Source organism: Danio rerio, chromosome 19, assembly GCF_052040795.2.
Source record: "Danio rerio strain M-AB ecotype USA chromosome 19, GRCz13ab, whole genome shotgun sequence".
Classification (NCBI taxonomy): domain Eukaryota; kingdom Metazoa; phylum Chordata; class Actinopteri; order Cypriniformes; family Danionidae; genus Danio; species Danio rerio.
The window spans coordinates 25408223-25696580 of NC_141039.2; the positions used below are offsets into that span (position 1 = coordinate 25408223).

Here is a 288358-nt window from a genome sequence, read left to right on the forward strand (position 1 = left end):
ACTTGAATTAAGTGATTTGGGTCACATTTTACAATAAGGTTTTTTAGTTAATGTTAATTAATGCATTTACTAACATAAACTAACAATAAACAATACCTTTACTACTGTATTTGTTCATGCTAGTTAACGTTACTTAATGAAAATACAGTAGTTCATTGTTAGTTCATGTTCACTCATGGTGCATTAACTAATGTTAACAAGCATGGACTTGGATGTTAATTATGCATTAGTAAATGTTTAAATATGATTAATAAATGCTGTGCATGTGTTTTTCATGATTAATTCATATTAGTAAATGCATTAACTAATGAACCTTATTGTAAAGTGTTACAGTGATTTGTTTATTCGTGCATGCACCAGGGTTCCCGCGGGTACTTAAAAAGTCTTAAATTAAAATCCGGGAAATGAAGGTGTTAAATTGTCTTAAATTTACCGTAAAGTTGCTGTAGGTATTAAATTTTCAGCGGGTGTGCTTAATGACTATAGGGAAGCACAGTGGTCCACCGTAAAACATCTAATAGCTGATCAATGTATTATGTGTGAAACAGGAGAGAATTGACAGTCTCCGTGATTTATTAACTTATTAAGGTAGGTCGGCTACAGACACTTATGTCCGTCTGCACCTGCATGCTGTCATTACGCGGTTATTGAGGTATTCTGTATTTTTATTTAAAAAGAGTTTTTTGTTAGGGACCATGGGGCTTAAAGCCGTCGAGTCGCACATGAAAGGAGGAAAGCACCAGTGGCACATTGCCGCAGCTAGTCATGGCGGGTCCAGGTTAATCCCTGCATTGTTTGCAGCTAGACCTAACAATGTTGCTAGTTCGCGGTAAATGAACAGTCGTGTGATGCATTTCGATTAGTGCGAGAAAGTAATCCAATTGTTTGTTACAATATTAAAATCCATTTCTGCAAAGGTGAAGCAAATGATGACAGAGCTGCCAGATCAATAAAAACAGTCATTCAAGCCGTTAAGGCATTTCAGCAGTCGCTCATACACTGCGTATTACGTTACAGCACTAAATCTGATTGTACAGCTAGCTGACAGGCAAGATGAAATGTTGGAATGTTCTTGACTGTTGAAAAGATGAACAAACAATCCTAACAAACAACATGCTAAATTAGCCAGATCAGTAGTGCATCCTGGCCAGTAGCAGCAGCAGTGAAAGGGTGTTCAGTGCTGCTTGGTGAGTGCAGAACTGTGCTAAAGCCGGAAAAGGATTTGATCTGTTCATCTCGGGTTTGAGTCATTCATTCATCACTTGAAAGACAGAAGCCAATGCATTTAGAGCCGGAAAAATATTTGATCCATTAATTTCTCAAGTCCTTGGTTTTGAATAATATCTCTTTACATGCTGTCACACCAATCGTGTTTCCGCTCAGACTTTAAGCATTGGTTAAAATTATATGTTACCAGGGCTTTACATTAACACCCACCAACCCCCCAAATACAGGTAGATTTCAGCGGTGGCGGGTTAGACAGACACTCTAACTAACCACTCTGGCAGGTTGAATTTTTTTTTAAAATTGTAGTCTTCTTAAAAGTAAAGTGACATAAAAACGAGTTGCAATGTGAGACTACAAAACTACAATTCCCATGAGCAGTGTTCACGCATGCGCAATACTTAACGTCACACAAAGTTAACTGAACGAGTAGTTAACGTTAGTTATGTGGCGCCGCATAAAGGGAGTAACTAAACCAGGAGAAACACAAAAAGAAAACTTGGTAATGATCAACAAGTTGAAACAAAAACAAAAATACAATTTAACGACAAATGGAAATTGGGTCGGGAATAGCTAGTGCATGACCCTGACAGGGAAATGATGTACTGCTCGGGCTGTAGGCTGTATGGCGGTGAGAAGGTGAAGGTGGCTTCCTTTGTGATTGGCACAAATAATTTCAAACTTGAAACTATCAAGAACCATGAAGTGTCCGTCGGGCATACTCTTAGTATCCTAATTGGGCAAAGACGGCTTCTCTTAAAAGTAGTGTGGCAGTGAAATCCCTCCTCGTCATGAAGTCTGCCGAACTCGAGAAGATGAGGATACTGTTTTGGAACGCACACGCTGTCTACGTATGGATGTGCGAGTAAGTATTTTATTTTTTAAAGGGTGTAAAAGCTAGTTTAATCTAACAAAGCTTGGTTAGTCTAATATTAGTCAATTTGTATTTGCTTTAGGATGGATGAGAAAAAGAGCCTGAAAGTTGGAAGTACTTACAGAAACTCTATTAGAGCTAAGGAGTTTGTTTATTCAATTTAATTCAATTCAGCTTTATTTGTATAGCGCTTTTACAATGTAGATCGTGTCAAAGCAGCTTCACATAAATAGTCATAGTAACTGGAACAGTGTAGTTCAGTTTTTAGTGTTTAAGTTCAGTTCAGTTTAGCTCAGTTCAGTGTGATTTAAAATCCTTACTGAGAGTTCAAACACTGAAGAGCAAATTCATCGATGCATACCTCTACCAATCCTGAACCATGCGAGCCAGTGGCTACAGCGGAGAGGGAGAAAAAACTTCACCTGATAGGAGTGAAGAAAAAAAAACCTTGAGAGAACCAGACTCAGTTGGGCACGACCATTTTAATTTCTCCGCTGGCCAAAAGTCTTGTACAGAGCTTCAGTCACCGCGGTGGAGGCTGGAAGATGGCTTCAGCAAAGACTCGTCTGTCCCTGGAGCGTCGCTGGAATCAGACTCATGTTCTCCACTCCCCATGACCATCCGCGCAGCAGCAGCTCAGGATACGGCCTGGTCCCGGATATGAAAACCTTGGGATCATCTTGTCGCTGGTCTTGGATCCAATCAGTGACTCTGCATAATCTGAGGACCTTGGGATGAATTTCCCCAGGTGAAAATAGAGAATAAAGAGAATAATTAGCGTAGCTGCTGTTCATAGTGTATATAAGCAAGATGCAGAAGCCTGTGGGGAACCCGCTAGGTGATGCATTGAGTGTATGCTTTACTAAACAGATAGGTCTTTCATCTAGTTTTGAACTGGGAGAGTGTGTCTGAGCCTCGGACGTTATCAGGAAGGCTATTCCAGGGTGAAGGAGCCATGAAAGAGAAGGCTCGACCTCCTTTACTCGATTTTGCTATTCTAGGTACTACCAGAAGCCCTAAGTTTTGAGATCTTAAAGAGCGAGTTGGATTGTAGCGAAATAGAAGGTTGGTTAGATAAACAGGAGCTAGATTATTTAAAGCTTTATAGGTGAGAAGTAATATTTAAAATTCAATACGAAACTTAACAGGCAGCAAGTGTAAGGAGGATAAAATTGGGGTGTTATGATTATATTTTCTAGACCTGGTAATAACTCTGGCAGCTGCATTTTGTACTAATTGAAGTTTGTTAATAGAGGCGCTGAGCAGCCAGCAAATAGAGCATTGCAGAAATTCAGCCTCGAAGTCATAAAAGCATGGACTAGTTTTTCTGCATCTGAGATGGATAGCATATTTCGTAATTTAGCGATATTTCTCAGATGAAAGAAGGCAGTTTTTGTGACATGGGATATATGGTTTTCAAAAGTTAGATTGCTGTCTAATATGACACCCAGATCTTTTATAGTAGAGCTAAAGCTAACTTTGTATCCCTCTAATTGTAGATTGAGTTGCGAGATCTGCTGTGTACAAGATTTAGGCCCAATAAGTAATAATTCTGTTTTGTCGGAGTTTAAGAGAAGAAAATTGTTGGTCATCCAGTCTTTAATGTCTTTGATACACTCAGTTAGTTGGGACGTCTCGTCAGGTTTAGTTGAAATATATAATTGAGTATCATCTGCATAGCAGTGAAAGCTGATCCCATGTCTTCTAATAATGTCTCCCAGAGTTAGCATGTAAATTGTAAACAGCAAAGGGCCTAAAACTGATCCTTGAGGCACCCCATACTTTACTGGGCTGACTTGTGAAGGCTGTCCATTAGTATACACAAACTGGTAACGGTCAGTTAAGTATGACTTAAACCATTGTAGAGCCTGTCCCTGGACACCTGTAGACTTTAAGCGATTTATGAGGATATTGTGGTCAATGGTGTCAAATGCCACACTAAGATCGAGTAAAACTAATAGCGAGACGCACCCTTGGTCAGCAGCTAAGAGTAAATCATTGGTTATTTTCACTAATGCGGTTTCTGTACTGTGATGAGCCCTGAAACCTGACTGAAACACTTCAAAAATATTGTTCGTCTGCAGAAAGGAGCATAATTGAGTAGAAACAACTTTTTCTAGTATTTTAGACATAAATGGAAGATTTGAAATAGGCCTATAGTTAGCTAAGTTGTTGGGGTCTAGTTGCGGTTTCTTAATAATAGGTTTAATAACAGCTAGCTTGTAAGAGTTTGGAACATGGCCTATAGATAAAGAAGAGTTGATAATGTTAAGAAGAGGTTCTCCTATAGCAGGTAGCAGCTCTTTCAGTAATTTTGTTGGAATTGAGTCCAGCATACACGTAGCTGGTTTAGAGCTATTTATAATTTTATCTAGCTCTTCCTGTTCTATGATTTTGAAGCAGTGTAGGTTATTATTATGATTCAATGAAATATTTACAGGATTTGGAGTATAAGCGGTGCAGAAAGTTTGGCATCACCTATTTTTTTTTTTGTCTAAAGCCTTCTATTTTATCACTGAAAAAATTCATGAAGTCATCACTACTAATTTGCGGTGGAACAGTTTGTTCCAAGGATGACCGATTATTTGCTAATTTAGAGATGGTGGCGCCCAGGATAGTTGGAATCTGTGTAGAAATATTTCTTATACGGGCACCAGGAAAGCAGAAAGTACGTACTTTATTACCTTTTGAGGAGGCGGCACGGACATGACGAACGATCGAGACACCGATGATGGCCACATCGGGACCCGTCTCGCGGAGAGGGGAGAAGCGGTTCCCCGTGGAGATCTCGAACACGGTAGGAGGAGATGTTCTGCCCCGGGATCTGGCAAGCACCTTACGCAGCTGTACCCAGGCGCCGTGGTAGCCGGGTGTCGGCGTGAACGGCGCCTGGCCGAGCCGCACCCCGGGTGCGCTGGGCCTAGACAGAGAAGGACGCGGGGTTGAGGTAGAGGGAGTGATGTGGTTGTAATTTCCACTTACCTTAGATGATGAGGCTGCCTTAGCGTTAGGCACAACAAGCAACGCCCGTTGTTCCTGCAGCCGCGTCCGCCTCACCGTAAGCGCACGGATCTGGGACTCCACTTCTTACAGCTCCAGCTCCAACACCTCCATCGATGCTTCTCCTGCACACAAAGACAGAGACACAAGCAACATTTTATAGTGTAAAGAGCAAGGCCAGTAAGTCAAAAGTGTATGGTAAAAGAGGTCGGTAGCTTTAGCTGACCAGCGGTGCTAGCATTCTAAAGCTACAAACAACAGGCGGATGCTCGAGGGACAGACCGTTTAAAGCAGTTTTGTTTGTATAAATGTGTTAAGGGTTTATTCACCCTAAGTAGGAGAGACAAATACTTAGCGAATGAGGAAGAATTTTATGATTAAGATCTAAATTGCGAGTAAATAGCGAGTCCAAACTTCAAGCACATGCAGTAGGCGACCGAACGGAGACAGTGACGTCACTTGAGCATGCGCACCTATTACATTGCCTAGGCCGAAAGAGAAAAACTGAGAGAAGCTCTAACCACCACAAAATTCTTGTCAGTAATGTCCAACGGTTCAACAGACAGTGGTGTTTTGGAAGAGGAGCTAGTGTACAGTACGTCAGGTGGGCAGTAGCAGGGAAAATGGAACTGCGTTTTGTAGGTATCCAATCGGTGGACAAACCAGATAGCAGCCACATTGCTGAGGCCATACATTTAATAATGGAGACTGTGTCTGGGACAGAAGATGAGAAAGGGCAATGGCTACAAAAAGTGATAGCTTTTGGGATGGACGGAGCTGTCGTCATGACAGGGGTTAAGAAAGGTGCTGTCAGCCAGATACGCAGAGACCGAGATTACATTTTGGGTATACACTGCATGTCTCATCGGTTGAAACTGGCATATAGTAATGCCATGTCCTAAAACAGTCTTGCAAGGAAAGTGGATGAAATGCTTAACAGCCTGGATGCTTTCTATCACAAGAGCACTCTTAACAGGGCACAGTTGAGGAAAAGCTATGATGAGATTGGTATGAATCATCTGATGCCAACAAGAATAGGAGGAGCACAGTGGGTTTCACATTTTCTTTGAGCCATTCATAACATTTTGAGAGGATACAAGGGACTTGTGCTCCACCTAGAGCAAGTATAGTAGGCTAATACAGGTAGGCAGTTATGATAGAATTATTTCCTAAATGTAAGAATTTGTCAGATGAGAGGTTGAAAACACGAATCCATTAGTTTAATTAAATCATTTGTTTAAAAATGTTTATTTAAAATTTTTGTTTTATATTTATATTATATATTTTTTAATTACTTTATTTTAAGCATTTATATATATATATATATATATATATATATATATATATATATATATATATATATATGTAGTAGACATGAAATGGTTAACGTGTCACGTGATTGTGGTGGAGGGTCACCGGGTTACGTAGTGCGCTTATAGGTGGCACCTGTTCATTCACAACTTAGGAAGGAGAGAGAGAGAGGGGGTGAACGGGGACGCGGTACTCTTTGTTGACCAAACAAACACAAACAGGCTCAAACGAAATCAAGCTTAAGCCCAAATCAAAGTCTACACTGTCAAAAGATCAAGGTATGTTTTATATTGGAAAATAAACGAGTGATGACATTTGAACGACTTCTTGCCTTGTGTACATTTGATGTTTGCGTCACAAAACATGTCTCTGGTTTAGCCTCTCAGCTGTTACTTCACGTAGCCGCTACATTATGTCAACAAAGAATATTTGCTGGCGACGCATCATCTGACGCATGATTGAACTTCGCGCTAAAGAGTGTAAGATTCTGCACGATTGGAGAGAGAATCCTACAGCTGAAGGAATTGCAACGCAAACTGAAACCTATTCTGTGGCACAAACATCGCTAAGAAGGTAAGCCTGTTTGGCTTTCGCTCGCACAGCTGTGCAGTTTGGTTGGACGCAGTTGTTTACGTTTGTTTATCCATCGGGGATATTCGCGGTGTTTGTTGTTTGTTTCCGGTTGTTTTGTCCAGAGCTCTGGTGTTGGCAGTTTGTTGTTGGCTGTTTGTTCGTTGGTGTAATGCCGCGATGTTTGTGAAGTTCGTGCGTCGTTGTGATGTTATTGGAGGATTTTATTGAATGAAGTATCGTTGGCTTGCTGGAAAAAAAAACATGAATGAAGCGGGTGTTGATGACGTCACTGGTTTGGAAGTGGATGGCAGTAAAAGGCACACTAAATTAACTGCAAAGGCTTTGTCAAATAAAATTGAGGGTCTTCAAAAAGAAAGGAAGAAGAAAGTGAATCACATTAAAGGGCTCATACCAGAGATTAAATCTTTGATGCACAATAGGGAAAATGCCTCCAAAGTGCAACACATGTTTAAGAATCTTCTTCAACTTTGTGAAAATGCCAGTGAACATCATAATGCTGTACTTTCGCTACTTCCAGAAGATGAACAGGAAAAACAAAATGAATGGTTTTTGAGTATCATGAAATATTGTGAAACATTTAAGGATGCTGTTCAATGCTGGTTAAGTGGATCAGAGGAGATTGAAGACAACTCAGATGAAGTTGATGCTGGAGTAATGCAAGAAGATTGCTCTAATTCACAGGTCCCAGTCTATGTTACATCTATTACCACATCAGATGAAATACAAGATGATGTAAAACCCACTGACAGCGTGTCTAATATTGACAGTAAAACTTCCAGAAATCAAAATTCAATTGCTGATAATGGTCCTTTGGTATCATCTACTTCTTCAGTTCGTCTCAAAGCAGAGTCTGAGTTGGCTGCATTAAAGGCACGTCAAAAAATGTTAAAAGATAAACATGAGCTGGAGGATCAACAGGAGCAACTACGAAAAAAGAAGGAACAATTAATATTGCAAGAAGAAATTGAAGTGCAAATGGCTAAATTAAATGTCTTGAAATCTCAAAGTGTGTCAAGTTCAAAGTCTGATCGTTCAAGAGGGAAACATTCCAGTTTGGAGCAAAAACAAAGGAAAACGCTAGGTCTTAATGCCAGTGCTAAAGCATTTGTACCCCAAAGGTGTGTAAGTGAATTATTTCAAGATCGAGAGAACACTGGAGCAAAGCCTAAAAAGAAAACTGTACAACATCAAACTTTGCAGTCTTATCAAGTGGAACATCAATCATCTAGACACCAAACTGAAGAGCATAGAGGGCAAAGAAATGTTATGAATTCACATGTTCAAAACTCTGACGAACAAGGTAACATAATGGGCATCATGAGAAAGCAAAATGAAATAACATCATTACTGTTGAAACAACAATGTTTATCATCCTTACCCAAAAGAGATCTGGAAGTGTTTGATGGCGATCCTCTACAGTATCATGCATTCATAAGAGCCTTTGAAAACAGTGTTGAAAGCAAGACTGATAACAACAGTGATCGCTTGTATTTTCTTGAACAATATACTATGGGTCTTCCAAGAGAGTTGGTACAGAGTTGTCAATATATTGATCCGAACAGGGGATATGTTAGAGCTAAAGTCTTGTTACAGGAGCATTTTGGCAATGAGCAGAAGGTGGCATCTGCTTATATGAATAAAGCTCTATCATGGCCTCAAATTAAAACTGAGGATGTTGATGCACTGCAAGAATACACTCTATTTCTTAGAGGTTGTAGTAATGTTATGAATGAGGTGCAATACATGTGTGATCTGGACATGCCTTCTAACATGATGATAATTATCAAAAAATTGCCATACAGACTCAGAGACAAATGGAGAACTGTTGTTTGTGAACTGCAAGAAAGACGTAATTGCAGAGCTTCATTCACTGATGTTGTGAAATTTCTGGAACATCAAGTCAAAATTATAACTGACCCAGTGTTTGGAAATATACAGGATGTACCCTCAAATGAAATGAGAAAAAATGTGAAAAGATCTAAATTGTTTTCTCGTCCTGGTATAAGAGGAACCAGCTTTGCTACCACTGTAGATGCTGTAAAGAAAGAAAGTGATTCCTGTTGTATAGAGAAAAAAGATGTGACGTTGGATAAGAAAAGATGTCTCTGCTGTAATGGTGCACACACATTGGAAGTGTGTCCTCAATTTGGTAAACAATCTCACAAAGAGAAGATTGGCTTCTTAAAAGAAAGTGAGGTTTGTTTTGGCTGTTTGGGCATTGGGCACATTAGTAAGACATGTAGGAAACGTCTTCATTGTAATGTTTGTGGTCTTCGACATCCTACTGTACTGCACATCTTTTCTAAAGAAAAAGACACACAGGATATAACAGACAAGAAGTCAAAAACAGCAGTAGATGGTGTATTAGTATCTAGTGGTCTTACTGGGGCTGGCGATCAGGACTGTAAACTCCCAATAGTTCCTGTACAGATAAAGTCTAAAAAAGGAAGCAAAGTTGTTACTGCTTATGCTTTTTTGGATCAAGGGAGTACAGCTGTGTTTTGCACAGAGAGTTTAATGAGGAAGCTCAACCTCACAGGAACTAAAGTTCGGATACTTTTAAGAACTATGGGGCAAGAAAAGGTGGTATCTACTCATGTTCTGTCAGGAATGGAGGTAGCTGGCTTGAATGGAGATGAATTCTGTGACTTGCATCAGGTTTACACACAGGAAAGTATGCCTGTTCACAAAGGAAATATTCCCAGACAAAGAGATATTCAAAGGTGGCCTTATTTGAAGAATGTCAATTTGCCTGAGATTGATGCAGGAATTGAGCTGTTGATTGGTACAAATGTTCCTAAAGCATTGGAACCACTGGATGTAATCCGCAGTGTAGATAATGGGCCGTATGCTATCAGGACAATGTTGGGCTGGACAGTGAATGGACCGCTCGGTGGAAATGGTGAGCATATGTCAGTTGATGCACAGCCAAATGTCACGGTCAACCGAATTTCAGTGGTGAAGTTGGAAGATATGTGGCAGCAGCAGTTTAAAATGGACTTTCCAGAATGCAAAAATGAGGAGCAAATTGGCTATTCAAAGGAGGATCAAAAATTTATGGATATGGTATCAAATTCGGCCAAGCTTGTTGATGGGCATTATGAAATTGGCTTGCCTTTGAGAGAAAATATCAATATGCCAAACAATCGGAAAGTTGTAGAGCAACGTGCCTCACATCTAAAGAAGAGATTTCAAAAGTGTTCTACATTTTTTGCTGACTATAAGGCTGTCATGAGTGATATGGTCTTCAAAGGCTATGCAGAAAAAGTGCCTGTAGAGGAGATGACTCGTGGAGATGGTAAAATTTGGTATCTTCCACATCATGGTGTTTACCACCCCACCAAGAATAAAATCCGTGTGGTGTTCGATTGTGGAGCAGGGTTTCAACAAGCATCACTTAATGCTCAGCTTTTGCAAGGACCAGACCTCACTAGTTCGCTTGTTGGAGTAGTAACAAGATTTCGAAAGGAGCCAATAGTAATTACAGCAGATGTTGAATCAATGTTTCATCAAGTAAAAGTGCCTGCTGATGATGTTGATTTATTAAGGTTTCTTTGGTGGCCAGATGGGGATTTGGGACGAGATCCAGTTGACTTTAGGATGCTGGTACACCTCTTTGGAGCTACATCATCTCCTAGTTGCGCAAACTTTGCGCTTAGAAAATGTGCAGAAGATCATAAGGAACAATTCAGCAAGGAAACAGTAGAAGCTGTTCTACATTCCTTTTATGTTGACGACTGTCTTGTTTCAGTCGCTTCAGTTGAACAGGCAAAAACCTTGTACCAGGAGCTTGTATCCATATGCGCTAAGGGTGGATTTAAGCTCACAAAATGGATAAGCAACAGTCTTCAAGTGTTAGATGCTATTCCAGAAGCTGAGAGATCAAAGTCAATGAAAAACTTGAGAATGGATTGGGATTCTCCTTCAGTAGAGAAAGTGTTGGGAGTGCAGTGGTGCATCCAGTCAGATGTATTCAAGTTCAAGGTAGCTTTGAAAGAAAGTCCTTTAACCAGAAGAGGTGTATTATCTACCATTAGTTCCATCTACGATCCTTTGGGAATTGTTAGCCCTGTGGTATTGTCAGCTAAGAAAATCTTACAGGAACTCTGTAGAATTAATCTGGGATGGGACGATGCTTTGCCTGATGTATTTGCTCAAAGGTGGACCAGCTGGCTTCAAGAGCTTCATTATTTGGAGTGCTTTGAAGTTGCTAGATGTTTGAAACCTCCAGATTTTGGAGATATTGTTAAGGCACAGTTACATCATTTTTCGGATGCGAGTGAAGAAGGATATGGAACTGTATCATACTTGTTGCTGCATAATGAACATTTTCAATCTCATTGCACTTTTATAATGGGGAAATCTAGAGTAGCCCCAATGAAGTGTGTTACAATTCCTCGCATGGAGCTCATTGCTGCTACCATGGCTAGCCGAATGGATGTGTTATGGAAGAAAGAACTGCATTTGCAGCTCCAAGATTCTGTCTTTTGGACAGACAGTGCTTCTGTTCTTAAGTATATTAAGAATGAGACTACTCGATTCAGAGTATTTGTAGCCAACCGGGTGACTGAGATTCTTAAGGTTTCACATGCTTCACAGTGGAGGTACATAGATTCAGCAAGAAATCCGGCAGATGTTGCTTCCAGAGGATCAGCTGTTGATGTGTTCCTTAAGAACAAAACATGGACAGCAGGTCCTGACTTTCTTCTTCTTCCTGAAAGTGAGTGGCCTGTTAACCTCAATGAACTTGAAAGGCTCAAAGATGACGATTCTGAAATCAAAAAAGGCGTTGAGATTAATTCTATACAGCTCAGAGGAGAGGATGATGCTGTCACACAATTAATCAATCACTTTTCTTCTTGGTTCCGCTTGAAGAAAGCAGTAGCTTGGATTTTGAGATTTAAGAATCTACTTTTGTCCCTTAGTCGTAAGAGGAAACAATTGAGAACTGCTTTTGATGATTCAAATTTGAATGAACAACATAGTACCTCTTTGGAAAAAGAAATGGAGAACTTCAAAAGCCAACTTGTACAACCGTACCTGTCTCTAGAAGAGCTTGAGATGGCTGAAGTGGAGATTATCAGACATTCTCAAGAGAAGGCGTTTTCTGATGAAATTGCTAGTCTGAAAGTCGGTGAAAGTATAAAGAAGAGTAGCTATCTTTATCGACTTTGTCCCATTTTTGACAATGTTCTGCGGGTTGGAGGACGCTTAAGTAGGGCATCAATGCCTGAAGATTCTAAACATCCAATCATCCTGCCAAAAAATTCTCACATTGCAGAAATTCTGTTGCAACATATCCACAAAGAAGTAGGTCATGGTGGCCGCAATTATATGCTGTCGAAATTGCGGCAGAAATATTGGATTACTGGTGTGAGTACTGCAATAAGAAGAGTATTGTCAAAGTGTGTTACTTGTAGAAGATTGAATGCACTTCCAGGATGTCAACAGATGGGAGATTTACCATCGGAGAGAGTCACTCCCAATGAACCACCATTTACACGTGTAGGGGTAGATTACTTTGGACCCTTTAATGTAAAAAGCAGAAGAAGTGTAGTGAAAAGATATGGAGTTATTTTCACTTGTTTGGCCATTCGAGCAGTACATATCGAAGTAGCACCTTCCTTGGATACTGATTCCTTTATAAATGCACTTCGCCGTTTCATTGCACGACGTGGTCAAGTGCAGGAAATTCGATCAGATAATGGAAGGAACTTTGTTGGAGCCGAACAAGAACTACGAGTTGCCATAAAGGAATGGAATCAGTGTAAGATCAACAATGTTCTTCTGCAGAAAGGTATCAAGTGGACATTTAATCCCCCTACTGGATCACATTATGGTGGAGTTTGGGAGAGATTAATTAGATCTGTGAGAAAAATCCTAAATTCTACCTTGAAGTCGCAGAATCTGGATGAAGAAGGACTTCAAACGGTATTGTGTGAAGTGGAGGCTATTATTAATAGTCGTCCAATAACCAAAGCATCCACTGACCAAACGGATTTAGAAGCGTTAACACCGAATCATCTGCTACTTCTGAGGACTTCTCCATCCTTACCACCAGGACAATTTAAGAAGGACGAAGTATATGCTCGTAAACGATGGAGACAGGTACAGTACATGTCAGATTTGTTCTGGAAAAGGTGGGTACTGGAGTACCTAACACAGCTTCAAGAGCGTCAAAAATGGTTAAAAGTCAAGCGCAACTTGAAAGTAGGAGACATAGTGCTTCTAGTTGACAACACAGCACCTCGGAACTCATGGCCGCTAGGACGTATAATTCAAACCTTTCCTGACAAAAGAGGATTTGTCCGTCATGTACAAGTGAAGACCAAATACAGCTGTCTCGACAGACCAATAACAAAACTCTGTCTTCTACAAGAAACGGAAGACGATATAACATGAACACTTTACTTTTTGTTTTCCCTTGAAGCAAGAAGGATCAAGAATTTTCCCTTTTGAATGTTTTCATGTCTCTATTTATATTAATGTAATTATTATGTAATAATTAGGGGCTGGATTGTAGTAGACATGAAATGGTTAACGTGTCACGTGATTGTGGTGGAGGGTCACCGGGTTACGTAGTGCGCTTATAGGTGGCACCTGTTCATTCACAACTTAGGAAGGAGAGAGAGAGAGGGGGTGAACGGGGACGCGGTACTCTTTGTTGACCAAACAAACACAAACAGGCTCAAACGAAATCAAGCTTAAGCCCAAATCAAAGTCTACACTGTCAAAAGATCAAGGTATGTTTTATATTGGAAAATAAACGAGTGATGACATTTGAACGACTTCTTGCCTTGTGTACATTTGATGTTTGCGTCACAAAACATGTCTCTGGTTTAGCCTCTCAGCTGTTACTTCACGTAGCCGCTACATTATATATATATATATATATATATATATATATACACACACACAGAACAAGAACAAACATTGGCTCGGACTTTAGACAAACAAAAGACAATATAAAAGAAAACAACAAAGAAAAGAGACAAAATAAACACAAAGACAAAAACGTACACACACATCATAGTCACAAAACATACAATCAAAACTAGTGAGAGTGTATAGCTTAAACCTCAGAGGGGTCACTGGTGCGTCCTCCAGCCAGAACATTAAAGCTCTAGTGTTAGCGGCCCAGTAATAATGTTTAAATACTAGCATACCCAAGCCCCCTGCAGAACTAGGCTTTTGAGGATGGATTTTTGACACTCTGTGTGTTTTATAGTACCAAATATAAGACATTATTAAAGAATCCAACCCTTTGAAAAAAGCTGCGGTAAGGAAAATATGGAGGTTTTGACAAAGACATAAAAATCTAAGAAGAGAAACCATTTTAATTGATTTTATGCGACCAATCATAGACATGCAGGGGTAAAATCTTCCAGTTATTAATATTATTTTTAAGATTCGAAAGAAATTATACGAAGTTTAATTTGAATATTAATTTTGAATCTTTAGAAATTGTCAGCCCAAGATAAGTGAAATTATCAATAACTGTTTTAAATGGAATACTTTCAAGGAAGTCAGGGTCATAAATGTCAGAAAGGGGCATGAATATACTTTTGGACAGATTGATTTGTATATCCTGATATTTTTCCAACAGAATTGATAAGATTCAAAAGAGTTGGGACTGAATGCTCAGAGTTTGACAGATACAGTATAATGTCATCTGCATAAAGGCTAATAAGAACTTCTCTGTTTCCCATTTGAAGGCCTGTAATTTCTATGTGACATCTTATGCTTAGGGCTAGGGCCTCAATCGCAATAGCGAAAAGGGCAGGAGAGAGAGGGCAACCCTGTAGTACTGATCGTCATAAAGGAAATTTAGGTGATCTGTCTGTATTAGTCAAAACTGAACTCATGGCCTTGGCGTATATTAATCTAACCCATGACATAAACGTTTGACCAAATCCAAACCTTTGTAATGATATAAATAACGCCATTAAACTTGATTAAAAGCTTTTTGTGCGTCAAAATATAAAATTGCCGCCCCTGTTGTTTTTGCATGATTGGCAAATATTGTATTAAGAGGGCGATGTACATTAAAGAAAGAGAATCTTCCAGGGATAAATCCAGTCTGGTCGGGATGAATGATGGATGATAAATGTTTATTAAGTTGCATGCCTGACACTTAAGTGATCACTTTTCTATCCAATATTTGTTGCGCAATTGGCTTATAACTGGCTGGGTCAGTTTCATCTTTGTTTTTCTTCAAAAAAATAGAAATGTTAGCTTTGTATAGTGTACTGGGCAAAATCTTATCTTTTTTGAAACTATGTATCATCCTAAGGAGCAGAGGGGAGACAACATTACTAAATTTCTTATAAAATTCAGGGCCGAATCCATCTGGCCCTGCCGCTTTACCAGATGGAAATGACTTTATGGCAGCATCTATCTCCTCCTTGGTAAAATCAGAGCCTAAATCTGCCCTTGCATTGTTACTAAGTTTAGCCATATCAAAAGATTCAAAAAGTTTGATAAATTATTATGAGTGGACGTGTTATTGGAGGTATGAAGCTCCCTGTAGAATTCTTCGGCATTGATATTACTGGAATTAACTAAAAGGGTGCCGTGTTTGAACTTAATACTATGGATGGACCTGGAAGCTTGAATTCCTTCAAGCTGACGCGCTAAAAGCTTATCAGGCTTATCACCTGTTTCAAAATATCTTTACTTCCTTTTTAAATAAAGATTGTTTATTTGGTGATCCAGAATACAACTATATTCATATTTGAGTTTATTATTTTATTATAATCTTTAAACGACTTCGACGTTAGATATGCCAATTCGTGAGTAGGAGGAATACTTTGTACAGTATTTCCTTAAGTCGTTTCTCTCTTTCTCTTTTAGAAACAGATTCACAAGAAATAACATATGCTTTTAAGGTTACCCACAGTGTGGAGTCGGAGACCTCCCCATTATCACTGGTTTCTATAAAGTCTTTTAGTTTAGTATCAATGTATTCTATGAATTTATCTTGCTTTGATAAATATGGATTGAGACGCCAGGAGTAACATTGTTTAGGAAGAGAGAGATCGATAGACATGGTAAGGGGACTGTGATCTGAAATTAATACATTGTGGTAAAAAAAATGTTTGTTAATTGTAGTAGATTAGTAATGATTTTTTATTACATTCTTTGCATTTATGTCAGACACAGTCACCTGAAGTTGCTGGAAATGAATTGCAGAAGGCAAAAGCCAGAGGTTTTCTCCATATTATGAAGGATGGCACTGTCATCAAATTCACCTGCTTTCTTCGTGATGTTCTAACCCAGCTCAGCAGTCAGTCCCAATCTATGCAGCACTCCTCTGTGACTGTGGCCGAAGTCCATGAATGCCTGTCCTCTATACCTTGGATTTAATGTTTAAATACAAATCAAGGTATTGCCATAAAACAGACTCTTATGATTTAATCACTTGTTAAGTGTATGTTTATCATTTTAAAATAAAACTACTGCTACTAATATCTTAAGTCCTTTAAAGTCTCTCACTCTTGCTTTCTCTCTCGTTCATCATTTGTAGACCTGTTTCTAAACTGAAGACCACGCTGGGAACAAACTGATATGAGGGTGTCAGTCTAAAGCCATGTGATGACCACACCTAATAAGTTCAAAGACCACCTGATAGACCTGCTGTCAAAGACAATGGCTTGGAGATGTCAGTCATGAGATTCAGCGTGCCATGCGGATTACCAACTTCCAATACTGGCCAGAGGCAGGCAGAAATGCTAGTGAGTTAAAATTTTTATATTTAAAGTGACCAATTCAAACAAAATATTCTACATAATTTTATATATATCATATACACTCATTACGCATCACTTTGAACCTGTGCTGCTGAGATCTGGTGTAAAGGTGGGTGAAGTCCTGGTCCAATAGACAGTTCTAAAGTCGAGGCTATACCAGGACTTCAGTGCTCTACAAAACATCTTTTGATTGGATTGATCTCATCCTTTGCATCTCTGCTTCAACAGCAGATTTTGAGCGGGGATTTAGTGCCATAAAGAATGTCAAAAGTGACTGGCAGGCTGGTTTCCTAAGTCAGACATTGTCAGACCTTCTCACGGTGCAGCTATCCTCTGCTTCCATCACAGACTTTGATCCAGACTCAGCTATCAATTTGTGGCACATTGAAAGCATTCGGTCTCAAAGGCCAGCTTTCATGGTTCAGAGAGACCAGCAGAAAGAAAATGATTCTGATGATGAAAGCTGTTATGATATTTAATATACTTTACTTTCACCCCCACATCCGTGTGCTATTCATTTACATATCAAAATGTACATTTGCTTTAATTACTTTTGTAATTTATAATGAATGAGCTAAAATGTTGTTTGTTCTAAATTTTAGTGCAGATTTATTTTACACTCTGCAGCAACACAGTATGTATTGCTTTCAAATAATAAGTCATAAAAGTAATTAAATAAATAGTTAAAGTGTCTTTTTTCAGTTAATCTTATATGCACCATTGTTATTGTATTGCTTAAAAGTAATCTATTTTAATGAATAATGTCTAGTGATACAACAGGTATATTGTTGAAAATGTTTAGGGATTTAATAGAAGTTTAGAATTGATTGACAGCTATGCCTTAGTCCCGCCCCCAGAGACTGCCGCAACTTGTAGTTTCGCTCTAGTGCTACAGAGGACTCGTGAGAGGGCTCGTGAAAGGCATTTGAGTCGCCAGATGTATCACAGCCAAGCTTATGAGTAAACTACACACATGCATACTTAAATTAACCCATTAAATACCTCTGACTGGACTCCTGGATTATGTGCATTCTTACCGATGCCCCATAATGATCCCAATCAATAAGTGTGAACTAGTGAATAGAGTTCAAACCCTATCAAACATAATGTTAGTTAGTATTTGAAGTAGATCACAAAAATGTTACAAAGCTGTCCTAAGACAAGAATGGATGTAACAAGCATGACTGATTTTATTAATGCATTAGTAAATGCTGTACATAAATTATGCTGTACAGGTATTGTTCATATATTAGTTCACATTTAAACCATTAACATTACTTATAAAACCACTGTAAAATGTAACTGTTGTATGCATGTTGTTATATTATATTTGTATGTATTTTATATTTATTTTTTTATATTTGTTAACGTAGGCTATGTGTTTTTGAAACATTTCATTAAGTGTTTAATGTATGTTCGTTATGCAGTATTATAAATAAATGTTATAATGATTAGTATTTTGTACTTGATTTCATTATTGGACATATTTATATTGAATACAATTGTAAAGGCTAATATAATATTTAAAAATGACATGTGGACCGACCGTGGGCCGCCAGCAGACACTTATTTAAAACCAGCGGTGCGATGGCGGACCACCGTCGGAAAAGCGGCGGCAGCCGCTGGTGGGCCGCTGGAATAACGATGAGCAAATTGACGGTGGACCGCGGGCGGCGCCCGCCGGTGGACCGCCGACTTTGTCGCCGGCGGGCCGCCAGTGGCCCGTTGGTCTTATGTTAGCTGGGTTGTTTTGGTTTTATATCATCTTTGATAAAAGGCTTTGAACTACCTCAAATCTTGACTATCTTGACTAATCTATACTAGCTGGTATATCATACTTTGGGTGATTAGATACGTTTTAATTGTCCTAAATCAAGTAAAATAAAAAAAATTGTACAATAATGAAAAGTCAAATTTAAGCATATAAAATATATTTTCTCAACAACAAAATTGTGGCTAGTGAAAATGGCAAGTAACGTTAGAAAACTACTTGACACAGTGGCAGCTGTGCTGTGTCATAATTCATAGACAGAGGAGGAAAGTAACGAATTACATTTACTCACGTTACTGTACTTAATTAGTTTTTTTGGGGGGAATTTGTACTTTTTAGAGTAGAGTTTAAAATCTGTAATTTTACTTTTACTTAAGTATGATTTGCCTAAAGTATTGTACTTCGCTACATTTTAAATCATATGCGTTACTGAGTAAAAAATAAATATATAAAGAAATGCAACGGAAAAAGAAAAAAGAAATCGCGCCCGGAAATTACGTCACTGTAGCACCAGCGTGAGAAAAATCTGCGGGAAACTTCACTGTTGCTGAAGTTTGATGTATCGCCGGAGTTTAGAAAGTTTATCAGCAAAATCCCTGTCAACCCCAGCAATGACAAGGTAAGCTACTGTATATGCCCTTACATGCGTTAGTTACTATGGAACTTCGTGGGAAAGTTTAGAATGCTTAGTATAAAAGCATCTCCAATCCGTTGTTTAATGTAATGGTTGCACTTGTTAGACTAACTTCAAAAACTCGTCACTAACGCTAAAGTCTGATAATCTTCCGTAGAAATGATCTTACGCTGACATATTTCCTACTCTTAGTAGCGCATATCCCGCATATTGTGCATTGTATGTGGTTGCCATGACAGCCTAAAGCCCTAAACTGACAATTCTGTCACTTACTCGCCCTTTGCTTGTAATAGGCCTAAACATGTTTGATTCTCCTCCTTACGTTGAACACAAAAGAAGATATTTGTAAGAATGCTGGAAAGCTGTATCCCTTGACTTCCACAGTATCTTTTTTCCTAATATAAAAGTTGTTACACCAAGTTGTTGTGATTGATGCAACCGCGTCTAAATCCCTTCACTGCACTTGATCTGCGATATAAAGATCATTACTATGCGGAAATAAAGCAGCGCGCAGTGCCGCGCACATGAAATGATAAAAGACCGCGAGGGATATATATATATATATACACACACACAGAACAAGAACAAACATTGGCTCGGACTTTAGACAAACAAAAGACAATATAAAAGAAAACAACAAAGAAAAGAGACAAAATAAACACAAAGACAAAAACGTACACACACATCATAGTCACAAAACATACAATCAAAACTAGTGAGAGTGTATAGCTTAAACCTCAGAGGGGTCACTGGTGCGTCCTCCAGCCAGAACATTAAAGCTCTAGTGTTAGCGGCCCAGTAATAATGTTTAAATACTAGCATACCCAAGCCCCCTGCAGAACTAGGCTTTTGAGGATGGATTTTTGACACTCTGTGTGTTTTATAGTACCAAATATAAGACATTATTAAAGAATCCAACCCTTTGAAAAAAGCTGCGGTAAGGAAAATATGGAGGTTTTGACAAAGACATAAAAATCTAAGAAGAGAAACCATTTTAATTGATTTTATGCGACCAATCATAGACATGCAGGGGTAAAATCTTCCAGTTATTAATATTATTTTTAAGATTCGAAAGAAATTATACGAAGTTTAATTTGAATATTAATTTTGAATCTTTAGAAATTGTCAGCCCAAGATAAGTGAAATTATCAATAACTGTTTTAAATGGAATACTTTCAAGGAAGTCAGGGTCATAAATGTCAGAAAGGGGCATGAATATACTTTTGGACAGATTGATTTGTATATCCTGATATTTTTCCAACAGAATTGATAAGATTCAAAAGAGTTGGGACTGAATGCTCAGAGTTTGACAGATACAGTATAATGTCATCTGCATAAAGGCTAATAAGAACTTCTCTGTTTCCCATTTGAAGGCCTGTAATTTCTATGTGACATCTTATGCTTAGGGCTAGGGCCTCAATCGCAATAGCGAAAAGGGCAGGAGAGAGAGGGCAACCCTGTAGTACTGATCGTCATAAAGGAAATTTAGGTGATCTGTCTGTATTAGTCAAAACTGAACTCATGGCCTTGGCGTATATTAATCTAACCCATGACATAAACGTTTGACCAAATCCAAACCTTTGTAATGATATAAATAACGCCATTAAACTTGATTAAAAGCTTTTTGTGCGTCAAAATATAAAATTGCCGCCCCTGTTGTTTTTGCATGATTGGCAAATATTGTATTAAGAGGGCGATGTACATTAAAGAAAGAGAATCTTCCAGGGATAAATCCAGTCTGGTCGGGATGAATGATGGATGATAAATGTTTATTAAGTTGCATGCCTGACACTTAAGTGATCACTTTTCTATCCAATATTTGTTGCGCAATTGGCTTATAACTGGCTGGGTCAGTTTCATCTTTGTTTTTCTTCAAAAAAATAGAAATGTTAGCTTTGTATAGTGTACTGGGCAAAATCTTATCTTTTTTGAAACTATGTATCATCCTAAGGAGCAGAGGGGAGACAACATTACTAAATTTCTTATAAAATTCAGGGCCGAATCCATCTGGCCCTGCCGCTTTACCAGATGGAAATGACTTTATGGCAGCATCTATCTCCTCCTTGGTAAAATCAGAGCCTAAATCTGCCCTTGCATTGTTACTAAGTTTAGCCATATCAAAAGATTCAAAAAGTTTGATAAATTATTATGAGTGGACGTGTTATTGGAGGTATGAAGCTCCCTGTAGAATTCTTCGGCATTGATATTACTGGAATTAACTAAAAGGGTGCCGTGTTTGAACTTAATACTATGGATGGACCTGGAAGCTTGAATTCCTTCAAGCTGACGCGCTAAAAGCTTATCAGGCTTATCACCTGTTTCAAAATATCTTTACTTCCTTTTTAAATAAAGATTGTTTATTTGGTGATCCAGAATACAACTATATTCATATTTGAGTTTATTATTTTATTATAATCTTTAAACGACTTCGACGTTAGATATGCCAATTCGTGAGTAGGAGGAATACTTTGTACAGTATTTCCTTAAGTCGTTTCTCTCTTTCTCTTTTAGAAACAGATTCACAAGAAATAACATATGCTTTTAAGGTTACCCACAGTGTGGAGTCGGAGACCTCCCCATTATCACTGGTTTCTATAAAGTCTTTTAGTTTAGTATCAATGTATTCTATGAATTTATCTTGCTTTGATAAATATGGATTGAGACGCCAGGAGTAACATTGTTTAGGAAGAGAGAGATCGATAGACATGGTAAGGGGACTGTGATCTGAAATTAATACATTGTGGTAAAAAAAATGTTTGTTAATTGTAGTAGATTAGTAATGATTTTTTATTACATTCTTTGCATTTATGTCAGACACAGTCACCTGAAGTTGCTGGAAATGAATTGCAGAAGGCAAAAGCCAGAGGTTTTCTCCATATTATGAAGGATGGCACTGTCATCAAATTCACCTGCTTTCTTCGTGATGTTCTAACCCAGCTCAGCAGTCAGTCCCAATCTATGCAGCACTCCTCTGTGACTGTGGCCGAAGTCCATGAATGCCTGTCCTCTATACCTTGGATTTAATGTTTAAATACAAATCAAGGTATTGCCATAAAACAGACTCTTATGATTTAATCACTTGTTAAGTGTATGTTTATCATTTTAAAATAAAACTACTGCTACTAATATCTTAAGTCCTTTAAAGTCTCTCACTCTTGCTTTCTCTCTCGTTCATCATTTGTAGACCTGTTTCTAAACTGAAGACCACGCTGGGAACAAACTGATATGAGGGTGTCAGTCTAAAGCCATGTGATGACCACACCTAATAAGTTCAAAGACCACCTGATAGACCTGCTGTCAAAGACAATGGCTTGGAGATGTCAGTCATGAGATTCAGCGTGCCATGCGGATTACCAACTTCCAATACTGGCCAGAGGCAGGCAGAAATGCTAGTGAGTTAAAATTTTTATATTTAAAGTGACCAATTCAAACAAAATATTCTACATAATTTTATATATATCATATACACTCATTACGCATCACTTTGAACCTGTGCTGCTGAGATCTGGTGTAAAGGTGGGTGAAGTCCTGGTCCAATAGACAGTTCTAAAGTCGAGGCTATACCAGGACTTCAGTGCTCTACAAAACATCTTTTGATTGGATTGATCTCATCCTTTGCATCTCTGCTTCAACAGCAGATTTTGAGCGGGGATTTAGTGCCATAAAGAATGTCAAAAGTGACTGGCAGGCTGGTTTCCTAAGTCAGACATTGTCAGACCTTCTCACGGTGCAGCTATCCTCTGCTTCCATCACAGACTTTGATCCAGACTCAGCTATCAATTTGTGGCACATTGAAAGCATTCGGTCTCAAAGGCCAGCTTTCATGGTTCAGAGAGACCAGCAGAAAGAAAATGATTCTGATGATGAAAGCTGTTATGATATTTAATATACTTTACTTTCACCCCCACATCCGTGTGCTATTCATTTACATATCAAAATGTACATTTGCTTTAATTACTTTTGTAATTTATAATGAATGAGCTAAAATGTTGTTTGTTCTAAATTTTAGTGCAGATTTATTTTACACTCTGCAGCAACACAGTATGTATTGCTTTCAAATAATAAGTCATAAAAGTAATTAAATAAATAGTTAAAGTGTCTTTTTTCAGTTAATCTTATATGCACCATTGTTATTGTATTGCTTAAAAGTAATCTATTTTAATGAATAATGTCTAGTGATACAACAGGTATATTGTTGAAAATGTTTAGGGATTTAATAGAAGTTTAGAATTGATTGACAGCTATGCCTTAGTCCCGCCCCCAGAGACTGCCGCAACTTGTAGTTTCGCTCTAGTGCTACAGAGGACTCGTGAGAGGGCTCGTGAAAGGCATTTGAGTCGCCAGATGTATCACAGCCAAGCTTATGAGTAAACTACACACATGCATACTTAAATTAACCCATTAAATACCTCTGACTGGACTCCTGGATTATGTGCATTCTTACCGATGCCCCATAATGATCCCAATCAATAAGTGTGAACTAGTGAATAGAGTTCAAACCCTATCAAACATAATGTTAGTTAGTATTTGAAGTAGATCACAAAAATGTTACAAAGCTGTCCTAAGACAAGAATGGATGTAACAAGCATGACTGATTTTATTAATGCATTAGTAAATGCTGTACATAAATTATGCTGTACAGGTATTGTTCATATATTAGTTCACATTTAAACCATTAACATTACTTATAAAACCACTGTAAAATGTAACTGTTGTATGCATGTTGTTATATTATATTTGTATGTATTTTATATTTATTTTTTTATATTTGTTAACGTAGGCTATGTGTTTTTGAAACATTTCATTAAGTGTTTAATGTATGTTCGTTATGCAGTATTATAAATAAATGTTATAATGATTAGTATTTTGTACTTGATTTCATTATTGGACATATTTATATTGAATACAATTGTAAAGGCTAATATAATATTTAAAAATGACATGTGGACCGACCGTGGGCCGCCAGCAGACACTTATTTAAAACCAGCGGTGCGATGGCGGACCACCGTCGGAAAAGCGGCGGCAGCCGCTGGTGGGCCGCTGGAATAACGATGAGCAAATTGACGGTGGACCGCGGGCGGCGCCCGCCGGTGGACCGCCGACTTTGTCGCCGGCGGGCCGCCAGTGGCCCGTTGGTCTTATGTTAGCTGGGTTGTTTTGGTTTTATATCATCTTTGATAAAAGGCTTTGAACTACCTCAAATCTTGACTATCTTGACTAATCTATACTAGCTGGTATATCATACTTTGGGTGATTAGATACGTTTTAATTGTCCTAAATCAAGTAAAATAAAAAAAATTGTACAATAATGAAAAGTCAAATTTAAGCATATAAAATATATTTTCTCAACAACAAAATTGTGGCTAGTGAAAATGGCAAGTAACGTTAGAAAACTACTTGACACAGTGGCAGCTGTGCTGTGTCATAATTCATAGACAGAGGAGGAAAGTAACGAATTACATTTACTCACGTTACTGTACTTAATTAGTTTTTTTGGGGGGAATTTGTACTTTTTAGAGTAGAGTTTAAAATCTGTAATTTTACTTTTACTTAAGTATGATTTGCCTAAAGTATTGTACTTCGCTACATTTTAAATCATATGCGTTACTGAGTAAAAAATAAATATATAAAGAAATGCAACGGAAAAAGAAAAAAGAAATCGCGCCCGGAAATTACGTCACTGTAGCACCAGCGTGAGAAAAATCTGCGGGAAACTTCACTGTTGCTGAAGTTTGATGTATCGCCGGAGTTTAGAAAGTTTATCAGCAAAATCCCTGTCAACCCCAGCAATGACAAGGTAAGCTACTGTATATGCCCTTACATGCGTTAGTTACTATGGAACTTCGTGGGAAAGTTTAGAATGCTTAGTATAAAAGCATCTCCAATCCGTTGTTTAATGTAATGGTTGCACTTGTTAGACTAACTTCAAAAACTCGTCACTAACGCTAAAGTCTGATAATCTTCCGTAGAAATGATCTTACGCTGACATATTTCCTACTCTTAGTAGCGCATATCCCGCATATTGTGCATTGTATGTGGTTGCCATGACAGCCTAAAGCCCTAAACTGACAATTCTGTCACTTACTCGCCCTTTGCTTGTAATAGGCCTAAACATGTTTGATTCTCCTCCTTACGTTGAACACAAAAGAAGATATTTGTAAGAATGCTGGAAAGCTGTATCCCTTGACTTCCACAGTATCTTTTTTCCTAATATAAAAGTTGTTACACCAAGTTGTTGTGATTGATGCAACCGCGTCTAAATCCCTTCACTGCACTTGATCTGCGATATAAAGATCATTACTATGCGGAAATAAAGCAGCGCGCAGTGCCGCGCACATGAAATGATAAAAGACCGCGAGGGATGCGACTGCAGTCACGCCATCTGCGGTTCAGAGAGAGACGGTCACGCTATATGTGCCTTAAACTGCAGTGCGCGTCTACTCGGTGTTTCGCGGTAGATTAAAGACGCGTGTGTTTAATGCACTGCAGTTTTATTATCTTGTTTCACTTTTATTCGCGTAAATGATTTCAAATGAGACATAATAAAAAATCGTCACTTTTATTCATATTTGGGTATATAATAACCATGACTTTGTATGTAGTCTGTGCTATTATTTCATTGTTTTGCTGTTATTGTGTTTTATTTGGAGTTTAAAACAAAATTAATAGTATTAAATTCATTACAAGGCTGTTATATCTATTCACATTCCTTTTCATTTTCACATTCCTTTTTTATTATATATATACAGTATATATAAAGACACAGATGTCAGACTGTTAACTCACTTTTATCATCATTTGCATGCAAGTGCAATAATTTACAGAGTAATAACAAGTATTTTTAATATAACGTTTTTAAAACTAGGATGATGGTTCAATATGAATAGAACAGATCCAAGAGCTGTCCATCCCAGTAAAAACAGTCAAAGTTTAGCGGGTCTCATGCTGTCATTAGCCAAAATATCTTGACAAACCACACATAAAGGTTATGGTTCATCAGCTGGTCCTGTCCACGTAAATCCTAAACTCAAACGTCTCTTGGGTTTAAGCCCTGAACTTGAAGGCTTTGAATCGGGGGGTCTCAGAAACCGACCCATTGTATTAGCAGGCATATACCTGTATTGGCGGGCTTGCCAAACAGAAGCGAATTCAAAGCTATGGCTTTCTGGGTAAAAAAGGTTTTCTTATTTTTGACGTATTATTTTTTTTGCTTTGTTTAATTAAAACGTTTAAATATAATAAAAAATACATATAATAATTAAACTTAATAATTATATTTTTATTATATTATATTTTTCCCGCGCCTCCCCTGACATGCTCTGGCGCCCCCCAGGGGAGGCGCGCCTCACACTTTGAAAACCCTTGTATTAGACAAAAAACAAACTGGCCAGCACATTCAACTGTCCTCAGTCACAGTTTGGCCAGTTCAATAAAAAATAATCATTAAAACATAATAATAATAATAATAACAATTAATCCTTTAGATTTTTTCTAGCCTCTTTGGTTAAAAAAATAAAGCCTTTTTTGATGGATTATTTTCATTATTTATGATGGCATAGCAGACAAAATAGGATGAAAATATGACAAATGAGCTCAGTTGGGTCAAATTCTGCACCTTTGTCAGTGAGGGGTGGGGGGTTCTTCCGAACCTCCCGAAACCCTCTGGCTACAGGTCTGAAAAGTTAAAACATGTTTTATGCTTATAGTAAACATGTTTTAATAGAATTTTGGCTGTAAATGCGCACCTACAGGTGTTTCAAGCGCAGGTCAGATTTTCTCCAGGTCATGATTTATTTAGTTTATATTAATTTTGTCCAAAAAATGATAATACCTATCCCGCTTCATCTGGAATGCATCCCAGATCACCCTCTGAAGTGGTTTGAGCGATCGGGTTTATATCCGATCAGAATAAGTGAGCAAACAGCCTCAAAAACACAGACATGACGGGATTAGCGCCTTTTGCTGTGAAGTGACATCTGACAGCTGTTGACTCCGCTTGCCATTAAAGCCTTCATCGGGCAGTTATTTAAAAAAAAGTCAGAAATAGGGAAAGGGAGGTCAAGTACTGGACAAGTCAATAAATATACAGGACGTCCAGGCTAATGCGGCCAGTTAGCACCTCAGGGGCAGATTTTCATCTGTTAGGAAGTAAGTCACTTACCTGTCTTTATGAACATTTGTTCAATATTTTGCCGTCATTATGGCCTGTCTTTTCTGCCTTTCTTGCTCTTTTCGACCAACAGCGTAACTCACCATTATATATTTATTGTTATATATTTACGAGGCAAACACACAGAAATGCCATCAAGCGTGCTTTACTTAGATATAAACAACGTCATCACAACAATACATCACATGGCTTAAATAGTTGTCAAGAACCAATCAATAGCGAGACCAACACCCAGATCATTACACACACACATTATCCCAATACACCACATCACCTTCCCTCTTAAGATAATCATTACATAAATCAAACATCACAAAATACAATTCAACATTACTATGTTTCCACTTAGTCTCTGAAACGTTGTGGTAACTTAATAGTTCGTTTAGATCGACGTGGCCCCACTGGGCTTGCAGGCCCCATTGGGCTTGCCGCCCCAGATACAGGAAGTCCAGATTCACATTCAACAGCTGGAGATTCCGTCAACCCTGAATTTTGGCTGCTTGAATCAGTCAACTCTTTTTCAGAACTTGGTTTCTCCAATGAGCTGTACGAACTCAACTGATCAGTTTCTGATGAAGAATGACGTGGCCTCAACTGATCACCATGCTGTCTATACATAGTGGTTGATGATGAATCACACACCTTATATGATACTGGTCCAGTCTGTTGCACCACCACTCCAGACAACCATTTTGGATCTCCTCCAGCTGTATTACGCAAGAAAATAGACTCATCAACAGCAAAGGACCTTTCCCGTGCCTTATGATCATGTAAGCGTTTTTGAAAATATTGCTTCATGAATATTCGGTTTCAGAAAATCCAACCTGGTACGGACATGTCTCCTCAAGAAAAGATCAGATGGTGATTGGCCAGTGGTACAATTTGGAGTGGTGCGATAGCGCAATAAAAATAAAGATATTTTATCTTCAATGCACATCTGCTCGTTTTTCAGTTTTTTTTATGCCCACCTTAAAGGTCTGGACATATCTCTCTGCCAACCCATTGGTGGCGGGATGTCTAGGTGCCCCAGTAGTATGCAAAATACCATTCCTTCTTACAAATGTCTGAAATTCATCTGAAGTAAAAGTAGTTGCATTGTCAGTCACAATCTGTTCTGGTAATCCATATGCTGAAAACAATCGCTTCAATCTGGTAATTGTAGCTTGAGATGTAATGTGTGACATTCGGAAGACTTCTAACCACTTTGAATAAGCATCCACTACAATCATAAACATATTGTTCAGGAAAGGGCCAGCAAAATCTATGTGCAGACGTTTCCAAGACTCACCCGGAAACTCCCATGGATGAAGAGGAACTTGACTGGGCACTCGTTGTTCTTGTTGACAAGTTTCACACTCTTTGCAACATTTTTCCACATCCATATCAATTTTCGGCCACCACGAGCCAGGGCTTTCATTTTAACAATGCCGGGGTGTCCTGCATGAAGTTCATACAACACTGATTTTCGAATTTTGAAAGGTACAACAACCCTTGTTCCCCATAGCACACAACCCTGTTCCATCGATAACTCGTCTCTTTTAGTCTGAAACACCTTCAACTCTTCTGCCACTTCACCTGGCCAACCCTCCATTACATACTGGGCAACTTTAGACATATGTAGATCTCTTCTAGTTGCTCTAGCAATCTGTGATGCATTTATAGGGGCCTCATGTATATGATTAGATAGCAGGGTATTAATATGTGCTGACATGGCTTCTGTACCCACATCTGTAATTTCAGGCAATGGCACTCGTGACAATCCATCAGCATTCTCATGCATCTTTGCCTTGCGGTAACAAATGTGGTAATCATAGGCTGCTAAAATTATTGCCCACCTCTGGATACGGGCAGCAGCCATCATTGGGAAATGTTTATGTTCCACAAATATAGTCACAAGAGGTCTGTGATCAGTCATCAGCTTAAAGGATCGTCCCCACAGATATTGATGAAATTTTTTTACACCAAAAATAATGCTTAATGCTTCTTTCTCAATCTGAGAATATTTCTTTTCTGCGGGTGACAAAGTGCGTGAAGCATAAACAATAGGGCGTTCCTCACCATTTGGCATTGTATGCTGCAACACTGCTCCGATTCCATAAGCTGTAGCATCACATGCTAGTGTCACAGGTAACTCTGGATTATAGTGTACTAACACTTTATCACAAGTCAACAGCTCTTTGCACTTCTCAAATGCACTTTGTTCTTTCTTCCCCCAATACCAGATCACTTGCTCTTTTAGAAGTCTATACAATGGAGCCAACACTGTGCTCTGATTTGGTACAAAACGTCCATAATAATTAACCAAGCCTAAAAAAGCTCGCAATTCCTTTACATTTAAAGGTGCTGGAGCATCCTGGACAGCCTTCACCTTGTCCTTCGTTGGATACACTCCTCCTTCATCCATCACATGACCCAGATATTCAATTTGAGTCTGGCCCCACTCACATTTACTTTTTTTTACTCTTAATTCAGAGTCTTGTAACCGCTGGAGGACTTGGCTAAGAATTGATAAATGCTCTTGTTCATCTTTTCCCACAATCAACAAATCATCCAAGTATACCACAACTTTCAGGTCCTTCATCAAATTTTCCATAATACGTTGAAAAATAGAGGGAGCTGAACTAATGCCAAAAGCCAGACGATTATAGACATAAAGTCCCTTGTGAGTGTTGATTGCTGTGTATTTCTTTGAGTCATCATCAAGCAAAACTTGCTGGTATGCCCGAGCTAGATCAATTTTAGAAAAAACTTTTCCTCCACTTAAAGTGGCCAGAACTTCTTCAATTCTTGGTAACGGGTACGTTTCGGTGTTAGCAACTTGATTTACAGTGACCTTATAGTCTCCACATAGCCGAATTGTTTTATCTTTTTTTACCACAGGGACAACTGGAGCAGCAAATTCACTGTATGTAACTGGAGATATAATATTTGCTTTCTCCAAACGCTCAATTTCCTTTTCTACCTGTTCTTTCATGGCAAAGGGTAGTGGACGACTCTTGAAAAATTTTGGCTGCACATCTGATTTTACTGAAATTGTAGCTTTAATATCCTTCAAAGTTCCTGTTATGTATTTGTGTTTTTTGTGCTCTGTTTTCTCTGTGTTTTTTTCCCTCTCTCTCTCTCTCGCTCTGTTCTCCCGTATCTGCTCTCCTGTATTCTCAGGTTCTGTTCATTGGTCCATTCAGCTGTCAGTCATTCCTCTCCGGTTACGTCACTCTTACGTCACATCCAATAAGCAAAGACCACCCGTGTTAAAAGCGCGCGCCAGACCACTCGCTCTTTCTTGTTTTCTTGCTTTCTTGCTTGCATTTTTCTCTTTTGCTGTTTGTCGCTTGTTTGTATTTACCGCGTGCGTTTAGAAATAACCCCGTCTAACTGTGTTTTGTTGTTGCTTGTTTCTGTGTGCACGTTATCAGTCCGTTATTCGTACATAGTTCTTAATTTATCGTTGTTTACGAGGCTTGGACGAAGCGGACAGGTAAGAAGGTCACGTGACATACATTTCGCAACACTCAGGACTGCTCTGCTGTCTAGTACACTAGGTTAGGGGCGAGCGCCACTCCTTGTACTTTTTGGATAGATAGATAGAGTAGATAGTTAGGACTCGGAAGATCTTCGTGTGTTAATTATACTGTTTTTCACATAGTTAGTTAGCTAGATGCTTCTGGGAAGTTAGATTTAGTTTGGGTTTTGTTCTTTTCATTTCTTTAGCGCCGCCCGCGTCCCTTCTGCCAGCTCTCTTGTTTTTCCCGTCTTTATTTGTTTCAGTGTTGTACATATTGTAAATAGTATATTTTTGCTTTACTTACTTTTTCTTTATTTTTGATTAATTCGTTGTTGTTGTTCACTTTGGTATTGTAAATAAAAGCACACATTTTCTGGCATTACTTTGGTCGTCTTTCCACTCATTCACTGTTTATATAAATATATTTTAATTAAATAAATGTCAAACCCCACACCCTAGACTAACATCAGGGGTTTGTAACATTTTTGGGGGCTCGTCCAGGATCATTTAACCCATTTTTAAACAATTAAAATTGTTTGTATTTATAGTTTGAGTGTGAAAGCAACCTGCTAATTTACAAAGGCCCACTGTAGGCCCGACCCGCGGAACGCGCTGCTCAGGTAAACACGCGCACCCACACACACACACATTTCTCTCTGTATTGTTTCTGGTATAAGTAAATAAACAGGATGGCATTGTTTGATTTACAGACATTTATTAATAATCCAACCGTAGAACAATTCGACCGCTGTAGAAAAGATGATTTATTACAGATAGCGGACCATTTCAAAATTTCATTGGTAAAACAAGCTCTTAAGAAAAATATTAAGAGTGCCTTATACGAAAGGTTGGTTGAATTAAAGGTTCTCAAAATGCCTGTTGTGGAAGAGGAAGAAACCGAGTTTCTTGGTGCTGGCGCGCAAAGCTCAAGTGCAGATGAGCCGGATGAAGGGCGAAATGAAAGCGGTGCTGCGGCTGCGCTCACTGAAGGCAAGCCAACACTGTCACCTTTCGATCCGTTTTCCCCCGTTTATTCTGGGTCTAAAGAGGATGGACGTTTAAAAGTCCGCCTGGCCCGTTTACAGTTTGAGGCACAGGAAAGGGCACAAGCGCGTCAGGCTGAGATGGAACTGAGACTCGAAATCCGCAGGCTTGAAGTTACGGCCGAAAAAGAGGTGAAGCTGCGTCAGCTGGAGTTGGAGGCTTTAAAAACTCCTCCTAAAGTGGCTGCGCAGTCCACCCGTGCTGAGACCTCTGTTGCTCCGGCGGGCGATCCAACCTCAACCACCTTCGATATAAGCAAATATGTATCTCTCGTACCAATATTTAGGGAATCCGAAGTCGATACATATTTTAGCGCTTTCGAGCGCATAGCGGCTTCTTTTCGCTGGCCTAAAGATTCATGGTCCCTTCTTCTCCAGTGCAAATTGGTTGGAAAGGCACAGGAGGTTTTTGCTACACTGTCCTTAGAGGACAGCCTTAATTATGATACTGCTAAATCAGCAATCCTCCGTGCTTATGAACTCGTACCTGAAGCATACAGACAGAAATTTAGGAATCACAAAAAGCTTTCTAGCCAGACTTTTGTTGAGTACGCGCGAGAAAAAGGCGTTCTTTTTGATAAATGGTGTAATGCAAATAAGGCAACTGACTTTAATTCGTTAAGAGAATTAATTTTGCTTGAAGAATTTAAAGATAGATTGCCTGAACGTGTAGTGGTATACCTTAACGAACAAAAAGTTATGTCGTTGTCACAGGCAGCTGTGTTGGCAGATGAGTTTGTGCTTACGCACAAAAATGTGTTCTATCCAGTCCGATCGGATAAAAATCCCACTGTTCAGTCTGTGAATTTTCCACGTATTCCGACTGCTACTTCCCGACCTAAAGAGGCAATAGAGTGTTACTACTGCCACAAGAAAGGGCACAAATTATCTGAATGTTCCACGCTGAAGCGAAAAAATCCGCAACAGCCATCTAAAAGTGTTGGTTTTGCAAAATCTATTACAACCAACGGCAATGATGAGAGCACTGATCCGAGCTACACACCGTTCTTGCTCAGGGGTCTAATTTCATTATCTGGCAACCCTGAAGATCAGTGTGAGATTGTACTGCTGCGTGATACAGGCGCTTCTCACTCGTTCATGGTAGAAAATGCATTATCTCTGCCTGAACACTCATCTTGTGGATCTAATATTTTAGTCCAAGGCATTGAGATGGGTTTTGTAAATGTGCCACTATATCGCGTTCATTTACAGTGCGATTTATTCACTGGGTTTGTGTCAGTCGGCATTCGTCCTTCTCTTCCTGTTAAAGGAGTTTCATTTATTCTAGGTAATGATTTGGCCGGTGGTAAAGTAATGCCTATTTTAGAAGTTACTGATCACCCCAATCTTACCTGTTGTCCAGACGAGTTATCAGTAAATTACCCAGATACTTTCCCAGCGTGCGTAATGACGCGCGCCATGTCACGGAAAGATGATTCAGTTGACTTATCAGAATCTTTTATTGCGCCAGTATTTTCTGAGAATGTAGTTTCTCCTCCAGACAAAACAGCTACACAGAAACAACAGGAAAAATCAGAATATTTTAATTTTGATGGTGATGCTCTGAGTTTGCCCGTTACTCGTCAGCAGATTATTGCTGCGCAGAAAGATGATGATTCTTTGGTAAAGTGCTTCGACTCCGTTGTTGATTCAGATCAGATTGATAAAAAGCAAATTGCGTATTTCGTCGAAAATGGCTTGTTGATGCGCAAGTGGTGCTCTAATATTGAGACTGATGCTGATTGGAATAATGTCTATCAAATTGTCGTTCCCTCCGCTTACCGCCAACATGTATTATGTCTAGCACACGATCATGTGATGTCAGGTCATTTAGGTATCACGAAAACATACAATCGGATACTTAAACATTTCTTTTGGCCTTGTTTAAAGAAGGACGTCGTGCAGTTTTGTCGCACCTGCCATACGTGCCAATGCATGGGGAAGCCAAACCAGGTAATTCCACCTGCTCCTCTTTTTCCCATCCCAGTCATAGGAGAGCCAATTGAACATGTAATTATTGATTGTGTGGGTCCATTACCTAAAACCAAAACAGGTAATCAATTTTTACTAACAATAATGTGTACTGCTACTCGATTTCCCGAGGCAATACCGCTCCGCAGAATTACAGCTCCTCTTATAATCAAATCATTGATTAAATTTTTCTCCACATTCGGCTTACCAAAAATCATACAAACTGACCAAGGATCAAATTTTATGTCAAAAATGTTTGCTCAAGTTCTAAAATCATTGTCTATCACCCACCGAGTATCAAGTGCTTATCACCCACAAAGTCAAGGTGCTCTCGAGCGATTTCACCAGACGCTTAAGTCTATGTTAAAGAAATACTGTGCGGATACCTGCAAAGACTGGGATGAGGGCGTTCCATTGGTACTATTAGCGGTGAGAGAAACTATTCAAGAGTCTCTCGGGTTTAGCCCCGCTCAGCTTGTATTCGGCCACGATTTGCGAACTCCTCTTAAACTTCTGAAAGAGAACATTTTGGAAATTAAGGAAAGTCCAAAAATGAATGTTCTTAGTTATGTAAGCCGTTTCAGAGAACGTTTACATGATGCTTGTAAATTGGCAAAAGAATCACTTAAAGCTGCGCAAAATGTCATGAAGCGTCAGTATGACACCCGAGCGGTCGCGCGCTCCTTTCAGCCCGGCGATCAGGTGCTCGTACTGTTGCCAATGCCTGGTTCTGCTCTCTCTGCCCGCTTTTCTGGACCCTATGTGGTGCAGAAAAAGTTAAGCGAGACAGATTACGTAATTGAAACACCTGACAGAAAACGCAAATCGCGCGTATGTCATGTTAACATGTTAAAAACGTACCATGTTAAAGAGAAAACTCAGATTACCACACCTGTTCTTCCTGCTGTTGCAGTTGTGAGCGATGTTACGCATTCTGAAGTTGATGATGATGGCCTGGTGTTACGCAATGCTCCTCAGCAGTGCGCTCGTTTAACTAATTCAGAGATGCTGAAAAATCTGAATTCACATCTCACGTATTTATCAGATTCACAAAGGCTGGATATCATTCATTTAATTCAGAAATTCCCCAATCTTTTCAGTGACACTCCAACGCAAACATCCGTAATTAAACATGACATCAATATTCAAAATTCTTCCCCAATAAAGCAACACCCTTACCGTGTGAACGCACACAAGCGTGCTATTATGAGGAAGGAGGTTGAATATTTGATGGAAAATGGTCTTGCAGTTCCTAGTTGCAGTCCATGGAGTTCACCGTGCGTTCTGGTACCCAAACCAGACGGAACATTTAGATTCTGCACAGATTACCGTAAGGTTAATGCTGTCACTGTCCCAGATTGCTACCCTTTACCCCGTATGGAAGATTGTATTGACAACCTTGGTTCAGCTAGTTTTGTCACTAAACTTGATTTGTTAAAGGGCTACTGGCAAATTAAATTAACTCCGCAAGCTTCTGCTATCTCAGCCTTCGTTACACCAGATCACTTCATGCAATATTCAGTTATGGCCTTCGGATTGCGAAACGCACCTGCCACATTTCAAAGATTAATTAATACGGTTTTATTCGGCGTTCCAAATTGTAACGCATATTTGGATGATTTAGTGGTTTATGCATCTGAATGGTCTGAACACATTTCTTTGCTGCACACTGTTTTTGAAAAACTGTCCAACGCCACATTAACATTAAATTTGGCAAAATGTGAATTTGCAAGGGCGACCGTCACATACCTTGGTAAGGAAGTTGGTCAAGGTCAAGTTCGGCCAGTCGCTGCGAAGGTCTCCGCCATAGCCGAATTTCCCGTACCTAAAACCAGGCGAGAGTTGCGCCGGTTTTTGGGTATGTCGGGGTACTATCGGAGTTTCTGCCGAAATTTTTCCAGTGTGGTTTCACCCCTCACGAATTTACTTAGTCCCTCTCAGCAATTTGTTTGGTCAGCTGAGTGTCAGCATGCTTTTGAGAGCATAAAAGCTTTGCTCTGCTGCGCTCCTGTACTCGCGGCCCCAGATTTCACCACTCCTTTTAAACTGGAAGTAGACGCGAGTGCTTTAGGTACTGGCGCGGTACTTATTCAGGAGGACCGTGATAGTATCGAGCACCCAGTCTGTTATTTTTCCAGAAAATTCAACAAACACCAAATTAATTACTCCACTATCGAAAAAGAAGCCCTTGCATTACTATTGGCATTACAATACTTTGAAGTTTACCTTGGTTCCAGTTCGTTTCCAATCATGGTTTACACCGATCACAATCCGTTAGTTTTTCTCTCCCGTATGTACAATCAAAATCAGCGCCTCATGCGCTGGGCTTTGATTGTACAGAATTACAACCTGGAAATCCGTCACAAGAAAGGCACCGACAATATAGTGGCCGATGCTCTTTCCAGGTGTGTGTAGTTGGTCGTAATTAAACCGCATGGTTTGTTTTGCGAGTTTTTTTTTCTTTCTATTTCACAATTTTTTTTTTTTAACAAACAATATTATATGTTTGTTCTCATGGGTGGGAGTGTTATGTATTTGTGTTTTTTGTGCTCTGTTTTCTCTGTGTTTTTTTCCCTCTCTCTCTCTCTCGCTCTGTTCTCCCGTATCTGCTCTCCTGTATTCTCAGGTTCTGTTCATTGGTCCATTCAGCTGTCAGTCATTCCTCTCCGGTTACGTCACTCTTACGTCACATCCAATAAGCAAAGACCACCCGTGTTAAAAGCGCGCGCCAGACCACTCGCTCTTTCTTGTTTTCTTGCTTTCTTGCTTGCATTTTTCTCTTTTGCTGTTTGTCGCTTGTTTGTATTTACCGCGTGCGTTTAGAAATAACCCCGTCTAACTGTGTTTTGTTGTTGCTTGTTTCTGTGTGCACGTTATCAGTCCGTTATTCGTACATAGTTCTTAATTTATCGTTGTTTACGAGGCTTGGACGAAGCGGACAGGTAAGAAGGTCACGTGACATACATTTCGCAACACTCAGGACTGCTCTGCTGTCTAGTACACTAGGTTAGGGGCGAGCGCCACTCCTTGTACTTTTTGGATAGATAGATAGAGTAGATAGTTAGGACTCGGAAGATCTTCGTGTGTTAATTATACTGTTTTTCACATAGTTAGTTAGCTAGATGCTTCTGGGAAGTTAGATTTAGTTTGGGTTTTGTTCTTTTCATTTCTTTAGCGCCGCCCGCGTCCCTTCTGCCAGCTCTCTTGTTTTTCCCGTCTTTATTTGTTTCAGTGTTGTACATATTGTAAATAGTATATTTTTGCTTTACTTACTTTTTCTTTATTTTTGATTAATTCGTTGTTGTTGTTCACTTTGGTATTGTAAATAAAAGCACACATTTTCTGGCATTACTTTGGTCGTCTTTCCACTCATTCACTGTTTATATAAATATATTTTAATTAAATAAATGTCAAACCCCACACCCTAGACTAACATCAGGGGTTTGTAACAGTTCCCAATTCATCCCTGAAGACTTCATTGTATTTCTCAAGAACTTCTTGAATTGATGTAGGCTGTTGCATTTGATTCACATAGTGAATTCCTTTCCAATTCAACTTAATTTTATGCATCCAATTCCTACCACACAAATTAGGTCTGTTACCTTCAACCACAAGCAAGGCCAACTCATTTATTTGGTGTTCATACTGAACAGTGGCTCTGAATTGTCCCAGAACTTTAATGCTTTCACCTGTATAAGTTTTTAACTTTACTTCAGCTCTTTCCAGTGGTACATTAGCAAATGACTGTTTGTATGTTTGGTGGGAAATTATACTCACAGCAGCTCCTGTATTAACTTCCATCAGTCAATCTCTCTGATTCACAGTAAAATTCACTTTAAACTTCTGTTTTTCCGAATTACTCAACAGAGAAAACATTTCCAATTCTGGCTCTTCGGCATCCATATAAGCCGTCACGTTGCTCTTTCTCTCATGTTTATTCGGGTAAGGCTTTTCTTTTTCTCTACACGCTTTCTTTAAATGACCAAATTTTCCGCACTGATGGCATTTAGAATTCTTAAAATAGCATTCATGTGCCTTATGATTGCTACCTTTACATCGATAACATGCATACCTCTGGTGATGCGTAGTTTTCACTTTATGCACAGCCGCTGCATCCTCTGCTTTCCTCAGCTGTTGCGTATCCCGATCAGCTGTTTCCATACTGAGAGCAATTTCAAATGCTCGTGCAAACGTGAGCGCATCCTCTGAAAGCAATCTTCGTTGGCATGCTTCGCTTTGTATTCCACTAACAAAACGATCACGTAACGCTTCATCCAAACTTGCACCAAAGTCACATTTTGACGCACATTGTTTGAGTTCGGCAACATACTGGGACACAGTTTCATGAGGCTTTTGTATGCAGTGCTGAAATCGGAAGCGCTCAGCTATTATTAGCGGTTTGGGTTCAAAGTGTGCTTGCAGGATCCCGACAATTTCTCTAAATGTCTTATCCTTCGGCTTTAAAGGTTGAACCAAGTTTCGCAATAGCCCGTAAGTGGAAGCACCAACAGCACTTAGTAATGTCGCCACTTGCTTTGTATCATCCACATCATTAGCAATCATGAATAACTCCACTCGCTCAATATATGCTGACCCGGACTCATTTTCTGGTTTATACTCATCTAATCTTCCGATTTGGGCCATATCCACACAATTTTCCTCGTCGCCAGTTTGTTATATATTTACGAGGCAAACACACAGAAATTCCATCAAGCGCGCTTTACTTAGATATAAACAACGTCATCACAACAATACATCACATGGCTTAAATAGTTGTCAAGAACCAATAAATAGCGAGACCAACACCCAGATCATTACACACACACATTATTCCAATACACCACAGATGTCGCATCAAAGATTCAAATGTGACCACTCAGTGGGTTATGTCACGTGAATCGCGTCACATTATTTTGGCTTTGAGGCTCTATATGGGATTCGAATTATTGGCCAGAGTTATTTAAAATTACACTTTATTACAATATATATTGAATATAAATATATTAATTATATCTTAAATATATTATATAATAATAAATTACATATAATAATTAAAAGGACAAATTCTGGACCTTTTGGTCGTGGGGGTTGGTTCGTTCGAACCACCCGAACCCCCCCTGGCTACAGGCATGGACTACATACAAAGTCATGGTTATTATATACCCAAATATGACTAAAAGTGACGATTTTTTATTATCTCTTATTTGAAATCATTTACGCGAATAAAAGTGAAACAAGATTACAAAAAACTGCAGTGCATTAAACACACGCGTCTTTAATCTACCGCGAAACACAGAGTAGAGCCGCGCTGCAATTTAAAGCACAGCGTGACCGTCTCTCTCTGAACCGCAGATGGCGTTACCGCAGTGGGATGTGGAGAGACCTTTTTCCCATCGCATGCGCAATGATAGCTGATGGAGCGTGTGTGCAGCGCATAGCACAGAAGCAACTCGCAGGCGTTTGCCTACCGGGTGCATCAGCAGCGCGCACCTTATCTCTCTCTGTTCTAATTACCTATCTATCTTTTATTTTTATTTTCATCTGCAGCAGGGCCCGCAGTAACTTTATCACATGTTTAGTGTTTCCTTAACCTGCAACTATTTATTTGACACATTATAAATCATGAAGAACTGTACTGTATGCTTCTCAAGCTTTATGAGAAGTGTCATTCATGTGTTTTCAGGTGCTCTCAGACGACAATCACCTGTTATATCATGTCATTTACTTTTTGATTGTTAGCATGATGTAGGCCTTTGTAATAGTATTTATACAATATAGTTATAATGACACATATACATGATCAAACTAGTGTGTTTAAACTAGTTTTAAATTAGTTTGTTTTTGTAGTTTGGGCCAAAACAAATGTTTATTGCATTTTAATATTTTAAGTTTATTTGATTGCCTATATAAAAATCAGTGGATATTATCAATGCATTTATTGGATAAAATAAAATTGCTATCCCCATCCCCAGAAGTGATTAAGGCTACACAGTCATAGCGATACATGCAAAGCTATTTATATGTATGTGGAACAAGTGAAGCACTATGAATATATATTAAAATAAAATATCAGATCTCTGTGTGGTGCACTGGCTGTTGTCAGACTCCTTGTGGAAACAAAAATCTTTCAGAAAAATTACAATTAATAGCAAAATGGATTTGAAAACATAGACATACTATTGAAAATTCATACATAGTTCATAAGAGTTGTACTTCTGTGGTTATTTTGGTTAAAGTAACCTAAAAGTGATAAAAAAGTAATGTAATGCATTTTTTGTTTCAATATTTTTTATTGAGTTTCAGTTTTTCAAATATGAAAGAACAACAATACAAACCCCAAACCCATACCAATCCAACAGCGGGATAGCGCTCACATTAGCCATAAATTAGCAAATATACAATTGTACATGTAGGTTTAAATACAAATACAAAGAAATAATAATTATTATAACCATAATTACAATAAATAAATAAATACATAAAAACATACAAGAAAAATTAATAAAAACATAATAAAAAATAAATAAATAAATAAATAAAAGGGGGAAAAAGCATTTATTCAGCTAACATATAACCATACACACCATATGTATAGAAAAATCAAATTATTTGAGATTTCCACAAAATCAATAAAAGGTTGCCACACCTTAAAAAATTTTCCCTCCGACCCTCTTAATGAAAACCTGATTTTTTCTAAATGAAGACAAGACATCATTTCTCTAACCCACTGAGTGGGAGGATGAGAATCCTTCCATTTTAGCAAAATAGCCCTACGTGCTAATAAAGTCGAAAATGAAAGGATTTTACATTTTGAAGAAGGCAACTGTATATCCTCTGAAGTAACCCCAAATAGTGCCACCTGTGGAACTGGATCTAGCTTGTGCTGAAGAATCACAGATAACGTGTCAAATATTAACTTCCAGAAATGCTTTAAGTTGGGGCAAGTCCAGAACATATGAAATAAAGTGCCTTCAGCACAATTACATCTATTGCACAAAGGACTGGTACCTGGAAACATTTGGGCTAATTTAGTCTTAGAGATATAAGCTCTGTGCACTACTTTAAATTGAATAAGGGAGTGCCGGGCACACATTGATGATGAGTGAATTCTTTTAAGAATATCGTTCCATAGATCATTCGAAATCGAACCACAAAGATCCTCTTCCCAAGCACTCTTAATGTTATCTGTTAGGGTAGATGACTGGTTCAGAAGTAGATTATACAACATAGAAATTGAGCCTTTAGCTAGTATATTACAAGAAAGAAAATAATCTAAATGGTTTCCAGAGGGCAAAACAGGAAATTCCGGTATGAGGGATCTAATATAATCTCTTATTTGTAGGACTCTGAAAAAATCAGACTTAATCAGCGCGTAATTTGATATCAACTGATCAAAAGATGCAAACACTTAGTCTATGAATAGGTCTTTAAAGCATACTATTCCCTTATCGAACCAACCTCTGAAAGAATTGTCTTACATTGAATGGGAAAAAAAAATGATTTCGAGCTATAGGGCTGAGAAGAGAAAAGCTATCAAAACCAAATGACCTCCTAAACTGAATCCAGATCCTCAGTGAATGTTTCACCACTGGGCAGTCTGTAAAATTGTAAGAAATCAATTGCCGCTTGGCCGCAAGTAGAGCCGGAAGAGAAATTTGATTATGAGCATGCATCTCCATATCTACCCAGGATGGTTTATTAGGCTGCAAATGATATTGCCACCAATACAGTGTATTACGCATATTCGCTGCCCAATAATAAAACTTAAAGTTGGGCAAAGACATCCCACCCTCACACCTGGCCTTTTGAAGGTGTGCTTTCTTCAACCTAGGATGTTTGCCATTCCAAATGAAATTAGAGATGACTGAATCTAAAGATTTAAAAAAAGATAAGGGAATAAAAAGAGGGAGACTTTGAAAAAGATACAGAAATTTCGGAAGGACCGTCATCTTAATAGAATTAATGCGCCCTATAAGTGATAACTTTAAAGGCGACCACTTAGAGAGATCTTTCTTAGTTCGTTCCAAGAGCATACTAAAATTATGTTTAAACAGCTGTTTATACTGGCGGGTAATACAAACACCAAGATAAGTAAATTTATTTTTAATTATCTTCAGAGGTATATTAGAGTACTGCAACTGCTTATCTACCATGTTTATTGGGAAAAGTTCACTCTTTTGTAAATTAAGCTTATAGCCTGAGAGCCTACCAAAGTTCTCTAGCAAAGTTAGAGCCGGGGGCAGGGAAATCTGTGGATTAAATATGTAAAGCAGTAAATCGTCTGCATATAATGTTACCTTGTGCATGGTATCCCTTCGTGTAATCCCGGCAATTTGCTGACATTCACGTAGAGCGATTGCCAGTGGCTCGATGGCAAGAGCAAATAATAATGGACTTAATGGACAACCCTGCCTGGTTCCACGCTGCAGATTAAATGAACGGGACTGCAACCCATTAGTTAAGACTACAGCAGAAGGTGTGTTATATAGTAATTTAATCCATGAGAGAAAGTTAGGGCCAAATCCAAATTTTTCTAAAGCTAGAAAAAGGTAATCCCTCTCTACTCTATCGAATGCTTTCTCAGCATCTAGAGAAACTACACATTCTGGAATAGAGTGGTGCTGAGAGTAAATTATATTAAGCAAGCGGCGAATATTAAAAAATGAATGGCGGTTTTTAATAAAGCCTGTCTGATCAGGAGAGATTATGCTAGGGAGGACATTCTCCAACCTTGAGGCAATCACTTTTGCTAGAATTTTAACGTCGCAATTAAGTAAAGATATGGGTCTATAAGACGCACAATCCAAAGGGTCCTTATCCTTTTTAAGCAAAAAGAAAATACATGCCTGACTTAAAGTAGGAGGGAGAGCCCCTGACTTGAAGGAGTCAGAAAAGACAACTGTTAAAAAAGGAGTGAGCTGCTTAGAAATTTTTTTGTAGAACTCTGACGGAAAACCATCAGGACCTGGTGATTTTCCAGATTGCATGACAGAAATAGCAGCTATCAACTCCTCCTGTGAAACAGGTTCCTCCAAAGATTTGCTAATGTCAGGGGGTTAGGTGGGAACCTGTATTTGATCAAAAAAGTTTGTAATATCTTCTCGTTAAGGGGATTCAGTAGTATATAAAGTAGAATAAAAGTCCCTAAATTTATCGTTAATGATGTTTTGGTGAGTTGTAATCTCACCATTATTTAGACGGATACCACTAATAATTTGCTTTGCCTTGAACCCACGCAGTTGGTTGGCTAATAACTTTCCAGATTTTTCCCCGCTCTCATAAAACACACTTCTAGTTCTTCTCAAAAGGGACTCTATCTCACCAGTTGACAGTAAATCCAACTCTGCCTTCAGTTTACAGCGTCTCTCATATACATTCGAGGTAGGTGAACTTGCGTATTGTGTATCTAATCGAAAAATTTCATCAGCTAAGGATATTTGTTTTTCTTTCAACTTTCTCTTCTTGGTGGCATTATATGAAATGATTTGGCCTCTGATATATGCTTTAAGAGCATCCAAAACTATTATATTAGAAACATCTGGGGAAATATTAACACTCAAAAAGAAGGAGATTTGGTCAGAAATAAATCCAACAAAATCATCATCTGCTAAAAGTGAGGTATTAAGCCACCAGCTCCTCCTTAGAGAGGGCAAGTTTGAAAACTTTAAATCAAGAACAAGGGGGGCGTGATCTGAAATAATAATACTTTGGTATGCACAGCAACAAACATCAGAGATCAGAGCATTGTCCAAAACAAAATAGTCAATTCGAGAATAAGAATGATGAACTTTTGAAAAAAAGGAGTATTCTCTTTTTTGTGGGTTTAGAAAACGCCAAATATCGGAGAGGCCATTATCAGAAAAAAAATTGTTCAAGTATTTAGAAGATCTACTGGGAGCACCTAATTTAGAAGAAGAGCGGTCTAAGCTTGCGTCCAAACAGCAATTAAAATCACCCCCAAGAATAAGAGAATGAGAATTAAGATCTGGAAGGAGTGAAAGGGCATGTTTAAAAAAAGTGATATCATCAAAATTTGGGGCATAAAAATTTGCTAGAATTAAATTCTTTTTACATAAAGTGCCTGTAACAATAATGTAACGTCCGTTTTTATCTGCTATTATGTTGTTTGGGGTAAAAGGCACGTTCTTGTCAATCAAAATTGCCACACCTCTCGCCTTAGCTTGAAATGATGAATGAAAAAACTGCCCATTCCATTTCTGATTAAGATAAGGATGATTCCTATTATGCAAATGAGTCTCTTGCAGAAAAGCAATCTCTGCTTTGTGCAATCGGAGATGTGCAAGAACTTTATTTCTTTTCACTATGTTATTTAGGCCCTTGACATTCCAGCTTATTAATCTCAACTCCCTACCCATAGTTACCAAAAAAGCGGGCTGTAAATGAATTGTGGAAATAAAGAAAATAAAAATAAAAGAAGGAAAAATAAATAACTAAATTAAAACTGAAGACCCACATATAAACACTTAGTATAGAAAAGGCTACATATAAAAATATGAAATTATCATGGCACCGTCCCGTAACGAACTCCAACCCTCCCACTAGATCAAGCCAACCCCATAGACACGTTGTTATTAACATAATACAACGTTCAAAAATCCCCCATGCAATTTACACTCTTCCTTTACCTCTCCTTACCTTATATAAACTCAACCCTGTGTTTCAGAAAATCCTCCTTAAAGAACATGACATCTTTTATTATTAGAACAGTGGCATAACTTTTCCACCTTATAAAAACGCAATCAGGTAAAACTATTTAAAAGTGTATAACGGTAATGTCCTCTATGAAGCATTACGGTGAGATCCTAGAAAGTTCTTGGCCTCTTCAACCGAGGGGAGCCACTTTTGTTCATCGGCTTTTGTCGTAATTCTCAGTCTCGCCGGGAAGAGGAGGGATGGTTTGAAACCCAGATTGTAAAGTTCTGTCATAACTCCGCGATATTGTGCGCGTTGCTCCACAACCTCAGGGCTGTAGTCATCGTAGATAGCGATCGGTTTGTCATGATATTGTAGAGAGCCCCTTCGTTTCCGAGCCTCTCGCATCACAGCCTCTTTAATCTGATAGCGGTGAAGCCGAACTATCACAGCCCTTGGTTTTCCTCCTTGCTTCGGTTTGGCCACAAGAGCGCGATGCGCCCTGTCGATCTCCGGTGGGGATGATAGGATTTGTTCGCCCATAACATCCACCAGAAACTGCGAGAAAAACACAGATGGTCGAGGGCCCTCGACGGATTCTGGCACTCCGATAATTCTGATATTATTGCGCCGACTTCGACCCTCCAAGTCTGCCGTTTTAGCTTTTAGTTTAGCATAGCTCTCCGTTAGTTCAGAACAGGTCGCTTCTAGCGAGAGAATTCGCTCACTGAGAAGGTCGGCATTCGATTCTAGCGAAGTTATTTGCGTACCTTGATCCAGCACCGCTGTTTGAACTGAGTCCAGTTTCGCTTCCAAAGATATCAAGGCGGCTTTAAACTCAGTAGACCTCTCTATGTTCTTCCAGAAGGCTAGTTAAGGCCGCCATGTTAAACTCCGGGTGCGCTGCGGTACCATCGTCTTTAGGAGGGTCTTTTTTCCCATATTTGCCAGACTTTGATGCCAATTTTAGACTTTTTAAGCATTAAACATGTTCACAGTCAAGCACTAAGTGGTAAACAAATAAATAAAGTGGTGGAGGATTAAAGAATTGAAGAAAAAAAAGAAGTCCACAGGGACCTCGAGACAAGCGCGACTACTCCATTCACGCCCGCAACCGGAAGTCATGTAATGCATTTTTGAGATATTAATATAGTAATGTAACCAATTCCAAAAAAAAAAAGACAGTAACTTTTAATATATAATACATTTTTTCCAGTAGCTTGCCCAACTGTGTTCGTAACATTGCTAATGTTCATTAGCACAAAGATAAGATATTAACGGGGATGCGGAGCAAAATTGTTTATGCACAATGGGCTCTATGCACAGCTAGAGTTTTAAAGCCAACGATAAACCTCCGGTGATAGCTTAATGTGAGTATTTTAAATTTCACAAGGTTGTTTTAACAGCATCAATGTTGTAATGTAATTACAATGCATTCAGTTAAATAGACTTAAGCATTCATTTAGTTGTTCAAGCGTAAAATTTGATGAATGATGGTGTAACCACTACTATCAGTAGTATCTTGCCTCACAGCAAGAAGGTCGCTCGTTCGAGTCTCAGCTGGGTCAGTTTGTGTTTCTGTGTTTGTGTTTCTGAGTTTGCATGTTCTCCCCGTGTTCGCGTGGGTTTTCTCCGGGTGCTCCGGTTTCCCCCACAGTCCAAAGACATGCGGTACAGGTGAATTGGGTAGGCTAAAAATTGTCCGTAGTGTATGAGTGTGAATGAATGGTATGGGTTTCCAAGTGATGGGTTACAGCTAGAAGGGCATCCGCTGCCTAAAAAACACATGCTGGATAAGTTGGCGGTTCATTCCACTGTGACGACCCCAGTTTAATAAAGGGACTAAGCTGAAAAGAAAATTAATAAATGAATGTATAACAATAATTAATATTTTTACAGTAGTGTGATGGTTGGGTTTAGGGTTAGGGTGGGGGTGGGCTTTAAAAAATACAATTTATTGGGTAATTTAATAGAAAGCATAAATAATACTCAATACAACTACTGTTTTTACGTTACTGTGACAGTTGATTTAGGGTTGGGGTGGGAGTAGACGTTAATAAAACACAACAAATGTGAAATTTAATAAATAATATAAATAATTATTTTTAACTTTCGGACGCAACTGTATCAGATCTAGCAACAACCAAAATACCGGGGTAAAACAAACTGTCATATTTTAAAGACACGGCCGGGGGCAAATGGACTTTAATGCAGTGCTTCTTATCTGATCTGAAACCCACTTCATATCGTATATCTAACAGGCAGTGAAGATCACTGATTTTTAAAGAAATTAGATCTTAAACATGACAATTTAGAAATGGAAAGACGTCATCAGAAGCCTTTGGGGTGCCTGGCTGAAAGTTAAATGTCTTTGTGCATATAGCCCATTTAGCTAACACGCAGATGTTGCATTAGAATTTGTATAAATTGTTAAATAGGATAATCTGTAAAATATTTTAAACAATTATATAGTTTTGTGTTATTGGTCTTTAATTTTTAAAGTTACTTATACAAATAAAAATAACTAATTGGAGATTTAAATCATCTTGTCCTTTTTGAGAAAGAATTACTCTTTACTTTTTACTCATGAGTACATTTTTAATGTGTTACTTTTAACTTTTTTTGAGTTTTTTTGAGTAGATTTATAGACATGTAACTTTACTTTTACTTTAGTAAAAAAAATTTAAGTAATAGTACTTTTACTTGAGAAGATTTATGACATCTAATGACATGCTAATTCAACTTGAAACATGCGAATGACATGTTAATTCATACTAGAATCATGCTAATAACATATCAATCATAATAGAATCATGTTAATAACATGCTAATCCATGCTAGAATCATGCTAATAAAATGTTAATCCATACTAGAATCATGCTAATAACACGCTAATCCATACTAGAACCATACTAATAACATGCTAATTCACAATGGAATTATGCTAACAACATCCTAATCCTCGCTAGAATCATGCTAATAACATGCTAATCCATCCTAGATTCATGATAACAAGCTAATTCATACTAGAATCAAGCTAAAAACATGCTAACTTACACTAGAATCCTGCTAACATGCTAATCCATGCAAGAATCCTGCTAATAACATGCTAATCCATACTAGAATCATAATAGTATGCTCATCCATGCTTGAATCATGTTAAAAACATGCTAATTTACACTGGAATCATGCTGACAACATGATAATCCTCGCTAGAACCATGTTAATAACATGCTAATTTGTGCTAGAATCATGCTAAAAACATGGTAATCCATGCTAGAATCATGCTTATAACATGCTAATCCATGCTAGAATCATGCTAATTTGTACTAGAATCATGCTAATAGCATGCTAGACTATGCTTGAATCATGCTAATAACACACTAATTCGTTCAAGATGCTGACAACCAGTGTTGTGCAAGTTACTTCCAAACTGTAATTCATTATGGATTATTCAAAATATTATTAATTCATTATGTAATATGTTACATGAGTCTTATATTAGGCTACTTTATAGTTACTTTTACCAAAATATCTTCATAATAAGAACTTAACATTCTAAAATGACTACTGCAGAGCATTTTACATCCAGTAGAAAGCGATATGATGTAGCAGAATGACTGTGACCAATGCAAGCTACTACAATATAGTATAGGCTATAATTGGCAATGTGAAGGCTCAAGACAATGCAAGAAAGGATGACAGTCAGAATCACCAATGATCTAAGTCTGTTAAGAGTATGGGTGAGGTAAAGTGATTATCTGGCAATATCTCTGAATAGCTTGACTATATTCATATTAGACACAACATGCCATGACACAATGCAGTTTTTTATATCCAGATACATCAGAATAAGTAGCTACTAGCTAACAATGTTTATAAATTACACTATACTTTACTACTCCTGTCTTATCTGCCTCGGAGCTAACTTAAACTGTCTGCATCACTGCTCTCTTCACTGCAAATGTCCAATCTGCATCATTCTCATGGTCACTAAAACCCAACTCACTTTCATCTGCTTGAAGAGCCAGTTCTGTCCTTTTCTTCTTTTACTTATCATAACGTGGTGATGCTCGCTAATACACTGTTCCCTGTATTCATATGTATTTAGAGTAGTATTGCCAGTAAAACTAGATTTTATCCATAATGCAAATGTCATTAACACATGACTAATCATGTTGTTATTGTTGCAACTTAAAAGTTTACAACTGACCTTGCTTGTTAGCTTACCCATTGCATTATTGCACGTCCCACTATTGTATAGTGTTGCCATTTGGAAACACATACATTTGATCGATGTACAAAAAAACTAATTTGATAAAAAAAAAAAGAGTTTTGAAAATGTCATCATAACTTATTGGAGGTGATGTTTCAGATTTTTTTGTGGATCTGACATGAGTTGATCCTTTGCTTTTATTGACGTTTACATTTGCATTCAGCAACTGTAGAAAAGGCTCCAAGGAAAGCAAGGCTGCGTCCGAAACCGCCTACTACTCAGTAGGTACTGCATTTGAATTTAAACGTACTACTTGCCCGTTAGCAAAGTACGTTCTATACAGTATGAATGTGAAAAGTATGAATGGAATTCGGACGTACTACATCCGCCATTTTGGCATAGTCACGTGACATAACTGCGTCATTTGCGTTGCTTTACTCCCATTTATGAATTCGCTCGAGGGGAATCATGGAATAGCGCAGTTAGCATGGGATGCGCACTCCAGAATCCCGCCGGAAGTAGTAAGTTCAATTCAATTCAATTCAGCTTTATTTGTATAGCGCTTTTACAATGTAGATTGTGTCAAAGCAGCTTCACATAAATGGTCATAGTAACTGGAACAGTGTGGTTCAGGTTTTAGTGTTTAAGTTCAGTTCAGTTCAGTTTAGCTCAGTTCAGTGTGATTTAATCATTACTGAGAGTTCAAACACTGAAGAGCAAATTCATCGATGCGCAGCTCTACCAATCCTGAACCATGCGAGGCAGTAAGTCATCCGGGTACTTCTCACATACTGTTTTACTACTCACATACTACTCGGCTCGCATACTGATTTTAGCCTACTACTATATAGTATGGAAGTATGCGGTTTTGGACGCAGTTTTATTAACAGACTTGTATTCTGAAAACTTAAGAGTGCATTTCCCGATGCTTCCAGTAGTAGGCATTATAGTTTTACTTTTCTGCTGCTTTCATTATTGAGTCAGAGATCGACGGCTGTGCAGCTTAAGTTTCATCCTGTTACTCCTGAAGTTCGTTTGCTGTTTTAAGTTTTCCAAGTGTTTTAAGTGCATGACCATAAAGTAAGTTTTCTCTTTATTTCTGTATGTTTTAACCATGTTGAAGTGTATTAGTATACGTTTACATCTGTATCATGCCCAGACATGCAATGCCTAATGCTTTATGTCCGATCGTGTGATCATTAAGCTAAATAGAGAGAGTTAGATGCTTCATCAGCCACTATAAATGTTAGAAATCTTTTATACTGCAGTATTAATCAATATTATTGCATTTGTGGTGATGTTTGGCAAATTATTTGATTATTAACGGTTTCTGCTGATGAAACTGCAAACTATCTTCAGTAAACTTTATTTTAGTTGAATCTCGTTCGTCCCGCGACAGTCTTACATTTGTTTATTGTGTCTTGGGTTTTAAAACTCGAGAAGATTAACTCTGAGTCATTCTCAGCCCTGTGTAAATCTAGTTTTTTCTTTCACGCTGCTTATAATTTACTAGGTAATCCAGAATTAAAAACAGTGTGGAAAAAATTCTCATTTTAAAAAATTCAAGTAATAAAACTGAGTGTTGAGGGAAAACCGATCAAAAGTTAACCCCCTAGGGTCGAAGACCGCGTATTTTCTCTCTCCGTGAACTGTTTTTAGAAACGCGTCAGTAAAATGCGCTAAAACTCCGCGAAAACAAAACACCCAGAGATGTGACACATATTTTTATAAAGCTTGAAGTGTCTACTTTTAAATGCAGCTATGCATGTTGAAAACAAATGTTGTTTGATAAAGAAATCAGTATGAAACCAATGCTATGTCTAGTTTCTCAGTCTGAGCTCATTAGAGTTAATTTGACCACGCCCACGAGGCTTTGATATTACAAATAGCCTGCATGAGAAGCGCGCAAAAGTAGACTGTGTCAGGAAAAACACGTCATTAAAATGAACTGAAACTCAGCAAATACTCAAAAAAGAAACATGGGAGATGTTTCTAAAGAAATCTTGATATGTCTACTTTTGCAAAATCTCCTTTCATGTAATCCGTATAAAAGTAAGAACTGGTACGGATTCTCCTTTCGCCTCATTACAGCGAACGTGATCCCGCCTTCAGTGAAGGCGCAGTTCATATGGAAATGAACAAAAGGGAGCCAGTCAGGTGATAATGTACACGCTCCCCGAGACATGGCATCAAACGACAAGCTTTATTATAGTTACTTACTTTTGTTTAAATGATGGCACGTTACATGGGTGAAGAAGCACAGTACTAAACAGCGAAAAAGAATCATTACTCTGACTTTCAGCATGAGCCCTCCAAGTTTAGCGTGTTTCCTCATTAAACGCAACGAAAGTGAGTTGCGCGCGACATAGGCTACCTGAAGAGCTAGGACGGATGCAGGGGAGAGGGGTGTGCAATGTATTTAACGACCGGTTTGCGAGAAATTATCATTCATTTGCGGGCATTTGGGGGTCTCTGTGCACTTGCGGGATAATCCTAATCTTAGCAACTGGATAAATGTAAAGGTGGATTAAGCAAAATTGTTTCTACTCTATAACTAATCAACTCACAGCAATAAAACTTTACAATGAGTGCAACAGTTTGTATTCTATAGTTTATTATTATAATTTTTCATTTTCCATATCTGCAATTCCTGTATTTTGGCATTTTTTTGCAGTCCACTTAGAATCCAACATGGAAAATCAATGTTTTCTTTATTGGCATTGATTGTTTTGAAATTTAAATGTCATTAACATGCCTGTATTTCTTTAATAAATATGGCTGTCAAGCCAGGATCTTGATGGTTTATTGTGGGTATGTTGTTTACATGAAGAAATCTGTGTTACAAGTTAAACAAAAATTCTATTAAACAATTATATTTTGAATTTTAATTTTAATAAACAATTATATTTTGAATTTAAATAGTTTTTGTCTTGCGTTTACATGAATTTTACATTTGAATAGCCAAAATTACAAGTTTCAGTGTTTTAAATGCGATTAATCGACAGCACTAATATATATATATATGTATATGCATATATATATATATATATATATATATATATATATATATATATATATATATATATATATATATGTAATATGTATTATTATTAGATGTGTATATTATAAAAACAAATACTTGTTTACAATACAGGTGCTGTTCTATTTAAAAGTCCTATGTGGTGACTAAGTTTATTAGGTTAACTAGTATCGAGTTACTTTGTGTAATAGTTAAATATATGTTAAATTAACTGCAAACAAAAAAATATATATAAACATTTTTTTCTCAGTTTCTTTCTTGAAACTCTTAGTCACATACCTGTCTGATGGCTCATTATGCAGCTCATTATGCAGGTCTTTGTCTTCTCAGGTGTGACTCACTGCATAGAAATGATAGTTCACGCCTTCTCGCATAAACCATTTTCACACAGAAAGTGACTTAGAAATTTTAAGTAATTATATTGTTTTCTGTGAGCAAGTAAACAAGATGATTCTCACATCATTTTGAAGCAAAACACTAGGCTACAAGATCTAATTCTCAAAAGTCTTGTGCACAAATGTTCTCTGTGTGTTTCACGGCCTTGTTTCAGTGGCTTCAAAATGTTGTTTTTTCACCTACCACGCATAAACATTTCTTTCTCAAAAACACAAACACATACAAACATGCTGCTTATGCCTAGTTCAGACTGCGTGATTTTAGCCCCGATTTTGGCTCGCCGACAGGTTTTGAAAAATCGCCGACAAATGCCTGAAATCACAGGTAAATCGCTGCTCTTGCACGTGAGTGACAATCACAGAGTATGAACGATCAAAGACGCGATCTGAGAGAATCGCCGATGAGTCGCCGATGCCTGTGAGATATTTGGCATGCTAAATATCTGGAGCTGTCGGCGATGCAAATCATGCCGTGTGAATTGAGTTTTGACTGAAAATAACATCAACGATCGCCTACAGCCAATGAGAGAGCAGCTTTCACTTGTGTGTGCTTGTGTGTATACCTGCTGCAGGGGGAGAAGTTAAAAGCACTCATTTTCGGTTTATTTGGACCCACGAAATGGAGGAAAAACTAGTGGAGGTTTGACAGGACTCAGGAGCAACCGTGTCTGTTTGACATTTCATACAGAAAGAAATTAGTTTTTATCAACGTTGAGGAGAAATGGCTAATTCCCTTTAAACCCAGGTGAGCAAACATGTACATGTTCAACCCCATTAAAGGCTTCTTTCATATTATGTAGTTAATAACAAAAGATAGGCTATACTACATGTTTTTGGCTGTGAGACGTAGTTTGGACGAAGTTGTCGGCGATTCTTGCAGTGTAAACAAAGCAGCGACGAAACGCCAGCCCAGATAGTCAAGCAGTGTGAAAACAGCTGTGACACGACTAGTTGGAAAATCATGCAGTCTGAACTCGGCATTAGGTATTATTGTAGCCCAACTTGTGCTGTTTACAGTGTTATCACCCTTTAGACATTAATATGTTTTTAAGATACTAAAAATAACACAAATGTCAGTGCATGTCAAAACTTGTCCAGAGCCCCAAAACACCCTCAGACCCCAGAGGGTTAAAGGTCATTAGGCCTTATGCGGTTTCAACACTTGTTCTGGAATGAACCAATTTTCTTTGCTTTTCCAGCAGAATGACTAGTGTCTGTCCTCTAGTGGCCTCTGACTGATACTGTCTGAATTTACGTTTTTATTCAATCTTATAAATGTGGAAATGTCAGACCAGTAGATCTTGATTTTATAGTAACTTTTTTCTTTGGTCCCCGAGAAGAAAATGACCCCTAAGAAGAAGAAAAAAATACAGTCTGTACAGTATAAACATAATTACTTTTATATCCTCTTAAAGAGATATGTGCAAGCCATGTTTGTGTGCATGCGTGCGTGCGTGCGTGCGTGCGTGTGTGTGTTTGTGTGTGTGTGAGAGAGATAGAGAGTGTCTGCACAGTCCTCTTACCACTTATTCTACATTGTGCTTTAATTACTAAATTATTATTTATTGTTCAATATTTCCCAAAACTTTGCTCAGTTACAGTCACATCAGTTTATAAGTGTGTGTGAGAGTGTATATGTTTAGCTGTTTTGTTTAGGCGTTCAATTGATGTGTTTAAGTGTTTCATTCACTGCTGTCTGCTTTTTCAGCATCTTGGCTGATTTTATGTATTTTTTATGAAAACAGGACTGGTGCAACAAAGTCTTTTTTTATTCATGTTTTTATTTACAAATGTTTTCATTGTTGGGGCTGTGCCCTCTTCTCCGGATCTTCTGTGTCTTTTCCAGGATCTTTTCTTGAGGCCTGATCTTTTTTTCTGGATCCTCTGTTGTTGCTGTGACCTTTTTTTAGGATTCTTTGTTGCTGCTGTGTCCTTTTTTAAGCTCTCCTGTTGAATCTGTAACTTTTTTTAGCGTCAGGAACTGTGGTGCTCAGTAGTGCAAATAATCTTTCCCGTCCATTTGCACTACATTCCTTATTCCTTATTCCTTGACCTGAAACATACAGACACACACCAAATCAAGGTTATTGATTCAGATTCGTCACAATAAACAAAAACCATAAAATGTACAATAAAAAACATTTTCAAATGAAAGGAGAATCTATTTTCCAAATCATTAGAAGCTGATCTACAGTTCAGTACCTTAAACCATTGATGGAAAATGATTTCTTCCAGAGGAATCCGCTGGCTTGGGTTTTCCTGCAGGAGAGCTTGAATCAAATCACAGCATTCTGTGCAGAACGATGGTGGGAAGAAGTGAGAGAAACACATTATCAACTTCAACTTTACATCTGCTGTCATTTTATTCATCTATAAGATCTGACTCTACTCTACTTTAGAATCAGAACATTGTCACCATTATCCAATATCCAACTCTTAGTTTTAATCCATCATTTTGTGTGATTTAAACTACAACTGCTCGTCTATGATGTGATGAATGACGTCTTACCTTCTGACAATCCAGGCTCAGTCCAGTTTCCATCATCGATCCTCTGCGTGTCCGTGACTTCAGGAAATCGTTGACACAGCAGCAGGAATAACAGAACTCCTAAAGACCATACAGTGGATGGTTCTGCATGGTATTCGTCGTCTAGGTAGTACTCCGGTGGGAAGTACTCCTTTGTGCCTGAAGGAACAAGATTTGGTCTCAGCATGAAACACTAAAGCATGTTTTCTCTGTAACATGAAAATACATGATTGGTCAAATTGATAGTCCAGACTACAGGTGTTAAGTTTAATACATACCACAGAAACTGTCATAGCCAGATTCCTGGAGAAGAGCTCCACAGCCAAAGTCAATTAGCTTGACCTCCAGCGTGTCCGTGTTGACCAGCAGGTTCTCCAGCTTTATGTCCCGGTGAAATACCCCACGTCTGCAGCACATGAGACCGGCCGTTGTTGCCTGCTCCATGATCTTTTGAGCCTGGCGTTCAGTGATGGAGCCGAGAGACATTATGAAGTCCAACAGATCTACACAGGGTGAAGGTCGTTCCAGGATCATGATGTAACAATCCTGCTGGTCCTGCCAGTCCAGCAGCTCAATGATCTCTGGAACCTTGCCGCCTCTATGAGCCAGTATCAACAGGCCGATCTCTAAAGGAAGGGGCTCAGGATGACCAGCCTAGAAGAAAGATTAGTTTGGCGGTGTTGCTTCCCCAAATATACTGTTGTCAGTGCCTTTACATGTTTAAGTCTACTTACGATGTTGATGTATTTCATGTTCGATGGCTTTCTGGCAATTTTTACTGCCACCTGTTCAACAAAACAACACTTCTGTTATGATCACATCAAGTGCACTAAAAAGTGAACATAATATATGTTAAAGGGATTGTTCACCTCAAGGCCATCCTCCAAGCGCTTGCCTTCATAGACGCTGCCAAATCCTCCCTCTCCAATCTCCTTGCCGAGCTCATACTGGTCCAGAATGTCACCTGTTAAAAGATGAATAAGTGCAGCTGATGTGAAATGTCAAGCACTGACAGACACGTGTGTAATGTTTGAGGTGGAATAGACATATGCCTATATTCAATAATTCAATACATCGTGAAAATGAACCTGCACAATACTGATATGGTGGTCACTTCAAAATACAGCAAACAGTGATTGAAACTTTTAGAGTGCTTTTTAATGAGAGAAGGCCACACATTCTTAAATGACCACTAGATTTACCTTCAGAACTCTTCTTGTGGATCTGAACAGGAGTCTGGTCCTCCTGACTAGAGCTACTGCTGGACTTCTGGACTTTACAGGAGAGCAGCTTTTCAGGACTGTCAGTCCTTCTCCTCTTTCTCTCACTTTCCTCAGCAACATCAGTGGACTGAAGGCTGGTGATGGATATTGGAGGTGTATGAGGATGGAAATCATTCACATGAGAGCTGTGACAACTTCGTTTTCTCTTTTGGCCACAGAGAAAAGTCATCCACTGGTTGTCATCTGTATTTAGAGATGTAAGACATGCATTAATGATAATGATAATGGCTTATAAAATTGATTTGTATTTTGATGTAAAGTGTAAAGACACACTTCATCTTAGAGATCAGAAACAGTCATGAATTGGGTTTCTTATAGTGAATGCTCATAATTTGCCCTCAACAAATCGGAATCATACACATTTTATGCCCATTATTGAGTCCATTGAATATTGATATTTATACCATTTTTATATTTCAGTGATATTATTAAGAATCTGTAATTATTTAAATGATTTATGTACAATACAGATTGTTGTAAAGATTTCTCTTTTAGTGGATAAATTATGAGAAACTTTGATTACCAAACAATTTGTTCTACTTAAATTTGTGTTATAAACCTAAAAAAAGTTAAATTATTATTATTTTTTATTGTATGTGTTCAGTTTTTAGTTACTTTACTCTCAAAATTATTCCTCATAAATCTGCAGACTTTTTAAACAAAATTCTCAGCAGAACTAGCAAAACATGTCCAAAGAATCTGTCTGGGCCTATATGTACATGTACAGAGATCTAGTGAACACAAAACATGGTCAGATTGACAAACAGTGACTGGATTTACCCTCAGCGTAAAGGGAGAGCGGCTTTTCAAAACTCTCCCACCTCCTCTTCTTTCTCACTTGTATCTCAGTCTCCTCACCAACACCAACGGGTGAATGGTTCTCAGCCACATTGGCGCTGGATGTTGGAGGTGTACGAATATGTAAATCATACACTTGAGTGTCTTGAGAACAACGCTTTCTTTTCAATGCCATAATAACAGAATTCACTGGGAACACTACTATTACCAACTGCAATGAGAAGACGCAATGAGGAGATTCTGAACTCTCTTCTACTTTTAATCCTGCGTTCTTCTGTTTCTATGACAGCGCATTCCGGAACACTTGTTTACATTCAAAATCCCAACACCATATTTGACAAGCTATCTAAACTAGATATATAATAGACAGACAGGCAGATACAAGCTATAATCTTTAATCTTTCACTTCTCAATAATAAGGAACAGTATTTTCACCACAAATATATACATAAATACAAGAAATAAAGTTGTAAATACAACACCAAACTGATTCTGAAACATTATTGTCCAGGAACTAAATAAAACACTGTCATTTTAAGATTAGATAATCTCAAATAATTTTGATTTAATTAAAGAAAATTGTATTAAATGTTGTAATTGCTAACAGAGCAAACTCAAAATAACATTATTAGGCCTACATTTAGTCATGTGACGTATGTGTGAAGTAAAACATAAAACTAAGACTAAAATTATTATATATCCAGTAACGAAATGAAACAAAGTAATTTTAAGCTTAATTTTATACAGTAGATTTTAGCTGAAAATGTGACATTTGCAGTAAAAACTCAAAACATAAATTCACATAGAAAATATTTGTTTAACACTGTATTCAACTGTTTATATTTTTCAGAACAACTGACCACAGAGTTATGGGATCAGAAAAATATAGTTCTATAAACATGTTTTGTACTTTAAATGATAATACTTTGTAGAAATTTTTTAAATTAAACTGCACGACCCAAAAGAATTAAGGATCATCAAAATGATTAGAGTTGGCTCTCTATAAAACAAAAATGATTGATTTTATTTTATGTAATATTTTTGCCTTTATGAGGAAAAAGTGTCGTTATGGATGTGACCGATGTGGAATTGTCACTTGTGTGACTTTGGTAAATCAAATATAATTGTTTGAAAAAGCTGACAGAGACATTTTTGAGCATTTTTAAAGTTCTGTAAAATACTTGCTTAGACAAAAAAAAAAAAAACGGGTTCCATTTTTTTGGTGAAAACTTAAATTTTTTTATGGCAAGGTTGACAATTGCATTAATTATTCTTATATGTCATATGTATAAACAATAATACTATATTTAGTGTCATCTTTGTTGGAGAGAAGAATTCATATCAATCCTGTAACGTGTATCTGTGAAATATATATAGCTTGGCTTGGGCGGTATTACGGTATTATGGTATACCGCGGGATCTAAAAATAGCAACGGTGTCAGTTTCAATACTGTTATACCGTCATAAAATATTAAATATCCTTTATTTAATGCCCACAAAAACGTATGTGTGATTGCCATCACAGGACAGTGTGGAGGAGAGAGAGGGAGAGGGAGGGAAGGGAGAGGGAGAGGGAGGGAGGGGGAGAGGTGAGGTGACGAGTCGCGCTCCAAAGTGACCTGCAGTTTGGCAGTATTTCCGGTTTCGACTGAACAGAAGGGAGATGTGTGCTGCGTCCCAAATCGCATACTTATGCACTATTCTACGCCATTTTGTAGTATAAATAGTGTAAGTAGTGTGTTCACACTGAAAACTCTAAAAATAATAAGTGCACTTTAATTTCCCGGATGATGCACTCATTCAGTCGCTAAAATGAAGTGTGGAATGATGGACACTTCACGCACTCAACGACCGCAGGTTTGCTTACGTAGCGGAAGAGGCGGAGCTATCGGACGCACATGTTGAATAACTTTATTTATTTTGGATGGTGAGAACAAAATTCTTCTACGAGAGTGATTATAGTGCCTCCCGATGGTGAATGCGGCAACACTTACGGCAGGTAATATTTGATAATTCGGTCGTTTATTTCACTGATTTGGCAAATGTCAAACGTCATCAGGGAAACGGTTTGAATTTCCGCTTAGTAAAAAAACATTAGTGTGCCATTTGGGACGCCACTACATACATGTACTATCCTGTTGAGTGTGTAAGTGCATAAGTACATAGTGCATGAGTGCATAGTGTATAGTGTGCCATTTGGGACGCAGCTGTGGTAAATATAAACTAGAGGTCTGCATTAGAGCTGAAGATCTTTGCCCAAGCCCGGAGGGACCAGAAAAAATCCAAATCACTGCATTAAAATCCATCCCTGCAAAGGTGAAGCAAATGATGACGGAGAATTAAAAAAAAAGCTAATTTTGACGGCGGTCAAGTCAGTCACTAGCTCAGAAGGAACGGTTATTCAAGTCGCCAAGGTATTTCGGCGGTCGCTTATACACTGCGTATTACGGTAGAGCGCAAACCGCAAGCGGACAGGGTCAAAGATGGGGTGACTTGCTACATTAAAACTACTGTTATGGCAAATAAAATGGATGTTCCCGGCTGGTAGAAGATGAACAAATAATCCTACCCAAAACTTGCAAAATTAGCCAGATCAGAACTCTGCATCTCGGCCTGTAGCAGCAGGAAAGGGTGTTCAGTTCTGCTGGAAGCCTGTGGATTTAATAATGTTCCTCCACAAAAAAAAAAAAAAAAAAAAAAAAAAAAAAAAACATGTAGCCTAATCTTGGTGAGTAAAGGGTTTTTAAATTATAAATGAATATTAATTATACCATATAATCATAATGTAGACAGAGTATACAGGCTTGGCAAAAATTTTTTTTAATTCAGCTTTACCTTAATGCCAGATTGTGAAGAAAAGTGGCGAAACAAATCTTGCACAGCCTTTATCTTAATTTCGTTATTGCCAAAATGCCCGTCATCATTAAGGGTTTATTTTAATTTGATTTGTTAGGCAAGATTTATTTTCATTGGTGTGTTAGCCAATTTAATGGCTAAGGGTATGTATACCTAAGTTAGACCTATTTAGAGTGTTGCGATGTTACGATGTTACAGAGGACTTATTTTATTTTTTTGTTCCAACTTCCACGTGGCATATATAGTCTACATTTGTTACAAATAAATTATGTTAAAACATATAAATGACCCATTCTTGAAAAAAGGCAATAGAGCTGTGCGCATGAGCACATTTGTATAATGTCGGGCTGTAAACGGGTTCGGGCTTTATAAAGCTGTTCATCAAAATGTACCTGTCGGACTCAGGCTTCATCGTGCCTAATTTTTATGGCCCGATTACAGCTCGCTGCATTCCCGCTGCTGTAAATCATTATTGAAATGATTTTCTGAATAAATACTTATTATTATTATTATTATTGAACTGAATTGAATTGAGAGAGAAAGAGAAAGAGAGAGAGAGAGAGAGAGAGAGAGAGAGCGAGAGCAATGCTGTGCATCGCTTGGCGCGCTCTCTCTCTCTTTGTGTGTGTGTGTGTGTGTGTGTGTCTGCATGCGAATGAGAGGAGTGTCCCGCGCAAGAATACAAACAAGACAAACAGGTGACCGCGAACAAGGTCGCATATAAGGTATTCAGTTTCTGAATGGTTTAGGCACAAGCTAACAGTTTGGTGACGCTGTCTGAGCCTTACGTCATAATTTTTTTTTATTACGCCGGTAATACCGGATACCGGGGTAAAATATGGAGGCGGTTTGACGGTATCAAAATTTGGATACCGCCCAAGCCATATAGCTATCACTATTTTTTGTTTTTTGTTGGAAACACTCACATCTTATTACAATAACAAGTGTGTTTTTCCTGCAAAGACATGTAGAAGGGAGGTGACCACCTCTATCAAATTTTGAACAACCTCGTCAAATCAGGCAGGCGATCACTACTGACAGACCCTAAGTAATGCTCAAGTGCTGGTCATGTATTTAATTACATTTAATGTTAACAGTTTTAAATAAGATCATGGTTTGATAAGATTCCAACAATAATACAAAATGTGTTTATTTCCAGTAGCAAACATTTCATCATGACTACTAAATGAATAATGCCTGAATAGTGTCACGTGCTCATTCAAAACTTTTAATCAAGCATTGTCAGCTGTAGTCACCAAGCAGTGTATAAAATAGTTTGTTTGCATTTATGTCTTTAAAATGTTTTGTGTCTGAAATATTTGACCTCTCAGATGAGTGTCACTTTTACCTCAGGGCAGGCCCGTGCAGAGACTTTCGTCTTTTCCTCTCAGTCTTTTAAGCTGGATGGCTTGATAACCTCCTCAACCCCTGTTGTAAGTAGAAGGTGGGAGAGCTGTGTGAGAGCTTAAATGTATTAAAATAAAATACTATACATAATAAAATATTTTTAATATACTACAAAATGCTAATAAAAGGGAGCATGAAATGTCTTCACAAACCTTCTATCAATAGGCCTATTGGATCAATCCCTTCACCATTAAACTGGCTTAGTGTAGTAAACCATGTTTGACAGCAACAGCGTTTCTCTGAGCAAGTTTAAGTCAGCTTCTCTGTCGACTCATTCACTTCTACTAAACATAAAACATGTAACTTTTGTTGTCCTTGATTTTAGTCTAGATTTTAAGTTTTATACAGAAAGTATTGTCTTGAAGATGACTCCTTTAATGCTGTAAAAATCATTCACAGCACATAATAAGTTGGATTATGATACTATATCTCTTGATTGCTACCATCTCTAAAAGTCTTATATTTCAACATTTTTGAAGTTGAAATCTTCAATACTGAATGTAAAATTACAATTTCTGAAAACTACTAAAATCTCAATTTTTAGTCATTTCTATATTTCATTGCAATTGTACTCTTAAACACACAATATAAAACATACTGTACTGTACATGAAGTATACAAGAAGACATTTACAATAGGGGAGCGCAGGGCACAAAGTAACGTGGGGTTAAGTGTAACACAGAGTTTTAAGGTATTTGCTCAGACTTGATCATGGCATACTTCCGAGGTTTTCACCACAGTGTCAGCAGATGTCTTCCTGAAAATTATTGAAAAAGTTCTGTGAAATTTGGATGAGAAACACAAGAGAAATCATTTTTGCAGCATAAAGGTATTTTTTATTATAGTCAATATTTTTTTATTTAAAAAATCTGTAAAAGTATGAACGTGAAAATCTTGTATTGTTGTGATCACCGTCTTCTAGGCTAAAAGCTAAAACCCTTTTGAAAGATCTAAGAATCACACAGTGACTGCTAGCCAGTTTTGAGGAAAACATGAAACAGCGGGGTTGTAACAGGGTGTTAAAATTAAGCCACATACTGTTGGACACCAATTAAACTAACACGATATTTTTAAATTTTGAGTGTTGAGAACTTTTTAAATAAAATGATTTTTAATAGGCCTGCCATACTTCCAGGATTATTATTGGGCTGCGAACTGCAGAGTCTTATCTTACTGGAAAAAATCTCATCCTGCAGGTGACATTCCATCTTGGCTCACCATCGAACAGAGTGTAACAATCTACTCTCTTTCCTCTCTACTTTTTGCGGCGCCTTCACCATCGATAAAAGTAGTCAACACAAACTTTATACTTAGCAGCTCTCTCAAAATATGGTGTCAGATCCGGAAAGCGTTTAAGTTGCCATCTACCACATTGTCCACCCCTATTGCTCATAACCACGCCTTTAAGCCATCACTCAATGACTCCACATTTTCAGTTTGGTCCAGTAAAGGAATGGTCACTGTAAAAGACTTGTACATGGATGGAAAATTTGCTACATTCCCTCACCTGAAACAAAAATTTTGATCTTTTTTTTTTATCTTTTACCGTCGTTTTTTTAGATATCTACAGCTGAGAAACTATGTTCAAACATCCATCTCCCACTTTGAACTATTAGCAGATGAACATGATATATATATAAATTACTTTCTGCCTATCCTAATGCCTCTAATTTGATTTCCCATTTTATAGACGTTTTTAATAATCAGTTTGACATATCTACCTTGTATTTGAAAGACTCCTGAGAGAAAGATTTAGGCATTCAAATTACCAATGAGGACTGGGAAAAGTCTATCAAGGTCATAAATACATGTTCTATTAACTCCAGACATCAACTAATCCAATATAAAGTAGTACATCGGCTTCATTATTCTAGGGTTAAGCTTAATAAATTCTACCCCTCCATCTCCTCTAAATAACAAATGTGAATCTGCGGAAGGCTCTTTAGGACATGTTTTTTGGTCATGCCCAAGACTTTTTGATTTTTGGAGCGAAATTTTCAACTTCTACTCTGAGGCTTATTCTTGTGACCAAGCCCCTGATCCAGCAATCGCTGTTTTTGGTTGGTCTGACTCACTTCGTGGGTTCAGTCAACAATTTAAAAAAGCTGTTCAATATGGAATGGTGTTAGCTAAAAAATTTATTCGGTAACACTTTACAATAAGGTTCATTAGTTAATGCATTTACTAACATAAAATAATCATGAACAACACATGTACAGCATTTATTAATCATAATTGAGCATTTACTGATGCATTATTAACATTTAAGTCCATGCTTGTTAACATTAGTTAATGCACCATGAGTTAACATGAACTAACAATGAACTACTTTATTTTCATTAACTAACGTTTATTAACATGAATAAATACTGTAGTAAATGTATTGTTCATTGTTTGTTCATGTTAGTAAATGCATTACTTAACATTAACTAATGAACCTTATTGTAAAGTGTGACCAATTATTCTTTATTTATGGAAAAAGGCATCAAAACCACTTTTTAAATCCTGGCTTTTAGAATTTTCCACCACTTTACATTTAGAGTGATTAAGACACAATCTTTCTGACAACATTGCCGGCTTAGAAGCCACCTGGAAACCCTTTTTTAATTATTTGTCAAATGCCCAGAATAACAATTTAAAGGTATAACCCTGTTATCGTCTGCAAGATCACCATATTGCTTTCGCCCACTGGCCTAGATATATATGTGTAACATTGTTGACCCATGTATAATATTAGAGGAACTGATGTAATAATGATGTCTTATGATGTCTTATGTCCCTTTTTAAAAAATTATTATTTTTTTTTGCTTTTTCTCTATTGTCTTTATAATTGCTGTTGCTTTTTGTATCGCTCTGTCTTGCTTGAAGGAAATAAAAATATAATATTAAAAAAAAAAATATATATATATATATATATATATATATATATATATTATTGCTAATACTACAAGGCATTGTATAATAATGGATAATAATCCAAATCAATTCAAATGTATTTATCCAATAAATAAATAAGCATACTGTGCTATGTAGAATAAAAAATCTATTGAGCTAGGTACTGAGAAAATATAGCTATTATTTAAAGTAAACTCAATTTAAATTGTGTTTAATCTGCCTTTTTAAGCATGTGTTACAACTAACCCTCTGTCTGTAACAACTTGCCCCGCAGGTGGGTTAAATAGTAACATTTTTACTCGTGGCACTTTTGGCAACACTGCACAGAAACCATAGGTTCGGCGATCCTACTTTTAGTGCTCATTTGTAGGAGAGGCTTGTTTTTTGTTGGTAAAAAACAAATGGTTTGTCTAAGCCCAATACTTTCTTTATTATTTGACCAAAACCAAAAAGTGTTACTTTGTGCCCCACTCTGCCCTACTGTCATCCATCTAATTACAATGTTATAACAATGTAACAATGTTGTTACATAATAATTATACTGTAATGACATAAAAAATGACATCCAAACTAAAAGTTTGTAATTAATTCATTCGGTCTGAGTGAACGCTGGCATGATCTGTTGCCGCTGCACACCGGTAAATTTTTTAAACATTTAAAATCTCGTTCAACGATCAACATTACAGTTGAACTGTTTTAACAAAACAATTTGGACAATTCTGCAGCCTGCTTCAGTTTTATGGATTTTACCTGCTCTGCGCCTGTTCTTCTGGTTTCTGCTCACCTGCGTGTCTAAGCTGTCAGCATCTGCATCCGCCTCTGCTTCACAATGTACAAGTTATTATCCGACAAAATGTACTTGTAGCTTGTGTTTGCCTGGTGTTTCCTGACGCTTGTCTACCAGCCCGTGATTGGATTGTTGCAGTACTCGGCTGCTGAACTACACCGTGTGCGGCTCCATCTCTCAGCGCCTTTGCCAGCTGTGTTGCACCTCCACCCGGACATCGCATTCCTGCCCCACCAAAGATATATCCATCGTGGATCCAGACGGAGTGCTCATCAGGGCTCATCGTCACAAATAAAGTCCATTTGGTCCAATTTTCGTCGTCCTCCACAAAACACCGGTCGGACTGTCAGTCACAGAGTTTTAGCCAACCCAGCCCGGTCGGCTAACACCACTGCTGTACTTTCTGACAACTTTATCAATATCAACTTCGGTCTTTTAAACATCCGCTCAATTACGAGCAAGGGGCATCTTGTCCAAGATGTCCTCAGTGAACGCAACCTTGACCTTCTGTGTCTAACTGAGACTTGGCAACAACCCAGCGATTTCACGCAACTTAACGAATCCACTCCTGGAGGGTTTGTTTACACCTGTCAACCCCTCGGAGGAGGTCGGGGAGGAGGTCTCTATTTACCGCGAGAGTTTAAAAATCTCGCCGGTTCCCGTTCCTTCATTCCCTTCATTTGAATCTATGATTTCCAAACTTTCTGGATCCACACCTACATATGTTGCCATAATTTTTTCATCCCCCCAAACTAAATAACGAATTTTTAAATGACTTTTAAATGACTTTTTTTTTAATGACTTTTTAAATGATGCTGCTTTTTTAACACATACTACCACCCTCTCACCCAATATTATAGTTTTAGGAAATTTTAATATTCATGTGGATAATTTTAATAACTCTTTTACAAGAGATGTTATATCCTGTCTTGAGAGCTTTGAACTTCAAAAGCATGTCAATGTCCCCACACACTCTAAAGGACACACCCTCGACCTCATCTGCTGCTCTGGTGTCTCACCCATTGACCTCTCTGCTGATGAACTCCCAATAACGGATCATTTTCTCCTCTCATTTAATTTTGCACTCCCTCTTTCTTCCACCAAACCTCTCTGTACTATTTCCTTCCGTAACATAAAACATATTGATCTAGAATCCTTTTCTGCTAGTATTAATTATCTTCCTGACATTACTAACCTTTCACCACCAGATGACTTAGTTTCTCATTACAACACTGGACTTCAATATATTCTTAATTCTTTTGCACCCTTAAAAACAAGATCTGTTTGCTTTTCTCAGTCTGCCCCGTGGTTTACGCCAGAACTTCGGCGCATGAAAGCCAAAGGCAGACAAATCGAAAGACTTTCTAGAAAAACTGGCCTTACTGTCCACAATGACATGTAAAGATCACATCACACAATATAAAAATTGCATCATCCAAACTAAATCCAACTATCTCTCCAATTTTGTATGCTCCAATGAAGGTAACACTGCTTCTCTGTTTTCACTTTACAAGTCTTTCACTTACCCCCCAGACTCACTACCATCTCATCTTCACTCAACAGATTTCTGTAATTCTATTATGACCTTTTTTAATGAAACAATCTTTAATATTCACCAGCATCTTGGTTCACAATCCTTTCCGAGCATTACATCTGAACTTCCACTATTTGAAATTTTATTCTCCTCTTTTCAACTTCCTACAACTTCAGAAATTTCTAATCTTATTTCCAAATCTAAATCATCTTCCTCTCATTTAGATCCTCTCCCCGCTGTTCTAGTTAAAGCCTGTCTCCCTTCCCTCATCCCTCTCATTTCAGCCATTATTCACTCTTCTCTTCTAGAACTGTAATACTACTGTCCAAACTGTCCAATACTAAAAAAACCTGGTTCAGACCCATCTAATTTTAATAATTTATGACCTATTTCTAATCTACCATTTATTTCCAAAATCCTTGAAAAAATAGTAGCAATACAACTCCAATGCCACTTCTCTCAGAACCACCTGTATGAACAGTTCCAGTCTGGTTTCCGTCCACTCCACAGCACAGAAACTGCCCTGATTAAAATCACCAATGACCTTCTTATGGCAGCTGATTCTGGACTAATATCTATTCTCATTCTCTTAGACCTGAGTGTGGCCTTTGACACTATTTCTCACAGCATCCTCATCAATAGACTATCCACTCTTGGCATCATCAATACCCCACTTGACTGGTTTAAATCTTATCTCTCTGACCGCACTGTTCATTCAACTCAAATCATTCACTTCTCAGCATTTTACAGTTTCTTCGGGTGTTCCCCAGGGCTATACATAGGTATACATTGTGCTGTAATTACTAAATTTGTTCACAATTTCCCGAAACCTTGCTCAGTTACAGTCACATCAGTTTATAAGTGTGTGTGAGAGTGTGTATGTGTTTAGCTTTCCTGGTGTTTAATTGTTCAATTGATGTGTTAAAGTGTTTCATTCACTGCTGTATGCTTTTCAGCATCTTGGCTGATTTGATGTATTTTTGATGAAAACAGGACTGGTGCGACAAAGTCTTTTTTTATTTATGTTTTTATTTACAAATGTTTTCGTTGTTGGGGCTGTGCCCTCTTCTCAGGATCTTCTGTGTCTTTTCCAGGATCTTTTCTTGAGGCTTGATCTTTTTTTCTGGATCCTCTGTTGTTGCTGTGACCTTTTTTTTAGGATTCTTTGTTGCTGCTGTGTCCTTTATTAAACTCTCCTGTTGAATCTGTAACCTTTTTAGCGTCAGGAACTGTGGTGCTCATTAGTGCAAATAATCTTTCCCATCCATTTGCACTACATTCCTTATTTCTTATTCCTTGACCTAAAACATACAGACACACACCAAATCAAGGTTATTGATTCAGATTCGTCACAATAAACAAAAACCATAAAATCCATCAAAAAAAAAACTTTTTCAAATAAAAGGAGAATCTATTTTCCAAATCATTAGAAGCTGATCTACAGTTCAGTACCTTAAACCATTGATGGAGAATTATTTCTTCCAGAGGAATCCGCTGGCTTGGGTTTTCCTGCAGGAGAGCTTGAATCAAGTCACAGCATTCTGTGCAGAACGATGGTGGGAAGAAGTGAGAGAAACACATTATCAACTTCAACTTTACATCTGCTGTCATTTTATTCATCTACAAGATCTGACTCTACTCTACTTTAGAATCAGAACATTGTCACCATTATCCAATATCCAACTCTTAGTTTTAATCCATCATTTTGTATGATTTAAACTACAACTGCTCGTCTATGATGTGATGAGTGATGTCTTACCTTTTGACAATCCAGGCTCAGTCCAGTTTCCATCATCGATCCTCTGCGTGTCTGTGACTTCAGGAAATCGTTGACACAGCAGCAGGAATAACAGAACTCCTAAAGACCATACAGTGGATGGTTCTGCATGGTATTCGTCGTCCAGGTAGTACTCTGGTGGGAAGTACTCCTTTGTGCCTGAAGGAACAAGATTTGGTCTCAGCATGAAACACTAAAGCATGTTTTCTCTGTAACATGAAAATACATGATTGGTCAAATTGACAGTCCAGACTACAGGTGTTAAGTTTAATACATACCACAGAAACTGTCATAGCCAGATTCCTGGAGAAGAGCTCCACAGCCAAAGTCAATTAGCTTGACCTCCAGCGTGTCAGTGTTGACCAGCAGGTTCTCCAGCTTTATGTCCCGGTGGAATACCCCACGTCTGCAGCACATGAGACCGGCCGTTGTTGCCTGCTCCATGATCTTTTGAGCCTGGCGTTCAGTGATGGAGCCGAGAGACATTATGAAGTCCAACAGATCTACACATGGTGAAGGTCGTTCCAGGATCATGATGTAACGATCCTGCTGGTCCTGCCAGTCCAGAAGCTCAATGATCTCTGGAACCTTGCCGCCTCTATGAGCCAGTATCAACAGGCCGATCTCTAAAGGAAGGGGCTCAGGATGACCAGCCTAGAAGAAAGATTAGTTAGGCGGTGTTGCTTCCCCAAATATACTGTTGTCAGTGCCTTTACACGTTTAAGTCTACTTACGATGTTGATGTATTTCATGTTCGGTGGCTTTCTGGCAATTTTTACTGCCACCTGTTCAACAAAACAACACTTCTGTTATAATCACATCAAGTGCACTAAAAAGTGAACATAATATATGTTAAAGGGATTGTTCACCTCAAGGCCATCCTCCAAGCGCTTGCCTTCATAGACGCTGCCAAATCCTCCCTCTCCAATCTCCTTGCCGAGTTCATACTGGTCCAGAATGTCACCTGATAAAAGATGAATAAGTGCAGCTGATGTGAAATGTCAAGCACTGACAGACACGTGTGTAATGTTTGAGGTGGAATAGACATATGCCTATATTCAATAATTCAATACATCGTGAAAATGAACCTGCACAATACTGATATGGTGGACACTTCAAAATACAGCAAACAGTGATTGAAACTTTTAGAGTGCTTTTTAAAAAATATATTTATATTTACAGAACTTAATGTAATGTACTCTACTTCATACTGAAGAGGATCATGAGAGAAGGCCACACATTCTCAAATGACCACTAGATTTACCTTCAGAACTCTTCTTGTGGATCTGAACAGGAGTCTGGTCCTCCTCACTAGAGCTGCTGCTGGACTTCTGGACTTTACAGGAGAGCAGCTTTTCAGGACTGTCAGTCCTTCTCCTCTTTCTCTCATTTTCCTCAGCAACATCAGTGGACTGAAGGCTGGTGATGGATATTGGAGGTGTATGAGAATGGAAATCATTCACATGAGAGCTGTGACAACTTCGTTTTCTCTTTTGGCCACAGAGAAAAGTCATCCACTGGTTGTCATCTGTATTTAGAGATGTAAGACATGCATTAATGATAATGATAATGGCTTATAAAATTGATTTGTATTTTGATGTAAAGTGTAAAGACACACTTCATCTTAGAGATCAGAAATAGTCATGAATTGGGTTTCTTATAGTGAATGCTCATAATTTGCCCTCAACAAATCTGAATCATACACATTTAATGCCCATTATTGAGTCTATTGAATATTGATATTTATACCATTTTTATATTTCAGTGATATTATTAATAATCTGCAATTATTTAAATGATTTATGTACAATACAGATTGTTGTAAAGATTTCTCTTTTAGTGGTTAAAATATGAGAAACTTTGATTACCAAACAATTTGTTCTACTTAGATTTGTGTTAGAAACCTAAAACAAGTTAAAAGTTATTTTTTTATTGTATGTGTTCGGTTTTTAGTTACTTTACTGTACAGAGATCTAGTAAACACAAAGCATGGTCAGATTGACAAACAGTGACTGGATTTACCCTCAGCGTAAAGGGAGAGCGGCTTTTCAAAACTCTCCCACCTCCTCTTCTTTCTCACTTGTATCTCAATCTCCTTACCAACACCAACAGGTGAATGGTTCTCAGCCACATTGGCGCTGGATGTTGGAGGTGTACGAGTATGTAAATCATACACTTGAGTGTCTTGAGAACAACGCTTTCTTTTCAATGCCATAATAACAGAATTCACTGGGAACACTACTATTACCAACTGCAATGAGAAGACGCAATGAGGAGATTCTGAACTGTCTTCTACTTTTAATGCTGCGTTCTTCTGTTTCTATGACAGCGCATTCCGGAACACTTGTTTACATTCAAAATCCCAACACCATATTGGACAAGCTATCTAAACTAGATATATAATAGACAGACAGGCAGATACAAGCTATAATCTTTAATCTTTCACTTCTCAATAATAAGGAACAGTATTTTCACCACAAATATCTACATAAATACAAGAAATAAACTTGTATATACAACACCAAACTGATTCTGAAACATTATTGTCCAGGAACTAAATAAAACACTGTCATTTTAAGATTAGATAATCTCAAATAATTTTGCTTTAATTGAAGAAAATAATAATAAATGTTGTAATTGCTAACAGAACAAACTCAAAATAACGTTATTAGGCCTACATTTAGTCATGTGACGTATGTGTGAAGTAAAACATAAACTAAGACTAACATTATTATCCAGTAACAAAATGAAACAAAGTTATTTTAAGCTTGTTTATATAGATTTTAGCTGAAAATAAGTTAGATTTATATTTATATATGAGCAATTCCAGTGTTATGGATTTGACATTTGCAGTAAAAACTCAAAACATAAATTCACATAGAAAATATTTGTTTAACACTTCATTAAACTGTTTATATTTTCCAGAACAACTGACCACAGAGTTATGGATCAGAAAAATATCGTTCTATAAACATGTTTTGTACTTTAAATGAAAATACTTTGTAGAAATTCTGTGAATTAAACTGCACGACCCAAAATAAGTAATAATCATCAAAATGATAAGAGTTGGCTCTCTATAAAAACAAAAATGACTGATTTTATTTTATGTAATATTTTTGCCTTTATGAGGAAAAAGTGTCGTTATGGATGTGACCGATGTGAAATTGCCACTTGTGTGACTTTGGTAAATCAAATATAATTGTTTGAAAAAGCTGACAGAGACATTTTTGAGCATTTTTAAAGTTCTGTAAAATACTTGCTTAAAAAAAAAAAAAAAACAACAGAAACGGGTTTCGTATTGTGGTGAAAACTTATTTTTTTCATGGCAAGGTTGACATTTGCATGGAATTGCTAAGATATTTTATATGTATAAGCATTAAGACTATATTTAGTGTCATCTTTGTTGGAGAGAAGAATTCATATTAATCCTGTAACGTGTATATGTGAAATTCCTGGAGAAGAGCTATCACTATTTTCTATTATTGTTGGAAACACTCACATCTTATTACAGTAACTCGATGTTTTTTCTGCAAAGACAAGTAGGAGGGAGGTGACCACCTCTATCAAATTTTGTACAACCTCCACCTTTTGACAAAAATCAGGCAGGCGATCACTACTGACAGACCCTAAGTAATGCTCAAGTGCTGGTCATGTATTTAATTACGATTAATGTTAACAATTTAAAATAAGATCATGTTTTGATAAAATTCCAAGAATAATACAAAATGTGTTTATTTCAAGCAGCAAACATTTCATCATGACTACTAAATGAATAATGCCTGAATAGTGTCATGTGCTCATTCAAAACTTTAAATCAAGCATTGTCAGCTGTAGTCACCAAGCAGTGTTTAAAATAGTTTGTTTGCATTTATGTCTTTAAAATGTTTTGTGTATGAAATATTTGACCTCTCAGATGAGTGTCACTTTTACCTCAGGCCAGGCCCGTGCAGAGACTTTCGTCTTTTCCTCTCTGTCTTTCAAACTGGATGGCTTGATAACCTCCTCAACCCCTGTTGTAAGTAGAAGGTGGGAGAGCTGTGTGAGAGCTCAAATATTTAAAAATAAAATATTATATATAATAAAATATTTTGAAAATACTACAAAATGCTAATCAATAGGCCTATTGGATCAATCCCTTCACCATTAAACTGGCTTAGTGTAGTAAACCATGTTTGACAGCAACAGCATTTCTCTGAGCAAGTTGAAGTCAGCTTCTCTGTCGACTTATTCACTTCTACTAAACATAAAACATGTAACTTTTGTTTCTCTTTGATTTTAAGTTTTATACAGAAAGTATTGTCTTGAAGATGATCCCTTTAACGCTGCAAAAATCATTCAAAGCACATAATTAGTTGGAATATGATACTTTATCTCTTGATTGCTACCATCTCTAAAAGTCTTATATTTCAACATTTTTGCATTTGTAATCTTCAATACTGAATGTAAAATCACGATTTCTGAAAACTACTAAAATCTCTAGTTTTAGTCATTTCTATGTTTCTTTGCAATTGTACTCTTCAACACACAATATAAAACATACCCTCTCAGAAAAAAGGGTACAAATGGGTACAAATGGCCCGTCACTGGGGTGATACCCTTAAGGGTACAAATTTGTACCTCTATTTAAAGGTACAAAATTGTACCTTCTACATTTTTACCCTTTAAGGGACAATTTTGTACCCCCAAGGAACAAAATTGTAGACACTGAAGATGCAAAAATGTACCTTTTTATATTATATAGTATTTTCAGGGTACTGACCCAGGCATTTTGATCTTTTGGTGACAGCATGCACAAATAAATAAATAAAATATTTTGGTTCACAAATGTCCATTTTTATTTATTAATGTAGAAATATTTCATTACAACTCACAACTGAATGTGTTAAGAAATAAAATTACACAGCAAGTATAAAGCAGACATGTAAAACAGTAAAAAGAACAATTTAGATAACAAATAAAAACTAAATAATCTACACTTAATACAAAGACCACAAGAAAACTGTTTAAGATTTATAAACGCATTACACAGGCTACATCAAGTACTGCACTTTATAAAGTCCAAAGTATTTGTCTTTAGTCAGAATACTCGGTCATTATAAATAATTTGTCATCAACATTTTCTCTGAATTTCAGAATGAAGGCAATGTTTCTCTATAAATTGCTTCAACAGTGCAGAAAACCAAAAACATCAGTAGCCTCTTCCTCAACATCAGTAGATTACTCCTCATCATCTTCAAGTGGAGTTGTAATTTGTTGTAACACAATATGTGTTTAAGCTTTTGATAAACATGACATGTAAGGCACTCATATCTGGAAAATGTTCTTTGATAGTCATTAGGACCACAAGTTATTTAAAAATTTGCTTTATGCATGAATGAGAGCAGTGTGCTGGATTAACTTGATGATTGTGATTATCCCAAGAGCATGTAGAGAAACAAAAAACAAGGTTGATCACTCTGGTAACTGGAGTAGATCGAGGCTTGTCACCGTCCACCGTTCATTCAAAACATTCCACTGCAGAAACATCAAGGTGTTCTTCCAATAAGATGGATATGTCAAAAATGTATATTCGTCCACATCATTAGCCCGGCCAATCGCAATCCCATCAACTCTGAAGACTGCCGTGACTCGTCTTGTTAACACAGTTGTCCAGTCGGTTGTGTCCTCCTGTACTTGAACTGTTGGATGTGGTGAAGATGGTTCACTGTAAATGACAAAGCAATAATTACATTAATATCAGTCACTCTATCACTGATGAAGAGAAAATCAACATGCATAGAAAGTAAAATAATTAATATTCACTGATTAAAAAAAAAAAGTATCATAGATTAAAAGACTAATATAAATTTCATTCATTCATTCAATTTCTTTTCCGCTTAGTCCCTTTATCAATCTGGGGTCGCCACAGTGGAATGAACCACCAACTTATCCAGCATATGTTTTATGCAGCAGATGCCCTTCTAGCTGCAACCCAGTATTACGAAACATCCAGACACATTTATTCACACACACATTTATACACTACAGACAAATAAGCTTACCAAATTCAGCTATAGCGCATGTCTTTGGACTTGTGGGGAAACCGGAGCACTTGGAGGAAACCCTCACGAACACTGGAAGAATATGCAAACTCCTCACACAAATGCCAACTGACCCAGCCGAGGCTCGAACCAGCAACCTTCTTGCTGTAAGGTGACAGCACTACCCACTGCGTCATCCGAATATAAAGAATATCAAGAATTATAAAATGCATTTATCACAGCATATACTAAACAGAAAACAACATACGCACCGGAGCACAACGAAATGTTGAAGTGTCTCGCTTAACAAGGCTGGCAACATGAGAAGTGCTGCTGTAAAATCAATTCCTGGAACATAAGATGTGGCATACAAACAAATATGAAGGAATCCATCCAAAGCTAGAATTAAATAATATTAATCAAGTGGAGAAAGTTTAGAAAGAGTACCGTAGAGTCAGGTCCATAGCATTCTTCAGTTGATCTCTCATCTTTCGATGAAAACCTAGAAAATTATTTTAAACACGTTGGTGTACATTTATTGTTGTTTGTAAGCAAAAACCTACAAATTTTAAATAGTATGTAAGCCATTAAACATTAAAACCATGGTATAGATAATGAGACATACTTACATCTTGTAACTGAGCCATGCTTTCATATGACATGCCTTTATTGCTCTGATGCTGTTAGGCTGCATTCTGTTGTTCAATCTTGTCCTGAAAGACAATTGGAAACTTCAAAAACTTCTGGAAAGCAATCAGATAAAGCAATAACTATTTATTTATTTATTTTGAGATATTAATAAAATAGGTAAAATAGCTCAAGGTACTAGTTTCAGAACAGATAAGACAAATTATTACATTAAAGAACAAAGTATAACTTAAAACGTCGATTTATACAACGTGGTATGTTAATAATTCTACATTAACATAAGTATAACGTTAAACGATAGTAAAGCACCAACAACTCTGGACATGAGAGTTTGTGGACACTCCTCAACATTAATGTAACTTAGACACTGAAACGAAGATATGTACAAGCATACACACGCCACGTTTGTAACTAGCCACGTTTACATAATCAGTCGCTTTGCCGGTGACAAAATTGTGATTTTTTTTCTTCACAAAATGGCGGTGTAATTTATATAACCGTCTAAAATTACATTTCAGCGGTCAACCGTGGCTAGAAAATGGCCTCAAAATATAAAACATTATCGATAATTACAAATTTCCAGTATTATTAACAAAAGGTTTTATATCAAGGTATATGAAGACTTTAGTCGCGCAAGCTCCGGGCCACACCGCACATTACTCACGGCCCGATTCAGGTGCACGGATACGGCAGCGTCGGCTCGCTTCTGCCGCTGCATCTGGCCCGAGTAGCGTTAACGTTACAGCAGACGGACTCGGGCAGGCGAGAATCTAGCCGCAACTGGCCCGAGTGTATTTTGCTATCTGGGTTGCGATTATATTCCGCCGTGGCAACACTTTTTAATAAAGCAGTAACGTAACGTAAGATATAAGGCGCGAATACGTAACGTAGGTGATAAAGGGAACTTTTACACCGAGAAAACTAACAGCATATAGTACTCACCGTCTACAACGTTATGTCCCTCGGTGAGTTCGATATCACATTGTATTAACTTCTTTAATAAGCTGCAGACATCTTAGCAAACTCCATCCTGCAGGCCAACGTACACCAGGCAGTCCGGAGCACTTAAAGCGGGGGAAAGCCGAGACCCTAGAGTCAGACAAAATCAACAGAACACGGCTTCACATGTAAAAATGAGACTGAAAATATATCATTAATACATTCTTACCTGAAAAGTGTGGACTCCAAAATAGACTTTTCTTTGAAAAGCGTGCGAAGTTCTGTGTAAACAGCCAGCATACTCTACCGACCGTCTCAGTAACAAACACTACTATAACGTCTCAACAAGCCAAATTCTTAAAGAGACAGCAACATCACCACCTGTATGAAGATGCTGTCACTCTGCATGGTTCTTATTCTACATCCCATATACTATAGGCTTAAACAGTAAGCAAAGACCAGTATTTACGTTTTTAATGATTAAAATTACCTTCAATTATAAATTAAATTATTAACATTTTTGAGAAAAAATTTAATTTAAATACATGGAAAAAAAATTATTAAAATATTTAATTCAATCAATTTATTTATTTATTATATTTTTAAATGATGTATTTTAGTATTAATGTTTAGTATTAATACATTTAAATTAGTGTTATATAGTGTCTTGATCTTATCATGAGCTGAGGGTACAATTTTGTTCCTATAGGGAAACAAAATATATAATTGTACCTTTAAAGGTGCCAAATTGGTCCTTTACGGTACAATTTTGTATCCAAATGTGCTATAAAAGGTACAAAAATGTAGCTTTCAAACCTAAATCTGGGCATTTGTACCTTTATAGCCCATTTGGGTACAAAATTGTACCCCAAGGACCAATATATGACCTTTAAAGGTACAATTTTATATTTTGTTCCCTCTAGGAACAAAATTGTACCCTCATTGTACCTTTTTTTCTGAGAGTGTACTGTACTGTACATGAAGTATACAAGAAGACATTTACAATAGGGGAGCGCAGGGCACAAAGTAATGTGGGGTGAAGTGTAACACAGAGTTTTAAGGTATTTGCTCAGGCTTGATCATGGCATACTTCCGAGGTTTTCACTACAGTGTCAGCAGATGTCTTCCTGGCTATTGAATAAGTTCGGTGAAGTTTGGATGAGAAACACAAGAGAAACCATTTTTGCAGCATAAAGGTATTTTTTATTATAGTCAATATTTTTTAATTTAAAAAAATCTGTGAAAGTATGAACGTGAAATCTTGTATTGTTGTGATCACCGTCTTCTAGGCTAAAAGATAAAACCATTTTGAAAGATGTAAGAAACACACAGTGACTGCTAGCCAGTTTTGAGGAAAACATGACACAGCGGGGTTAGTTGTAACAGTGTTTAAATTAAGCCACACACTGTTGAACACCAATTAAACTAACACAACATTTTTTTTCAATTTTGACAACTTTTTTAATAAAATGATTTTTAATAGATTTTTTTTTGATAGACAAAAAATATTTTATTGCTAATACTCCAAATAAAGGCATTGTATAATAATGGATAATAATCCAAATAAATTCTAATGTATTTATCCAATAAATAAATAAACATACTGTGCTATGTAGAATAAAAATAAATTGATCTAGGTACTGAGAAAATATAGATATTATTTAAAGTAAACTGGATTTAAAATGTGTGTAATCTGCCTTTTTAAGCATGTGTTACAACTAACCTTCTGTCTGTTACAACTTGCCCCGCAGGTGGGGTAAATAGTAACATTTTTACTCCTGGCACTTTTGGCAACACTGCACAGAAACCATAGGTTCAGCGATCATAATTTCTGAGCTCATTTGTAGGAGAGGCTTGTGATTTGTTGGTAAAAACAAATGGTTTGTCTAACCCCAATACTTTGTTTATTATTTGACCAAGTGTTACTTTTTGCTCCGCTCTGCCCTACAATCATCCATCTAATTACATTGTTATAACAAGGCAAATACAATGTTGTTACATAATAATTATAATGTAATGACATAATAATGACATTCAAACTAAAAGTTTGTAATTACTTACTGTTGTATGCCAAAAATGTGCAAAAGTTCGTTGTGCGCAAGTGTTAACAAACGGGACTTTTATTTTGACTCCGGTTGTGAATGTTGAACTTACTTCCGAGTACTTTTATGTGATTTCCTTCCCCCTTGGGACGCTGATGTTTTACCAGTGTGTTGTGATGAAAGCGAACAAATAAATAAGATTAAGAAGTTAAATCTGGATTATTCTTTCATGGATGTATGTCAACAACATATTGCACATAGACATGACGAATAGAAATGAAAACCCTACACCAGGGGTCACCAATCCTGGTCCTGGAGGGCCGGTGTCCCTGCAGGATTTAGCTCCAACTTACCTCAACACACCTGCATAGATGTTTCAAGTATACCTATAAGACCTTGATTAGCTTGTTCAGGTGTGTTTGATTAGGGTTGGAGCTAAAATCTGCAGGACACCGGCCCCCCAGGAACAAGTTTGGTGACCACTGCCCTACACTAATTCACACTGCAATCATGCTAACAACATGAAAATCCTAGCTAGAATCATGTTAATAACATGGTAATCCATCTTAGATTCATGATAATAACATGCTAATTCATGCTATAATCACGCTAAAACATGCAAATTCATACTAGAATCATGCTAAAACATGCTAATTCATACTAGAATCATGCTAACCCATGCTCTAATCATGCTAATTACATGTTAATCCATGCTAGAATCATGGTAATAACATGCTAATTTGTACTAGAATCATGCTAATAGCATGCTAATCCATGCTTAAATCATGCTAATAACACGCTAATTCAAACTAGAACCATGCTAACAAACAGTGTTATGCAAGTTACTTCCAAACTATCACATTACACATTACTTGTTACTGTTATTTTAAAGTAATCCTTTAACATATAACATTACTGTTTCTGAATTGTAATATTTTACATGACTCTTATATTACTTTTAGTTACTTTCACCAAAATAACTGTAGATTTAAAACTTTTAATTGTAAATTAACTAAATGTACTGCAGAGCATTTTACATCCATTAGAAAGCAATATGATGTAGCATTATAACTGTGACCAATGCAGGCTACTAACAATATATAATTGGCAACGCGAAGGCTCAAGACAATGCAAGAAAGGATGACAGTCAGAATCACAAATGATCTGAGGGTGCTTTCACACCTGTGAATCGATTCAGTTGTTCCAAAACAGACATTACAATTGTTACATTGTTGCACTGCTCTTGGTGCGGTTCGCTTTAAAACTGCAAAGTTTCTAAACAGACCAAAAGAGCTAAAACAAGTCATATGTGAGTAAACTCCTGACATTAGTCAGAGTTTCACGGTTTATGACCTCCCCCCTACTCATAATTTCCTCTTCACATAGCCGTATGCCTTTTACATATCCATAAAACAATGTGATATAAACGGGCTTGGATTGTATCGTTTTCTCAGTACAATCTATCTGCTCCAGAGTTCGTTTAATTTCAGCTGAGACCACCTCATTCAAGCAATCTCAAAGCAATTGATTTGGCGCAGATCCGAGCGCGATTGCTGGATTCACATATGCCAAACGAACAGCGCTAACTGGGCAAACGAGACAGTTTCCAAAACAAAAGTCTAGGTGTGAAAGCCCCCTCAGTTTGTTTAAAGTATGGGTGAGGTACAGTGATTATCTGGCAATATCTGTGAATAGCTTGGGTATATTGATATTAGACACAACAAGCCTATATATGCCATGATAAGATGCCGTTTGTTTTCTTTTCTTATTGTTGCCATTATTTTATTGACTTTAAATTCAAGTGGTTCACAACATAATGAAGTGAGCATGATGAACATAGCTTTCTCAATATAAAGTGCAATTAGAGGACCAACCCTCAACCTGTCATTTTAGGCCATAGAAATGAACATATAGGCTAAAGCACTGCATAAAAATAAAACAGATCAAAAAGAGATCTATATGCCTCTAAAACTAATATATACGTGTGGATAATGAACGTTGCATAAAGAATAAGATGACACAAAGGCTGGCTCGACTGCTCTCCGTTTTACTTTGCTCTTTTCGATAACAACTACAACAACCAGGCATTTTCGGTACACATCACAATGCATTCTGGGTGCTGTAGTGAAATAACAATGCCACGAAATATACAACATTTCCATCCCCTTTAATTTTAAGGTCAACGTATTAACTTTGAACTAGCACCATGCAGAATGAATGTATATAATTCAGTTTACCTTTTAACATACTGTGAACTGGAGCTGCACGATTTTGGCTTAAATGAGAATCACGATTTTTTGCTTAAAATAAAGTTCACGATTTTCTCACGACTCTGTAGATGTAAAATAAAGGTTAATATGAGTCTGCAATTATTATTGTTTTTTATCAAACATGGTAAAACAACATTATGGTGTGTAGGTCTACTGGTTTCTATTAATAATTCTATTCTACTTATAATAATTCTGATGTTGAATTATGTTTGAGCTATAGGCCTATACTTGCAATCTGTCATTGACAACATTATTAGACCATTTATTCACTGGTAAAATCAACATTATATAGACTAGAGTAGTTATACTGACACTGTAAACATTTATTTTCATGCACGACTATGTGTTCGCTATGAAAGAAAAAACATATCAAATGCTTGTCGCAATCATAACTCTAAAATGTGTTATAATTCAATGATGTGCACGATTTCGGTTTCATTTTCACTGCTAAGTGCTGTTCATATTTGGCGCGTGGCTCCTAAACAATTACTCTACACGTTAAAAAACGGTTTTTTTTTTTTCTGGCAGCAGGGGCGCCAGAAAAAAAACGTAAAAATACAGAAAAAAACTGTTAGAATAAAAGATGTAGATTAACTGTTAAAAAACAGTCGTTTTCTGTTTTACAGTTACAGGTTATTACTGTAATTGTACACGTTATAACTGTAATTATACAACTTATTTATGTAATTATACAATTTATTATGGTAGTTATACAGGTTATTATTGTAATTATACATGTTATTAATTTAATTATACAAGTTATTTATGTAATTATACAAGTTATCATGGTAGTTACACAGGTTATTATTGTAATTATACAAGTTATTTATGTAATTATACAAGTTATTATGGTAGTTATACAGGTTATTACTGTAATTATACAAGTTATTATGGGAGTTATACAGGTTATTACTGTAATTATAGATGTTATAACTGTAATTATACAAGTTATTTATGTAATTATACACGTTATTATAGTAGTTATACAGGTTATTGCTGTAATTATACTTGTTATTACTTTAATTATACAAGTTATTTATGTAATTACACAAGTTATTATGGTAGTTATACAGATTATTACCATACTTATACATGTTATTACTTTATATAGGTTATTACTGTAGTTATACATGTAGTTAACATAACTATACATGTAATCACTGTAATTATACAGGTTACTAACGTAATTCTACATGTTATTAACATAATTACACAGATTACTAACATAATTATACACAGTATTACTGTAGTCATACGCTATTAAAACATCCCGAATACAAATAATTTTTCAAGTATTTGTTCGAAATAAGTATTCGTAAAAACACGCTATTCGTGCCTTTCCGAATACCGTATTCGGGTTGTTTCATATGCAAACAAGTATCGGCATCTGAAAAGGTGTGACCCAAATGTGTGCAGGATATCAAGAGTTGTAAGCCAAATAAACCATTTGGTTAATCTCCGGGGAGGTTATATCCTTTGTTATAAAGTACTGTCTCATAGAGCTCAATATTTCCACTGACTGTAAAATCTACACTGGACCTCAAGCAGCTTGGATTATGTGCCTCTCCTCACTTCTAAAGGAAATATCAAGTTTAAAAAAGGACTTTGGCAAACTGACTAAGAGTTTTTATGAGCAGTCTTTTGTCCTCTTTTGCTTCCATATGCTGACCAGCTTCATCGAGGATTTGACACCTGTCCACACTGTCAGAAGGACAATATTACTGTGCTCGATTGGCCAGCAAACTCTGGCCTATGGAAAGAGAACCTATGAGGTATTATGAAGAGGAAGTTGTGAGTCACTAAACCAAACAACGCTGAAGAGCTAAAAGCCATTTTTCAGAGCAACCTGGACTTCACACCTCAGCAGTGCCACAGACTGATCCACTCCATCCCACGTCACATTGCTAAAGTATATCATGAAAAAAATTGCCCCGACCAACCATTGAGTGCTGTACATTATTATTAATTTACAGTAGTCAAACATTTCTATGTTAAAAATCTTATTTTTAATTGGTCCTAAGTAATATTCTATATTTGGGGTTTTCATTAGCTGTAAGCCATAATCATCAAAAGTAAATGAAACAAACACAAATATATTAGTCTGTGTAATGAATCTATTCTATATATGAGTTTCACTATTTAAATTGAATTACAGAAATAAATTACATGGCTTTAACATGGCATCTAAATTTATCGAGATGTACTTCTATTTGAGTATCTCCCATTAGGCAGTTGTGCCTACAATGACTTTGAAGCATCTGCTGCCAGTGTGAACATCTCCACCGATTACTAAAGTCATGATGGCTGCACCACAAGATACATACACGAAGCAACTCTTTCTTAAATAATTCTCAAAAATTGGAATATTGTAATTTATTGGAAAGGAATAGACAGTTTGTTATGTACCAATACATCTTCCCAAAATTGCCAGAAGAGCTTGTGTGAAGTTGCTCCTTAAACTTCATAAATGTATTATATATTGTAAGCAATTTACCATTAAATAGCTTTTTTTAAATATGGACTATTCTTGTGTTATTTAAAGTCCATTCATTAAATGAGCCGATTCGTAAATAAAGTTTATCATTTTATATATTGGTCACATATCTAAACACATTTTCCCTACTAAGCATCTATTTTGTAGTTACACTTTGAAGGCTTACCTTTGCATGAACTCCAGAGTTGCACCAACTTCCAATGGATAACTGATGTTGAGACAGTAGTAGGTCACAAACATCATCAGAAGGGCATCACCACAATTTGTGACACCATCGTTCACAATGGTCTGACCACAGCAATCATAAAGCGTCCAGCTGTCAGGGGAGAATTCCCTACATTACACAACACACACATTAGTCAAATTTTAAAATGTTAACAGTGCTTACATGGCTATTTCTCCTTTTTAGTTAATTACCCTGATGAAGAAATAATAGTAAAAAATATTATTTTTTATGGTTTACTAGAAACCCCAGCAAGAAATAATTGATCTGTTCATTAAAAAAAACTTTACTTAAATGGGAGTGAATAAAAATCATACCGCAAACAACGATGCAAGGTGTACTGGGCAGTTGATCAACTTCAAATGTCAGACTTGTCTCATCAACTATCATGAACATCTTGGACTCTTCTTCATTAATATATTTCAGAAGCAGCATTACACATCCAGGAAGATCAGAATCTACTTGCTTTGCTTTGGCAATTTCCATGCCTGCTAAGACGTCCTCGATTTTGCTCTTTTTCTCATTGGACGTTAGGAATGAAATGACTCTCTTACATTTACTTGAAACAGCTTCTCTATCAACATCCAGTCCTGTTAGCTCTTTGAAGTGAATAATTAATCCACACATCTCGAACAGATATGGCCACTCTTCTACCCGAAGAGGTGTATCCATTCCACTTATTATGTTCCTTCTCTGATTGTAGAAAGTATTCATCATTTTTTTTTCAATGTCTTTGGTGTTCTTGCATTTGTTTTTGTGCATTGTCTTTAATTCTTCTTGTATGCATTTTTGAGATTCCTCAGTTTCACCTTCTGGCAGCTGCTTTGGTTGCCAATTTATACAGCCGTAGGTGTCTACTCTCTTAATCTTGAAAGGTGTGTCATCTCCCTCACTTGCACTGGATGTCTGTCTTTTCAGGTAAAGTGAGATTTTGCCCCTTTTCATGTTATCAACTCTACTCTGCAGCTGTTTGGTAAGGGAGTCATAACCGCTACCTACAGTACAACTTGATCTTCAATAACATATTTGAACGATTGAGGATACATTGCAACAATCTTCCTCGCTATTTCACTGAGATGTTTCTTTCCTGGTGTAGGGCAGATGGTCAGGATCTCACTTACCATCAGCCGAATTAGTTCACCTCTTTCACGTCCAGTTGGCCTCTCTTTGTTTTCCAGCTTTCTAGTAATTTCTGATGGAATTTTACTCCAGGGTATTTCGAAACTAAAGTGCCAGTTGTTGTCCACTGGAGTATGTCTGTAAGAAGCTGAGGCTTCACTTGATGATGTGAATTGAGGACAGTTGGAAATATCCACACAGTCTGGAGTGAGCACAAAAAGTATTTGAAAACAGCTCATTACATTTCAAAATAAACTAAAACAGACAAAATTGGACTCAATTTAAGCTTATTTACCTCTAATGCCCATAAGTCAATATTGTTTAGTTCACAATTAAAGTATTATTTCTCCTCCCAAACAAAAAATTATAATTTACACCCCTCATTATCCAAGTTGTTCATTTCGGTTCATAATTTTTTGTTTGTTTTTATAAACATTTCAAGATTGTTCTCCATATAGTTGATTCAATTGTGACCACAAATCTGTAATTTTACATTCCAAAATGCTTAGGAGCTCTAAATGATCCCAGCCATAGAAAATCTATCTAATTAACAAAAAAATAAATAAATTTGGACTATACATTTTTTTGTGCAATCCATTTCAGTACAGCTAAAGTATGTCAAAAAAAATTCCTTCTCGTTTTCTACTCCAACTTCAAAATCATCCTACATCAGAGGTACAGACCAAGTGTTTACAAAGTGAACTTGTAAAGAAAGTCAAAAGTCTTGTACGGTTGGCCAATCTAAAAGTTGGAGAAGAAAATGAGATTGGAGTTCTGAAAGTGCACAGTGTATTTTAGGTCAATGCAGACCTAGACAACTTTTAAAAACTATATAAACAATTACAACAATTAAAAACTACATAAATTACCTCTTGTTTTGCTAGATTAGACATTTAAACTCCTTTTTGGAAGTTCAAACTATCTGGCACAAGTTAACTATAAGGAGAAAAAATCTGAAGTAGTTTCCTCCAAACAACTGAACAAAACAAAAACAAAAACACATGAACATCTTAGATTTAAATCACTCACATGTAGATGTATGCCCTTGGCATGGTGTTGCATTTAGCTGAGCTCTGGCAGGCAGATCAGGAACCTCACTGGCATCTTTTTCAACTGAATAGAAGAGACGTAATAGGAATTAGGTTTGCTATGAATGTAATAGCTAAACCAATAGAATTGATCTGTTATGCTATAAGAATATAATATATTTACCTAGATTTAATTACAATTAAGTATACTTACACAAAGCTTTAATCTGTGCAAGGAATTTTCTAATTTCAATTGGCTTCAGGACATTAACAAGATCAGGCTCCTGGACATATTTTAGGTCTTCTAGGGTTCCCACTCCTAATGTCTGAAGAGCCTCCAACACCAGGTCTATTGAACTTGAATTTTGCAATGCAGAGCCAACGAAATTGGCAAGATCATCATCTACATAATCCATTACTAAGGAAAAAGGGTTCAGATGTCAGTGTTAGAAGTCAGTGTTGGCTGAAATATTTCCCAAAGGCCTATTCAGTACGTCTTTGCATCTCTAAGAGGATATATGTACAATGCATGTAACGTTTCGAGCACATCGGCTCTTTATCAGAAGACTGAAATGTTACACGTTTTGTGTTAATATTTTTAATGTAATAAATTGGTATTTTTGGAGCTCTGGTGTTGCCACTGCACTTCTTGCTGCTTGGCTGAGCACCCATTTAGAGTGACGTGCATGCTTTTGAGCATTTTTTCATTCAAATATATAGTTAAATATATACATGCATGTGTGTATTCATACATAAACTTAATAAATATGCACAGTACATGCACATACAGTATATTATATAAATACAAACTTTTATTTTGGATGTGATTATACAAAAAAAAAGGTAACACTTTACTTGAAGGGGGTGTTCATAAGACATTCGTGACACCTTTATATTCATGACATGAATAAAAGAATCTATGAACGCTTAAGACAACTGTCATTAAGTAAAGGAGTAAATCAAAACCTTTCCTAAAAGCTGGCCTACAACTAATTAACACCCATTCTTGTCTTGTCTTCTTTTGATCGACTTCAAATCTGGACTACAGTATATCATGACCTGTCTTTGTCATGGTAACTGGACATTATCAAAACAACATAACTTGTCATAAAACATGACTGTCATGAGGCCATTATAATGTCATAAATATATTTCTGATCACTGTTTTGACAATTATAAGACAATTATAATGATTTCATGACAATCATGTTGTTTTGATAATGTCAAGACCATAGACTGTAAAATATATGGACGTAGTATCCGTGACGTCACCCATAGGTTTCTGAAGAGCGCAAAAGAAGCCACAAGTAGGCGCGGCCAACCGTCGCCATTTTGGTCACGCGTCATCACACCTGTAGATAACTGCTATGTTCATATATGGTCTTTCCGGTGCCCGGAAGAACACAGTTTCCCTATCCGGGTGGTTGTACAAGTTAGTGATGTTATGAGCAGCCAAGCACGTGAAAGCTAAAATAAAGTAAGCCTATTGTTCCTGATACTGTCTCCATTTTTCATATCAACAAACTACATGGTGTCAGAAGTAAAGAAGAAATAATGGCCGAGGGATTTCGCCGACCAGACCCGCTGATATTCGACGGCAATATAGCTGAAAACTGGCGAAAATTCGAATTGGAGTTCGACATATTCATCGCCGCAGCTCACAGCGATAAGCCAGAAAAAACCAAAGCCTACATACTCCTCAATCTTGCGGGACCAGAGGCGATCGAGAGAGAGCGTTCGTTCACATACGCTCCAGCGTTACTGGCAGCCGATGGTCAAGATGTAATCACGCCAGCGGAGTCAAGAGAGGATCCAGAATGTTTAAAACGGAAATTCAGAGAAGTGTGTAATCCGGAGACAAATGTGACGATGGAGAGACATTCATTTAATACCAGGAATCAAAAACCAGGAGAAACTATCGAAGCTTATGTGAGTACACTTAGAAATAAAGCAAAAACATGTAACTTTGGTGCCCTCACAGACGAATTAATCAGAGACAGACTAGTGTGTGGCATAGACAATGATAGCGTGAGAAGAGTGCTGCTCAGAGAAAGTGATCTGACGCTTACAAAAGCGATTAAGATATGCCAAATCAGCGAATTGACCGAACAGCACACGAAAGTGCTGGCCGCACCGCGTAGCGGGCTTGCGAGCGTCGACGCAATACACTTCAATGCAAAGGGGAGAAAAAAGGCAGTTGAGCACCAGCAGCGAAAACACATGAGTGGGACAAAGAACATTGTCAACTGTAAAAATTGTGGTGGAAATCATCCAGCAAAACGTGATCAATGCAAAGCTTTTGGACAACAATGTCACCTTTGTAAAAAGTTTAATCATTTCATGTCCCAATGCAAATCTGCGTCATACGACAATTTCAAATCCATTCATCAAATCACTGACGCAAACACAGACAGTAGCGAAGAGTCATTTCATATCGATGGACTGTGTCTGGGTGCCAGTGAAATAGATGCAGTTAGTCATAACAGGATAAACAAGCAAGAAATACATTGCAGCCTGACAGTAAATGGCAAGCCACTTGAGCTTAAAATTGACACCGGAGCAAAGTGTAATGTCATCTCAACTGAGACATACCAAACACTGAGACATGATGAGAAAATCCAGGAAAAGTCAAAAACAACATTAGTGGCTTATGGAGGCACTGTGATTCAAACACAAGGAACGGTGATGATGCAATGCTGGACTAGCAAACAAAAATCACATATGTTGGAGTTTCACGTAGTTGATAAAAATGTCAAATCATTGCTGGGCCTGCCAGACTGTTTAAAAATGGACTTGATATCCCTTAAGGAAGAAGTGCATGGAATTGATCTCAACAAAAATCCAAATTTGCCACAAGAAATATTTACAGAATATGCTGACCTCTTTGATGATAAGCTAGGCACCTTACCAGTGACATATTCGATGAAGATTAACCCGGACATTACTCCTGTGGTCCGCCCCCCTCGCCGAATACCTGTGGCGATGCGGGATAAAGTGGAAGCTGAATTAAAAAACATGACAAAGCTGGGGGTAATAACACCCATTTTAGAGCCCACACAGTGGTGTCCTCAATGGTTGCCACACATAAGAAAGACACTGACAAGATTCGTTTATGCATAGATCCACGGGATCTAAACGAAGCGCTCATGCGCCCTCACCATCCCATGCGCACAGTAGAAGAGGTAGCTTCACAAATGTCCAATGCCAATGTCTTTTCAGTGCTTGATGCTAAAAGCTCATTCTGGCAAATTAAGTTAGATCACGAGTCCTCCCTTTGCACTGCTTTTGCAACTCCATTTGGCAGATACATTAATTCGGCATCTGAGGTGTTCCAGAGGGCAATGGAACAGATCTTTGCAGGATTTCCATGTGCCATAATTGTAGATGACATCATCGTCGGAGGAAAAGGGGAAAAAGAGCATGATGAAAACTTAAAGAAGGTTCTAAACAGGGCACGGCAGGTGAATCTAAAACTCAACCCACAGAAGTGTAAGTTCAAGCTCAGAGAAGTCAGTTATGTGGGCCATCTGTTCACAGAACAAGGACTAAAACCAGACCCAGCCAAAATACAGGCCATAACAGAAATGCAACCACCAAGTGACAAAGCTGCTTTGCAACGTTTTTTGGGTATGGCTAACTACCTCTGCAAATTCATTCCAAATTTTAGTGAACTGGCAACACCACTACGACAGCTGCTCCACAGGGACGTAGCTTGGTGCTGGTCGCATCAACAGCAAGAGGCATTTAACATGCTAAAAAAGTGCATCACATTCCCACCAGTGCTGAGATATTTTGATGTAAGCAAACCTGTAACTATCACATGTGATGCTTCTCAATATGGATTGGGCGCAGCATGTCTACAGGATGATCAGCCTATTAGCTATGCCTCACGCACTCTCACTGAGACTGAAATGAGATATGCACAAATCGAGAAAGAGCTATTGGCTGTGGTCTTTGCCTGTCAAAAGTTCTACGATTATATCTACGGAAAACCGGTTTTGGTGGAAACAGACCATCAGCCCCTTGTTACAATTCTGAACAAACCTCTACAATCAGCTCCAGCACGACTACAGCGAATGATACTGAAGCTGCACAAGTTCGATTTGACCCTTACCTACAAAAAAGGAAAACAGCTTACTTGGCTGACACTCTGTCACGTGCTCCCAGAAAGGTGACAACAAAAAATGATGAGGAGGAGTTTGATGTCTTGGCTGTTCAGATGATTTCAGTAAACCGGCTACAAGAGCTCAGAGAACACACTGAAAAAGACAGCTCTCTGCAAATTCTATGTAACACGATTAAGCATGGTTGGCCAAGAAAAATTCAAAGTGTTCCAGTGCAATTGAAACCCTTCTTTCCTTTCAGGGATGAGCTCAGTGTTGGGGATGGAATCATCACAAAGGGAACAAGAGTTCTAGTTCCTCACAGCCTGCAGAGTGAATATTTGCAGATTTTGCACAAAGGCCATGCAGGAGCAGAAGCGACCAAACGCAGAGCACGCGATGCTGTTTTCTGGTTGACTATAACACAGGACATAGACAATTTTGTACAGTCCTGCAGCATATGCAATGCTCTGAAGCCCCATCAACAAAAAGAGCCATTGCACCTACACGAAATACCAGAACTGCCTTGGTCTGTTGTTGCCACTGACATATTTGACTGGAACAGCCAACAGTACCTAGTGCTAGTTGATTCATACTCTGGCTGGTTTGAGATAAATTCACTTACAAACATATCCTCACAAAACATCATCAGCAAATTAAAAAGGCACTTCTCTGTGCATGGCATTCCCCAAAAGCTTATCACTGATAATGGCACGCAGTTCACAAGCCAGATTTTCAGAGACTTTGCAAGTTCATGGGACTTTTGTCACATCACTAGTAGTCCTGAATACCCTCAGGCGAATGGCCTCGCAGAGAGAGCTGTTCGTAGTGCGAAGCGCCTGCTTGAAACTACCAAGAGGGATGGGACGGACTTGTATTTGAATTTGCTAAACATCCGCAACATTCCTCGGGATAAGATCCTGGGTTCACCAGCACAGAGACTGATGTCCAGGGTAACACGTACCAATTTGCCAATCAGCAAACAGATGCTGAAACCAAGGACGAAGGACACAGTGAAGGTAAAAACACAACTTTCAAAAAAGAGACAAATGCAAAAAATGTCCTACGACAAAAAGAGCAAGCCGCTCTCCCCACTACATGAATCCCAAGTAGTAAGGATGCAAACAACAAAAGGACACGACAAAATTGGAGTTGTCAGAACCCCTCTTGCCAAGCCCAGATCCTATATTGTGGAGTCCGATGGCAAAGAGTACAGGAGAAATCGTCGACATGTGCTTCCTGTAAAAGAACCACTACCACACTGCAGACAGGCCGATCTGGAGGACTTGTTGTCACAACTTCATTCTATGCCAGACAGCAACAGCCCACCTAAAGATGCTGTGCGTACGGAAGAGAACATTCCACCTAAGCCAACTGATCAAAAGTTGCCTTATCGTACTAGATATGGTCGGGTTTCAAAGCCTAATCCAAAGTACTTTGACTAAATGTTGTTAAAAATCAACATAAAGAACATATTATTGCAGAGAGTAATTCTGATAGTTTATTGTTATTTTCAGTTGCAATCCAAGTTTTGCTATTTCTATAAGTTACCAAGACATTTGTAAAGTTGTAAAAGTATTCTCTTAGAGGGAGAACAAAAAACTAAAGAAAGGGGATGTAGATAACTGCTATGTTCATATATGGTCTTTCCGGTGCCCGGAAGAACACAGTTTCCCTATCTGGGTGGTTGTACAAGTTGGTGATGTTATGAGCAGCCAAGCACGTGAAAGCTAAAATAAAGTAAGCCTATTGTTCCTGATACTGTCTCCATTTTTCATATCAACAAACTACAACACCCACGGCGGGATACCAAACAAGGGCAAAGAGGCGGAGAGTGAGCGGAGCTACAGACACCTGCTAGCATTTAGCTTGGACCTGGTTCAGACACACTTTACTTTGGGAGAAATGCTTAATACTTTATCACCTGTGACTCGTTTGTATTCTGACCACTTGTGCTTGGTTGTACACTATATCAATAAAGTGTTTAGATTTTTAAAAAACACTGCTGAAATACATTGAGCCACTAAACATTGTTCTTATGACGTTTTTCAACAGGAGGAAAACGCGAATCACTTCCAAACACTTCAGATATAGTCTGTGTTAGTTACTGTAAGACTATTGATAAAATCCAGCATAACACTGTATGACAACGCTTCAGATGACTGTTCTAGAGCCTACAGCTAATCAATCTGACAGATTCTGGAGTGCATTACAGCTCTAAATATAAATATAAACGATAAATGATCTTAAATGAAACAAATACATGTATAGAGATGGTAGATAAGTATATAACTTTACTCACATGGGAAACGGAGGCCACGTGAATGGTTTGTGAGCACAATTAAGTGCCCTCAGCATGCCATGCCATCTAATAATTGTGGGAAACAAGTCCAAAAGGCAGTTGACTGTGTAAAGCCACATAAAACAACACAGATATACGATAAATATGCCGAGTTCAGTGGCTAATCTGCAGGATTCAGCTGAGGTGACGTGACGGCGACCAGCGAGACCTAGCTGTCAATCAAGTGACCACGCCCTTAATTATGCAAACTTAATATAACTTAATATGAAGGAAACAGATGAGTTATAAAAAAATTCACCCCCCTCACAGTTGTCATGAAGGGTAATATTACCTGTATTAACCAAAATCTTTTTTTGTACCAGGCTGTAAACACCTTTTTTTCTGCTGTAAAGTTGGCCATTCTAACAGTGGGCTCAATTGAAATTTGCTTTGTTTTGGAGCCAGGAGCGGCCACGACTAGCGGAATTTCGGATGAATTGCAGTTTTAGTTACTTCCGTATTGGCTTCCTGAGGGAGAGCGGGAGGTTGCCGCTTGGTCAAGACAAGCAATCATTTATTTATTTTAAAGTGACATAACTGAGCAAATGACACTTAAAGACAGCTGTCATAAGCATACATAAAATCTTCATATTCATGTATCAAATTGATTATAAAGGATTCATAAAAGCCTACTATATACCCCCTTCAAGTATTGTTTTGCCAAAAAGAATAAAAAAAAAATAAAATAAATGCCATGCCAAGTGCCATGTCATTTTCCCCTACTCAGTATCTACAATGCTATGTTTGAGAGAAATGACTTTTGTTCCACAAAGCGAATAAGCAGGCAATGGATAGTAATCCAACAACAACTCTCCATTAAGGCACTCCATGTTTCCACATGCTGTGTGAATTTCATAAAGTCCCAACTCTTGCAAATATGATGCACCATGACGAGTTACAACGAAATACACACTTTTGTCCTTTATTAGCATTAGTTTGATTTGTGCAAACTCTGTGGGCATGCAAGGACCTGTGCAAAGAAAAAAGCTCTTTCTGTAAAGAGTGCCTTTCCACAGTATCTCAGTGGATACTACAAGACCACTCTGATCATGCAAGCTTGCCTCTACTGCACCACGTACTGCATCACTGTACAAGACTGCATGGAAGGGAGTGGACTGCTTCACTTGCAGAAGGAGCAAAGACAGAACTGGAGGACAGATGTGCTTGCAGAAGTTGGTGATTATGTGCAAGTGTCTGACAGACATTTTTGAAGTTCTGGGTTCGTCTCACACATCTTTTAAAGTAAGAATGTTTGCTCTCAAATCTCATTGTCCACAGTCTTATTAGAGGTCCGAACCTCAGGATTAAAGCTGGATAGTGGGCCATGTAATGGTGCTTCGGTTTGAGTTTTTGGTCAGGAAACATCTCCTTTCTTGTCTCCAAATACTCCACAATGAAAACATTGAGCAAAGCAACTTGAGAGTGAGATATTTTAGGGGCACATATCAATTCTACAAGCTGCTTAAGATGTATCCTATATTGGATCATCAGTGTTTGTAATTTTTTCACCAATTAGAATAGGAAGAAGCCTCAGGAGACACCAGTTTTCTGTGGCTTTGCCACCTAATTTATCTCCTTTTTCTGCAACCACTGACGGAGTGGATGTGGCATCTGATCCATGATAGCTAAACTGCTTGATTCTTCGGTTTAGCTGACTATAGGTGAAAAATTTCTTCACTTTCACAAAGTACTTGATGTAAATGGCCAGGTCATATGCCACAACTCCTTCAAATACATCATGAGCAATACAAGGTGGGAGGCCAGGCTGACATACATGAAAGTAAGTAAGGGAGTTGAAAACAGAATCAAGTTTTACACCTCTGCTTTCTGTCAGGGAACCACTGCGTACCTCTTGTACTGCCTCATTGTAGTTTTGCACTGTTCTGGGAGGGGCACATTTTTGCAATTCATGGAGCTCATTTCTAGTTGCCAAGCAATATCTACAGAAGTGGACACACTGAAATTCTCTGTGAAACCTCCAATTTGGTGCGACCCTAAATTATTTCCTGCAATGCAAAAAATAGTTGCCTTAACAACATGTCCAGAAATGACAAGCCCTTTTGTCTCCAGTTCCTTTATATCTGACAACATTGTGGAGAACACTTTGTCATGGCCAAAATATTTAAAGTGTTCCTCTCTACACAAGAGCACAAGTTGCAAGTTGTCAGTGCTGGAACGATAAAATGGGTCAAGGTTGGCCAGTGTAAAGTAAACTGCAAGAATCTTGTATTTTTTTTTCGCTGACCCAAGTGGGTTCACAATCTCAAAAGCATCTTGATATAGTATGAGCCTTATGCTTATACCTGACTCCCCAAACAGAGCATTACTCTTGTATACAGAACCATCATTTACATCGTTCAAAATGTGTGGATTGTCATGGACTGACTTTGTACATTCTTGCCACACAGTTGAGTCTTTCAACAAAGTCTGCAAAGTCTCTTTTATTGGGATATACTGAGCAAATTGTTCCTTTCGGTTTTCATCAGTACCTAAACTAATAGTTTGTGGATGCACATAGGAGAAGTTTTTCTTAAAATACTGCATCCTTGAATACTCAGTAGAGAGTGCAGAGCTACAGGATGCATGCAAGTTATCGTCACTTAAACTTGACACAACATCTTTAATTTCCGACTCACTCAAATGAGTATTTGCTTGCAGAGCACCTTGAAGTAGATCAACTACATACTGGTGGCACACAGAGTTAAGACTGTCTATTTGTTCCACAATCATTTGAATAGTGGAGGAAGGTATAAGGTATTTGGCTTGTAACTTCATATAAAACAGAGATAAATTCCTCATATATAGCCCTTTCATATCAGGTGGGCACAGGATATCCTCTGGCTCATCAATTCTTACCTCTGGTGCTTTTTGAGCAACATCAAGTGACTCACTCTGCACAGAATGAACAAAAAGCACATCGGATACCTGTGCAGATGTAGCATTTTTATGATATCTAGAGAGGTGAGCAGTAAAGGAGGACCTCAATGAAAAGGTTTTGCCACACATTTTAAATGGGCACTTAACCTCTTCTTTCTTCAAAACATGTGATTTTAAATGATTTAAGAGATCTTTCAGATCATTGCACTGTTTCTGACAAAGTGGATTTTGACATATCCGTGGACCCTGTACTGTTTCCCACTGCAATATGGATGACTGTGTATGGTGGCGCAAAATATGACTTTTAAAGGAATTGTACTTTGTAAATCTTGATTTGCAACCAGCTACACAACAGGCATATTCACTATGAGCTTCATTTTTGTGTAACTGTTGGTGATTTACATACCCTTTCAGTGTTTTTGAAGCAATGCCACATATAGGACATGTGAAAGTTTTTGAAATACTTGCCATGTTGCATACTCACTTCAGTGTAATAGAGATATATTTGCTTCAGGTAGTTTCACGTTTAAATTCTTGAATCAAACAACTGAGGGTGAAAAAAAGAGACAGAAGTTTGCAAATGCTTGCTATGTAAAAATTATCCAAGTATAACGGAACACAAATCACTGAAAAAAAAATCACAAACTCCCGTTTTATACAGAAAAGTCAAATGCCTGTAATCTTTATGAAAAATTCTGTGAAATTTGTAGTATAGTTAAGCTTTTCGGTAATTAAATGCAGCTTGTAACGTTAATTTAGAATAAAGTTTTCCCCTTACAATGTGACTATAATAGCACAGTTTAAGTGACTATTTCCCCCGTTGCATTTCAGCTTTATATCAACTAACGTTAATTTCCGTTCAATTTATGCCAGACTCAATGCTGACTTGTTTTAAACCAAACCATTATCTTTTCTAACACTTTAGACGGTATCTTTGTCGTTAAAAAGCTCAACGAAGCAACGTAACTTAATGTGACATATTTTATTGCTGTTATTTAAGCAAATCTTTAGAGTTAGCCTAGTTAACCAGCTAACTTGTGTGTCAAAAACACGGCCACAGAAAACAACAGAAGCATAAGTTTCTAATTAACGTTAGGCAATTAGGATTTTTTATTTTTTTGGCAACGTTGAATTTGCAGCAAAAAATCAGCTGCAACCTTAACGATAACTTACTTAGCAAACATAACGTATGTCCAACATTACTCGCCTTGTCTATCAAAACGTACACTTTGAGAGTTGTATATTTGAATATGTCAATAGGTACTTCAGAGTCAAGCTTTACCTCACAGATGTGGAGTTTCCTCTTCACAGCAGAAAAGTGAATTTGCGCGGCCGCGCCTCCGTTCAGATGGTGCGCTTTCTTCACGTGTTTAGCAGTCACCTTTCAGTCGTGTTTTGTTGTCGTAAAATGATTGCTATGCTAATCGTGATACGAACACAGATGTAGGCCATGTAATGTTTAGTTAACTTTTTTGTTGACTTTACATTGCAACTGTAAATATTGATTAGAAAAAATATTTACAGGTCATAACATGCAAACACATAAGTGATATGTGTGATTAGTCACTAGGAGAAAAATAATATAATAGCATACTTCATAAATATTATAGAAAATTAATATAATAATTAAAATGAGCATTTGTTTTGTCTTTCACAGTGTACAGTATCCCAGCAAGCATTTTTGGTTTAAAAGATGTCTATTAGACGTCTAAACATAGCCTAGAGGTCTAGGCTAAATTTGGGCTGTCAGTGAAAATCTAATAAACGTCTAACCATAGCCCAAGATTAAACTAGACGTGATTTAGATGCCTTTTCAACGACTGCATGTATACGTCTAATAGCCAGTGAATTTTGGTCTAGGCTAAATAATGGTTAAATTTGGGCTGTCAGTGAAAATCTAATAGACGTCTAAGTACAGTCCAAGCATAAACAAGTCATCAAAATTTCAGCTAATGAATGACTGTATATACATTTAATAAACAACAAAAATACACATGTAAATATCAACATTTTTAGTTAACAGGTTCTCAAAAAACAATCCATTCAAACTAATTAAACAAAACTTTTATTAATAAAAGCAACATTAACCAATACAAAATAAAAATATATAAAAATGACAAAGTTATGACAAAACAAAAAAGATAAAAACTAAGATATTTTCCTGTTAAACACAGAAGAGGATATTTTGAAGAAAGCTGAAAACCTGTATATATATAAAAAAAAAAAACAACAACAACAACATGGGAGTCAATGGTTACAGGTATTCAGCTTTCTTCAAAACATCTTGTGTTCCACAGAAGAAACTCAAAGGCTGTTATTTTTGCTTTATATGCACTCAGAATTATTCTTGTAGCTTAAAAATATTCTGATTGAATTCTGAATTCTGTTTTGAGGATGTTTTAGGTATTTATCTAGACTTTAAACAAGTTGGCACCATTGCTGTCTATAGAGAATGAGAGAGCTCTCAGATTTCACCTGAAGTATCTTAATTTGTACTTCAATGACAAATCAATGTTTGGTACGACATGAATAATTAAACATTTTTATTTCTGGTTAAAAAATCCTTTAAGTGTACATGAACCCAAAAAGTCCATCCAATCCATATGATACACAGGTTCTGCAAATTTCTACACCAACATCTGTAGGTCTGTCCCCAGGACCAGCATCCTCAGCCCAAACGATATAGATCTCCACTGCTGTGTGTGCATTTTGAGATTCAGCAACTGCACTTTTAGTCCTGGAGAAAAAGGGAAAAAAATACTGAGATGAGTTCTAAAGTCGGTCATTTGACTTTGAGTTTTAAAAATACGTTTATGAAAGGAAGATGGGTTGACACACTTACCACATATTCTTTTACAAGTCTTCAGATGCACACTCTTCAAATGAGGCAGGTCTTCAGTACACAATCATGCTTGGTTACGTATTAAAACTAGAAAAAAATAACAGCTATTAACATAAAATGGTTTACAGCTTAAAGCTTATTACTTATTTACACATTTAAATTCAATTATTTATTCACTTATTTTAACTATTTTAGCATGAGTGTGTTATATTCAATGTTTCTTTATGTCAACCGCAGTTATATGGATAATGCATATACATATTGTTTAATATTCATTCTGTGTGTTTGATGTGACTCGAAAGCTTCATCCAGCTTGTGAAAGTACATGAGCAATCTGCATATGGACAGGGAAACCAGCAAATGTGGTCATAGTGTAAATGTTTTAATCTAAAACATTTCCAGCAACTCATACCTGCTAGACTGCTCATTATACACAGACACACTCAAATATCTGTGGAGAAAAACAAATAGTTACAAATATTAGAGAAGCATTGTAATAATAACAAACAATGATAATAAAAATAAGTCAGCTCAGCCTACTGTAATACTAGATTTTACAGAGACAAGTCAAAATACAATTACTCATTACTAAAACAATACATTTTCCATAACATAGTAAAGTTTATTTACAAAATACAAATCAGTAAAAAAACACATAAACTTGAATTGATTCTATAAAAACAGAATTAACTTGGTGTTTGTGTTTAAAAGTCTCTTGATATGAAATCAAAGCAAACATGATTTAAAAGCTAAAACTGCAGAAGTTTCATCTCATGACTTAACATACTTTTTCATTGACTTTATAGGGCAATTTAATGAAGACGACTCGCAATGTACACAATAAAAGCACTTAATCACCGAATTTTGCTTAATAAATGTTTAATTTTGAGATGTTTAAAAGAAAAGTAAAGTAACACTCCCTCACACCGTTTTAATGTTTGTCTAAGATTTTTGGAATAAAGAGTGTCTGTGCATTGATATTAGTGTAATACTAAATTAAAACTTGCACATATAAAAAAAAAACATAGCAAAACAACATGATATTAAAGCAGATTACACTTACCTTACAGGGTACAAATTTCAAACCACAACAGCTTCTTCCTCTTGATTTGTTGATCCATTTCACCAACACCGCCATCTATCGTGTGGAGTATGGAACTGCGCCGATTTTTCTTAACTGATTAGATCTGGCTTGATTTACCGTAAGATATATGTAACATATTATAAATAAGATATATTATACCATTTTCATTTTTAATTAAAAATAAAAAAGCAGTAAGCCTACAATTATTTTTTATGTCAATTTTGCGAGGTGGATAAAGCCCATCTAATTCAAAGCTAAATTATTGCCATAAATAGAACATGTCACAAAATTACACCTTAACACTAGTAGATGTAGTACTGATAATGCTTGCGTGATGCACGCGCTGCACTGCCAAATACTACAGTGGATCAGTTTAGGCTATCAGTGGGCTATAAATAGCCAGCCGGATGACGGGCTAATTTAAGGCAGACTATGAAAATAACATTTATTTTTCAAAGCCCAAACACCTTGTAAATGAGATTGACTTTCCTTACGTGAAGGAATATCATATCACATCATATCACAAAGTATTTGCCAAAAAAGACAGGTGAGCAAATTTAAGTTTTTTTGGCCTAGAGATGGGTTAGATATAGCCAGGCTAGATTGGGTCTATAATTCACACAGAGAAACTGAAACTACGTTTATTACTTGCAGGAACCTCATAAACGTTGTTGACTTTTCTTACATGATAAAGTATCATACATATCATAAGCTTTATTTAGCAAAAAAAAAACAAAAACAACATACAACCAAATTTAATTAAATTTAATTCGGCCTAAAATTGGGCTACACGTAGCTGGACTAGATCTGGTCTACATTTCACCTAGCCGGTGAAATGACGGCTATTGCTTGCTGGGCTGACCCAGCGGAGGCTCGAACCAGCGACCTTCTTGTGAGGTGATCGTGCTACCCACTGCGCCACCTAAAAAAACATGTAACACCAAAATACTAACAATTATCTGTAAATTAAATGTTGGAATTTTTAAATACAGAAAATATCTGTAAAAATATATATTTCACCGTATAATGAAAAAACAGGAAAATTCTGCAAAAAATACTGACAATTATCTGTAAAATAACATTTATTTTTTCCGGTTTATTTTTACATGAATAATCTGTAAATATTAACGTAAAATTACGTGTTACTCTATTAAAACACAGAACATTTCCTTTAAAAAACAGAAAAAGAATGTAATACCTAAATACAAGCAATAACTGTAAATTTTATGTACGATTTTTTTTATTACAGAACATATCTGTAAAACAACAGGTATTTCACTGTATAATGAAAAAACTGAAAAATTCTGTAAAAAAATACAGACAATTACCTGTAAAATAACGTTTATTTTTACAGTGTGTGCCACAAACTGATTATTATTTACAACTTTATTACCTGTTATCCACAGCCTATGCAGGTTCTGTTCACTAAAGTAGATGTGCGCATCTATCATTAAGTAGGGCGCGCGCCTGTGGCAATCCCAGATTAATAAATGGACAAAGCCGAAAAGAAAATAAAACATTTTTTAATAACTGTCTCTTTTTCAACAATGTGTAACATTTCATCTCAATGTCAAAAACACCTCTAAATCATCATATTTACACACATTTTCAGTTTCAGGTTTCTGCTCAATTTTATGTGGTGCTGCATTATTTAGTCGACTCTGATGTTGTGTTTCATTCTGGTCTTTCCCATTGTCAACAAAGCAGTCCGGCGAAATGGCAAAGATAGCTGATCCTGATTGGCTCTTATGCTTGCATTGGAAATGCTGATTGGCTCAAGGCAAGGCAAGTTTATTTATATAGCACATTTCATACAAAGTGCTTTACATAAACAAGAATAAAATAAACAAGTAAAATAAAAATAAAAATAAATAATAAAATGAGTAAAAAAAACATAAAAACAGGTAAAATGTGATATAAAAGAATGAAGAAGAAGACAAAGAACCTTATAGAGTTAAGCTAGAGTTCGACTTTATAGATAAACCTTTTTTGCTTTCTAAATACTAAGCCTTAAAATGTTGAGAAGTTATAAATAAAATGCCACAATGTAGATAAGTTGTCATTTAATAAGAATATGTGAATAACTCAGTTTTGACAAAAATGTCATATACAACCTTATAATTTCAAGGTGATGATATAAAAAATAGCTCTCTGCTCTTGCTGCTATTACACATGAGTTGGAAGTTTTTGACCAGTGTGTAGACTGGAGTATTATTCAATATTTTTGTCTCATACTGATTAACTATGTCAAAGTTTGTAATTAACTATAAAGAGCACCAGCAGATCCGCTACTGGCATTTGAAACAGTCAATGAAGTATTGAATTATCGCCACTAAAAGACCTTTTTATGTTGTTTGTCTTATTTTCCTGTCTTATTTTGACTTGCTCCTAAATCCACCCTTACCATCTGTCTCTTGTTTCTTTATATTTGATGTATAACTTCCATTCATACTCCAAGCATTGATCGACGTCTTCAGTATTCTTCAATTTTCTAGTCTCATCTCAAGCCTTGGCAAATAACTGAGAAAACAGCAATGTAGACTTCTTACAAAGTATTTTATCTAACCAGCCAGGTCAGAGGTCATGGAGAGCTTTTGAGTGGAGAATTGGAAACAACTGTTTCCTGAGTTATTTGCCTTTTTTATCTTTTGAAGTGAATTTCTTTGTACATAAGCTGCCAGTTTGGATGTATATTGTACCATTTTAAAGCAGTTTTAATAAGACTGCTGAGAGTACACTCAGCCTTGGGTAAGGAGCTTAACTTAAAAATGACACCTTTTACATACTTTCCAACAGCTGATATTCCAATAGCTTTCATTTATTACATTTTTTTTTATTAATATTACTAAAAAGCTAATATGTTATTGTCATGTATATAACATACAGTAAAGATAAATAGTTTCTCCAGTAAATATTATAACAAATAAATAACAAGTCTAGTATATCCAGATACATCAGAATAAAGTAGCTACTAGCTAACAATGTTTATAAATTACACTATACTTTGCTACGCCTGTCTTATCTGCCTCAGAGCTAACTTACTCGAACTGTCTCCATCACTGCTCTTACCAAATGTCCAGTCTGCATCATTCTCATATCTATTCAAAAGTAGTATTGCCATTAAAACTAGATTTTATCCATAATGCAAATGTCATTAACATACACCTAATCAACAATATATTACTAGCATTCATGTTGTTATTGTTGCAACTTAAAAGTTCACAGCTGACCTTGCTAGCTAGCTAACCCATTGCAATATTGCACGTTACACTATTCCACAGTGTTGCCACTTGGAAACACATACATTTAAACGATTTACAGAAAACTTAATTGATAAAAAAAAATGAGTAGTGAATATGTCATCGTAACTTACTAGAGGTGATGTTAAAGATTTCTTTGTTGATCTGACATGAGTTGATGCTTTGTCTTTATTGACGTTTACGTTTGCATTCAGCAACTACTCACAATGAACGCCAGTCTGCCAGAAATCACGCCACAGAAAAACACTGCATGGGCTCTATTTTGACGGTCCGTGCGCAGAGCGTAAAACGCAGGGCGCAAATGCTTTCAGGGTGTGTCAGAACGCATTTTTGCTAATTTAAGGATGGGAAAATCTGCTTTGCGATGTGGTGCATGGTCTAAAAGGGTTGAGTTTATTTTCTTAATGAGTTATGTGTGTTTTGAGAATAAACCAATTAGAGTCTCATCTCCCATTCCCTTTAAGAGCCTGCTGCGTCTCGCCAAGAGCGCATTCGCTATTTACAGGACGCAAAGTAAGTCTAAGTGGAAAAACTGAGCATTTCACTAGCAAACAGTTAAAAAAGTTAACAGTTAACAGTTTTTTAACAGAAAACTGTTAAACAGAGCATCTACTGCGTGAGAATGAAAGATAATGGATCTACTTTCACATTCGCTCTTAAATAGAGAAACCTTTACGCACAGACATCAATTAGTCTATAAATAAATAATTTTGCTTGTTAAGCGCAAATATTCATTTTAAAACTATTTCTAAATTCAGTTCTAATTTCCAGCAAGTGAATAAATTAATAATAATAACAAAATGTGCTCAAAAACCTGAGTTATATCCTAAAACACATGCTGTGCCCCTTATGGTCTAAAACCTGACAGGTGGGCAAATTTAAGCTTGTTTTTAATAAAACAAATATAAATATGGATATAATAAATAATACTGCTAATAATAATAACATTATACATAAGCAAATTGTTAAGAATGAACTGAAAAAGCCTCCCGAGATGAAGAAGACATAAAAGCAGTGATTTTTCATATTTATGTAGGCTAGAAAATAATATGTTTTGTAATATTTTAATCCTTTATATTTATATCCTATATCTATTCTTATTATATCCTATATATCCTTAATATTATTTTTTTTCATATGTAAAGATATTTGCCTATTGCTCTCTTGTGCGTATTAAGCAGTGGGTAAGCGAGGCGCAACTAGACCGGGTTTGTTTTGGTTTAATGAAAAATCTATTATAGTTTCTCAAAATAGCAACGCGCCAGCCGTGCGCCTCAGAACGCCTTCCTTTTTAGACCAGAACGCCTATGGGCGCACATATAAGCGCTAATGCATTTGCTATTTAAACAGCGTAGCACAACGCCTCAAATCGACTCCTGCGCCAAGCTGAAACTACTAAAAGACTACTGCGCCGCGCCTTGCGCCACATTGCGCCGGGTGTATGATAGGGCCCCATGTCATGTAACTTAACCAAAGCACATCATTGGCCACACTAAGGTCTTCTCTTTCCAACTAAAACAATTCAATGTTGGTCTTAAAGAAACAGTGACAGGGGAATGAATACAAATATCATGTTGCCATATGGCAACACCATGCGGTAGAGGGTTAAGTGTGCGAAAAGCCTAGTAGCTGTCTGATGTTTGAATGCTTGAGATATTGAGATATCATTCAGAATGTCTCAACACACACACGCACGCATATATACACACACACACAGACATTTTCTTAGTTTATTTCTTAAGTTAATCAGGTTATAACGCCTATATGTATGACACAGTTAATGATGTTACGTAAGAGTGTGATTGTTGATGTTTTGAGATTGTAAGCAGCATGGCCGACAAACTCTGTCCACTTTATTTTAGTTGAATTCCGTTGGTCCCGCGACACAGTCTTACATCTGTTAATTGTGTCTTGGATTTTAAAACTCGAAAAGGTCAACTCTGGGTCATTCTCAGCGCTGGGTAAATCTAGCTTTTTTTTCACACTGCTTATAATTTACTAGGTAATCCAGGGTTAAGAACAGTGTGGAAAAAATCAAAAAAATTTTTAAAAATTCAAGTAATAAAACTGAGTCTTGAGGGAAAACCGATCAAAGGTTAAAGGTCATTTAGGCCTTATGCGGTTTCAACACTTGTTCTGAAATGAACCATTTTTCTTTGCTTTTCCAGCAGAATGGCTAGTGTCTGTCCTCTAGTGGCCTCTGACTGATACTGTCTGAACTTACGTTTTTATTCAGTCTTATAGATGAGGAAATGTCAGACCAGTAGATCTTGACTTTACAGGAACTTTTTTTTGGTCCCCGAGAGGAAAATGACCCCGAGGTTATTGTAGAAGAATAAAAAATACAGTCTGTACAGTATAAACATCATTACTTATATATCTTCTTAAAGAGATATGTTCAAGCCTCTGTGTGTGTATGTGTGTGTGTGTGAGAGTGTCTGCACAGTCCTCTACCCACTTTTTACTATATTGTGCTGTATTACTAAATTTGTTCACAATTTCCCAAAACCTTGCTCAGTTACAGTCACATCAGTTTATAAGTGTGTGTGTGAGTGTGTATGTGTTTAGTTGTCCTGGTACTTAAGTGTTCAAGTAATTTGTTTAAGTGTTTCATTCACTGCTGTCTGCTTTTTCAGTATCGTGGCTGATTTGATGTATTTTTTATGAAAACAGGACTGGTGCGACAAAGTATATTTTATTCATGTTTTTATTTACAAATGTTTTCATTGTTGGGGCTGTGCCCTCTTCTCCAGATCTTTTGTGTCTTTTCCAGGATCTTTTCTTGAGGCCTGATCTTTTTTTTCTGGATCTTCTGTTGTTGCTGTGACCTTTTTTCTGGGATTATTTGTTGCTGCTGTGTCCTTTTTTAAGCTCTACTGTTGAATCTGTACTTTTTTAGCGTCAGGAACTGTGGTGCTCAGTAGTGCAAATAATCTTTCCCATCCATTTGCACTACATTCCTTATTCCTTATTCCTTGACCTGAAACATACAGACACACACCAAATCAAGGTTATTGATTCAGATTCGTCACAATAAACAAAAGCCATAAAATGTACAATAAAAAAAAACATTTTTCAAATGAAAGGAGAATCTATTTTCCAAATCATTAGAAGCTGATCTACAGTTCAGTACCTTAAACCATTGATGGAGAATGATTTCTTCCAGAGGAATCCGCTGGCTTGGGTTTTCCTGCAGGAGAGCTTGAATCAAGTCACAGCATTCTGTGCAGAACGATGGTGGGAAGAAGTGAGAGAAACACATTATCAACTTCAACTTTACATCTGCTGTCATTTTATTCATCTATAAGATCTGACTCTACTCTACTTTAGAATCAGAACATTGTCACCATTATCCAATATCCAACTCTTAGTTTTAATCCATGAACTGCTCGTCTATGATGTGATGAATGACGTCTTACCTTCTGACAATCCAGGCTCAGTCCAGTTTCCATCATCGATCCTCTGCGTGTCCGTGACTTCAGGAAATCGTTGACACAGCAGTAGGAATAACAGAACTCCTAAAGACCATACAGTGGATGGTTCTGCATGATATTCGTCGTCCAGGTAGTACTCTGGTGGGAAGTACTCCTTTGTGCCTGAAGGAACAAGATTTGGTCTCAGCATGAAACACTAAAGCATGTTTTCTCTGTAACATGAAAATACATGATTGGTCAAATTGATAGTCCAGACTACAGGTGTTAAGTTTAATACATACCACAGAAACTGTCATAGCCAGATTCCTGGAGAAGAGCTCCACAGCCAAAGTCAATTAGCTTGACCTCAAGCGTGTCCGTGTTGACCAGCAGGTTCTCCAGCTTTATGTCTCGGTGAAATACCCCACGTCTGCAGCACATGAGACCGGCCGTTGTTGCCTGCTCCATGATCTTTTGAGCCTGGCGTTCAGTGATGGAGCCGAGAGACATTATGAAGTCCAACAGATCTACACAGGGTGAAGGTCGTTCCAGGATCATGATGTAACGATCCTGCTGGTCCTGCCAGTCCAGCAGCTCAATGATCTCTGGAACCTTGCCGCCTCTATGAGCCAGTATCAACAGGCCGATCTCTAAAGGAAGGGGCTCAGGATGACCAGCCTAGAAGAAAGATTAGTTAGGCGGTGTTGCTTCCCCAAATATACTGTTGTCAGTGCCTTTACATGTTTAAGTCTACTTACGATGTTGATGTATTTTATGTTCGATGGCTTTCTGGCAATTTTTACTGCCACCTGTTCAACAAAACACTTCTGTTATAATCACATCAAGTGCACTAAAAAGTGAACATAATATATATTAAAGGGATTGTTCACCTCAAGGCCATCCTCCAAGCGCTTCCCTTCATAGACGCTGCCAAATCCTCCCTCTCCAATCTCCTTGCCGAGTTCATACTGGTCCAGAATGTCACCTGTTAAAAGATGAATAATTGCAGCTGATGTGAAATGTCAAGCACTGACAGACACGTGTGTAATGTTTGAGGTGGAATAGACATATGCCTATGTTCAATAATTCAATACATCGTGAAAATGAACCTGCACAATACTGATATGGTGGACACTTCAAAATACAGCAAACAGTGATTGAAACTTTGAGTGCTTTTTAAAAATATATTTATATTTACAGAACTTATTGTAATGTACTCTACTTCATACTGAAGAGGATCATGAGAGAAGGCCACACATTCTCAAATGACCACTAGATTTACCTTCAGAACTCTTCTTGTGGATCTGAACAGGAGTCTGATCCTCCTGACTAGAGCTGCTGCTGGACTTCTGGACTTTACAGGAGAGCAGCTTTTCAGGACTGTCAGTCCTTCTCCTCTTTCTCTCACTTTCCTCAGCAACATCAGTGGACTGAAGGCTGGTGATGGATATTGGAGGTGTATGAGGATGGAAATCGTTCACATAAGAGCTGTGACAACTTCGTTTTCTCTTTTGGCCGCAGAGAAAAGTCATCCACTGGTTGTCATCTGTATTTAGAGATGTAAGACATGCATTAATGATAATGATAATGGCTTATAAAATTGATTTGTATTTTGATGTAAAGTGTAAAGACACACTTCATCTTAGAGATCAAAAACAGTCATGAATTGGGTTTCTTATAGTGAATGCTCATAATTTGCCTTCAACAAATCTGAATCATACACATTTTATGCCCATTATTGAGTCCATTGAATATTGATATTTATACCATTTTTATATTTCAGTGATATTATTAATAATCTGCAATTATTTAAATGATTTATGTACAATACAGATTGTTGTAAGGATTTCTCTTTTAGTGGATAAATTATGAGAAACGTTGATTACCAAACAATTGGTTCTACTTAGATTTGTTTTAAAAACCTAAAACAAGTTATAAAGTTATTTTTTATTGTATGTGTTCAGTTTTTAGTTACTTTACTCTCAAAATCATTCCTCATAAATCTGCAGACTTTTTAAACAAAATTCTCAGCAGAAATAGCAAAACATGTGCACAGAATCTGTCCGGGCCTATATGTACATGTACAGAGATCTAGTGAACACAAAGCATGGTCAGATTGACAAACAGTGACTGGATTTACCCTCAGCGTAAAGGGAGAGCGGCTTTTCAAAACTCTCCCACCTCCTCTTCTTTCTCACTTGTATGTCAATCTCCTCACCAACACTAACGGGTGAAAGGTTCTCAGCCACATTGGTGCTGGATGTTGGAGGTGTACGAGTATGGAAATCATACACTTGAGTTCCTTGAGAACAACGCTTTCTTTTCAATGCCATAATAACAGAATTCACTGGGAACACTACTATTACCAACTGCAATGAGAAGACGCAATGAGGAGATTCTGAACTGTCTTCTACTTTTAATGCTGCGTTCTTCTGTTTCTATGACAGCACATTCCAGAACACTTGTTTACATTCAAAATCCCAACACCATATTGGACAAGCTATCTAAACTAGATATATAATAGACACACACACACACACACACACACACACACACACCTAAATGATTATAAATTAATCATTGTAAATATACTGATTTTTATTGTTTTTATTACTGTTTTATCCTAAAAATGTACAGTTTATTCTGATCTATTTTTGTATTGATTTGTATGAATAATCAATGTTGAGTAATTATATAATAAATTGAATATCAATGTGATATATTGAATAATATGATGTATTGTTGATATTTTATTTAATAATTATATATAAATATAATCTTTTTTTATTATTATATATGTATGTTACTTTTTATGTAAACTTTATAACTGCTTTGGCAATACATTTGTAACAATTGTCATGCCAATAAAGCAATTATTGAATTGAATTGAATTAATAGACAGACAGGCAGATACAAGCTATAATCTTTAATCTTTCACTTCTCAATAATAAGGAACAGTATTTTGACCACAAATATCTAAATAAATACAAGAAATAAACTTGTAAATACAACACCAACTGATTCTGAAACATTATTGTCCAGAAACTAAATAAAACACTGTTATTTTAAGATTAGATAATCTCAAATAATTTTGCTTTAATTGAAAAAAATAATAATAAATGTTGTAATTGCTAAAAGAACAAACTTAAAATAACATTATTAGGCCTACATTTAGTCATGTGACATATGTGTGAAGTAAAACATAAAACTAAGACTAACATTATTATCCAGTAACAAAATTAAACAAAGTTATTTTAAGCTTAATTATATACAGTAGATTTTAGCTGAAAATAAGTTAGATTTATATTTATATATGAGCAATTCCAGTGTTATGGATGTGACATTTGCAGTAAAAACTCAGAACATAAATTTACATAGAAAATATTTATATGTTTATTAATTATAAACATGTTTTGTACTTTAAATGAAAATACTTAGACATTCTGTGAATTAAACTGCAAGACCCAAAAGAAGTAATGATCATCAAAATGATAAGAGTTGGCTCTCCATAAAACAAAAATGATTAATTTTATTTTACGATATTTTTTTTGCATTTAAGAGGAAAAAGTGTTGTTATGGATGTGACCGATGTGAAATTACCACTTGTGTGACTTTGGTAAATCAAATTTAATTGTTTAAAAAAGCTGACAGAGACATTTTTGAGCATTTTTAAAGTTCTGTAAAATACTTGCTTAGACAAAAAAAAAAAAAAAAAAACAGAAACGGGTTCCGTATTTTGGTGAAAACTTAATTTCTTTCATGCTAAGGTTGACATTTGCATTACAAGTGCTCTTATATGTCATATGTATAAGCATTAAGACTATGTTTAGAGTCATCTTTGTTGGAGAGAAGAATTCATATCAATCCTGTAACGTGTATATGTGAATTATGTATAGCTATCACTATTTTCTATTATTGTTGGAAACACTCACATCTTATTACAATAACTCAATGTTTTTCCTGCAAAGACAAGTAGGAGGGAGGTGACCACCTCTATCAAATTTTGTACAACCTCCACCTTTTGACAAAAATCAGGCAGGCGATCACTACTGACAGACCCAAAGTAATGCTCAGGTGCTGGTCATGTATTTAATTACATTTAATGTTAACAGTTTTAAATAAGATCATGTTTTGATAAAATTCCAATAATAATACAAAATGTGTTTATTTCCAGTAGCAAACATTTCATCATGACTACTAAATGAATAATGCCTGAATAGTGTCATGTGCTCATTCAAAACTTTTAATCAAGCATTGTCAGCTGTAGTCATTAAGCAGTTTATAAAATAGTTTGTTTGCATTTGTGTCTTTAAAATGTTTTGTGTATGAAATATTTGACCTCTCAGATGAGTGTCACTTTTACCTCAGGCCAGGCCCGTGCAGAGACTTTTGTCTTTTCCTCTCCGTCTTTCAAGCTGGATGGCTTGATAACCTCCTCAACCCCTGTTGTAAGTAGAAGGTGGGAGAGCTGTGTGAGAGCTCAAATGTATTAAAATAAAATACTATATATAATAAAATATTTTGAAAATACTACAAAATGCTAATTAAGGGAGCATGAAATGTCTTCACAAACCTATCAATAGGCCTATTGGATCAATCCCTTCACCATTAAACTGGCTTAGTGTAGTAAACCATGTTTGACAGCAACAGCGTTTCTCTGAGCAAGTTTAAGTCAGCTTCTCTGTCGACTCATTCACATCTACTAAACATAAAACATGTAACTTTTGTTTCTCTTTGATTTTAGTCTAGATTTTACACACATTTTATACAGAAAGTATTGTATTTAAGATGATCCCTTTAACGCTGTAAAAATCATTCACAGCACATAATGAGCTGGAATATGATACTATATCTCTTGATTGCTACCATCTCTAAAAGTCTTATATTTCAACATTTTTGCATTTGAAATCTTCAATACTCAACATAAAATCATGATTTCTGAAAACTACTAAAATCTCTAGTTTTAGTAATTTCTATGTTTCTTTGCAATTGTACTCTTCAACACACAATATAAAACATACTGTACTGTACATGAAGTATACAAGAAGACATTTACAATAGGGGAGCACAGGGCACAAAGTAACGTGGGGTTAAGTGTAACACAGAGTTTTAAGGTATTTGCTCAGGCTTGATCATGGCATTCTTCCGAGGTTTTCATCACAGTGTCAGCAGATGTCTTCCTGGCTATTATTGAATAAGTTCGGTGAAGTTTGGATGAGAAACACAAGAGAAACCATTTTTGCAGCATCACCGTCTTCTAGGCTAAAAGATAAAACCATTTTGAAAGATGTAAGAAACACACAGTGACTGCTAACCAGTTTTGAGGAAAACATGACACAGCGGGGTTAGTTGTAACGGTGTTAAAATTAAGCCACACACTGTTGAACACCAATTAAACTAACACAACATTTTTTTTTTATTTTGACAACTTTTTTAATAAAATGATTTTTAATAGATTTTTTTTTTTGTTTTTTGATAGACAAAATTTTTTTTTTATTGCTAATACTCCAAATAAAGGCATTGTATAATAATGGATAATAATCCAAATAAATTCAAATGTATTTATCCAATAAATAAATAAACATACTGTGCTATGTAGAATAAAAATAAATTGAGCTAGGTACTGAGAAAATATAGATATTATTTAAAGTAAACTGGATTTAAATTGTGTGTAATCTGCCTTTTTAAGCATGTGTTACAACTAACCTTCTGTCTGTTACAACTTGCCCCGCAGGTGGGGTAAATAGTAACATTTTTACTTCTGGCACTTTTGGCAACACTGCACAGAAACCATAGGTTCGGCGATCATAATTTCTGAGCTCATTTGTAGGAGAGGCTTGTGATTTGTTGGTAAAAACAAATGGTTTGTCTAACCCCAATAATTTGTTTATTATTTGACCAAGTGTTACTTTTTGCTCCGCTCTGCCCTACTATCATCCATCTAATTACATTGTTTTAACAAGGCAAATACAATGTTACATAATAATTATAATGTAATGACATAATAATGACATCCAAACTAAAAGTTTGTAATTACTTACTGTTGTAAGCCAAAAATGTGCAAGAGTTCGTTGTGCGCAAGTGTTAACAAACGGGACTTTTATTTTGACTTCGGTTGTGAATGTTGAACTTACTTCCGAGTACTTTTATGTGATTTCCTTCCCCCTTGGGACGCTGATGTTTTACCAGTGCGTTGTGATGAAAGCGAACAAATAAACAATATTAAGAAGTTAAATCTGGATTATTCTTTCATGGATGGATGTCAACAACATATTGCACATAGACATGACGTATAGACATGAAAACCCTACACCAGGGGTCACCAATCCTGGTCCTGGAGGGCCGGTGTCCCTGATGGATTTAGCTCCAACTTACCTCAACACACCTGCCTGGATGTTTCAAGTATACCTATAAGACCTTGATTAGCTTGTTCAGGTGTGTTTGATTAGGGTTGGAGCTAAAATCTGCAGGATACCGGCCCTCCAGGAACAAGTTTGGTGACCATTGCCCTACACTAATTCACACTGCAGTCATGCTAACAACATGGAAATCCTCGCTAGAATCATGTTAATAACATGGTAATCCATCCTAGATTCATGATAATAACATGCTAATTCATGCTATAATCACGCTAAAACATGCAAATTCATACTAGAATCATGCTAAAACATGCTAATTCATACTAGAATCATGCTAACCCATGCTCTAATCATGCTAATTACATGTTAATCCATGCTAGAATCATGGTAATAACATGCTAATTTGTACTAGAATCATGCTAATGGCATGCTAATCCATGCTTAAATCATGCTAATAACACACTAATTCAAACTAGAACCATGCTAACAAACAGTGTTATGCAAGTTACTTCCAAACTATCACATTACACATTACTTGTTACTGTTATTTTAAAGTAATCCTTTACCTTACAATATTACTGTTTCTGAATTGTAATATTTTACATGACTCTTATATTACTTTTTAGTTACTTTCACCAAAATAACTATAGATTTAAAACTTTTAATTGTAAATTAACTAAATGTACTGCAGAGCATTTTACATCCATTAGAAAGCAATATGATGTAGCATTATGACTGTGACCAATGCAGGCTACTAACAATATATAATTTGCAATGCGAAGGCTCAAGACAATGCAAGAAAGGATGACAGTCAGAATCACAAATGATCTGAGGGTGCTTTCACACCTGTGAATCGATTCAGTTGTTCCAAAACAGACATTACAATTGTTACATTGTTGCACTGCTCTTTGTGCGGTTCGCTTTAAAACTGCAAAGTTTCTAAACAGACCAAAAGAGCTAAAACAAGTCATATGTGAGTAAACTCCTGACATTGGTCAGAGTTTCACGGTTTATGACCTCCCCCCTACTCATAATTTCCTCTTCATATAGCCGTATGCCTTTTACATATCCATAAAACAATGTGATATAAACGGGCTTGGATTGTATCGTTTTCTCACTACAATCTATCTGCTCCAGAGTTCGTTTAATTTCAGCTGAGACCACCTCATTCAAGCAATCTCAAAGCAATTGATTTGGCGCAGATCCGAGCGCGATTGCTGGATTCACATATGCCAAACGAACAGCGCTAACTGGGCAAACGAGACAGTTTCCAAAACAAAAGTCTAGGTGTGAAAGCCCCCTCAGTCTGTTTAAAGTATGGGTGAGGTACAGTGATTATCTGGCAATATCTGTGAATAGCTTGGGTATATTGATATTAGACACAACAAGCCTATATATGCCATGACAAGATGCCGTTTGTTTTCTTTTCTTATTGTTGCCATTATTTTATTGACTTTAAATTCAAGTGTTTCACAACATAATGAAGTGAGCATGATGAACATAGCTTTCTCAATATAAAGTGCAATTAGAGGACCAACCCCTCAACCTGTCATTTTAGGCCATAGAAATGAACATATAGGCTAAAGCACTGCTTAAAAATAAAACAGATCAAAAAGAGATCTATATGCCTCTAAAACTACACTGTAAAAAAAAAAAGTTGAATAAACATAAAATAATAAGGCAACCGATCACACACAGCTTTTTGAGTTAACTAAGTCGACTTAAAATATTTTGTTGAATTCCTTGTTTAACCAACAACATATTTTTGTTTGCTGAACAAATATTATCATGTTTACTCAACAAGATCTTTTGTTTGCTGAACAAAAGTTTTCATGTTTATTCAACAAGATCTTTTGTTTACTGAACAAAAATGATCATGTTTACTCAACAAGATCTTTTGTTTGCTGAACAAAAATTTTCACGTTTATTCAACAAGATCTTTTGTTTACTGAACAAAAATGATCATGTTTACTCAACAAGATCTTTTGTTTGCTGAACAAAAGTTTTCATGTTTATTCAACAAGATCTTTTGTTTACTGAACAAAAATGATCATGTTTACTCAACAAGGTCTTTTGTTTGCTGAATAAAAGTTTTCATGTTTATTCAACAAGATCTTTTGTTTACTGAACAAAAATTTTCACGTTTATTCAACAAGATCTTTTGTTTCTGAACAAAAATGATTATGTTTACCCAACAAGATTTTTTTAGTTTACTGAACAAAATAAAACAAACTGATTCATTATGCATTCACTATTAATTTTTAGGATTCAAATTAAATACACAAGAATAGTCAATTCACTTTTTTTTATTTTTAACTGTGTTCAAATCACAATCCAAAACATTTGCATACAAAATCAGCATTTGACATTAGCCGTGTTCAGCATTGGGGTAGTTTGTACACAACTAGTACTGAATGTTTCCAGATTTGAAAAGATTGTACACTGCCTCAACATAAAATAACTGGCAACCTTACTAAAACCAAGCTATTAGTGTGTCCAAACACTCAAACCAGGTGAATATACAATCATCTAATCAGAGTAAACCCTAAAAGCCACTCCATTCAAACAGTATTTAAAGTGTACTGCACTTTTGTCAACAAAGTACATAAAGTCCAAAAACAGACCTCAAAACATTCAAACAGTGGCACAGTAAGAAGTGCTTTCGCCTCCCACCAAGGTCGCTGGTTCGAGTCTCAGCTGGGTCAGTTGCCGTTACTGTGTGGAGTTTGAATGTTCTCCCTGCGTTCACGTGGGTTTCTTTGGGTTCTCCGGTTTCCCCCACAGTCCAAAGACGTGTGGCACAGGTGAATTGGGTAGGCTAAAATTGTCCGTAGTGTATGTGTGAATGAGTGTGTATGGATGTTTTCCAGAGATGGGTTGCAGCCGGAAGGGCATCCGCTGCGTAAAACAAGTTCATTGCGCTGGTTCATCCATCTCTGGACCCATTGAATCCCTTCTTTTCTGTAGAGTTTCAGGAGAGGTGCTGTATATTTATCAAGTCACTCGATTAACTGTCTCAGGAGATCTACATTACAGATCTGAGAAAACTCTGTGCAGATCTACAATATACAAAAAAACATACATATTAATATTTACACATAATACATATATATATATATATATATATATATATATATATATATATATATATATATATATATATATATATATATATATATATATATTTGTAAATGTAAATATTTAAATGTTCAAATGCTGAATACAGATGTATTTTGAATTACCTATAATAATAATGTTGTTTGTTATTTTTAGCATTATCATTACTACCTTGAATGAAACCAAAGCAATTGCAATATAGTGACTTACCTCTTCCTTAAAGTCCAGGTTATCTCTCTCTAATTTCTTCCTGGCTAAATCTCAACAACTTCTTTTGGGCAAAGAGAAAAGGTTTCTTGCATCTGCTGGTGAATGACCGTCAAATTTCACTGATGATAGCAAGTCTCACCTCCTCAAGGAAATCTTGCATTGAATTATGTCATTGTCAATATTTCAGTCCTTTTGAGCAAAAAGAAAGAAAAATATATATTTAGCCCTTTATATTTTTTATGTAAATAAAAGCTAGCTGACTGTTAAAGCAAGTTGGTCTGAATATGATAGACATTTAGTCGAGCTAACTAATATACAAGCAAATCAAGCAATGAATTACATGAAAATCACACGATTTTCACACAAATTACACAGTTAAACACGTCACCGTTTGTTCCACTGGCTCTGGTTCGAAGGGAAAAAAGGTTATGATGTGCGCAATGCTGACAGCAATCTAGATAAACAGGACATAATGTTATATTTGACTTGGATACCTGATCTGGTATGTTATCTGATACTCATTGTATTAATCGTGAGTTATTAAAGCAAATGACTCGATTGAAATCGCTATTTGTTTCAAATACATTCACTCTAAACTTTTATTGATGTAAATAGCCAAAACCAAGTGCACGAAACAAGTAACTCACGGCTAAATTATAACAAATAGTTCCGTATTAGGATACACGCGCACATCAAAGCCAACATATCAAATAATATAACGTTAGATGACAACAAAAAAGACATGCATACCTATGATTTAGCAGAAACGTCGTTGGCCTGCTCTTAACTAGGGATGGCTGACGTGAAACTGATGTTTTGACACAGTGTCGAGATCCCGAAGCGCAAGTGTTTCGAATCACTGCACCGAAGCATGATCCGAAGCATCCAAGTCACGTGACTAAAGTGTTTCGAAACACCTAGTCACGTGACTAAAGCGATTCAAAGCATCGATCAGCTTAGAAACGTTTCGAGACCTGGTGAATCCTAATTTGACTGCCAAGGTCTCCAAAGTATCTCTGTCTCATATGGCTTAGAGCACTGAGGGTTTGCTTATTGATTCTATGCTCAGCATGATGTTTTGGGTTCGAATCCCGACTTGTACAAATACTCTGAAATCATGGTTTTATGTATTTTAATCATGTTTCTGTTTTGTGTAGCCTAAATAGGATACAGCTACAGTTACGCCATCAATTTAGCATTATTTTTGTAACACTGTAAAACAATAATAAATATTTTTACAGTATGGTTGGGTTTAGGGTTTGGGTAGACATTAATAAAATACAATAAATGGGAAATTTAATGAATAATATAAATAATTCTTGATAACTTCAGGCCACCGTTTTTGATCTAGCAACAACCCTGTTTTAAGACAAAAACAAGACATATTTATTCACAAATTGTTAATTCGGATATCAGACCAATGTTGAAACAAAACGATACAAGAGCAAAGCATCACCAACTGGTATTAAAGCATTTTAAAACAACTGCTACAGACTGGCTTCGAAACCTACTACTCCTGCATGGATGTCTGACACCTTAACCACTGTACTATGTTACTTGAAGGATTCTTCTTTCACAAAGTGGGGTTTAATCCCTCAATTTGTTCAATCGTTCTTTGCTGAAGCTGTTTCAGTGCAATATATATAAAAAAATGACCAGATGTCACTGTAGAGTGAGGTTTCGAAACGTTTCGAAGCTTCAAAACATTTGCTTCGACTGTTTCAGTGTTTCACGAAGCCTCGCTGTGCCCACCACTACTCTTAACCGCTCTATCACGGTCTCTCACATCATTAATACACTGGTAAAATAGATCGGGCAGTCAGATGGGTAGCACATCGCACAAAAAACATGTATACAATTATATACAATCGATTATGAAAACGATTGACACGTAGCTCCGCAGAAAGAAAGATGGTTCGTTTTGTCGCGCGCACGTGACAGGTACCCCCTGCAGTGAGCTATGGAAGTAAATTGCGCATGCGCCAGAAGCTTATAAGGTGCATGCGCCAACAAGAAGGGCACGCATCAACGCAAAACTAAGAATTTTGTATTAGTTCAACGAAATATTTTAAGTTTTTCACATTGAAGCACCATATTTGTTGAACAAACTAACTATTATTTGTCAGCATATCAAATGAAAATATTTAAATTCAGTTAACTTATTAATCTTTGTTCAGAGGACTTTTTGAAAGTTGGCGTTTTTACAGTGTAATATATACGTGTGGATAATGAACGTTGCATAAAGAATAAGATGACACAAAGGCTGGCTCGACTGCTCTCCGTTTTACTTTGCTCTTTTCGATAACAACTACAACAACCAGGCATTTTCGGTACACATCACAATGCATTCTGGGTGCTGTAGTGAAATAACAATGCCACGAAATATACAACATTTCCATCCCCTTTAATTTTAAGGTCAACGTATTAACTTTGAACTAGCACCATGCAGAATGAATGTATATAATTCAGTTTACCTTTTAACATACTGTGAACTGGAGCTGCATGATTTTGGCTAAAATGAGAATCACGATTTTTTGCTTAAAATAAAGTTCACGATTTTCTCACGACTCTGTAGATGTAAAATAAAGGTTAATATGAGTCTGCAATTATTATTGTTTTTTATCAAACATGGTAAAACAACATTATGGTGTGTAGGTCTACTGGTTTCTATTAATAATTCTATTCTACTTATAATAATTCTGATGTTGAATTATGTTTGAGCTATAGGCCTATGCTTGCAATCTGTCATTGACAAAATTATTAGACCATTTATTCACTGGTAAAATCAACATTATATAGACTAGAGTAGTTATACTGACACTGTAAACATTTATTTTCATGCACAACTGTGTGTTCGCTATGAAAGAAAAAACATATCAAATGCTTGTCGCAATCATAACTCTAAAATGTGTTATAATTCAATGATGTGCACGATTTCGGTTTCATTTTCACTGCTAAGTGCTGTTCATATTTTGCACGCAGCTCCTAAACTATCACTCTGTGCCACAAACTGATTATTATTAACAACTTTATTACCTGTTATCCACAGCCTATGCAGGTTCTGTTCACTAAAGTAGATGTGCGCATCTATCATTAAGTAGGGTGCGCGCCTGTGGCAATCCCAGATTAATGAATGGACAAAGCCGAAAAGAAAATACTACATTTTTTAATAACTGTCTCTTTTTCAACAATGTGTAACATTTCATCTCATTGTCAAAAACGCCTCTAAATCATCATATTTACACACATTTTAAGTTTCAGGTTTCTGCTCAATTTTATGTGGTGCTGCATTATTTAGTCGACTCTAATATTGTGTTTCATTCTGGTCTTTCACATTGTCAACAGAGCAGTCCGGCGAAATGGCAAAGATAGCTGATCCTGATTGGCTCTTGTGCGTGCATTGGAAATGCTGATTGGCTCAAGGCAAGGCAAGGCAAGTTTGATTATATTGCACATTTCATACAAAGTGGCAATTCAAAGTGTTTTACATAAACAAGAATAAAATAAACAAGTAAAATAAAAATAAAAACAAATAATAAAATGAGTAAAAAAAACATAAAAACAGGTAAAATGTGATATAAAAGAATGAAGAAGAAGACAAAGAACCTTATAGAGTTAAGCTAGAGTTCGACTTTATAGATAAACCTTTTTTGCTTTCTAAATACAAAGCCTTAAAATGTTGAGAATTTATAAATAAAATGCCACAATGTAGATAAGTTGTCATTTAATAAGAATATGTGAATAACTCAGTTTTGACAAAAATGTCATATACAACCTTATAATTTCAAGGTGATGATATAAAAAATAGCTCTCTGCTCTTGCTGCTATTACACATGAGTTGGAAGTTTTTGACCAGTGTGTAGACTGGAGTATTATTCAATATTTTTGTCTCATACTGATTAACTATGTCAAAGTTTGTAATTAACTATAAAGAGCACCAGCAGATCCGCTACTGGCATTTGAAACAGTCAATGAAGTATTGAAGGTATCGCCACTAAAAGACCTTTTTATGTTGTTTGTCTTATTTTCCTGTCTTATTTTGACTTTCTCTTGAATCCACCCTTACCATCTGTCTCTTGTTTCTTTATATTTGATGTATAATTTCCATCCATACTCCAAGCATTGATTGACGTCTTCAGTATTCTTCAATTTTCTAGTCTCATCTCAAGCCTTGGCAAATAACAGCAATGTAGACTTCTTACAAAGAATTTTATCTAACCAGCCAGGTCAGAGGTCATGGAGAGCTTTTGAGTGGAGAATTGGAAACAACTGTTTCCTGAGTTATTTGCCTTTTTTATCTTTTGAAGTGAATTTCTTTGTACATAAGCTGCCAGTTTGGATGTATATTTTACCATTTTAAAGCAGTTTTAATAAGACTGCTGAGAGTACACTCAGCCTTGGGTAAGGAGCTTAACTTATAAATGACACCTTATACAGTACATACTTTCCAACAGCTGATATTCCAATAGCTTTCATTTATTAAATTTTTTTTTGATTAATATTACTAAAAAGCTAATATGTTATTGTCATGTATATAACATACAGTAAAGATAAATAGTTTCTCCAGTAAATATTATAACAAATAAATAACAAGTTTAGTATATCCAGATACATCAGAATAAAGTAGCTACTAGCTAACAATGTTTATAAATTACACTATACTTTACTACGCCTGTCTTATCTGCCTCAGAGCTAACTAACTCGAACTGTCTCCATCACTGCTCTTACCAAATGTCCAGTCTGCATCATTCTCATATCTATTCAAAAGTAGTATTGCCATTAAAACTAGATTTTATCCATAATGCAAATGTCATTAACATACACCTAATCAACAATACATTACTAGCATTCATGTTGTTATTGTTGCAACTTAAAAGTTCACAGCTGACCTAGCTAGCTAACCCATTGCAATATTGCACGTTCCACTATTCCACAGTGCTGGCACTTGGAAACACATACATTTAAACGATTTACAGAAAACTTAATTGATAAAAAAAAAAATGAGTAGTGAATATGTCATCGTAACTTACTGGAGATGATGTTAAAGATTTCTTTGTTGATCTGACATGAGTTGATGCTTTGTCTTTTTTGACGTTTACGTTTGCATTCAGCAACTACTCACAATGAACGCCAGTCTGCCAGAAATCACGTCACAGAAAAACACTGCATGGGCTCTATTTTGACGGTCCATGCGCAGAGCGTAAAACGCAGGGCGCAAATGCTTTCAGGGTGTGTCAGAACGCATTTTTGCTAATTTAAGGATGGGAAAATCTGCTTTGCGATGTGACGCATGGTCTAAAAGGGTTGAGTTATTTTCTTAATGAGTTATAGGTGTGTTTTGAGAATAAACCAATTAGAGTCTCATCTCCCATTCCCTTTAAGAGCCAGCTGCGTCTCGCCAAGAGCGCATTCGCTATTTACAGGACGCAAAGTAAGTCTAAGTGGAAAAACTGAGCATTTCACTAGCAAACACTTAAAAAAGTTAACAGTTAACAGTTTTTTAACAGAAAACTGTTAAACAGAGCATCTACTGCGTGAGAATGAAAGATAATGGATCTACTTTCACATTCGCTCTTAAATAGAGAAACCTTTACACACAGACATCAATTAGTCTATAAATAAATAATTTTGCTTGTAAAGCGCAAATATTCGTTTTAAAACTATTTCTAAATTCAGTTCTAATTTCCAGCAAGTGAATAAATTAATAATAATAACAAAATGTGCTCAAAAACCTGAGTTATATCCTAAAACACATGCTGTGCCCCTTATGGTCTAAAACCTGACAGGTGGGCAAATTTAAGCTTGTTTTTAAATAAAACAAATATAAATATGGATATAATAAATAATACTGCTAATAATAATAACATTATACAAAAGCAAATTGTTAAGAATGAACTGAAAAAGCCTTCCGAGATGAAGAAGACATAAAAGCAGTGATTTTTCATATTTATGTAGGCTAGAAAATAATATGTTTTGTAATATTTTAATCCTTTATATTTATATCCTATATCTATTCTTATTATATCCTATATATCCTTAGTATTAATTTTTTTTCATATGTAAAGATATTTGCCTATTGCTCTCTTGTGCGTATTAAGCAGTGCGTAAGCGAGGCGCAACTCTGCGCCGGAGTTTAGACCGGGTTTGTTTTGGTCTAATGAAAAATCTATTATAGTTTCTCAAAATAGCAACGCGCCAGCCGTGCGCCTCAGAACGCCTTCCTTTTTAGACCAGAACGCCTATGGGCACACATATAAGTGCTAATGCATTTGCTATTTAAACAGCGTAGCACAACGCCTCAAATCGACTCTTGCGCCAAGCTGAAACTACTAAAAGACTACTGCGCCGCGCCTTGCGCCACATTGCGCCGGGTGTATGATAGGGCCCCATGTCATGTTACTTAACCAAAGCACATCATTGGCCACACTAAGGTCTTCTCTTTCCAACTAAAACAATTCAATGTTGGTCTTAAAGAAACAGTGACAGGGGAATGAACACAAATATGATGTTGCCATATGGCAACACCATGCGGTAGAGGGTTAAGTGTGCGAAAAGCCTAGAAGCTGTCTGATGTTTGAATGCTTGAGATATTGAGATATCGTTCAGAATGTCTCAACACACACACGCACGCATATATACACACACACACACAGAAATTTTCTTTGTTTATTTCTTAAGTTAATCAGGTTATAACGCCTATATGTATGACACAGTTAATGATGTTACGTAAGAGTGTGATTGTTGATGTTTTGAGATTGTAAGCAGCATGACCGACAAACTCTGTCCACTTTATTTTAGTTGAATCCCGTTGGTCCCGCGACACAGTCTTACATCTGTTAATTGTGTCTTGGATTTTAAAACTCGGAAAGGTCAACTCTGGGTCATTCTCAGCGCTGGGTATATCTAGCTTTTTCTTTCACACTGCTTATAATTTACTAGGTAATCCAGGGTTAAGAACAGTGTGGAAAAAATCCTAATTTTTTTAAAAAATTCAAGTAATAAAACTGAGTCTTGAGGGAAAACCGATCAAAGGTTAAAGGTCATTTAGGCCTTATGCGGTTTCAACACTTGTTCTGGAATGAACCAATTTTCTTTGCTTTTCCAGCAGAATGGCTAGTGTCTGTCCTCTAGTGGCCTCTGACTGATACTGTCTGAACTTACGTTTTTATTCAATCTTATAGATGAGGAAATGTCAGACCAGTAGATCTTGATTTTACAGGAACTTTTTTTTTGGTCCCCGAGAGGAAAATGACCCCGAGGTTATTGTAGAAGAATAAAAAATACAGTCTGTACAGTATAAACATCATTACTTATATATCTTCTTAAAGAGATATGTTCAAGCCTCTGTGTGTGTATGTGTGTGTGTGTGTGTGAGAGAGTGTCTGCACAGTCCTCTACCCACTTTTTACTACATTGTGCTGTAATTACTAAATTTGTTCACAATTTCCTAAAACCTTGCTCAGTTACAGTCACATCAGTTTATAAGTGTGTGTGTGAGTGTGTATGTGTTTAGTTGTCCTGGTACTTAAGTGTTCGAGTAATTTGTTTAAGTGTTTCATTCACTGCTGTCTGCTTTTTCAGTATCGTGGCTGATTTGATGTATTTTTTATGAAAACAGGACTGGTGCGACAAAGTATATTTTATTCATGTTTTTATTTACAAATGTTTTCATTGTTGGGGCTGTGCCCTTTTCTCGGGATCTTTTGTGTCTTTTCCAGGATCTTTTCTTGAGGCCTGATCTTTTTTTTCTGGATCTTCTGTTGTTGCTGTGACCTTTTTTTCTGGGATTCTTTGTTGCTGCTGTGTCCTTTTTTAAGCTCTACTGTTGAATCTGTACTTTTTTTGCGTCAGGAACTGTGGTGCTCAGTAGTGCAAATAATCTTTCCCATCCATTCGCACTACATTCCTTATTGCTTATTCCTTGACCTGAAACATTCAGACACACACCAAATCAAGGTTATTGATTCAGATTCGTCACAATAAACAAAAGCCATAAAATGTACAATAAAAAAAAACATTTTTCAAATGAAAGGAGAATCTATTTTCCAAATCATTAGAAGCTGATCTACAGTTCAGTACCTTAAACCATTGATGGAGAATGATTTCTTCCAGAGGAATCCGCTGGCTTGGGTTTTCCTGCAGGAGAGCTTGAATCAAGTCACAGCATTCTGTGCAGAACGATGGTGGGAAGAAGTGAGAGAAACACATTATCAACTTCAACTTTACATCTGCTGTCATTTTATTCATCTATAAGATCTGACTCTACTCTACTTTAGAATCAGAACATTGTCACCATTATCCAATATCCAACTCTTAGTTTTAATCCATGAACTGCTCGTCTATGATGTGATGAATGACGTCTTACCTTCTGACAATCCAGGCTCAGTCCAGTTTCCATCATCGATCCTCTGCGTGTCCGTGACTTCAGGAAATCGTTGACACAGCAGTAGGAATAACAGAACTCCTAAAGACCATACAGTGGATGGTTCTGCATGATATTCGTCGTCCAGGTAGTACTCTGGTGGGAAGTACTCCTTTGTGCCTGAAGGAACAAGATTTGGTCTCAGCATGAAACACTAAAGCATGTTTTCTCTGTAACATGAAAATACATGATTGGTCAAATTGACAGTCCAGACTACAGGTGTTAAGTTTAATACATACCACAGAAACTGTCATAGCCAGATTCCTGGAGAAGAGCCCCACAGCCAAAGTCAATTAGCTTGACCTCCAGCGTGTCCGTGTTGACCAGCAGGTTCTCCAGCTTTATGTCTCGGTGAAATACCCCACGTCTGCAGCACATGAGACCGGCCGTTGTTGCCTGCTCCATGATCTTTTGAGCCTGGCGTTCAGTGATGGAGCCAAGAGACATTATTAAGTCCAACAGATCTACACATGGTGAAGGTCGTTCCAGGATCATGATGTAACGATCCTGCTGGTCCTGCCAGTCCAGCAGCTCAATGATCTCTGGAACCTTGCCGCCTCTATGAGCCAGTATCAACAGGCCGATCTCTAAAGGAAGGGGCTCAGGATGACCAGCCTAGAAGAAAGATTAGTTAGGCGGTGTTGCTTCCCCAAATATACTGTTGTCAGTGCCTTTACATGTTTAAGTCTACTTACGATGTTGATGTATTTCATGTTCGATGGCTTTCTGGCAATTTTTACTGCCACCTGTTCAACAAAACAACACTTCTGTTATAATCACATCAAGTGCACTAAAAAGTGAACATAATATATGTTAAAGGGATTGTTCACCTCAAGGCCATCCTCCAAGCGCTTCCCTTCATAGACGCTGCCAAATCCTCCCTCTCCAATCTCCTTGCCGAGTTCATACCGGTCCAGAATGTCACCTGTTAAAAGATGAATAATTTCAGCTGATGTGAAATGTCAAGCACTGACAGACACGTGTGTAATGTTTGAGGTGGAATAGACATATGACTATATTCAATAACTCAATACATCGTGAAAATGAACCTGCACAATACTGATATGGTGGACACTTCAAAATACAGCAAACAGTGATTGAAACTTTTAGAGTGCTTTTAAAAAATATATACTTATATTTACAGAACTTAATGTAATGTACTCTACTTCATACTGAAGAGGGTCATGAGAGAAGGCCACACATTCTCAAATGACCACTAGATTCACCTTCAGAACTCTTCTTGTGGATCTGAACAGGAGTCTGATCCTCCTGACTAGAGCTGCTGCTGGACTTCTGGACTTTACAGGAGAGCAGCTTTTCAGGACTGTCAGTCCTTCTCCTCTTTCTCTCACTTTCCTCAGCAACATCAGTGGACTGAAGGCTGGTGATGGATATTGGAGGTGTATGAGGATGGAAATCGTTCACATGAGAGCTGTGACAACTTCGTTTTCTCTTTTGGCCACTGAGAAAAGTCATCCACTGGTTGTCATCTGTATTTAGAGATGTAAGACATGCATTAATGATAATGATAATGGCTTATAAAATTGATTTGTATTTTGATGTAAAGTGTAAAGACACACTTCATCTTAGAGATCAGAAACAGTCATGAATTGGGTTTCTTATAGTGAATGCTCATAATTTGCCTTCAACAAATCGGAATCATACACATTTAATGCCCATTATTGAGTCTATTGAATATTGATATTTATACCATTTTTATATTTCAGTGATATTATTAATAATCTGCAATTATTTAAATGATTTCTGTACAGTACAGTTTGTTGTTAAAGTTTTCTCTTTTAGTGGATAAATTATGAGAAACTTTGATTACCAAACAATTTGTTCTACTTAAATTTGTGTTATAAACCTAAAAAAAGTTAAATTATTATTATTTTTTATTGTATGTGTTCAGTTTTTAGTTACTTTACTCTCAAAATTATTCCTCATAAATCTGCAGACTTTTTAAACAAAATTCTCAGCAGAAATAGCAAAACATGTCCACAGAATCTGTCTGGGCCTATATGTACATGTACAGAGATCTAGTGAACACAAAGCATGGTCAGATTGACAAACAGTGACTGGATTTACCCTCAGCGTAAAGGGAGAGCGGCTTTTCAAAACTCTCCCACCTCCTCTTCTTTCTCACTTGTATCTCAATCTCCTTACCAACACCAACAGGTGAATGGTTCTCAGCCACATTGGCGCTGGATGTTGGAGGTGTACGAGTATGGAAATCATACACTTGAGTGTCTTGAGAACAACGCTTTCTTTTCAATGCCATAATAACAGAATTCACTTGGAACACTACTATTACCAACTGCAATGAGAAGACGCAATGAGGAGATTCTGAACTCTCTTCTACTTTTAATGCTGCGTTCTTCTGTTTCTATGACAGCGCATTCCGGAACACTTGTTTACATTCAAAATCTCAACACCATATTGGACAAGCAATCTAAACTAGATATATAATAGACAGACAGGCAGATACAAGCTATAATCTTTAATCTTTCACTTCTCAATAATAAGGAACAGTATTTTCACCACAAATATATACATAAATACAAGAAATAAAGTTGTAAATACAACACCAAACTGATTCTGAAACATTATTTTCCAGGAACTAAATAAAACACTGTCATTTTAAGATTAGATAATCTCAAATAATTTTGATTTAATTAAAGAAAATTATATTAAATGTTGTAATTGCTAACAGAACAACCTCAAAATAACATTATTAGGCCTACATTTAGTCATGTGACATATGTGTGAAGTAAAACATAAAACTAAGACTAAAATTATTATATATCCAGTAACTAAATGAAACAAAGTAATTTTAAGCTTAATTATATACAGTAGATTTTAGCTGAAAATGTGACATTTGCAGTAAAAACTCAAAACATAAATTCACATAGAAAATATTTGTTTAACACTGTATTCAACTGTTTATATTTTCCAGAACAACTGACCACAGAGTTATGGGATCAGAAAATTATCGTTCTATAAACATGTTTTGTACTTTAAATGATAATACTTTGTAGAAATTCTTTAAATTAAACTGCACGACCCAAAAGAATTAAGGATCATCAAAATGATAAGAGTTGGCTCTCTATAAAACAAAAATGATTGATTTTATTTTATGTAATATTTTTGCCTTTATGAGGAAAAAGTGTCGTTATGGATGTGACCGATGTGAAATTGCCACTTGTGTGACTTTGGTAAATCAAATATAATTGTTTGAAAAAGCTGACAGAGACATTTTTGAGCATTTTTAAAGTTCTGTAAAATACTTGCTTAGACAAAAAAAAAAAAAAAAAAAAACGGGTTCCGTTTTTTTGGTGAAAACTTAATTTTTTTTTTATGGCAAGGTTGACAATTGCATTAATTATTCTTATATGTCATATGTATAAACAATAATACTATATTTAGTGTCATCTTTGTTGGAGAGAAGAATTCATATCAATCCTGTAACGTGTATCTGTGAAATATATATAGCTTGGCTTGGGCGGTATTACGGTATTATGGTATACCGCGGGATCTAAAAATAGCAACGGTGTCAGTTTCAATACTGTTATACCGTCATAAAATATTAAATATCCTTTATTTAATGCCCACAAAAACGTATGTGTGATTGCCATCACAGGACAGTGTGGAGGAGGGAGAGGGAGAGGGAGAGGGAGGGAGGGGAGAGGGAGAGGGAGGGAGGGGGAGAGGTGAGGTGACAAGTCGCGCTGCAAAGTGACCTGCAGTTTGGCAGTATTTCCGGTTTCGACTGAACAGATGGGAGTTGTGGTAAATATAAACTAGAGGTCTGCATTAGAGCTGAAGATCTTTGCCCAAGCCCGGAGGGACCAGAAAAAATCCAAATCACTGCATTAAAATCCATCCCTGCAAAGGTGAAGCAAATGATGACGGAGAAGTAAAAAAAAAGCTAATTTTGACGGCGGTCAAGTCAGTCACTAGCTCAGAAGGAACGGTTATTCAAGTCGCCAAGGTATTTCGGCGGTCGCTTATACACTGCGTATTACGGTAGAGCGCAAACCGCAAGCGGACAGTGTCAAAGATGGGGTGACTTGCTACATTAAAACTACTGTTATGGCAAATAAAATGGATGTTCCCGGCAGATGATGAACAAATAATCCTACCCAAAACTTGCAAAATTAGCCAGATCAGAACTCTGCATCTCGGCCTGTAGCAGCAGGAAAGGGTGTTCAGTTCTGCTGAAAGCCTGTGGATTTAATAATGTTCCTCCACAAAAAAAAAAAAAAAACATGTAGCCTAATCTTGGTGAGTAAAGGGTTTTTAAATTATAAATGAATATTAATTATACCATATAATCATAATGTAGACAGAGTATACAGGCTTGGCAAAAAAATTTTTAAATTCAGCTTTACCTTAATGCCAGATTGTGAAGAAAAGTGGCGAAACAAATCTTGCACAGCCTTTATCTTAATTTCGTTATTGCCAAAATGCCCGTCATCATTTATAGTTTATTTTAATTTGATTTGTTAAGCAAGATTTATTTTCATTGGTGTGTTAGCCAATTTAATGGCTAAGGGTATGTATACCTAAGTTAGACCTATTTAGAGTGTTGCGATGTTACGATGTTACAGAGGACTTATTTTATTTTTTTGTTCCAACTTCCAAGTGGCATATAGTCTACATTTGTTACAAATAAATTATGTTAAAACATATAAATGACCCATTCTTAAAAAAAGGCAATAGAGCTGTGTGCATGAGCACATTTGTATAATGTCAGGCTGTAAACGGGTTCGGGCTTTATAAAGCTGTTCATCAAAATGTACCTGTCGGACTCAGGCTTCATCATGCCTAATTTTTATGGCCCGATTACAGCTCGCTGCATTCCCGCTGCTGTAAATCATTATTGATATGATTTTCTGAATAAATACTTATTATTATTATTATTATTATTATTATTATTATTGAACTGAATTGAATTGAGAGAGAAAGAGAAAGAGAGAGAGAGAGAGAGAGAGAGAGAGAGAGAGAGAGAGAGAGCGAGAGCGAGAGCGGTGCTGTGCATCGCTTGGCGCGCTCTCTCTCTCTTTGTGTGTGTGTGTGTGTGTGTGTGTGTGTGTGTGTCTGCATGCGAATGAGAGGAGTGTCCCGCGCAAGAATACTAACAAGACAAACAGGTGACCGCGAACATAAGGTCGCATATAAGGTATTCAGTTTCTGAATGGTTTAGGCACAAGCTAACAGTTTGGTGACGCTGTCTGAGCCTTACGTCATAATTTTTTTTTATTACGCCGGTAATACCGGATACCGGGGTAAAATATGGAGGCGGTTTGACGGTATCAAAATTTGGATACCGCCCAAGCCATATAGCTATCACTATTTTTTGTTTTTGTTGGAAACACTCACATCTTATTACAATAACTGTGTTTTTCCTGCAAAGACATGTAGAAGGGAGGTGACCACCTCTATCAAATTTTGAACAACCTCGTCAAATCAGGCAGGCGATCACTACTGACAGACGCTAAGTAATGCTCAAGTGCTGGTCATGTATTTAATTACATTTAATGTTAACAGTTTTAAATAAGATCATGGTTTGATAAGATTCCAACAATAATACAAAATGTGTTTATTTCCAGTAGCAAACATTTCATCATGACTACTAAATGAATAATGCCTGAATAGTGTCATGTGCTCATTCAAAACATTTAATCAAGCATTGTCAGCTGTAGTCGCCAAGCAGTGTATAAAATAGTTTGTTTGCATTTATGTTTTTAAAATGTTTTGTGTATGAAATATTTGACCTCTCAGATGAGTGTCACTTTTACCTCAGGCCAGGCCCATGCAGAGACTTTCGTCTTTTCCTCTCCGTCTTTCAAGCTGCATGGCTTGATAACCTCCTCAACCCCTGTTGTAAGTAGAAGGTGGGAGAGCTGTGTGAGAGCTTAAATGTATTAAAATAAAATACTATACATAATAAAATATTTTAATATACTACAAAATGCTAATTAAGGGAGCATGAAATGTCTTCACAAACCTTCTATCAATAGGCCTATTGGATCAATCCCTTCACCATTAAACTGGCTTAGTGTAGTAAACCATGTTTGACAGCATCAGCGTTTCTCTGAGCAAGTTTAAGTCAGCTTCTCTGTCGACTCATTCACTTCTACTAAACATAAAACATGTAACTTTTGTTGTCCTTGATTTTAGTCTAGATTTTAAGTTTTATACAGAAAGTATTGTCTTGAAGATGACTCCTTTAATGCTGTAAAAATCATTCACAGCACATAATAATTTGGATTATGATACTGTATCTCTTGATTGCTACCATCTCTAAAAGTCTTATATTTCAACATTTTTGAAGTTGAAATCTTCAATACTGAATGTAAAATTACAATTTCTGAAAACTACTAAAATCTCAATTTTTAGTCATTTCTATATTTCATTGCAATTGTACTCTTCAACACACAATATAAAACATACTGTACTGTACATGAAGTATACAAGAAGACATTTACAATAGGGGAGCGCAGGGCACAAAGTAACGTGGGGTTAAGTGTAACACAGAGTTTTAAGGTATTTGCTCAGACTTGATCATGGCATACTTCCGAGGTTTTCACCACAGTGTCAGCAGATGTCTTCCTGACAATTATTGAAAAAGTTCTGTGAAATTTGGATGAGAAACACAAGAGAAACCATTTTTGCAGCATAAAGGTATTTTTTATCATAGTCAATATTTTTTTTATTTAAAAAAATCTGTAAAAGTATGAACGTGAAATCTTATATTGTTGTGATCACCGTCTTCTAGGCTAAAAGCTAAAACCCTTTTGAAAGATGTAAGAATCACACAGTGACTGCTAGCCAGTTTTGAGGAAAACATGAAACAGCGGGGTTGTAACAGGGTGTTAAAATTAAACCACATACTGTTGGACACCAATTAAACTAACACAATATTTTTGAATTTTGAGTGTTGAGAACTTTTTAAATAAAATGATTTTTAATTGGCCTGCCATACTTCCAGTATTATTATTGGGCTGCGAACTGCAGAGTCTTATCTTACTGGAAAACATCTCATCCTGCAGGTGACATTCCATCTTGGCTCACCATCGAACAGAGTGTAACAAACTACTTTCTTTTCTCTCTACTTTTTGCGGCGCCTTCACCATCGATAAAAGTAGTCAACACAAACTTTATACTTAGCAGCTCTCTCAAAATATGGTGTCAGATCCGGAAAGCGTTTAAGTTGCCATCTACCACATTGTCCACCCCTATTGCTCATAACCACGCCTTTAAGCCATCACTCAATGACTCCACATTTTCAGTTTGGTCCAGTAAAGGAATGGTCACTGTAAAAGACTTGTACATCGATGGAAATTTTGCTACATTCCCTTACCTGAAACAAAAATTTGATCTTTTACCGTCAGATTTTTTTAGATATCTACAGCTGAGAAACTATATTCGTACATCCATCTCCCACTTTGAACTATTAGCAGATGAACATGATATATATATAAATTACTTTCTGCCTCTCCTAATGCCTCTAATTTGATTTCCCATTTTATAGACGTTTTTAATAATCAGTTTGACATATCTACCTTGTATTTGGAAGACTCCTGAGAGAAAGATTTAGACATTCAAATTAACAATGAGGACTGGGAAAAGTCTATCATAAATAGACTGTCTATCATAAATATCTGTCATAAATACATGTTCTATTAACTCCAGACATCAACTAATCCAATATAAAGTAGTACATCGGCTTCATTATTCTAGGGTTAAGCTTAATAAATTCTACCCCTCCATCTCCTCTAAATTTAACAAATGTGAATCTGCGGAAGGTTCTTTAGGACATCTTTTTTGGTCATGCCCAAGACTTTTTGAGTTTTGGAGCGAAATTTTCAACTTCTACTCTGAGGCTTATTCTTGTGACCAAGCCCCTGATCCAGCAATCGCTGTTTTTGGTTGGTCTGACTCACTTTGTGGGTTCAGTCAACAATTTAAAAAAGCTGTTCAATATGGAATGGTGTTAGCTAAAAAAAATTATTCGGTAACACTTTACAATAAGGTTCATTAGTTAATGCATTTACTAACATGAAATAATCATGAACAACACATGTACAGCATTTATTAATCATAATTGAACATTTACTGATGCATTATTAACATCAAGTCCATGCTTGTTAACATTAGTTAATGCACCATGAGTTAACATTAACTAACAATAAACTACTTTATTTTCATTAACTAACGTTTATTAACATGAATATATACTGTAGTAAATGTATTGTTCATTGTTTGTTCATGTTAGTAAATGCATTACTTAACATTAACTAATGAACCTTATTGTAAAGTGTGACCAATTATTCTTTATTTATGGAAAAAGGCATCAAAACCACTTTTTAAATCCTGGCTTTTAGAATTTTCCACCACTTTACATTTAGAGAGATTAAGACACAATCTTTCTGACAACATTGCCGGCTTCGAAGCCACCTGGAAACCCTTTTTTAATTATTTGTCAAATGCCCAGAATAACAATTTAAAGGTATAACCCTGTTATCGTCTGCAAGATCACCATATTGCTTTCGCCCACTGGCCTAGATATATATGTGTAACATTGTTGACCCATGTATAGTATTAGAGGAACTGATGTAATAATGATTTTAAAACCTTCTTTTTTTCTGTCTTATGTCCCTTTTTTTTTATTTTTTTTTTTGCTTTTTCTGTATTGTCTTTATAATTGCTGTTGCTTTTTGTATCGCTCTGTCTTGCTTTAAGGAAATAAAAATATAATATAAAAAAAAATATATATATATATTATTGCTAATACTACAAGGCATTGTATAATAATGGATAATAATCTAAATCAATTCAAATGTATTTATCCAATAAATAAATAAGCACACTGTGCTATGTAGAATAAAAAAATCTATTGAGCTAGGTACTGAAAAAATATAGCTATTATTTAAAGTAAACTGGATTTAAATTGTGTGTAATCTGCCTTTTTAAGCATGTGTTACAACTAACCCTCTGTCTGTAACAACTTGCCCCGCAGGTGGGTTAAATATTAACATTTTTACTCGTGGCACTTTTGGCAACACTGCACAGAAACCATAGGTTCGGCGATCCTACTTTTAGTGCTCATTTGTAGGAGAGGCTTGTGTTTTGTTGGTAAAAACAAATGGTTTGTCTAAGCCCAATACTTTCTTTATTATTTGACCAAAACCAAAAAGTGTTACTTTGTGCCCCACTCTGCCCTACTGTCATCCATCTAATTACAATGTTATAACAATGTAACAATGTTGTTACATAATAATTATACTGTAATGACATAATAATGACATCCAAACTAAAAGTTTGTAATTAATTCATCCGGTCTGAGTGAACGCTGGCATGATCTGTTGCCGCTGCACACCGGTAAATTTTTTAAACATTTAAAATCTCGTTCAATGATCAACATTACAGTTGAACTGTTTTAACAAAACAATTTGGACAATTCTGCAGCCAGCTTGAGTTTTATGGATTTTACCTGCTCTGCGCCTGTCCTTCTGGTTTCTGCTCACCTGCGTGTCTAAAGCCCCTTTCACACAGTGATACCGAAAAATATCCGGAAAATTTACGGAACGACTTTACCGGTATGTTCAAAAAAGCGCTGTTCACACAGGCGAGGACATCACGGAAATTTTCCGGAAAAGAGCATTCACACATCCATTCCAAAATACCGGTAAATTCTGACATCATTCACCACAAATGAGCTTTAAACGGCTGCGCTTGTATTTGTAAACATTTGACTAAATTACAAACTCTTTTGATGATCAATATTGTAAACAACTTTCACAGGATCATATTCGCATTTCGAGATGTTCATAATATGTGCGTGTGCTGCCGCTCACAGGCTGTTTCATGGGCACACGCAAAGCTTGAAGGTAAACAAACAACGGCTTATCATAAGCATCTTATCGATGATTATTTGCACAGTTGGCATTAAGGAGAACATATAAACGTTATCTGACTAACTTCTAGCAGCTAAATGCGTCTGGAAAAATATTCAAAGGCTTTTATTCTCACAAACCGCGCGGACGTAAATGCGTCTGACTGTTGTGATTGGCTAAAGCAGAAGTCTTACGTCAGCACGTTCTAGACGTGCACAAGCTTATTCCGGAAATATTCCTTCTGCGTTCACACAGCGCAGCATTCCGGCAAATTGCCGGTAATGTTACAACTTCTCTTTCCGGAAAATAGCCAGAATGAATTTACCGGTATTTTCAAAAAGGACCTGTTCACACATACAACCTTTCCGGAAAATTGCCGGTAATTTTCCGGAAAGGTCTGTATGTGTGAAAGGGGCTTAAGCTGTCAGCATCTGCATCCGCCTCTGCTTCACAATGTACAAGTTATTATCCGGCAAACTGTACTTGTGGCTTGTGTTTGCCTGGTGTTTCCTGACGCTTGTCTACCTGCCCGCGATTGGATTGTTGCAGTACTCGGCTGCTGAACTACACCGTGTGCGGCTCCATCTCTCAGCGCCTTTGCCAGCTGTGTTGCACCTCCACCCGGACATCGCATTCCTGCCCCACCAAAGATATATCCATCGTGGATCAAGACGGAGTGCTCATCAGGGCTCATCGTCACAAATAAAGTCCATTTGGTCCAATTTTCGTCGTCCTCCACAAAACACCGGTCGGACTGTCAGTCACAGAGTTTTAGCCAACCCAGCCCGGTCGGCTAACACCACTGCTGTACTTTCCGACAGCTTTATCAATATCAACTTCGGTCTTTTAAACATCCGCTCCATTACGAGCAAGGGGCATCTTGTCCAGGATGTCCTCAGTGAACGCAACCTTGACCTTCTGTGTCTAACTGAGACTTGGCAACAACCCAGCGATTTCACCCAACTTAACGAATCCACTCCTGGAGGGTTTGTTTACACCTGTCAACCCCGCGGAGGAGATCGGGGAGGAGGTCTCTATTTACCGCGAGAGTTTAAAAATCTCACCGGTTCCCGTTCCTTCATTCCCTTCATTTGAATCTATGATTTCCAAACTTTCTGGATCCACACCTACATATGTTGCCATAATTTTTTCATCCCCCCAAACTAAATAACGAATTTTTAAATGACTTTTAAATGACTTTTTTTTTTAAATGACTTTTTAAATGATGCTGCTTTTTTAACACATACTACCACCCTCTCACCCAATATTATAGTTTTAGGAAATTTTAATATTCATGTGGATAATTTTAATAACTCTTTTACAAGAGATGTTATATCCTGTCTTGAGAGCTTTGGACTTCAACAGCATGTCAATGTCCCCACACACTCTAAAGGACACACCCTCGACCTCATCTGCTGCTCTGGTGTCTCACCCATTGACCTCTCTGCTGATGAACTCCCAATAACGGATCATTTTCTCCTCTCATTTAATTTTGCACTCCCTCTTTCTTCCACCAAACCTCTCTGTACTATTTCCTTCCGTAACATAAAACATATTGATCTAGAATCCTTTTCTGCTAGTATTAACTATCTTCCTGACATTACTAACCTTTCACCACCAGATGACTGAGTTTCTCATTACAACACTGGACTTCAATATATTCTTAATTCTTTTGCACCCTTAAAAACAAGATCTGTTTGCTTTTCTCAGTCTGCCCCGTGGTTTACGCCAGAACTTCGGCGCATGAAAGCCAAAGGCAGACAAATCGAAAGACTTTCTAGAAAAACTGGCCTTACTGTCCACAAAGACATGTAAAGATCACATCACACAATATAAAAATTGCATCATCCAAACTAAATCCAACTATCTCTCCAATCTTATATGCTCCAATGAAGGTAACACTGCTTCTCTGTTTTCACTTTACAAGTCTTTCACTTACCCCCCAGACTCACTACCATCTCATCTTCACTCAACAGATTTCTGTAATTCTATTATGACCTTTTTTAATGAAACAATTTTTAATATTCACCAGCATCTTGGTTCACAATCCTTTCCGAGCATTACATCTGAACTTCCACTATTTGAAATTTTATTCTCCTCTTTTCAACTTCCCACAACTTCAGAAATTTCTAATCTTATTTCCAAATCTAAATCATCTTCCTCTCATTTAGATCCTCTCCCCACTGTTCTAGTTAAAGCCTGTCTCCCTTCTCTCATCCCTCTCATTTCAGCCATTATTCACTCTTCTCTTCTGGAACTGTAATACTACTGTCCAAACTGTCCAATACTAAAAAAACCTGGTTCAGACCCATCTAATTTTAATAATTTATGACCTATTTCTAATCTACCATTTATTTCCAAAATCCTTGAAAAAATAGTAGCAATACAACTCCAATGCCACTTCTCTCAGAACCACCTGTATGAACAGTTCCAGTCTGGTTTCCGTCCACTCCACAGCACAGAAACTGCCCTGATTAAAATCACCAATGACCTTCTTATGGCAGCTGATTCTGGACTAATATCTATTCTCATTCTCCTAGACCTGAGTGCGGCCTTTGACACTATTTCTCACAGCATCCTCATCAATAGTCTATCCACTCTTGGCATCATCAATACCCCACTTGACTGGTTTAAATCTTATCTCTCTGGCCGCACTCAGTTCATTCAACTCAAATCATTCACTTCTCAGCATTTTACAGTTTCTTCGGGTGTTCCCCAGGGCTATACATAGGTATACATTGTGCTGTAATTACTAAATTTGTTCAAAATTTTTGCCAAAACCTTGCTCAGTTACAGTCACATCAGTTTATAAGTGTGTGTGAGAGTGTGTATGTGTTTAGCTTTCCTGGTGTTTAATTGTTCAATTGATGTGTTTAAGTGTTTCATTCACTGCTGTATGCTTTTCAGCATCTTGGCTGATTTAAGGTATTTTTGATGAAAACAGGACTGGTGCGACAAAGTCTTTTTTTATTCATGTTTTTATTTACAAATGTTTTCGTTGTTGGGGCTGTGCCCTCTTCTCAGGATCTTCTGTGTCTTTTCCAGGATCTTTTCTTGAGGCTTGATCTTTTTTTCTGGATCCTCTGTTGTTGCTGTGACCTTTTTTTTAGGATTCTTTGTTGCTGCTGTGTCCTTCATTAAACTCTCCTGTTGAATCTGTAACTTTTTAGCGTCAGGAACTGTGGTGCTCATTAGTGCAAATAATCTTTCCCATCCATTTGCACTACATTCCTTATTTCTTATTCCTTGACCTGAAACATACAGACACACACCAAATCAAGGTTATTGATTCAGATTCGTCACAATAAACAAAAACCATAAAATCCATCAAAAAAAAAAAAACTTTTTCAAATTAAAAGAGAATCTATTTTCCAAATCATTAGAAGCTGATCTACAGTTCAGTACCTTAAACCATTGATGGAGAATGATTTCTTCCAGAGGAATCCGCTGGCTTGGGTTTTCCTGCAGGAGAGCTTGAATCAAATCACAACATTCTGTGCAGAACGACGGTGGGAAGAAGTGAGAGAAACACATTATCAACTTCAACTTTACATCTGCTGTCATTTTATTCATCTATAAGATCTGACTCTACTCTCCTTTAGAATCAGAACATTGTCACCATTATCCAATATCCAACTCTTAGTTTTAATCCATCATTCTGTGTGATTTAAACTACAACTGCTCGTCTATGATGTGATTAATGACGTCTTACCTTTTGACAATCCAGGCTCAGTCCAGTTTCCATCATCAATCTTCTGCGTGTCCGTGACTTCAGGAAATCGTTGACACAGCAGCAGGAATAACAGAACTCCTAAAGACCATATAGTGGATGGTTCTGCATGGTATTCGTCGTCCAGGTAGTACTCCGGTGGGAAGTACTCCTTTGTGCCTGAAGGAACAAGATTTGGTCTCAGCATGAAACACTAAAGCATGTTTTCTCTGTAACATGAAAATACATGATTGGTCAAATTGACAGTCCAGACTACAGGTGTTAAGTTTAATACATACCACAGAAACTGTCATAGCCAGATTCCTGGAGAAGAGCTCCACAGCCAAAGTCAATAAGCTTGACCTCAAGCGTGTCCGTGTTGACCAGCAGGTTCTCCAGCTTTATGTCCCGGTGGAATACCCCACGTCTGCAGCACATGAGACCGGCCGTTGTTGCCTGCTCCATGATCTTTTGAGCCTGGCGTTCAGTGATGGAGCCGAGAGACATTATGAAGTCCAACAGATCTACACATGGTGAAGGTCGTTCCAGGATCATGATGTAACGATCCTGCTGGTCCTGCCAGTCCAGCAGCTCAATGATCTCTGGAACCTTGCCGCCTCTATGAGCCAGTATCAACAGGCCGATCTCTAAAGGAAGGGGCTCAGGATGACCAGCCTAGAAGAAAGATTAGTTAGGCGGTGTTGCTTCCCCAAATATACTGTTGTCAGTGCCTTTACACGTTTAAGTCTACTTACGATGTTGATGTATTTCATGTTCGGTGGCTTTCTGGCAATTTTTACTGCCACCTGTTCAACAAAACAACACTTCTGTTATAATCACATCAAGTGCACTAAAAAGTGAACATAATATATGTTAAAGGGATTGTTCACCTCAAGGCCATCCTCCAAGCGCTTCCCTTCATAGACGCTGCCAAATCCTCCCTCTCCAATCTCCTTGCCGAGTTCATACTGGTCCAGAATGTCACCTGTTAAAAGATGAATAATTGCAGCTGATGTGAAATGTCAAGCACTGACAGACATGTGTGTAATGTTTCAGGTGGAATAGACATATGCCTATATTCAATAATTCAATACATCGTGAAAATGAACCTGCACAATACTGATATGGTGGACACTTCAAAATACAGAAAACAGTGATTGAAACTTTTAGAGTGCTTTTAAAAAATATATTTATATTTATAGAATTTATTGTAATGTACTCTACTTCATACTGAAGACGATCATGAGAGAAGGCCACACATTCTCAAATGGCCACTAGATTTACCTTCAGAACTCTTCTTGTGGATCTGAACAGGAGTCTGGTCCTCCTCACTAGAGCTGCTGCTGGACTTCTGGACTTTACAGGAGAGCAGCTTTTCAGGACTGTCAGTCCTTCTCCTCTTTCTCTCATTTTCCTCAGCAACATCAGTGGACTGAAGGCTGGTGATGGATATCGGAGGTGTATGAGGATGGAAATCATTCACATAAGAGCTGTCACAACTTCGTTTTCTCTTTTGGCCACAGAGAAAAGTCATCCACTGGTTGTCATCTGTATTTAGAGATGTAAGACATGCATTAATGATAATGATAATGGCTTATAAAATTGATTTGTATTTTGATGTAAAGTGTAAAGACACACTTCATCTTAGAGATCAGAAACAGTCATGAATTGGGTTTCTTATAGTGAATGCTCATAATTTGCCCTCAACAAATCTGAATCATACACATTTTATGCCCATTATTGAGTCCATTGAATATTGATATTTATACCATTTTTATATTTCATTGATATTATTAATAATCTGCAATTATTTAAATGATTTATGTACAATACAGATTGTTGTAAAGATTTATCTTTTAGTGGATAAAATATGAGAAACTTTGATTACCAAACAATTGGTTCTACTTAGATTTGTTTTACAAACCTAAAACAAGTTATAAAGTTATTTTTTATTGTATGTGTTCGGTTTTTAGTTACTTTACTGTACAGAGATCTAGTAAACACAAAGCATGGTCAGATTGACAAACAGTGACTGGATTTACCCTCAGCGTAAAGGGAGAGCGGCTTTTCAAAACTCTCCCACCTCCTCTTCTTTCTCACTTGTATCTCAATCTCCTCACCAACACCAACGGGTGAATGGTTCTCAGCCACATTGGCGCTGGATGTTGGAGTGGTACGAGTATGGAAATCATACACTTGAGTATCTTGAGAACAACGCTTTCTTTTCAATGCCATACTAACAGAATTCACTGGGAACACTACTATTACCAACTGCAATGAGAAGATGCAATGAGGAGATTCTGAACTGTCTTCTACTTTTAATGCTGCGTTCTTCTGTTTCTATGACAGCGCATTCCGGAACACTTGTTTACATTCAAAATCCCAACACCATATTTGACAAGCTATCTAAACTAGATATATAATAGACAGACAGGCAGATACAAGCTATAATCTTTAATCTTTCACTTCTCAAAATTAAGGAACAGTATTTTCACCACAAATATCTACATAAATACAAGAAATAAACTTGTAAATACAACACCAACTGATTCTGAAACATTATTGTCCAGGAACTTTCACATAGAAAATATTTGTTTAACACTGTATTAAACTGTTTATATTTTCCAGAACAACTGACCACAGAGTTATGGGATCAGAAAAATATCGTTCTATAAACATGTTTTGTACTTTAAATGAAAATACTTTGTAGAAATTCTGTGAATTAAACTGCACGACCCAAAATAAGTAATAATCATCAAAATGATAAGAGTTGGCTCTCTATAAAACAAAAATGACTGATTTTATTTTATGTAATATTTTTGCCTTTATGAGGAAAAAGTGTCGTTATGGATGTGACCGATGTGAAATTGCCACTTGTGTGACTTTGGTAAATCAAATATAATTGTTTGAAAAAGCTGACAGAGACATTTTTGAGCATTTTTAAAGTTCTGTAAAATACTTGCTTAAAAAAAAAAAAAACAACAGAAACGGGTTCCGTATTGTGGTAAAAACTTAAATTTTTCATGGCAAGGTTGACATTTGCATGGAATTGCTAAGATATTTTATATGTATAAGCATTAAGACTATATTTAGTGTCATCTTTGTTGGAGAGAAGAATTCATATTAATCCTGTAACGTGTATATGTGAAATATATATAGCTTTCACTATTTTCTATTATTGTTGGAAACACTCACATCTTATTACAATAACTCAATGTTTTTCCTGCAAAGACAAGTAGGAGGGAGGTGACCACCTCTATCAAATTTTGTACAACCTCCACCTTTTGACAAAAATCAGGCAGGTGATCACTACTGACAGACCCTAAGTAATGCTCAAGTGCTGGTCATGTATTTAATTACATTTAATGTTAACAGTTTTAAATAAGATCATGTTTTGATAAAATTCCAAGAATACTACAAAATGTGTTTATTTCCAGTAGCAAACATTTCATCATAACTACTAAATGAATAATGCCTGAATAGTGTCATGTGCTCATTCAAAACTTTTAATCAAGCATTGTCAGCTGTAGTCACCAAGCAGTGTTTAAAATAGTTTGTTTGCATTTATGTCTTTAAAATGTTTTGTGTATGAAATATTTGACCTCTCAGATGAGTGTCACTTTTACCTCAGGGCAGGCCTGTGCAGAGACTTTTGTCTTTTCCTCTCCGTCTTTCAAGCTGGATGGCTTGATAACCTCCTCAACCCCTGTTGTAAGTAGAAGGTGGGAGAGCTGTGTGAGAGCTCAAATATTTAAAAATAAAATATTATATATAATAAAATATTTTGAAAATACTACAAAATGCTAATCAATAGGCCTATTGGATCAATCCCTTCACCATTAAACTGGCTTATAGTGTAGTAAACCATGTTTGACAGCAACAGCGTTTCTCTGAGCAAGTTTAGGTCAGCTTCTCTGTCGACTCATTCACGTCTACTAAACATAAAACATGTAACTTTTGTTTCTCTTTGATTTTAAGTTTTATACAGAAAGTATTGTCTTGAAGATAATCCCTTTAACGCTGTAAAAATCATTCACAGCACATAATGAGTTGGAATATGATACTATATCTCTTGATTGCTACCATCTCTAAAAGTCTTATATTTCAACATTTTTGCATTTGAAATCTTCAATACTGAATGTAAAATCACGATTTCTGAAAACTACTAAAATCTCTAGTTTTAGTCATTTCTATGTTTCTTTGCAATTGTACTCTTCAACACACAATATAAAACATACGCTCTCAGAAAAAAAGGTACAAAATTGTACCTTTTAGGGTACAAATGGCCCGTCACTGGGGTGATACCCTTAAGGGTACAAATTTGTACCTCTATTTAAAGGTACAAAATTGTACCTTCTACATTTTTACCCTTTAAGGGACAATTTTGTACCCCCAAGGAACAAAATTTTAGACACTGAAGGTACAAAAATGTACTTTTTTATATTATATAGTATTTTCAGGGTACTGACCCAGGCATTTTGATCTTTTGGTGACTGCATGCACAAATAAATAAATATATTTTTTAAGTTCACAGATGTCCATTTTTATTTATTAATGTAGAAATATTTCATTACAACTCACAATTGAATGTGTTAAGAAATAAAATTACACAGCAAGTATAAAGCAGACATATAAAACAGTAAAAAAAACAATTTAGATAACAAATAGAAACTAAATAATCTACACTTAATACAAAGACCACAAGAATACTGTTTAAGATTTATAAACACATTACACAGGCTACATCAAGTACTGCACTTTATAAAGTCCAAAGTATTTGTCATTAGTCAGAATACTCGGTCATTATAAATAATTTGTCATCAACATTTTCTCTGAATTTCAGAATGAAGGCAACGTTTCTCTATAAATTGCTTCAACAGTGCAGAAAACCAAAAACATCAGTAGCCTCTTCCTCAACATCAGTAGATTACTCCTCATCATCTTCAAGTGGAGTTGTAATTTGTTGTAACACAATATGTGTTTAAGCTTTTGATAAACATGACATGTAAGGCACTCATATCTGGAAAATGTTCTTTGATAGTCATTAGGACCACAAGTTATTTAAAAACTTTCTTTATGCATGAATGACAGCAATGTGCTGGATTAACTTGATGATTGTGATTATCCCAAGAGCATGTAGAGAAACAAAAAACAAGGTTGATCACTCTGGTAACTGGAGTAGATCGAGGCTCGTACCGTCAACTGTTCATTCAAAACATTCCACTGCAGAAACATCAAGGTGTTCTTCCAATAAGATGGATATGTCAAAAATGTATATTCGTCCACTTCATTAGCCCGGCCAATCGCAATCCCATCAACTCTGAAGACTGCCGTGACTCGTCTTGTTAACACAGTTGTCCAGTCGGTGGTGTCCTCCTGTACTTGAACTGTTGGATGTGGTGAAGATGGTTCACTGTAAATGACAAAGCAATAATTACATTAATATCAGTCACTTTATCACTGATGAAGAGAAAATCAACATGCATAGAAAGTAAAATAATTAATATTCACTGATTAAAAAAAAAAAAAAAAAGTATCACAGATTAAAAGACTAATATAAATTTCATTCATTCATTCAATTTCTTTTCGGCTTAGTCCCTTTATTAATCTGGGGTCGCCACAGTGGAATGAACCACCAACTTATCCAGCATATGTTTTATGCAGCAGATGCCCTTCTAGCTGCAACCCAGTATTACGAAACATCCAGACACATTTATTCACACACACATTTATACACTACAGACAAATAAGCTTACCAAATTCAGCTATAGCGCATGTCTTTGGACTTGTGGGGAAACCGGAGCACTTGGAGGAAACCCTCACGAACACTGGAAGAATATGCAAACTCCTCACACAAATGCCAACTGACCCAGCCGAGGCTCGAACCAGCAACCTTCTTGCTGTAAGGTGACAGCACTACCCACTGCGTCATCCTAATATAAAGAATATCAAGCATTATAAAATGCATTTATCACAGCATATACTAAACAGAAACAACATACGCACCCGAGCACAACAAAATGTTGAAGTGTCTCGCTTCACAAGGCTGGCAACATGAGAAGTGCTGCTGTAAAATCAATTCCTGGAACATAAGATGTGGCATACAAACAAATATGAAGGAATCCATACAAAGCTAGAATTTAATAATATTAATCAAGTGGAGAAAGTTTAGAAAGAGTACCTCAGAGTCAGGTCCATAGCATTCTTCAGTTGATCTCTCATCTTTCGATGAAAACCTAGAAAATTATTTTAAACACGTGGGTGTACATTTGTTTTTGTTTGTAAGTAAAAACCTACAAATTTAAAATAGTATGTAAGCCATTAAAACCATGGTATAGATAATGAGACATACTTACATCTTGTAACTGAGCCATGCTTTCATATGACATGCCTTCATTGGTCTGATGCTGTTAGGCTGCATTCTGTTGTTCAATCTTGTCCTGAAAGACAATTGGAAACTTCAAAAACTTCTGGAAAGCAATCAGATAAAGCAATAACTATTTATTTATTTATTTTGAGATATTAATAAAATAGGTAAAATAGCTCAAGGTACTAGTTTCAGAACAGATGAGACAAATTATTACATTAAAGAACAAAGTATAACTTAAAACGTCGATTTATACAACGTGGTATGTTAATAATTCTACATTAACATAAGTATAACGTTAAACGATAGTAAAGCACCAACAACTCTGGACATGAGAGTTTGTGGACACTCCTCAACATTAATGTAACTTAGACACTGAAACGTAGATATGTACAAGCATACTCACGCCACGTTTGTAACTAGCCATGTTTACATAATCAGTCGCTTTGCCGGTGACAAAATTATGATTTTTCTTCACAAAATGGCGGTGTAACTTATATAACCGTCTAAAATTACATTTCCGCGGTCAACCGTGGCTAGAAAATGGCCTCAAAATATAAAACATTATCGATAATTACAAATTTCCAGTATTATTAACAAAAGGTTTTATATCAAGGTATATGAAGACTTTAGTCGCGCAAGCTCCGGGCCACACCGCACATTACTCATGGCCCGATTCAGGTGCACTGATACGGCAGCGTCGGCTCGCTTCTGCCGCCGCATCTGGCCCGAGTTAACGTTAACGTTACAGCAGATGGACTCAGGCAGGCGAGAATCTAGCCGCAACTGGCCCGAGTGTATTTTGCTATCTGGGTTGCGATTATATTCCGCCGTGGCAACACTTTTTAATAAAGCAGTAACGTAACGTAAGATATAAGGCGCAAATATGTAACGTAGGCGATAAAGGGAACTTTTACACCGAGAAAACTAACAGCATATAGTACTCACCGTCTACAACGTTATGTCCCTCGGTGAGTTCGATATCACATTGTATTAACTTCTTTAATAAGCTGCAGACATCTTAGCAAGCTCCATCCTGCAGGCCAACGTACACCAGGCAGTCCGGAGCACTTAAAGCAGGGGAAAGCCGAGACCCGAGAGTCAGACAAAATCAACAGAACACGGCTTCACATGTAAAAATGAGACTGAAAATATATCATTAATACATTCTTAGCTGAAAAGTGTGGTCTCCAAAATAGACTTTTCTTTGAAAAGCGTGCGAAGTTCTGTGTACACAGCCAGCATACTCGACAGACCGCCTCACAAACACTACTATAACGTCTCAACAAGCCAAATTCTTAAAGACACAGCAACATCACCACCTGTATGAAGATGCTGTCACTCTGCATGGTTCTTATTCTACATCCCATATACTATAGGGTCTTAAACAGTAAGCAAAGACCAGTATTTACGTTTTTAATAATTAAAATTACCTTCAATTATAAATTAAATTATTAACATTTTTGAGAAAAAATGTAATTTAAATACATGAAAAAAATTATTAAAATATTTAATTCAATCAATTTATTTATTTATTATATTTTTAAATTATGTATTTTAGTATTAATGTTTAGTATTAATACATTTAAATTAGTGTTATATAGTGTCTTGATCTTATCATGAGCTGAGGGTACAATTTTGTTCCTATAGGGAAACAAAATATATAATTGTACCTTTAAAGGTGCCAAATTGGTCCTTTACGGTACAATTTTGTATCCAAATGTGCTATAAAAGGTACAAAAATGTACCTTTCAAACCTAAATCTGGGCATTTGTACCTTTATAGCCCGTTTGGGTACAAAATTGTACCCCAAGGACCAATATATGACCTTTAAAGGTACAATTTTAGATTTTGTTCCCTCTAGGAACAAAATTGTACCCTCATTGTACCTTTTTTTCTGAGAGTGTACTGTACTGTACATGAAGTATACAAGAAGACATTTACAATAGGGGAGCGCAGGGCACAAAGTAATGTGGGGTTAAGTGTAACACAGAGTTTTAAGGTATTTGCTCAGGCTTGATCATGGCATACTTCCGAGGTTTTCCCCACAGTGTCAGCAGATGTCTTCCTGGCTATTATTGAATAAGTTCGGTGAAGTTTGGATGAGAAACACAAGAGAAACCATTTTTGCAGCATAAAGGTATTTTTTATTATAGTCAATATTTTTTAATTAAAAAAAATCTGTGAAAGTATGAACGTGAAATCTTGTATTGTTGTGATCACCGTCTTCTAGGCTAAAAGATAAAACCATTTTGAAAGATGTAAGAAACACACAGTGACTGCTAGCTAGTTTTGAGGAAAACATGACACAGTGGTGTTAGTTGTAACAGGGTGTTAAAATTAAGCCACACACTGTTGAACACCAATTAAACTAACACAATATTTTTTTATTTTGACTTTTTTAATAAAATGATTTTTAATAGATTTTTTTTTTTTGATAGACAAAAAATATTTTATTGCTAATACTCCAAATAAAGGCATTGTATAATAATGGATAATAATCCAAATAAATTCAAATGTATTTATCCAATAAATAAATAAACATACTGTGCTATGTAGAATAAAAATAAATTGAGCTAGGTACTGAGAAAATATAGATACTAGCCCCTTTCACACAGTGATACCGGTAAATATCCGGAAAATTTCCGGAACGACTTTACCGGTATATTCAAAAAAGCGCTGTTCACACAGGCGAGGACGTTACGGAAATTTTCCGGAAAAGAGCATTCACACATCCATTCCAAAATACCGGTAAATTCTGACATCATTCACCACAAATGAGCTTTAAACGGCTGCGCTTGTATTTGTAAACATTTGACTAAATTACAAACTCTGTGGATGATTAATATTGTGAACAACTTTCGCAGGATCACTTTCGCATGTCGAGATGTTCATAATATGTGCGTGTGCAGGCGCTCATAGGCTGTATCACAGGCACACGCAAAGCTTGAAGGTAAACAAACAACGACTTATCATAAGCATCTCATCGATGATTATTTACACAGTTGGCATTAAGAAGAACATATAAACGTGATCTGACTAACTTCTAGCAGCTAAATGTGTCTGGAAAAATATTCAAAGGCTTTTATCCTCAGAAACCGCGCGGACGTAAATGCGTCTGACTGTTGTGATTGGCTAAAGCAGACGTCTCACGTCAGCACGTTCTAGACGTGCACGCGCTTATTACGGGAATCTTCCTTCTGCATTCACACAGCGCAGCCTTCCGGCAAATTGCCGGTAATGTTACAACTTCTCTTTCTGGAAAATAGCCAGAACGAATTTACCGGTATTTTCACAAAGGACCTGTTCACACATACAACCTTTCCGGAAAATTGCCGGCAATTTTCGGGAAAGCTCTGTATGTGTGAAAGGGGCTACTATTTAAAGTAAACTGGATTTAAATTGTGTGTAATCTGTCTTTTTAAGCATGTGTTACAACTAACCTTCTGTCTGTTACAACTTGCCCCGCAGGTGGGGTAAATAGTAACATTTTTACTTCTGGCACTTTTGGCAACACTGCACAGAAACCATAGGTTCGGCGATCATAATTTCTGAGCTCATTTGTAGGAGAGGCTTGTGATTTGTTGGTAAAAATAAATGGTTTGTCTAACCCCAATACTTTGTTTATTGTTTGACCAAGTGTTACTTTTTGCTCCGCTCTGCCCTACTGTAATCCATCTAATTACATTGTTATAACAAGGCAAATACGATGTTGTTACATAATAATTATAATGTAATGACATAATAATGACATCCAAACTAAAAGTTTGTAATTACTTACTGTTGTAAGCCAAAAATGTGCAAAAGTTCGTTGTGCGCAAGTGTTAACAAACGGGACTTTTATTTTGACTCCGGTTGTGAATGTTGAACTTACTTCCGAGTACTTTTATGTGATTTCCTTCCCCCTTGGGACGCTGATGTTTTACCAGTGCGTTGTGATGAAAGCGAACAAATAAATAATATTAAGAAGTTAAATCTGGATTATTCTTTCATGGATGGATGTCAACAACATATTGCACATAGACATGACGTATAGACATGAAAACCCTACACCAGGGGTCACCAATCCTGGTCCGGGAGGGCCGGTGTCCCTGCAGGATTTAGCTCCAACTTACCTCAACACACCTGCCTGGATGTTTCAAGTATACCTATAAGACCTTGATTAGCTTGTTCAGGTGTGTTTGATTAGGGTTGAAGCTAATAACTGCAGAACACCGGCCCTCCAGGAACAAGTTTGGTGACCATTGCCCTACACTAATTCACACTGCAATCATGCTAACAACATGAAAATCCTCGCTAGAATCATGTTAATAACATGGTAATCCATCCTAGATTCATGATAATAACATGCTAATTCATGCTATAATCACGCTAAAACATGCAAATTCATACTAGAATCATGCTAAAACATGCTAATTCATACTAGAATCATGCTAACCCATGCTCTAATCATGCTAATTACATGTTAATCCATGCTAGAACCATGGTAATAACATGCTAATTTGTACTAGAATCATGCTAATAGCATGCTAATCCATGCTTAAATCATGCTAATAACACACTAATTCAAACTAGAACCATGCTAACAAACAGTGTTATGCAAGTTACTTCCAAACAATCACATTACACATTACTTGTTACTGTTATTTTAAAGTAATCCTTTAACTTATAACATTAGTGTTTCTGAATTGTAATATTTTACATGACTCTTATATTACTTTTTAGTTACTTTCACCAAAATAACTGTAGATTTAAAACTTTTAATTGTAAATTAACTAAATGTACTGCAGAGCATTTTACATCCATTAGAAAGCAATATGATGTAGCATTATGACTGTGACCAATGCAGGCTACTAACAATATATAATTTGCAACGTGAAGGCTCAAGACAATGCAAGAAAGGATGACAGTCAGAATCACAAATGATCTGAGGGTGCTTTCACACCTGTGAATCGATTCAGTTGTTCCAAAACAGACATTACAATTGTTACATTGTTGCACTGCTCTTGGTGCGGTTCGCTTTAAAACTGCAAAGTTTCTAAACAGACCAAAAGAGCTAAAACAAGTCATATGTGAGTAAACTCCTGACATTGGTCAGAGTTGCACGGTTTATGACCTCCCCCCCTACTCATAATTTCCTCTTCATATAGCCGTATGCCTTTTACATATCCATAAAACAATGTGATATAAACGGGCTTGGATTGTATCGTTTTCTCACTACAATCTATCTGCTCCAGAGTTCGTTTAATTTCAGCTGGGACCACCTCATTCAAGCAATCTCAAAGCGATTGATTTGGCGCAGATCCGAGCGTGATTGCTGAATTCACATATGCCAAACGAACAGCGCTAACTGGGCAAACGAGACAGTTTCCAAAACAAAAGTCTAGGTGTGAAAGCCCCCTCAGTCTGTTTAAAGTATGGGTGAGGTACAGTGATTATCTGGCAATATCTGTGAATAGCTTGGGTATATTGATATTAGACACAACAAGCCTATATATGCCATGACAAGATGCCGTTTGTTTTCTTTTCTTATTGTTGCCATTATTTTATTGACTTTAAATTCAAGTGGTTCACAACATAATGAAGTGAGCATGATGAACATAGCTTTCTCAATATAAAGTGCAATTAGAGGACCAACCCTTCAACCTGTCATTTTAGGCCATAGAAATGAACATATAGGCTAAAGCACTGCATAAAAATAAAACAGATCAAAAAGAGATCTATATGCCTCTAAAACTAATATATACGTGTGGATAATGAACGTTGCATAAAGAATAAGATGACACAAAGGCTGGCTCGACTGCTCTCCATTTTACTTTGCTCTTTTCGATAACAACTACAACAACCAGGCATTTTCGGTACACATCACAATGCATTCTGGGTGCTGTAGTGAAATAACAATGCCACGAAATATACAACATTTCCATCCCCTTTAATTTTAAGGTCAACGTATTAACTTTGAACTAGCACCATGCAGAATGAATGTATATAATTCAGTTTACCTTTTAACATACTGTGAACTGGAGCTGCATGATTTTGGCTAAAATGAGAATCACGATTTTTTGCTTAAAATAAAGTTCACGATTTTCTCACGACTCTGTAGATGTAAAATAAAGGTTAATATGAGTCTGCAATTATTATTGTTTTTTATCAAACATGGTAAAACAACATTATGGTGTGTAGGTCTACTGGTTTCTATTAATAATTCTATTCTACTTATAATAATTCTGATGTTGAATTATGTTTGAGCTATAGGCCTATGCTTGCAATCTGTCATTGACAAAATTATTAGACCATTTATTCACTGGTAAAATCAACATTATATAGACTAGAGTAGTTATACTGACACTGTAAACATTTATTTTCATGCACAACTGTGTGTTCGCTATGAAAGAAAAAACATATCAAATGCTTGTCGCAATCATAACTCTAAAATGTGTTATAATTCAATGATGTGCACGATTTCGGTTTCATTTTCACTGCTAAGTGCTGTTCATATTTTGCGCGCAGCTCCTAAACGATCACTCTGTGCCACAAACTGATTATTATTTACAACTTTATTACCTGTTATCCACAGCCTATGCAGGTTCTGTTCACTAAAGTAGATGTGCGCATCTATCATTAAGTAGGGTGCGCGCCTGTGGCAATCCCAGATTAATGAATGGACAAAGCCGAAAAGAAAATACTACATTTTTTAATAACTGTCTCTTTTTCAACAATGTGTAACATTTCATCTCAATGTCAAAAACGCCTCTAAATCATCATATTTACACACATTTTAAGTTTCAGGTTTCTGCTCAATTTTATGTGGTGCTGCATTATTTAGTCAACTCTGATTTTGTGTTTCATTCTGGTCTTTCACATTGTCAACAAAGCAGTCCGGCGAAATGGCAAAGATAGCTGATCCTGATTGGCTCTTATGCGTGCATTGGAAATGCTGATTGGCTCAAGGCAAGGCAAGGCAAGTTTGATTATATTGCACATTTCATACAAAGTGGCAATTCAAAGTGCTTTACATAAACAAGAATAAAAGAAACAAGTAAAATAAAAATAAAAACAAATAATAAAATGAGTAAAAAAAAACATAAAAACAGGTAAAATGTGATATAAAAGAATGAAGAAGAAGACAAAGAACCGTATAGAGTTAAGCTAGAGTTCGACTTTATAGATAAACCTTTTTTGCTTTCTAAATACAAAGCTTTAAAATGTTGAGAATTTATAAATAAAATGCCACAATGTAGATAAGTTGTCATTTAATAAGAATATGTGAATAACTCAGTTTTGACAAAAATGTCATATACAACCTTATAATTTCAAGGTGATGATATAAAAAATAGCTCTCTGCTCTTGCTGCTATTACACATGAGTTGGAAGTTTTGGACCAGTGTGTAGACTGGAGTATTATTCAATATTTTTGTCTCATACTGATTAACTATGTCAAAGTTTGTAATTAACTATAAAGAGCACCAGCAGATCCGCTACTGGCATTTGAAACAGTCAATGAAGTATTGAAGGTATCGCCACTAAAAGACCTTTTTATGTTGTTTGTCTTATTTTCCTGTCTTATTTTGACTTGCTCCTGAATCCACCCTTACCATCTGTCTCTTGTTTCTTTATATTTGATGTATAATTTCCATCCATACTCCAAGCATTGATCGACGTCTTCAGTATTCTTCAATTTTCTAGTCTCATCTCAAGCCCTGGCAAATAACTGAGAAAACAGCAATGTAGACTTCTTACAAAGTATTTTATCTAACCAGCCAGGTCAGAGGTCATGGAGAGCTTTTGAGTGGAGGATTGGAAACAACTGTTTCCTGAGTTATTTGCCTTTTTTATCTTTTGAAGTGAATTTCTTTGTACATAAGCTGCCAGTTTGGATGTATATTGTACCATTTTAAAGCAGTTTTAATAAGACTGCTGAGAGTACACTCAGCCTTGGGTAAGGAGCTTAACTTATAAATGACACCTTATACAGTACATACTTTCCAACAGCTGATATTCCAATAGCTTTCATTTATTAAATTTTTTTTTGATTAATATTACTAAAAAGCTAATATGTTATTGTCATGTATATAACATACAGTAAAGATAAATAGTTTCTCCAGTAAATATTATAACAAATAAATAACAAGTCTAGTATATCCAGATACATCAGAATAAAGTAGCTACTAGCTAACAATGTTTATAAATTACACTATACTTTACTACGCCTGTCTTATCTGCCTCAGAGCTAACTTACTCGAACTGTCTCCATCACTGCTCTTACCAAATGTCCAGTCTGCATCATTCTCATATCTATTCAAAAGTAGTATTGCCATTAAAACTAGATTTTATCCATAATGCAAATGTCATTAACATACACCTAATCAACAATATATTACTAGCATTCATGTTGTTATTGTTGCAACTTAAAAGTTCACAGCTGACCTAGCTAGCTAACCCATTGCAATATTGCACGTTCCACTATTCCACAGTGTTGCCACTTGGAAACACATACATTTAAACGATTTACAGAAAACTTAATTGATAAAAAAAAAAAATGAGTAGTGAATATGTCATCGTAACTTACTGGAGATGATGTTAAAGATTTCTTTGTTGATCTGACATGAGTTGATGCTTTGTCTTTATTGACGTTTACGTTTGCATTCAGCAACTACTCACAATGAACGCCAGTCTGCCAGAAATCACGCCACAGAAAAACACTGCATGGGCTCTATTTTGACGGTCCGTGCGCAGAGCGTAAAACGCAGGGCGCAAATGCTTTCAGGGTGTGTCAGAACGCATTTTTGCTAATTTAAGGACGGGAAAATCTGCTTTGCGATGTGGTACATGGTCTAAAAGGGTTGAGTTTATTTTCTTAATGAGTTATAAGTGTGTTTTGAGAATAAACCAATTAGAGTCTCATCTCCCATTCCCTTTAAGAGCCTGCTGCGTCTCGCCAAGAGCGCATTCGCTTTTTACAGGACGCAAAGTAAGTCTAAGTGGAAAAACTGAGCATTTCACTAGCAAACAGTTAAAAAAGTTAACAGTTAACAGTTTTTAAACCGAAAACTGTTAAACAGAGCATCTACTGCGTGAGAATGAAAGATAATGGATCTACTTTCACATTCGCTCTTAAATAGAGAAACCTTTACACACAGACATCAATTAGTCTATAAATAAATAATTTTGCTTGTTAAGCGCAAATATATTCGTTTTAAAACTATTTCTAAATTCAGTTCTAATTTCCAGCAAGTGAATAAATGAATAATAATAACAAAATGTGCTCAAAAACCTGAGTTATATCCTAAAACACATGCTGTGCCCCTTATGGTCTAAAACCTGACAGGTGGGCAAATTTAAGCTTGTTTTTAATAAAACAAATATAAATATGGATATAATAATTAATACTGCTAATAATAATAACATTATACAAAAGCAAATTGTTAAGAATGAACTGAAAAAGCCTCCCGAGATGAAGAAGACATAAAGCAGTGATTTTTCATATTTATGTAGGCTAAAAAATAATGTTTTGTAATATTTTAATCCTTTATATTTATATCCTATATCTATTCTTATTATATCCTATATATCCTTAATATTAATTTTTTTCATATGTAAAGATATTTGCCTATTGCTTTCTTGTGCGTATTAAGCAGTGCGTAAGCGAGGCGCAACTCTGCGCCGGAGTTTAGACCGGGTTTGTTTTGGTCTAATGAAAAATCTATTATAGTTTCTCAAAATAGCAACGCGCCAGCCGTGCGCCTCAGAACGCCTTCCTTTTTAGACCAGAACGCCTATGGGCGCACATATAAGCGCTAATGCATTTGCTATTTAAACAGCGTAGCACAACGCCTCAAATCGACTCCTGCGCCAAGCTGAAACTACTAAAAGACTACTGCGCCGCGCCTTGCGCCACATTGCGCTGGGTGTATGATAGGGCCCCATGTCATGTAACTTAACCAAAGCACATCATTGGCCACACTAAGGTCTTCTCTTTCCAACTAAAACAATTCAATGTTGGTCTTAAAGAAACAGTGACAGGGGAATGAACACAAATATCATGTTGCCATATGGCAACACCATGCGGTAGAGGGTTAAGTGTGCGAAAAGCCTAGAAGCTGTCTGATGTTTGAATGCTTGAGATATTGAGATATCGTTCAGAATGTCTCAACACACACACGCACGCATATATACACACACACACAGAAATTTTCTTAGTTTATTTCTTAAGTTAATCAGGTTATAACGCCTATATGTATGACACAGTTAATGATGTTACGTAAGAGTGTGATTGTTGATGTTTTGAGATTGTAAGCAGCATGGCCGACAAACTCTGTCCACTTTATTTTAGTTGAATCCCGTTGGTCCCGCGACACAGTCTTACATCTGTTAATTGTGTCTTGGATTTTAAAACTTGAAAAGGTCAACTCTGGGTCATTCTCAGCGCTGGGTAAATCTAGCTTTTTCTTTCACACTGCTTATAATTTACTAGGTAATCCAGGGTTAAGAACAGTGTGGAAAAAATCAAAAAAAATTTTAAAAATTCAAGTAATAAAACTGAGTCTTGAGGGAAAACCGATCAAAGGTTAAAGGTCATTTAGGCCTTATGCGGTTTCAACACTTGTTCTGAAATGAACCAATTGTCTTTGCTTTTCCAGCAGAATGGCTAGTGTCTGTCCTCTAGTGGCCTCTGACTGATACTGTCTGAACTTACGTTTTTATTCAATCTTATAGATGAGGAAATGTCAGACCAGTAGATCTTGACTTTACAGGAACTTTTTTTTTGGTCCCCGAGAGGAAAATGACCCCGAAGTTATTGTAGAAGAATAAAAAATACAGTCTGTACAGTATAAACATCATTATATATATCCTCTTAAAGAGATATGTTCAAGTCTCTGTGTGTGTATGTGTGTGTGTGTGTGAGAGTGTCTGCACAGTCCTCTACCCACTTTTTACTACATTGTGCTGTAATTACTAAATTTGTTCACAATTTCCCAAAACCTTGCTCAGTTACAGTCACATCAGTTTATAAGTGTGTGTGTGAGTGTGTATGTGTTTAGTTGTCCTGGTACTTAAGTGTTCGAGTAATTTGTTTAAGTGTTTCATTCACTGCTGTCTGCTTTTTCAGCATCTTGGCTGATTTGATGTATTTTTTATGAAAACAGGACTGGTGCGACAAAGTATATTTTATTCATGTTTTTATTTACAAATGTTTTTATTGTTGGGGCTGTGCCCTCTTCTCAGGATCTTTTGTGTCTTTTCCAGGATCTTTTCTTGAGGCCTGATCTTTTTTTTCTGGATCTTCTGTTGTTGCTGTGACCTTTTTTCTGGGATTCTTTGTTGCTGCTGTGTCCTTTTTTAAGCTCTACTGTTGAATCTGTACTTTTTTAGCATCAGGAACTGTGGTGCTCAGTAGTGCAAATAATCTTTCCCATCCATTTGCACTACATTCCTTATTGCTTATTCCTTGACCTGAAACATTCAGACACACACCAAATCAAGGTTATTGATTCAGATTCGTCACAATAAACAAAAACCATAAAATGTACAATAAAAAAAACATTTTTTCAAATGAAAGGAGAATCTATTTTTCAAATCATTAGAAGTTGATCTACAGTTCAGTACCTTAAACCATTGATGGAGAATGATTTCTTCCAGAGGAATCCGCTGGCTTGGGTTTTCCTGCAGGAGAGCTTGAATCAAGTCACAGCATTCTGTGCAGAACGACGGTGGGAAGAAGTGAGAGAAACACATTATCAACTTCAACTTTACATCTGCTGTCATTTTATTCATCTATAAGATCTGACTCTACTCTCCTTTAGAATCAGAACATTGTCACCATTATCCAATATCCAACTCTTAGTTTAATCCATGATTTTGTATGATTTAAACTACAACTGCTCGTCTATGATGTGATGAATGACATCTTACCTTCTGACAATCCAGGCTCAGTCCAGTTTCCATCATCGATCCTCTGCGTGTCCGTGACTTCAGGAAATCGTTGACACAGCAGCAGGAATAACAGAACTCCTAAAGACCATACAGTGGATGGTTCTGCATGGTATTCGTCGTCTAGGTAGTACTCCGGTGGGAAGTACTCCTTTGTGCCTGAAGGAACAAGATTTGGTCTCAGCATGAAACACTAAAGCATGTTTTCTCTGTAACATGAAAATACATGATTGGTCAAATTGACAGTCCAGACTACAGGTGTTAAGTTTAATACATACCACAGAAACTGTCATAGCCAGATTCCTGGAGAAGAGCTCCACAGCCAAAGTCAATTAGCTTGACCTCCAGCGTGTCAGTGTTGACCAGCAGGTTCTCCAGCTTTATGTCCCGGTGGAATACCCCACGTCTGCAGCACATGAGACCGGCCGTTGTTGCCTGCTCCATGATCTTTTGAGCCTGGCGTTCAGTGATGGAGCCGAGAGACATTATGAAGTCCAACAGATCTATACATGGTGAAGGTCGTTCCAGGATCATGATGTAACGATCCTGCTGGTCCTGCCAGTCCAGTAGCTCAATGATCTCTGGAACCTTGCCGCCTCTATGAGCCAGTATCAACAGGCCGATCTCTAATGGAAGGGGCTCAGGATGACCAGCCTAGAAGAAAGATTAGTTAGGCGATGTTGCTTCCCCAAATATACTGTTGTCAGTGCCTTTACACGTTTACTTACGATGTTGATGTATTTCATGTTCGATGGCTTTCTGGCAATTTTTACTGCCACCTGTTCAACAAAACAACACTTCTGTTATAATCACATCAAATGCACTAAAAAGTGAACATAATATATGTTAAAGGGATTGTTCACCTCAAGGCCATCCTCCAAGCGCTTGCCTTCATAGACGCTGCCAAATCCTCCCTCTCCAATCTCCTTGCCGAGTTCATACTGGTCCAGAATGTCACCTGTTAAAAGATGAATAATTGCAGCTGATGTGAAATGTCAAGCACTGACAGACACGTGTGTAATGTTTGAGGTGGAATAGACATATACCTATATTCAATAATTCAATACATCGTGAAAATGAACCTGCACAATACTGATATGGTGGACACTTCAAAATACAGCAAACAGTGATTGAAACTTTTAGAGTGCTTTTAAAAATATATATTTATATTTACAGAACTTATTGTAATGTACTCTACTTCATACTGAAGAGGATCATGAGAGAAGGCCACACATTCTCAAATGACCACTAGATTTACCTTCAGAACTCTTCTTGTGAATCTGATCAGGAGTCTGGTCCTCCTCACTAGAGCTGCTGCTGGACTTCTGGACTTTACAGGAGAGCAGCTTTTCTGGACTGTCAGTCCTTCTCCTCTTTCTCTCACTTTCCTCAGCAACATCAGTGGACTGAAGGCTGGTGATGGATATCGGAGGTGTACGAGGATGGAAATTGTTCACATAAGAGCTGTGACAACTTCGTTTTCTCTTTTGGCCACTGAGAAAAGTCATCCACTGGTTGTCATCTGTATTTAGAGATGTAACACATGCATTAATGATAATGATAATGGCTTATAAAATTGATTTGTATTTTGATGTAAAGTGTAAAGACACACTTCATCTTAGAGATCAGAAACAGTCATGAATTGGGTTTCTTATAGTGAATGCTCATAATTTGCCCTCAACAAATCTGAATCATACACATTTTATGCCCATTATTGAGTCCATTGAATATTGATATTTATACCATTTTTATATTTCAGCGATATTATTAATAATCTGCAATTATTTAAATGATTTATGTACAATACAGATTGTTGTAAGGATTTCTCTTTTAGTGTATAAAATATGAGAAACTTTGATTACCAAATTGGTTCTACTTAGATTTGTGTTAAAAACCTAAAACAAGTTAAAAAGTTATTTTTTATATTGTATGTGTTCAGTTTTTAGTTATTTTACTCTCAAAATCATTCCTCATAAATCTGCAGACTTTTTAAACAAAATTCTCAGCAGAAATAGCAAAACAGAATCTGTCTGGGCCGATATGTACATGTACAGAGATCTAGTGAACACAAAGCATGGTCAGATTGACAAACAGTGACTGGATTTACCCTCAGCGTAAAGGGAGAGCGGCTTTTCAAAACTCTCCCACCTCCTCTTCTTTCTCACTTGTATCTCAATCTCCTCACCAACACCAACAGGTGAATGGTTCTCAGCCACATTGGCGCTGGATATCGGAGGTGTACGAGTATGTAAATCATACACTTGAGTGTCTTGAGAACAACGCTTTCTTTTCAATGCCATAATAACAGAATTCACTAGGAACACTACTATTACCAACTGCAATGAGAAGACGCAATGAGGAGATTCTGAACTGTCTTCTACTTTTAATCCTGCGTTCTACTGTTTCTATGACAGCGCATTCCGGAACACATGTTTACATTCAAAATCCCAGCACCATATTGGACAAGCTATCTAAACTAGATATATAATAGACAGACAGTTAGATACAAGCTTTAATCTTTAATCTTTCACTTCTCAATAATAAGGAACAGTATTTTCACCACAAATATCTACATAAATACAAGAAATAAACTTGTAAATACAACATCAAACTGATTCTGAAATATTATTGTCCAGAAACTAAATAAAACACTGTCATTTTAAGATTAGATAATCTCAAGTAATTTTGATTTAACTGAAGAAAATTATATTAAATGTTGTAATTGCTAACAGAACAAACTCAAAATAACATTATTAGGCCTACATTTAGTCATGTGACATATGTGTAAAGTAAAACATAAAACTAAGACTAACATTATTATCCAGTAACAAAATGAAACAAAGTAATTTTAAGCTTATTGATATACAGTAGATTTTAGCTGAAAATAAGTTAGATTTATATTTATATATGAGCAATTCCAGTGTTATGGATGTGACATTTGCAGCAAAAACTCAAAACATAAATTCACATAGAAAATATTTGTTTAACACTTCATTAAACTGTTTCCAGAACAACTGACCACAGAGTTATGGGATCAGAAAAATATCGTTCTGTATACGTTTTAAACTTTAAATGAAAATACTTTGTAGAAATTCTTTGAATTTAACTGCACGACCTAAAATAAGTAATGATCATCAAAATGATAAGAGTTGGCTCTCTATAAAACAAAAATGACTGATTTTATTTTATGTAATATTTTTGCCTTTATGAGGAAAAATGTTGTTATGGATGTGACCGATGTGAAATTGCCACTTGTGTGACTTTGGTAAATCAAATATAATTGTTTGAAAAAGCTGACAGAGACATTTTTTAACATTTTTTAAGTTCTGTAAAATACTTGCTTAAAAAAAAAAAAAAAAAAGAAACGGGTTCTGTATTTTGGTGAAAACTTAATTTTTTTCATGGCAAGGTTGACATTTGCATGGAATTGCTAAGATATGTTATATGTATAAGCATTAAGACTATATTTAGAGTCATCTTTGTTGGAGAGAAGAATTAATATCAATCAAGTAACGTTTATATGTGAATTATGTATAGCTATCACTATTTTCTATTATTGTTGGAAACACTCACATCTTATTACAGTAACTCGATGTTTTTCCTGCAAAGACAAGTAGGAGGGAGGTGACCACCTCTATCAAATTTTGTACAACCTCCACCTTTTAACAAAAATCAGGCAGGCGATCACTACTGACAGACCCTAAGTAATGCTCAAGTGCTGGTCATGTATTTAATTACATTTAATGTTAACAGTTTAAAATAAGATCATGTTTTGATAAGATTCCAGCAATAATACAAAATGTGTTTATTTCCAGTAGCAAACATTTCATCATGACTACTAAATGAATAATGCCTGAATAGTGTCATGTGCTCATTCAAAACTTTTAATCAAGCATTGTCAACTGTAGTCACCAAGCAGTGTTTAAAATAGTTTGTTTGCATTTATGTCTTTAAAATGTTTTGTGTATGAAATATTTGACCTCTCAGATGAGTGTCACTTTTACCTCAGGCCAGGCCCGTGCAGAGACTTTCGTCTTTTCCTCTCCGTCTTTCAAGCTGGATGGCTTGATAACCTCCTCAACCCCTGTTGTAAGTAGAAGGTGGGAGAGCTGTGTGAGAGCTCAAATGTATTAAAATAAAATACTATATATAATAAAATATTTTGAAAATACTACAAAATGCTAATAAAAGGGAGCATGAAATGTCTTCACAAACCTTCTATCAATAGGCCTATTTGATCAATCCCTCCACCATTAAACTGGCTTAGTGTAGTAAACCATGTTTGACAGCAACAGCGTTTCTCTGAGCAAGTTTAAGTCAGCTTCTCTGTCGACTCATTCACGTCTACTAAACATAAAACATGTAACTTTTGTTTCTCTTTGATTTTAGTCTAGATTTTACACACATTTTATATAGAAAGTATTGTCTTGAAGATGATCCCTTTAATGCTGTAAAAATCATTCACAGCACATAATGAGTTGGAATATGATACTATATCTCTTGATTGCTACCATCTCTAAAAGTCTTATATTTCAACATTTTTGCAGTTGAAATTTTCAATACTGAATGTAAAATCATGATTTCTGAAAACTACTTAAATCTCTAGTTTTAGTCATTTCTATATTTCTTTGCAATTGTACTCTTCAACACACAGTATAAAACATACTGTACTGTACATGAAGTATACAAGAAGACATTTACAATAGGGGAGTACAGGGCACAAAGTAACGTGGGGTTAAGTATAACACAGAGTTTTAAGGTATTTGCTCAGGCTTGATCATGGCATTCTTCCGAGGTTTTCACCACAGTGTCAGCAGATGTCTTCCTGGCAATTATTGAATAAGTTCGGTGAAATATGGATGAGAAACACAAGAGAAACCATTTTTTATTATAGTCAATATTTTTTAATTTAAAATAATCTGTGAAAGTATGAACGTGAAATCTTGTATTGTTGTGATCACCGTCTTCTAGGCTAAAAGATAAAACCATTTTGAAAGATGTAAGAAACACACAGTGACTGCTAGCCAGTTTTGAGGAAAACATGACACAGCGGGGTTAGTTGTAACAGGGTGTTAAAATTAAGCCACACACTGTTGAACACCAATTAAACTAACACAATATTTTTTAATTTTGAGAACTTTTTTTAATAAAATGATTTTTAATCGATTTTTTTTTTTGACAAAAATATTTTGTAGGGTCCAGCCAGTTGGTCCAATGACGGTATCCAATGGTGGATGAAGGTTCACTGCATGTTCGGTCTTTCCAGTGCACAATGTTGATTTATATTAAACTTAACTCATATCTGACTCCAATTTTAGTATGAGGTGGTTTAGAATATTAATATGTTTATCCTCGTTTTATCTGACTCCAATTATAAAACATTGAGAAGGTTATTTTGTTTCCGTTCACATTAATTTAGATTATGATTGAATATTCTCTTCGGTTCATCATTTTATGTTATTCTCGTTCATTGGGATCTCTATAACATCCTGAATCTTGTACCGGCCGAGTATATAATTTCTTAAGCACAAGCATGTCAGTCTTGGTCACTAAACAGTGGCGATTGACCGCTATCCTAAAAAGGCAGAACCCTACTTACTCAGATTAGGATATTTTTTATGCGGTCCCCATAGATCTGCTACCTCCTAAATCAGACAGAGCTATTTAGTCATATAACGATCATTACTATAGAATTAAGCAGACCAGTCGTACTTAAACTAGTAGTAACTTTGAATAATCACTATACTATCTAAATAGTATTAAAAGTTTATCGGGTGAAGGACTATCCCCTTAGATATCCTTTTACAGCCTAAGTTTACATGAATAAATGCCAATTTGTTAGTCGGAGCTCTAGAGACATCGTGTAGCGTGCCGCAATGCTCCGTCTACCGTGTTCTAATCCGCTACTAACCTGAACAGGGGCTTGTGGTGCTATGAAATTACCACAATCTACTAAAGATAATAACACGAACTCTGTTTGAATCATTCAAAACATAACAATTTATTAGTCAGGTAAATGTATTATGCCAATTCAATCAGTCAATTCATAAACGATCAATACAAAACATCAAATTATCAAAGATAAATCCAAGATGAAAAAGATGCATTCCTGACTTTGAAATATACATAACATAGAACAAGCCATGTTATGGGCTGATCTGGTTAGGCAGAATCGCGCTGAGTTTTTCCTCAACCCTTACCTTAAATAATCCAAGAATTCCCTCAAGGAAGGGGGTGTGTGTAAAAAGTCACACCCTTCACAGTGGTTCAAAAGATGCCTGAAGTTATATATTTATTGTTTTGATTATGTCTATTTCTGAGAGGATGAGACCATTGTACCAATCGCACTGAGACATTTCAAATGATATCAAACATGATAGTTAAAGTCAGTTTGGTTAATCTAAAACATTCAAACATTGAAATGACCATATGCGTGAGTTGGGGGGATGAAGCTGAGTTTCAGCATACTCAGATGCAAATGCAGCAGGAACTGGTTTTTCCCGCATTCCCCTTGCTGAGTTGTGAAGTTACCAGTCTCTGTTTTCAGCTCATGTTTTGAATTGTCAAATATATCAGAATATTTGCAATATTTCAATTCTTACAATTTTATTGCTAATACTCCAAATAAAGGCATTGTATAATAATGGATAATAATCCAAATAAATTCAAATGTATTTATCCAATAAATAAGTAAACATACTGTGCTATGTAGAATAAAAATAAATTGAGCTAGGTACTGAGAAAATATAGCTGTTATTTAAAGTAAACTGGATTTAAATTGTGTGTAATCTGCCTTTTTAAGCATGTGTTACAACTAACCTTCTGTCTGTTATAACTTGCCCCGCAGGTGGGGTAAATAGTAACATTTTACTCCTGGCACTTTTGGCAACACTGCACTGAAACCATAGGTTCGTCGATCATAATTTCAGAGCTCATTTGTAGGAGAGGCTTGTGTTTTGTTTGTAAAAACAAATGGTTTGTCTAACCCCAATACTTTGTTTATTATTTGACCAAGTGTTACTTTGTGCTCCGCTCTGCCCTACTGTAATCCATCTAATTACATTGTTATAACAAGGCAAATACAATGTTGTTAATTAATAATTATAATGTAATGACATAATAATGATATCCAAACTAAAAGTTTGTAATTACATATGTACTGTGTATATTTATGTATAAATACACAAATACTGTACTTGAAATACACAAATAAACAATAATAAATGCAATAGCAATGTACAGTTGAAGTCAGAATTATTAGCCCCCCTGAATATTTTTCCCCAATTTCTGTGTGATGAAGAGAGATTTTTCTCAACCCATTTCTAAACATAATAGTTTTAATAACTTATCTATCTCTAATAACTGATTTATTTTATCTTTGCCATGATGACTGTAAATAATATTTGACTAGATATTTTTCAAGACACTTCTATACAGCTCAAAGTGACATTTAAAGGCTTAAATAGGCAGGTTAGGGTAATTAGGCAAGTTATTGTATAACAATGGTTTGTTCTGTAGACTATCTGGAAAAATATAGCTTAAAGGGGCTATTAATTTTGTCTTTAAAATGGTTTTTAAAAAATTAAGAACTGCTTTTATTCTAGCTGAAATAAAACAACTAAGACTTTCTCCTGAAATAAAAATAATCAGACATACTGTGAACATTTCCCTGCTCTGTTAAACATAATTTGAAGAATATTTAAAAAATAAAAATAATAATAAAAAAGGGGGGCTAATAATTCTGACTTCAACTGTAAGTACAAAGTAATGACATAGTAAGTTTGTAAGGACATGTGTACTGTACTGTGTATATTTACCTGTACAACTATAAATAACCAAATACTGTAAGAAAGAAACGTTTAGAAATATTATCTTGTATGTAACTACAAATGCTAATAATTCTAACATGCTAATGACATGCCAATCATGCTAGCATCATGCAATTCATATGCTAATCATGCTAATGACATGCTAATTTATACAGAAAACATAATGAGATGCCAATCATGCTAGCAACATGCTATTTATATTCTAATCATGCTAATGACATGCTAATTCATGCTAGAACTGTGTTAATAACATGCTAAGTCATGCTAGAATCATGTTAAAACATACAAATTCATTGTAGAATCATGTTAATGACATGCCAACTTATGCTACAATTATGCTAATTCATGCTGGAATTATTCTAACAACATGCTAATTTGTACTAGTATCATATTAGTAACATGCTAATCCATGCTAGAATCATGCTAAAGGGCTATGACCCCCCACCCCCCGTTTTAGCAGGGTGTTTTCACATCTCTACTTTGTAAAAAGTCAGAAAAGTGGGCGTGTCCAGTTTTGTTTGGGGGGGGGGGGGGGGGGGGGGTGTCGGAGGAAGGAAAAAGGGATGGTCCATAAATCTTTGCATAAAAATGGAAGTGTCAGTTTGGGCACGTGCTGATTTTCACTCAGGCAAAACATACACAGACGCAGAAGAGAAAGACAGTGACTGTTTTTACATGGACATCAGTAATCAAATTATTTGCCAAATTATTAAATAGTGGACTTTAACTGCAGTTTGGCTTCTTTCATTCAGGAATTTCCTTCATGCCCCTGGTGACAAACGAGATATTTCATTTGAGGAATTGCTGGAAGCATGTATTTTTCATGCAATGTTTGTTACCGCACAGCGAATGAGAGACAAAAAACCCTCCGCATTTCTCTGTAACTTAAATGCACTCAGTAGGTTGCGTCAGAAAGCCGCGTGTGTTATTCCTGTCACAAAATGCGATGGTAAGTTTGGTTGTGGTGCTTAAACATTTACACTCAGATGCGCAGCATTTACAGCAGATTTTTCTGTCCATAATATTGTAGTGATGTTAATGTACGGTAAACTTTATTGACTTAGAAATCATTTGACTAAGGTCTGTCTTAAAACTCTGGAAGAGTACTGCGGACAGATACAAACTAACTTTGCCTCTGAATAAACAAACAAAGACCACTAGTAGCTCACTTACCAAATCTGTAAAGACAGGATTATCAACACAAACTGGATCAGCGTCTTTATTAAAAGGAGATGAGCAGCAATTTCCAGATTTCACCATTTCCAGATGAGAAAAGCTCTCAGGGAAAAAAAAACACGTATTTCTGTCGCGCGTCGCGTGCACTGATCCACACGTGAGTCCAGCTGCGCTCTCATAGAGGGGAAATGAAAACAAAATCCTTACTGCAGCAAATTATATAAGCAACACTGACGACCCGTAACTCCAAACAATTCATGTTCTCCCGTTTAGCAACACAATGTAGCGTCTCTCTGCCATCTGAAAACTGTAACTGGTAAACAGTCTTAGAGGCTATCATGCATATTAATGAAGTTTCACTGCATACATAATAGAGCGCGCTGATTAGTTTGAACCAAGTCTTACTCATGAAAGAAGGCAGTGTTTTTAGCAGTGTGGGACACACATACGACTGTCAACAGCTCAGCTTGTGACCCTTTAATAACATGCTAATTCATGCTATAATTATGCTAATCCGTGCTAGAATCATGTTAATAACATGCTAAGTCATGCTAGAATCATGCTAATTCATGCTATAATTATGCTAATAACATGGTAATTCATGCTAGAATCATGCTAATAACATGCAAATCTATGCTAGAATCATGCTAATTCATGCTAGAATCATGTTAATAACATCCATCCTAGCTTTATGGTAAAATGCAAATTCATGCTAAAATTATGCTAAATACATGCTAATTTGTACTAGAATCATGCTAAGTGATGCTAGAATTATGCTAATAACATGCTAATTCATGCTAGAATCATGCTAAAACATGCTAAATCATGGTTGAATCACAATAATAACATGTTAAATCATGCTAGAATCATGCTAATAACTTGCTAGGTCATGCTAGAATCATCCTAATAACATGCTAGATCATGCTGGAAGTATGCTTTTAACATGCTTGATCATGCTAATAACATGCTAAGTCATGCTAGAATCATGCTAATAGCATGTTAATTTATGCTAGAATCATGCTAATAACAAGCTAATCCATGCTAGAACAATGGTAAGAACGTGATAATCCTAGCTAGAATCATATTAATAACATGCTAATCCACCCTAGATTCAGGATAATATCATGCTAATTCATGCTAGAATCATGCTAAAACATACTAATTTATACAAGAATCATGCTAACAACATGCTAATCAATGCTAGAATCATGCTAATAGCAAGCTAATCCATGCTAGAATCATGCTAATAACATGCTAATTTGTACTAAAATCATCCAAATCCATGTTAATCCATGCTTGAAGTATGCTACTTCATGCTAGAATGATGCTAATAACATGCTAATTCACACTGGAATCATGCTAACAACATGATAATCCTCTCTAGAACCATGTTAATAACATGGTAATCCATCCTAGATTCATGATAATAACATGCTAATTCATGCTAGAATCATGCTAAAACATGCTTAAATCATGCTAATAACATGCTAATCCATGCTATAATCATGCTAATAGCATGGTAATCCATGCTATAATCATGCTAATAACATGCTAATTTGTACTAAAATCATCCAAATAGCATGTTAATCCATGCTTGAAGTATGCTAATTCATGCTAGAATTATGCTAATAACATGATAATTGGTACTAGAATCATGAAAATAACAAGCTAATCCATGCAATAAACATACTAAAACATGCTAATTTACACTGGAATCATGCTAACATGAAAATTCTCGCTAGAATCATGTTAATAACATGGTAATCCATCCTAGATTCATGATAATAACATGCTAATTCATGCTAGAATCATGCTAAAACATGCTTGAATCATGCTAATAGCATGCTAATCCATGCTAGAATTATGCTAATAACATGCTTATTTGTACTAGAATCATGAAAATAACAAGCTAATCCATGCAATAATCATGCTAAAACCATGATAATTCACACTGGAATCATGCTAACAACATGATGATCCTCGCTAGAATCATGTTAATAACATGGTAATCCTTCCTAGATTCATGATAATAACATGCTAATTCATACAAGAATCATGCTAACCCATGCTCGAATCAAGCTAATTGCATGCTAATCCATGCTTAAATCATGCTAATAACATGCTAATTCGAACTAGAACCATGCTAACAAACAGTGTTATGCAAGTTACTTCCAAACTATCACATTACACATTACTTGTTACTGTTATTTTAAAGTAATCCTTTACCTTACAATATTACTGTCTCTGAATTGTAATATTTTACATTTTACTCTTATATTACTTTTTAGTTACTTTCACCTAAATAACTATACATTTAAAACTTTTAATTGTAAATTGACTAAATGAAGTGCAGAGCATTTTACATCCATTAGAAAGCAATATGATTTAGCATTATGACTGTGACCAATGCAGGCTATAACAATATAGTATATAATTGTTAACGCGAAGGCTCAAGACAATGCAAGAAAGGATGACGGTCAGAATCACAAATGATCTGAGGGTGCTTTCACACCTGTGAATCGATTCAGTTGTTCAAAAACAGACATTACAATTGTTATATTGTTGCTCTTTGCTCTTGGTGCGGTTCGCTTTAAAATTGCAAAGTTTCTAAACAGACCAAAAGAGCTAAAACAAGTCACATGTGAGTAAACTCTCCTCACATTGGTCAAAGTTTCATGGTTTATTTTGCAGATGAATGACCTCCCCCCCTACTCATAATTAATTCTCTCTTCATGTAGCCGTATGCCTTTTACATATCCATAAAACAATGTGATATAACCGGGCTCGGATTATATCGCTTTCTCACTACAATCGATCCGCTCCAGAGTTTTTTTCAATCGAGCCGAGACCACCTCATTTAAGCAATTTCAAAGCAATTGATCCGAGCGTGATTGCTGCATTCAAATATGCCAAATGAACAGCGCTAACTGGGCAAACGAGACAGGTTCCAAAACAAAAGTCTAGGTGTGAAAGCCCCCTCAGTCTTTTTAAAGTATGGGTGAGGTACAGTGATTATCTGGCAATATCTGTTAATAGCTTGGGTATATTGATATTAGACAAAACAAGCCTATATTTGCCATTACAAGATGCAGTTTGTTTTCTTTTTTTTATTGTTGCCAATATTTTATTGACTTTAAATTCAAGTGGTTCACTGCATAATGAAGTGAGCATGATGAACATAGCTTTCTCAATATAAAGTGCTATTAGAGGACCAACCCCTCAACCTGTCATTTTAGGCCATAGAAATGAACATATAGGCTAAAGCACTGCTTAAAAAGAAAACAGATAAAACAGAGATCTATATGCCTCTAAAAGTATTATATCCGTGTAGATAATGAACGTTCCATAAAGAATAAGATGACACACAGGCTGGCTCGACTGCTCTCCCTTTTACTTCGCTCTTTTAGATAACAACTACAACAACCAGGCATTTCCAGTACCAGTGTTGGGAGTAATGCGTTACAAAAGTAATGTATTACAGTAATGTATTACATTTTCTTGTAACGCAGTAGTTTAAGGCATTACTAATACATTTTCAGTAATATTTTGCTCGGTACATGTTCAGTAACGCGTGCGTTACAACACACTTTTCGCCCGCAAGACATTAACAAATAAAAAATACCACAGTTCTATTTTCTGTTCGTGGCTAGAGAATATATGCGCGTGCTGTCATTAATATCCCTTTGGCTATGGGACCTTTTTACTTTGAACGCGGAATGATTTCAGCTTCTGAGCTCAAGGTCCGGGGCTATTGGCTCAGCCAGGTTCGCAGTACGCGCAGCGGAAAATAGATAAAAATGGCATAAGACAGTGCATTCGCGAGACGGACGTTAGTGCATGGCGTTATTTCACTGACAAATGTCGTAAGCTCATTTATGTAATCAGGTGAAAGAACGTGCCGGTTTCCTCTGTGGACAAAACTCCTCGCGTTCACTCAACACTGGCTGGGCTGCTCACGTGCTAACGACCTGCTCTCGCTCCGTCAGATAATGCAGACTCACAATCTGTGCCTTGTGTTTCCTCTTCCTTTCGTTCTGTTGCTCTCCAGAGATCCTCCTATTTAATTGTTATCCCAAGAATTTTTATATGGTTTATATATTGCTACACTATTTACTTACAGGTTAAGATAAATTATATAATAAATACTAGTGTTTTTGAGTGTAATGTATACTGTCTATGTTTTAGGCTAGCATTTACAATGAATGCTTAAGCATACTGTCGTATTAAAGGGGTGGTCCACTACGATATTATATTTTAAACTTCAGTTGATGTGTAATGTAGCTGTGTGAACATAAACAGCATCTCTGAATGTAAAATATTCAAAGTTTAATGCAAAGGGAGACCTTGATTTGTACAGAGTTAGCTTAGCAACGCCTACAATTAACGAATTTTGGGGACTACAAAAAATACTTCCGCCCCCTGTGAGATCACAAAAGTTCGTTATTGCGCATCCCACACTGCGCAGGTAAAGGCCGTGGCCAGAGGCGCTGTAACGTTACTGCAGAGGGAGAAATGCCATCCTGCTGTTTCCACAGAGCTGTTCTGTTTCTGTTGTTGGGCTTCCAAATGACACGACCCAAACACAGAAATGCTTACAGTTCAATATTAATTATGTTCCAGAGAACTATAAAATACATAGCAAGCATGATTTGACAAAACACAGCTTCCAGAATCTCTCCCAGTTCAGTGCTGGATTCAGTTAAAATCTCCTCAAAGATGGAGCAAGGAGACGCTGTGAACTCTGAGTCATGACCTGTAAGTGTTTTTATTTGTTAAAATTGATCATGACATGTACAGTGTCTAACTTTAACGGTGTGTTGTAGCAAAGATGTAAACAACGGGAAATTATGGTAACCGCTAACGACTTAGCTAACGTTACAAATCCATATTTATCAAACGGCTGTAAACGGGCACACACACACATACACATACACGCACTCTTGGCCAGCACCTGCGTCTCTCTGTGTGAGACGGCAGAGTTTCTCTCTATAGGCAGCTATGCTATGCGTTTTACAACTCGGACAATAAAGTCGCAAAAGATATGTGAACGATTCATGTTACTTACACAGGCATATTCCGCATATGCATGAAAGACGTCCTGTAACGCGTTGATTTAAAAAAAATACAGCAATGATTTCCCAACTGGAGTGTAACATCAAAAACAAATCAATCCAGGCTCACAAAGGTCTCATCTCACATCTTGTGCTTTATTCTGTCACCACAGAAAATAACTTAATCCGAGCATGAGAGAAAAAGAACAATAAAAATCTCTCCCGCGCACATGCGCTTCTCGTGTTACAGATGCTTCATCGTATACACGCATAAACACACTAAAAGGCACAGAAACAGTTAAAGGAGCCGCATCCCATTTTCACTCGTTACAGACACGTGTTGACTGACTGACTGACTGACTGACTGTTTACACAAAACGCGCGTGCTTGTCAGGGCGTGACGTGAAGCCGATCGGCGTATCACAGCATATTATGATGATGACCAATCAGAGTCACTTGAGGGTGGGCCTTTTAGAGGAACTAGGAAATATGACAGTCGTTTTCATGTTAGCTGAGTAGCTGTGTATAATCAAAGTGAGATTTATGAAAAAATAACACGATTTCCTTCAAGTTAAACATGAGCACACATTGCTTTGCATCTTATTAACACAACCAAGCCTTAAAAATAACATTCTGAACCACCCCTTTAAGAATAGTGAACTCTTAAAATTAAATATAAAGTGTAGTTTTACTACAGTAAAGTGTGGTGAATTGTTGTACAATCTACCCCATATTGTAAAAAAAAACTACAGCACTGGATCATTTGTTTATATTACACTTGTTGTGTTACTATAGCAACTATAATATTACCACAACAGAGTAATTAAAGTACTTAATGACAATATGTGTGTTCAGGGGCCCTGTGGAACAGCTTCTTCTCAAAATGAAGATGATGGCAGGGAAAATGTCCTCCACAATCTCATCAACAATGTGGAAGACAACAGACACTAGTTCACTTTATTTTAGTTGCCATAAAAAAAATGTGATTGATAATGAGATTTATTTGAAGAGTGAAGAGTACAGTAGGCTATAATACCTTAGCAAGTGTTTCTATTAGTTACATTTCTGCTTGCGTATTTTTGTCTAAGTGCTTTTTATTTGAAATATCTCATCATATAACATATAGCCAACAATGTTATGGTTTATTAGATTAAAAATTATTTTCTGTCTATTTTAGTATTGTGGTTATTGTTAATAAATAGTGTACTAATATAATTCATATCAAAAAGCTTGAAAGGAAGAGGGAACACAAGACACAAATTGTGAGTTTGCATATAATCTCACTGAGAGAGCAGTGTACTGAGAGCAAGAAAACTTATGCGTGAGCAGTGCATATTTGAGAGATCGTGAGAATTTGAGCTGCATGATTTTGGCTAAAATGAGAATCACGATTTTTTTAGCTTAAAATAAAGATCTCGATTTTCTCACGATTCTGTAGATGTAAAATAAACATTAATATGAGTCTGCAATTATTATTGTTTTTTTTATTAAACTACTAGTAAAACAACTACTAGTTTCTATAAAGATTTCTATTCTACTTATAATAATTCTGATGTTGAATTATGTTTGAGCCATAGGCCTATGCTTGCAATCTGTCCTTGACAACATTATTAGACCATTTATTCACTGGTAAAATCAACATTATACAGACTAGAGTAGTTATACTGACACTGTAAACATTTATTTTCACAACTGTGAACACAACTGTGTGTTCGCTATAAAAGAAAAAACATATCAAATGCTTGTCGCAATCATAACTCTAAAATGAGATATGATTAAATGATGTGCACACTTTCGTTTTCATTTTCACTGCTAAGTGCTGTTCATATTTTGCGCGCGGCTCCCAAACAATCACTCTGTGCCACAAACTGATTATTATTAACAACTTTATTACCTGTTATCCACAGCCTATGCAGGTTCTGTTCACTAAAGTAGATGTGCGCATCTATCATTAAGTAAATGCCTCTAAATCATCATATTTACACACTTTTTCAGTTTCAGGCTTCTGCTCAATTTTATGTGGTGCTGCATTATTTAGTCGACTCTAATGTTGTGTTTCATTCTGGTCTTTTACATTGTCAACAGAGCAGTCCGGCGAAATGACAAAGATAGCTGATCCTGATTGGCTCTTATGCGTGCATTGGAAATGCTGATTGGCTCAAGGCAAGGCAAGTTTGATTATATTGCACATTTCATACACAGTGGCAATACAAAGTGCTTTACATAAACAAGAATAAAAGAAACAAGTAAAATAAAAATAAAAACAAATAATAAAATGAGTAAAAAAAAACATAAAAACAGGTAAAATGTGATATAAAAGAATGAAGAAGAAGAGAAAAAAACCTTATAGAGTTAAGCTAGAGTTCGACTTTATAGATAAACCTTTTTTTGCTTTCTAAATACTAAGCCTTAAAATGTTGAGAATTTATAAATAAAATGCCACAATGTAGATAAGTTGTCATTTAATAAGAATATGTGAATAACTCAGTTTTGACAAAAATGTCATATACAACCTTATAATTTCAAGGTGATGATATAAAAAATAGCTCTCTGCTCTTGCTGCTATTACACATGAGTTGCAAGTTTTTGATCAGTGTGTAGACTGGAGTATTATTCAATATTTTTGTCTCATACTGATTAACTATGTCAAAGTTTGTAATTAACTATAAAGAGCACCAGCAGATCCGCTACTGGCATTTGAAACAGTCAATGAAGTATTGAAGGTATCGCCACTAAAAGACCTTTTTATGTTGTTTGTCTTATTTTCCTGTCTTATTTTGACTTGCTCCTGAATCCACCCTTACCATCTGTCTCTTGTTTCTTTATATTTGATGTATAACTTCCATCCATACTCCAAGCATTGATCGACGTCTTCAGTATTCTTCAATTTTCTAGTCTCATCTTAAGCCTTGGCAAATAACTGAGAAAACAGCAATGTAGACTTCTTACAAAGAATTTTATCTAACCAGCCAGGTCAGAGGTCATGGAGAGCTTCTGAGTGGAGGATTAGAAACGACTGTTTCCTGAGTTATTTGCCTTTTTTATTTTTTGAAATTAATTTCTTTGTATGTAAGCTGCCAGTTTGGATGTATATTGTACCATTTTAAAGCAGTTTTAATGAGACTGCAGAGATTACACTCAGCCTTGGGTAAGGAGCTAAAAACAGATTGTACTTTAACCCTCTACTGCGCGCAATATGATCTATAAACAAAATTGACATTAAAATTGCTTGAATAGATTTTTTAAGGTAATTCCAACAGTGGGTCCAACTTACAAATGTCAAATTTAAAAATTTCCTTATAATTAATAATTTTGTTGTTTGAAATAATTTAATTGGTGTTGCAGTATTATAAGCTTTAACTTTATTAACTTATAAATGACACCTTATACATACTTTCCAGCAGCTGATATTCCAATAGCTTTCATTTATTATTTTTTTTGATTAATATTACTAAAAAGCTAATATTTTATTGTCATGTATATAACATACAGTAAAGATAAATATTTTCTCCAGTAAATATTATAACAAATAAATAACAAGTCTAGTATATCCAGATACATCAGAATAAAGTAGCTACTAGCTAACAATGTTTATAAATTACACTATACTTTACTACGCCTGTCTTATCTGCCTCAGAGCTAACTTACTCGAACTGTCTCCATCACTGCTCTTACCAAATGTCCAGTCTGCATCATTCTCATGGTCACTAAAACTCATAAAAAATTCTCATGGTCACTAAAAAATCTCATCCTCACTTTCATCTGCAGGAAGAGCCAGTTCTGTCCTTTTCTTCTTTCACTTATCATTGAACATGGTGGTGCTCCCTAATACACTGTTCCCTGTATTCATATCTCTTCAAAAGTAGTATTGCTATTAAAACTAGATTTTATCCATAATGCAAATGTCATTAACATACACCTAATCAACAATATATTACTAGCATTCATGTTGTTATTGTTGCAACTTAAAAGTTCACAGCTGACCTTGCTAGCTAGCTAACCCATTGCAATATTGCACGCTCCACTATTCCACAGTGTTGGCACTTGGAAACACATACATTTAAACGATTTACAGAAAACTTAATTGATAAAAAAAATTGAGTAGTGAATATGTCATCGTAACTTACTGGAGGTAATGTTACAGATTTCTTTGTTGATCTGACATGAGTTGATGCTTTGTCTTTATTGAAGTTTACATTTGCATTCAGCAACTACTCACAATGAACGCCAGTCTGCCAGAAATCACGCCACAGAAAAACACTGCATGTCATGTATCTTAACCAAAACACATCATTGGCTACACTAAGGTCTTCTCTTTCCAACTAAAACAATTCAATGTTGGTCTTAAAGAAACAGTGACAGGGGAATGAACACAAATATCATGTTGCCATATGGCAACACCATGCGGTAGAGGGTTAAGTGTGCGAAAAGCCTAGAAGCTGTCTGATGTTTGTATGCTTGAGATATTGAGATATCGTTTAGAATTGTTCACACACACACGCACGCATATATACACACACACACGGAAATTTTCTCAGTTTATTTCTTAAGTTAATCAGGTTATAACGCCTATATGTATGACACAGTTAATGATGTTACGTAAGAGTGTGATTGTTGATGTTTTGAGATTGTAAGCAGCATGGCCGACAAACTCTGTCCACTTTATTTTAGTTGAATCCCGTTGGTTCCGCGACACAGTCTTACATCTGTTAATTGTGTCTTGGATTTTAAAACTCAAAGGTCAAGTCTAGGTCATTCTCAGCGCTGGGTAAATCTAGCTTTTTCTTTCACACTGCTTATAATTTACAAAAACTGAGTGTTGAGGGAAAAACTGATCAAAGGTTAAAGGTCATTTAGGCCTTATGCGGTTTCAACACTTGTTCTGGAATGAACCAATTTTCTTTGCTTTTCCAGCAGAATGGCTAGTGTCTGTCCTCTAGTGGCCTCTGACTGATACTGTCTGAACTTACAGATATGTACAAGCCTCTGTGTGTGTGTGTGTGTGTGTGTGTGTGTTTGTGTGTGTGTGTGTGTGTGTGTGTGTGTGTGTGTGTGTGTGTGTGTGTGTGTGTGTGTGTGTGTGTGTGTGTGTGTGTGTGTGTGTGTGTGTGTGAGAGAGAGAGAGAGTGTCTGCACAATCCTCTTCTTACTTTTTTCTACATTGTGCTTTAATTACTAAATTTGTTTACATTTCCCAAAACTTTGCTCAGTTACAGTCACATCAGTTTATAAGTGTGTGTGAGAGTGTGTATGTGTTTAACTGTCCTGATGTTTAGGTGTTCAAGTGATGTGTTTAAGTGTTTCATTCACTGCTGTCTGCTTTTTCAGCATCTTGGCTGATTTGATGTATTTTTGATGAAAACAGGACTGGTGCGACAAAGTCTTTTTTATTCATGTTTTTATTTACAAATGTTTTCGTTGTTAAAGCTGTGCCCTCTTCTCAGGATCTTTTCTTGAGGCTTGGTCTTTTTTTCTGGATCTTCTGTTGTTGCTGTGACCTTTTTTAGGATTTTTTGTTGCTGCTGTGTCTTTTTTTAAGCTCTCCTGTTGAATCTGTAACTTTTAGCGTCAGGAACTGTGGTGCTCAGTAGTGCAAATAATCTTTCCCATCCATTTGCACTACATTCCTTATTTCTTATTCCTTGACCTGAAACATACAGACACACACCAAATCAAGGTTATTGATTCAGATTCGTCACAATAAACAAAACCATAAAATCCATCAAAAAAAAAACTTTTTCAAATGAAAGGAGAATCTATTTTCCAAATCATTAGAAGCTGATCTACAGTTCAGTACCTTAAACCATTGATGGAGAATGATTTCTTCCAGAGGAATCCGCTGGCTTGGGTTTTCCTGCAGGAGAGCTTGAATCAAGTCACAGCATTCTGTGCAGAACGATGGTGGGAAGAAATGAGAGAAACACATTATCAACTTCAACTTTACATCTGCTGTCATTTTATTCATCTATAAGATCTGACTCTACTCTCCTTTAGAATCAGAACATTGTCACCATTATCCAATATCCAACTCTTAGTTTTAATCCATCATTTTGTGTGATTTAAACTTCAACTGCTCGTCTATGATGTGATGAATGACGTCTTACCTTCTGACAATCCAGGCTCAGTCCAGTTTCCATCATCGATCCTCTGCGTGTCCGTGACTTCAGGAAATCGTTGACACAGCAGCAGGAATAACAGAACTCCTAAAGACCATACAGTGGATGGTTCTGCATGGTATTCTTCGTCCAGGTAGTACTCTGGTGGGAAGTACTCCTTTGTGCCTGAAGGAACAAGATTTGGTCTCAGCATGAAACACTAAAGCATGTTTTCTCTGTAACATGAAAATACATGATTGGTCAAATTGACAGTCCAGACTACAGGTGTTAAGTTTAATACATACCACAGAAACTGTCATAGCCAGATTCCTGGAGAAGAGCTCCACAGCCAAAGTCAATTAGCTTGACCTCCAGCGTGTCCGTGTTGACCAGCAGGTTCTCCAGCTTTATGTCTCTGTGAAATACCCCACGTCTGCAGCACATGAGACCGGCCGTTGTTGCCTGCTCCATGATCTTTTGAGCCTGGCGTTCAGTGATGGAGCCGAGAGACATTATGAAGGTTAACAGATCTACACAGGGTGAAGGTCGTTCCAGGATCATGATGTAACGATCCTGCTGGTCCTGCCAGTCCAGCAGCTCAATGATTTCTGGAACCTTGCCGCCTCTATGAGCCAGTATCAACAGGCCAATCTCTAAAGGAAGGGGCTCAGGATGACCAGCCTAGAAGAAAGATTAGTTAGGCGGTGTTGCTTCCCCAAATATACTGTTGTCAGTGCCTTTACACGTTTAAGTCTACTTACGATGTTGATGTATTTCATGTTCGGTGGCTTTCTGGCAATTTTTACTGCCACCTGTTCAACAAAACAACACTTCTGTTATAATCACATCAAGTGCACTAAAAAGTGAACATAATATATGATAAAGGAATTGTTCACCTCAAGGCCATCCTCCAAGCGCTTCCCTTCATAGACGCTGCCAAATCCTCCCTCTCCAATCTCCTTGCCGAGTTCATACTGGTCCAGAATGTCACCTGTTAAAAGATGAATAATTGCAGCTGATGTGAAATGTCAAGCACTGACAGACACGTGTGTAATGTTTGAGGTGGAATAGACATATGCCAATATTCAATAATTCAATACATCGTGAAAATGAACCTGCACAATACTGATATGGTGGACACTTCAAAATACAGTAAACAGTGATTGAAACTTTTAGAGTGCTTTTAAAAAATATATTTATATTTACAGAACTTAATGTAATGTACTCTACTTCATACTGAAGAGGATCATGAGAGAAGGCCACACATTCTCAAATGACCACTAGATTTACCTTCAGAACTCTTCTTGTGGATCTGAACAGGAGTCTGGTCCTCCTGACTAGAGCTGCTGCTGGACTTCTGGACTTTACAGGAGAGCTGCTTTTCAGAACTGTCAGTCCTTCTCCTCTTTCTCTCACTTTCCTCAGCAACATCAGTGGACTGAAGGCTGGTGATGGATATCGGAGGTGTACGAGGATGGAAATCGTTCACATGAGAGCTGTGACAACTTCGTTTTCTCTTTTGGCCACAGAGAAAAGTCATCCACTGGTTGTCATCTGTATTTAGAGATGTAAGACATGCATTAATGATAATGATAATGGCTTATAAAATTGATTTGTATTTTGATGTAAAGTGTAAAGACACACTTCATCTTAGAGATCAGAAACAGTCATGAATTGGATTTCTAATAGTGAATGCTCATAATTTGCCTTCAACAAATCTGATTCATACACATTTTATGTCCATTATTGAGTCCATTGAATATTGATATTTATACCATTTTTATATTTCAGTGATATTATTAATAATCTGCAATTATTTAAATGATTTATGTAATATACAGATTGTTGTAAAGTTTTCTCTTTTAGTGGATAAATTATGAGAAACTTTGATTACCAAACAATTGGTTCTACTTAGATTTGTTTTACAAACCTAAAACAAGTTATAAAGTTATTTTTTATTGTATGTGTTCGGTTTTTAGTTACTTTACTCTCAAAATCATTCCTCATAAATCTGCAGACTTTTTTAACAAAATTCTCAGCAGAAATAGCAAAACATGTCCACAGAATCTGTCTGGGCCGATATGTACATGTACAGAAATCTAGTGAACACAAAGCATGGTCAGGTTGACAAACAGTGACTGGATTTACCCTCAGCGTAAAGGGAGAGCGGCTTTTCAAAACTCTCCCACCTCCTCTTCTTTCTCACTTGTATCTCAATCTCCTCACCAACACCAACAGGTGAATGGTTCTCAGCCACATTGGCGCTGGATGTTGGAGGTGTACGAGTATGGAAATCATACACTTGAGTTCCTTGAGAACAACGCTTTCTTTTCAATGCCATAATAACAGAATTCACTGGGAACACTACTATTACCAACTGCAATGAGAAGACGCAATGAGGAGATTCTGAACTGTCTTCTACTTTTAATGCTGCGTTCTTCTGTTTCTATGACAGCGCATTCCAGAACACTTGTTTACATTCAAAATCCCAACACCATATTTGACAAGCTATCTAAACTAGATATATAATAGACAGACACACACATTCACACACACCTAGATGATTATAAATTAATCATTGTAAATATACTGATTTTTATTGTTTTTATTACTGTTTTATCCTAAAAATGTACAGTTTATTCTGATCTATTTTTGTATTGATTTGTATGAATAATCAATGTTGAGTAAAAATATAATATATTGAATATCAATGTGATATATTGAATAATATGATGTATTGTTGATATTTTATTTAATAGTTATATATAAATATAATCTTTTTTTTGGCTACTACTACTATTTACTGTGTGTACTGTTTTTTTTTTTTATTATATATGTATGTTACTTTTTATGTAAACTTTATAACTGCTTTGGCAATACATTTGTAACAATTGTCATGCCAATAAAGCAATTATTGAATTGAACTGAATTAATAGACAGACAGTTAGATACAATCTATAATCTTTAATCTTTCACTTCTCAATAATAAGGAACAGTATTTTGACCACAAATATCTAAATACATACAAGAAATAAACTTGTAAATACAACACCAACTGATTCTGAAACATTGTCCAGAAACTAAATAAAACAATGTCATTTTAAAATTTGATAGATTTTATCTCAAATAATTTTGCTTTAATTGAAGAAAATAATAATAAATGTTGTAATTGCTAACAGAACAAACTCAAAATAACATTATTAGGCCTACATTTAGTCATGTGACATATGTGTAAAGTAAAACATAAAACTAAGACTAACATTATTATCCAGTAACAAAATTAAACAAAGTAATTTTAAGCTTAATTATATACAGTAGATTTTAGCTGAAAAAAAGTTAGGTTTATATTTATATATGAGCAATTCCAGTGTTATGGATTTGACATTTGCAGTAAAAACTCAGAACATAAATTCACATAGAAAATATTTATATGTTTATTAATTATAAACATGTTTTGTACTTTAAATTAAAATACTTAGTAGACATTCTGTGAATTAAACTGCAAGACCCAAAAGAAGTAAAAATCATCAAAATGATAAGAGTTGGCTCTCTATAAAACAAAAATGATTAATTTTATTTTACGATATATTTTTTGCATTTAAGAGGAAAAAGTGTTGTTTTGGATGTGACCGATGTGAAATTACCACTTGTGTGACTTTGGTAAATCAAATATAATTGTTTAAAAAAGCTGACAGAGACATTTTTGAGCATTTTTAAAGTTCTGTAAAATACTTGCTTAGACAAAAAAACAAAAAAAAAAACAGAAACGGGTTCCGTATTTTGGTGAAAACTTAATTTATTTCATGCTAAGGTTGACATTTGCATTACAAGTGCTCTTATATTTCATATGTATAAGCATTAAGACTATGTTTAGTGTCATCTTGGTTGGAGAGAAGAATTCATATCAATCCTGTAACGTGTATATATGAATTATGTATAGCTATCACTATTTTCTATTACTGTTTTAAACACTCACATCTTATTACAATAACTCAATGTTTTTCCTGCAAAGACAAGTATGAGAGAGGTGACCACCTCTATCAAATTTTGTACAACCTCCACCTTTTAACAAAAATCAGGCAGGCGATCACTACTGACAGACCCTAAGTAATGCTCAAGTGCTGGTCATGTATTTAATTACATTTAATGTTAACAGTTTTAAATAAGATCATGGTTTGATAAAATTCCAAGAATAATACAAAATGTGTTTATTTCAAGTAGCAAACATTTCATCATGACTACTAAATGCAGGGGTGGCGAACCTGTTTGGCATGATGAGCCAAAAAAATACTTTATCACTGCAAAGAGCCACACAACAGATGCGCAAACAACAGTATATCTGTCACAATAACTTATACACCTAATTATATAACGCAATAGTTTTTATGGATTTAAATTTGCCTACCTCATTTTACTTGACTCAGTGGGACACCTGACATTCCTTGGTTTCCACAATCTTTTTCAGGTCTGGCTCGTATTCAGTTGTGGCTACTCGTAGTAACTCTTTCACATGTGTGTCAGTAAGAACAGAGCGATGCTTTGATTTCACTAGTTTCAGTGTCGAAAAAAGTGATTCACAGACATAAGTTGACCCAAACATTGACAACAGTTTGAGTGCAGCCTGTTTGACATTGGGATATCTCTCAGTGGGCACAATCTTCCAAAACTCCGCGGTTCCTTCCCTCAGGACACTTTTAAGTCTGTCATCCTCAGAAAGTTCAATCATTTCAAGCTGAGATGCTGCTTTATCTTCCACTTTTTAAACAGCCTGATTCAGCAGTGAATGGGTTGATCAAAAATGTTATCTGTTGTCTTTTTTGTCGTAGGTTGGAGAATCTTTCCTCAAAACTTTGCTCAAGATTTTCAAGCAGCGTAGCATACCGTGCAGTACTCCCTTTTACAACCTCTGCTTCTTGTCCACTTGCCTTCAACAAGGTTGGAAAATGTGTGTAGTCTCTCTTTTGTAGATGTGTCTTGAACAGCTTGAGTTTGTTGACAAATGCAAAAACACTTTGCACCAGGTCAGGCAGCATCTTTAACTTCCCTTGCAGATCCACATTCAGTCCATTCAGATAATGCAGCACGTCAAACAAAAAAGCCAAATCTGAAATCCACTGGGGATCATGTAGCTCAGGATATTCCTTATGTTTCTCTGCGAGGAACAGCTTCACTGGATTCAAAAGCTCAAAGAAACGAGAAAGCACATGTCCTCTTGAAAGCCATCGCACGGCACAGTGAAAAAGCAGATCAGATGGAAGGTCTTCATCAAGTTCATCAATGAGATTTTTGAACTGTCTGTGATTGAGAGCATGTGTGCGTACAAAATTGACAATTTCCAGCACAGGTTTCATAATGTGGTCTAGGTTTAGCTTTTTAGACACCAAGTGCTCTTGATGGATAATACAGTGGAAAGTCCAAAATGCTGGAAAACGGTCGTCAGCTTTACACAGCCCTACAAGACCTCTCTCAGATCCCAGCATGGCTGGAGCTCCGACCGTGACTATGGCTATTAGTTTTGATAACTGCAGATTTGCTTTCTCAACTACAGTCATCAGTGTCTCTTTCAGATCGATGCCACGAGTTCTGTCTGAAGATCTGACAGTAAATGTGTTTCTACTGAATTGTCAATGTCCGATATTCTCTGTTCAACGGTGTGTTGTGACAGTTGAAGGTCCTTTACTGAACGTTTCAAATTTTCATTTTCGGGACAAAGAATAGCAACAGCATCACTGAGGCACTTTTTAACAAATTCTCCTTCAAGGTATGGCTTTTTTGCACGAGCAATGTTCCATGCTAGCTGATATGATGCTAATGTGACCGTCTCTGAATGCTTAGTAAATTTTCGGAAAAGCTGAGTTTGCTTTTCTGCCTGACCTTTCAGTGTCTTTACCTTGTGCTTGCGAAGTTCACTGCCTTTGGGAAATTCCCGGGTTACGGCAGAATGGAGAGAGGTGAAATGGCGCTCGAGATTTAAAGCCTTAAAATGTGACAACGAAGTCTGGCATATCAAGCAGAATGGCTTTCCATTTCTTTCAACAAAAAAATATAAATCCTCCCATTCAGATAAAAATGTTCTGTGCTCATCTTCGTATTTACGCTTAGCTGTACGCTTTCCTGACTCTGCCATGACGATTGATATTAACAAACTGCATGTCACTCGTGTTGCGCCCCAATCAAACGGGGCTTCAGTTTCAACCCTTGACTGAAGGCGTGTCTGAATGGAAGCGTCAGAAAATAAAATTCAGTCAGCAATAGGCCACTGTCTAGCAGGTGTATTTGCATACAGCGATCTGATTGGCTAACGCGTCCGTAAGCGCTTGAAAAGTTGAGCTACTCCCAGCTTCTGCAGCGAGCAACGCTGAAGCCCCGTGTGAATGGGGCATTAGTCAATTGGTTATTATATGTTAAATCGCGCAAGAGGTTGAGCCGCACAAAAGCAGAAAGAGACGCAGAAGCCCCGTGTGAATGGGGCGTTAGTCAATTGGTTAATGTATGTTAAATCGCGCGAGAGGTTGAGCCGCACAAGAGCAGTAAAAGAGCCGCAAGCGGCTCGCGAGCCGTGGGTTTGCCACCCCTGACTAAATGAATAATGCCTGAATAGTGTCATGTGCTCATTCAAAACTTTTAATCAAGCATTGTCAGCTGTAGTCACCAAGCAGTTTATAAAATAGTTTGTTTGCATTTATGTTTTTAAAATGTTTTGTGTATGAAATATTTGACCTCTCAGATGAGTGTCACTTTTACCTCAGGCCAGGCCCGTGCAGAGACTTTTGTCTTTTCCTCTCCGTCTTTCAAGCTGGATGGCTTGATAACCTCCTCAACCCCTGTTGTAAGTAGAAGGTGGGAGAGCTGTGTGAGAGCTCAAATGTATTAAAATTAAATACTATATATAATAAAATATTTTGAAAATACTACAAAATGCTAATTAAGGGAGCATGAAATGTCTTCACAAACCTTCTATCAATAGGCCTATTGGATCAATCCCTTCACCATTAAACTGGCTTAGTGTAGTAAACCATGTTTGACAGCAACAGCGTTTTTCTGAGCAAGTTTAAGTCAGCTTCTCTGTCGACTCATTCACGTCTACTAAACATAAAACATGTAACTTTTGTTTCTCTTTGATTTTAAGTTTTATACAGAATGTATTGTCTTGAAGATGATCCCTTTAATGCTGTAAAAATCATTCACAGCACATAATTAGTTGGAATATGATACTATATCTCTTGATTGCTACCATCTCTAAAAGTCTTATATTTCAACATTTTTGCATTTGAAATCTTCAATACTGAATGTAAAATCATGATTTCTGAAAACTACTAAAATCTCTAGTTTTAGTCATTTCTATGTTTCTTTGCAATTGTACTCTTCAACACACAATATAAAACATACTGTACTGTACATGAAGTATACAAGAAGACATTTACAATAGGGGAGCACAGGGCACAAAGTAACGTGGGGTTAAGTGTAACACAGAGTTTTAAGGTATTTGCTCAGGCTTGATCATGGCATTCTTCCGAGGTTTTCACCACAGTGTCAGCAGATGTCTTCCTGGTTATTATTGAATAAGTTCGGTGAAATTTGGATGAGAAACACAAGAGAAACCATTTTTGCAGCATAAAGGTATTTTTTATTATAGTCAATATTTTTTCATTTAAAAAAATCTGTGAAAGTATGAACGTGAAATCTTGTATTGTTGTGATCACCGTCTTCTAGGCTAAAAGATAAAACCATTTTGAAAGATGTAAGAAACACACAGTGACTGCTAGCCAGTTTTGAGGAAAACATGACACAGCGGGGTTAGTTGTAACAGGGTGTTAAAATTAAGCCACACACTGTTGAACACCAATTAAACTAACACAACATTTTTTTTTTTTATTTTGAGAACTTTTTTAATAAAATGATTTTTAATAGATTTTTTTTTTGATAGACAAAAAAATTTTTTTTTATTGCTAATACTCCAAATAAAGGCATTGTATAATAATGGATAATAATCCAAATAAATTCAAATGTATTTATCCAATAAATAAATAAACATACTGTGCTATGTAGAATAAAAATAAATTGAGCTAGGTACTGAGAAAATATAGATATTATTTAAAGTAAACTGGATTTAAATTGTGTGTAATCTGCCTTTTTAAGCATGTGTTACAACTAACCTTCTGTCTGTTACAACTTGCCCCGCACGTGGGGTAAATAGTAACATTTTTACTTCTGGCACTTTTGGCAACACTGCACAGAAACCATAGGTTCGGCGATCATAATTTCAGAGCTCATGTGTAGGAGAGGCTTGTGATTTGTTGGTAAAAACAAATGGTTTGTCTAACCCCAATACTTTGTTTATTATTTGACCAAGTGTTACTTTTTGCTCCGCTCTGCCCTACTGTCATCCATCTAATTACATTGTTATAACAAGGCAAATACAATGTTGTTACATAATAATTATAATGTAATGACATAATAATGACATCCAAACCAAAAGTTTGTAATTACTTACTGTTGTATGCCAAAAATGTGCAAGAGTTCGTTGTGCGCAAGTGTTAACAAACGGGACTTTTATTTTGACTTCGGTTGTGAATGTTGAACTTACTTCCGAGTACTTTTATGTGATTTCCTTCCCCCTTGGGACGCTGATGTTTTACCAGTGTGTTGTGATGAAAGCGAACAAATAAATAATATTCTGGATCTGGATTATTCTTTCATGGATGCATGTCAACAACATATTGCACATAGACATGACGAATACAAATGAAAACCCACCAATCCTGGTCCTGGAGGGCCGGTGTCCCTGCAGGATTTAGCTCCAACTTACCTCAACACACCTGCCTGGATGTTTCAAGTATACCTATAAGACCTTGATTAGCTTGTTCAGGTGTGTTTGATTAGGGTTGGAGCTAAAATCTGCAGGACACCGGCCCCCCAGGAACAAGTTTGGTGACCATTGCCCTACACTAATTCACACTGCAATCATGCTAACAACATGGAAATCCTCGCTAGAATCATGTTAATAACATGGTAATCCATCCTAGATTCATGATAATAACATGCTAATTTATGCTATAATCACGCTAAAACATGCAAATTCATACTAGAATCATGCTAAAACATGCTAATTCATACTAGAATCATGCTAACCCATGCTCTAATCATGCTAATTACATGTTAATCCATGCTAGAATCATGGTAATAACATGCTAATTTGTACTAGAATCATGCTAATAGCATGCTAATCCATGCTTAAATCATGCTAATAACACGCTAATTCAAACTAGAACCATGCTAACAAACAGTGTTATGCAAGTTACTTCCAAACTATCATATTACACATTACTTGTTACTGTTATTTTAAAGTAATCCTTTAACTTATAACATTACTGTTTCTGAATTGTAATATTTTACATGACTCTTATATTACTTTTAGTTACTTTCACCAAAATAACTGTAGATTTAAAACTTTTAATTGTAAATTAACTAAATGTACTGCAGAGCATTTTACATCCAGTAGAAAGCAATATGATGTAGCATTATGACTGTGACCAATGCAGGCTACTAACAATATATAATTGGCAACGCGAAGGCTCAAGACAATGCAAGAAAGGATGACAGTCAGAATCACAAATGATCTGAGGGTGCTTTCACACCTGTGAATCGATTCAGTTGTTCCAAAACAGACATTACAATTGTTACATTGTTGCACTGCTCTTGGTGCGGTTCGCTTTAAAACTGCAAAGTTTCTAAACAGACCAAAAGAGCTAAAACAAGTCATATGTGAGTAAACTCCTGACATTAGTCAGAGTTTCACGGTTTATGACCTCCCCCCTACTCATAATTTCCTCTTCATATAGCCGTATGCCTTTTACATATCCATAAAACAATGTGATATAAACGGGCTTGGATTGTATCGTTTTCTCAGTACAATCTATCTGCTCCAGAGTTCGTTTAATTTCAGCTGAGACCACCTCATTCAAGCAATCTCAAAGCAATTGATTTGGCGCAGATCCGAGCGTGATTGCTGGATTCACATACGCCAAACAAACAGCGCTAACTGGGCAAACGAGACAGGTTCCAAAACAAAAGTCTAGGTGTGAAAAACCCCTCAGTCTGTTTAAAGTATGGGTGAGGTACAGTGATTATCTGGCAATATCTGTGAATAGCTTGGGTATATTGATATTAGACACAACAAGCCTATATATGCCATGACAAGATGCAGTTTGTTTTCTTTTCTTATTGTTGCCATTATTTTATTGACTTTAAATTCAAGTGGTTCACAACATAATGAAGTGAGCATGATGAACATAGCTTTCTCAATATAAAGTGCACTTAGAGGACCAACCCCTCAACCTGTCATTTTAGGCCATAGAAATGAACATATAGGCTAAAGCACTGCATAAAAATAAAACAGATCAAAAAGAGATCTATATGCCTCTAAAAGTATTATATCCGTGTGGATAATGAACGTTGCATAAAGAATAAGATGACACAAAGGCTGGCTCGACTGCTCTCCGTTTTACTTCGCTCTTTTCGATAACAACTACAACAACCAGGCATTTTCGGTACACATCACAATGCATTCTGGGTGCTGTAGTGAATAACAATGCCACGAAATATACAACATTTCCATCCCCTTTAATTTTAAGGTCAACGTATAAACTTTGAACTAGCACCATGCAGAATGAATGTATATAATTCAGTTTACCTTTTAACATACTGTGAACTGGAGCTGCACGATTTTGGCTAAAATGAGAATCACGATTTATTGCTTAAAATAAAGTTCACGATTTTCTCACGACTCTGTAGATGTAAAATAAAGGTTAATATGAGTCTGCAATTATTATTGATTTTTATCAAACATGGTAAAACAACATTATGGTGTGTAGGTCTACTGGTTTCTATTAATAATTCTATTCTACTTATAATAATTCTGATGTTGAATTATGTTTGAGCTATAGGCCTATGCTTGCAATCTGTCATTGACAACGTTATTAGACCATTTATTCACTGGTAAAATCAACATTATATAGACTAGAGTAGTTATACTGACACTGTAAACATTTATTTTCATGCACGACTATGTGTTCGCTATGAAAGAAAAAACATATCAAATGCTTGTCGCAATCATAACTCTAAAATGTGATATAATTCAATGATGTGCACGATTTCGGTTTCATTTTCACTGCTAAGTGCTGTTCATATTTTGCGCGTGGCTCCGAAACGATCACTCTGCACTGTAAAAAAAGTCCCCATAAAAAAACGTTTTTTTTCTGGCAGCAGGGGCGCCAGAAAAAAAAACGTAAAAATACAGAAAAAAACTGTTAGAATAAAAGATGTAGATTAACTGTTAAAAAACAGTCGTTTTCTGTTTTACAGTTACAGGTTATTACTGTAATTATACACGTTATAACTGTAATAATACAACTTATTTATGTAATTATACAATTTATTATGGTAGTTATACAGGTTATTATTGTAATTATACATGTTATTAATTTAATTATACAAGTTATTTATGTAATTATACAAGTTATTATGGTAGTTATACAGGTTATTACTGTAATTATACAAGTTATTACTGTAATTATACAAGTTATTATGGGAGTTATACAGGTTATTACTGTAATTATACATGTTATAACTGTAATTATACAAGTTATTATGGGAGTTATACAGGTTATTACTGTAATTATACAAGTTATTACTGTAATTATACAAGTTATTATGGAAGTTATACAGGTTATTACTGTAATTATACATGTTATAACTGTAATTATACAAGTTATTTATGTAATTATACACGTTATTATAGTAGTTTTACAGGTTATTGCTGTAATTATACTTGTTTTTACTTTAATTATACAAGTTATTTATGTAATTATACACGTTATTATAGTAGTTATACAGGTTATTGCTGTAATTATACTTGTTATTACTTTAATTATACAAGTTATTTATGTAATTACACAAGTTATTATGGTAGTTATACAGATTATTACCATACTTATACATGTTATTACTTTATATAGGTTATTACTGTAGTTATACATGTAATTAACATAATTATACATGTAATCACTGTAATTATACAGGTTACTAACGTAATTCTACATGTTATTAACATAATTACACAGATTACTAACATAATTATACACATTATTACTGTAGTTATATACGCTATTAAAACATTTTTACAGGTTATCACTGCAATTACACAGACTATTACTAAAGTTATGCATGTTATTAATGTAATACAGGTTATTACTGTAGTCATACAGTTTATTACTGTAGTTATTTCAATTATTAGTCTTTAAATATTCCATGGATTGAAAAAAAAAACTAATAATTCATTTCCTTTTCTAAGATTACAAGTAGGCGAGGCAGTGGTGCAGTAGGTTTCTGTGTGGAGTTTGCATGTTCTCCCTGCCTTCGCGTGGGTTTCCTCCGGTTGCTCTGGTTTCCCCCACAGTCCAAAGACATGCAGTACAGGTGAATTGGATAGGCTAAATTGTCTGTAGTGTATGAGTGTGTGTGTGAATGTGTGTGTGGATGATTCCCAGAGATGGGTTGCGGCAGGAAGGGCATCTGCTGCGTCAAAACTTGCTGGATAAGTTGGCGGTTCATTCCGCTGTGGCAACCCCGGATTAATAAAGGGACTAAGCCGACAAGAAAATGAATGAATGAATGAAAGATTATAAGTTATTACTGTAATTATACAAGAACTAATTGCAAAATTCCATGAACTCTTTTACTTTTAACATAATTTTCAAAATACAGTAATATACCTTTAAAACATTAATTATATTTAAAAGTATGATGAACATTTAGCTTAGGTACAGATAATTACTGTTGTTAAAATAAAACACGTTAAATTAATGTGTTATAATATTGTTTATATACATATAGCTGTAGAAATTAAAAGACTAAACCTTGGTCCCTCTGTCTGGATTTATCTTGAAAAGGCACCTGTGAAGACAGAATTACACCCCAATATAGAGCTACCAACATTTGTCTATATACACACACACACACACACATGCATACATATATATATATATATATATATATATATATATATATATATATATATATATATATATATATATATATATATATATATATATATATACACACACACATGTATATGTGCACACTGCTCTAAAATATATTCTTTTTAAATGTCTGGGTAAAAAACTACTTTTTTCCTCTTTGAAAGAATATACATTTAATTTTTTTGAAAGATTTATGAGCAATTCCAGCTTTATGGATGTGACATTTGCAGTAAAAACTTAAAACATAAATTCACAAAGAAAGTATATGTTAACATTACATTAAAACATCTGTTTACATTTTCCAGAACATCTGACCACAGAGTTAAGGGATCAGAAAAATATCAATCTGTAGACATTTTTTGTACCTTAAATGAAGGAAATAAACATGCGTTATGGATGTGACCAAAAAAGTCAGCAAGTTTACCGTATGCAACATACTTTGTAGAAATTCTGTGAATTTAATTGCACAACCCAAAAGAAATAATGCTGATCAACAGAGTTTTTTGAGAGTGGATTGTCTATAAAACAAACCATCATTATACAGTTACTTGCCTAATTAATTACCCTAACCTGCCTACTTAACGTAATTAATTGTCTGTGTGTATGTATACGTAAATGTATATGTATGTATTTATGTATGTATGTATGTGTGCGTGCGTGTGTGTGTGTGTGTGTATATAAATATATATATATATATATATATATATATATATATATATATATATATATATATATATATATATATATATATATATATATATAAGGGATGTGTGGAGCAGCCGGTATTTGTATGTGTATTTGTATTTGTTGAGGGGGGGAAAAGTATTTGTATTTGTATTCGAGTAACATTCAAAATGGCACAAAAATATATATATTTTTTCTATTACACTTCTAATTTACGTTATAATGAAAGTATTGTTTAATTATACCCATTATATAAATTATAGACATGCAATATTGGTTGTTGTTTTTGAACATGTGACAAGAAATGTCATTGAAAAGATAATAACATAGAAGCCATTATCTCATCCATGGTTAAACCAACAACATAAAATACCATTGTGAATATTATGAACCCCACCACCACCGTTCTTGTTGAAGGACACTGAATAGACAGAATAAAAACAAATAATACTTCAAAAAACTGTTCTTCTTCTGAAAATTATTTTTCCAATGGACAGAATTCCAAAAACTAAAATTAACTAAATAAATCTAAATAAACCCCTGCCTGGGAGATCTGGCAGAACAAAAGTATTCTATATAATACTAAAAGATGCAGCCCTGCTATTGTCATCTGCCTGCCACAAAACAGACACAAAGTTTTTTTTTTTTTTTTTTTTTTTTTTTTTATGTTTGAAACTGACTTGCTGGGGCAGAATGTGCCTGTGTTGATGGTTTGGTGCTTGTGGAGGATTTAGCAGAACATAGCTGTGCTGATTGAGGGGATTGATGCTTGTGGGGGGTTTACAGACAGTCTCAGGAGAGGATGCTTTTAGTGCATGTGATAATACATTACATAGAGGGTTGCGCGGTGGCACAGTGAGTAGCACTGTCGCCTGACAGCAAGAAGGTTGCTGGTTAGAGCCTCGACTTGGTTCTCCCCATGTTGGCGTGGGCTTCCTCCGTGTGCTCCGGTTTCCACCACAGTCCAAACACATGCAATACAGTTGAATTGGGTAAGCTCAATTGTCCCTATTGTATGTGTGTGAAAGAGTGTGTATGGATGTTTCCCAGTGCTGGGTAGCAGCTGGAAGGGCAGCCACTGCGTAAAACATATGCTGGATAAATTGGTGGTTCATTCCACCGTGGCAACCCCAAATTGATAAAGGGACTAAGCCGAAAAGAAAATAAATGATTATGCATAGAAGATGTTGACAGATGTATAATATCTCTGCCTCTGCTGATTTCACTTTTGCACACATTATACAGTATCACTTTGTTTTATCTGCAGCACCACTGACTGTAAAATGCTTCCACAAAGAACATGAAGTTTCACTCTTTTTCATGGTGGCCAAATGTATTTGAGGAGTTTCAAGTTAATAAAAAGTGACGGGAAGCTATGCTAAGGTTAACTAGCCTATAGCATATATCTTGCTGTCTGCAAAAGACAGTAATGTAGACGTACCATATAACTCCCATAAGTGCATACTATTCGACACAACTGCACAAGCATCGTTTTAACCTTTATAAACGAACGTTAACGTTACTCTGTCAACAATTTATTGTCTAAGTTACCGCGCTAACAGAGCTAACGTTGCGTATACAGAGAGCACCCGATTGCAAACTTCAAAAATGCAGCGTAATGGAATATCCCGATCAAACTCCGCTACAAGTTTATAAACTGCATCTGGAACCCAATTAAGGTACAAAAATCTATTTAACAAAAATAGTGATGCAGTGAAGTATTTTTTTCGCTCAGCCGAGCCTTCTCTGTATGTTGCTGTGGAGAAGATTGTGCCAGACACCTTTTACCTCCGCCCCGCCCTCCAACTTCTGACTGAGCGTCTCTCTCTCTCTCTCTCTCTCTCTCTCTCACTCATTCACTCACTCACTCACGCGGGCATGCATGAGGAAACGCAGCTTTTTGATATAATGTTTTTCTTGCTCCCGAATACAAATAATTTTTCAAGTATTTGTTCGAAATAAGTATTCGTAAAAACACGCTATTCGTGCCTTTCCGAATACCATATTTGGGTTCGGCTCCACCCTTAATATATATATATATAAATAGACTGTGTGGCTTGTTTCATATGCAAACAAGTATCGGCATCTGAAAAGGTGTGAACCAAATGTGTGCAGGATATCAAGAGTTGTAAGCCAAATAAACCATTTGGTAATCTCCGGGGAGGTTATATCCTTTGTTATAAAGTACTGTCTCATAGAGCTCAATATTTCCACTGACTGTAAACTGACACTGGACCTCAAGCAGCTTGGATTATGTGCCTCTCCTCACTTCTAAAGGAAATATCAAGTTTAAAAAAGGACTTTGGCAAACTGACTAAGAGTTTTTATGAGCAGTCTTTTGTCCTCTTTTGCTTCCATATGCTGACCAGCTTCATCGAGGATTTGACACCTGTCCACACTGTCAGAAGGACAATATTACTGTGCTCGATTGGCCAGCACACTCTGGCCTATGGAAAGAGAACCTTTGAGGTATTATGAAGAGGAAGTTGTGAGTCACTAAACCAAACAACGCTGAAGAGCTAAAAGCCATTTTTCAGAGCAACCTGGACTTCACACCTCAGCAGTGCCACAGACTGATCCACTCCATCCCACGTCACATTGCTAAAGTAATTCATGAAAAAAATTGCCCCGACCAACCATTGAGTGCTGTACATGTTATTAATTTACAGTAGTCAAACATTTCTATGTTAAAAATCTTATTTTTAATTGGTCCTAAGTAATATTCTATATTTGGGGTTTTCATTAGCTGTAAGCCATAATCATCAAAAGTAAATCAAACAAACACAAATATATTAGTCTGTGTAATGAATCTATTCTATATATGAGTTTCACTATTTAAATTGAATTACAGAAATAAATTACATGGCTTTTACATGGCATTTAAATTTATCGAGATGTACTTTCTATTTGAGTATCTCCCATTAGGCAGTTGTGCCTACAATGACTTTGAAGCATCTGCTGCCAGTGTGAACATCTCCACCGATTACTAAAGTCATGATGGCTGCACCACAAGATATATACATACACGAAGCAACTCTTTCTTAAATATTTCTCAAAAATTGGAATATTGTAATTTATTGAAAAGGAATAGACAGTTTGTTATGTACCAATACATCTTCCCAAAATTGCCAGAAGAGCTTGTGTGAAGTTGCTCCTTAAACTTCATAAATGTATTATATGTTGTAAGGAATTTACCATTAAATAGCTTTTTTTAAATATGGACTATTCTTGTGTTATTTAAAGTCCATTCATTAAATTTGTAAGCCGATTTGTAAATAAAGTTTATCATTTTATATATTGGTCACATATCTAAACACATTTTCCCTACTAAGCATCTATTTTGTAGTTACACTTTGAAGGCTTACCTTTGCATGAACTCCAGAGTTGCACCAACTTCCAATGGATAACTGATGTTGAGACAGTAGTAGGTCACAAACATCATCAGAAGGGCATCACCACAATTTGTGACACCATCGTTCACAATGGTCTGATCCACAGCAATCATAAAGCGTCCAGCTGTCAGGGGACATTACACAACACACACATTAGTCAAATTTTAAAATGTTAACAGTGCTTACATGGCTATTTCTCCTTTTTAGTTAATTACCCTGATGAAGAAATAATAGTAAAAAATATTATTTTTTATGGTTTACTGGAAACCCCAGCAAGAAATAATTGATCTGTTCATTAAAAAAACTTTACTTAAATGGGAGTGAATAATAATCATACCCAAACAACGATGCAAGGTGTACTGGGCAGTTGATCAACTTCAAATGGCAGACTTGTCTCATCAACTATCATGAACATCTTGGACTCTTCTTCATTAAAATATTTCAGAAGCAGCATCACACATCCAGGAAGATCAGAATCTACTTGCTTTGCTTTGGCAATTTCCATGCCTGCTAAGACGTCCTCGATTTTGCTCTTCTTCTCATTGGACGTTAGGTATGAAATGACTCTCTTACATTTACTTGAAACAGCTTCTCTATCAACATCCAGTCCTGTTAGCTCTTTGAAGTGAATAATTAATCCACACATCTCGAACAGATATGGCCATTCTTCTACCAGAAGAGGTGTATCCATTCCACTTATTATGTTCCTTCTCTGATTGTAGAAAGTATTCATCATTTTTTTTTCAATGTCTTTGGTGTTCTTGCATTTGTTTTTGTGCATTGTCTTTAATTCTTCTTGTATGCATTTTTGAGATTCCTCAGTTTCACCTTCTGGCAGCTGCTTTGGTTGCCAATTTATACAGCCGTAGGTGTCTACTCTCTTAATCTTGAAAGGTGTGTCATCTCCCTCACTTGCACTGGATGTCTGTCTTTTCAGGTAAAGCGAGATTTTGCCCCTTTTCATGTTATCAACTCTACTCTGCAGCTGTTTGGTAAGGTAGTCATAACCGCTACCTACAGTACAACTTGATCTTCAATAACATATTTGAACGATTGAGGATACATTGCAACAATCTTCCTCGCTATTTCACTGAGATGTTTCTTTCCTGGTGTAGGGCAGATGGTCAGGATCTCACTTACCATCAGCCGAATTAGTTCACGTCTTTCACGTCCAGTTGGCCTCTCTTTGTTTTCCAGCTTTCTAGTAATTTCTGATGGAATTTTACTCCAGGGTATTTCGAAACTAAAGTGCCAGTTGTTGTCCACTGGAGTATGTCTGTAAGAAGCTGAGGCTTCACTTGATGATGTGAATTAAGGACAGTTGGAAATATCCACACAGTCTGGAGTGAGCACAAAAAGTATTTGAAAACAGCTCATTACATTTCAAAATAAACTAAAACAGACAAAATTGGACTCAATTTAAGCTTATTTACCTCTAATGCCCATAAGTCAATATTGTTTAGTTCACAATTAAAGTATTATTTCTGCTCCCAAACAAAAAAATTATAATTTACACCCCTCATTATCCAAGTTGTTCATTTCGGTTCATAATTTTTTGTTTGTTTTTATAAACATTTAAAGATTGTTCTCCATATAGTTGATTCAATTGTGACCACAATTCTGTAATTTTACATTCCAAAATGCTTAGGAGCTCTAAATGATCCCAGCCATAGAAAATCCATCTAATTAACAAAAAAATAAATAAATTTGGACTATACATTTTTTTTGTGCAATCCATTTCAGTACAGCTAAAGTATGTCAAAAAAACTTCCTTCTCGTTTTCTACTCCAACTTCAAAATCATCCTACATCAGAGGTACAGACCAAGTGTTTACAAAGTGAACTTGTAAAGAAAGTCAAAAGTCTTGTACGGTTGGCCAATCTAAAAGTTGGAGAAGAAAATGAGATTGGAGTTCTGAAAGTGCACAGTGTATTTTAGGTCAATGCAGACCTAGACAACTTTTAAAAACTATATAAACAATTACAACAATTAAAAACTACATAAATTACCTCTTGTTTTGCTAGATCAGACATTTAAACTCCTTTTTGGAAGTTCAAACTATCTGGCACAAGTTAACTAAGGAGAAAAAATCTGAAGTAGTTTCCTCCAAACAACTGAACAAAACAAAAACAAAAACACATGAACATCTTAGATTTAAATCACTCACATGTAGATGTATGCCCTTGGCATGGTGTTGCATTTAGCTGAGCTCTGGCAGGCAGATCAGGAACCTCACTGGCATCTTTTTCAACTGAATAGAAGAGACGTAATAGGAATTAGGTTTGCTATGAATGTAATAGCTAAACCAATAGAATTGATCTGTTATGCTATAAGAATATAATATATTTTTTTTTACCTAGATTTAATTACAATTAAGTATACTTACACAAAGCTTTAATCTGTGCAAGGAATTTTCTAATTTCAATTGGCTTCAGGACATTAACAAGATCAGGCTCCTGGACATATTTTAGGTCTTCTAGGGTTCCCACTCCTAATGTCTGAAGAGCCTCCAACACCAGGTCTATTGAACTTGAATTTTGCAATGCAGAGCCAACGAAATTGGCAAGATCATCATCTACATAATCCATTACTAAGGAAAAAGGGTTCAGATGTCAGTGTTAAAAGTCAGTGTTGGCTGAAATATTTCCCAAAGGCCTATTCAGTACGTCTTTGCATCTCTAAGAGGATATATGTACAATGCGTGTAACGTTTCGAGCACATCGGCTCTTTATCAGAAGCCTGAAATGTTACACGTTTTGTGTTAATATTTTTAATGTAATAAATTGGTATCTTTGGAGCTCTGGTGTTGCCACTGCACTTCTTGCTGCTTGGCTGAGCACCCATTTAGAGTGACGTGCATGCTTTTGAGCATTTTTTCATTCAAATATATAGTTAAATATATACATGCATGTGTGTATTCATACATAAACTTAATACATATGCACAGTACATGCACATACAGTATATTATATAAATACAAACTTTTATTTTGGATGTGATTATACAAATAAAAAGGTAACACTTTACTTGAAGGGGGTGTTCATAAGACATTCGTGACACCTTTATATTCATGACATAAATAAAAGAATCTATGAACGCTTAAGACAACTGTCATTAAGTAAAGGAGTAAATCAAAACCTTTCCTAAAAGCTGGCCTACAACTAATTAACACCCATTCTTGTCTTGTCTTCTTTTGATCGACTTCAAATCTGGACTACAGTATATCATGACCTGTCTTTGTCATGGTAACTGGACATTATCAAAACAACATAACTTGTCATAAAACATGACTGTCATGAGGCCATTATAATGTCATAAATATATTTCTGATCACTGTTTTGACAATTATAAGACAATTATAATGATTTCATGACAATCATGTTGTTTTGATAATGTCAAGACAAGCAATCATGTATTTATTTTAAAGTGACATAACTGAGCAAATGACACTTAAAGACAGCTGTCATAAGCATACATAAAATCTTCATATTCATGTATCAAATTGATTATAAAGGATTCATAAAAGCCTACTATATACCCCCTTCAAGTATTGTTTTGCCAAAAAGAATAAAAAATAAATAAATGCCATGCCAAGTGCCATGTCATTTTCCCCTACTCAGTATCTACAATGCTATGTTTGAGAGAAATGACTTTTGTTCCACAAAGCGAATAAGCAGGCAATGGATAGTAATCCAACAACAACTCTCCATTAAGGCACTCCATGTTTCTACATGCTGTGTGAATTTCATAAAGTCCCAACTCTTGCAAATATGATGCACCATGAAGAGTTACAAGAAAATACACACTTTTGTCCTTTATTAGCATTAGTTTGATTTGTGCAAACTCTGTGGGCATGCACTTGTGCAAAGAAAAAAGCTCTTTCTGTAAAGAGTGCCTTTCCACAGTATTTCAGGCCCCGTTTACACTAGTGCGTTTTAGTTTTAAAACGGCGTTGTAGAATGAAAACGATCCGCGTCCACACTCGCGTTTTACCCAGCGTTTCTGAAGAGCTCTCCGTCCACACCAAAACGCTGAAAACGCACATCACGTGACCACACACACACTCTCGGGCAAGCGCTCCAGCATTTCTACCCAGATGAGAGCTCTGCTTGTCGGACTGCTCATCACGCATCTCCCGCTGGATCTAATCTCACTTTATTTGCTGAACGTGATATTTCATTCATGTTGTTGTCTTTATCTAGCGACATAGGCCAATTCCCTGACTTTGGTCATTGGAATCTATTAAGTTACTTGTATAAGGGTAACATGTTTTGGTTAAGCGCAAAGATAAGTTAATGATTAATCCAGGTACATTGATTGATCGCTTGCCTTTATTTCCTACAATGTATAAACTTATTGTATGTTATACTTATCGATTATTAAAACTGATATTCAGCAAAAGAGAGGGTGTGTTTCGTATTTTCACTGAAATTGAAAGGAGGCAGTTGTTATCGGCTCCGTTTTGTTATAAATATCCACACAGTGAAGATGACGCTCATGCAGCACGACGCCTCAACATTTCTGCTGTCTGTTAAGTTGCTAATATTAAAAAGAAAATAGGCAGTTCCTTAAATCATGTTTACATTTTATTGTTGAGAAAGTGAAACAACGTAGCCAAGGTGATGTGAATGAAGTTATAAAATACACTGTTCCCTTTGAAGATTTACCCGTGTCCTCGGTATGTTTTCCATATCAAACTGAGAAGGGGGAGACTGCAGCCTTGATCAAACTTGCGAAGTCTTAACTTACAAGAAGAGGATGCGAGACTGAACTGTGTGTGGGCTACTTAATATTGAGGAAAAGCCCCAATCAGATAGGCGAACGTTTGCAGCCCCCCCTCCGTTTTCAGATGTCTCCGTCTTTCCCCATCCACACTGAGACGGAGCAGCAGCGTTTCAGAATGAAAACGGCCTCTCCAGCGATTTTCAAAACGCTCCGTTTTCAGCGCTCGAGAACTCCGGCGTAGTGTGGACGGATGGCGTAACCGTAGCAAAACTTATGCGTTTTCAAACTAAAACGCACTAGTGTAAACGGGGCCTCAGTGGATGCTACAAGACCACTCTGATCATGCAAGTTTGCCTCTACTGCACCACGTACTGCATCACTGTACAAGACTGCATGGAAGGGAGTGGACTGCTTCACTTGCAGAAGGAGCAAAGACAGAACTGGAGGACAGATGTGCTTGCAGAAGTTGGTGATTATGTGCAAGTGTCTGACAGACATTTTTGAAGTTCTGGGTTCGTCTCACACATCTTTTAAAGTAAGAATGTTTGCTCTCAAATCTCATTGTCCACAGTCTTATTAGAGGTCCGAACCTGAGGATTAAAGCTGGATAGTGGGCCATGTAATGGTGCTTCGGTTTGAGTTTTTGGTCAGGAAACATCTCCTTTCTTGTCTCCAAATACTCCACAATGAAAACATTGAGCAAAGCAACTTGAGAGTGAGATATTTTAGGGGCACATATCAATTCTACAAGCTGCTTAAGATGTATCCTATATTGGATCATCAGTGTTTGTAATTTTTTCACCTATTAGAATAGGAAGAAGCCTCAGGAGACACCAGTTTCTGTGGCTTTGCCACCTAATTTATCTCCTTTTCCTGCAACCACTGACGGAGTGGACGTGGCATCTGATCCATGATAGCTAAACTGCGTGATTCTTCGGTTTAGCTGACTATAGGTGAAAAATTTCTTCACTTTCACAAAGTACTTGATGTAAATGGCCAGGTCATATGCCACAACTCCTTCAAATACATCATGAGCAATACAAGGTGGGAGGCCAGGCTGACATACATGAAAGTAAGTAAGGGAGTTGAAAACAGAATCAAGTTTTACACCTCTGCTTTCTGTCAGGGAACCACTGCGTACCTCTTGTACTGCCTCATTGTAGTTTTGCACTGTTCTGGGAGGGGCACATTTTTGCAAATCATGGTGCTCATTTCTAGTTGCCAAGCAATATCTACAGAAGTAAGTGGACACACTGAAATTCTCTGTGAAACCTCCAATTTGGTGGGACCCTAAATTATTTCCTGCAATGCAAAAAATAGTTGCCTTAACAACATGTCCAGAAATGACAAGCCCTTTTGTCTCCAGTTCCTTTATATCTGACAACATTGTGGAGAACACTTTGTCATGGCCAAAATATTTAAAGTGTTCCTCTCTACACAAGAGCACAAGTTGCAAGTTGTCAGTGCTGGAACGATAAAATGGGTCAAGGTTGGCCAGTGTAAAGTAAACTGCAAGAATCTTGTATTTTTTTTTCGCTGACCCAAGTGGGTTCACAATCTCAAAAGCATCTTGATATAGTATGAGCCTTATGCTTATACCTGACTCCCCAAACAGAGCATTACTCTTGTATACAGAACCATCATTTACATCGTTCAAAATGTGTGGATTGTCATGGACTGACTTTGTACATTCTTGCCACACAGTTGAGTCTTTCAACAAAGTCTGCAAAGTCTCTTTTATTGGGATATACTGAGCAAATTGTTCCTTTCGGTTTTCATCAGTACCTAAACTAATAGTTTGTGGATGCACATAGGAGAAGTTTTTCTTAAAATACTGCATCCTTGAATACTCAGTAGAGAGTGCAGAGCTACAGGATGCATGCAAGTTATCGTCACTTAAACTTGACACAACATCTTTAATTTCCGACTCACTCAAATGAGTATTTGCTTGCAGAGCACCTTGAAGTAGATCAACTACATACTGGTGGCACACAGAGTTAAGACTGTCTATTTGTTCCACAATCATTTGAATAGTGGAGGAAGGTATAAGGTATTTGGCTTGTAACTTCATATAAAACAGAGATAAATTCCTCATATATAGCCCTTTCATATCAGGTGGGCACAGGATATGCTCTGGCTCATCAATTCTTACCTCTGGTGCATTTTGAGCAACATCAAGTGACTCACTCTGCACAGAATGAACAAAAAGCACATCGGATACCTGTGCAAATGTAGCATTTTTATGATATCTAGAGAGGTGAGCAGTAAAGGAGGACCTCAATGAAAAGGTTTTGCCACACATTTTAAATGGGCACTTAACCTCTTCTTTCTTCAAAACATGTGATTTTAAATGATTTAAGAGATCTTTCAGATCATTGCACTGTTTCTGACAAAGTGGATTTTGACATATCCGTGGACCCTGTACTGTTTCCCACTGCAAAATGGATGACTGTGTATGGTGGCGCAAAATATGACTTTTAAAGGAATTGTACTTTGTAAATCTTGATTTGCAACCAGCTACACAACAGGCATATTCACTATGAGCTTCATTTTTGTGTAACTGTTGGTGATTTACATACCCTTTCAGTGTTTTTGAAGCAATGCCACATATAGGACATGTGAAAGTTTTTGAAATACTTGCCATGTTGCATACTCACTTCAGTGTAATAGAGATATATTTGCTTCAGGTAGTTTCACGTTTAAATTCTTGAATCAAACAACTGAGGGTGAAAAAAGGAGACAGAAGTTTGCAAATGCTTGCTATGTAAAAATTATTCAAGTATAACGGAACACAAATCACTGAAAAAAAAAAATCACAAACTCCCGTTTTATACAGAAAAGTCAAATGCCTGTAATCTTTATGAAAAATTCTGTGAAATTTGTAGTATAGTTAAGCTTTTCGGTAATTAAATGCAGCTTGTAACGTTAATTTAGAATAAAGTTTTCCCCTTACAATGTGACTATAATAGCACAGTTTAAGTGACTATTTCCCCCGTTGCATTTCAGCTTTATATCAACTAACGTTAATTTCCGTTCAATTTATGCCAGACTCAACGCTGACTTGTTTTAAACCAAACCATTATCTTTTCTAACACTTTAGACGGTATCTTTGTCGTTAAAAAGCTCAACGAAGCAACGTAACTTAATGTGACATATTTTATTGCTGTTATTTAAGCAAATCTTTAGAGTTAGCCTAGTTAACCAGCTAACTTGTGTGTCAAAAACACGGCCACAGAAAACAACAGAAGCATAAGTTTCTAATTAACGTTAGGCAATTAGGAATTTTTTTTTTTTGGCAACGTTGAATTTGCAGCAAAAAATCAGCTGCAACCTTAACGATAACTTACTTAGCAAACATAACGTATGTCCAACATTACTCGCCTTGTCTATCAAAACGTACACTTTGAGAGTTGTATATTTGAATATGTCAATAGGTACTTCAGAGTCAAGCTTTACCTCACAGATGTGGAGTTTCCTCTTCACAGCAGAAAAGTGAATTTGCGCGGCCGCGCCTCCGTTCAGATGGTGCGCTTTCTTCACGTGTTCAGCAGTCACCTTTCAGTCGTGTTTTGTTGTCGTAAAATGATTGCTATGCTAATCGTGATACGAACACAGATGTAGGCCATGTAATGTTTAGTTAACTTTTTTGTTGACTTTACATTGCAACTGTAAATATTGATTAGAAAAAATATTTACAGGTCATAACATGCAAACACATAAGTGATATGTGTGATTAGTCACTAGGAGAAAAATAATATAATAGCATACTTCATAAATATTATAGAAAATTAATATAATAATTAAAATGAGCATTTGTTTTGTCTTTCGCAGTGTACAGTATCCCAGCAAGCATTTTTGGTTTAAAAGATGTCTATTAGACGTCTAAACATAGCCTAGAGGTCTAGGCTAAATTTGGGCTGTCAGTGAAAATCTAATAAACGTCTAACCATAGCCCAAGATTAAACTAGACGTGATTTAGATGCCTTTTCAACGACTGCATGTATACGTCTAATAGCCAGTGAATTTTGGTCTAGGCTAAATAATGGTTAAATTTGGGCTGTCAGTGAAAATCTAATAGACGTCTAAGTACAGCCCAAGCATAAACAAGTCATCAAAATTTCAGCTAATGAATGACTGTATATACATTTAATAAACAACAAAAATACACATGTAAATATCAACATTTTTAGTTAACAGGTTCTCAAAAAACAATCCATTCAAACTAATTAAACAAAACTTTTATTAATAAAAGCAACATTAACCAATACAAAATAAAAATATATAAAAATGACAAAGTTATGACAAAACAAAAAAGATAAAAACTAAGATATTTTCCTGTTAAACACAGAAGAGGATATTTTGAAGAAAGCTGAAAACCTGTATATATATATAAAAAAAAAAAACAACAACAACAACATGGGAGTCAATGGTTACAGGTATTCAGCTTTCTTCAAAACATCTTGTGTTCCACAGAAGAAACTCAAAGGCTGTTATTTTTGCTTTATATGCACTCAGAATTATTCTTGTAGCTTAAAAATATTCTGATTGAATTCTGAATTCTGTTTTGAGGATGTTTTAGGTATTTATCTAGACTTTAAACAAGTTGGCACCATTGCTGTCTATAGAGAATGAGAGAGCTCTCAGATTTCACCTGAAGTATCTTAATTTGTACTTCAATGACAAATCAATGTTTGGTACGACATGAATAATTAAACATTTTTATTTCTGGTTAAAAAATCCTTTAAGTGTACATGAACCCAAAAAGTCCATCCAATCCATATGATACACAGGTTCTGAAAATTTCTACACCAACATCTGTAGGTCTGTCCCCAGGACCAGCATCCTCAGCCCAAACGATATAGATCTCCACTGCTGTGTGTGCATTTTGAGATTCAGCAACTGCACTTTTAGTCCTGGAGAAAAAGGGAAAAAAATACTGAGATGAGTTCTAAAGTCGGTCATTTGACTTTGAGTTTTAAAAATACGTTTATGAAAGGAAGATGGGTTGACACACTTACCACATATTCTTTTACAAGTCTTCAGATGAGGCAGGTCTTCAGTACACAATCACAGGGTCCCCGCGGGTCCTTAAAAAGTCTTAAAATGTCTTAAATAAAATTTTCGATTTTTAAGGTCTGAAAATGTCTTAAATTCTGTAATTTTCCATAAGGAGGTCTTAAATTTCATGTGGGATCTTAAATATCATGTCCGACTCGTCTTATGGCGGCAAATCAATGCCAATATAAATCGAGCGCAGCGGTGATGTTTGCGCGTGAGGAGAAGTGAACCGTGAGCAGATTACAGGTCTACACGCGAGAAAATTACAGCTCGCGAGCGCACAGGGGATCTTCACGCGCGCGCTCAACTGATCCAGCGCGAGAAAACAAGTCCCGCGCGTGCACATTATCATCTGTGCGCACGATGTATGCTCTCGCGAGCGAGGTCATGCCTACAGCGCGCGCGCGATCAGTTCTCTCCGCTCGCTGGTTCTTCTCTCTGCTCGCGCGAAACAGTTTAGATTTTTGTGAGTCCTAGGGCGGGACTTGGTTTTCTTGTTATCTCTAACGCTATTGGCTACTCTACCTTTCCAGAAGTTAGCCGGGATTGGACGCAGGTAAGCTAGTTTCCCCGTTAAATAAAATTATATAGGAAATCTTATCATAATGTCACAGTGTGAAACATAGACTTACTTTCTTAGTTAATAATAGGTGGAGACTTACTTTCAATAATGAGATATTTTTTGTAATAATTAATCTCATAATAATGCCTATTCTTACCATCATGACCAAGTCATATAATGACATATCAAAATAATGAGATATATTCTTGTAACAAACTTTATTAATTGGGAGAGAAAGAGAGAGTTATACCATGTGGCAAAAGATCTCTCCATTAAACAGAAATTGAGGAAAATATACATGGGCTATTAAATCAGGACGAATAATTCAGACTTTAAATGTGTTTTGAACCATTTGATGAAGTTTAGCACCTACATTTAAACTGAACTCAAACTAAACGTGTTCAAATTTACAAAAATCTTTTTTTTTTCTAAGATTCATTGTCCTTGACTCATTTTCTGTGAAGAACAAGTCAGAATAAATTGGATGGACAATAGTATACAAAATAGGCTATACATGCATGCAGTGCATAAAGTACAAAGGTTTATAGTAAATATATTGCCATTAGTCTGTTATTCCACTATACAGTTAAAGTCAGAATTATTAGCCCGCCTGAATTAATAGCCCCCTGTTTATTTTTATCCTAATTTTTATTTAACGGAGAGAAGATTTTTTTCAACACATTTCTAAACATTATAGTTTTAATAACTCATTTCTAATAACTGATTTATTTTATCTTTGCCATGATGACAGTAAATAATATTAGACTAGATATTCTTCAAGACACTTCTATACAGCTTAAAGTGACATTTAAAGGCTTAACTAGGTTAACTAGGCAGGGTAATTGGGCAAGTTATTGTATAACGATGGTTTGTTCTGTAGACTTTCGAAAAAAATAAATAGGTTAAAGAGGGTAATAATATGGACCTTAAAATGGGTTTTAAAAAATTAAAACAGCTTTTATTCTTGCCGAAATAAAACAAGAAAAAAGTGGGCTAATAATTTTGACTTCAACTGCATATGTGACCTTTAAGATGTGGGCCTGTCGTATAGAAAGTAGTATTTGTATGCCTCTGAAGTGGAATGATGTAATGGATAGTGAGTAAAGCCAAACGAAGATTGTAGAAATTAAATTGTTGCTCAATAGGTGGCGATAAAAACCCATCTGAATGTCTGTCACTGTATTTTTTATGTTTAATTGGGCTAATCATTTTTGATTGAAGTCTTTATATGCAGGTTATTCAATCATTAACTAAAAATGAGATTGAAAAATATATATAATATATATAGATATATATATATTTTACACTGATCTATATTACAAACAATGTTAAAAATTATCTATAAAGATAAATTAATTGTAATTATCTATAAAGATCTAAAACGCAAATAAACTCTTCTGAAGACAATATTTCCTAGAAAGATCATCCCCAAGTGTAATAATGAGCACTGCTGTTGTGGTTAATAATGAAGTAAAATACAACAAACCAGACAAGTGCTGCACGGACAAATCAAATGGGTTCAGAAAGTCATGTTACAAGAATGCAAGTCATTATTTTGGATATTATTTGACTGTTTCTCGAGATTGAATCCTCATAAAGTTCATAAAGTTCTCAGAAAGTTTCTTATGATTATGACTTGCAAATTGTATATATATTTAACGGCATGATCTTTTAACTTGCGTCCAATCCCGGCTAACTTCCGGAAAGGCACAGTAGCCAATAGCGTTAGAGATAACAAGTAAACCAAGTCAACCAAGTAATCTGCTCACGGTTCACTTCTCCTCGCGCGCAAACATCACCGCTGCGCTCGATTTATATTGCCATTGATTTGCCGCCATAGATTTGCCGCCATACTTCACCACATCATTCTGTGTTCACACTGAACATTTTCCTGTTTTTTTTTTTTTTTAGGTAAAGTCTTAAATTTTCATTTTAGAGGACTTAAAAAGGTCTTAAAAGGTCTTAAATTTTCTGTTAAAAAATGTGCAGATACCCTGAATCATGCTTGGTTACGTATTAAAACTAGAAAAAAATAACAGCTATTAACATAAAAAGGTTTACAGCTTAAAGCTTATTACTTATTTACACATTTAAATTCAATTATTTATTCACTTATTTTGACTATTTTAGCATGAGTGTGTTATATTCAATGTTTCTTTATGTCAACCGCAGTTATATGGATAATGTATATACATATTGTTTAATATATTATTCTGTGTGTTTGATGTGACTCGAAAGCTTCATCCAGCTTGTGAAAGTACATGAGCAATCTGCATATGGACAGGGAAACCAGCAAATGTGGTCATAGTGTAAATGTTTTAATCTAAAATGTTCCAGCAACTCATACCTGCTAGACTGCTCATTATACACAGACACACTCAAATATCTGTGGAGAAAAACAAATAGTTACAAATATTAGAGAAGCATTATAATAATAACAAACAATGATAATAAAAATAAGTCAGCTCAGCTTACTGTAATACTAGATTTTACAGAGACAAGTCAAAATACAGTTACTCATATTACTAAAACAATACATTTTCCATAACATAGTAAAGTTTATTTACAAAATATAAATCAGTAAAAAAACACATAAACTTGAATTGATTCTATAAAAACAGAATTAACTTGGTGTTTGTGTTTAAAAGTCTCTTGATATGAAATCAAAGCAAACATGATTTAAAAGCTAAAACTGCAGAAGTTTCATCTCATGACTTAACGTACTTTTTCATTGACTTTATAGGGCAATTTAATGAAGACGACTTGCAATGTACACAATAAAAGCACTTAATCACCGAATTTTGCTTAATAAGTGTTTAATTTTGAGATGTTTAAAAGACTGTAACACTCCCTCACACCGTTTTAATGTTTGTCTAAGATTTTTGGAATAAAGAGTGTCTGTGCATTGATATTAGTGTAATACTAAATTAAAACTTGCACATATAATAAAAAAAAACATAGCAAAACAACATGATATTAAAGCAGATTACACTTACCTTGCAGGGTACAAACTTCAAACCACAACAGCTTCTTCCTCTTGATTTGTTGATCCATTTCAGCAACACCGCCATATATCGTGTGGAGTATGGAACTGCGCCGATTTTTCTTAACTGATTAGATCTGGCTTGATTTACCGTAAGATATATGTAACATATTATAAATAAGATATATTATACCATTTTCATTTTTAATTAAAAATAAAAAAGCAGTAAGCCTACAATTATTTTTTATGTCAATTTTGCGAGGTGGATAAAGCCCATCTAATTCAAAGCTAAATTATTGCCATAAATAGAACATGTCACAAAATTACACCTTAACACTAGTAGATGTAGTACTGATAATGCTTGCGTGATGCACGCGCTGCACTGCCAAATACTACAGTGGATCAGTTTAGGCTATCAGTGGGCTATAAATAGCCAGCCGGATGACGGGCTAATTTAAGGCAGACTATGAAAATAACATTTATTTTTCAAAGCCCAAACACCTTGTAAATGAGATTGACTTTCCTTACGTGAAGGAATATCATATCACATCATATCACAAAGTATTTGCCAAAAAAGACAGGTGAGCAAATTTAAGTTTTTTTGGCCTAGAGATGGGTTAGATATAGCCAGGCTAGATTGGGTCTATAATTCACACAGAGAAACTGAAACTACGTTTATTACTTGCAGGAACCTCATAAACGTTGTTGACTTTTCTTACATGATAAAGTATCATACATATCATAAGCTTTATTTAGCAAAAAAAAAAAAAAAACAACATACAACCAAATTTAATTAAATTTAATTCGGCCTAAAATTGGGCTACACGTAGCTGGACTAGATCTGGTCTACATTTCACCTAGCCGGTGAAATGACGGCTATTGCTTGCTGGGCTGACCCAGCGGAGGCTCGAACCAGCGACCTTCTTGTGAGGGGATCGTGCTACCCACTGCGCCACCTAAAAAAACATGTAACACCAAAATACTAACAATTATCTGTAAATTAAATGTTGGAAATTTTAAATACCGAAAATATCTGTAAAAATATATATTTCACCGTATAATGAAAAAACAGGAAAATTCTGCAAAAAATACTGACAATTATCTGTAAAATAACATTTATTTTTTCCGGTTTATTTTTACATGAATAATCTGTAAATATTAACGTAAAATTACGTGTTACTCTATTAAAACACAGAACATTTCCTTTAAAAAACAGAAAAAGAATGTAATACCTAAATACAAGCAATAACTGTAAATTTAATGTACGATTTTTTTTATTACAGAACATATCTGTAAAACAACAGGTATTTCACTGTATAATGAAAAAACTGAAAAATTCTGTAAAAAAATACAGACAATTACCTGTAAAATAACGTTTATTTTTTACAGTGTGTGCTACAAACTGATTATTATTTACAACTTTATTACCTGTTATCCACAGCCTATGCAGGTTCTGTTCACTAAAGTAGATGTGCGCATCTATCATTAAGTAGGGCGCACGCCTGTGGCAATCCCAGATTAATAAATGGACAAAGCCGAAAATAAAATAAAAATTTTTTTAATAACTGTCTCTTTTTCAACAATGTGTAACATTGCATCTCAATGTCAAAAACGCCTCTAAATCATCATATTTACACACATTTTCAGTTTCAGGTTTCTGCTCAATTTTATGTGGTGCTGCATTATTTAGTCGACTCTGATGTTGTGTTTCATTCTGGTCTTTCCCATTGTCAACAAAGCAGTCCGGCGAAATGGCAAAGATAGCTGATCCTGATTGGCTCTTATGCTTGCATTGGAAATGCTGATTGGCTTAAGGCAAGGCAAGTTTATTTATATAGCACATTTCATACAAAGTGCTTTACATAAACAAGAATAAAATAAACAAGTAAAATAAAAATAAAAATAAATAATAAAATGAGTAAAAAAAACATAAAAACAGGTAAAATGTGATATAAAAGAATGAAGAAGAAGAGAAAAGAACCTTAAAGAGTTAAGCTAGAATTCGACTTTATAGATAAACCTTTTTTGCTTTCTAAATACTAAGCCTTAAAATGTTGAGAATTTATAAATAAAATGCCACAATGTAAATAAGTTGTCATTTAATAAGAATATGTGAATAACTCAGTTTTGACAAAAATGTCATATACAACCTTATAATTTCAAGGTGATGATATAAAAAATAGCTCTCTGCTCTTGCTGCTATTACACATGAGTTGGAAGTTTTTGACCAGTGTGTAGACTGGAGTATTATTCAATATTTTTGTCTCATACTGATTAACTATGTCAAAGTTTGTAATTAACTATAAAGAGCACCAGCAGATCCGCTACTGGCATTTGAAACAGTCAATGAAGTATTGAAGGTATCGCCACTAAAAGACCTTTTTATGTTGTTTGTCTTATTTTCCTGTCTTATTTTGACTTGCTCCTAAATCCACCCTTACCATCTGTCTCTTGTTTCTTTATATTTGATGTATAACTTCCATTCATACTCCAAGCATTGATCGACGTCTTCAGTATTCTTCAATTTTAGTCTCATCTCAAGCCTTGGCAAATAACTGAGAAAACAGCAATGTAGACTTCTTACAAAGTATTTTATCTAACCAGCCAGGTCAGAGGTCATGGAGAGCTTTTGAGTGGAGAATTGGAAACAACTGTTTCCTGAGTTATTTGCCTTTTTTATCTTTTGAAGTGAATTTCTTTGTACATAAGCTGCCAGTTTGGATGTATATTGTACCATTTTAAAGCAGTTTTAATAAGACTGCTGAGAGTACACTCAGCCTTGGGTAAGGAGCTTAACTTAAAAATGACACCTTTTACATACTTTCCAACAGCTGATATTCCAATAGCTTTCATTTATTACATTTTTTTTTAATAATATTACTAAAAAGCTAATATGTTATTGTCATGTATATAACATACAGTAAAGATAAATAGTTTCTCCAGTAAATATTATAACAAATAAATAACAAGTCTAGTATATCCAGATACATCAGAATAAAGTAGCTACTAGCTAACAATGTTTATAAATTACACTATACTTTGCTACGCCTGTCTTATCTGCCTCAGAGCTAACTTACTCGAACTGTCTCCATCACTGCTCTTACCAAATCTCCAGTCTGCATCATTCTCATATCTATTCAAAAGTAGTATTTCCATTAAAACTAGATTTTATCCATAATGCAAATGTCATTGACATACACCTAATCAACAATATATTACTAGCATTCATGTTGTTATTGTTGCAACTTAAAAGATCACAGCTGACCTTGCTAGCTAGCTAACCCATTGCAATATTGCACGTTCCACTATTCCACAGTGTTGCCACTTGGAAACACATACATTTAAACGATTTACAGAAAACTTAATTGATAAAAAAAAATGAGTAGTGAATATGTCATCGTAACTTACTGGAGATGATGTTAAAGATTTCTTTGTTGATCTGACATGAGTTGATGCTTTGTCTTTATTGACGTTTACGTTTGCATTCAGCAACTACTCACAATGAACGCCAGTCTGCCAGAAATCACGCCACAGAAAAACACTGCATGGGCTCTATTTTGACGGTCCATTCGCAGAGCGTAAATCGCAGGGCGCAAATGCTTTCAGGGTGTGTCAGAACGCATTTTTGCTAATTTAAGGATGGGAAAATCTGCTTTGCGATGTGGCGCATGGTCTAAAAGGGTTGAGTTTATTTTCTTAATAAGTTATAGGTGTGTTTTGAGAATAAACCAATTAGAGACTCATCTCCCATTCCCTTTAAGAGCCAGCTGCGTCTCGCCAAGAGCGCATTCGCTATTTACAGGACGCAAAGTAAGTCTAAGTGGAAAAACTGAGCAATTCACTAGCAAACAGTTAAAAAAGTTAACAGTTAACAGTTTTTTAACAGAAAACTGTTAAACAGAGCATCTACTGCGTGAGAATGAAAGATAATGGATCTACTTTCACATTCGCTCTTAAATAGAGAAACCTTTACGCACAGACATCAATTAGTCTATAAATAAATAATTTTGCTTGTTAAGCGCAAATATTCATTTTAAAACTATTTCTAAATTCAGTTCTAATTTCCAGCAAGTGAATAAATGAATAATAATAACAAAATGTGCTCAAAAACCTGAGTTATATCCTAAAACACATGCTGTGCCCCTTATGGTCTAAAACCTGACAGGTGGGCAAATCTTAGCTTGTTTTTAATAAAACAAATATAAATATGGATATAATAAATAATACTGCTAATAATAATAATAACATTATACAAAAGCAAATTGTTAAGAATGAACTGAAAAAGCCTCCCGAGATGAAGAAGACATAAAGCAGTGATTTTTCATATTTATGTAGGCTAGAAAATAATATGTTTTGTAATATTTTAATCCTTTATATTTATATCCTATATCTATTCTTATTATATCCTATATATCCTTAATATTAATTTTTTTCATATGTAAAGATATTTGCCTATTGCTCTCTTGTGCGTATTAAGCAGTGCGTAAGCGAGGCGCAACTCTGCGCCGGAGTTTAGACCGGGTTTGTTTTGGTTTAATAAAAAATCTATTATAGTTTCTCAAAATAGCAACGCGCCAGCCGTGCACCTCAGAACGCCTTCCTTTTTAGACCAGAACGCCTATGGGCACACATATAAGTGCTAATGCATTTGCTATTTAAACAGCGTAGCACAACGCCTCAAATCGACTCTTGCGCCAAGCTGAAACTACTAAAAGACTACTGCGCCGCGCCTTGCGCCACATTGCGCCGGGTGTATGATAGGGCCCCATGTCATGTAACTTAACCAAAGCACATCATTGGCCACACTAAGGTCTTCTCTTTCCAACTAAAACAATTCAATGTTGGTCTTAAAGAAACAGTGACAGGGGAATGAACACAAATATGATGTTGCCATATGGCAACACCATGCGGTAGAGGGTTAAGTGTGCGAAAAGCCTAGAAGCTGTCTGATGTTTGAATGCTTGAGATATTGAGATATCGTTCAGAATGTCTCAACACACACACACACGCATATATACACACACACACAGAAATTTTCTTAGTTTATTTCTTAAGTTAATTAGGTTATAACGCCTATATGTATGACACAGTTAATGATGTTACGTAAGAGTGTGATTGTTGATGTTTTGAGATTGTAAGCAGCATGACCGACAAACTCTGTCCACTTTATTTTAGTTGAATCCCGTTGGTCCCGCGACACAGTCTTACATCTGTTAATTGTGTCTTGGATTTTAAAACTCGAAAAGGTCAACTCTGGGTCATTCTCAGCGCTGGGTAAATCTAGCTTTTTCTTTCACACTGCTTATAATTTACTAGGTAATCCAGGGTTAAGAACAGTGTGGAAAAAATCCAAAATTTTTTTTAAAATTCAAGTAATAAAACTGAGTCTTGAGGGAAAACCGATCAAAGGTTAAAGGTCATTTAGGCCTTATGCGGTTTCAACACTTGTTCTGAAATGAACCAATTGTCTTTGCTTTTCCAGCAGAATGGCTAGTGTCTGTCCTCTAGTGGCCTCTGACTGATACTGTCTGAACTTACGTTTTTATTCAGTCTTATAGATGTGGAAATGTCAGACCAGTAGATCTTGATTTTACAGGAACTTTTTTTTTGGTCCCGAGAGGAAAATGACCCCGAAGTTATTGTAGAAGAATAAAAAATACAGTCTGTACAGTATAAACATCATTACTTATATATCTTCTTAAAGAGTTATGTTCAAGCCTCTGTGTGTGTATGTGTGTGTGTGTGTGAGAGTGTCTGCACAGTCCTCTACCCACTTTTTACTACATTGTGCTTTAATTACTCAATTTGTTCACAATTTCCCAAAACCTTGCTCAGTTACAGTCACATCAGTTTATAAGTGTGTGTGTGTATGTGTTTAGTTGTCCTGGTACTTAAGTGTTCAAGTAATTTGTTTAAGTGTTTCATTCACTGCTGTCTGCTTTTTCAGCATCTTGGCTGATTTGATATATTTTTGATGAAAACAGGACTGGTGCGACAAATATATTTTATTCATGTTTTTATTTACAAATGTTTTCATTGTTGGGGCTGTGCCCTCTTCTCAGGATCTTTTGTGTCTTTTCCAGGATCTTTTCTTGAGGCTTGATCTTTTTTTCTGGATCTTCTGTTGTTGCTGTGACCTTTTTTTTAGGATTTTTTGTTGCTGATGTGTCCTTTTTTAAGCTCTACTGTTGAATCTGTAACTTTTTTAGCGTCAGGAACTGTGGTGCTCAGTAGTGTAAACAATCTTTCCCATCCATTTGCACTACATTCCTTATTGCTTATTCCTTGACCTGAAACATTCAGACACACACCAAATCAAGGTTATTGATTCAGATTCGTCACAATAAACAAAAACCATAAAATGTACAATAAAAAAAACTTTTTTCAAATGAAAGGAGAATCTATTTTCCAAATCATTAGAAGCTGATCTACAGTTCAGTACCTTAAACCATTGATGGAGAATGATTTCTTCCAGAGGAATCCGCTGGCTTGGGTTTTCCTGCAGGAGAGCTTGAATCAAGTCACAGCATTCTGTGCAGAACGATGGTGGGAAGAAGTGAGAGAAACACATCATCAACTTCAACTTTACATCTGCTGTCATTTTATTAATCTATAAGATCTGACTCTACTCTCCTTTAGAATCAGAACATTGTCACCATTATCCAATATCCAACTCTTAGTTTTAATCCATGATTTTGTATGATTTAAACTACAACTGCTCGTCTATGATGTGATGAATGACATCTTACCTTCTGACAATCCAGGCTCAGTCCAGTTTCCATCATCGATCCTCTGCGTGTCCGTGACTTCAGGAAATCGTTGACACAGCAGCAGGAATAACAGAACTCCTAAAGACCATACAGTGGATGGTTCTGCATGGTATTCGTCGTCTAGGTAGTACTCCGGTGGGAAGTACTCCTTTGTGCCTGAAGGAACAAGATTTGGTCTCAGCATGAAACACTAAAGCATGTTTTCTCTGTAACATGAAAATACATGATTGGTCAAATTGACAGTACAGACTACAGGTGTTAAGTTTAATACATACCACAGAAACTGTCATAGCCAGAATCCTGGAGAAGAGCCCCACAGCCAAAGTCAATTAGCTTGACCTCCAGCGTGTCCGTGTTGACCAGCAGGTTCTCCAGCTTTATGTCTCGGTGAAATACCCCACGTCTGCAGCACATGAGACCGGCCGTTGTTGCCTGCTCCATGATCTTTTGAGCCTGGAGTTCAGTGATGGAGCCGAGAGACATTATGAAGTCCAACAGATCTACACATGGTGAAGGTCTTTCCAGGATCATGATGTAACAATCCTGCTGGTCCTGCCAGTCCAGAAGCTCAATAATCTCTGGAACCTTGCCACCTCTATGAGCCAGTATCAACAGGCCGATCTCTAAAGGAAGGGGCTCAGGATGACCAGCCTAGAAGAAAGATTAGTTAGGCGGTGTTGCTTCCCCAAATATACTGTTGTCAGTGCCTTTACATGTTTACTTACGATGTTGATGTATTTCATGTTCGATGGCTTTCTGGCAATTTTTACTGCCACCTGCTCAACAAAACAACACTTCTGTTATAATCACATCAAATGCACTAAAAAGTGAACATAATATATGATAAAGGGATTGTTCACCTCAAGGCCATCCTCCAAGTGCTTCCCTTCATAGACGCTGCCAAATCCTCCCTCTCCAATCTCCTTGCCGAGTTCATACCGGTCCAGAATGTCACCTGTTAAAAGATGAATAATTGCAGCTGATGTGAAATGTCAAGCACTGACAGACACGTGTGTAATGTTTGAGGTGGAATAGACATATACCTATATTCAATAATTCAATACATCGTGAAAATGAACCTGCACAATACTGATATGGTGGACACTTCAAAATACAGCAAACAGTGATTGAAACTTTGAGTGCTTTTAAAAATATATATTTATATTTACAGAACTTAATGTAATGTACTCTACTGCATACTGAAGAGGATCATGAGAGAAGGCCACACATTCTCAAATGACCACTAGATTTACCTTCAGAACTCTTCTTGTGGATCTGAACAGAAGTCTGGTCCTCCTGACTAGAGCTGCTGCTGGACTTCTGGACTTTACAGGAGAGCAGCTTTTCAGGACTGTCAGTCCTTCTCCTCTTTCTCTCACTTTCCTCAGCAACATCAGTGGACTGAAGGCTGGTGATGGATATTTGAGGTGTATGAGGATGGAAATCGTTCACATGAGAGCTGTGACAACTTCGTTTTCTCTTTTGGCCACAGAGAAAAGTCATCCACTGGTTGTCATCTGTATTTAGAGATGTAAGACATGCATTAATGATAATGATAATGGCTTATAAAATTGATTTGTGTTTTGATGTAAAGTGTAAAGACACACTTCATCTTAGAGATCAGAAACAGTCATGAATTGGGTTTCTTATAGTGAATGCTCATAATTTGCCCTCAACAAATCTGATTCATACACATTTTATGCCCATTATTGAGTCCATTGAATATTGATATTTATACCATTTTTATATTTCAGTGATATTATTAATAATCTGCAATTATTTAAATGATTTATGTACAATACAGATTGTTGTTAAAGTTTTCTCTTTTAGTGGATAAATTATGAGAAACTTTGATTACCAAACAATTGGTTCTACTTAGATTTGTGTTAGAAACCTAAAACAAGTTAAAAAGTTATTTTTTTATTGTATGTGTTCAGTTTTTAGTTATTTTACTCTCAAAATCATTCCTCATAAATCTGCAGACTTTTTAACAAAATTCTCAGCAGAAATAGCAAAACAGAATCTGTCTGGGCCGATATGTACATGTACAGAGATCTAGTGAACACAAAACATGGTCAGATTGACAAACAGTGACTGGATTTACCCTCAGCGTAAAGGGAGAGCGGCTTTTCAAAACTCTCCCACCTCCTCTTCTTTCTCACTTGTATCTCAATCTCCTCACCAACACCAACAGGTGAATGGTTCTCAGCCACATTGGCGCTGGATGTTGGAGGTGTACGAGTATGGAAATCATACACCTGAGTTCCTTGAGAACAACGCTTTCTTTTCAATGCCATAATAACAGAATTCACTGGGAACACTACTATTACCAACTGCAATGAGAAGACGCAATGAGGAGATTCTGAACTGTCTTCTACTTTTAATCCTGCGTTCTTCTGTTTCTATGACAGCGCATTCCGGAACACTTGTTTACATTCAAAATCCCAGCACCATATTGGACAAGCTATCTAAACTAGATATATAATAGACAGACAGTTAGATACAAGCTTTAATCTTTAATCTTTCACTTCTCAATAATAAGGAACAGTATTTTCACCACAAATATCTACATAAATACAAGAAATAAACTTGTAAATACAACACCAAACTGATTCTGAAACATTATTGTCCAGAAACTAAATAAAACACTGTCATTTTAAGATTAGATAATCTCAAGTAATTTTGATTTAACTGAAGAAAATTCTATTAAATGTTGTAATTGCTAACAGAACAAACTTAAAATAACATTATTAGGCCTACATTTAGTCATGTGACATATGTGTAAAGTAAAACATAAAACTAAGACTAACATTATTATCCAGTAACAAAATGAAACAAAGTAATTTAAAGCTTATTTATATACAGTAGATTTTAGCTGAAAATAAGTTAGATTTATATTTATATATGAGCAATTTCAGTGTTATGGATGTGACATTTGTAGCAAAAACTCAAAACATAAATTCACATAGAAAATATTTGTTTAACACTTCATTAAACTGTTTCCAGAACAACTGACCACAGAGTTATGGGATCAGAAAAATATCGTTCTGTATACGTTTTGAACTTTAAATGAAAATACTTTGTAGAAATTCTGTGAAATAAACTGCACGACCTAAAATAAGTAATGATCATCAAAATGATAAGAGTTGGCTCTCTATAAAACAAAAATGATTGATTTTATTTTATTTAATATTTTTGCCTTTATGAGGAAAAAGTGTCGTTATGGATGTGACCGATGTGAAATTGTTACTTGTGTGACTTTGGTAAATCAAATATAATTGTTTGAAAAAGCCGACAGAGACATTTTTGAGCATTTTTTAAGTTCTGTAAAATACTTGCTTAAAAAAAAAAAAAAAAAAAGAAACGGGTTCTGTATTTTGGTGAAAACTTAATTTTTTTCATGGCAAGGTTGACATTTGCATGGAATTGCTAAGATATGTTATATGTATAAGCATTAAGACTATATTTAGAGTCATCTTTGTTGGAGAGAAGAATTTATTTCAATCAAGTAACGTTTATATGTGAATTATGTATAGCTATCACTATTTTCTATTATTGTTGGAAACACTCACATCTTATTACAGTAACTCGATGTTTTTCCTGCAAAGACAAGTATGAGGGAGGTGACGACCTCTATCAAATTTTGTACAACCTCCACCTTTTAACAAAAATCAGGCAGGCGATCACTACTGACAGACCCTAAGTAATGCTCAAGTGCTGGTCATGTATTTAATTACATTTAATGTTAACAGTTTAAAATAAGATCATGTTTTGATAAGATTCCAGCAATAATACAAAATGTGTTTATTTCCCGTAGCAAACGTTTCATCATGACTACTAAATGAATAATGCCTGAATAGTGTCATGTGCTCATTCAAAACTTTAAATCAAGCATTGTCAGCTGTAGTCACCAAGCAGTGTTTAAAATAGTTTGTTTGCATTTATGTCTTTAAAATGTTTTGTGTATGAAATATTTGACCTCTCAGATGAGTGTCACTTTTACCTCAGGCCAGGCCCGTGCAGAGACTTTCGTCTTTTCCTCTCTGTCTATCAAGCTGGATGGCTTGATAACCTCCTCAACCCCTGTTGTAAGTAGAAGGTGGGAGAGCTGTGTGAGAGCTTAAATGTATTAAAATAAAATACTATATATAATAAAATATTTTGAAAATACTACAAAATGCTAATAAAAGGGAGCATGAAATGTCTTCACAAACCTTCTATCAATAGGCCTATTTGATCAATCCCTCCACCATTAAACTGGCTTAGTGTAGTAAACCATGTTTGACAGCAACAGCGTTTCTCTGAGCAAGTTTAAGTCAGCTTCTCTGTCGACTCATTCACGTCTACTAAACATAAAACATGTAACTTTTGTTTCTCTTTGATTTTAAGTTTTATACAGAAAGTATTGTCTTGAAGATGATCCCTTTAACGCTGTAAAAATCATTCACAGCACATAATGAGTTGGAATATGATACTATATCTCTTGATTGCTACCATCTCTAAAAGTCTTATATTTCAACATTTTTGCAGTTGAAATCTTTAATACTGAATGTAAAATCATGATTTCTGAAAACTACTAAAATCTCTAGTTTTAGTCATTTCTATATTTCTTTACAATTGTACTCTTCAACACACAGTATAAAACATACTGTACTGTACATGAAGTATACAAGAAGACATTTACAATAGGGGAGCGCAGGGCACAAAGTAACGTGGGGTGAAGTGTAACACAGAGTTTTAGGGTATTTGCTCAGGCTTGATCATGGCATACTTCCGAGGTTTTCACCACAGTGTCAGCAGATGTCTTCCTGGCAATTATTGAATAAGTTCGGTGAAATATGGATGAGAAACACAAGAGAAACCATTTTTTATTATAGTCAATATTTTTTTATTTAAAATAATCTGTGAAAGTATAAATGTGAAATCTTGTATTGTTGTGATCACCGTCTTCTAGGCTAAAAGATAAAACCATTTTGAAAGATGTAAGAAACACACAGTGACTGCTAGCCAGTTTTGAGGAAAACATGACACAGTGGGGTTAGTTGTAACAGGGTGTTAAAATTAAGCCACACACTGTTGAACACCAATTAAACTAACACAACATTTTTTAATTTTGAGAACTTTTTTAATAAAATGATTTTTAATCGATTTTTTTTTTTTGACAAAAATATTTTGTAGGGTCCAGCCAGTTGGTCCAATGATGGTATCCAATGGTGGATGAAGGTTCACTGCATGTTCGGTCTTTCCAGTGCACAATGTTGATTTATATTAAACTTAACTCATATCTGACTTCAATTTTAGTATGAGGTGGTTTAGAATATTAATATGTTTATCCTCGTTTTATCTGACTCCAATTATAAAATATTGAGAAGGTTATTTTGTTTCCGTTCACATTAATTTAGATTATGATTGAATATTCTCTTCGGTTCATCATTTTATGTTATTCTCGTTCATTGGGATCTCTATAACATCCTGAATCTTGTACCGGCCGAGTATACAATTTCTTAAGCACAAGCATGTCAGTCTTGGTCACTAAACAGTGGCGATTGACCGCTATCCTAAAAAGGCAGAACCCTACTTACTCAGATTAGGATATTTTTTATGCGGTCCCCATAGGTCTGCTACCTCCTAAATCAGACAGAGCTATTTAGTCATATAACGATCATTACTATAGAATTAAGCAGACCAGTCGTACTTAAACTAGTAGTAACTTTGAATAATCACTATACTATCTAAATAGTATTAAAAGTTTATCGGGTGAAGGACTATCCCCTTAGATATCCTTTTACAGCCTAAGTATACATGAATAAATGCCAATTTGTTAGTCGGAGCTCTAGAGACATCGTGTAGCGTGCCGCAATGCTCGGTCTACCGTTTTCTAGTCCGCTACTAACCTGAACAGGGGCTTGTGGTGCTATGAAATTACCACAATCTATAATAACACGAACTCTGTTTGAATCATTCAAAACATAACAATTTATTAGTCAGGTAAATGTATTATGCCAATTCAATCAGTCAATTCATAAACGATCAATACAAAACATCAAATTATCAAAGATAAATCCAAGATGAAAAAGATGCATTCCTGACTTTGAAATATACATAACATGGAACAAGCCATGTTATGGGCTGATCTGGTTAGGCAGAATCGCGCTGAGTTTTTCTCAACCCTTACCTTAAATAATCCAAGAATTCCCTCAAGGAAGGGGGTGTGTGTGTAAAAAGTCACACCCTTCACAGTGGTTCAAAAGATGCCTGAAGTTATATATTTATTGTTTTGATTATGTCTATTTCTGAGAGAATGAGACCATTGTACCAATCGCACTGAGACATTTCAAATGATATCAAACATGATAGTTAAAGTCAGTTTGGTTAATCTAAAACATTCAAACATTGAAATGACCATATGCGTGAGTTGGGGGGATGAAGCTGAGTTTCAGCATACTCAGATGCAAATGCAGCAGGAACTGGTTTTTCCCGCATTCCCCTTGCTGAGTTGTGAAGTTACCAGTCTCTGTTTTCAGCTCATGTTTTGAATTGTCAAATATATCAGAATATTTGCAATATTTCAATTCTTACAATTTTATTGCTAATACTCTAAATAAAGGCATTGTATAATAATGGATAATAATCCAAATAAATTCAAATGTATTTATCCAATAAATAAGTAAACATACTGTGCTATGTAGAATAAAAATAAATTGATCTAGGTACTGAGAAAATATAGGTGTTATTTAAAGTAAACTGGATTTAAATTGTGTGTAATCTGCCTTTTTAAGCATGTGTTACAACTAACCTTCTGTCTGTTACAGCTTGCCCCGCAGGTGGGGTAAATAGTAACATTTTTACTTCTGGCACTTTTGGCAACACTGCACAGAAACCATAGGTTCGGCGATCATAATTTCAGAGCTCATTTGTAGGAGAGGCTTGTGTTTTGTTTGTAAAAACAAATGGTTTGTCTAACCCCAATACTTTGTTTATTATTTGACCAAGTGTTACTTTGTGCTCCGCTCTGCCCTACTGTAATCCATCTAATTACATTGTTATAACAAGGCAAATACAATGTTGTTAATTAATAATTATAATGTAATGACATAATAATGATATCCAAACTAAAAGTTTGTAATTACATATGTACTGTGTATATTTAAGTATAAATACACAAATACTGTACTTGAAATACACAAATAAACAATAATAAATGCAATAGCAATGTACAGTTGAAGTCAAAATTATTAGCCCCCCTGAATATTTTCCCCCAATTTCTGTGTGATGAAGAGAGATTTTTCTCAACCCATTTCTAAACATAATAGTTTTAATAACTTATCTATCTCTAATAACTGATTTATTTTATCTTTGCCATGATGACTGTAAATAATATTTGACTAGATATTTTTCAAGACACTTCTATACAGCTCAAAGTGACATTTAAAGGCTTAAATAGGCAGGTTAGGGTAATTAGGCAAGTTATTGTATAACAATGGTGTGTTCTGTAGACTATCTGGAAAAATATAGCTTAAAGGGGTTAATAATTTTGTCTTTAAAATGGTTTTTAAAAAATTAAGAACTGCTTTTATTCTAGCTGAAATAAAACAACTAAGACTTTCTCCTGAAATAAAAATAATCAGACATACTGTGAACATTTCCCTGCTCCGTTAAACATAATTTTAAGAATATTTAAAAAATAAAAATAATAATAAAAAAGGGGGGCTAATAATTCTGACTTCAACTGCAAGTACAAAGTAATGACATAGTAAGTTTGTAAGGACATGTGTACTGTACTGTGTATATTTACCTGTACAACTATAAATAACCAAATACTGTAAGAAAGAAACGTTTAGAAATATTATCTTGTATGTAACTACAAATGCTAATAATTCTAACATGCTAATGACATGCCAATCATGCTAGCATCATGCAATTCATATGCTAATCATGCTAATGACATGCTAATTTATACAGAAAACATAATGAGATGCCAATCATGCTAGCAACATGCTATTCATATTCTAATCATGCTAATGACATGCTAATTCATGCTAGAACTGTGTTAATAACATGCTAAGTCATGCTAGAATCATGTTAAAACATACAAATTCATTGTAGAATCATGTTAATGACATGCCAATTTATGCTACAATTATGCTAATTCATGCTGGAATTATTCTAACATGCTAATTTGTACTAGTATCATGTTAGTAACATGCTAATCCATGCTAGAATCATGCTAAAGGGCTATGACCCCCCCACCCCCCGTTTTAGCAGGGTGTTTTCACATCTCTACTTTGGAAAAAATCAGAAAAGTGGGCGTGTCCAGTTTTGTTTGGGGGGGGGGAGGGTGTCGGAGGAAGGAAAAAGGGATGGTCCATAAATCTTTGCATAAAAATGGGAGTGTCAGTTTGGGCACGCGCTGATTTTCCCTCAGGCAAAACAAACACAGACGCAGAAGAGAAAGACAGTCACTGTTTTTACATGGATATCGGTAATCAAATTATTTGCCAAATTATTAAATAGTGAACTTTAACTGCAGTTTGGCTTCTTTCATTCAGGAATTTCATTCATGCCCCTGGTGACAAACGAGATATTTCATTCGAGGAATTGCTGGAAGCGTGTATTTTTCATGAAATGTTTGTTACCGCACAGCGAATGAGAGACAAAAAACCCTCCACATTTCTCTGTAACTTAAATGCACTCAGTAGGTAGCGTCAGAAAGCTGCGTGTGTTATTCCTGTCACAAAATGCGACGGTAAGTTTGGTTGTGGTGCTTAAACGTTTACACTCAGAAGAGCAGCATTTACAGCAGATTTTTCTGTCCATAATATTGTAGTGATGATAATGTACGGTAAACTTTATTGACTTAGAAATCATTTGACTAAGGTCTGTCTTAAAACTCTGAAAAAGTACAGCGGACAGATACAAACTAACTTTGCCTCTGAATAAACAAACAAAGACCACTAGTCGCTCACTTACCAAATCTGTAAAGACAGAATAATCAACACAAACTGGATCAGCGTCTTTATTAAAAGGAGACGAGCAGCAATTCCAGATTTCACCATTTCCAAATGAGAAAAGCTCTCGGGGAAAAAAACACGTATTTCTGTCGCGCGTCGCGTGCACTGATCCACACGTGAGTCCAGCTGCGCTCTCATAGAGGGGAAATGAAAACAAAATCCTTACTGCAGCAAATTATATAAGCAACACTGACGACCCGTAACTCCAAACAATTCATGTTCTCCCACTTAGCAACACAACGTGGCGTCTCTCTGCCATCTGAACACTGTAACTGGTAAACAGTCTTGGAGGCTATCATGCATATTAATGAAGTTTCACTGCATACATAATAGAGCGCGCTGATTAGTTTGAACCAAGTCTTACTCATGAAAGAAGGCAGTGTTTTTAGCAGTGTGGGACACACATACGACTGTTAACAGCTCAGCTTGTGACCCTTTAATAACATGCTAATTCATGCTATAATTATGCTAATCCGTGCTAGAATCATGTTAATAACATGCTAAGTCATGCTAGAATCATGCTAATTCATGCTATAATTATGCTTATAACATGGTAATTCATGCTAGATTCATGCTAATAACATGCAAATCTATGCTAGAATCATGCTAATTCATGCTAGAATCATGTTAATAACATCCATCCTAGCTTTATGGTAAAATGCAAATTCATGCTAAAATTATGCTAAATACATGCTAATTTGTACTAGAATCATGCTAAGTGATGCTAGAATTATGTTAATAACATGCTAATTCATGCTAGAATCATGCTAAAACATGCCAATTCATGGTTGAATCACAATAATGACATGTTAAATCATGCTAGAATCATGCTAATAACTTGCTAGGTCATGCTAGAATCATCCTAATAACATGCTAGATCATGCTGGAAGTATGCTTTTAACATGCTTGATCATGCTAATAACATGCTAAGTCATGCTATAATCATGCTAATAGCATGCTAATTTATGCTAGAATCATGCTAATAACAAGCTAATCCATGCTAGAACAATGGTAACAACGTGATAATCCTAGCTAGAATCATGTTAATAACATGCTAATCCACCCTAGATTCAGGATAATATCATGCTAATTCATGCTAGAATCATGCTATAAAATGCTAATTTATACAAGAATCATGCTAACAACATGCTAATCCATGCTAGAATCATGCTAATAGCAAGCTAATCCATGCTAGAATCATGCTAATAACATGCTAATTTGTACTAAAATCATCCAAATCGCATGTTAATCCATGCTTGAAGTATGCTACTTCATGCTAGAATGATGCTAATAACATGCTAATTCACACTGGAATCATGCTAACAACATGATAATCCTCTTTAGAACCATGTTAATAAAATGGTAATCCATCCTAGATTCATGATAATAACATGCTAATTCATGCTAGAATCATGCTAAAACATGCTTAAATCATGCTAATAACATGCTAATCCATGCTATAATCATGCTAATAGCATGGTAATCCATGCTATAATCATGCTAATAACATGCTAATTTGTACTAAAATCATCCAAATAGCATGTTAATCCATGCTTGAAGTATGCTAATTTATGCTAGAATTATGCTAATAACATGATAATTGGTACTAGAATCATGAAAATAACAAGCTTATCCATGCAATAAACATACTAAAACATGCAAATTTACACTGGAATCATGCTAACAACATGATAATCCTTGCTAGAAACATGTTAATAACATGGTAAACCATCCTAGATTCATGATAATAACATGCTAATTCATGCTAGAATCTTGCTAAAGCATGCTTGAATCATGCTAATAGCATGCTAATCCATGCTTGAATCATGCTAATAACATGCTAATTTGTACTAGGATCATGCAAATAGAATATTAATCCATGCTTGACGTATGCTAATTAATGCTAGAATTATGCTAATAACATGCTTATTTGTACAAGAATCATGAAAATAACAAGCTAATCCATGCAATAATCATGCTAAAACCATGATAAATCACACTGGAATCATGCTATCAACATGATGATCCTCGCTAGAATCATGTTCATAACATGGTAATCCATCCTAGTTTCATGATAATAACATGCTAATTCATACAAGAATCATGCTAACCCATGCTTGAATCATGCTAATTACATGCTAATCCATAAAATCATGGTAATAACATTCTAATTTGTACTAGAATCATGCTAATTGCATGCTAATCCATGCTTAAATAATGCTAATAACATGCTAATTCGAACTAGAACCATGCTAACAAACAGTGTTATGCAAGTTACTTCCAAACTATCACATTACACATTACTTGTTACTGTTATTTTAAAGTAATCCTTTACCTTACAATATTACTGTCTCTGAATTGTAATATTTTACATTTTACTCTTATATTACTTTTTAGTTACTTTCACCTAAATAACTATACATTTAAAACTTTTAGTTGTAAATTGACTAAATGAAGTGCAGAGCATTTTACATCCATTAGAAAGCAATATGATTTAGCATTATGACTGTGACCAATGCAGGCTATAACAATATAGTATATAATTGTCAACGCGAAGGCTCAAGACAATGCAAGAAAGGATGACAGTCAGAATCACAAATGATCTGAGGGTGCTTTCACACCTGTGAATCGATTCAGTTGTTCAAAAACAGACATTACAATTGTTATATTGTTGTTCTTTGCTCTTGGTGCGGTTCGCTTTAAAATTGCAAAGTTTCTAAACAGACCAAAAGAGCTAAAACAAGTCACATGTGAGTAAACTCTCCTCACATTGGTCAAAGTTTCATGGTTTATTTTGCAGATGAATGACCTCCCGCCCTACTCATAATTCTCTCTTCATGTAGCCGTATGCCTTTTACATATCCATAAAACAATGTGATATAACCGGGCTCGGATTATATCACTTTCTCACTACAATCGATCCGCTCCAGAGTTTTTTTTCAATCGAGCCGAGACCACCTCATTCAAGCAATTTCAAAGCAATTGATCCGAGCTAGATTGCTGCATTCAAATATGCCAAATGAACAGCGCTAACTGGGCAAACGAGACAGCTTCCAAAACAAAAGTCTAGGTGTGAAAGCCCCCTCAGTCTGTTTAAAGTATGGGTGAGGTACAGTGATTATCTGGCAATATCTGTGAATAGCTTGGGTATATTGATATTAGACAAAACAAGCCTATATTTGCCATTACAAGATGCATTTTGTTTTCTTTTTTTATTGTTGCCATTATTTTATTGACTTTAAATTCAAGTGGTTCACAACATAACGAAGTGAGCACGATGAACATAGCTTTCTCAATATAAAGTGCTATTAGAGGACCAACCCCTCAACCTGTCATTTTAGGCCATAGAAATGAACATATAGGCTAAAGCACTGCTTAAAAAGAAAACAGATAAAACAGAGATCTCTATGCCTCTAAAAGTATTATATCCGTGTAGATAATGAACATTCCATAAAGAATAAGATGACACACAGGCTGGCTCGACTGCTCTCCCTTTTACTTCGCTCTTTTTGATAACAACTACAACAACCAGGCATTTCCAGTACCAGTGTTGGGAGTAATGCGTTACAAAAGTAATGTATTACAGTAATGTATTACATTTTCTTGTAACGCAGTAGTGTAAGGCATTACTAATACATTTTCAGTAATATTTTGCTCGGTACATGTTCAGTAACGCGTGCGTTACAACACACTTTTCGCCCGCAAGACATTAACAAATAAAAAATACCACAGTTCTATTTTCTGTTCGTGGCTAGAGAATATATGCGCGTGCTGTCATTAATATCCCTCTGGCTATGGGACCTTTTTACTTTGAACGCGGAATGATTTCAGCTTCTGAGCTCAAGGTCCGGGGCTATTGGCTCAGCCAGGTTCGCAGTACGCGCAGCGGAAAATAGATAAAAATGAGCATAAGACAGTGCATTCGCGAGACGGACGTTAGTGCATGGCGTTATTTCACTGACAAATGTCGTAAGCTCATTCATGTAATCAGGTGAAAGAACGTGCCGGTTTCCTCTGTGGACAAAACTCCTCGCGTTCACTCAACACTGGCTGGGCTGCTCACGTGCTAACGACCTGCTCTCGCTCCGTCAGATAATGCAGACTCACAATCTGTGCCTTGTGTTTCCTCTTCCTTTCGTTCTGTTGCTCTCCAGAAATCCTCCTATTTAATTGTTATCCCAAGAATTTTTATATGGTTTATATATTGCTACACTATTTACTTACAGGTTAAGATAAATTCTATAATAAATACTAGTGTTTTTGAGTGTAAGGTATACTCCCTATGTTTTAGGCTGGCATTTATAATGAATGCTTAAGCATACTGTCGTATTAAGAATAGTGAACTCATAAAATTAAATATAAAGTGTAGTTTTACTACAGTAAAGTGTGGTGAATTGTTTTACAATCTACCCCATATTGTAAAAAAACTACAGCACTGGATCATTTGTTTATATTACACTTGTTGTGTTACCATAGCAACTATAGTATTACCACAACAGAGTAATTAAAGTACTTAATGACAATATGTGTGTTCAGGGGCCCTGTGGAACAGCTTCTTCTCAAAATGAAGATGATGGCAGGGAAAATGTCCTCCACAATCTCATCAACAATGTGGAAGACAACAGACACTAGTTCACTTTATTTTAGTTGCCATAAAAAAAAATGTGATTGATAATGAGATTTATTTGAAGAGTGAAGAGTACAGTAGGCTATAATACCTTAGCAAGTGTTTCTATTAGTTACATTTCTGCTTGGTTAGTTTTTATTTTTGTCTAAGTGCTTTTTATTTGAAATATCTCATCATATAACATATAGCCAACAATGTTATGGTTTATTAGATTAAAAATTATTTTCTGTCTATTTTAGCATTTTGGTTGTTGTTAATAAATAGTGTACTAATATAATTCATATCAAAAAGATTGAAAGGAAGAGGGAACACAAGACACAAATTGTGAGTTTGCATATAATCTCACTGAGAGAGCAGTGTACTGAGAGCAAGAAAACTTATGCGTGAGCAGTGCATATTTGAGAGATCGTGAGAATTTGAGCTTCATGATTTTGGCTAAAGTGAGAATCACGATTTTTTTAGCTTAAAATAAAGATCTCGATTTTCTCACGATTCTGTAGATGTAAAATAAAGATTAATATGAGTCTGCAATTATTATTGTTTTTTTTATCAAACGTGGTAAAACAACTACTAGTTTCTATAAAGATTTCTATTCTACTTATAATAATTCTGAATTTGAATTATGTTTGAGCTATAGGCCTATGCTTGCAACCTGTCCTTGACAACATTATTAGACCATTTCATTTATTCACTGGTAAAATCAACATTATACAGACTAGATTAGTTATACTGATACTGTAAACATTTATTTCACAACTGTGAACACAACTGTGTGTTCGCTATAAAAGAAAAAAACATATCAAATGCTTGTCGCAATCATAACTCTAAAATGAGATATGATTAAATGATGTGCACACTTTCGTTTTCATTTTCACTGCTAAGTGCTGTTCATATTTTGCGCGCGGCTCCCAAACAATCACTCTGTGCCACAAACTGATTATTATTAACAACTTTATTACCTGTTATCCACAGCCTATGCAGGTTCTGTTCACTAAAGTAGATGTGCGCATCTATCATTAAGTAGGGCGCACGCCTGTGGCAATCCCAGATTAATAAATGGACAAAGCCGAAAAGAAAATACAAAATTTTTTAATAACTGTCTCTTTTTCAACAAAAATGTGTAACATTTCATCTCAATGTCAAAAACGCCTCTAAATCATCATATTTACACACATTTTCAGTTTCAGGTTTCTGCTCAATTTTATGTGGTGCTGCATTATTTAGTCGACTCTAATGTTGTGTTTCATTCTGGTCTTTTACATTGTCAACAGAGCAGTCCGGCGAAATGACAAAGATAGCTGATCCTGATTGGCTCTTATGCTTGCATTGGAAATGCTGATTGGCTCAAGGCAAGGCAAGTTTATTTATATAGCACATTTCATACACAGTGGCAATACAAAGTGCTTTACATAAACAAGAATAAAAGAAACAGGTAAAATAAAAATAAAAACAAATAATAAAATGAGTAAAAAAAAACATAAAAACAGGTAAAATGTGATATAAAAGAATGAAGAAGAAGAGAAAAGAACCTTATAGAGTTAAGCTAGAGTTCGACTTTATAGATAAACCTTTTTTTGCTTTCTAAATACTAAGCCTTAAAATGTTGAGAATTTATAAATAAAATGCCACAATGTAAATAAGTTGTCATTTAATAAGAATATGTGAATAACTCAGTTTTGACAAAAATGTCATATACAACCGTATAATTTCAAGGTGATGATATAAAAAATAGCTCTCTGCTTTTGCTGCTATTACACATGAGTTGGAAGTTTTTGACCAGTGTGTAGACTGGAGTATTATTCAATATTTTTGTCTCATACTGATTAACTATGTCAAAGTTTGTAATTAACTATAAAGAGCACCAGCAGATCCGCTACTGGCATTTGAAACAGTCAATGAAGTATTTAAGGTATCGCCACTAAAAGACCTTTTTATGTTGTTTGTCTTATTTTCCTGTCTTATTTTGACTTGCTCCTGAATCCACCCTTACTATCGGTCTCTTGTTTCTTTATATTTGATGTATAATTTCCATCCATACTCCAAGCATTGATCGACATCTTCAGTATTCTTCAATTTTCTAGTCTCATCTCAAGCCTTGGCATACACTGTAAACCCTAATGCTGTAACTAATTAATTGAGTTGAGTTCTATTAACTTAAATCATTAAAATTCGTTTATCTTAATTAACCTTGATGAGTATTTAGAACTTTTTCTTATTTTTGAGTTTGTAAAAATTTAATCTTTCAAGTAAGGTGAACAATTCTGCTGGGTTTAATCTATACAAAATGTCTCTTTAAAGTTTCATTAACTCAAATTCTGTCAGCCTAGTGATTTTGCGTCTGACGTCATCCAGGTTCACGTACGTGCTCATGCTTCATTCGTTTTTTTCAAGATGGCGGATCGGCCTCGCTTCACACTACAGTAAGTAAAATATTTACAAATCCAAGAAATATTTAATGTATGTTTTAATTAATATAATCACAGTAACAGTTCAATGTAATGTAGAGTTAATCAGGGTGCGTTTACATGTCGTACATTACAGAAAACATGTTTAGCCTCACTTGTTGCTAACTAACGTTAACGTTACTGTTTAAAAAGTTAGAATCAGTGCAATGTTAGCGTTAGTTGTAATGTGTTAACTCTGAATTTTAACAGAGTGTGATAAAGACAAAAATATTTAAAATCGGCAGATTACATTTTTCAAAAAAATTTAAATCTTGGCGCGAGTATGCCTTTTCTCAGCCTGTGCTGAAGTTGTCATGGAGACGTGCGCTCTCACAACCGCATGTCATGGCGCTGCGCTGAACTCCATCCAGTCTGTGAATGTGGTATTATCTTCGCGATCTGTAGGCACTTCGGAAACGAAAGGCGCAAGAAACGTAATTTTGAAAGGCGCAAGAAACGCAAGAAACGGTATTTTCTGATGACGCGCAAAAACGTAGTCTCAAAACTTAACTCTGTCACACGCAGCTTGTTGCTTGCTGATCCATGTATGAGGATAGCCTGACGGAGAACATTTAAGCTGCGCTCCTCACCTGAGCAGGAACAGAGCAGAGCTTCATTTTACACTACCACATTGAGGTAAAGTTGGTTTTATATTCATACATTCATTTAGTAACAACTTGTGACTCGCTCCATAAATTGTTTACCATGGTTCTTTGTCTATTCGTTCTGAAATCACATGCAAGTATGACATGAAAACAACATTACACTAAATGCACTATTTTTTTTGACTGAACAATGTTGTACTTTGAAAGTCATTGGCTGCTAATATGATTTCACCATTAAGAATATGCAAAAATTACCTTTCTGAAATTATATTATTAAGGAGAAAGTCTGAATGTGTAAATATAAAACTAACTTTACCTCAATCACCAGCACTGATCAACACTTAATATTTCCTCGCGCTTAAGACGACATCTCTGCATATCAATGATTACCTGATTAATGCGATCAGTTAAGTGAGTTTAAATGTCATTTAGGTCAAATGTATTTTAAAGGTATGATAAAAGTTTTTTTTTTTTTCAATCTATTTTTTAAAATGTCTACTCTGGAGAGAATATAAACAGCCTAAAAAACAAAGTATGCATATCTATAACACATTAATACAAAATTATGTTATTAAATAAAATAATAACAAAACAAAATATTCAAGACGTGGTAAAGAAGACAGTTTTCTGATGTGCAAATTTTGTAGCTTAAAATATATTTATATCTTAAAAATATAAATATTTTAGTCTATATATTTTTACATCATTAGACAATAAGGTAAGTTTTGTTATTTCTAGCTTTTAAAATCAGGCCTTAAATTTCTTTGTCGTCCTATTCAGTTTTAGAAATTTCAATACTGTTTAAATCTGTGTTCATCGAATTAAAGCAACTAACATGATAATCAGCTCTATTGCTAACCATTTTGGAGGTTAACGTTAGACATCAGGCAATTGTACTACTTCCACTCTCAGCTAAATGACACTGTGACTTTGTGTACATACAGAATTGAAGGTCGGGTGTTGCTGACTACAGATAGGTTCTTAAATGGAGGCATGTGAAAGGTGGGTAAAATATTTATTTTGTACTACTATGCCTGGCATATCCAGATAAAATAAATATTACAGTGTATTTATCAATGATACTTTTGCAGCAAGGAAAGTGAAACTTCAGCTAGACCTTGAGTTCAGTTTACAACATGAAGATCCTGCTTTCAACATCTGATCAACACCTGATTTTCATCTGAGGTAAAAAATAGATAAGTAAATGAAACATAATAATAATATTAATACATTTTTTCTAGAATTGTATATTTTGTGGTGTGGGTTTGTTTTATGAAATTCTCTCTTGTTTCTTTTTGCTGTTTGCAGAGTACCAACATGTTACAAATGAGAATTTTCCCCACAAATTCTTTGCAAAACTGGACCACCACCTATTTCATTTGATGACAATTTTAAGGCAAACAGCATCCAAAACTGGCAAGACAGCAGATACCCTGGCTAATCTTTTAAAGGTTTATGATGAGCAGGTATGTTTGGGGTCACGTGTTAAAGTATACATTAAAATATAATTTGAATTATTATTATTTTTTTAATTTTTAAAAAATTGATTCTTGATTTCCAGGAACTGCATGATGTCAGTTCATGACGGACTACTGTTATCAGAGATCTTTTGGTCTTGCTGCGTGAGCGTGACTTAAGATTCTTTAGGAACACCATGGTAAGACTTCATTCATTCTTTTCACAATTAGGCATGTTTAATGAAAAGATGAAAGTTTTGAAAACTTTTACTTAATAACATATTTGTAATCAAGAATAGTTGATGAATCATATAATATTGGCTCAGTCATTTTGATACTGTCCTTACATTAATATCCTTGAATTATGTTTTTAGATTGATAATCCTGCTGACTGAAGATGCTTTATTGGCCCTGCATTCACTAAGGGTCTCTGTTGTCCTGAAGAATGAATTGGACACCACCCACAGCACACTTCCAGACCTTTCTTGTCTTGTATGGATTAATGTATGCTCTTCACATAATATATAGTAAAGGACTTTGAACTTGTGCAAAAAGTTTTGCTTGGCATGGATGATGGAAAATAAAAAGTCTCGTAGCATGGAAACCTTAAAGAATGAGTTGATGTAGAGCTTTTATTTTTTTTTAACTTAATAAAGACTGTCTCTGGGGTAGTAACTTCAAAACATTTATTTACCTTTAATTGGTAAGTATGCATTTTATTATATATAGGGATAGTTTGTCCAAATGTAAAATTCTGTCATTTACTAACTCTTCACTTGTCCCAAACCTGCTTGAATTTCTTGCTTCTGTTGAACACAAAAGTTAAGTAAAGCTGACAACCTGTAACCACTGACTTTCTAATAGGAAAACAAATACTGTGGAAATCGGTGGTTACAGGTCTCAGCTTTTTTTTTTTTTTTTCAACAGAAGAAAGAAACTCAAACAGGTTTGGAATAAGTAAATGACAGAATCATAGTTCAACCAACACTGTATATATATATATATATATATATATATATATATATATATATATATATATATATATATATATATATATATATATACATTGTAACGAGCGCACACATGCCACGTCGCCCTGGTCGCTAATTCAACCCAGCTGGACCATCATCAACACAGGATCGTTCACAGCTGGACGTCATCAAGTGGAGAGGCATATAAACCAAGCCCACGCAAGGAGAAGATGAGCTTCATTCACCCAATGACTCCATGCGCTAACGCTTGTCTCTCTGTCTCTCCACAGCAGACTCCAGCTCGTGACGATCCCACATCCGACTACTCACTGTCCTTCACTTACTTCCCGGAGCACCAGAGCACCTCACCTTGAAGAAGAGCACCGTTTACACCCCATTCACGTTGTAAATAAAGCACCCTCCGGGGACTTGTCTGTAAACTTATCCAACTGTGTCGCTGTTTTCCCTCTGCCTCGCTACAATATATATATATATATATATATATATATATATATATATATATATATATATATATATATATATATATAATCTGCTCTCCGTTAAACAGAAATTGGGGGGAAAATAAATGGGGGCGAATAATTCTGACTTCAACGATATATATATATATATATATATACACAGTTTCTGTGTAGTTTACACTAAACGAGTCACTTCACAGAATGTGCACTTATTATTTTTTTTAACGAATGCCTTAAGAGTAAGTTTTACACTTATTAATGTATTATTAAATTTTATCAAACTTATAGTTGTTTTTTCTTGAGGCTCTTATGTCTGATATCATATTTACATTGTGGGTAATTTTTATTAATTTCAGAATAGTGTTCATTTTCAATCTCTTTATGTCTAATAGTTTTTATTGTTTTAAGACATTTGTAATTGCATAGGAGACAAATTTGAAAGTACTGTTGGACATTTTTTCTTTAACAATAAATGTCTAAAATGGTATTGTCTGTGTGTTTTAAATTACAGATTTATTTTGACAGATTTATGGGGTTTAAAGATTAAAATAATGGCTAATTTTAATTGTGAAACTGACGATGGAGAAGTTAATTTTAAAAAATGCTATCAAAATGTATGAGCTGGGTGACTAAGTATGTAAAGGTGAGATAAATAATTAAAAATAAGTTAATTGTTATTAAAATGTATGAGCTGGGTGATTTAAGTATTTAAAGTTGAAAGAAATTAAAGCAATTAAGTTAATTGGTATTAAAATGTATGAGCTGGGTGACTAAGTATTTTAAGTTTGGAAAAATTAAAACAATTAAGTTAATTGCAATTAAAACGTATAAGCTGAATAACTTGGGTATTTTAAGTTAGGTGAAGTGTCTTGCATGAGTACAACAAACTCAAAACTTAATGTTTCTGTTTACTTAAAATAGATAATTTCATAACTTAAAAAATTTGACGTAACTGATTACCTCAAATTTTTTGAGTTTTGTCAACTTATTCGGGATTACAGTGTATAACAGCAATGTAGACTTCTTACAAAGTATTTTATCTAACCAGCCAGGTCAGAGGACATGGAGAGCTTTTGAGTGGAGGATTGGAAACAACTGTTTCCTGAGTTATTTGCCTTTTTTATCTTTTGAAGTGAATTTCTTTGTATATAAGCTGGCAGTTTGGATGTATTTTGTACCATTTTAAAGCAGTTTTAATAAGACTGCTGAGAGTACACTCAGCCTTGGGTAAGGAGCTTAACTTAAAAATGACACCTTATACATACTTTCCAACAGCTGATATTCCAATAGCTTTCATTTATTATTTTTTTTTATTAATATTACTAAAAAGCTAATATTTAATTGTCATGGATATAACATAGAGTGAAGATAAATATTTTCTCCAGTAAATATTATAACAAATAAATAACAAGTCTAGTATATCCAGATACATCAGAATAAAGTAGCTACTAGCTAACAATGTTTATAAATTACACTAAACTTTACTACGCCTGTCTTATCTGCCTCAGAGCTAACTTACTCGAACTGTCTCCATCACTGCTCTTACCAAATGTCCAGTCTGCATCATTCTCATGCTCACTAAAACTCATAAAAATTCTCATGGTCACTAAAAAATCTCATCCTCACTTTCATCTGCAGGAAGAGCCAGTTCTGTCCTTTTCTTCTTTCACTTATCATTGAACATGGTGGTGCTCCCTTATACACTGTTCCCTGTATTCATATCTATTCAAAAGTAGTATTGCCATTAAAACTAGATTTTATCCATAATGCAAATGTCATTAACATACACCTAAACAACAATATATTACTAGCATTCATGTTGTTATTGTTGCAACTTAAAAGTTCACAGCTGAACTTGCTAGCTAGCTAACCCATTGCAATATTGCACGTTCCTCTATCCCACAGTGTTGGCACTTGGAAACACATACATTTAAACGATTAACAGAAAACTTAAGTGATTAAAAAAGATTGAGTAGTGAATATGTCATCGTAACTTACTGGAGGTGATGTTACAGATTTCTTTGTTGATCTAACATGAGTTGATGCTTTGTCTTTATTGAAGTTTACATTTGCATTCAGCAACTACTCACTATGAACGCCAGACTGCCAGAAATCATGCCACAGAAAAACACTGCAGGTCATGTGACTAAACCAAAGCACATTATTGGCTACACTAAGGTCTTCTCTTTCCAACTAAAACAATTCAATGTTGGTCTTAAAGAAACAGTGACAGGGGAATGAACACAAATATCATGTTGCCATATGGCAACACCATGAGGAAGAGGGATAAGTGTGCGAAAAGCCTAGAAGCTGTCTGATGTTTGTATGCTTGAGATATTGAGATATCGTTCAGAATTGTTCACACACACACACACACACACACACACACACACACATGGAAATTTTCTTAGTTTATTTCTTAAGTTAATCAGGTTATAACGCCTATATGTATGACACAGTTAATGATGTTACGTAAGAGTGTGATTGTTAATGTTTTGAGATTGTAAGCAGCATGACCGACAAACTCTGTCCACTATATTTCAGTTGAATCCCGTTGGTCCCGCGACAGTCTTACATCTGTTAATTGTGTCTTGGATTTTAAAACTCAAAGGTCAAGTCTAGGTCATTCTCAGCGCTGGGTAAATCTAGCTTTTTTTTCACACTGCTTATAATTTACTAAAACTGAGTGTTGAGGGAAAACTGATCAAAGGTTAAAGGTCATTTAGGCCTTATGCGGTTTCAACACTTGTTCTGGAATGAACCAATTTTCTTTGCTTTTCCAGCAGAATGGCTAGTGTCTGTCCTCTAGTGGCCTCTGACTGATACTGTCTGAATTTACAGATATATACAAGCCTCTGTTTGTGTGTGTGTGTGTGTGTGTGTGTGTGTGTGTGTGTGTGTGTGTGTGTGTGTGTGTGTGTGTGTGTGAGAGAGAGAGAGAGAGAGAGAGTGTCTGCACAATCCTCTTCTTACTTTTTTCTACATTGTGCTTTAATTACTAAATTTGTTTACATTTCCCAAAACTTTGCTCAGTTACAGTCACATCAGTTTATAAGTGTGTGTGAGAGTGTGTATGTGTTTAGTTGTTCTGATGTTTAGGTGTTCAAGTGATGTGTTTAAGTGTTTCATTCACTGCTGTCTGCTTTTTCAGCATCGTGGCTGATTTGATGTGTTTTTTGAGGAAAACAGGACTGATGCGACAAAGTATATTTTATTCATGTTTTTATTTACAAATGTTTTCGTTGTTAAAGCTGTGCCCTCTTCTCAGGATCTTTTCTTGAGGCTTATTCTTTTTTTCTGGATCTTCTGTTGTTGCTGTGACCTTTTTTAGGATTTTTGTTGCTGCTGTGTCTTTTTTTAAGCTCTCCTGTTGAATCTGTAACTTTTAGCGTCAGGAACTGTGGTGCTCAGTAGTGCAAATAATCTTTCCCATCCATTTGCACTACATTCCTTTTTTTTTATTCCTTGACCTGAAACATACAGACACACACCAAATCAAGGTTATTGATTCAGATTCGTCACAATAAACAAAAACCATAAAATCCATCAAAAAAAAAAACTTTTTCAAATGAAAAGAGAATCTATTTTCCAAATCATTAGAAGCTGATCTACAGTTCAGTACCTTAAACCATTGATGGAGAATGATTTCTTCCAGAGGAATCCGCTGGCTTGGGTTTTCCTGCAGGAGAGCTTGAATCAAGTCACAGCATTCTGTGCAGAACGATGGTGGGAAGAAGTGAGAGAAACACATTATCAACTTCAACTTTACATCTGCTGTCATTTTATTCATCTATAAGATCTGACTCTACTCTCCTTTAGAATCAGAACATTGTCACCATTATCCAATATCCAACTCTTAGTTTAATCCATGATTTTGTATGATTTAAACTACAACTGCTCGTCTATGATGTGATGAATGACGTCTTACCTTCTGACAATCCAGGCTCAGTCCAGTTTCCATCATCGATCCTCTGCGTGTCCGTGACTTCAGGAAATCGTTGACACAGCAGCAGGAATAACAGAACTCCTAAAGACCATACAGTGGATGGTTCTGCATGGTATTCGTCGTCCAGGTAGTACTCTGGTGGGAAGTACTCCTTTGTGCCTGAAGAAACAAGATTTGGTCTCAGCATGAAACACTAAAGCATGTTTTCTCTGTAACATGAAAATACATGATTGGTCAAATTGACAGTCCAGACTACAGGTGTTAAGTTTAATACATACCACAGAAACTGTCATAGCCAGAATCCTGGAGAAGAGCCCCACAGCCAAAGTCAATTAGCTTGACCTCCAGCGTGTCCGTGTTGACCAGCAGGTTCTCCAGCTTTATGTCCCGGTGAAATACCCCACGTCTGCAGCACATAAGACCGGCCGTTGTTGCCTGCTCCATGATCTTTTGAGCCTGGCGTTCAGTGATGGAGCCGAGAGACATTATGAAGTCGAACAGATCTACACATGGTGAAGGTCGTTCCAGGATCATGATGTAACAATCCTGCTGGTCCTGCCAGTCCAGCAGCTCAATGATCTCTGGAACCTTGCCGCCTCTATGAGCCAGTATCAACAGGCCGATCTCTAAAGGAAGGGGCTCAGGATGACCAGCCTAGAAGAAAGATTAGTTTGGCGATGTTGCTTCCCCAAATATACTGTTGTCAGTGCCTTTACATGTTTAAGTCTACTTACGATGTTGATGTATTTCATGTTCGATGGCTTTCTGGCTATTTTTACTGCCACCTGTTCAACAAAACAACACTTCTGTTATAATCACATCAAGTGCACTAAAAAGTGAACATAATATATGTTAAAGGGATTGTTCACCTCAAGGCCATCCTCCAAGCGCTTCCCTTTATAGACGCTGCCAAATCCTCCCTCTCCAATCTCCTTGCCGAGTTCATACTGGTCCAGAATGTTACCTGTTAAAAGATGAATAATTGCAGCTGATGTGAAATGTCAAGCACTGACAGACACGTGTGTAATGTTTGAGGTGGAATAGACATATGCCTATATTCAATAATTCAATACATCGTGAAAATGAACCTGCACAATACTGATATGGTGGACACTTCAAAATACAGCAAACAGTGATTGAAACTTTTAGAGTGCTTTTTAAAAAATATATTTATATTTACAGAACTTAATGTAATGTACTCTACTTCATACTGAAGAGGATCATGAGAGAAGGCCACACATTCTCAAATGACCACTAGATTTACCTTCAGAACTCTTCTTGTGGATCTGAACAGAAGTCTGGTCCTCCTGACTAGAGCTGCTGCTGGACTTCTGGACTTTACAGGAGAGCAGCTTTTCAGGACTGTCAGTCCTTCTCCTCTTTCTCTCATTTTCCTCAGCAACATCAGTGGACTGAAGGCTGGTGATGGATATCGGAGGTGTACGACGATGGAAATCGTTCACATAAGAGCTGTGACAACTTCGTTTTCTCTTTTGGCCACTGAGAAAAGTCATCCATTGGTTGTCATCTGTATTTAGAGATGTAAGACATGCATTAATGATAATGATAATGGCTTATAAAACTGATTTGTATTTTGATGTAAAGTGTAAAGACACACTTCATCTTAGAGATCAGAAACTGTCATGACTCGGATTTCTAACAGTGAATGCTCATAATTTGCCTTCAACAAATCTGAATCATACACATTTTATGCCCATTATTGAGCCCATTGAATATTGATATTTATACCATTTTTATATTTCAGTGATATTATTAATAATCTGCAATTATTTAAATGATTTATGTACAATACAGATTGTTGTAAAGTTTTCTCTTTTAGTGGATTAATTATGAGAAACTTTGATTACCAAACAATTGGTTCTACTTAGATTTGTGTTAGAAACCTAAAACAAGTTATAAAGTTATTTTTTTATTGTATGTGTTCGGTTTTTAGTTACTTTACTCTCAAAATCATTCCTCATAAATCTGCAGACTTTTTTAACAAAATTCTCAGCAGAAATAGCAAAACAAAATCTGTCTGGGCCTATATGTACATGTACGGAGATCTAGTGAACACAAAGCATGGTCAGATTGACAAACAGTGACTGGATTTACCCTCAGCGTAAAGGGAGAGCGGCTTTTCAAAACTCTCCCACCTCCTCTTCTTTCTCACTTGTATCTCAATCTCCTCACCAACACCAACAGGTGAAAGGTTCTCAGCCACATTGGCGCTGGATGTTGGAGGTGTACGAGTATGTAAATCATACAACTGAGTTCCTTGAGAACAACGCTTTCTTTTCAATGCCATAATAACAGAATTCACTGGGAACACTACTATTACCAACTGCAATGAGAAGACGCAATGAGGAGATTCTGAACTGTCTTCTACTTTTAATGCTGCGTTCTTCTGTTTCTATGACAGCGCATTCCGGAACACTTGTTTACATTCAAAATCCCAGCACCATATTTGACAAGCTATCTAAACTAGATATATAATAGACACACACACACACACACACACACACACACACCTAAATGATTATAAATGATTCATTGTAAATATACTAATTTTTATTGTTTTAATTACTGTTTATCCTAAAAATGTACAGTTTATTCTGATCTATTTTTGTATTGATTTGTATGAATAATCAATGTTGAGTAATAATATAATATATTGAATATCAATGTGATATATTGAATATTATGATGTATTGTTGATATTTTATTTAATAATTATATATAAATATAATATTTTTTTTGCTACTACTACAATTTACTGTGTGTACTGTTTTTTTATTATTATTATATATGTATGTTACTTTTTATGTAAACTTTATAACTGCTTTGGCAACACATTTGTAACAATTGTCATGCCAATAAAGCAATTATTAAATTGAATTAATAGACAGACAGGCAGATACAAGCTATAATCTTTAATCTTTCACTTCTCAATAATAAGGAACAGTATTTTGACCACAAATATCTAAATAAATACAAGAAATAAACTTGTAAATACAACACCAACTGATTCTGAAACATTGTCCAGAAACTAAATAAAACACTGTCATTTTAAGATTAGATAGATTTTATCTCAAATAATTTTGCTTTAATTGAAGAAAATAATAATAAATGTTGTAATTGCTAACAGAACAAACTTATTATAACATTATTATCCAGTAACAAAATTAAACAATGTAATTTTAAGCTTAATTATATACAGTAGATTTTAGCTGAAAATAAGTTAGATTTATATTTATATATGAGCAATTCCAGTGTTATGGATGTGACATTTGGAGTAAAAACTCAGAACATAAATTCACATAGAAAATATTTATATGTTTATTAATTGTAAACATGTTTTGTACTTTAAATGAAAATACTTAGTAGACATTCTGTGAATTAAACTGCAAGACCCAAAAGAAGTAATGATCATCAAAATGATAAGAGTTGGCTCTCTATAAAACAAAAATGATTAATTTTATTTTACGATATTTTTTTTGCATTTAAGAGGAAAAAGTGTTGTTATGGATGTGACCGATGTGAAATTACCACTTGTGTGACTTTGGTAAATCAAATATAATTGTTTAAAAAAGCTGACAGAGACATTTTTGAGCATTTTTAAAGTTCTGTAAAATACTTGCTTAGACAAAAAAAAAAAAACAGAAACGGGTTCCGTATTTTGGTGAAAACTTAATTTCTTTCATGCTAAGGTTGACATTTGCATTACAAGTGCTCTTATATGTCATATGTATAAGCATTAAGACTATGTTTAGTGTCATCTTTGTTGGAGAGAAGAATTCATATCAATCATGTAACGTGTATATGTGAATTATGTATAGCCATAACTATTTTTCTATTATTGTTGGAAACACTCACATCTTATTACAATAACTCGATGTTTTTCCTGCAAAGACAAGTAGGAGGGAGGTGACCACCTCTATCAAATTTTGTACAACCTCCACCTTTTGACAAAAATCAGGCAGGCGATCACTACTGACAGACCCTAAGTAATGCTCAGGTGCTGGTCATGTATTTAATTACATTTAATGTTAACAGTTTAAAATAAGATCATGTTTTGATAAGATTCCAGCAATAATACAAAATGTGTTTATTTCCCGTAGCAAACATTTCATCATGACTACTAAATGAATAATGCCTGAATAGTGTCATGTGCTCATTCAAAACTTTTAATCAAGCATTGTCAGCTGTAGTCACCAAGCAGTTTATAAAATAGTTTGTTTGCATTTGTGTCTTTAAAATGTTTTGTGTATGAAATATTTGACCTCTCAGATGAGTGTCACTTTTACCTCAGGCCAGGCCCGTGCAGAGACTTTTGTCTTTTCCTCTCCGTATTTTAAGCTGGATGGCTTGATAACCTCCTCAACCCCTGTTGTAAGTAGAAGGTGGGAGAGCTGTGTGAGAGCTCAAATGTATTAAAATAAAATACTATATATAATAAAATATTTTGAAAATACTACAAAATGCTAATTAAGGGAGCATGAAATGTCTTCACAAACCTTCTATCAATAGGCCTATTGGATCAATCCCTTCACCATTAAACTGGCTTAGTGTAGTAAACCATGTTTGACAGCAACAGCGTTTCTCTGAGCAAGTTTAAGTCAGCTTCTCTGTCGACTCATTCACGTCTACTAAACATAAAACATGTAACTTTTGTTTCTCTTTGATTTTAAGTTTTATACAGAAAGTATTGTCTTGAAGATGATCCCTTTAACGCTGTAAAAATCATTCACAGCACATAATGAGTTGGAATATGATACTATATCTCTTGATTGCTACCATCTCTAAAAGTCTTATATTTCAACATTTTTGCAGTTGAAATCTTCAATACTTAATGTAAAATCATGATTTCTGAAAACTACTAAAATCTCTAGTTTTAGTCATTTCTATGTTTCTTTGCAATTGTACTCTTCAACACACAATATAAAACATACTGTACTGTACATGAAGTATACAAGAAGACATTTACAATAGGGGAGCGCAGAGCACAAAGTAACGTGGGGTTAAGTGTAACACAGAGTTTTAAGGTATTTGCTCAGGCTTGATCATGGCATACTTCCAAGGGTTTTTACCACAGTTTTCAGCAGATGTCTTCCTGGCAATTATTGAAAAGGTTCGGTGAAATTTAGATGAGAAACACAAGAGAAACCATTTTTGCAGCATAAAGGTATTTTTTATCATAGTCAATATTTTTTTATTTAAAATAATCTGTGAAAGTATGAACGTGAAATCTTGTATTGTTGTGATCACCGTCTTCTAGGCTAAAAGATAAAACCATTTTGAAAGATGTAAGAAACACACAGTGACTGCTAGCCAGTTTTGAGGAAAACATGACACAGCGGGGTTAGTTGTAACAGGGTGTTAAAATTAAGCCACACACTGTTGAACACCAATTAAACTAACACAACATTTTTTTTTATTTTGACAACTTTTTTAATAAAATGATTTTTAATCGATTTTTTTTTTGACAAAAATATTTTATTGCTAATACTCCAAATAAAGGCATTGTATAATAATGGATAATAATCCAAATAAATTCAAATGTATTTATCCAATAAATAAATAAACATACTGTGCTATGTAGAATAAAAATAAATTAAGCTAGGTACTGAGAAAATATAGATATTATTTAAAGTAAACTGGATTTAAATTGTGTGTAATCTGCCTTTTTAAGCATGTGTTACAACTAACCTTCTGTCTGTTATAACTTGCCCCGCAGGTGGGGTAAATAGTAACATTTTACTCCTGGCACTTTTGGCAACACTGCACAGAAACCATAGGTTCGGCGATCATAATTTCTGAGCTCATTTGTAGGAGAGGCTTGTGATTTGTTGGTAAAAACAAATGGTTTGTCTAACCCCAATACTTTGTTTATTATTTGACCAAGTGTTACTTTTTGCTCCGCTCTGCCCTACTATCATCCATCTAATTACATTGTTATAACAAGGCAAATACAATGTTGTTACATAATAATTATAATGTAATGACATAATAATGACATCCAAACTAAAAGTTTGTAATTACTTACTGTTGTATGCCAAAAATGTGCAAGAGTTCGTTGTGCGCAAGTGTTAACAAACGGGACTTTTATTTTGACTCCGGTTGTGAATGTTGAACTTACTTCCAAGTACTTTTATGTGATTTCCTTCCCCCTTGGGACGCTGATGTTTTACCAGTGCGTTGTGATGAAAGCGAACAAATAAATAATATTAAGAAGTTAAATCTGGATTATTCTTTCATGGATGGATGTCAACAACATATTGCACATAGACATGACGAATAGAAATGAAAACCCTACACCAGGGGTCACCAATCCTGACACCGGCCCCTTCAGGATTTAGCTCCAACTTACCTCAACACACCTGCCTGGATGTTTCAAGTATACCTATAAGACCTTGATTAGCTTGTTCAGGTGTGTTTGATTAGGGTTGGAGCTAAAATCTGCAGGACACCGGCCCTCCAGGAACAAGTTTGGTGACCATTGCCCTACACTAATTCACACTGCAATCATGCTAACAACATGAAAATCCTCGCTAGATTCATGTTAATAACATGGTAATCCATCCTAGATTCATGATAATAACATGCTAATTCATGCTATAATCACGCTAAAACATGCAAATTCATACTAGAATCATGCTAAAACATGCTAATTCATACTAGAATCATGCTAACCCATGCTCTAATCATGCTAATTACATGTTAATCCATGCTAGAATCATGGTAATAACATGCTAATTTGTACTAGAATCATGCTAATAGAATGCTAATCCATGTTTAAATCATGCTAATAACACGCTAATTCAAACTAGAACCATGCTAACAAAAAGTGTTATGCAAGTTACTTCCAAACTAGCACATTACACATTACTTGTTACTGTTATTTTAAAGTAATCCTTTACCTTACAATATTACTGTTTCTGAATTGTAATATTTTACATGACTCTTATATTACTTTTTAGTTACTTTCACCAAAATAACTATAGATTTAAAACTTTTAATTGAAAATTAACTAAATGTACTGCAGAGCATTTTACATCCATTAGAAAGCAATATGATGTAGCATTATGACTGTGACCAATGCAGGCTACTAACAATATATAATTGGCAACGCGAAGGCTCAAGACAATGCAAGAAAGGATGACAGTCAGAATCACAAATGATCTGAGGGTGCTTTCACACCTGTGAATCGATTCAGTTGTTCCAAAACAGACATTACAATTGTTACATTGTTGCACTGCTTTTGGTGCGGTTCGCTTTAAAACTGCAAAGTTTCTAAACAGACCAAAATAGCTAAAACAAGTCACATGTGAGTAAACTCCTGACATTGGTCAGAGTTTCACGGTTTATGACCTCCCCCCCTACTCATAATTTCCTCTTCATATAGCCGTATGCCTTTTATATATCCATAAAACAATGTGATATAAACGGGCTTGGATTGTATCGTTTTCTCAATACAATCTATCCGCTCCAGAGTTCGTTTAATTTCAGCTGAGACCACCTCATTCAAGCAATCTCAAAGCAATTGATTTGGCGCAGATCCGAGCGTGATTGCTGGATTCACATACGCCAAACAAACAGCGCTAACTGGGCAAACGAGACAGGTTCCAAAACAAAAGTCTAGGTGTGAAAGCCCCCTCGGTCTGTTTAAAGTATGGGTGAGGTACAGTGATTATCTGGCAATATCTGTGAATAGCTTGGGTATATTGATATTAGACACAACAAGCCTATATATGCCATTACAAGATGCAGTTTGTTTTCTTTTCTTATTGTTGCCATTATTTTATTGACTTTAAATTCAAGTGGTTCACAACATAATGAAGTGAGCATGATGAACATAGCTTTCTCAATATAAAGTGCACTTAGAGGACCAACCCCTCAACCTGTCATTTTAGGCCATAGAAATGAACATATAGGCTAAAGCACTGCATAAAAATAAAACAGATCAAAAAGAGATCTATATGCCTCTAAAAGTATTATATCCGTGTGGATAATGAACGTTGCATAAAGAATAAGATGACACAAAGGCTGGCTCGACTGCTCTCCGTTTTACTTCGCTCTTTTCGACAACAACTACAACAACCAGGCATTTTCGGTACACATCACAATGAATTCTGGGTGCTGTAGTGAAATAACAATGCCACGAAATATACAACATTTCCATCCCTTTTAATTTTAAGGTCAACGTATTAACTTTGAACTAGCACCATGCAGAATGAATGTATATAATTCAGTTTACCTTTTAACATACTGTGAACTGGAGCTGCACGATTTTGGCTAAAATGAGAATCACGATTTATTGCTTAAAATAAAGTTCACGATTTTCTCACGACTCTGTAGATGTAAAATAAAGGTTAATATGAGTCTGCAATTATTATTGATTTTTATCAAACATGGTAAAACAACATTATGGTGTGTAGGTCTACTGGTTTCTATTAATAATTCTATTCTACTTATAATAATTCTGATGTTGAATTATGTTTGAGCTATAGGCCTATGCTTGCAATCTGTCATTGACAACGTTATTAGACCATTTATTCACTGGTAAAATCAACATTATATAGACTAGAGTAGTTATACTGACACTGTAAACATTTATTTTCATGCACAACTGTGTGTTCGCTATGAAAGAAAAAAACATATCAAATGCTTGTCGCAATCATAACTCTAAAATGTGTTATAATTCAATGATGTGCACGATTTCGGTTTCATTTTCACTGCTAAGTGCTGTTCATATTTTGCGCGTGGCTCCGAAACGATCACTCTGCACTGTAAAAAAAATCCCCATAAAAAAACGTTTTTTTTCTGGCAGCAGGGACGCCAGAAAAAAAAACGTAAAAATACAGAAAAAAACTGTTAGAATAAAAGATGTAGATTAACTGTTAAAAAACAGTCGTTTTCTGTTTTACAGTTACAGGTTATTACTGTAATTATACACGTTATAACTGTAATTATACAACTTATTTATGTAATTATACAATTTATTATGGTAGTTATACAGGTTATTATTGTAATTATACATGTTATTAATTTAATTATACAAGTTATTTATGTAATTATACAAGTTATTATGGTAGTTATACAGGTTATTACTGTAATTATACAAGTTATTACTGTAATTATACAAGTTATTATGGGAGTTATACAGGTTATTACTGTAATTATACATGTTATAACTGTAATTATACAAGTTGTTATGGGAGTTATACAGGTTATTACTGTAATTATACAAGTTATTACTGTAATTATACAAGTTACTGTATTATGGAAGTTATACAGGTTATTACTGTAATTATACATGTTATAACTGTAATTATACAAGTTATTATGGGAGTTATACAGGTTATTACTGTAATCATACATGTTATAACTGTAATTATACAAGTTATTTATGTAATTATACACGTTATTATAGTAGTTTTACAGGTTATTGCTGTAATTATACTTGTTTTTACTTTAATTATACAAGTTATTTATGTAATTATACACGTTATTATAGTAGTTATACAGGTTATTGCTGTAATTATACTTGTTATTACTTTAATTATACAAGTTATTTATGTAATTACACAAGTTATTATGGTAGTTATACAGATTATTACCATACTTATACATGTTATTACTTTATATAGGTTATTACTGTAGTTATACATGTAATTAACATAATTATACATGTAATCACTGTAATTATACAGGTTACTAACGTAATTCTACATGTTATTAACATAATTACACAGATTACTAACATAATTATACACATTATTACTGTAGTTATATACGCTATTAAAACATTTTTACAGGTTATCACTGCAATTACACAGACTATTAAGTTATGCATGTTATTAATGTAATACAGGTTATTACTGTAGTCATACAGTTTATTACTGTAGTTATTTCAATTATTAGTCTTTAAATATTCCATGGATTGAAAAAAAAAACAAATAATTCATTTCCTTTTCTAAGATTACAAGTAGGCGAGGCAGTGGTGCAGTAGGTAGTGCTGTCGCCTCACAGCAAGAAGGTCGCTGGGTTGAACCTCGGCTCAATTGGTGTTTCTGTGTGGAGTTTGCATGTTCTCCCTGCCTTCGCGTGGGTTTCCTCCGGTTGCTCTGGTTTCCCCCACAGTCCAAAGACATGCAGTTCAGGTGAATTGGATAGGCTAAATTGTCTGTAGTGTATGAGTGTGTGTGTGAATGTGTGTGTGGATGATTCCCAGAGATGGGTTGCGGCAGGAAGGGCATCTGCTGCGTCAAAACTTGCTGGATAAGTTGGCGGTTCATTCCGCTGTGGCAACCCCGGATTAATAAAGGGACTAAGCCGACAAGAAAATGAATGAATGAATGAAAGATTATAAGTTATTACTGTAATTATACAAGAACTAATTGCAAAATTCCATGAACTCTTTTACTTTTAACATAATTTTCAAAATACAGTAATATACCTTTAAAACATTAATTATATTTAAAAGTATGATGAACATTTAGCTTAGGTACAGATAATTACTGTTGTTAAAATAAAACACGTTAAATTAATGTGTTATAATATTGTTTATATACATATAGCTGTAGAAATTAAAAGACTAAACCTTGGTCCCACTGTCTGGATTTATCTTGAAAAGGCACCTGTGAAGACAGAATTACACCTCAATATAGAGCTACCAACATTTGTCTATATACACACACTCACACACACATGCATACATATATATATATATATATATATATATATACACACACACATGTATATGTGCACACTGCTCTAAAATATATTCTTTTTAAATGTCTGGGTAAAAAACGTTCGAGGTTACTAAAGTAACCCTTCGTTCTCCGAGGAGGGGAACGGAAGCACTATAAGTGGATTTGATTTGTAAAATCCACGCATTGGGAGGATTCGGATCAGAAGCCGCTTGTCTGGAGAGTATTGAACGGGCCAATGAATGAAATTAATTGGCAGCGTAAGCTTGCGCAGGTGTGCGACATCTGCAATTATCTCAGCATATAAGCACACCTGAAGCCAGCAGACGCCATCCTTTTAAGCTGAAGAGACTTTCAAACAGCTAAGGGACAGTCATTATGGCGACGGAGTATAGTGCTTCCGTTCCCCTCCTCGGGGAACGAAGGGTTACTTTAGTAACCTCGAACGTTCCCCTTCGGGGGGAACTTCAGCACTATAAGTGGATTTGATTTGTAAAATCCACGCATTGGGAGCCCATTGAAAGCGCCATAATGACTGCACCTTACCAACACCCCCGATGAGGAGATAGTCAAGCAAGCGTGACGCACCCACATCATGGGGGGCGCGGTCCTCCAACGTGTCCCTGGCCCTAATTTATCCTACTTCAACAGAAGTTTTACGGATGTAGATATATTTTTTGGGAAGTCGTGAGCATCTAGATAATTCTAGGAAATACGACAGTACGTTGGGAAGCGTGCAATCCCGATAGGGAGGACGCTGCGGAGGCCATCCGTTACCCAAGGGGGGGATAGATGGCAGAATTTACATATGGACTAGCCCTAAAAAGGGGGAGTATGCATAGCAAAAGAGTGGTTAGCGGAGAGGGAAGACACGGGTTCGCCCAGGGGGGGGACTTAACCGTGGCGGAATAAGCATATGGGATCGCCTAGTGGGGATCACGCATAGCAGGCACCTATACCCAAAACGCGGGCTGACCAGCGGGCAGACCTACAACGTAGTGGGCCAGCAAGTGACTCCTCCGCTGAGTCAGTGCTGGGGGCCACGGAGGAATCTGCAGGGCTCACCTGACGGGGAACTTTACTGACAGATAAAAAAGGCGCACGTACCTCCGTGTTAGGGAGAATGGCGCAGCAAGCGTGTTTCAACACCCTACCGAGTTGTCTCCTCAATCACCAAAGGGTTACCTAATACCCTTGAGGAAACCGGCTCCACTCGCAGATTGTAAAACCTTGCAAATGTGTTGGGTGTCGCCCAGCCCGCAGCTCTACAGAAGTCTGTTAGAGAGGCGCCGCGTGCACGCGCCCAAGAGGATGCAACGCTCCGAGTGGAGTGTGCACGAACTCCCGGGGGACACGGCTGACCTCGACTCGAATAAGCGAGTGAAATGGCATCCACAATCCAGTGGGATAATCTTTGTTTCGATACGGCACTTCCCTGCTGCCGACCGCCATAACAGACAAAGAGCTGCTCAGATGATCTAAAATTCTGAGTACGGTCCACATAAATGCGCAGAGCGCGAACTGGACAAAGTAAAGAAAGGGCTGGGTCTGCCTCCTCCGGGGGCAGCGCTTGCAGGTTCACTACCTGATCTCTAAAGGGGGTGGTAGGAACCTTGGGCACATAACCGGGGCGGGGTCTCAGGATGACGTGAGAGTAATCCGGCCCGAATTCCAGGCACGAGTCACTGACCGAAAATGCCTCCAGGTCCCCGACCCTCTTGATGGAGGACAGCGCAACCAGCAGAGCTGTCTTCAGGGACAGAAATCTTAGAGATACTGATTCGAGTGGCTCAAAGGGATCGGATCGCAGACTCGTGAGAACGAGGGCGAGATCCCAAGAGGGCATGAGAGGGGGGCGAGATGGATTAATTCGCCTAGCACCCCTAAGGAACTGGATGACCAGGTTATGCTTTCCCACGGTGCCGCCAGCTACCGCGCTATGATAAGCGGAGATGGCGGCCACGTAAACCTTGAGAGTGGAGGGCGACAGCCTGCTGTCCAACTTCTCTTGAAGGAAAGACAGCACAACACTAATCTGGCAATTTCGGGGGTCTTCTCTGCGAGAGACGCACCATTCAGTGAATAGACTCCACTTCAGGGCGTAGGCGCGCCTCGTGGAGGGGGCTCTAGCCTGAGTGATGGTATTAACCACCGCAGTCGGTAGGTTACCTAAGTCTTCCTCGCGTCTAGGGACCACACGTGGAGGTTCCAAAGATCGGGGCGAGGGTGCCAGATGGTGCCCTGTCCCTGAGAGAGTAGGTCCTCTCTCAAAGGGATCCGCCAGGGGAGGGCCGTCGCGAGGAGTGAGAGCTCTGATATCCAGGGCCAGTTGGGCCAAAGGGGCGCAACTAGCAGAACCTGTTCCTCGTCCTCCCTGACCCTGCACAGAAACTGCGCGAGCAGGCTCACTGGGGGAAACGCATACTTGCGCATGCCCCGAGGCCAGCTGTGGGCCAGTGCATCCGTGCCGAGAGAGCCCTCGGTCAGGGAAAAAAACAACTGGCAGTGAGCGTTCTCGGGGGAAGCAAACAGATCGATCTGGGCCTCCCCGAATCGCGCCCATATCAGCTGAACAGACTCGGGGTGGAGTCTCCATTCTCCAGGGCGTAACAGCTGTCGTGAGAGCGCATCGGCTGCACGATTGAGCGTGCCTGGGACGTGAATGGCGCGCAGCGATTTCAGCCGCGGGTGACTCCAGAGGAGCAGACGGCGGGCGAGCTGAGACATGCGGCGAGAGCGCATACCCCCCATGCGGTTGATATACGCCGCCGCCGCCGTACTGTCCGTCCTGACCAGCACGTGTTGCCGCTCCAGCACCGGTAAAAAGCGGTGGAGAGCGAGAAACACTGCCAACAGCTCTAGGCGATTGATATGCCAATGCAGCTGGGCACCCTTCCAGAGGCCCGCAGCCGCATGCCCGCGACACACGGCCCCCCAACCCGTGTTGGAAGCGTCTGTTGAAACAACAACATGGCTGGACGCCTGTCCTAGAGGCACACCGGCCTGTAGGAACGAGGGGTCGTTCCAAGGGCTGAGGGCGCGGCGACACAGCGCAGTAACCGAGACCCGGTGTGTGCCCGCGTGCCATGCGCGTCTGGGGACCCGATCGTGAAGCCAGTGCTGAAGTGGTCTCATATGGAGCAACCCGAGCGGCGTGACGGCGGCTGCGGATGCCATATGCCCCAGGAGCCTCTGAAAGAACTTCAGTGGGACCACTAGTTTGCTGTCGAGCTCCCTCAGACAGTTCAGCAACAGGCGAGCGCGTTCCTCGGAGAGGTGCGCTACCATGGTGATCGAGTCCAGCTCCATCCCGAGAAAAGAAATCCTCTGCACGGGGGCGAGTTTGCTCTTTTCTCGGTTGACCTGAAGCCCCAGTAGGCGGAGATGCCGAAGCACCTTGTCCCTGTGCATAATCAATTGCTCCCGCGAGTGGGCTAAAATCAGCCAGTCGTCGAGATAATTGAGTATGCGAATGCCCGCGAGCCGAAGGGGCGCTAGGGCACCCTCCGCGAGTTTGGTGAAGACCCGCGGAGACAGAGAGAGCCCGAAGGGGAGGACCTTGTACTGCCACGCTCGACCCTCGAACGCAAACCGCAGAAATTGGCGGTGGCGTGGAAGAATGGAGACATGGAAATACGCGTCCTTCAGGTCTATGGCTGCAAACCAATCCCGAGGACGAACGCATTGGAGAATGCGCCTCTGCGTGAGCATTCTGAACGGCAGCCTGTGCAGACAGCGGTTCAAAACGCGCAGATCTAGGATTGGCCGTGACCCACCGCTCTTTTTGGGTACGATGAAGTATGGGCTGTAAAACCCACTCTCCATCTCGGCTGGAGGAACCGGCTCGATTGCACCCTTCGCCAGGAGGGCAGCAATCTCCTCTCGCAAGACAGGGGCGGACAGGGGGCTGACCCTGGAGAAATACACGCCCGTAAACTTGGGGGGCCGTTTCGCGAACTGAATCGCGTAACCGAGTCTGATTGTGCGTATGAGCCACCGCGAGGGGCTGGCCCGCGCTAACCAGGCAGGCAGAGCCCTCGCTAATGGAGTCATCGCTACAATCGCTGACGTACCAGCGGTGGGGCAGCGCGGAGTGGGTGTGCTGATCCGGGAAGCACGAGGGTCCCGCGGAAGAGCTGGAGGAGAGCGATTCGCTCTGGCTCCGCACCCTGACTCCGGAGAGGGGGCTGGAGGGCTGAGGGAAGGGAGACCGTCCCCCCAGCGCTCGTGAGCCACTGGCGAAGCACGTAGAGTCTGCGAGCCGGAAGGCAGCGCGTCCCGGACTGGCAGAACTCGTGCAGTCACATCCGGGGAAGGGAAAAAGTGCTCTTTTACTGATGTTTTGGTGGCACTGAAAAGTACCTTTGTTATCAGGGCCCCGCCCTCCAGCGGGGAAAGAGCAAGTTTCCTCTTCTCCGGATGGCCTGTCTCAGGGACGCTTCGCGGTCCGTTTACCGGACTTAACGGCGCCCTGGGCAGGAGGGGCTGCCTGCTTTCGAGGTGAACGCCGCGCCCGCTTGGCCGGAGGCGCAGGCGGGGGCGGGGCAGCACTCGTTGGCGGGCGCCCTCGGCGAGGAACAGCGGAAGTGGATGGCTCGGCGGGCGGAGCGGGCTTACGGCCACGCCGATAGATGACATTGCCCATCACATCCGACTGCTCTTTCACCGCCTTGAATTCCTGGGTGAATTCACCGACGGTGTCGCCGAACAGGCCAGCCTGGGATATGGGCGAGTCAAGAAAGAGAACTTTGTCAACGTCGCGCATATCGGCCAGGTTTAGCCAGAGGTGGCGTTCCTGAACCACAAGTGTGGACATCGTCCTCCCCAGCGCACACGCGGCGGACTTAGTAGTCCGAAGAGCATAGTCGGTCGCGGTGCGCAGCTCATGTAATAAGCTTGGGTTGGACCTGCCCTCGTGCAGCTCGGCCAGCGCCTGCGCTTGGTAGCGCTGGTAGGTGGCCATCGCGTGCAAAGCAGAAGCAGCCTGGCCCGCAGCCTTATAAGCTCTGGCTCCGAGGGAGGCAGACAACCTACAGGCTTTGGACGGGAGGCGGGGCAAACCCCGCCACGTAGAGGCGCCGCGCGGACAAAGATTGACCGCGATAGCGCGCTCCACTGACGGGATCGCCTCATACCCCCTGGCAGCTCCGCCGTCAAGGGCGGTGAGGGCGGAGGCACACGCAGCACGGGCAGAGAAAGGTGCCCTCCAAGACTGCGTGAGCCTACTGTGCACTTCCGGGAAGAAGGGGACGAGAGGCTTCGAAGGCTTCGCCTTCTGGTCCTCTACGTAGCACCCATCTAGTCGGTCCGGCCGCGGAGCTGGGGGATAAACCATCTCCAACCCCACGGCCGAAGCAGCCCGGGAAAGCACGGCTAACATGTCCGCTTCAGGATCCGATTTGACAGCGCTCACCTGCCCGGAGGGGGCGAGCGGGTCCGGATCTTCGTCGGACAGTGAAAGCCCACCCTCCGATGCCGCGGAGGACATCTGATCTCTGGTGTCAGCGAGTGTGAGAGCTACCATCTGGTTAGACGGATCACTCTCACCACCCGAAGCTTGGATGGAGCGCCGTGAGGAGCGAGAGGTCCGCGAGCCCGTGGGCGGCGGATTATCTCCCGCTGAAACCCTCAGATCTGCCCGAGCGCCCGCTGCTTTTTTAGAACAGGAGGCAACTGGGGTGGCTCGCTCTCTTGCGAAAGTTAGCCGCGATCTTAGCTGTGCAACGGTCATGGCATCGCAATGACGACATGAACCGCCCGCGAGCACCGCATTAACATGCTGGACCCCCAAACATGCAATGCAGTGATCGTGTCCATCATCCGGAGCCAGGAAACCCCCGCATCCAGAAACGCACAGTCGGAGCGCCATCCTGAAAAGGACGTGCTGCACGACTGTGTTGCTCTTTTAGGAAAGTTGCAACTATACGCACCGCTCTGGAGGACCGGACCCAAAGAACCGCAGGCAAGGGAGTAACCCAGCTCGACCGTCTGCCACCGCGAAGACCTACTCTGGACCGGGAGACACACTCGTTCGCTCTGAAGTGCTGATCAGCAAGAGGAACCCTCATCGACTCACTCAGAAAGGATCTGAAGCGAAAAGGATGGCGTCTGCTGGCTTCAGGTGTGCTTATATGCTGAGATAATTGCAGATGTCGCACACCTGCGCAAGCTTACGCTGCCAATTAATTTCATTCATTGGCCCGTTCAATACTCTCCAGACAAGCGGCTTCTGATCCGAATCCTCCCAATGCGTGGATTTTACAAATCAAATCCACTTATAGTGCTGAAGTTCCCCCCGAAGGGGAACTACTTTTTTCCTCTTTGAAAGAATATACATTTAATTTTTTTTTGAAAGATTTATGAGCAATTCCAGCTTTATGGATGTGACATTTGCAGTAAAAACTTAAAACATAAATTCACAAAGAAAGTATATGTTAACATTACATTAAAACATCTGTTTACATTTTCCAGAACATCTGACCACAGAGTTAAGGGATCAGAAAAATATCAATCTGTAGACATTTTTTGTACTTTAAATGAGGGAAATAAACATGCGTTATGGATGTGACCAAAAAAGTCAGCAAGTTTACCGTATGCAACATACTTTGTAGAAATTCTGTGAATTTAATTGCACAACCCAAAAGAAATAATGCTGATCAACAGAGTTTTTAAGAGTGGAATGTCTATAAAACAAACCATCATTATACAGTTACTTGCCTAATTAATTACCCTAACCTGCCTACTTAACGTAATTAATTGTCTGTGTGTATGTATACGTAAATGTATATGTATGTATGTATGTGTGCGTGTGTGTGTGTATATAAATATATATATATATATATATATATATATATATATATATATATATATATATATATATATATATATATATATATATAAATATATATATATATAAGGGATGTGTGGAGCAGCCAGTATTTGTATCTGTATTTGTATTTGTTGAGGGGGGGAAAAGTATTTGTATTCGAGTAACATTCAAAATGGCACAAAAATATATTTTTTTTCTATTACACTTCTAATTTACGTTATAGTGAAAGTATTGTTTAATTATACCCATTATATAAATTATAGATATGCAATATTGGTTGTTGTTTTTGAACATGTGACAAGGAATGTCATTGAAAAGAAAATAACATAGAAGCCATTATCTCATCCATGGTTAAACCAACAACTAATAAAATCCCATTGTGAATATTATGAACCCCACCACCACCGTTATTGTTGAAGGACACTGAATAGACAGAATAAAAACAAATAATACTTCAAAAAACTGTTCTTCTTCTGAAAGAACTTTTTTCCAATGGACAGAATTCCAAAAACTAAAATTAACTAAATAAATCTAAATAAAACCCTGCCTGGGAGATCTGGCAGAACAAAAGTATGCTATATAATACTAAAAGATACAGCCCTGCTATTATCATCTGCCTGCCACAAAACAGACACAAAGTTTTTGTTTTTTTTCTTTTTTTATGTTTGAAACTGACTTGCTGGGGCAGAATGTGGCTGTGTTGATGGTTTGGTGCTTGTGGAGGATTTAGCAGAACATAGCTGTGCTGATTGAGGGGATTGATGCTTATGGGGGGTTCACAGACAGTATCAGGGGAGGATGCTTTTAGTGCATGTGATAATACATTACATAGAGGGTTGCGCGGTGGCACAGTGAGTAGCACTGTCGCCTGACAGCAAGAAGGTTGCTGGTTGGAGCCTCGACTTGGTTCTCCCCATGTTGGCGTGGGTTTCCTCCGTGTGCTCCGGTTTCCACCACAGTCCAAACACATGCAATACAGGTGAATTGGGTAAGCTAAATTGTCCCTATTGTATGTGTGTGAAAGAGTGTGTATGGATGTTTCCCAGTGCTGGGTAGCAGCTGGAAGGGCAGCCACTGCGTAAAACATATGCTGGATAAATTGGTGGTTCATTCCACCGTGGCAACCCCAAATTGATAAAGGGACTAAGCCGAAAAGAAAATGAATGATTATGCATAGAAGATGTTGACAGATGTTTAATATCTCTGCCTCTGCTGATTTCACTTTTGCACACATTATACAGTATCACTTTGTTTTATCTGCAGCACCACTGACTGTAAAATGCTTCCACAAAGAACATGAAGTTTCACTCTTTTTCATGGTGCCCAAATGTATTTGAGGAGTTTCAAGTTAATAAAAAGTGACGGGAAGCTATGCTAAGGTTAACTAGCCTAAAGCATATATCTTGCTGTCTGCAAACGACAGTAATTTAGACGTACCATATAACTCCCATAAGTGCATACTATTCGACACAACTGCACAAGCATCGTTTTAACCTTTATAAACGAACGTTAACGTTACTCAGTCAACAATTTATTGTCTAAGTTACCGCGCTAACAGAGCTAACGTTGCGTATACAGAGAGCACCCGGTTGCAAACTTCAAAAATGCAGCGTAATGGAATATCCCGATCAAACTCCGCTACAAGTTTATAAACTGCATCTGGAACCCAATTAAGGTACAAAAATCTATTTAACAAAAATAGTGATGCAGTGAAGTATTTTTTTCGCTCAGCCGAGCCTTCTTTGTATGTTGCTGTGGAGAAGATTGTGCCAGACACCTTTTACCTCCGCCCCGCCCTCCAACTTCTGACTGAGCGTCTCTCTCTCTCTCTCTCTCTCTCTCTCTCACTCTCTCACTCACTCACTCACGCGGGCATGCACTGTGGTCTCATGAGGAAACGCTGCTTTTTGATATAATGTTTTTCTTGCTCCCAAATACAAATAATTTTTCAAGTATTTGTTCGAAATAAGTATTCGTAAAAACCCGCTATTCGTGCCTTTCCGAATACCGTATATGGGTTCGGCTCCACCCTTAATATATATATATATATATATATATATATATATATATATATATATATATATATATATATAAATAGATTGTGTGGCTTGTTTCATATGCAAACAAGTATCGGCATCTGAAAAGGTGTGAACCAAATGTGTGCAGGATATTAAGAGTTGTAAGCCAAATAAACCATTTGGTTAATCTCCGGGGAGGTTATATCCTTTGTTATAAAGTACTGTCTCATAGAGCTCAATATTTCCACTGACTGTAAAATCTACACTGGACCTCAAGCAGCTTGGATTATGTGCCTCTCCTCACTTCTAAAGGAAATATCAAGTTTAAAAAAGGACTTTGGCAAACTGACTAAGAGTTTTTATGAGCAGTCTTTTGTCCTCTTTTGCTTCCATATGCTGACCAGCTTCATCGAGGATTTGACACCTGTCCACACTGTCAGAAGGACAATATTACTGTGCTCGATTGGCCAGCAAACTCTGGCCTATGGAAAGAGAACCTATGAGGTATTATGAAGAGGAAGTTGTGAGTCACTAAACCAAACAACGCTGAAGAGCTAAAAGCCATTTTTCAGAGCAACATGGACTTCACATCTCAGCAGTGCCACAGACTGATCCACTCCATCCCACGTCACATTGCTAAAGTAATTCATGAAAAAAATTGCCCCGACCAACCATTGAGTGCTGTACATGTTATTAATTTACAGTAGTCAAACATTTCTATGTTAAAAATCTTATTTTTAATTGGTCCTAAGTAATATTCTATATTTGGGGTTTTCATTAGCTGTAAGCCATAATCATCAAAAGTAAATCAAACAAACACAAATATATTAGTCTGTGTAATGAATCTATTCTATATATGAGTTTCACTATTTAAATTGAATTACAGAAATAAATTACATGGCTTTTACATGGCATCTAAATTTATCGAGATGTACTTTCTATTTGAGTATCTCCCATTAGGCAGTTGTGCCTACAATGACTTTGAAGCATCTGCTGCCAGTGTGAACATCTCCACCGATTACTAAAGTCATGATGGCTGCACCACAAGATACATACACGAAGCAACTCTTTCTTAAATATTTCTCAAAAATTGGAATATTGTAATTTATTGAAAAGGAATAGACAGTTTGTTATGTACCAATACATCTTCCCAAAATTGCCAGAAGAGCTTGTGTGAAGTTGCTCCTTAAACTTCATAAATGTATTATATGTTGTAAGGAATTTACCATTAAATAGCTTTTTTTAAATATGGACTATTCTTGTGTTATTTAAAGTCCATTCATTAAATGAACCGATTCGTAAATAAAGTTTATCATTTTATATATTGGTCACATATCTAAACACATTTTCCCTACTAAGCATCTATTTTGTAGTTACACTTTGAAGGCTTACCTTTGCATGAACTCTAGAGTTGCACCAACTTCCAATGGATAACTGATGTTGAGACAGTAGTAGGTCACAAACATCATCAGAAGGGCATCACCACAATTTGTGACACCATCGTTCACAATGGTCTGATCCACAGCAATCATAAAGCAGCCAGCTGTCAGGGGAGAATTCCCTACATTACACAACACACACATTAGTCAAATTTTAAAATGTTAACAGTGCTTACATGGCTATTTCTCCTTTTTAGTTAATTACCCTGATGAAGAAATAATAGTAAAAAATATTTTTTTATGGTTTACTAGAAACCCCAGCAAGAAATAATTGATCTGTTCATTAAAAAAAACTTTACTTAAATGGGAGTGAATAATAATCATACCCAAACAACGATGCAAGGTGTACTGGGCAGTTGATCAACTTCAAATGGCAGACTTGTCTCATCAACTATCATGAACATCTTGGACTCTTCTTCATTAATATATTTCAGAAGCAGCATCACACATCCAGGAAGATCAGAATCTACTTGCTTTGCTTTGGCAATTTCCATGCCTGCTAAGACGTCCTCGATTTTGCTCTTTTTCTCATTGGACGTTAGGTATGAAATGACTCTCTTACATTTACTTGAAACAGCTTCTCTATCAACATCCAGTCCTGTTAGCTCTTTGAAGTGAATAATTAATCCACACATCTCGAACAGATATGGCCACTCTTCTACCAGAAGAGGTGTATCCATTCCACTTATTATGTTCCTTCTCTGATTGTAGAAAGTATTCATCATTTTTTTTCAATATCTTTGGTGTTCTTGCATTTGTTTTTGTGCATTGTCTTTAATTCTTCTTGTATGCATTTTTGAGATTCCTCAGTTTCACCATCTGGCAGCTGCTTTGGTTGCCAATTTATACAGCCGTATGTGTCTACTCTCTTAATCTTGAAAGGTGTGTCATCTCCCTCACTTGGACTGGATGTCTGTCTTTTCAGGTAAAGTGAGATTTTGCCCCTTTTCATGTTATCAACTCTACTCTGCAGCTGTTTGGTAAGGGAGTCATAACCGCTACCTACAACTTGATCTTCAATAACATATTTGAACGATTGAGGATACATTGCAACAATTTTCCTCGCTATTTCACTGAGATGTTTCTTTCCTGGTGTAGGGCAGATGGTCAGGATCTCACTTACCATCAGCCGAATTAGTTCACGTCTTTCACGTCCAGTTGGCCTCTCTTTGTTTTCCAGCTTTCTAGTAATTTCTGATGGAATTTTACTCCAGGGTATTTCGAAACTAAAGTGCCAGTTGTTGTCCACTGGAGTATGTCTGTAAGAAGCTGAGGCTTCACTTGATGATGTGGATTGAGGAAAGTTGGAAATATCCACACAGTCTGGAGTGAGCACAAAAAGTATTTGAAAACAGCTCATTACATTTCAAAATAAACTAAAACAGACAAAATTGGACTCAATTTAAGCTTATTTACCTCTAATGCCCATAAGTCAATATTGTTTAGTTCACAATTAAAGTATTATTTCTCCTCCCAAACCAAAAAATTATAATTTACACCCCTCATTATCCAAGTTGTTCATTTCAGTTCATAATTTTTTGTTTGTTTTTATAAACATTTAAAGATTGTTCTCCATATAGTTGATTCAATTGTAACCACACTTCTGTAATTTTACATTCCAAAATGCTTAGGAGCTCTAAATGATACCAGCCATAGAAAATCTAATTAACAAAAAAATAAATAAATTTGGACTATACATTTTTTTGTGCACAACGCCTCAAATCGACTCTTGCGCCAAGCTGAAACTACTAAAAGACTACTGCGCCGCGCCTTGCGCCACATTGCGCCGGGTGTATGATAGGGCCCCATGTCATGTAACTTAACCAAAGCACATCATTGGCCACACTAAGGTCTTCTCTTTCCAACTAAAACAATTCAATGTTGGTCTTAAAGAAACAGTGACAGGGGAATGAACACAAATATCATGTTGCCATATGGCAACACCATGCGGTAGAGGGTTAAGTGTGCGAAAAGCCTAGAAGCTGTCTGATGTTTGAATGCTTGAGATATTGAGATATCATTCAGAATGTCTCAACACACACACGCACGCATATATACACACACACACAGAAATTTTTTTAGTTTATTTCTTTAGTTAATCAGGTTATAACGCCTATATATATGACAAAGTTAATGATGTTACGTAAGAGTGTGATTGTTGATGTTTTGAGATTGTAAGCAGCATGCCCGACAAACTCTGTCCACTTTATTTTAGTTGAATCCCGTTGGTCCCGCGACACAGTCTTACATCTGTTAATTGTGTCTTGGATTTTAAAACTCGAAAAGGTCAACTCTGGGTCATTCTCAGCGCTGGGTAAATCTAGCTTTTTCTTTCACACTGCTTATAATTTACTAGGTAATCCAGGGTTAAGAAAAGTGTGGAAAAAATCCTAATTTTTAAAAAAAATTCAAGTAATAAAACTGAGTCTTGAGGGAAAACCGATCAAAGGTTAAAGGTCATTTAGGCCTTATGCGGTTTCAACACTTGTTCTGGAATGAACCAATTTTCTTTGCTTTTCCAGCAGAATGGCTAGTGTCTGTCCTCTAGTGGCCTCTGACTGATACTGTCTGAACTTACGTTTTTATTCAATCTTATAGATGTGGAAATGTCAGACCAGTAGATCTTGACTTTACAGGAACTTTTTTTTGGTCCCCGAGAGGAAAATGACCCCGAAGTTATTGTAGAAGAATAAAAAATACAGTCTGTACAGTATAAACATCATTACTTATATATCTTCTTAAAGAGATATGTTCAAGCCTCTGTGTGTGTATGTGTGTGTGTGTGAGAAAGAGTGTCTGCACAGTCCTCTACCCACTTTTTACTACATTGTGCTGTATTACTAAATTTGTTCACAATTTCCCGAAACCTTGCTCAGTTACAGTCACATCAGTTTATAAGTGTGTGTGTGAGTGTGTATGTGTTTAGTTGTCCTGGTACTTAAGTGTTCAAGTAATTTGTTTAAGTGTTTCATTCACTGCTGTCTGCTTTTTCAGCATCTTGGCTGATTTGATGTATTTTTGATGAAAACAGGACTGGTGCGACAAATATATTTTATTCATGTTTTTATTTACAAATGTTTTCATTGTTGGGGCTGTGCCCTTTTCTCCGGATCTTTTGTGTCTTTTCCAGGATCATTTCTTGAGGCCTGATCTTTTTTTTCTGGATCTTCTGTTGTTGCTGTGACCTTTTTTCTGGGATTCTTTGTTGCTGCTGTGTCCTTTTTTAAGCTCTACTGTTGAATCTGTACTTTTTTAGCGTCGGGAACTGTGGTGCTCAGTGGTGTAAACAATTTTTCCCATCCATTTGCACTACATTCCTTATTGCTTATTCCTTGACCTGAAACATTCAGACACACACCAAATCAAGGTTATTGATTCAGATTCGTCACAATAAACAAAAACCATAAAATGTACAAAAAAAAAAAACATTTTTTAAATGAAAGGAGAATCTATTTTCCAAATCATTAGAAGCTGATCTACAGTTCAGTACCTTAAACCATTCATGGAGAATGATTTCTTCCAGAGAAATCCGCTGGCTTGGGTTTTCCTGCAGGAGAGCTTGAATCAAGTCACAGCATTCTGTGCAGAACGATGGTGGGAAGAAGTGAGAGAAACACATTATCAACTTCAACTTTACATCTCCTGTCATTTTATTCATCTATAAGATCTGACTCTACTCTCCTTTAGAATCAGAACATTGTCACCATTATCCAATATCCAACTCTTAGTTTTAATCCATCATTTTGTATGATTTAAACTACAACTGCTCATCTATGATGTGATGAATGACGTCTTACCTTCTGACAATCCAGGCTCAGTCCAGTTTCCATCATCGATCCTCTGCGTGTCCGTGACTTCAGGAAATCGTTGACACAGCAGCAGGAACAACAGAACTCCTAAAGACCATACAGTGGATGGTTCTGCATGGTATTCGTCGTCTAGGTGGTACTCTGGTGGGAAGTACTCCTTTGTGCCTGAAGGAACAAGATTTGGTCTCAGCATGAAACATCTAAAGCATGTTTTCTCTGTAACATAAAAATACATGATTGGTCAAATTGACAGTCCAGACTACAGGTGTTAAGTTTAATACATACCACAGAAACTGTCATAGCCAGATTCCTGGAGAAGAGCCCCACAGCCAAAGTCAATTAGCTTGACCTCAAGCGTGTCCGTGTTGACCAGCAGGTTCTCCAGCTTTATGTCTCGGTGAAATACCCCACGTCTGCAGCACATGAGACCGGCCGTTGTTGCCTGCTCCATGATTTTTTGAGCCTGGCGTTCAGTGATGGAGCCGAGAGACATTATGAAGTCCAACAGATCTACACATGGTGAAGGTCGTTCCAGGATCATGATGTAACAATCCTGCTGGTCCTGCCAGTCCAGAAGCTCAATGATCTCTGGAACCTTGCCGCCTCTATGAGCCAGTATCAACAGGCCGATCTCTAAAGGAAGGGGCTCAGGATAACCAGCCTAGAAGAAAGATTAGTTAGGCGGTGTTGCTTCCCCAAATATACTGTTGTCAGTGCCTTTACATGTTTACTTACGATGTTGATGTATTTCATGTTCGATGGCTTTCTGACTATTTTTACTGCCACCTGTTCAACAAAACAACACTTCTGTTATAATCACATCAAATGCACTAAAAAGTGAACATAATATATGTTAAAGGGGTTGTTCACCTCAAGGCCATCCTCCAAGCGCTTTCCTTCATAGACGCTGCCAATTCCTCCCTCTCCAATCTCCTTGCCGAGTTCATACCGGTCCAGAATGTCACCTGTTAAAAGATGAATAATTGCAGCTGATGTGAAATGTCAAGCACTGACAGACACGTGTGTAATATTTGAGGTGGAATAGACTTATGCCTATATTCAATAATTCAATACATCGTGAAAATGAACCTGCCCAATACTGATATGGTGGACACTTCAAATTACAGCAAACAGTGATTGAAACTTTTAGAGTGCTTTTAAAAAATATATTTATATTTACAGAACTTAATGTAATGTACTCTACTTCATACTGAAGAGGATCATGAGAGAAGGCCACACATTCTCAAATGACCACTAGATTTACCTTCAGAACTCTTCTTGTGGATCTGAACAGGAGTCTGGTCCTCCTGACTAGAGCTGCTGCTGGACTTCTGGACTTTACAGGAGAGCAGCTTTTCAGGACTGTCAGTCCTTCTCCTCTTTCTCTCATTTTCCTCAGCAACATCAGTGGACTGAAGGCTGGTGATGGATATCGGAGGTGTTTGAGGATGGAAATCGTTCACATGAGAGCTGTGACAACTTCGTTTTCTCTTTTGGCCACTGAGAAAAGTCATCCACTGGTTGTCATCTGTATTTAGAGATGTAAGACATGCATTAATGATAATGATAATGGCTTATAAAATTGATTTGTATTTTGATGTAAAGTGTAAAGACACACTTCATCTTAGAGATCAGAAACAGTCATGAATTGGGTTTCTTATAGTGAATGCTCATAATTTGCCCTCAACAAATCTGAATCATACACATTTTATGCCCATTATTGAGTCCATTGAATATTGATATTTATACCATTTTTATATTTCATTGATATTATTAATAATCTGCAATTATTTAAATGATTTATGTACAATACAGATTGTTGTAAAGATTTCTCTTTTAGTGGATAAAATATGAGAAACTTTGATTACCAAACAATTGGTTCTACTTAGATTTGTGTTAAAAACCTAAAACAAGTTAAAAAGTTATTTTTTTTATTGTATGTGTTCGGTTTTTAGTTACTTTACTCTCAAAATCATTCCTCATAAATCTGCAGACTTTTTAAACAAAATTCTCATCAGAAATAGCAAAACATGTCCACAGAATCTGTCTGGGCCGATATGTACATGTACAGAGATCTAGTAAACACAAAGCATGGTCAGATTGACAAACAGTGACTGGATTTACCCTCAGCGTAAAGGGAGAGCGGCTTTTCAAAACTCTCCCACCTCCTCTTCTTTCTCACTTGTATGTCAATCTCCTCACCAACACCAACAGGTGAAAGGTTCTCAGCCACATTGGTGCTGGATGTTGGAGGTGTACGAGTATGTAAATCATACACCTGAGTTCCTTGAGAACAACGCTTTCTTTTCAATGCCATAATAACAGAATTCACTGGGAACACTACTATTACCAACTGCAATGAGAAGACGCAATGAGGAGATTCTGAACTGTCTTCTACTTTTAATGCTGCGTTCTTCTGTTTCTATGACAGCGCATTCCAGAACACTTGTTTACATTCAAAATCCCAACACCATATTGGACAAGCTATCTAAACTAGAAATATAATAGACAGACAGGCAGATACAAGCTATAATCTTTAATCTTTCACTTCTCAATAATAAGGAAAAGTATTTTCACCACAAATATCTACATAAATACAAGAAATAAACTTGTAAATACAACACCAACTGATTCTGAAACATTATTGTCCAGGAACTAAATAAAACACTGTCATTTTAAGATTAGATAATCTCAAGTAATTTTGATTTAACTGAAGAAAATAATAATGAATGTTGTAATTGCTAACAGAACAAACTCAAAATAACATTATTAGGCCTACATTTAGTCATGTGACATATGTGTAAAGTAAAACATAAAACTAAGACTAACATTATTATCCAGTAACAAAATGAAACAAAGTAATTTAAAGCTTAATTATATACAGTAGATTTTAGCTGAAAATAAGTTAGATTTATATTTATATATGAGCAATTCCAGTGTTATGGATGTGACATTTGTAGCAAAAACTCAAAACATAAATTCACATAAAAAATATTTGTTTAACACTGTATTAAACTGTTTATATTTTCCAGAACAACTGACCACAGAGTTATGGGATCAGAAAAATATCGTTCTGTATAAGTTTTGAACTTTAAATGAAAATACTTTGTAGAAATTCTTTGAATTAAACCGCACGACCTAAAATAAGTAATGATCATCAAAATGATAAGAGTTGGCTCTCTATAATACAAAAATGATTGATTTTATTTTATGTAATATTTTTGCCTTTATGAGGAAAAAGTGTCGTTATGGATGTGACCAATGTGGAATTGCCACTTGTGTGACTTTGGTAAATCAAATATAATTGTTTGAAAAAGTTGACAGAGACATTTTTACTTAAAAATACTTGCTAAAAATACTTTTACTTAAAATACTTGCTTAAAAAAAAAAAAAGAAACGGGTTCTGTATTTTGGTGAAAACTTATTTTTTTCATGGCAAGGTTGACATTTGCATGGAATTGCTAAGATATGTTATATGTATAAGCATTAAGACTATATTTAGAGTCATCTTTGTTGGAGAGAAGAATTTATATCAATCAAGTAACGTTTATATGTGAATTATGTATAGCTATCACTATTTTCTATTATTGTGGGAAACACTCACATCTTATTACAGTAACTCGATGTTTTTCCTGCAAAGACAAGTAGGAGGGAGGTGACCACCTATATCAAATTTTGTACAACCTCCACCTTTTAACAAAAATCAGGCAGGCGATCACTACTGACAGACCCTAAGTAATGCTCAAGTGCTGGTCATGTATTTAATTACATTTAATGTTAACAGTTTTAAATAAGATCATGTTTTGATAAAATTCCAAGAATAATACAAAATGTGTTTATTTCAATTAGCAAACATTTTATCATGACTACTAAATGAATAATGCCTGAATAGTGTCATGTGCTCATTCAAAACTTTTAATCAAGCATTGTCAGCTGTAGTCACCAAGCAGTTTATAAAATAGTTTGTTTGCATTTATGTCTTTAAAATGTTTTGTGTATGAAATATTTGACCTCTCAGATGAGTGTCACTTTTACCTCAGGCCAGGCCCGTGCAGAGACTTTTGTCTTTTCCTCTCCGTCTTTCAAGCTGGATGGCTTGATAACCTCCTCAACCCCTGTTGTAAGTAGAAGGTGGGAGAGCTGTGTGAGAGCTCAAATGTATTAAAATAAAATACTATATATAATAAAATATTTTGAAAATACTACAAAATGCTAATAAAAGGGAGCATGAAATTTCTTTATAAACCTTCTATCAATAGGCCTATTGGATCAATCCCTCCACCATTAAACTGGCTTAGTGTAGTAAGCCATGTTTGACAGCAACAGCGTTTCTCTGAGCAAGTTTAAGTCAGCTTCTCTGTCGACTCATTTACGTCTACTAAACATAAAACATGTAACTTTTGTTTCTCTTTGATTTTAGTCTAGATTTTACACACATTTTATACAGAAAGTATTGTCTTGAAGATGATCCCTTTAATGCTGTAAAAATCATTCACAGCACATAATGAGTTGGAATATGATACTATATCTCTTGATTGCTACCATCTCTAAAAGTCTTATATTTCAACATTTTTGCAGTTGAAATCTTCAATACTGAATGTAAAATCACGATTTCTGAAAACTACTAAAATCTCTAGTTTTAGTCATTTCTATATTTCTTTGCAATTGTACTCTTCAACACACAATATAAAACATACTGTACTGTACATGAAGTATACAAGAAGACATTTACAATAGGGGAGCGCAGGGCACAAAGTAACGTGGGGTTAAGTGTAACACAGAGTTTTAAGGTATTTGCTCAGGCTTGATCATGGCATACTTCCGAGGTTTTCACCACAGTGTCAGCAGATGTCTTCCTGGCAATTATTGAATAAGTTTGGTGAAATTTGGATGAGAAACACAAGAGAAAGCATTTTTTATTATAGTCAATATTTTTTTATTTAAAATAATCTGTGAAAGTATGAACGTGAAATCTTGTATTGTTGTGATCACCGTCTTCTAGGCTAAAAGATAAAACCATTTTGAAAGATGTAAGAAACACACAGTGACTGCTAGCCAGTTTTGAGGAAAACATGACACAGCGGGGTTAGTTGTAACAGGGTGTTAAAATTAAGCCACACACTGTTGAACACCAATTAAACAAACACAATATTTTTTAATTTTGAGAACTTTTTTAATAAAAAATGATTTTTAATCGATTTTTTTTTGACAAAAATATTTTATTGCTAATACTCCAAATAAAGGCATTGTATAATAATGGATAATAATCCAAATAAATTCAAATGTATTTATCCAATAAATAAGTAAACATACTGTGCTATGTAGAATAAAAATAAATTGAGCTAGGTACTGAGAAAATATAGCTGTTATTTAAAGTAAACTGGATTTAAATTGTGTGTAATCTGCCTTTTTAAGCATGTGTTACAACTAACCTTCTGTCTGTTACAGCTTGCCCCGCAGGTGGGGTAAATAGTAACATTTTTACTCCTGGCACTTTTGGCAACACTGCACTGAAACCATAGGTTCGGCGATCATAATTTCAGAGCTCATTTGTAGGAGAGGCTTGTGTTTTGTTTGTAAAAACAAATGGTTTGTCTAACCCCAATACTTTGTTTATTATTTGACCAAGTGTTACTTTGTGCTCCGCTCTGCCCTACTATCATCCATCTAATTACATTGTTACAACAAGGCAAATACAATATTGTTAATTAATAATTATAATGTAATGACATAATGATGATATCCAAACTAAAAGTTTGTAATTACATATGTACTGTGTATATTTATGTATAAATACACAAATACTGTACATGAAATACACAAATAAACATTAATAAATGCAATAGCAATGTACAGTTGAAGTCAGAATTATTAGCCCCCCTGATTATTTTTCCCCAATTTCTGTGTGATGAAGAGAGATTTTTCTCAACACATTTCTAAACATAATAGTTTTAATAACTTATCTATCTCTAATAACTGATTTATTTTATCTTTGCCATGATGACTGTAAATAATATTTGACTAGATATTTTTCAAGACACTTCTATACAGCTCAAAGTGACATTTAAAGGCTTAAATAGGCAGGTTAGGGTAATTAGGCAAGTTATTGTATAACAATGGTGTGTTCTGTAGACTATCTGGAAAAATATAGCTTAAAGGGGTTAATAATTTTGTCTTTAAAATGGTTTTTAAAAAATTAAGAACTGCTTTTATTCTAGCTGAAATAAAACAACTAAGACTTTCTCCTGAAATAAAAATAATCAGACATACTGTTAACATTTCCCTGCTCCGGTAAACATAATTTTAAGAATATTTAAAAAATAAAAATAATAATAAAAAAGGGGGGCTAATAATTCTGACTTCAACTGTAAGTACAAAGTAATGACATAGTAAGTTTGTAAGGACATGTGTACTGTACTGTGTATATTTACCTGTACAACTATAAATAACCAAATACTGTAAGAAAGAAAGGTTTAGAAATATTATCTTGTATGTAACTGCAAATGCTAATAATTCTAACATGCTAATGAAATGCCAATCATGCTAGCATCATGCAATTCATATGCTAATCATGCTAATGACATGCTAATTTATACAGAAAACATAATGAGATGCCAATCATGCTAGCAACATGCTATTTATATTCTAATCATGCTAATGACATGCTAATTCATGCTAGAACTGTGTTAATAACATGCTAAGTCATGCTAGAATCATGTTAAAACATACAAATTCATTGTAGAATCATGTTAATGACATGCCAATTTATGCTACAATTATGCTAATTCATGCTGGAATTATTCTAACAACATGCTAATTTGTACTAGTATCATGTTAGTAACATGCTAATCCATGCTAGAATCATGCTAAAGGGCTATGACCCCCCCACCCCCCGTTTTAGCAGGGTGTTTTCACATCTCTACTTTGGAAAAAATCAGAAAAGTGGGCGTGTCCAGTTTTGTTTGGGGGGGGGAGGGTGTCGGAGGAAGGAAAAAGGGATGGTCCATAAATCTTTGCATAAAAATGGGAGTGTCAGTTTGGGCACGCACTGATTTTCACTCAGGCAAAACAAACACAGACGCGGAAGAGAAAGACAGTCACTGTTTTTACATGGACATCAGTAATCAAATTATTTGCCAAATTATTAAATAGTGGACTTTAACTGCAGTTTGGCTTCTTTCATTCAGGAATTTCATTCATGCCCCTGGTGACAAACGAGATATTTCATTCGAGGAATTGCTGGAAGCATGTATTTTTCATGCAATGTTTGTTACCGCACAGCGAATGAGAGAACAAAAACCCTCCACATTTCTCTGTAACTTAAATGCACTCAGTAAGTAGTGTCGAAAAGCCGCGTGTGTTATTCCTGTCACAAAATGCGATGGTAAGTTTGGTTGTGGTGCTTAAACGTTTACACTCAGAAGAGCAGCATTTACAGCAGATTTTTCTGTCCATAATATTGTAGTGATGATAATGTTTGGTAAACTTTATTGACTTAGAAATCATTTGACTAAGGTCTGTCTTAAAACTCTGAAAAAGTACTGCGGACAGATACAAACTAACTTTGCCTCTGAATAAACAAACAAAGACCACTAGTCGCTCACTTACTTAATCTGTAAAGACAGGATAATCAACACAAACTGGATCAGCGTCTTTATTAAAAGGAGATGAGCAGCAATTCCAGATTTCACCATTTCCAGATGAGAAAAGCTCTCGGGGAAAAAAACACGTATTTCTGTCGCGCGTCGCGCGTCGCGTGCACTGATCCACACGTGAGTCCAGCTGCGCTCTCATAGAGGGGAAATGAAAACAAAATCCTTACTGCAGCAAATTATATAAGCAACACTGACGACCCGTAACTCCAAACAATTCATGTTCTCCCACTTAGCAACACAACGTGGCGTCTCTCTGCCATCTGAACACTGTAACTGGTAAACAGTCTTGGAGGCTATCATGCATATTAATGAAGTTTCACTGCATACATAATAGAGCGCGCTGATTAGTTTGAACCAAGTCTTACTCATAAAAGAAGGCAGTGTTTTTAGCAGTGTGGGACACACATACGACTGTCAACAGCTCAGCTTGTGACCCTTTAATAACATGCTAATTCATGCTATAATTATGCTAATCCATGCTAGAATCATGTTAATAACATGCTAAGTCATGCTAGAATCATGCTAATAACATGCAAATCTATGCTAGAATCATGCTAATTCATGCTAGAATCATGTTAATAACATTCATCCTAGCTTTATGGTAAAATGCAAATTCATGCTAAAATTATGCTAAATACATGCTAATTTGTACTAGAATCATGCTAAGTGATGCTAGAATTATGCTAATAACATGCTAATTCATGCTAGAATCATGCTAAAACATGCTAAATCATGGTTGAATCACAATAATAACATGTTAAATCATGCTAGAATCATGCTAAGTGATGCTAGAATTATGCTAATAACATGCTAATTCATGCTAGAATCATGCTAAAACATGCTAAATCATGGTTGAATCACAATAATAACATGTTAAATCATGCTAGAATCATGCTAATAACTTGCTAAGTCATGCTAGAATCATCCTAATAACATGCTAGATCATGCTGGAAGTATGCTTTTAACATGCTTGATCATGTTAATAACATGCTAAGTCATGCTAGAATCATGCTAATAGCATGCTAATTTATGCTAGAATCATGCTAATACCAAGCTAATCCATGCTAGAACAATGGTAACAACGTGATAATCCTAGCTAGAATCATGTTAATAACATGCTAATCCACCCTAGATTCAGGATAATATCATGCTAATTCATGCTAGAATCATGCTAAAACATGCTAATTTATACAAGAATCATGCTAACAACATGCTAATCCATGCTAGAAGCATGCTAATAGCAAGCTAATCCATGCTAGAATCATGCTAATAACATGCTAATTTGTACTAAAATCATCCAAATCGCATGTTAATCCATGCTTCAAGTATGCCACTTCATGCTAGAATTATGCTAATAACATGCTAATTTACACTGGAATCATGCTAACAACATGATAATCCTCGCTAGAACCATGTTAATAACATGGTAATCCATCCTAGATTCATGATAATAACATGCTAGTTCATGCTAAAACATGCTTAAATCATGCTAATAACATGCTAATCCATGCTATAATCATGCTAATAGCATGGTAATCCATGCTATAATCATGCTAATAACATGCTAATTTGTACTAAAATCATCCAAATAGCATGTTAATCCATGCTTGAAGTATGCTAATTCATGCTAGAAATATGCTAATAACATGATAATTGGTACTAGAATCATGAAAATAACAAGCTAATCCATGCAATAAACATACTAAAACATGCTAATTCACACTGGAATCATGCTAACAACATGATAATCCTTGCTAAAACATGTTAATAACATGGTAACCCATCCTAGATTCATGATATTAACATGCTAATTCATGCTAGAATCATGCTAAAACATGCTTGAATCATGCTAATAGCATGCTAATCCATGCTTGAATCATGTTAATAACATGCTAATTTGTACTAGAGTCATGCAAATAGAATGTTAATCCATGCTTGAAGTATGCTAATTAATGCTAGAATTATGCTAATAACATGCTTATTTGTACTAGAATCATGAAAATAACAACCAAGTCCATGCAATAATCATGCTAAAACGATGATAATTCACACTGGAATCATGCTAACAACATGATAATCCTCGCTAGAATCATGTTAATAACATGGTAATCCATCCTAGATTCATGATAATAACATGCTAATTCATACAAGAATCATGCTAACTCATGCTCGAATCATGCTAATTACATGCTAATCCATAGAATCATGGTAATAACATTCTAATTTGTACTAGAATCATGCTAATTGCATACTAATCCATGCTTAAATCATGCTAATAACATGCTAATTCGAACTAGAACCATGCTAACAAACAGTGTTATGCAAGTTACTTCCAAACTATCACATTACACATTACTTGTTACTGTTATTTTAAAGTAATCCTTTACCTTACAATATTACTGTCTCTGAATTGTAATATTTTACATGACTCTTATATTACTTTTTAGTTACTTTCACCTAAATAACTATACATTTAAAACTTTTAATTGTAAATTGACTAAATGAAGTGCAGAGCATTTTACATCCATTAGAAAGCAATATGATTTAGCATTATGACTGTGACCAATGCAGGCTACTAACAATATATAATTGGCAGCGGGAAGGCTCAAGACAATGCAAGAAAGGATGACAGTCAGAATCACAAATGATCTGAGGGTGCTTTCACACCTGTGAATCGATTCAGTTGTTCAAAAACAGACATTACAATTGTTATATTGTTGCTCTTTGCTCTTGGTGCGGTTCGCTTTAAAACTGCAAAGTTTCTAAACAGACCAAAAGAGCTAAAACAAGTCACATGTGAGTAAACTCTCCTCACATTGGTCAAAGTTTCATGGTTTATTTTGCAGATGAATGACCTCCCGCCCTACTCATAATTCTCTCTTCATGTAGCCGTATGCCTTTTACATATCCATAAAACAATGTGATATAACCGGGCTCGGATTATATCGCTTTCTCACTACAATCGATCCGCTCCAGATTTTTTTTCAATCGAGCCGAGACCACCTCATTCAAGCAATTTCTAAGCCATTGATCCAAGCGTGATTGCTGCATTCAAATATGCCAAATGAACAGCGCTAACTGGGCAAGTTAGACAGGTTCCAAAACAAAAGTCTAGGTGTGAAAGCCCCCTCAGTCTGTTTAAAGTATGGGTGAGGTACAGTGATTATCTGGCAATATCTGTGAATAGCTTGGGTATATTGATATTAGACAAAACAAGCCTATATATGCCATGACAAGATGCCGTTTGTTTTCTTTTCTTATTGTTGCCATTATTTTATTGACTTTAAATTCAAGTGGTTCACTGCATAACGAAGTGAGCATGATGAACATAGCTTTCTCAATATAAAGTGCTATTAGAGGACCAACCCCTCAATATGTAATTTTAGGCCATAGAAATGAACATATAGGCTAAAGCACTGCTTAAAAAGAAAACAGATAAAACAGAGATCTATATGCCTCTAAAAGTATTATATCCGTGTAGATAATGAACATTCCATAAAGAATAAGATGACACACAGGCTGGCTCGACTGCTCTCGCTTTTACTTCGCTCTTTTAGATAACAACTACAACAACCAGGCATTTCCAGTACCAGTGTTGGGAGTAATGGGTTACAAAAGTAATGTATTACAGTAATGTATTACATTTTCCTGTAACGCAGTAGTTTAAGGCATTACTAATACATTTTCAGTAATATTTTGCTCGGTACATGTTCAGTAACGCGTGCGTTACAACACACTTTTCGCCAGCAAGACATTAACAAATAAAAAATACCACAGTTCTATTTTCTGTTCGTGGCTAGAGAATATATGCGCGTGCTGTCATTAATATCCCTCTGGCTATTGGACCTTTTTACTTTGAACGCGGAATGATTTCAGCTTCTGAGCTCAAGGTCCGGGGCTATTGGCTCAGTCAGGTTCGCAGTACGCGCAGCGGAAAATAGATAAAAATGGCATAAGACAGTGCATTCGCGAGACGGACGTTAGTGCATGGCGTTATTTCACTGACAAATGTCATAAGCTCATTCATGTAATCAGGTGAAAGAACGTGCCGGTTTCCTCTGTGGACAAAACTCCTCGCGTTCACTCAACACTGGCTGGGCTGCTCACGTGCTAACGACCTGCTCTCGCTCCGTCAGATAATGCAGACTCACAATCTGTGCCTTGTGTTTCCTCTTCCTTTCGTTCTGTTGCTCTCCAGAGATCCTCCTATTTAATTGTTATCCCAAAAATTTTTATATGGTTTATATATAGCTACACTATTTACTTACAGGTTAAGATAAATTCTATGATAAATACTAGTGTTTTTGAGTGTAATGTATACTGCCTATGTTTTAGGCTAGCATTTACAATAAATGCTTAAGCATACTGTCGTATTAAGAATAGTGAACTCATAAAATTAAATATAAAGTGTAGTTTTACTACAGTAAAGTGGTGAATTGTTGTACAATCTACCCCATATTGTAAAAAAAACTACAGCACTGGATCATTTGTTTATATTACACTTGTTGTGTAACTATAGCAACTATAATATTACCACAACAGAGTAATTAAAGTACTTAATGACAATATGTGTGTTCAGGGGCCCTGTGGAACAGCTTCTTCTCAAAATGAAGATGATGGCAGGGAAAATGTCCTCCACAATCTCATCAACAATGTGGAAGACAACAGACAGTAGTCCACTTTATTTTAGTTGCCATAAAAAAAATGTGATTGATAATGAGATTTATTTGAAGAGTGAAGAGTACAGTAGGCTATAATACCTTAGCAAGTGTTTCTATTAGTTACATTTCTGCTTGCGTATTTTTGTCTAAGTGCTTTTTATTTGAAATATCTCATCATATAACATATAGCCAACAATGTTATGGTTTATTAGATTAAAAATTATTTTCTGTCTATTTTAGCATTTTGGTTGTTGTTAATAAATAGTGTACTAATATAATTCATATCAAAAAGCTTGAAAGGAAGAGGGAACACAAGACACAAATTGTGAGTTTGCATATAATCTCACTGAGAGAGCAGTGTACTGAGAGCAAGAAAACTTATGCGTGAGCAGTGCATATTTGAGAGATCGTGAGAATTTGAGCTGCATGATTTTGGCTAAAATGAGAATCACGATTTTTTTAGCTTAAAATAAAGTTCTCGATTTTCTCACGATTCTGTAGATGTAAAATAAAGATTAATATGAGTCTGCAATTATTATTGTTTTTTTTATCAAACGTGGTAAAACAACTACTAGTATCTATAAAGATTTCTATTCTACTTATAATAATTCTGATGTTGAATTATGTTTGAGCTATAGGCCTATGCTTGCAATCTGTCCTTGACAACATTATTAGACCATTTATTCACTGGTAAAATCAACATTATACAGACTAGAGTAGTTATACTGACACTGTAAACATTTATTTTCACAACTGTGAACACAACTGTGTGTTCGCTATAAAAGAAAAAACATATCAAATGCTTGTCGCAATCATAACTCTAAAATGCGATATGATTAAATGATGTGCACACTTTCGTTTTCATTTTCACTGCTAAGTGCTGTTCATATTTTGTGCGCGGCTCCCAAACAATCACTCTGTGCCACAAACTGATTATTATTAACAACTTTATTACCTGTTATCCACAGCCTATGCAGGTTCTGTTCACTAAAGTAGATGTGCGCATCTATCATTAAGTAGGGCGCACGCCTGTGGCAATCCCAGATTAATAAATGGACAAAGCCGAAAAGAAAATACAAAATTTTTCAATAACTGTCTCTTTTTCAACAATGTAAAGTATAACATTTCATCTCAATGTCAAAAATGCCTCTAAATCATCATATTTACACACATTTTCAGTTTCAGGTTTCTGCTCAATTTTATGTGGTGCTGCATTATTTAGTCGACTCTAATGTTGTGTTTCATTCTGGTCTTTTACATTGTCAACAAAGCAGTCCGGCGAAATGACAAAGATAGCTGATCCTGATTGGCTCTTATGCTTGCATTGGAAATGCTGATTGGCTCAAGGCAAGGCAAGTTTATTTATATGGCACATTTCATACACAGTGGCAATACAAAGTGCTTTACATAAACAAGAAAAAAAGAAACAAGTAAAATAAAAATAAAAACAAATAATAAAATGATTAAAAAAACATAATAATAGGTAAAATGTGATATAAAAGAATGAAGAAGAAGAGAAAAAAACCTTATAGAGTTAAGCTAGAGTTCGACTTTATAGATAAACCTTTTTTTGCTTTCTAAATACTAATCCTTAAAATGTTGAGAATTTATAAATAAAATGCCATAATGTAAATAAGTTGTCATTTAATAAGAAAATGTGAATAACTCAGTTTTGACAAAAATGTCATATACAACCTTATAAATTCAAGGTGATGATATAAAAAATAGCTCTCTGCTCTTGCTGCTATTACACATGAGTTGGAAGTTTTTGACCAGTGTGTAGACTGGAGTATTATTCAATATTTTTGTCTCATACTGATTAACTATGTCAAAGTTTGTAATTATCTATAAAGAGCACCAGCAGATCCGCTACTGGCATTTGAAATAGTCAATGAAGTATTGAAGGTATCGCCACTAAAAGACCTTTTTATGTTGTTTGTCTTATTTTCCTGTCTTATTTTGACTTTCTCCTGAATCCACCCTTACCATCTGTCTCTTGTTTCTTTATATTTGATGTATAATTTCCATCCATACTCCAAGCATTGATCGACGTCTTCAGTATTCTTCAATTTTCTAGTCTCATCTCGAACCATGGCAAATAACTGAGAAAACAGCAATGTAGACTTCTTACAAAGAATTTTATCTAACCAGCCAGGTCAGAGGTCATGGAGAGCTTCTGAGTGGAGGATTGGAAACGACTGTTTCCTGAGTTATTTGCCTTTTTTATCTTTTGAAGTGAATTTCTTTGTATGTAAGCTGCCAGTTTGGATGTATATTGTACCATTTTAAAGCAGTTTTAATGAGACTGCAGAGATTACACTCAGCCTTGGGTAAGGAGCTAAAAACAGATTGTACTTTAACCCTCTACTGCGCGCAATATGATAGATCTATAAACAAAATTGACATTAAAATTGCTTAAATAGATTTTTTAAGGTAATTCCAACAGTGGGTCCAACTTACAAATGTCAAATTAAAAAATTTCCTTATAATTAATAATTTTGTTGTTTGAAATAATTTAATTGGTGTTGCAGTATTATAAGCTTTAACTTTATTAACTTATAAATGACACCTTATACATACTTTCCAATAGCTGATATTCCAATAGCTTTCATTTATTAATTTTTTTGATTAATATTACTAAAAAGCTAATATTTTATTGTCACGTATATAACATACAGTAAAGATAAATATTTTCTCCAGTAAATATTATAACAAATAAATAACAAGTCTAGTATATCCAGATACATCAGAATAAAGTAGCTACTAGCTAACAATGTTTATAAATTACACTAAACTTTACTACGCCTGTCTTATCTGCCTCAGAGCTAACTTACTCGAACTGTCTCCATCACTGCTCTTACCAAATCTCCAGTCTGCATCATTCTCATGCTCACTAAAACTCATAAAAATTCTCATGGTCACTAAAAAATCTCATCCTCACTTTCATCTGCAGGAAGAGCCAGTTCTGTCCTTTTCATCGTTCACTTATCATTGAACATGGTGGTGCTCGCTAATACACTGTTCCCTGTATTCATATCTATTCAAAAGTAGTATTGCCATTAAAACTAGATTTTATCCATAATGCAAATGTCATTAACATACACCTAATCAACAATATATTACTAGCATTCATGTTGTTATTGTTGCAACTTAAAAGTTCACAGCTGACCTTGCTAGCTGGCTAACCCATTGCAATATTGCACGTTCCACTATTCCACAGTGTTGGCACTTGGAAACACATACATTTAAACGCTTTACAAAAAACTTAATTGATAAAAAAAAATTGAGTAGTGAATATGTCATCGTAACTTACTGGAGGTGATGTTACAGATTTCTTTGTTGATCTGACATGAGTTGATGCTTTGTCTTTATTGAAGTTTACATTTGCATTCAGCAACTACTCACTATGAACGCCAGTCTGCCAGAAATCACGAAACAGAAAAACACTGCATGTCATGTAACTTAACCAAAGCACATCATTGGCCACACTAAGGTCTTCTCTTTCCAACTAAAACAATTCAATGTTGGTCTTAAAGAAACAGTGACAGGGTAATAAACACAAATATCATGTTGCCATATGGCAACACCATGCGGTAGAGGGTTAAGTGTGCGAAAAGCCTAGAAGCTGTCTGATGTTTGTATGCTTGAGATATTGAGATATCGTTCAGAATTGTACACACACACACACACACACACACACACAAACACGGAAATTTTCTTAGTTTATTTCTTAAGTTAATCAGGTTATAACGCCTATATGTATGACACAGTTAATGATGTTACGTAAGAGTGTGATTGTTGATGTTTTGAGATTGTAAGCAGGATGACCGACAAACTCTGTCCACTTTATTTTAGTTGAATGCCGTTGGTCCCGCGACACAGTCTTACATCTGTTAATTGTGTCTTGGATTTTAAAACTCAAAGGTCAAGTCTAGGCAGAGCCGGCCCAAAGCATAAGCGAACTAAGCGGCTGCTTAGGGCCCCGTGGCCACCAGAGGGCCCCCAAGAGTGCTTGAAATTATTGTGTGACTTTCGTTTTAGTTTGTTGAGTTGTGGATTAGTGGTGGGACAAAATATATGCCCATGTATAGTGTTATTTCTAACCGCGATACATACTCAGGTGCCAAGATATTTACCTAAATTTACAAAAGATTTGATTTAATTAATGAGTTTTCCACACTGACTGCAGCAGATAACCGCTTTAGCTACAGTACACCCAGCCGCCACCAGGTGGCGCTTCCTGTAATGGCAGATCATTAGACATACACCAGCGTCACTGCCAGATGAGCCATCCATTGCAATGATAAAAATCTCAGGCATACAGACACTTTCTTCATCCCAATCTGGGCCAATGTATTTGTGTGTTTCAGACATCCAGCTCCCCCGAATTTGCCACTAGTTTCTTTCTTACAGACGCGCTTTCACTTCGCTATATTGCTCGCGCGTGCCCGCGGCCAGTGCAACTTCTTATGTGCTCAAACTTTTTAACTCCGCCAAAATATATAAAGATATCAATAGGACATGAACATTTAATTAGAAGGGCCTTGCGTTTATTTGACTCTTACAGACCTTGTCAAAGTCTTGTAGATGGTATTTTGACAAAAAATATTAGTGGAATTAAAAAACTTAAATAGATGAGTAAATAACTAATGTTCTACATACGTGCTCAGATGAGTCTGTGCTCACCTCTCAGAGCATTCTGATCAGTTGAAAAAATAGTGGGAATACATATTTTTTAATTAAAAATCAACCAGGGCTAAACATAAAATGTTTCCATGTTTACATAAAATTAGTTGAAAATCGATAATGTGTGTTTTAAATTTATAGTGTGCGAATTATCAAGGATTGACCATAATTTGTCATATTGTTTGCACCAAGGGGGCCCCAAATAAAATCCTGCTTAGGGCCCCCTGCAGGCTTGGGCTGGCCCTGAGTCTAGGTCATTCTCAGCGCTGGGTAAATCTAGCTTTTTTTTCCACACTGCTTATAATTTACAAAAACTGAGTGTTGAGGGAAAACTGATCAAAGGTTAAAGGTCATTTAGGCCTTATGCGGTTTCAACACTTGTTCTGGAATGAACCAATTTTCTTTGCTTTTCCAGCAGAATGGCTAGTGTCTGTCCTCTAGTGGCCTCTGACTGATACTGTCTGAATTTACAGATATGTACAAGCCTCTGTGTGTGTGTGTGTGTGTGTGTGTCTGTGAGAGAGAGAGAGAGAGAGAGAGAGAGAGTGTCTGCACAATCCTCTTCTTACTTTTTTCTACATTGTGCTTTAATTACTAAATTTGTTTACATTTCCCAAAACCTTGCTCAGTTACAGTCACATCAGTTTATAAGTGTGTGTGAGAGTGTATATGTGTTTAACTGTCCTGATGTTTAGGTGTTCAAGTGATGTGTTTAAGTGTTTCATTCACTGCTGTCTGCTTTTTCAGCATCTTGGCTGATTTGATGTATTTTTGATGAAAACAGGACTGGTGCGACAAATTATATTTTATTCATGTTTTTATTTACAAATGTTTTCATTGTTAAAGCTGTGCCCTCTTCTCAGGATCTTTTCTTGAGGCTTGATCTTTTTTCAGGATCTTCTGTTGTTGCTGTGACCTTTTTTTAGGATTTTTTGTTGCTGCTGGGTCTTTTTTTAGGCTCTCCTGTTGAATCTGTAACTTTTAGCGTCAGGAACTGTGGTGCTCAGTAGTGCAAATAATCTTTCCCATCCATTTGCACTACATTCCTTATTGCTTATTCCTTGACCTGAAACATACAGACACACACCAAATCAAGGTTATTGATTCAGATTCGTCACAATAAACATTTGAAATGTACAATAAAAAAACAAATGATAGGAGAATCTATTTTCCTAATTATTAGAAGCTGATCTACAGTTCAGTACCTTAAACCATTGATGGAGAATGATTTCTTCCAGAGAAATCCGCTGGCTTGGGTTTTCCTGCAGGAGAGCTTGAATCAAGTCACAGCATTCTGTGCATAACGATGGTGGGAAAAAGTGAGAGAAACACATTATCAACTTCAACTTTACATCTGCTGTCATTTTATTCATCTATAAGATCTGACTCTACTCTCCTTTAGAATCAGAACATTGTCACTATTATCCAATATCCAACTCTTAGTTTTAATCCATGATTTTGTATGATTTAAACTACAACTGCTCGTCTATGATGTGATGAATGACGTCTTACCTTCTGACAATCCAGGCTCAGTCCAGTTTCCATCATCGATCCTCTGCGTGTCCATGACTTCAGGAAATCGTTGACACAGCAGCAGGAATAACAGAACTCCTAAAGACCATACAGTGGATGGTTCTGCATGGTATTCGTCGTCCAGGTAGTACTCCGGTGGGAAGTACTCCTTTGTGCCTGAAGAAACAAGATTTGGTCTCAGCATGAAACACTAAAGCATGTTTTCTCTGTAACATGAAAATACATGATTGGTCAAATTGACAGTACAGACTACAGGTGTTAAGTTTAATACATACCACAGAAACTGTCATAGCCAGATTCCTGGAGAAGAGCTCCACAGCCAAAGTCAATTAGCTTGACCTCCAGCGTGTCAGTGTTGACCAGCAGGTTCTCCAGCTTTATGTCTCTGTGAAATACCCCACGTCTGCAGCACATGAGACCCGCTGTTGTTGCCTGCTCCATGATCTTTTGAGCCTGGCGTTCAGTGATGGAGCCGAGAGACATTATGAAGTCCAACAGATCTACACATGGTGAAGGTCGTTCCAGGATCATGATGTAACGATCCTGCTGGTCCTGCCAGTCCAGCAGCTCAATGATCTCTGGAACCTTGCCGCCTCTATGAGCCAGTATCAACAGGCCGATCTCTAAAGGAAGGGGCTCAGGATGACCAGCCTAGAAGAAAGATTAGTTAGGTGGTGTTGCTTCCCCAAATATACTGTTGTCAGTGCCTTTACATGTTTAAGTCTACATACGATGTTGATGTATTTCATGTTCGGTGGCTTTCTGGCAATTTTTACTGCCACCTGTTCAACAAAACAACACTTCTGTTATAATCACATCAAGTGCACTAAAAAGTGAACATAATATATGTTAAAGGGATTGTTCACCTCAAGGCCATCCTCCAAGCGCTTCCCTTCATAGACGCTGCCAAATCCTCCCTCTCCAATCTCCTTGCCGAGTTCATACTGGTCCAGAATGTCACCTGTTAAAAGATGAATAATTGCAGCTGATGTGAAATGTCAAGCACTGACAGACACGTGTGTAATGTTTGAGGTGGAATAGACATATGCCTATATTCAATAATTCAATACATCGTGAAAATGAACCTGCACAATACTGATATGGTGGACACTTCAAAATACAGCAAACAGTGATTGAAACTTTTAGAGTGCTTTTTAAAAATATATATTTATATTTACAGAACTTAATGTAATGTACTCTACTTCATACTGAAGAGGATCATAAGAGAAGGCCACACATTCTCAAATGACCACTAGATTTACCTTCAGAACTCTTCTTGTGGATCTGAACAGGATTCTGGTCCTCCTGACTAGAGCTGCTGCTGGACTTCTGGACTTTACAGGAGAGCAGCTTTTCAGGACTGTCAGTCCTTCTCCTCTTTCTCTCATTTTCCTCAGCAACATCAGTGGACTGAAGGCTGGTGATGGATATCGGAGGTGTATGAGGATGGAAATCGTTCACATGAGAGCTGTGACAACTTCGTTTTCTCTTTTGGCCACTGAGAAAAGTCATCCATTGGTTGTCATCTGTATTTAGAGATGTAAGACATGCATTAATGATAATAATAATGGCTTATAAAATTGATTTGTATTTTGATGTAAAGTGTAAAGACACACTTCATCTTAGAGATCAGAAACAGTCATGAATTGGATTTCTTATAGTGAATGCTTATAATTTGCCCTCAACAAATCTGAATCATACACATTTTATGCCCATTATTGAGTCCATTGAATATTGATATTTATACCATTTTATATTTCAGTGATATTATTAATAATCTGCAATTATTTAAATGATTTATGTAGAATACAGATTGTTGTAAAGTTTTCTCTTTTAGTGGATAAATTATGAGAAACTTTGATTACCAAACAGTTGGTTCTACTTAGATTTGTGTTACAAACCTAAAACAATTTATAAAGTTATTTTTTTTATTGTATGTGTTCGGTTTTTAGTTACTTTACTCTCAAAATCATTCCTCATAAATCTGCAGACTTTTTTTAACAAAATTCTCAGCAGAAATAGCAAAACATGTCCACAGAATCTGTCTGGGCCTATATGTACATGTACAGAGATCTAGTGAACACAAAGCATGGTCAGATTGACAAACAGTGACTGGATTTACCCTCAGCGTAAAGGGAGACCGGCTTTTCAAAACTCTCCCACCTCCTCTTCTTTCTCACTTGTATCTCAATCTCCTCACCAACACCAACAGGTGAATGGTTCTCAGCCACATTGGCGCTGGATGTTGGAGGTGTACGAGTATGTAAATCATACACTTGAGTGTCTTGAGAACAACGCTTTCTTTTCAATGCCATAATAACAGAATTCACTGGGAACACTACTATTACCAACTGCAATGAGAAGACGCAATGAGGAGATTCTGAACTGTCTTCTACTTTTAATGCTGCGTTCTTCTGTTTCTATGACAGCACATTCCAGAACACTTGTTTACATTCAAAATCCCAACACCATATTTGACAAGCTATCTAAACTAGATATATAATAGACAGACACACACACACACACACACACACACACACACACATCTAAATGATTATAAATTAATCATTATAAATATACTGATTTTTATTGTTTTTATTACTGTTTTATCCTAAAAATGTACAGTTTATTCTGATCTATTTTTGTATTGATTTGTATGAATAATCAATGTTGAGTAATAATATAATAAATTGAATATCAATGTGATATATTGAATAATATGATGTATTGTGGATATTTTATTTAATAATTATATATAAATATAATCTTTTTTTTTTTTTTTTTTTGCTACTACTACTATTTACTGTGTGTACTTTTTTTTTGTATTATTATATATGTATGTTACTTTTTATGTAAACTGACAGGCAGATACAATCTATAATATTTAATCTTTCACTTCTCAATAATAAGGAACAGTATTTTCACCACAAATATCTAAATAAATACAAGAAATAAACTTGTAAATACAACACCAACTGATTCTGAAACATTGTCCAGAAACTAAATAAAACACTGTCATTTTAAGATTAGATAGATTTTATCTCAAATAATTTTTCTTTAATTGAAGAAAATAATAATAAATGTTGTAATTGCTAACAGAACAAACTTAAAATAACATTATTAGGCCTACATTTAGTCATGTGACATATGTGTAAAGTAAAACATAAAACTAAGACTAACATTATTATCCAGTAACAAAATTAAACAAAGTAATTTTAAGCTTAATTATATACAGTAGTTTTTAGCTGAAAATAAGTTAGGTTTGTATTTATATATGAGCAATTCCAGTGTTATGGATGTGACATTTGCAGTAAAAACTCAGAACATAAATTCACATAGAAAATATTTGTTTAACACTGTATTAAACTGTTTATATTTTCCAGAACAACTGACCACAGAGTTATGGGATTAGAAAAATATCGTTCTATAAACATGTTTTGAACTTTAATTGAAAATACTTAGTAGACATTCTGTGAATTAAACTGCAAGACCCAAAAGAAGTAATGATCATCAAAATGATAAGAGTTGGCTCTCTATAATACAAAAATGATTGATTTTATTTTACGATATATTTTTTGCATTTAAGAGGAAAAAGTGTCGTTATGGATGTGACCGATGTGAAATTACCACTTGTGTGACTTTGGTAAATCAAATATAATTGTTTAAAAAAGCTGACAGAGACATTTTTGAGCATTTTTAAAGTTCTGTAAAATACTTGCTTAGACAAAAAAAAAAAAAAAAAAAAAAACAGAAACGGGTTCCGTATGTAAGGATCCAAAATATCAGACCATAAGAACTGTTATGGAATTTCATGAGACAAGATGCAATGTTCCAATGCATTTTCTAATCTGAGAAGTGATGAAGAAACCAACTGTTCCACTGTTCTATTCAAATCACAGTTGACAATGCAAACATAGGCTGGAGAAACAGAGCTACTCAACAGCAGGGGGTAATGCGAAGAAGTCACCCTTCTCCTTCCACTTAAACCCTCCTTCTTGACCCTTATGTTACCTTCTGATTAGAGCACATTTCACATAAAATGTTCAAGGTTTTAATATGGTGTATCTTGCAGCACTATATTCATGTTTGGTATCATTTTAAATGTCTTTGTGTGATTGGTAAAGTGGTCTTAATTTTACAGTAATATTTTACTGGTATATGTTGATTTGGTTTTTGACTTCTATAAGATCTTGATAAGATGCTCTACCTCCTAAGAGCTGGTTAAGTCCTCAAATTCACCAGGCCAGGGTTTCTGTGACACTTCTATTGTCTTGAATTTATGGCTGTTTGTTTTGACTTGAGTATATAAGGTAAGATGTGCTTTAGGACGGGGGGAGATCTTGTAAAAAGACACCCCATTGCAGCATCTCTGAGGCCTCGTTTATACTAATGCGTTTTAGTTTGAAAACGCATAAGTTTTGTTACTGTTACGCCATCCGTCCACACTACGCCGGAGTTCTCGAGCGCCGAAAACGGAGCGTTTCGAAAACGCTGGAGAGGCCGTTTTCATTCTGAAACGCTGCTCCTCCGTCTCAGTGTGGATGATGGAAAACGGAGACATCTGAAAACGGAGGCGGGGCTGCAGACATTCGCCTCTCTGATTGGGGCTTTTCCTCAATATTAAGTAGCCTAACACACACAGTTCAGTCCTGCATCTTCTCCGTGTAAGTTAAGACTTCGCAAGTTTCATCAAGGCTGCAGTCTCTTCTTTTCAGTTTGATATGGAAAACAGACCGAGGACACGGGTAAATCTTCAAAGGGAATAGTGTACTTTATAACTTCATTCACATCACCCTGGCTACGTTGTTTCACTTTCTCAACCATAAAATGTAAACATGATATAAGGAACTGCCTATTTTCATTTTAATATTAACAACTTAACAGACAGCAGAAATGTTGAGGCGCCGTGCTGCATATTTGAGCATCATCTTCACTGTGTGGATATTTATAACAAAACGGAGCCGATAACAACGGCCTCCTTTCAATTTCAGTGAAAATACGAAACACACCCTCTCTTTTGCTGAATATCAGTTTTAATAATCGATAATGGCCATTATAAAAGTATATCATATACAATAAGTTTATACATTATAGGAAATAAAGGCAAGCGATCAGTCAATATACAGCATACGTGCTTACATTAATCATTAACTTATCTTTGCGCTCATTGTATCTAGTAGATTATGTGGAGTCTCGTTACCCTTATCGTACGGCATAATCGAAATTGATTAATTGGCGCATTTGATTATTCGTAGCCATTGCGTGCCGATAACATGTAGACCTTTTAATCATTTGACCACTGGGAATAGCAAGTTGCACGGGCTTGGCTAAAATCTGTTTATTAAGGAAATTAGGTGAGCGTTAATGCAACCAGCCTATCTAAATATTAGTTAATCCTGCATCCTCTGACTATTGTCAGAGTGCCGACATATTGTCCGTGAGAAGAAACGCAAACCCGGGGCGTGGAACTCTGAGCGACGTTGGTCCCTAATGAACGTACAATTTAGAATATCGGACCTCAGAAAATATCAAAACTCTAAATTAAATCATAAATGATGAATGTGATCCGTTCTTACAATTAGAATATAATTTATATTTTAGGATCATTGAAATTGTAGTCAGATTGAATTCGGAGCTAAAAAACTAATATAAATAAATTCTAATAAATAATAAAATTCTTTTCAGAAGCACTAGAAAAGGCTTACATGCATTAAACCTTCGACCATGCTGTTAGTTTCGTCATTGAGCTAATAGATGGACTCTTACACGTATATTGGTGAAAACTTAATTTCTTACATGCTAAGGTTGACATTTGCTTTGAAAGTGCTCTTATATCAATCAAGCCTTTATTTGTCACTACACTTTCGTATAGCGAAATTGGACCCCCAATATGTCATATGTATAAGCATTAAGACTATGTTTAGTGTCATCTTTGCTGGAGAGAAGAATTCATATCAATCCTGTAACGTGTATATGGGAAATATATATGGCTATCACTATTTTCTATTATTGTTGGAAACACTCTCATCTTATTACAGTAACTCAATGTTTTTCCTGCAAAGGCAAGCAGGAGGGAGGTGACCACCTCTATCAAATTTTGTACAACCTCCACCTTTTAACAAAAATCAGGCAGGCGATCACTACTTACAGACCCTAAGTAATGCTCAAGCGCTAGTCATGTATTTAATTACATTTAATGTTAACAGTTTGAAATAAGATCATGTTTTGATAAGATTCCAATAATAATACAAAATGTGTTTATTTCATATAGCAAACATTTCATCATGACTACTAAATGAATAATTTGTTGACTTGTTTTTTAGCTGCTTTTGGATGGTTCTAGCTGTTTGCTAACTGTCCTCAGCTGTTTAGGACTGTTTTGCGCCTCCCAAGGACATTTAGACCTGTTTTCAGTGTTTTTGGGTGGTTCTAGAACACAAACTTGTTCTCAGTGTCTGTGTGTACGTGTAGACGTACGGCTTCGCGGCCCGTAGTTTCGGGTGTTTGTACTCTGGAGGCGTGTCCTAACGCCAGGTTAAAAAGATATAAAGGGCACAGCAGGCTCGGTGAGTAGGAGAAGCATTTTAGCAACGAGACCAGCCGTGTGTAAGTACATTTAGACTTGCTTTCAGTGTCTGTGTATAGTTCTAGCTGTAGTGTAGCTGCTTTTCAGCTGTTTGTGACGATTTTGCGCCCTCTGAGGACATTTTGACTTGTTTTTTTAGCTGCTTGTGGATGGTTCTAGCTGTTTGCTAACTGTCCTCAGCTGTTTAGGACTTTTTTGCGCCTCCCAAGGACATTTAGACCTGTTTTCAGTGTTTTTGGGTGGTTCTAGAACACAAACTTGTTCTCAGTGTCTGTGTGTACGTGTAGAAAGTTTACTCACTATTTCCTTAGTTACTGCATTAGCTGTACAAGCATTAGCTTGCATATCGATCACATACGGCTTCGCGGCTGTAGTTTCGGGTGTTTGTACTCTCGAGGCGTGTCCAGCTGAATCCAATTAGCTAGTGCTCTGGGTGTCCAGCTGAACGCAATCAGCTAAGTTAGTGCTCTGGGGTGTATATAAGCAGTTACTCTCACCGCGGCAGCGGTCGCGGCAGCCTTGTGTGAAGACCGACGAGTTTAAAGACCATCGACTCTACCTGCGTGACTAAGACCGACGAGTGTAAAGATCATCGACTCTACCTGCGCAACTAAGACCGACAAGTGTAAAGACCATCGACTTTACCTGCGCGACTAAGACTGATGAGTGTAAAGACCATCGACTCTTCCTGTGCGACTAAGACCGACGAGTGTAAAGACCATCGACTCTACCTGCGCGACTCCACCAAGGAAAGACACCGACAATGCACTTGAGTACTGTACGTTTTTCTTTTTTTTCTTTATCCTTGCACTAATTATTGTTTGTGTTGCACTTTCATCATTTGTTTACAAATTCCTGTTGTTACTAACACTCACAAAGCACGTGAGGTACGCTCTATGCATAATCCTCACAACCTTCGTTCAATACAAGTATCTGCTATTTCACAATTCTCTCTCTCCGTGGGCCTCTGGAATTGTCAATCTGCTGTGAACAAGGCAGATCTTATTACCTCCATAGCTACACATTCTAACTATAATCTCATGGCTCTAACTGAGACCTGGTTGAGACCGGAGGACACTGCTACACATGCAGCTCTCTCTGCTAATTTCTCTTTTTCCCACACTCCTCGTCAGACAGGGAGAGGGGGTGGGACGGGACTACTGATTTCCAGAGCATGAAAATTTACTCAGAAACCATCCCTGACAAAGATCAGCTCCTTTGAATTCCATCCAGTCACCATTATCCACCCCTTCTACATAAATGTGGCTGTCATCTACCGCCCACTGGGTACATTAAGTCACTTCTTAGATAAACTGGATGTTCTTCTCTCATCTTTTTCTAATTATAACACTCCCTTGTTGGTGCTAGGTGCCTTCAATATCCACATTGAAAGACCACAAGCTGCTGACTTTCAGACTCTGCTTGCCCCTTTTGATCTCAAAAGAGCACCTACTTCTGCTACTCACAAATCAGGTAATCAGCTAGACCTTATTTACACTCGACATTGCTTCGCTGACCAAACACTAGTAACTCCACTACACAAATCGGATCATTTCCTTCTGTCTCTCAACATCCACATTACTCCTGAACCGCCACACACTCCTACACAAGTTGCCTTTCGCAGAAACCTACGCTCTCTCTCACCCAATAGACTATCCACCATTGTTACAGACTCTCTTCCTCCACCTTGCAAAATCGCTACACTGGATACTAACAGTGCCATTGATACTCTGCTCCACACTAGCATCATGTCTAGACAGACTATGTCCTCTTACATCCAGGCCAGCCCGTGCCAGTCCTCCTGCACCCTGGCTCTCTGATGTTCTCCGTGAGCATCACTCAAAACTTCGGGCAGCAGAGAGAGTTTGGCGAAAAACTAAACATCCTGCACACCTCATAACATACCAAACTCTTCTGTCCTCTTTCTTGGCAGATGTTACTTCTGCAAAACAGTCATACTTCCATCAAAAAATCAACAATGCCACCAATCCTCGCCTACTTTTTAAAATATTTTCCTCCCTCCTCTATCCTCCTCCGCCACCCGCATCCTCCACACTAACTACTGATAACTTTGCTACATTCTTTTACACCAAAACGGCAAAAATCATTGCTCGATTTAATGCACTTACTACTAACAGGCAAGATACACCACCATCACCACACACGCTCACCGCTTTTTCTCAGCTCTCTGAGTCTGAGGTGACCAAACTCGTGCTATCTAGCCATGCAACCACCTGTCCGCTTGATCCCAATCCCACTCATCTATTGCAAGCCATTTCTCCTGCAGTCATACCAACACTGACTTACATAATCAACACATCTCTTGATTCTGGTTTAATCCCCACTTCATTTAAGCAGGCTAGGGTAACCCCCCTGCTAAAGAAACCCAACCTCGATCAAACGCTACTTGAAAACTACAGACCGGTATTCATGGCTAAGATTCTGGAAAAAATCGTGTTCAATTAAGTCCTAGACTTTCTCACTCAAAACAACCTCATGGACAACAAGCAATCTGGCTTTAAGAAAGGCCAATCAACTGAGACTGCCCTGCTCTCGGTCGTGGAGGATCTCAGACAGACTAAAGCAGACTCTAAATCATCAATCCTCATCTTTCTGGATTTGTCAGCTAGCTACTTTTGACACTGTAAACCACCAGATCCTGCTATCTACGCTTGAGTCACTAGGTGTTGCAGGCACAGTTATTCAGTGGTTCAGATCTTACCTCTCTAACAGGTCATTCAGGGTGTCTTGGAGAGGAGAGGTGTCCAACCTACAGCATCTAAACACAGGG

The 288358-nt window shown here is 36.5% G+C and overlaps 11 protein-coding genes, 8 long non-coding RNA genes and 3 pseudogenes across 49 annotated transcripts; 3 read left to right on the forward strand and 19 right to left on the reverse strand.

The window, feature by feature from the left end:
- Window positions 1–5626: 5626 nt before the first annotated feature.
- On the forward strand, window positions 5627–23577 carry LOC137488438 (zinc finger protein 862-like; annotated as a pseudogene). The gene is made up of 5 exons (XR_015517335.1): window positions 5627–6222; window positions 16160–16388; window positions 16591–16664; window positions 16764–17230; window positions 22710–23577. The product of XR_015517335.1 is annotated as a zinc finger protein 862-like (transcript).
- A 1256-nt stretch (window positions 23578–24833) lies between these two features.
- On the forward strand, window positions 24834–230847 carry LOC147832558 (uncharacterized). Of its 3 annotated transcripts, none has more exons than XR_015516755.1 (10): window positions 24834–24954; window positions 117749–117836; window positions 149682–149764; window positions 170876–170958; window positions 227009–228157; window positions 229731–229788; window positions 229878–229971; window positions 230095–230252; window positions 230348–230443; window positions 230618–230847. It is a non-coding gene; the product is annotated as an uncharacterized LOC147832558 (long non-coding RNA). The 3 variants fall into 3 exon arrangements; XR_015516754.1 differs by lacking the exon at window positions 149682–149764 and adding an exon at window positions 216108–216187; XR_015516756.1 differs by lacking the exons at window positions 24834–24954; window positions 117749–117836; window positions 149682–149764 and adding an exon at window positions 168242–168494.
- On the reverse strand, window positions 53900–57943 carry si:ch211-214c11.1. 5 transcript variants are annotated; one of them, XR_015516741.1, is made up of 8 exons: window positions 56741–57943; window positions 55880–56143; window positions 55547–55641; window positions 55412–55462; window positions 54956–55331; window positions 54660–54836; window positions 54353–54441; window positions 53900–54203 (listed from the first exon to the last, which is right to left on the reverse strand). It is a non-coding gene; the product is annotated as a si:ch211-214c11.1 (long non-coding RNA). The 5 variants fall into 5 exon arrangements; XR_015516743.1 differs by having other exon boundaries at window positions 53903–54203; window positions 54660–54886; XR_015516740.1 differs by lacking the exon at window positions 54353–54441.
- On the reverse strand, window positions 67247–71270 carry pimr81 (Pim proto-oncogene, serine/threonine kinase, related 81). Of its 5 annotated transcripts, XM_087293740.1 has the most exons (8): window positions 70037–71270; window positions 69279–69542; window positions 68884–68978; window positions 68749–68799; window positions 68293–68668; window positions 67997–68173; window positions 67690–67778; window positions 67247–67538 (listed from the first exon to the last, which is right to left on the reverse strand). In XM_087293740.1, the coding sequence occupies exons 1-8, from the start codon at window positions 70227–70229 to the stop codon at window positions 67527–67529; spliced, it is 1257 nt and encodes a 418-aa protein (XP_087149866.1). In that variant the 5' UTR covers window positions 70230–71270; the 3' UTR covers window positions 67247–67526. The 5 variants fall into 5 exon arrangements, with proteins under 5 accessions (XP_087149866.1, XP_087149865.1, XP_087149868.1 ...); XM_087293739.1 differs by lacking the exon at window positions 67247–67538 and having other exon boundaries at window positions 67600–67778; XM_087293741.1 differs by lacking the exons at window positions 67247–67538; window positions 67690–67778 and having other exon boundaries at window positions 67928–68173.
- LOC137488513 (uncharacterized) lies at window positions 74306–74777 on the reverse strand. The gene is made up of 3 exons (XR_015516782.1): window positions 74664–74777; window positions 74482–74536; window positions 74306–74382 (listed from the first exon to the last, which is right to left on the reverse strand). It is a non-coding gene; the product is annotated as an uncharacterized LOC137488513 (long non-coding RNA).
- LOC141379089 (uncharacterized) lies at window positions 96647–98074 on the reverse strand. Its single transcript, XR_015516778.1, has 4 exons — window positions 98024–98074; window positions 97373–97411; window positions 96961–97047; window positions 96647–96855 (listed from the first exon to the last, which is right to left on the reverse strand). It is a non-coding gene; the product is annotated as an uncharacterized LOC141379089 (long non-coding RNA).
- Window positions 103994–107153, reverse strand: LOC137488559 (serine/threonine-protein kinase pim-2-like). Its single transcript, XM_087295717.1, has 8 exons — window positions 106858–107153; window positions 106000–106263; window positions 105608–105702; window positions 105476–105526; window positions 105020–105395; window positions 104724–104900; window positions 104438–104526; window positions 103994–104284 (listed from the first exon to the last, which is right to left on the reverse strand). The coding sequence occupies exons 1-8, from the start codon at window positions 107048–107050 to the stop codon at window positions 104273–104275; spliced, it is 1257 nt and encodes a 418-aa protein (XP_087151843.1). The 5' UTR covers window positions 107051–107153; the 3' UTR covers window positions 103994–104272.
- Window positions 109687–117893, reverse strand: LOC147832559 (uncharacterized). The gene is made up of 3 exons (XR_015516791.1): window positions 116609–117893; window positions 111960–112712; window positions 109687–111231 (listed from the first exon to the last, which is right to left on the reverse strand). It is a non-coding gene; the product is annotated as an uncharacterized LOC147832559 (long non-coding RNA).
- LOC137488514 (uncharacterized) lies at window positions 113367–115253 on the reverse strand. Its single transcript, XR_015516763.1, has 3 exons — window positions 115154–115253; window positions 114404–114592; window positions 113367–114135 (listed from the first exon to the last, which is right to left on the reverse strand). It is a non-coding gene; the product is annotated as an uncharacterized LOC137488514 (long non-coding RNA).
- pimr78 (Pim proto-oncogene, serine/threonine kinase, related 78) lies at window positions 122025–126116 on the reverse strand. 3 transcript variants are annotated; one of them, XM_087295718.1, is made up of 8 exons: window positions 124914–126116; window positions 124052–124315; window positions 123656–123750; window positions 123521–123571; window positions 123065–123440; window positions 122769–122945; window positions 122483–122571; window positions 122025–122329 (listed from the first exon to the last, which is right to left on the reverse strand). In XM_087295718.1, exons 1-8 carry the CDS (start codon window positions 125104–125106, stop codon window positions 122318–122320), a joined length of 1257 nt encoding a protein of 418 aa, XP_087151844.1. In that variant the 5' UTR covers window positions 125107–126116; the 3' UTR covers window positions 122025–122317. The 3 variants fall into 3 exon arrangements, with proteins under 3 accessions (XP_087151844.1, XP_087151846.1, XP_087151845.1); XM_087295720.1 differs by having other exon boundaries at window positions 123992–124315; window positions 124914–125159; XM_087295719.1 differs by lacking the exons at window positions 122025–122329; window positions 122483–122571 and having other exon boundaries at window positions 122743–122945.
- Window positions 134040–149709, reverse strand: pimr82 (Pim proto-oncogene, serine/threonine kinase, related 82). 4 transcript variants are annotated; one of them, XM_087295723.1, is made up of 15 exons: window positions 146678–146955; window positions 143752–143873; window positions 142793–142876; window positions 142618–142672; window positions 142443–142518; window positions 142193–142369; window positions 141633–141849; window positions 140063–140142; window positions 137721–137984; window positions 137327–137421; window positions 137192–137242; window positions 136736–137111; window positions 136440–136616; window positions 136133–136221; window positions 134040–135978 (listed from the first exon to the last, which is right to left on the reverse strand). In XM_087295723.1, the coding sequence occupies exons 9-15, from the start codon at window positions 137968–137970 to the stop codon at window positions 135967–135969; spliced, it is 1050 nt and encodes a 349-aa protein (XP_087151849.1). In that variant the 5' UTR covers window positions 137971–137984; window positions 140063–140142; window positions 141633–141849; window positions 142193–142369; window positions 142443–142518; window positions 142618–142672; window positions 142793–142876; window positions 143752–143873; window positions 146678–146955; the 3' UTR covers window positions 134040–135966. The 4 variants fall into 4 exon arrangements, with proteins under 4 accessions (XP_087151849.1, XP_087151850.1, XP_087151847.1 ...); XM_087295724.1 differs by lacking the exons at window positions 141633–141849; window positions 142193–142369; window positions 142443–142518; ... (1 more) ...; window positions 142793–142876; window positions 143752–143873 and having other exon boundaries at window positions 146678–149709; XM_087295721.1 differs by lacking the exons at window positions 140063–140142; window positions 141633–141849; window positions 142193–142369; ... (3 more) ...; window positions 143752–143873; window positions 146678–146955 and adding an exon at window positions 138479–139395 and having other exon boundaries at window positions 135676–135978.
- Window positions 153954–169156, reverse strand: pimr80 (Pim proto-oncogene, serine/threonine kinase, related 80). 8 transcript variants are annotated; one of them, XM_087295715.1, is made up of 11 exons: window positions 168805–169156; window positions 162552–162576; window positions 158950–159078; window positions 158739–158818; window positions 155993–156256; window positions 155598–155692; window positions 155463–155513; window positions 155013–155388; window positions 154717–154893; window positions 154411–154499; window positions 153954–154257 (listed from the first exon to the last, which is right to left on the reverse strand). In XM_087295715.1, the coding sequence occupies exons 5-11, from the start codon at window positions 156240–156242 to the stop codon at window positions 154246–154248; spliced, it is 1050 nt and encodes a 349-aa protein (XP_087151841.1). In that variant the 5' UTR covers window positions 156243–156256; window positions 158739–158818; window positions 158950–159078; window positions 162552–162576; window positions 168805–169156; the 3' UTR covers window positions 153954–154245. The 8 variants fall into 8 exon arrangements, with proteins under 8 accessions (XP_087151841.1, XP_087151842.1, XP_087151838.1 ...); XM_087295716.1 differs by having other exon boundaries at window positions 158950–159081; XM_087295712.1 differs by lacking the exon at window positions 162552–162576.
- On the reverse strand, window positions 174158–178617 carry pimr76 (Pim proto-oncogene, serine/threonine kinase, related 76). Of its 3 annotated transcripts, XM_087295706.1 has the most exons (8): window positions 177034–178617; window positions 176176–176439; window positions 175782–175876; window positions 175647–175697; window positions 175191–175566; window positions 174895–175071; window positions 174588–174676; window positions 174158–174437 (listed from the first exon to the last, which is right to left on the reverse strand). In XM_087295706.1, exons 1-8 carry the CDS (start codon window positions 177224–177226, stop codon window positions 174426–174428), a joined length of 1257 nt encoding a protein of 418 aa, XP_087151832.1. In that variant the 5' UTR covers window positions 177227–178617; the 3' UTR covers window positions 174158–174425. The 3 variants fall into 3 exon arrangements, with proteins under 3 accessions (XP_087151832.1, XP_087151834.1, XP_087151833.1); XM_087295707.1 differs by lacking the exons at window positions 174158–174437; window positions 174588–174676 and having other exon boundaries at window positions 174721–175071; XM_087295708.1 differs by lacking the exons at window positions 175782–175876; window positions 176176–176439; window positions 177034–178617 and having other exon boundaries at window positions 174160–174437; window positions 175647–175738.
- LOC147832560 (uncharacterized) lies at window positions 191959–193144 on the reverse strand (annotated as a pseudogene).
- Window positions 192339–196686, reverse strand: LOC147832561 (uncharacterized). The gene is made up of 3 exons (XM_087295797.1): window positions 194388–196686; window positions 194169–194252; window positions 192339–193341 (listed from the first exon to the last, which is right to left on the reverse strand). Exons 1-3 carry the CDS (start codon window positions 194587–194589, stop codon window positions 193313–193315), a joined length of 315 nt encoding a protein of 104 aa, XP_087151923.1. The 5' UTR covers window positions 194590–196686; the 3' UTR covers window positions 192339–193312.
- Window positions 198636–207149, forward strand: LOC141379088 (uncharacterized). The gene is made up of 3 exons (XR_015516794.1): window positions 198636–201105; window positions 201163–201785; window positions 204336–207149. It is a non-coding gene; the product is annotated as an uncharacterized LOC141379088 (long non-coding RNA).
- On the reverse strand, window positions 200859–202223 carry LOC141379087 (uncharacterized). Its single transcript, XR_015516788.1, has 3 exons — window positions 201745–202223; window positions 201207–201639; window positions 200859–201095 (listed from the first exon to the last, which is right to left on the reverse strand). It is a non-coding gene; the product is annotated as an uncharacterized LOC141379087 (long non-coding RNA).
- LOC137487295 (serine/threonine-protein kinase pim-2-like) lies at window positions 211331–215434 on the reverse strand. 3 transcript variants are annotated; one of them, XM_087295687.1, is made up of 8 exons: window positions 214204–215434; window positions 213353–213616; window positions 212960–213054; window positions 212825–212875; window positions 212375–212750; window positions 212079–212255; window positions 211772–211860; window positions 211331–211619 (listed from the first exon to the last, which is right to left on the reverse strand). In XM_087295687.1, the coding sequence occupies exons 1-8, from the start codon at window positions 214394–214396 to the stop codon at window positions 211608–211610; spliced, it is 1257 nt and encodes a 418-aa protein (XP_087151813.1). In that variant the 5' UTR covers window positions 214397–215434; the 3' UTR covers window positions 211331–211607. The 3 variants fall into 3 exon arrangements, with proteins under 3 accessions (XP_087151813.1, XP_087151812.1, XP_087151814.1); XM_087295686.1 differs by having other exon boundaries at window positions 211331–211860; XM_087295688.1 differs by lacking the exons at window positions 211331–211619; window positions 211772–211860 and having other exon boundaries at window positions 211905–212255.
- Window positions 230848–235595: 4748 nt separating the features above from the next.
- Window positions 235596–238027, reverse strand: pimr75 (Pim proto-oncogene, serine/threonine kinase, related 75). Its single transcript, XM_087295727.1, has 6 exons — window positions 237755–238027; window positions 236904–237167; window positions 236509–236603; window positions 236374–236424; window positions 235918–236293; window positions 235596–235798 (listed from the first exon to the last, which is right to left on the reverse strand). The coding sequence occupies exons 1-6, from the start codon at window positions 237945–237947 to the stop codon at window positions 235596–235598; spliced, it is 1182 nt and encodes a 393-aa protein (XP_087151853.1). The 5' UTR covers window positions 237948–238027.
- An 18930-nt stretch (window positions 238028–256957) lies between these two features.
- LOC147832562 (uncharacterized) lies at window positions 256958–257809 on the reverse strand (annotated as a pseudogene).
- Window positions 257810–259683: 1874 nt separating this feature from the next.
- LOC141379079 (serine/threonine-protein kinase pim-2-like) lies at window positions 259684–263820 on the reverse strand. Of its 3 annotated transcripts, none has more exons than XM_087295698.1 (8): window positions 262571–263820; window positions 261711–261974; window positions 261317–261411; window positions 261182–261232; window positions 260732–261107; window positions 260435–260611; window positions 260128–260216; window positions 259684–259974 (listed from the first exon to the last, which is right to left on the reverse strand). In XM_087295698.1, the coding sequence occupies exons 1-8, from the start codon at window positions 262761–262763 to the stop codon at window positions 259963–259965; spliced, it is 1257 nt and encodes a 418-aa protein (XP_087151824.1). In that variant the 5' UTR covers window positions 262764–263820; the 3' UTR covers window positions 259684–259962. The 3 variants fall into 3 exon arrangements, with proteins under 3 accessions (XP_087151824.1, XP_087151823.1, XP_087151825.1); XM_087295697.1 differs by having other exon boundaries at window positions 260435–260662; XM_087295699.1 differs by lacking the exons at window positions 259684–259974; window positions 260128–260216 and having other exon boundaries at window positions 260273–260611.
- Window positions 263821–278234: 14414 nt separating this feature from the next.
- LOC141379084 (serine/threonine-protein kinase pim-2-like) lies at window positions 278235–281399 on the reverse strand. Of its 2 annotated transcripts, XM_087295732.1 has the most exons (8): window positions 281104–281399; window positions 280244–280507; window positions 279848–279942; window positions 279713–279763; window positions 279257–279632; window positions 278961–279137; window positions 278654–278742; window positions 278235–278514 (listed from the first exon to the last, which is right to left on the reverse strand). In XM_087295732.1, the coding sequence occupies exons 1-8, from the start codon at window positions 281294–281296 to the stop codon at window positions 278503–278505; spliced, it is 1257 nt and encodes a 418-aa protein (XP_087151858.1). In that variant the 5' UTR covers window positions 281297–281399; the 3' UTR covers window positions 278235–278502. The 2 variants fall into 2 exon arrangements, with proteins under 2 accessions (XP_087151858.1, XP_087151859.1); XM_087295733.1 differs by lacking the exons at window positions 278235–278514; window positions 278654–278742 and having other exon boundaries at window positions 278892–279137; window positions 281104–281382.
- Between the last annotated feature and the right edge of the window lie 6959 nt (window positions 281400–288358).

Excerpts from the sequence above, each read along its gene's own strand:
- pimr81 (XM_087293739.1), bottom strand. The coding sequence starts at position 70,229 with ATGGCATTGAAAAGAAAGCGTTGTTCTCAAGACACTCAAGTGTATGAT. Across the intron at positions 68,800-68,883 it reads GCTTGGAGGATGGCCTTGAG|GTGGCAGTAAAAATTGCCAG; the intron begins GTGAACAATCCC and ends TTTGTTGAACAG. Across the intron at positions 68,669-68,748 it reads ACATGAAATACATCAACATC|GCTGGTCATCCTGAGCCCCT; the intron begins GTAAGTAGACTT and ends TCTTTCTTCTAG.
- LOC137488559 (XM_087295717.1), bottom strand. The coding sequence starts at position 107,050 with ATGGCATTGAAAAGAAAGCGTTGTTCTCAAGGAACTCAAGTGTATGAT. Across the intron at positions 106,264-106,857 it reads GCTCTCCCTTTACGCTGAGG|ATGACAACCAGTGGATGACT; the intron begins GTAAATCCAGTC and ends CTCTAAATACAG. Across the intron at positions 105,527-105,607 it reads GCTTGGAGGATGGCCTTGAG|GTGGCAGTAAAAATTGCCAG; the intron begins GTGAACAATCCC and ends TTTGTTGAACAG.
- pimr78 (XM_087295718.1), bottom strand. The coding sequence starts at position 125,106 with ATGGCATTGAAAAGAAAGCGTTGTTCTCAAGACACTCAAGTGTATGAT. Across the intron at positions 123,441-123,520 it reads ACATGAAATACATCAACATC|GCTGGTCATCCTGAGCCCCT; the intron begins GTAAGTAGACTT and ends TCTTTCTTCTAG. Across the intron at positions 122,946-123,064 it reads TGGCTATGACAGTTTCTGTG|GCACAAAGGAGTACTTCCCA; the intron begins GTATGTATTAAA and ends TTGTTCCTTCAG.
- pimr82 (XM_087295721.1), bottom strand. The coding sequence starts at position 138,671 with ATGGCATTGAAAAGAAAGCGTTGTTCTCAAGATACTCAAGTGTATGAT. Across the intron at positions 137,422-137,720 it reads CCACAAGAAGAGTTCTGAAG|GTGACATTCTGGACCAGTAT; the intron begins GTAAATCTAGTG and ends ATCTTTTAACAG. Across the intron at positions 137,112-137,191 it reads ACATGAAATACATCAACATC|GCTGGTCATCCTGAGCCCCT; the intron begins GTAAGTAGACTT and ends TCTTTCTTCTAG.
- pimr80 (XM_087295709.1), bottom strand. The coding sequence starts at position 157,034 with ATGGCATTGAAAAGAAAGCGTTGTTCTCAAGACACTCAAGTGTATGAT. Across the intron at positions 155,514-155,597 it reads GCTTGGAGGATGGCCTTGAG|GTGGCAGTAAAAATTGCCAG; the intron begins GTGAACAATCCC and ends TTTGTTGAACAG. Across the intron at positions 155,389-155,462 it reads ACATGAAATACATCAACATC|GCTGGTCATCCTGAGCCCCT; the intron begins GTAAGTAAACGT and ends TCTTTCTTCTAG.
- pimr76 (XM_087295706.1), bottom strand. The coding sequence starts at position 177,226 with ATGGCATTGAAAAGAAAGCGTTGTTCTCAAGGAACTCAAGTGTATGAT. Across the intron at positions 175,698-175,781 it reads GCTTGGAGGATGGCCTTGAG|GTGGCAGTAAAAATTGCCAG; the intron begins GTGAACAATTCC and ends TTTGTTGAACAG. Across the intron at positions 174,677-174,894 it reads TGAGCCTGGATTGTCAGAAG|AATGCTGTGACTTGATTCAA; the intron begins GTAAGACGTCAT and ends CGTTCTGCACAG.
- LOC147832561 (XM_087295797.1), bottom strand. The coding sequence starts at position 194,589 with ATGGATTATGTAGATGATGATCTTGCCAATTTCGTTGGCTCTGCATTG. Across the intron at positions 194,253-194,387 it reads TGCACAGATTAAAGCTTTGT|TTGAAAAAGATGCCAGTGAG; the intron begins GTAAGTATACTT and ends TCTTCTATTCAG. Across the intron at positions 193,342-194,168 it reads CCAAGGGCATACATCTACAT|ACTGTGTGGATATTTCCAAC; the intron begins GTGAGTGATTTA and ends TGCTCACTCCAG.
- LOC137487295 (XM_087295686.1), bottom strand. The coding sequence starts at position 214,396 with ATGGCATTGAAAAGAAAGCGTTGTTCTCAAGGAACTCAGGTGTATGAT. Across the intron at positions 212,256-212,374 it reads TGGCTATGACAGTTTCTGTG|GCACAAAGGAGTACTTCCCA; the intron begins GTATGTATTAAA and ends TTGTTCCTTCAG. Across the intron at positions 211,861-212,078 it reads TGAGCCTGGATTGTCAGAAG|AATGCTGTGACTTGATTCAA; the intron begins GTAAGATGTCAT and ends CGTTCTGCACAG.
- pimr75 (XM_087295727.1), bottom strand. The coding sequence starts at position 237,947 with ATGGCATTGAAAAGAAAGCGTTGTTCTCAAGGAACTCAGTTGTATGAT. Across the intron at positions 237,168-237,754 it reads GCTCTCCCTTTACGCTGAGG|ATGACAACCAATGGATGACT; the intron begins GTAAATCCAGTC and ends CTCTAAATACAG. Across the intron at positions 236,604-236,903 it reads CCACAAGAAGAGTTCTGAAG|GTAACATTCTGGACCAGTAT; the intron begins GTAAATCTAGTG and ends ATCTTTTAACAG.
- LOC141379079 (XM_087295697.1), bottom strand. The coding sequence starts at position 262,763 with ATGGCATTGAAAAGAAAGCGTTGTTCTCAAGGAACTCAGGTGTATGAT. Across the intron at positions 261,412-261,710 it reads CCACAAGAAGAGTTCTGAAG|GTGACATTCTGGACCGGTAT; the intron begins GTAAATCTAGTG and ends ATCTTTTAACAG. Across the intron at positions 260,663-260,731 it reads TGGCTATGACAGTTTCTGTG|AGAAAACATGCTTTAGATGT; the intron begins GTATGTATTAAA and ends TTTATGTTACAG.
- LOC141379084 (XM_087295732.1), bottom strand. The coding sequence starts at position 281,296 with ATGGCATTGAAAAGAAAGCGTTGTTCTCAAGACACTCAAGTGTATGAT. Across the intron at positions 280,508-281,103 it reads GGTCTCCCTTTACGCTGAGG|ATGACAACCAATGGATGACT; the intron begins GTAAATCCAGTC and ends CTCTAAATACAG. Across the intron at positions 279,633-279,712 it reads ACATGAAATACATCAACATC|GCTGGTCATCCTGAGCCCCT; the intron begins GTATGTAGACTT and ends TCTTTCTTCTAG.